Source organism: Poeciliopsis prolifica, unplaced genomic scaffold (genome assembly GCF_027474105.1).
Source record: "Poeciliopsis prolifica strain line A6 unplaced genomic scaffold, Auburn_PproV2 SCAFFOLD042, whole genome shotgun sequence".
Classification (NCBI taxonomy): Eukaryota; Metazoa; Chordata; class Actinopteri; order Cyprinodontiformes; family Poeciliidae; genus Poeciliopsis; species Poeciliopsis prolifica.
Window position 1 is genome coordinate 1,963,003 of NW_026562417.1, and position 280,443 is coordinate 2,243,445.

Consider the following 280,443-nt stretch of genomic DNA (forward strand, 5'->3'; position numbering starts at 1 on the left):
ATGTGCTTTAAGCGTAATAAGAAGAATACAATAGAAATGGCTTGTATTGTCCAAGTAGGCCTATTAAAAAATAAGTTCAAAATGTATTAATTTTGCTAAATCACTCTTCAAACTGACCTGGTCATTTAAACTGAGCACATGGAGATGCAGCAGGTTTTTTGTAATTGTGTGTATTTGTTTGTTTGTTTCAAAATTTGACTCATTAATAAAGTCTGAAGTCCGTCACTGATTCAGCACATCATCAGTGTGAACTGATCCGTCATCACCCTAACTAAAAACTTGGTGTGCAAGTCTTCAGAACGAGAAAGGAGCAGCGTCCCGCTCTCTAGTGTCACAGACCAGCTGCTGTTGCTTCCGCCGTCGCTTCTTCATTAGGATTCCAAGAGGAACAAATAGTCCTCAACGCCACACGCGGTTTGATTCTAATTGGGCGCCCAAAGCCACTGATATAATCTGCTGAGACCTCACCCTCGGCGACCGGCGGCAGCGGCCCAGATTAAAGGAGACTGGAAGAGAGAGCAGGCGCGTGCGAGGGAGGAAGGTTACGGAAAAGACAAACTGGCCCGAGAACAGGCAGGACGAGAGACAAACAAAAACAACAACAAAAAAAGAACACAAAGTGGCACCGAGTGCGTTAATTAGAATTTCAAATTGGACAAACTCAAGATGACAGCGCTGCACTTGTCAAATCAGATCATGCCCCGGCTGGGTGAGAGAGAAAGAGCAAAGGGAGAGAAGAAGAAGAAGACACGCCGCTCTGAGCCAAACACCGCTCTTAGTAGCTGGATGGGTGCCATATCTCTCTCTTTCTCCTTCCTTCGTTCTCTCTTTCTTTTCGTTTCCCCTCTTTATGCCCAACTATCCCCCTCGCTGCCTCCCCCAACCCCTGACTGCGTTTGTTGCTGCCTAAATGTCAACGCTTCCTTAACAAGTGACAATTAAAACATCCTCACCATCTTCAGGCCTACTGGGAGAGGAGCCTGCCAAGGTCCCTGGTCTCTGTGACAAAGGTTGGGAGTTTGTGATATCAGACAGGTAGGAAGTGGGGCAGTACAGAGAGAGAGAGAGAGAGAGAGAGAGAGAGAGGAGAGATGAAAATCAAAGGATGGAGGGCATATATGATCTAAGAGACACTTTGGCATAATCTGTACTCTTAAAAGCCTTAAAACTGTTTTGTTCCCCCTTCTTAGTTCTTGGGATTTTCTGAAAGCTGGATATCAGTGAGTCTTTGAACTCGGCCTTAACTCATTTACAATCAAATTTACCAGAGGAACAAATAAGACTATCACAGCAAATCCTTAAATTTGATGTTGATGAGATGGCTCCAGATTAAACGCCTCTAGGTGAAAGAGGTAGTCTTTGGGTGCATCCACACCAGTCTTTTTTAGTCTCCTTCAATCAAACTCTGGGTTGTTTGCCTAGAAAGTCCAACTTGTTTGACAAAAGTGCCAAACTCTGGTCTGCTTAAAAAACTAGGTCTCAGTTGGATTAAAGCAAACTGTTTGATTAAAGCAAACTCAGAGGATTCTGGGAAAATACTACCAGGACAGGAGCTTGAGTCTTCAGGGCTAGTGGAAGAAATGGGTCGTCGACTTTTCACAAAAACAAAATCCTACAACCTCTGAAATTTGATGCCACTCTTTTTTTTTGTTTTTTAAAGCTTGTGAAGACAGAAGTTGCGCTGATGTCTTCATCTGTGGTTTTTGCTTTGCTTCCTTCAGTAGTTCTTGTGCAGCGCCACCACGGGCGAAAAAGAACACTTTTTTCGAAGTGTTTGATTTCCTCGACGCACTGCAGTGTGAAAGTGAACGGCACCAATTCAAACTGTAACAAATGTTGCAATTTTAGTCCTCAATCCAAACAAGCCTACCAGACTATCACGTGTTAAAACATTTTTAGGATCCACTTGAAAGAACTGGGTCTTGAGATTCGTGGAAATAACTAAGAATTGGAGACAAGTGGTTTCAAGCATCAGTATTTTAAAAAGGCAATTGAAGGAGGCACTCTGGCAACTCCGCTGGTGGCCTCGATTCAACAGACTCGATGGTGTTTGGCGTTTTAAAGTCGCGGCGTCAGCTGTGTGTTTGCATCTGCCTGCGCTGGTCTCCTCACCAGCTGCGCCACTGCACACAAGGAAGGAGCCGCTGCCAAAAAGACGGGGTACATCCCGAACATGACGAGGCTTCTGCTTTCACACACACACATCATACACACACAGACAGACGACGTTAATCGGGCTTTCATTCGCTTGTGAACACGTTCACCTCCAGAGTACTCATTTCTTAAAGTACAACTGCGATTCCTAATTTGTGCTGTTTGCACATGGTTGTGCTGGTGAACAAACAGCCCAAGTGCACTCCAGTTTGATGGATTCCTGTTATGACTCCATTATTCTGATGGCTTTGGTTCGGTTCCAGTTTTTCTTTTCGCGCACGCATATGTGTGTGTGTGTGAGTGGGATGACAGGAAAACGGTCGTTCTACACTGAAGCATTAAGGATTGCGGAAGTGTCTCTGCGGCGCCACAGAACCGTGGACCTCACGTTCACAAGTCCACTTAAGTCCCTTACGACCTTATGAGCTGCGATGGGAAATATCTAACATTCCAGCAACGTAGACTGATATGTCAGGGTTGTCAACATCATTTTCATTTTGGGCCAAATCGAAAATCTGTATGTTCTTAAAAGGCCGGTTGTGCTAGGATGTATTGACAAAATCAATTAGTCTGTTAAGATATCAATAAATAGCTGGATTTTGTGATTGTTTTCGTGGTTTTGTTGCGATCAAAATGACAGATTTTGTGGCCCCAATTTAGAAATGTTTCTAAGACATTTTTACAACATTTGTGCTGTTGTAAGATGTTAAATGTGACCTTTTACTACTCGCCGCAGCAATTACACTCTATAACTTATCAAGTAAGGCTGAGGCAGAAGTTACTTAAACTGAAAGTTTTTTACCAATTTTGAGAAAATAGGTCAAAATTGGTCCAAAATCTGATTTGCAGAAAAATCAGAAGAAAATTTTTTTTGAAATTTGTTGATTTTGGTTGAGTTTTGCAGATTTGTGAAAATCTGGAAGGTAATCTGGAGCCTAGAGGGCCACATAAAAAGCTACAGCGGGTCGATTGATGGCACCATCCATCTGAAATCTGAATTTCAGTCAGATGCATACCAGCTGTGTTTTAGTATTCATAAAGGCGGCATTCCATGAATCTGAAACCGATTCGCAGCTGTGCGCCACCGACAAGCTCAGTCCGTCGGCTGTTTTTCTGTGTGGTGTACACCGCCCACCTTGCAATCTATTTTTATTGCAGGTTTGTGTCAGCAGATGATAGTAAGCACGTCATTTGAACATTGTATGAAAAAATCTGAAAAACGTGAAGAGCCAACGTATTGCTGAACCACCTCTTGATGTAATTTTCTTGGTGATTGTCCTCACAACTTTGCATATTTGGAGACTAAACTCTTTGAAAATTTGTCTCAAAATAACTAAAACTTTGACCCAGATTTGACAGAAACATTTGTGTTCATCGGTTTTCAAGCCAGAGGTTTCCAGCTCGACGCAGGTCTGGATTTTGGTTGAGTTCAGGACTACGATTTCATCTGATCCATTCCATTGAAGTGCATGTTGTTGCCACATCAGCTTCTAGCAGGTTTTGTTCTAGAATTGTCCTGCATCAAGCTCCATCGACTCCTTTCATTGCTGTGAATAAATGAGAAGTGTTGTGTGGTTTCTCTCTCTGCATAGAGCTTTCCTTAAGGACAATAAGGCAGCTAATTTGGGGTTAGTACTCTTGGAGTCTATCTGGCCTTGGGCAAGAATTTGAAACGATCTGGTTTTGGACCCGCTTTCTTTAAAAGTAATTTGTAACATCGCATCGTACGGTGTCCAGTTCTCGGCAATGGCTCTCATTTTATTTGGGATGAAAGTTCAGTTTCGGTCTGGTTGGACCGGAGCGGCTTCTTGCTTGCTGCGTTCAAACACACCGGGTTCGGCCTCTCGGTGTTCCAGGTCCAAAATCCTGTTTGTTTAAATTAAAATCCAACAGCACAACATCGATTAGAACAGTTTTATAGCATTTGTTGTTGTTGTTGTTTTTAAGTACAGAAGTTCATTCTATGCGCTTTGTAATTCTGACATGTTAGTTTGGAAGTAAAAACAAGAGTCTGCGGTTGCTGGTTTCTGCAAGCTGTTGTGCAGCGTTACATTAGACTTTGGCGAATGACTTTGGACAGTCGTGCGATTCTTTTCAACTTGGGTTAAATAACAAGTAAAAAGATGACACGACCACAGTTACCTTGAGTGAGACTATCTCTTTGTTTGTTCCCTTATGACCACTGCAGATCAGCCTCCAGTCACTCGGAGAGCCACCGAGCTGCAAAACAGAAAAGAGGTTAAATGACAAACTTTTATCCTCTGGGGGCCCCAGGCAAAAAGAAAAGAAAAGAAAAGAAAAGAAGTAGCCTATAGCATCTCGCTAAGCCGTTGAGCACTAAACTCCTCTGCTTAATTGCGAGGGAAACACAAATAATCACATGAAGAAGAAGGAAAAACGAGAAAGAAGTAAATAAAAACTCAAATATCCGTGAGCAAATCTGCAAACTCTTGTCGGCGGCAGAACGCGACGCCGCACAACAGAGAAAACGAGAACTATAATGATAATATTAATAAATAAATAAAAAATCAAAACAAAATGCTCCCCAATCCGTGACAGGCGCGGAGACAAATCCAATTATTCGTGTCTCGTGTTGCAAATTTGTTCTAATGGTCGGAGTGAGAAAGTAAATAAACGCCTGTGAAGGGGAAACAAAAGGATGTGATTTCTAATTAACTTGAAAGAGGAACAGCAGGGCGACTTAGTAAACCCATCTTTCATCTGCAGCCTCGGACCACTCATTTGTTTGTTGCACAATGTTGTCTTCAGGACGGGTTGTGTGTGTGTGCGTGTGTGCGTGTGTGTGTGTGTGTGTGTGTGTGTGTGTGTGTGTGTGTGTGTGTGTGTGTGTGTGTGTGTGTGTGTGTGTGTGTGCGCGCGCACTGTGCGGCTTGCCTCCAAATGAAATGTCAACAGATTTAACAGCACCGAGGAAGGAGCTGCAGCATTTTCCGGCGTTTTGTCGATTTTATTGTTCATTAAGCCCCCTCCTCTTCCTCTTCTTCCTCCTCCTCCTCTTCCTCCTCTCCCACTTGTTCCAGGCTTCATTTGCACCATCTTTGGCTTTGAAGATCACACGAGGCTGAGGCAATAATTGAGTTTGTGCAATTACAGCGGGCATAATGAGAGAATCCAGGAGTCAGCCTCGGCCCCTGCACCTCCGCCGCTCCGCCGGCAAAACTGGTCCGACAAGAACCCGGAGGACGGGGGAGAGCGGAGGGCAGAGGGCGGAGGCGGGGCGGGGATCGGATCGCGTCCGCGGCGGCATTCTTAGCGCACACTTGCACGATGAGGCGGGCTGATATGTGCTGATATGCTAATTACTGACTTTTAGGAAGAAAACGAGCGAGGGAAAACAAGATGATCTGAGAGTTTGAAGGACGATCCTGAGATCAGATTGGACATGAAGCCACGTGTGACCCCTGGTCATCATGGAGATTGAGGTTGCAAAGCATCTTAATGTTACTCGTTTTTAATGTTAGCGGCTGAGCTGGCCACTTTGTTCATTTCCCAATCCCCCTTTCCCTTCCCCCCCACCCCCCGCCTTGTTCATTCAACAAGTTCATTATTTGTTGTTTTGTAAAAGTGAATAATAATACGCAGATGGCGTTTTGCAATAAAACCTTGTTTTTGTCTGAATTGCATGCAATAGAAAAACACAAAGCAGAAGGAGATGAAGAATATTTCAGGGTTTCCCCCCCAGTGTTTTACATGTAAGCCTGGCGGACCACCAGGCTTTACTTGTGACCCCCAACAGACTCAGCATTCAGGGTTTTTGGGGGGCCATTTTTCAAGACTTTGTAGATGGTGGTCAGATATGAATCTCAATGAGGAATAATTATCAAGTTCCTGTTCACTCTAAACATTTTTTTTTTTTACTCAAAACCACAGCGGGCCCTGGATGAACGTCCTCTGAGCGCCCCGCCCACCGGACTTAGCAGGTTTTCTGGAGGAAACCTTGTATTTGGTCAAGTTGGATCGTGTCCACTGTCCTTAACGTCCACAACCTGATGAAGGAAAGAGTTGGAGACATTGCAAAAAGTTGAACAAACTCACAGAAATATGCATCCACTGATTTCGGCGTAGTTTTCCATAATCGCGTTACAATTCCCTAACCAACCCTAACCCTGATATCATGCAAGCCTGAGCCTCATCTTCAGCCTATTCCTTTTTTTTTTTTTTTTTTTTTTGGTAAAATACGGTAAAATAATTACCACTTTAATAAAATAAAGTGGTATTTTGCTTTTGTTTTCTTAGTGTGATGTTGCTAATTTACCAAAATAAAGCAAAAGTGAAGGGAAAGCATATTCATATATCAGAGCATGCCAGATCTAAATTCAAGTTAGAATCCGTGGGAAGACTGAAAACTCTGTTTTTCCACACACATTCTCTCCGGAAGTTGCTCACACAACTCGTTTCAGATTTTTTACTGGTAATAAAGAAGAAGAAGAAAAAAAGACAGGTTTTCATTCAACTCCTGTTACGCTCTACTTTATGTTGGGTTAGCACAAAGTCCAAGTAAAATACACGGACGTTTGTAGTCATGACGTGGCTGATGGCGAGATGTAACAGCTTACCATGTGTGAAATCGCTTTCAATAATCAAAGTTCACTGGATGTCTGGGTCTATATGATAACATCACCCGAAGCTTTGTTCGGAGTCGGTGCTTAACCAGGCTTGGTAATATCACTAAACTGGGATATTCTTGGGGGATCTTCCTGGCTGCATACCAGCTATAACCAGGCACAATGTTGAAATTACATTTAGGGTCCATTGAGTGTAGGATTCGAAACCTCGGGGGCATTTCTTCAGTATAAGTGATAAAATAATGATCGCATTAAAGTTTATATGCCAACTAATAGGCTCTTTACACAATACAATAACAGAGAATCAAGCAATGTTTAGCGCACTCATTAACCCTACAGGGCCAATAGCTATTAGAAATCTGTTTAAATCTGAAACGCTAAGTAGACACTGCTGGAGTGAGTTTTTGTTTTGTTTTGTTTGCTGGCTGAGAAGACTGTAATAAGTCATTATTTAATTCCTCACTTATTATACACTTAGAGAAAGTTCACGCATACAGTAAGTTTGATGAATAAGGACCAAAGAAGGTTTATTTAAAACAACTTTGTGATTTTTATCTCATTAAGTTACGTAATAACTACTCGGATAACTGGGTGACAATTTAATTACGGAGGTAGGAGTCAATTGAATTTTTCTTTTTGGTAGAGAGGGTATTTGTTAGGGGTTGCCTTTGATTTGCAATATTTTTTTTATTAAATTTTATGTTTTTTATTTAATTTGGGGATATTTGTTTTCCGACCTCACGCTGCTCAGCTAAATTTTGCCGTCACTGAACACTGTAAGCTAAACCATATAGCATAAATACACGTCTGTGTTTACCCACTAACCTGTACATCTGTCAGTTCTGTTGCAAGCCTGGAAGATAGTGAGTGCTTGTCTCGATCGGGGAGCTGCACATTCTGGAAAAACACAAGTTTGAATTACATTGAATCATATTTTATTGACAAAAAATTAGGAGTGCTCAACTTATCCAATGTTCTTAAGCAGATACGTCATGTCAAAGCGTGTTTTTTTCACACAGTTAGAACCTTTGGAGGCATTTCTTTTCTTTTTTTCTCGACAGAGCTTTGAAGTGATTGTGTGTCGTGCAGAACAGCAGAGAACGTTATGTTTTTTTCCCGCCCTTAATTTATAAATGGAAGATTTTTCTGCGGAAAAACTGTTTGGGAATGTGCCAAGTGGAAATGCGGGATCTTATTGGGAACAAAGTTAAAAAAAAGAAAATAAAAAAAATGTTGAAGTAAAGTGAGAAACACTAGGACATATTTCTCCCATTATGACTTATTGATGCTGTTTATATAGGTTAGCTGGTTGTTCATTGTCCACTCATAATAATAATAATAATAATAAATAAAATGACTGTATGTAAAACAAAACTTGACTTGTTACATCTATTGACTTTCACAGATTCATTGTCATTTTTTTTCTTTAAAAAAAAGTATTTCTTAACTTTGCGAACAGAAATGAATGCAAAACAAAGTTGCAAAGTTTCCTCCATTTTTGCTTTTTCGTCACATATTATTGTTTGAGACCATTAATGCAAATTTAATTGCAGTACAAACTCTTAGGCAACGTACCATTAAAAGAGAACTTGAGGTCTGCACATTTCTCTGATACAAAGACCCGGCCGAAATGTCTGACCAAGAACAAAGATATAAAAATGTTGAGATACACTGAAGCAAAATAACAATAAATTGTGAGCAGCTAAACACCCCTGAACCAGTGTTTGCCAAGCATCCACTGAAACCAATCGCTTCACTGTGAAAGATGGGCTGAAGAAAAACTTTCTGAGAAGCTGAAATTTTTGTTTTGAATTGCCATTCTCCACTAAAGGTATTTCTTACCCACTTGGATGCTCTGCCTAGTGACTTCTGGAAGAATGATGCCATCTAGTGGTGGTGCTGCAAGTTCCTCGTCTAATCAAAAAGAAGATGTTATTTCAGAGCAGAAAGTTAAAACATTTTATTTTAATTTTTTTTTAGAAGAAGAAAAGCAAAACAGAAACAAGAATCAAAAACATATTTTTATTCTCTATCAGCCATCCTTTTTCTTTGACATGCTGCAAAATAAAGTCACTAAAGTCATGTCAACATTTAAAAGCAAATATAGGAAAGAAGGTATTCCTGTTGTAGGTTTTCTTGGGTAGAAGAAAACTACCAATAGCCATTGCCCTGAACACACCAGCCCATGGACACGTGTGGAGTGTGGGGACTGATGCAAATTTCTGTCACAAAAATGTAACAACGAGAGTTGCCAGACTCCAGATGAAATCAATTTTCTCACTGAGAGTGTTGCATTTGTTTCCATTTTCGGGTCTTTTGGAATTGAGGAGCAAAACTTAAAATGTGTCCTTTCTCGTCCAAACAAAAGATCAGAGAGATTGTTGCGGTCTCCTGCTGTTTTCCAAGAGTCCAATGATCCCTCTTTGAAAGAGACACCTCCAGTTGGCCAGGCATCAGCTTTCTGCTGGGATTAGACCGGCCCTTCATCTTCTCCCTCCTAGTGCAGGAGGTTGCTTACATCCTAATCCCAGATTACAGTAGAGTACAGCACTTGTAAGGAATCAGTGAGCGTACTGCTGCTGTCTTTCCAAATAGTCTCTTCTTTCCAATTATTTGCCTCACAGTTATCGTGTTTCGTCAGATGTACTGAAATAAATTGATTGTTGCTCTTCACAGCAATCAGTCCAATAAGGCAAGGCCACAGCAGGCCATTAACAGAGCTTTATGTTTCCACATGAGCGCTAATCTATCGCCACTATCATTGCTCAGTCCAGTCAGAGTTTGGCCGGGATTATGTAGCTATAATTATTACCTTTGATGAGTATCTTGAGTGTGTAAGAAGGACTGAAGTGACATTTCAAAGGTTTGTGTTTACAAAGTACAAAGTACAAACTCTTACGCAACGTACCATTAAAAGAGAACTTGAGGTCTAACATCTTGGTCTTTAAGATCTACATCAGGTGTTGGTTGCTAAATGTCCATTCAACAGGTCTGATCAGCAAGCAGGGTTTGAAATATTATAGCTAAATATTGGATTCAATTACTCCCTTTTGTTTGCAATATTACACACACTGAAACTGCATTCACGATTTTGATTCAGTATGTCGTGTAGTTCTAAAGGCCAGGATGCAAACACGCAAAAGCGAAGCCAATGCTTCTCCTTGGGAGAGCATGTCTCCGTGAGTGTGTCTGCACATGTCTAATCTCCACCTGAGCCTGCTGTCTCCCACTCAGACGTTCAGGGTCAGAAAACATGCAAAGCTCCAGCGACTTAGCGTGAGCTGGGAAAGTGGATTCTGCTGAGCAGGTTGCAGAGGAGCAACGGGAGGACATGGGCAACAATGGAAACACGCTCCTCACCTGTGAAAGAATGGGCATTGACTGTGAGGAACATGAAGCCGAAAGCTGAAGCGCATGCTGAAAAAAGAGGCTCAAGTCTCTGTTTGTGGTCTGTTTAGAGGCCCGCCATTTCTTCGGATCAGCTTTTCATCTATTTGTTGTCGCAACAGGAAGACGGAGGCTGTTGAATCATTTTCAGGGCTGCTCTGGGCAATATGAGGGCAAGTGGTGTTGCTGTAACAACTTCCGTGTTGATCAACAAGGGAGATTTTTGAGTTTGTGGGAGTCAGGGAACCATGAAGATGCAATACCTGAAGCTACTACTGAGGGTAAGTGAGCTAAGTCTATACTTATAATATCTGTTGGGGAGAGTACTTTCCTAAAAAAAAACTTTCTCTGAACCATCAAAGCAGACTTCTTTCTCTTAAAGCTCCTAATACTGCTGCCAGCCATGGTGTAGTTTATTGTCTGAAAGAAACATGAACAGTTTTAGCAAAAGTGAAATGCCAAAAATATTGCCACTCTGTTTTCCAAATCTCTGCGTCTCCTTGGGTGTAATGTCACAGTCCGACCGCAAGGGGGAGCTGCTGGCTCATGTTCTGAAGCAGGTTTTAGTTCTGACAGAGAGACCGTCTCGAGCTGCTCGTGCGCGTGCTCGTCTTGTCAGCGTGGACGGTCCAAACCAAACGTTTCATTATTCCTCCGTGGATGTTTGAAGACACAACGGAGGTAAAATGACTCGCATGCTTGCATTTTCACGCAAATCGGGAAAGTTAGGCTGGCAAGTCTTTCTTTTTGCGACAGATGCTGTTTAAGCGTCTGGTCACATTTCGGCGAAAATGAGAAAAATAAGTTTAGACAGGCGTTTTGCTTATTAGTGAGACGCTTGTAATGCCGTTTTGATGCTATTGAATTATAGCTTCTTTTAAAAAAACAAAAAAAAAACAAAAAAAACAAATATAGGCCTACATTTGTATTGTAAGAAGAAGGAGGAGGAAAAGCAGGAAAATAGCAAATTCAGGTCAATTAATTAGCAGGTTTGCGCACCTGCTTCACGAATTTGAGCACGAGGACAAAACGAAACATCCCCAGGAGCTTTTCATTTAACCAATCCTACCAATTCCCTCCTCTGTTCTGTGTGCTTCTGACGCCTGTCATTTTAAATCCACAGCGTGTCCCGTGTAACTACATCCTTGAACGCCTCTTGTCAAATGAACAATCCAGAAAGGAGCCCTCTGAGCTCAGAGGTTCAGGCAGTTTGAGGATTGTTTATTGAACAAACTTGTATTTCTTAACTGGATTATTATAGCCAGGAAGAGCAGCTAACAAAAGTGAAACAGTTCATTCTAATATGCTTAAAGAAAGTGCTCAGGTAGACGATATTGGACAATGATTCAACTAGTGAAATTGCACTGAAGTGGGGAAGAAGCTAATGCTAACAAAGCTGTAGCACATGAGTTAGTATGGCGACTTGTGGCTAACCTAACAGGGAATTAACCATGATTAAAACTAACTAAGGGCATAATCATTTGTTCATTGTAGTCAACTTTTATCAGATACTGCAAAATGTTATTTTTAATCTTGACCTGTCGACGCCATCTTTGGTCTCAAATGTGGAAGAAAAAAAAAGAGTAATATAAAGTAATCTCTGTCAGGTTCACATGTAAGCATCTGGTAATGTTTCCTCACACTAGCATTTGGTGTAAAATCGGGTAATGTAAAAGTTCAAACTGCATGAATACTTTTGCATAAATTTTTTACTTTTATATGTTTATTTTCTGTTCTCCAGATCTCACCCTCTCCTCTAGCAAGGATTTCAGCGCTTCCCCCAAACCATGAGCAACGTGGGCTTTTGCACACCTCAGCCTTCACGTCGGCACAACCCCGTGGACAGCATTTGCCGCAAGCTTCAGACCATCCAGTGGCGTGGTGACAGGGAACCCAATTCAGCCTTCCAGATCCCTAAACTCTCTTCCAACAGTTACGACAGCCCTCAGTGCAGCCTCAGGCACAACCTGGAAGCCATCCTGAAGAAAGGAGCCAACCTCAGAGACGAGGAGGAAAGGGCTCAAGGGATGGGGATGCCAAGCTCCCACAGCGGTGGCCTTGGTTCCTACGTACCCCTCTCAACTCCCAAATGCAGTCCATCCACAACAGCTAATGTCACATACACAATCACAAACACCCTGGGAGAGAGGAGAGGTCCTGATGGGAGTGATTTAAAACATGTGAGGACATGGCAGAGGTATTGTTCAACACCCGCAGGCCAGTCCAAAGACTCCCCTTATTTTACGTTCACCCGAGGGCCAAACCCGGCGCACTCTGAGAACGGCAGCTGGAGCTCGAGTCCTCCTCTGTCCCGCACTTTCACGTCGAGGAACAGCACCCTCTCCTACAACGTGAACTTCTGCTCTGCAGACGCCGCAAATTCAGCAGAGCGTGAGCGGCCCTACCCCTCACTGGTTGTGAAAAGACTTTCCATGGGAGATGGAGGTAGGGGGCAGAGTCTAAGTGCCAAAGTTGATTCGTCTGGCTTTCAGAAACTGAGGATTATTTGTTACCTTGGTTTTTTTTTTATCATCCTTATAACAATTAGATATTATGAGTATTAATTTGGCCAAAGTGATATATTATTTTTCAAGATGTATCTTTCACAGGGGGAAAAAAAAAACGGTCACATTTTTGGATCTAAAATCCACACAAAAGTATTAAGTTTCATTTAACAGACCATAAAACTAAAATGAATTTGGCAAAGCTGACTAACCAATGCCAAAGACAGCAGTAAAAGTGAACCACAAATGTAATTTCTCTTAGGAAAGGTGTGTGCATTTATACATACATTAGTTAGGGTTGGTTTGTAGTTCTAACCAATATTTTAATTAATTCTAAACCACAAATGCTTTTTAATTATTTTGAGATGTAGCATAAAGTTTTAGCATCTCCTTGTTAAAAGCATTTTAGTTATATGAATCTCCACAGTAATCTAAATTTCAGCTCACCACTCATAATGTGCACAAAGGACAGTGCAATAAAGTTAACCTCCTTTGACTTCAAAAAATAAATGAATGCAATATGGAGGGTAAAATAATTCTACCTTACTGTTCCTTTCATCTTTAACATGCAAAGTGAAGCTTGATTATTTTTTATACAGTGATAACTGCTATGAATGTAAATAAATATGAAAACAAAGTTTGGATTAGGAGCCTGAGACAGCTACGACCTTTTCCCTGCTGATGTGAATGTCTAAACTTCACAGGATTTTGTTCTCATTCAGGTTTTTATTGTTTTTTTTTTTTTGTTTTTTTTTGCCATGAAAATTCTTTGACAAGATGATATTAGGTAGAAATAAAGAGGGCTCCAAGTAATTCTGATTAGTCCAGGAAATTGATCCATTTGCAGTTTATCATCTAGAAATGTAATTTGAATATTTTCTTTTAAGTAAATAAGTATTTACCAATCCTCCACCTTTATACTGTTTTGGTGAAATTGAACAGAAACTGTTTTTGGTCATTGTACTGTTATGTGCTACTGTGCCTAAAGGAAAATCATGTGCCTGCCGCGCTGCATAATTCAGGACACTCTGTCTGCTGTGTGTTGTATTTGAGCTCTTTCAGGGACGTCGGTTAACTCTGAAAACGGAAGAAATATGGCAGAAATCAGCCTCATCTGTGAAGAGAATCTGCTCGATACCATATTTCATGCTTGCGACACCCAGCGCAGAGGTACGTCCGCTCACACACATACGCTCACATGGGACGCATTTTGCCGGGTCGTCTGTCACTTGTCAAGCTAAAGGACTTTCTATCATCTCAGAAATGATGATATCTGTGGAGAGAGGTTAAGACTGAGATGATGGCAAGAAGTAAAATGTTCAAATTTCAGAGAAAACACACAAAATGTTGAACAGAAGAAAAGTTGGACTACTGTAAGGACAATGTGACATTTGTTCATGAAGGGTGTTAAGTCCTAGATACAAATCTTTTGTTAATAAACTCATGTAAAACTATATTAAATTATGTTTTTAATTTCTATTAGAAATCAATCTTCTTGGATGAGTAAAAATACTTTTTAAATGTAGGACTTTTAACTTCAGTGCTTTCAAATGATTTGTTGGAGTTGTCAAAGATGGCTCTCTCCTTAAACTTGGTCACACTTTCACACTCTAGGTAAAGTGTATGTGTCTCATATTGTCAACTACCTGCGTCACACAACCAGTCGAAGCTCCGAAGACAGTGGACTAGAGGAACTTTGCAACATGCTGGACCCAGAACGTAAAGACGTGTCCATTGATCTGGACACCTACCATGCTGTCATGAAGGAGTGGATAGATGACTGCCGCAATAGCGGGTACTGGGAAAATGTAGTTTTACTTTAAATAGCATGTTTCTGCATGCCTATTGTCAGTTCTGTTTCATTTATGTCAGTTTCTTTATGTTTAGAGGTTTTCGCGATTTCAAATTGACGTCAGTAGATCACTCACCTAAAGCATATCGTGTTTCTTAAACTCCTTGTTGCTTTTTCTGCTTATTTTGGGACGCTTGAAACTATTTTATAATAAATGACCGTTAAAAATTAGTTTTTTTCACTTTAATTTTTGTTTTTTTTATCACAGAGAAGTCTCAGCAGAGAGCTACACGCAGGAAGGCTCAATTAAACTCAAAGATGGTGGCTCTGGTGAATATTCATTTAACCACCCATCTCAACTGTAGATGTAACTTGTAGTCAAGATGTAAAGACGCCATTGGTTTTTATTTCCGTGTTTTGCAGCCCGAAGGTCGATGTTGCTAAATATGACATCGGGAAGCTTGGAGGCCTTTGGTGGAGAGGCATCTAGAGTGGAATTGTAAGTCAAAGTACTATTAAATTACAAGTCTGCCAACTTTTTTGTTTTATCTGTGACACCCAGTATTTTGCATATAGGGTATTATTCATGGATGAGTGTTCATGTTTTTCATTTGCCTTTCCCAGTGAAACATCAGAGCTGGTATATTGTGTCGCTGATCTTCAGATGAGCAACCAAAAGCTTCAGGAAGAAGCTTGGAAGCTGAAGCAGATGGTGGAGAGCATGGAGGAGAGCAACCAGAAACTGGCAGAGGAAAACGAGGACCTACGCAATCAAGCGAGGGTGTAAGGTTCTCCTAAGTCTCACAAACATAAAGTGCTGGCCTACTTAAGCAGCCAGTTTTTGTTCTTCTTAGAAACCAACAGCTTGCACAGAAAGAGAAGATGCTGAAAGATGAGGTGGAAGAGATGAAGGCAACATTGAGCTGTACAGAAGAAGGGAGAGCTCGCGCCTCGGCACACAGCAAGCATATGGTTAGTCATGCATCTTGAGGCTGAAGAGGAGATCTTTAGTGTTACTTGATGGTGCAATCTGTTCTGAAACGTATTAGTGCATCACTAGTTACTTTTTCCATTACAGATTATAAATATGTCATCAGACTTGATTTACATAAATATTTAGTCCGAGGTTTCAAAATGAAAAAAAAAAAAACTGCATGGCATGTTGTTTGCTTGTGACCTGTGTATGGATTTCTTTTTTTTTTTTCCAGGAGAGAGAAAATCAGAGCCTGATTACCCAGATTGCATCTCTTCAGGAGGAGGTACTGACTAGACATTCATTTAACATTGAGTAAATAACCTCACTTAACAGACATAATTACTGCAAATACTAATAACATGGTCCAATCCGAACGGCGCTGACTATTTGTTCAAACGTCCGACTGATTGATTTTCTAGAACTTTAAGATCACCATGGAGACAGACGAGCTCCAGAACAAAATAAGGGAGCTGTGCGACATTAACGCTGACCTTCAGGTATTTCTACCATTTGTCTATTGTTCCTGCTACCCCCATTATGCACCACTGCTTGGTTTCATTTAACAGAAACTATGAACTTTTAAAGTGCCTTTGCATAATAATAGTGTCCCACATTTATGTTCTTGTGCTTTCCCTTTACCCAGCTGCAAAATCACTCCTTTGATGCCGTCATTGGTGAAAAAGAATCTATTATTGTGGAGGTGAGTTCACTTATCAAGTGTACTGTTCTAAGGCTACTATTAATCAATACATTCATTTTTTTTAACCAATAAAGTTAAAATCAGGTGCATTGCAAAACGTTTAAAACTCATTAAATTTCAGCCTCGAATGATGCATTTTATTTAGATTTAATAAATGAAAACATGAAACAATACAGCATTGTAATGTGCAAACATAATTTTAGATTATTAACAAATCTATATTTGTTTGTTGTGCATATATGTTCCGTTTTCTTTGATGTAAAGACAACTGGTGTAAATATTTTAGGAAAGACGCACCTGAAAACATTTGTAGCTTTTATTATGGTGAAAGACTGATCTATAAACTATTCACTCCACAAATTTTGGAATTTTCTTTCCAAAAGAAGAATTGGAAGCCATGTCACCTTTTTCCTTTTCACAATCATGCACTGCTTTACGATGGTTTTTCTCATGAAATCCCAATAAAATGACCAACAGCAGTTTTCACATTTCCACAAACCTCAAACCTGTACCGCTTACTTCCTGCAGAAGAACAGACAGATAAATGAGCTGAAGGCAACAGTCGAGGAATATTCTGCCATCACAGAGGTCAGTCTGGTAACATGCATCACCCCCAATGTGACCTGGAATTGAGTTAAAGTCAACTGATGACTCATCCAGGGCCTAATTTGTTAGAAAGTGAGACTGAAGACAAGAAATTGACCAAAAAATTAGAACATTTGTTGAATTAAATTAAAAATTTGTTGTTTAAAATGTTTATGCCAGTAATAAAATCGTCATTTATTAAATTACTCTCTTTTGAAAATACATTGTTGGCTCTCATTTTCTCTAATCCAGCTGCTGAGGAAGGATAAAAACAAACTTGAGACCCAAATGCAGATGATTCTTCCAGATCTCGCTGGGTAAGTATTTCAAGTGGTCTATTTAAAAAAAAAAAGGCTTCTTTGTTTTCAGAGGAAAAAAGTAAATGTTTTATTTGATTTTTTTTTTCCTGAAACCCATTACCCTGCCTGTCTCACAGGGCTAGTCTGGCTTTGTCAGTGGCTTATAGATTAAACCAGAGCAGCCTGGGATCCCTGCAGACAGAACTGGCTCTGGCACAGTCACCACTGGAGGTCAGCACCCTTCCATTCTCTCTCTATTGTTCTCAGCCTTCATTGTATGATTTAAGTATCCACTGAAAACATTTTGTACAAGACAGGACTTGATACTCTTTACCACTCAGTCTTACACAAAGTGACACAAAGGGGTAGAAAGTGATGCATCTCATAGCTAACTGCTGGAGAAATGTAATTGTTCTAGTTTAAAACACTGATCTGATACTTGAACGCATACCTGTTGCCTGTTTTTATTCTTACCAGCATGTTTCCAAGAGGAAACCACTGAATATAAAACACTTAAGATCTAGGGTTAGTCATATGAGGGCACACCTTGTTGACCTCATATGATTGTGGATTCGGTCGAATTCAGTCCAGTTCATTTCATTCCAATAATTCACAAAATGGTTCAGATTCCAGTCAACCTATATGCAGTCAAACTCAATACAGCTAAAATGCCACAAGAAGGAGTAAATAAATGAAAAAAAATCCCAAATTTTTGTTGCAAATTAAATCTTTATCTAGTGTAATCCCTTGTGTAGAAATTATAACATAGCCATGCTTTTGTGGTGAAGATTTTGCTAATTGATTTAAAAAAAAAAAAAATCACTTATGCTTCCAGACTTCTACTGGAGTGAACTATTTGTCCACTACGATGACCATGGTCTCTTCACTGGACGAGACGCTGGACAGAGAGTTGTTCCTGATGCTGCAGGGGCCCAACACTGAACATGTTTCTCTGGAGTACAAGAGTCTCCTAAACAAACTGGTAACTGAGGATGATTTAGTCTGAAACCCATCCAGTTTGAGTACAGCATACTGTTATATTTGCTATATTTTCACTGGCATTTACTAGTAATTGTATTTAAACACAACAGTGGACAGTTTTTTATTTTAAAAGTGTGTTTAAGGTGTTTGTATAGGTGTAGAAAGACAAGAATGAGGCGGAAAGCATTAGTGCACCTGAGCTGCTTACAACCTGCAGTGCATTGCCAAAGAGCAAATGACTAGAAATGGTATAATGATTGGTTAGGTTTAGAGCAGTATTTCAGATGAAGGTCAGAACTTGTATCTTGAGAGATTTTGCCTTTATTTGGCTTCCTTGGCTTTGATAGTGTGCTCTCTTTGTTTTTCAGAAAAGAGATTTCAAAGAAGAAGCCAGCTGTGTCTTATCTGCAATTCAAAACATGATGGATAATCACACAAAGTCGAACAGTAACACCGACCCTGATGTTCAGGTCAGATGCACTCCAATTAATTTAAAAATCTTAAAATCACCATAGATTGAGTAGTTTACTCATATTGTGCGGCATTGTTGTTTACTGTTCAGTTTCCTTTCAGCCATTTAATGTTGCTGGCCTCTTTTATATGTCAATTTGCGAGATAGTAGTAGTGTTATTCTGCAGGAGGAAATGACTAACTAACTCAGCTTGGAGTTTTGACATGTATCCATCAAGTTTAGTTTACTTTCATACATCAAAGTAGAAGAAAATACAAAAATGGAAGCTGCTTCATGTGATTAGTTTTAATTCAGTCTAGGTTCTCTCAACCTCGAACATCCTAAAATGGTTGTTTTTGTCAATTTTATGCTTGAATAAATCAGTGATTTATTTATTTTTTTTCTTCTCCCCAGCAGAAATATCTTAAATAAATAATCGATGCCACAGGAGTTCACAAATATTGATATGTCTGAATATCCATTTCATTCTGAATTGACCACTTTCAAAATCTTGCTACCCAATCAAAGACAAATCAGAAAACTTTGTGTGTAGCTAAAGCTTTTGGTGAAATACTTTATAAAAATCTCTGCAACAAGCTATTTTCATACCTAATGAGTCACAAAGTTCTGTGTTCTCCATCTTCCTCATCCTCACGTCGCTGTATCTGCTCTCTCTCTGTCTTTCTCCCTCTCTCTCTGCTTCCCACACAATATTTCTCCTCTCTGGAGATCTCACTTATATAACTATGTAATAGGCTCCATCCAAGCAGTGCTGTTTAGTCAGTGTTGTACCATGATCACAACCCACTCCCCTCCTCCCTTCCTCACTGTTTTTTTTTCTCCTTTCTCATCACCTTCTGTGTTGCTGCCACTCTGCATTTATTAGCCTTCTTCTGTCAAACAGAAAAAAGCATACCCAATGAGGCGGAAAGCATTAGTGCACCTGAGCTGAAAGCGCTACAAGTTATTTTTATGTTATGGTGTTTCAGTACAACAGGGAAAATGAGTATTTTTAAAAGGAGAAGCTACAGGTTGCTCAGACTGTAGCATTTCATCTGTTGGAGAGACTGTGACCCCTCTGCGTTGTCCACCTGCAGGCTGAGCTCGATGCTCGGAGGGCAGAGTGGGCTGTCGGCTTGGACCAGCTGGCTCAGTACACTGACTCGTTAGAAAAGGAGCTGATCAAAATGGCCAGCAACCTGAGGAGATCCCGCACTGAGATCCTCCACCTTTCGGTCAGGTGAGTTCATTCTGGTTGTCTGAACTGACTGGATGGGAGGAATTTGTGGATATTTGGTGTGACAACAGGGGGCATTGGGTTTAGAGTGATCTTATTGGATGAATCGGTTTCTTGTAGGCGGAGCTAGAATTACACCTTTTTCAGTACTGACTGACAGAAACCCTGAAAAATTTTTTTGTTGACCAATAGCAACTATTCAAAATGTAGAGTCATTTTAAAAAATGGATCATTTTAAATCGGATCATCTTTGGAGTTTAAGCAACCCTTAAACTGTTAACCAACATCCTATTGTCTGGTTGTCCATTTGTTCATTCGTCTGGTTGTCCATCTGTCAGTCCCTTGATTAATCTCTCTCTATTGATACAGCTGATACAGCTTAGCAGCCATTTATCTGTTTGTCCCTCTGTCCATCTGATTATCTTTTTGTCCTTCTGTCTGATATCCCTTCCATCTGTCAGTCCATCACTCATCCATGTGTCCCTCTGTCTATTGTTTTTGTTTGTGTGTTTCATATTTAAAGTCTGTAGATATCTTGTCCATAAATTCATGGTAAAGTTTCTCAGAACCCAGAACTGAAAAAGTAAAAAACTTTAACATAAAAAGGGTAGAAACTGTATTCTCTGTTCATTCTTCTCTTGAAAAAGTTAATTAAAGCGAACAGCAGACAAGTTTTTAAGATCAAAGTGTCTCTTTTTCTTGTTTCTTGTTCTTTGTCTCGGTTGGCTAGTCAGTTGTACTGAACAGAGGAAAGACCGGTTAATTATCCTGACCACAGCGACCCCAAAAAGGCTTACCTCACTAAGTTTGGGCCATTCCTGGATTTTACTCTGACTGTGTGCAGAGAGAGCTAAAGAGAGAGAATTTGCCATGTGCTGCAAGCTTGTGTGTGCTTGGATGTGTGTTTATGGAGACAGCCATCCCCTTCAGATGTATAAAAGGCGTAGGTCAGAGTGATATTAGACCAGAGAGGGAGAGTGGATTGGCTGTCCAGGTACAGCCTGTAAAACAGAGGCATGGCTCTAGCATAAGTCACATCTTGGTCTGTGTGCTGCAATATTAAAGGCGACATCTACAGAAATAAAGTGAGCAAATCAATACAGTGCCAGTGGGAGAACTGCTGCTGGTCACCCTGGGCAACAGAATGGGACACTGCATGGGCCTGCGGATTGGGTACCGTATGTCTATTTTCATCCAGGAGCTGTGCCCATACGTTTTCATTCTGATACTTCCAGACGCTTTGGGAGTTCTGCGCACCTGTGGTGCCATTTGTTTGGAAAAATGTAACTGGGAGGGTTTTATCTTCCAGGGTGCAGGAACAGGAGAACCAGAAGCGGCAGCTGTGCGAGGAACTGGAGCAGCTAAAGATATCTCAAGGCAGAAGAAAGTCCTCCTGCCAAACACCTGCTCCAGAGGAGGACGAGGAGGTCTGAGAGGAGGGGAGAGGGATGTTAATGAACAACTTATTATGTTAATTATGTTAAGGCAAGCAACACGGTATGAAGTCTAGGTGTCTAGGATTTGAGTATTACTGGTTTACGCTTCAGTTTTTAATGCGTCATCCATGACGTTAACACAGTTATCGCTTTGATCCATCAGATGCAGGGATGTAGCTTGTTTTGTTTGTAGACAGCTGGAGCATCTGGTACAGCCGAGTGTGAGCCGGCGAGTTAAGTGGACATGTGCGCCCACACAAAAAAAAATTAATAAGGCCACACACCTACACTCTTTTTAAACCTCAGATTGTCGTGCTTGCGAATGTTGGAGCATTACAGTGGCGCTGCTGCATACAGTGACTAAATCATTCTGCTGTAATGCAGCTCCTATTTTCAAATTATTCAAACAGCCCATTGCTGATGTTCGAAGCTTATTTAAAAATCATGGCTTTTTCTTGGGGGTTGAATGTAGCCTGGCCCCTCTTGTAATTTGCATTTGGTTAAAACTTTATTTTTTGAATGGATTAAATGAACACATACTTGTTATGGTGCTTTCAAATCTTTCTCAAAAGATTAGTAGTACCTGTAGATTCAAATGGTGCGATTGGTCTCATAGGTTTCAGACTGAGTGGTGGAATGGAACAACTACTTTATCTGTGCCACCTCCAGCACTTTCATCAATGGGATTTGTCTGGTTTCCTTACACTTTTCTTGTCTCTACATTTTTTCTTTTAGCCTGACTTGGACTGGGACGAAGAGTTTGCTCTACAGGACTTCTTGAAAAATGAGCTAGCAGAGAGGAACTGCTGGGTGCAGGATGGGAAAAGAGACTGCAGCCCTGAGGAAAAAACAGACTATTCACCAGAAAGAGTTGAAGAAGAGGATGGGGAGAAGAGGTGGATGGTAGTGGATACAGCTGGGGAAGGAGAAGTGAGAGATGCATCAACTCCTCTTTCCTCCATCTGTACGGACGTTCAACCTGATCAAAGCCCATCTGAAGGAAGAGGAGGTAAGCAGTGGCAACAGTAACCTGTTTGCATGATAAATGTATTGGCATGCTTAATTTAAAGTGTTTAAAAGATCTTATGCTAAGATGTTTATCTTTCGTGTCTTTAAATTAAATGTTGTAACTCATGTCGTCCCATTATCTTGAAATTGTTGTGAATGGTGAGACTATGGGCAGGAAGGATATCAGGCAGCAGTCCGTCTTGCTCACTGCATGAAGCCTCCTTTTTAACAGCATCAACTACATTCTGGGTTTTTTTTCTCATTCTTTTTTATTCGACAAATGTACATGATCCTCAATATGGTGGACTTTGTGGGACTTTAGTACCTCAAAATCTTGATTCTTATTTGTCCTTCGTATTTGTATCTGTGACAGCCGGTTACGCTGCCATGATCCGTGGGGTCCAGGGTTGCGCGTACATTCAGAGCACCACTTTCTACCATTATATGGACGCACACATTCTGTGGCCCCTGGAAATAGACCCCTGCCTTCTATGGTGGTTGTAGCTCTGATCTTCTTAACGTTTTGTGAGAGAGGCAAAGTGTGATGCGAGTGTGTCAACACATCTCCAGAATTCTTGGCTTTCTCAAGTTCCTTCTATGGCCAGGTGTGCGAGTGGTCTGATTCCCCGAACTGAGCACGGTAATCCCCGTTTCTCTTCCTGCATGAGTGGCTGGCAGGCAGACAAACGGAACAGGGTGAATATAAGCATAACGCCTCTCCATACATGTCATTTAACCAATCTGCCCCACCATTCTGCTTTTATAGTGAAGCTGCAGTTTTATGACACTTGAGACAAAACTTTTGGTTTTTGATGTTTTCTTTCTCCCCAGCCTTTAAGGGATCTTTAACTTCCCTTCATTACAAATAATTTTCTTGTTTTTTTTTGTTACAGATTTTGCAGCCTACACAGAGTCAGAACTTGAGGTTATTTGTCAACCTTTGCAGGTAAAATAACCTCAAATTAATTGATACTGTAATGAAGTGTGCTTACAAAAGGTGGATTAAGACACTCCAGATTTTTTTTCACTCTTGTATGTGTTTTTCTTTTACATCTCATAATTGTTTTGCAACGAAAACATAATAAAGACAATGTGCCTTTTTCAGATGATTGATTTTTATCCATTTAGGGACCACGTGTTAAACCCCTCGAGTCCCAAAATCTTCAAAATGCTATTAGAACCCTTTCCAGACTGATAAACATGAATGAAATTGCATTTTCTTTGGATCACTGTAAGCAAGAACCACCATGATATCCAAATAAAAGCCATTTTGCTTTTATTTATTTCATAAATTATATTACCATCAATATTACAATTCAGAAAAATGTCTCAAAAATGCTATTGGAGTGCAAATTTATTCTCTTACAACCTGTTAATCATCTCAAATTGAGTTTAGTAGTAGACTGAGAAATAGTTTAAAATGCAGAGCGACTATTTAAGCTGCTTATGTTTCTTGATCCAGATGAGTTACATTTCAAAGCTCTATTGTCTTGGAGGATAATGTTACTGTCAAAGTTCAGCTGTCAATGATAGAAGATTTAAGTTATATCCAACCTTTCATGTTTGAAGCTGCTCTCTGTTGTCATAATGAAAGCTGTTATGAAATAAGTTTATAATATAGTTTGACTTCTTATAAAAATCAGCTTATAACTGGCAGGTTATGAGTAATTTCTCGTCTGTTTTCACACTTCTCACAGGTTTTGCAGTCACACTAGCACGGTTTTGCAGTCAGATGCAGAGGCATTTCCTGCTGCTGCGTTAAAGGATCCATTTGCGCTTCATATCTCAGAACCAACTGAAATGCTATCGAGATTGTGATTTTTCAAAATAGGCTTAGTTTTGTGTCTGGCTGGTTTACATAATCTAAAAAGGCATATATGCTTGTTTTCATGCTTTTTGCTTTTTTTGTTTTTCGCAACACAAAAGGCTCATAATGTGCTTCTCTTTTTCCACATTTTGCTGTTATAGCCTTATTCAAATGGCTTTCCTCAAAATTCTACGCACAAATAACCCATTGTAACAATGAGGAAAAAGTTTCTGACATCTTTGTAAATTTGTTAAAAATAGAAATCCAAGAACTGTGAATCATAAACACTCGCATCTCAAAATTGAGGTGTTTCTGCTGATCAATTTTTTTTCCACATTTTGAGGAAAGAGGTTAATATAGTTTGGAATGAGGTTGTAACAAATATGTAAAAAATGGGAATACGTAAGAACATACCCATCATTTTCTGACACAATGTGCATCTTGAATGATTCTCTGGGGTCTCCCCACCCCTCCAAGTTCTGATCCTATTTATTCATCTTTTTGTTCTCCTACCATTTGCCTACCAAATAGTTCTTCACATATCATGACTCACTGCCTCTGCTCTGAGGCAGCAGGCTCCATATTTGTACCAACGCTGCCTGCTTCCTAATATAGAACAGCTATGATGAAACCTTAAGATCACACCGAGTTGAAAGGAATGATTTGAAGCTAGACGGTATCTAAACTCGGATGTTTTGCATTCTCCCCACTTGCTCAAACAATTTAATACCCAAGAGATTTATAAAACTTAAATACGTTATTCATGCTGTCAACTGTGTGTATTGAAGGTGATGCAAAACTTAATTAAGTCTCTTAAAAGCATCACTGATGTGCCGAGTCTTCATGCCATCAGCTGGAGTTTGACTTATGCAAGACTTTCTCATCTGGCAAGGTTTTGTTTCTGCCAGGTGTTTGGTGTGCGTTTAACATGAGCTGCTCGTTTGATCTTCCTTCCCCTCATTCCGCTTATGAATGTTTATCATTTTGTTTGTGTGCGTTTCAGAAGGCGGAAGCAGTACCACTGAGCGCCCACTCACAGGCTGTCGGCATAACACACCCAGAGGCAGTTGCTCTCCCTGATCTGTCCCACTCAGAAAACAGTGAGACACTTTTTTTTTTCTTTCTCCCTCTTCTCCTTTTCTGTTTCACCGTCTTCTGCTTCTAATGTCACCGAGACTACAGCCGTATTTGATGGCATTTAAAACTCAACCAAGGCATGACTCATTTCTTGACTCATTCAATATGCTATTTGTTCAGAGCAGAGAACAATTTTTCAAAATTTGGTTAAATTGTCAGCCTTTCTCATGGAGCTTGTCATCTTTCAAACTTAGACCACTTAACTGTCAGGATGCAGTTTAAGTAGAATATTGTTACTGCTATCTAAAAGTTTACCATGGGGGTTTTTATTTTTAAATTCTGTTCTTTTTTTGTCTCAGCAGGTGAAGAGACAAGTGAGCTTCCAGAGTTCAACTCCAACCTTCCAGCTCAAGCTCAAAACTCATTGGCTGAACAGGATCACAAGCTTCTTGATTCAGCTGCTGCAGAAGCAGATATGGCTTCTGCAAGAGACGCGTCACCTGGAGCAGATGAGAAGATTCCCCAGAGCGACAGGTGAGTCGATGTTTTCGAAAGAAAATTTCCTTGCGTTTATTACCACTAGAGGTCTCTAAAGTAAAGTATTTTCTTCATTAGTGCCTTGTTGATGATACTTCAGAGTGCTTTTTATATATGACTGACTGTAAAGATTTAAAGGGACAGTGAGTAAAATGTCATTCTCAAAGATATTACATTGTTTCTGGTTAAAACTATAAGGTAACAAATATTTCTATCACTATAAAAATGACGGACTATTCAGTTGTATTTCACAAAATTAGAAACTTCAGTTTTTATGAATGCTATACACAGATTAATTACACACTGAGATATATATGAAAAGTTTGTTTTTGTCAAAAAAGTGTCTTCCTGGAGGCCAACATAAAAACCATCAGAAATGTTATGATATGGTCTAAATCAGGGGAGCTCAATACGTCGATCGTGGGAAAGTTTTGAGTCGATCTCCAGGACGCTGAGACCAGAACTTCCTGTTGTGACAGGCTTGTCAAAATTTTCACTAAGATCCAAAACGTTTGTAGCTTCATTAAAGAATAAAAAAATTTAACAAAATGTGTTCAAATTAATATTCTCACTAATTAAGTTGCGTTCCAGATCCATTAACAAATAAAAAGGAACTCAAAGACCGACTGACTAGCACATGGAAGACTATTGACTTGATAGTTGAGTTATTAACACATCAACAAGAAGAATAATCCAAAATAAATAAGCTATACCCAACCATAATAGAAGATTTAGTGACGGAAAAGTTAAGGGAGCAGAGGTCGACAACTTTTAGAGATATTTGTATCGCTGAGAGAATTACTAAACAAAACCAACTTGGGAGTTGAAGGTGCAAATTGACACATTCCTTATGTCACAACATTTCTGAACATCTGGTGGTGGTGATGGTGTTTTTTTATTAAGTCCAATGTCAGCACATTGATTTTGCTGCATAAAATAAAGTTAAATGTAGAATAAACACTGGCTTAATGTAGGAGAAGTCTCTTATTTGCTTGAACCATTTTTTTAGTTCTTCTTGGATATTAACGTACAACAAGCTGATATTTGCTTGCTGTTAGCCAGGCTATCTGCTGAGGAAACCTCCCTGCAGTTGGCTTCTTGACTGCCGACATGCCGCTTAAAGCTAAGCAGCTGTAGTCTTAAAAGAACGTTGCTTTATTAAGATTGGTTGTTTTTTCTTTACCAATGGAAGTATTTCCATAGAGAGGAATTTTTCTTCTCGTTATTGGGAAAAGACTAGGAGCTATCTTTCATCCAGCTAACAGCTGGCTAGCATCTTATTAAAATGATTTTAAGTGATTAAAAAGAGTAGCAGAAGGTTTTAATGGTTTTAAAACTTTGATATTCCGTTTATTCCCTACCTAACTTCCAGGAAACATGACGGGTTTCAAGAATCGGTTACAAAATGAGCTGCTGTTTATTGTTCTGGTCGTCTATCTGTGCTATATGTTTGCATGGCGACACATCATGGACAAAATGGTATTACCCAAGGTAAAAGCAGAACTAGAATATCCTAAAGAATGTTATTACTGATAGTTAATGTTGCTGCTCGATGACAGACACAGCAGCCAGTAGATCTAAAAAAAAAAAACTTTGGTTGATGTTGCTTGGAAAAGTGGATTCCAAGTCTCTATTTTCCTCAGGAATGGGTTATACACAGCTGTTCAGATGGTGGCATATGAGAATCACACCTTTATGTTACAGCTCTGAAGAAAGTGACCTTGTCATGCATCCTGCTGGAGCATCTTCCTGGTGCTTATTTCAATAACATTTGAGTCTTTTTACCAGCCTCACCAGTTGCAAGTGCAGTTGGCATTTTAGTTTGATCATTTCCCTATGACTTTGGCCATATTTGCCAGTCAAATGGGTGTTTTTCAGTGTAGGAGGAGCTCCCAGTTGAATTAGTATCTCTGTGGCCGTGCTTTGCATAGACAAAGTCCACCTCCAAACAGACTAAAGCCTTCTATGTCTGTCAGATCAGATGTAGTTTGTTGTGGTCTAGTTTTGCACAGTGAGAATCTAAAAGAATGCATAGTGTCTGACACTTCACCTCCGACCTTTGGTTTTTGGTCAGCATCCTGTCGACCGGTGAGGATCCCAAGCAAGAAGAGGAGAAAGACGCAAGCGCAGCTGACATGAACCGGCATAAGGTTAGTAACGGAGAGGAAGTGTTTCAATACATGGGGGAGTAGAGTTTCCTCTCTTCTCTTCAGCACCAGCATGCTGCTGCTTCCTCTTCCTCTTTTTGACACAGTCTGTTTGGTCAACCCCTGTTTTTTTTTTTTTTTATTATGGTGAAAAGATTCAGTTGAGAACACAAACTAAAAGTAGTTCTGAGCTTTGCAAAGATGTTTAAATCAAGATGGTTTCCAGCTTTACTGAACCCTCTTCCTGAGTATGTGAAGTAATGATCACATAAATAACTAATAGTGTTGAGAATTGATTTATTTTTTGGTCTCTAGTTTGGTCTTAAGTTTACTTTTGTTTCACGTTTTTAAACTGTGTCAAATGTGTTTATGAAAGACAGTAAGTAATTTTATTTATGACTTTTTGGCTCTTTGGATGCTCTCTTGTAGCTGGTAGTTATTGATGCTTATTGGCTGCTGATTTGTGGCTGCAAGCCTTATATGGTGCTGCCACATTAGTCGCCTTGCTAAGGTGTAAGGTGAAACTCCTATGCAAATAGAATGGCTTGTTGCCTGACGAGGGAGTTCTGTCATTTATTTCAGGTGTGATTGAGCAGGGATGTGTCTAATTGTTGTGGGATGGTAGCTGTCGAGTTTTGGACCCGGATCCCCTGATCTGAGAAAGATTAAAGCCAACGAGGTGCCTTCACTACATCAAACTGAAGCAAAAATTGTCAGTTTTTTCTATAGTGGTTTATGATGCTGGAATATTTTATGCCAACATAATATTAAATGGTAGAGTATTACATAAAATCAAACTTTTTTTTAGCTTTGTTATTCCTTCATCAAAAACGTATAGGAGCGTTGCTTTAATTCCTTCAAGCATGTTTGAGAAATCCTTTAATCTCCTGTGGAAACCTTGTTTGTCCTGACTGTTTCCTCGAAGCTCCTCCTCTGAGCTGCAGTCTCCAGCTGAGCTTCCACCTCACAGAAAACCCCTCCCCACTCAGCTCCTCTAGACTAGCAGCAGCATTTAGCAAACACCTGGTGGAACTGCATGTCTGCTGAGCTCATCATAGTAACCACTTTTCTATCCAACGCTCCTGGTTAACGACATAATGGAAAGGCGTTGCTGTGATGACCTGCTGAAGGCAAAGTGTCTGGAAGAGTACGGGATTCTTAAAGAGATAGAGGCCCAATTTCAAGGCGTCAACTTTCCTTTTAAGTCATGATTGATATACAGCATTTTCATAACAACTCAAGCTAACATATTTACTTGATTGTGGTATAAAGTACATAATACCGCCTCGAAGATCACAGCACACCCCCTGGTGGTCCAACCCAAAAGGAATATCAAAATATTCTCATTTACCTTTTAACGTTTGACCTATACTCAAACTTTATTTAATATATTTATAACAATATTGATAGAGGTGAGAATTATTGCACCAGAAACAAGCATGAACAAACATTTTGCATTTTTGTTAGATTTAAGGAATGCATAAGGGAACTTTGGCTCCAACTGACTGAACAAAGCATCAGGTTTGTTTTTCTAAACGACCCTGATCATCTGCTCTTGGCGGTGCTCTACACCTGCTTAATAACTGTGTGCAGACTAGATCCTAATCCAGTTGTCGACTGATAAAATGCAGGATAGTCAGTTAAGTGTGAATGCAAAAATGAATGTTTTTCTCAGTCCAAAGCAGCTGAGTCATTTTCTTCCAGAACTTACTTCTACGTTGAAGAGTGCTGCGGTCAGAGCTTATGTTTGGTCTGTTGATTTAATTAAAGTAAGACTTGATTTCTGGGTTTCAACCGGCCGACAAGGTAGAAATCATTCAATTCTTGACACCAGCCAAAAAAGTTTAAAAGTTTAGATTTTGGCTTTTTATTCCGAAATCTAAACTTTTAACATTTAAAAATTAGACTATAGAAGAACAAATCAGCTATCGTACAGTGGTAATTTACTGTCACATAAGTAAGTGCTAATAAAGTCTTTCAACTGTTATCATTGTTGAAATGTTTTGGGTCTCTTGGCAGCTGACAGATTTGTTGCTTTAAAAACGATACAAAAGTTCTCTTTTTGTTGTTTTTCAGTGAAATGTTGAACCAAACCTGTTCACTCCAAGCTGCGTCATAACAGATGTTATGTACACTCATTACACAAGATGCCGCTGCACTGATCTGAGCTCTCACCTCGCTCTCATTGTGTGAGAGCGTTCACACCGTTTTCAGGCAGTCCGCCTCCACCACTTAGTGTTATGCCTGTGTCAACTTGGTACCATTTCCAGCCAGATATACACACACTTATAAAGCTGCAGATCTCTCTCTCTGGGTGTGCATGACTTTCACATTATATAAGAAATCAGCCTCATCTCTCTTCCACATTCTGTAAAGCTTAGATGGCAATACCCTGCAGTGGGACAGGAACGCTCTGTGGTTCTTCTTTTTAATATCAAATCATGTGGGACACATGAGAGAGGGAAAACCTTTTTTTTAAACTTCAGGGGTTTTCTTGTTTTTCTTTCAGAGCCTTAGTCGTGACCCGTCAGGAGATAAATCTGCAGCTGAGGACAGGTGAGGTTTTTTTGGGGGTGGGGGGGTTTTGTCGCCCCTTAGTTATGCTTCAGATTTGCAGTGTTATGGCATTTTACCGATAAAGTGTGTTCTTTTGCAGCACAAGCCTCTTGCCTGTGCTGGTGGAGGAAGAAGAGACGGTCCAGGATGATACAGCTGACGGTCCAGCTCTTCCAACCAGAGTTGCAGGTAAAAGGAGCAAAAAAACATCTAATCTGTATGAAAGCAGAATAGACAATTGATGTTTTGCGCACACACTCTTACATATATGAGTACCTTTGTCTCTTTGACTTGCTTAATGTTCTTCCAAGCGATGAACCAGCTCACAAGCAATGGGGCAAACACCTCTGACAGCGGCTCTCCTCAGTCAGAATCACAGATCGTACCAAACAGCCAATCAGGAGAGAACAGCACATCCTCTAACCTCCCCTTTAAACAGGTAAGCCATGGCATAAAATAGACAGTAAATATTGATTTATTTATCATCTTAAATAAATCAATTTAAAATAATCAATTTTCTAGGGGAAAACTTTCTAAGTTGGTGTTTAGCAATACCTAAACACCAACTATAAAGTCTTGAAACCTATAATGAATAAATAATAAATAAGTAAACCTGGCCTTGTGGGAGGCAAATAAAGGAAACCCTGTTATGAGGATTTTTATTTTGTTTTAGTTTTAGGCCTGCAAAACAGGAAATAAAAGAGCAGTTCCCAGCCTTTTATAGCAAGCATTACATTTGTAAAATATAGCAAAGTAACATAATTTTAACTCTTAATTTATTTAATAGAAAATTACAAGTAGGGTTTTCACCCATTTGCACTACATCTAAATACAGTGATGTCAAATTATTTGGCTCCTTCCACGTCTATTTTTTGCTCCTTTGTCATTCTGTCGTGTTTCAGATCATTTTTCACATCTCGCAATTTGTCCCTGTGAGCTACTAACTGCTTTTGCAACTGGTGGTTGCAACAACTTTAATCAAATGGCAATATGTCTTTTAGATTAGTGTGGAGGAATCTAGCAAATGCCTCACCCCTCTTCTTTTGTAGAAATATTTAAATTTAACCGTTGGAGGGGATTCAACCAGGAACAGGCTGAACGAAGCATCAAAACCTAAATAAAATCCAAAAGAAGTTCTAGATTAGTCGAGATTTTGAATAGCTCAAAAAATAAGAATCTAGTTTTCTGGTTAACTCACATAGAGGAAGGCTTGCTTCTTGGTTTGTTTGAAGCTGGAGTGCTGGAAAAGCTCATTGTTGTTGCTGAATATGCTCCTCATCAACGAGCTAGCTTTGTGTTTAGCTTGTAAGACTGATATCAAGAAGCTGCTCTTACTGCCATTAAGAGCAAACAAAGTACCATTGTTAGAACATGCTCCAAAATATTGCAACCTTTTTCAGCAGTCTCCTTAAACAACTCGAAATGTTGAGTGAAGATCGCAGCAGGAAGATAAAATTCCTCCACCTACAACAAGACTCTACTTTGGTGTATTGCAGCCTGAACATGTAAACTGGAAAAAGTTGTTGTCTTTCCAGTTTTGCATGTGTACGACCGTGCGAGCCTATCAAAGAGAGGGAGGGAAGAACAGAGAACAGTTTGATTTTTATCTCCAATAAGGAGAGAGGATCATTCTCAATAATGAGTCATGCTGGTTGCTCTAAAGGAAGGAGGAAGCAGTAAAAAGACCAATTAAAGAGACGGGAATGAACAGTGAAGTGTTGTCTGAAACGGAGCGGCATGAGCAGGAAATGCAAAAAACGGAGACAGAATGTCTTGTACAAACTTTGCAGAATCTGGCTCACATCATGGATGCTGTTGAGAAGAATCAGATCCAGGATGAACCAAGTGAGATCAGCCTGGGCTCTAGGAGACAATGTGAGTCAGACGCATTCATGGAAAGCCTGTGAATATAAAGCCAATTCACACTTTAAAGTGAATTCATAGTTTTGCTTGGTCTAAAACTTTTACTGGCTCGTTTTCTAGCGGATTCATCCGTGATCTCTGACTCGAATGAGGTTTTCAAAGACGACAGGAACAGGTAAGATAACAGACACTTATGACCCTTTTTAAAATTAACCCTGAATTATTTAAGGAATGATTCTCTCCTACTCTTTCTTTAGCTCATCACCTACTGATAAGGAGATTGAGGTAAGCAGAGCAACTAACTTGGGAATATGTGAAGAATTTCTTTGGTATGTGTGGCTAATTTAGGAATAATTTATGGTTGTAAAGTTAATACTTTGGAATCCAGATTGATATAATTTTCTTTAAGTCTGAGTTGTTGTGTTTTTTCTTCCATTTAAATAGCTTTTAAGAAAATGTCTGCGGTGCAATGTGTTTTACTTTTCCAGGCAGAGTTCCAGCGCCTCGCACTGGGATTCAAATGTGATATGTTCACCCTGGAGAAAAGGCTTCGATTGGAGGAGAGGTCGCGTGACCTTGCAGAAGAAAATGTTCGCAGAGAAGTGTCCAGCTGCCAAGGCTTGTTGCAGGTCCAAATTTGAACCTTTAACTTTTCACTTCTTGGAGAATAGTTACCCTGCATGTTTTATCTTCCCCCGTTTCAGTACAACTAAGCCAAATGTTGGTTTATTTCCAGAAGCTTAAATGAATGTTGAATTAATTTAATCTTCTAAATCAGCTGACTCAGGGTATTTCTGAATATGATGGCTCGTTTTAAATATGATTTCAAGAATCATATTTAAAAATATGATTTTTAAAATCATATTTTAAAAAGAGATGAAATACTGCTGATGGCTTGACGATATCTTGGGGTTGTTTGGTGCTTCGTTGTGAATTGATGAATCTTCTGCTAAATGCATCAGGTGCAGCCACTAATGTCCTTTTTCATTCAGCCTTACTTTTCCCTCCTAGGCTCTCACTCCTTTCTGTGAAGATGATAGCCAGTCGATGGAGATCATCCAGAGGCTCCAGAAAAACTTGGATATTCTGATCCAGTCCATGACTAGAGTGTCCAGTCGCTCTGAAATGCTTGGAGCTATTCACCAGGTCCGATGAAAACGCCTGCAGGAAAACTAGAGTTTTTTTGTTTGTTTGTTTCATTTTGCCTCTCATTTCTGACATTGACAAAAACCGATGCTTTGTCTGGACGACAGGAGAATCGTATTGGTAAAGCAGTGGAGGTAATGATCCAGCACGTTGAGAACCTGAGGAGAACGTACACTAAAGAACACGCTGAGCTCCTCGAGCTGAGAGAGGCGCTCATGCAAAGTGAGAGATCGTTCGGCTCACAAACGCAAAAAGGTTTAGAGCCTCGCAAATAAAACTTTCCAAATTAATGTTCTTACCTTTTAACTAACTTTTAAATGTCTTTTTTTTGATGACAGATGATTTCCGGGGCAAGAAGCCGCCATCGAAATACCCGGTTTGTCACTTCTGGGCCTGAATGACTTGAATTAAGTGTGATTTCTTTTTTTTCTGGTTTTGATTAGTTTTTTTTTTTTTTCTTCTTCTTCTTTTCAAAGCCGGAGAGATCCAGAAGACACAGCTCGATTCCCATGGGAAACATTCACTTTGACATGGTAAGAATTACTACATGTCAGTAAGATGCACATGGATGAGATTCAAACAAAATAAATGAAACAAAAAGTTCAGTAAAAACTCAAATTATGCTGAGGAACAATGACTAACACATTTTCAATATGTCTACTATCAAAAGCTTTTCCACATTTTGTCATAGTACGACTACACACTTAAATATAGTTTGTACTCATCTTACATAATAGACCAAGATGCAGTAAAGGATAATTGTGAAGCAAAAGAAAAACAATTTTTTTTGTAAAAAAATGAAATAAGATAAATAAAAAAAACAAATCAGAAACAAACACTGGCTTTTGCTAACCTCTTGACCATACAGGGGACGATATGTGGTATACACACATTTCAGATTTTTATTTGTTGACTTGTTTTGTGATAAAATGCAAAAATAAGGAGGATGTGTGAGTATCTTTGTAACATTTCCACTCATGACTGTCTTCAGAATAAGACCAGCATCATAATTTAGGAGGTGGTTTGAATCTGAGAAACTTTTAACACACAAAAACCCAATTATAGAGATTGTATGGTTCATTTATGATTAAAACACAATCACAAGCGGTTTGGAAAATTGGACCTATTTTAACAGTGATGATCATTGTTCTAATTTGATTAATACGAAAGTTTTTTTTTGTTTTGTTTTTTTTCTGTTACAGCCCAGAACGGGTCGAGATGGCCCAGAGAGTGAAGTAGAGAGGTTGACCAGGAGATCCCCATGGTAAGTAGAAAAAAAAAGAAGAAAAACCTCTCCATGCATGACAGACAGTAAATATTGGGGAAAATATCATTGCACTGATTCAAAGTGGACTTCTTCAGTTGTCCATTCCTTTCGTTGTTGGCGGTTTTACTTTTCTCCACGTCTCCACAGTGTTCTGTTACTTGGAGGCTTGTTTTTATTATGCCCCTATGATAACAATGGTTTCCAGGAATGTGACAGGGAAGAGCATGACACGGCCGCCGCTAAAACGGTTTGTTAGCTCTGCGGCGTGGGTTGACACTGAAGACCCCCGCGACATGACCAAGGGGTAAGGAGACGGACGTCGCTCTGGCTGCGTCACCCCGGTCTTTTCAAAGCACATCCTCATGCATAAAGATGGCGTTCAGCTTTCATCTATGAAACAGGAGGAGATCGGCTTTTATTCTTTGAGCAAGAATTGTTTTTGGGGGGGTTTCTGAAAGGACGAGGAAACGTGTTTTCATTTTGAGTGTGCACGCCAAATAATTGAAAAGCAAAAAAAAAAAAAAAAACTGAAGTTGATCAGAAACACAGAAATAACCCAGCAATGACACTCAACCACATGACAGCCATCTTTATGCATGAAGTCCTTTGCATGAGGAAGTGTCTGTGGAAATCAGCTGTTTTAATGGTCTGTTCTGCTGCTGCAAACCCACTAAAACCTGAGCTGCTGTTTGTGCACAGAGACGGGTCTTAATTGGTTGATGACACCATCCAATATGCTGTCCTGTATTTGCTTACCAAAAATTACTACTTGATGTATGTAAAGGTGTGAAATTGCTTTAAGACTTAATGTTCTGGTTTTGAAAAATCAACATCGCCATCTACATATGTTCATACCCCTTGAATTTGTTTTTTTTTTTCATATTTTCTCACTGGAGGTAGTATAATCACTTGATTGTGCTAATAAAAGATTCTGCAAAAATGATGAAAATCTTTGAGCCATAAAGTAAAAGGCTCAATTGATTTTTGCAAAGAATTGGCTGAATACTAATAATAATTTAGTAAAATTCCAGGGGTATAAATATTTTTCAAAACGCTGTAATTTGCTTGAGGTGGAATGCATTCATTTTTAGCTCAAATGTAAATCGTCAATATTCTTATTTTGTTTTCAAATGTCTATCTTACCAGCTTGACCAGCTTCATACATTTTTGTGCTCTATATGCCTGACGTGTCTGCTCAGCAAACGTGGTTTTGTAGTCTCACTGCTCTGTACACTGTTTGTGAATGCATGACCGTGCATGCCCACAGGCCGTCCTGCAGCAGCGCAGACTGCCAGTCGGACGACAAGCCGAAGGAGGCGGTGCTGGAGGAAAGGAAGTCCAGCATCACTGACCTGAGCCTGAAAATCACCTCTCTCCTTCTGCCCCAGAAGACGTTAGTGAAAGCAAAAGAACATCACCAGCTTCCTGCAGCGCTACTGTCTGCGAGCAAAATGCCGACGCACAGTGAAAGTTGATCACTTGGCTTCAGCGAGGTTCCTGTACTGCTCACCTGTGGTGGTCTTTGTTTGAATTCAACCCAACTGTAGAGTAACCACTGAGGTCAAAATTTAATGAGTTATTTTATACATAACTATTATGTTGATTGCAGATGCTTACTGCTTCTCCAGCAGTTTGCCTGAATCATTACCTGAAATTGTAATAATTTGGAGGAAACATCTGTGACGTCCGTAGATTAGTCTGAAAGTTAAAAGGAACTTGAGGAACCTCCCAAGTGATGAAACTGTTTCTTTTAAGGGCATAAAGCTGGGCCAACTTCTTTACTTTCTGCAGCTTCCTGTTAACATGACACTCTTTATTTTGCCATACGTTTTTGATTTGCGACGAATGTGACTAAAGAGTTGATTTGTGACTTCTGCATGGGGCTGGAGCTCGGACTGTTTTTGTAAAGCATCTATTCCATGTTCATCCTCGCCGACCTTGTTGTTCTGTCCCTGATATTAATTCATTCATGTGTTTTAACAATTTCTGTGCAAGTTGTTTATTTTTGGTTGAACCTAATCTACGGTGGGGCAAGAGTCTATCCTATGCACGCAAGCAAATAATGAGCTGTTGTTTTTCCATTTTTCTGTCTTTTCCTTCCTTACTTACAAATAACTCAGGAGTCAGGATGAACTATTTGTCCTGCTGTAAGTTCAGAGAGTCTGCCAAGTTCATTCTCCGACCCATTCACCAATCAGACTGCTTTAGAGCTTTGCACAGCTTTTGCATTCTCTTCATTATAATATAAATGCTTCTCTGTCTTTAAAACAGCAAAACTGGTGACTCCCAACATCAGATCTACCTTCAGATTTCATTAAATTTACTGCTTGTTGCTCATTTTACCATAAATGAAACTGATGTTTCCTGAATCATCTTGTGGTGGCTTTACCTCCATCACGATTCATTTCTGTCATGTTGACTCACTTGCTCTGGTTAACCATCCTTCATAGAATAGCTTCAGGTGACCATTGACTAACATTTCCTTCTTGTTCCTTCAGTCCAAGTTCTTCGTCCAGCCCCACAACTACAGATCCAGGAATTCCTCAGTCTGTTTCCCAAAACCTGACCAGTTCCAAGGCGTCGGCTGCAGCAGTGGCCAGAGGAAGCAGAGGGCTGTGGCTGTGGCTGGCTATTGTGGTTGTGCTAGCAGGTAAACATATCTGCTTCTGCTAAAAATTATGTATTATTAGAAGGTTAAAATGAACAGAAGGAGAAACAAAGTTGGCCACACTGTGCAGTTTCTGTTTTCATTTGTTTCGTCACAAGCAATCAGATTTGAGCATAAAGTACATCCTTTTTTATTAAAGGGTTTTATATATTTGGATATAATAAAAGCTGTTTGATGTGCAAAGGCTTCATCCTTTTAGACTTTTTTAAATTTTGTGATGCTGCTTTTTACATGACCAACTTGAATTAAACTCAGCTCTCCCTGACACCTTTAAAGCTGGGGTATCTAACTTTTTATGAAAAATGTTCTCTATCATATTTGTTAAAACTGTTAGTATGTCATGACGGTACGATATGAGACGATCTGTGGAAAAAAAAAAAATAAAAGCTTCCCCTTCTCTCTGAGCTATTGTTGCCGTCTGAAGAAATTCACAGCTCCCGGTCAGAAACGACCAATCAGAACCAGTCATGCTCATGTACCAGCTGCTCAGTGCCCTAATGGTGGAGAAACAACTTGCTGTCCTAGGAAAACTGTTTCTTCTTAGTCGTAAAAGGAAGAGCTTGTTTTTGCTAAAATTCCTATCCTGAAATATAAAATGCGTCTTCCCCTCCAAAGCCTTACCTCCCACTTCGTATCGCACGCAGGCCTTCTTGCACTCCTGTTCAGTTTGGTGACGCAGCCAGCAGTGGACGCAGCGCCAGTGGGGACAGGAGACTCTTGGATGACCATCCAGCAGCTGCTGTGGCCTTACACTGGGCTCCGGCATAACGGACAACCACCTGTATAGACGGTGCACTATGAGGCCGTTGGTTCTTGAGCCCCTCGACCCCTCTGCAGTACGTCTCCTCGCACCGGCGCGGCGATGACGGACAGTTTGCCACTTCTGAGTGGAGACTGATGGGACATTTACTGGTGCCTGAATATTCCTGAATCAAGAGTTGCATTGACAGTCGAGGCCAGGCTTCGGGGCTGGGAGGACGGTCAACCCTACAGATGATTTTTATGTATCGGATCATGTTTGCTAATTTAGTCTGGGTTTCTGCTCGTCGCTGTGTTTACAGGAGAGGTTGTGCTGACCAGGGTGTTTACCACTGGGCAGCCTGAAAACCTGAAGGTTTTGATCAGTACCGTTGAAACAGCTGATCGTGACGTAACGCATTCAGTTAAATCATGATGTGTCAAAAAGAGCTAGCATAGCACTGACCAATTATGTCACAAGTGTGTTGAAACACATTTCCTTTGCTTAAAGTTAAGACTAGTGTTTTAATAGGTTTTTTTTAATATTTAACTTTCTGATAACATAACGGTTGACTTAGCTGTATTGTTCAGATAAGCTAAAGTCTACAAACACTGGCTATGAGTTTATTTTATTTTTGTTTGAAATGTATACAATTATTAGCTTTGAGTGGAGAGAAATGGATCTTTTTACTTCAAAGCTAAACATGACCAGGTATGTACTGGTATTATAATTGTTGTGAATGTAAGAAACTTTTTTTTCTTCTTTGTTTTCTCTTTTTAAGTTTGAACACCAGCTTAATTTCTTTTTACTCAATTTCTTCCTGTGGCTCCCACAGTTTTCAACTGAATACACTTTTGTATGTCCCAAAGAGGATGCATGGATCTTTGCACAAATAAAGTAGCCCATTCTGCAATTAACTGCTTTCTGTGGAGAAAGGTGATGTTTTTACAAACAAAAATCTCAAAATGGTGGTTTTTATTTAAATCCCATCTCCCAGATGTACATTTTGTAGATTTTATAGTTTTGTTTTGTTTTTGTTTTTTTTGTTTTTTTTAAGGATAATCTTAATCATCTGCTCCACCTCTGCACTGCGCACCACTGACGCAACTGAAGCAATGCTGTGGACTATAGGAACAAAAAGTCAATTTTGGTCTCATCAAACCAGAACACCAGGCTTTCTTTGTCCTCTCTTGAGCTTGTGGCAAACTTCTTGGCAGTCTTCTTACGGTTCTCTCAAAACTCCATAAAGGCCACATTTACCCAGATCCTGGCTGACGACAGATTCTCTTTTTGAGCTGTGTGTCCATACAGCTCCTCCAGTTATGGGCCTCCAAACTGCTCTTCTCTGAAAAATGATCTCTTTGCCCTTGTATGGCCTTTTTTGGGTATTGTTGCCATATTCAGTTGATAGGATTAAGCTGTGCTTTGCAAGATGTTCATATCTTACGATGCATTTTTATAACTCAGTCCAGCTTCAATCATCTCAACCTGACCTGTTGCGTTTCTGGCACAATTTTTTTCTTTGTTTCACAATTATGCACCAATTTGCTCTGGTCTACTTCAAGTGGAAAAGCTCAAGGACCATGAATGCTTTTACAGGGCAGCGTATTAATCAACAAGCCAATAATCTTCAACACGGAGCCAGCTTTTTAATGCACTTCCCCATTTGAAAAAGGATTTCCCTTTTCCCTCTCGTGCCGATGTGAATGTCGAATTGTAAACAGCAGATAATTGTAGCACCAAAGCAGAAGTTGCTAAACTGAACTAGACATGTAATAATTTGCATGCACACAGCTTAGTGATGCGGCGTTGGTGTGCCGAAGAGCTCTGAATGTCCCGTTCGACATCCACATGGTCCACGAGAAAGGAGCAAGCAAATGTAGACAGGAACATCTGGCAAAAAGAAAGCTTAGTTTCAAATGTTGAACATTTGAATTTATTCCACAGTTCCTTCTTTGCACTCTGAGGACAAACAAGCTGTAAACACTGACTTAACTTGTGATTCTTTTTTTTTTTAAGAATAAAAGGGGGGGATTTGACACATCTGTTGAAGATCAGCAGTTTATTCCATTCAGGAAACATATGAGATATGCATGATTTATTGGTATTTATTATAAATAAAATTCAAAACAAATTCAGCCAGTGTTTGAAAATTGGCTGCAAAAAGCCAAAATGATGCAAAAAGCTGTTGTCTGATTCATGACACTCATGTTTGTTGAAAATGAACCCTTTTGGGTCTGTTCTCATCTCTGGATGTAACAAAAAAACAAAAACTTCTATTTATCATATATCTATGTATTTTATTCCTTTATCACATGAATGCAATTTGAGTCATCAGATGTTTTTTTTTTTGTTTGTTTTTTTAGCTTGTCTTAGAGATTTATTGCTTTTAATTTCTGTATTTGTGAACTTTTTAGGATGGCTTAGCCTGGGATTTAGCTTAAATTGTACTTTGAACTATTTCTGATTTCTCCCAAACACACAATCAGAACCGATTATGACAATTGGTCAGCAACCAAAATTAAGCTCAATAAAAATAAAAATAAAGTCAAGGTTTTAGGGAAAATTTATGGTTGAGAATAAATCTAAGTTGAGGGAAGAAGTTACTGGGTGGATATTTGGATTGAGATGTGCAACAAATTATTTTTTTACTTTGAGGTTAAAACTTTGTTCCAAAATATTTTGTCTAGAAGTAGCAATGAATCAGAGTGCTACCTAAATGAAACAAGCAGGTTTTTATAGTTATGGTGGTTGTTGCAGCTCATTCTAATTCATGGCATGTAAAGAAGTTCTATCCATTTAAAAAAAAAAAAAAAAAACCGAAAAAAAATGTGGTTGTTGCAGAGTCGTTTTCCTCCAGCAGATGGCGCCATTCGCCTCGTAATCTATGCTCTCTCAGCCATACCTCCGTTCAGGAATGAAAGGACTATTCAAGTGGAGAACAAAAAATATATTGGCTCTTAGAGACCAGTATCCAGGTACCGAGGCTATTTAAATTGAGATTTCTCTCTACAAATATGTCAGTTCTTTAAGGTAAACCTGTGAAATGTTTCGTTGTAGGAAGGATTAGTGTATTTCTCAAAATAGATGGCATTATGAGGGAACAAATATCATCTGCATTGAGATATTAATTTGATCTGAGGACAAAGGTCAATGCAGATGTTCTTCCCAACTTGGGGTTGTTACAAAACACACCTGTACACTCCTGCCGTTAGAGACCTGGTTGTTCTTTTGCGTTCATCAACGAACCAGGTAAAACCTATAAAGGGAGCGAGGAACTTCTAGGTTTCTCAATTCCTTTATGGAATACTCAATCATTGTACAATCATCAAATCGCATAACATTTAGAGTGGAAATGTCTGGAATCACAAGAACAAATCCGGCAGACGGTTTCTTCGGGGTAAAGAAAGACAAAATGGCTGAGGATACATTGCAATAGGTGACATGATCATTCTAGACAGATCATCAAGACCTAGAAACAAGCAAGGAAGTTTATGTGTAACCTGCCCAGTTCTTTGGTAGGTCTTTCAAAACTATTCATTTAGACAATCTCCTAATGTTACCAGAACTTCTTTGTATACAGAACCCAGTCTGAAGGCCACTAGAAAGAAACAAGCTGTCCAACAGAATATTTTTGTACGTTATCAAAGCATTCCTGACAGGTACACTGAGTAAGCGTGCTGAAGAATAGCTATAGTTTCTCTCAATCATGCAGTACTTTGGGAATAACTCTCTAAGCTGTAACACTTTGGCCAGTCTGTGAAACAGTGTTTGAATTGTGTACATTTTGTACAAATGCCAGGTATAAGCCCTCTCGATTGTACAACAGAACCCCGGAGACCCAGGCTCTCAGCAAATATAATTACAGTTGCTACCGATCCTGTATATTCTCTCATTCTTTACTGGCAATCCTTTTGATGAGACTAGACAACAATAATTAAATTGTTGACCAAACATTGGTTTCGTTTCATCAAGAAAGTCCACGTTTTGCAAGGTCCAGCTCAACATCGCTAAAAGCGGGATTAGCATTGCCAAATGTCATCACTCTGTCCTTCTTCAGGTCCAGATGTCCACTTCGACGCTTGATCTAAACAGAACAGAAGTTCAGTATCTCATGAGAGATGGAGGTCCAATTTGAGTCATGGGTATAATTTTTCTCAGAGCAGCAGTACTCACTCTGCCTGTAAACATTTTGATGAAATGGTAAATGATTGTGTCTTCCTTGTTTAAGGTAAGCCTTGGCTCCACTTTGAGGTTGCAGCCTCCTTGAAGGCGCAAAAACAGACAAAAATGAGCATCACAAAGTCTCGATAAAAGATAAAAGTTGACTTAAGAGAAAGATCAGTTTGCCTGTCAAGATGCTGACAACCAGTCCTACGCTGATTGCTGTGATGGTTCCCAATGGACTGAAGTACAGATAGGACAGAGAGTACAGGTTCCTCAGGTCGGACCTGGTGAGAGGACATTTCACGTAAATGTTATGAAAGTAAGTTGAGCCAAACTGGAGAGTCGGAGACCGACATTTTCAAACACCTACTTGTCATGGTGGTGCACTGGAGCCACCGAAGTGAAGTTCTGGATTGGTAAAGCGCTGGAGGTCCAATTTGAGTCATGGGCCAGAGTGAAATTGCATCCATCAGTGGAAAGAGGTAGAGGTTGACTCAAGGCTTTGGACGGAGGGTATATCTGAGCTCCAATGCCCACCCAAAGAGATAACGCCATGCCTGAAAAAAGGCCTGATAAAGCTCCCTGGAAGACAGAACAGTAAGGTAGCCTTTTTTTCATAGGAGAGGGCACAAATGACATACAGAAACCACAAGATATCTAAGATAATGTCATTTTAAAAACTGACTTCAGACCAATGGTTTACTAGAACTGTAATACCAAAAGGCTATATCTACATGAAAGCAGACTTACTTTAGAATTGGCCAGTGGACATAGAATCCCCAGCGTGAACAAGCCAAGCAAAGGGCCACCGATGATCCCAAAAATACTGAAGGCTGCCTGTTTAAAGGACATCATACTAACTGTTCTTATTATAAACCACAAACCATCTGACACATGTCTTGGCATAATTAAACCAATGAAATAACTGCCTGGGCAGATTGCTACCTGCAAGATTCCTCCCATAAAAGAGGCCACTCCAGCCATTCCAATGCATAAAATCCCATAGAAAAAACCTGCAGACAACAATGGGAAAGCCTTTCATGTTGCCGATCAAAGTTTTGAACTCCCAACTTGTTTTATTAGTACCATGGGCAAGCAATCATCCACTCACTCATTCCCTTTGAAATCCATGTCAGGCGCTTTTCTGAAAAGTTGGTGTACGGTCTTATGATGTCCTCAACTGTCACTGTGGCAAGTGCATTGATACTGGAAGACACAGTGCTGAGGATACAAACACATAACACATAAGACATGTCAGACAAACTCAAAGAAAGAGGCTGTAGTCAACACAAGAAAATAAATCTGTGTATATCTGAGCTTTCAAAGATAGCGATGAACCTCAGAGATCCGCTGTAAGCTGCCGCAACGAACAGTCCAGGAAGGCCAGGATAGCCGCCCAAGATGTCCATCACAAGATATGGCAATAGCTGGGGTGTCATCAAAAGATTCATCGTCATTGGAGATGTGACACACATACACAAAGAAATCGGTTCATGCGTTGATGGACCCGTACCTGATCAGGAGCAGAAATAAGTCTGCTGGTCCAGGGGTCACAACTTTTATAGACGGAGAACAGACACATTCCTGTGAACACTGAGCTCAGTAAAATGGACCAAAGCCCCAACAAGTTGATGAACAAAGAACTGGAACAAAGAAAAATGTCAGATGAAAAGCTCTAGTGACCCGCTCCAATGAACCTGTGCCTTTGGAGAGCAGAACTTACAGTCTGGCATGAGTCATACTCTTGCAGGAGATGTATCTTTGAACCTGTGCCTGGTTGATGCCATAAATACTGAGCCAAATGAATACCCCTCCGACAGACAGAGTCCAAAATGTGTGTCTCCTCAGCGGGTTTGGATCAAAGCTGATGGGAAAAGTAGAGAACATACTTTGGATGTTCCTGAAATTTATAGTTTGTTGATTGCCATGAATGTTTCCTTAACTGTGATTTCTAATCTCTCTGAATCAGGTAAAATAATTTGTGAAGATATCAGTTGATATTTTTCTTCAGCTTTCATCAGTACAAAAGTTTATCAAAAATCATTGATACTCTTGTGCTTGAAGATGTATTTTGGGTCTTCAATGGCCGTTGCGAGTAAAATCAGGTTACATGTTTATGCAGATGATACTCTGTTGTTAGTTGAAATACAATTGTATGTTAGTGAGGATTTTTCAATCTTCTAATTCAAGAATAAAAAAAAAATAAAAAAAGGTAAAGTTGTACTTTCTTTGTACATGTTAGGATCTAATTACATCTCATTTTAGAGCAGGTCAACACGTAGAGGCAAGACAATTCAAATCGCCCTCATGATTATCCAATAAAGCTTTAAAGTGCCATAAACAAGTAAAATGTCAGATGAAAAGCTCTAGTGACCTGCTCCAATGAACCTGTGCCTTTGGAGAGCAAAGGCACAGGTTTCTCCAGGGTTTGGACCCTGGAGATCCAAACACGGGAAACGTTGAAATGTTGTCAACCTGCCTGGCTCAAGGGTCATGGCTGAATACGTCACCGTGTAAGTGGGTCCTGAGGTTTTCTGGCGTAGGATCTCGGGAATCCTGCCGCTGATAAGCGGCTAAGTGAATGAAAAGGCCTCTAGAGATGATTCGGTAAACACTCTTTCTGCGGGCAGGTCGGGGAATGATCCTCATGTAAAACCAGCAAACCTCAACTACACACCCAATCAGTCAGTTTTTAAACTCTGTGTCAGCAAAGTATAAAGGAAACTGCGAGTAAAGATTTCTTCTTCGCTGAAGTAATCCAGCAAAGACGTCGAACTCTTCAAGTTTATACGCAGACCCAGTTGAGGTGTATTAATTGGTGGCCAGTGCAGGAAGTTGCTGCACTGGCCACTAATTTAGTCTGAATCCTGTAGCTTCCCATACTCACTCCAGAAGATTTAGTCTTCCTCCCTGCTGTGAGTCAGAGATGATGTTGATGACTCCGCCTTGTACGACTACAGACCGGATCATGACGGCGAGGAAGCCCGCAAGCATGACACCAAGCTGTAGGAAGAAAATGAGCTATTTGTACATGGCTCCACAAATACATTTATGCCCTTTTTGTTGCATTACTTTGGTGTATTTTATTCAGATCATACTTGATCACAAAGTAGCACATAATTCTGCAGTTTATTAATACAACCTTATGGAAAAGTAGCAAGACAAAAGCAATTGCAAGTTTCAGTCTTTAGTCCAGCCGCCCAAGACTTGTAGTACAACCAAAACCAGCAACAAATATGACAGCACATTCTTTATATAGTCAGGTCACCTTTTTCAGTGTCTGATATTATTTTGGTGGTTTTTGTTTTACTTTAAATATTCCCACCTGTATTACATCAGTCCACACCACCGCCTTCAGGCCACCCTGCACCAATATAAAGCACAAGCAAATTTGTAAATTAGCTGTGGACGAAGATGCATTGGGTCCAATGTGAACAGAAAAAAAAGGAGGAGTGAATTTCCACCAAAAAACAAAACAATACAAAAAAAATCTAAAACAAGAAAGTTTAAAAAATGTCAAAGTCTCACATTATATATATTTTTATTATTATTATTTTTTTTTTTTTCAGAAACGTACTCTCTTTTATTCTGTCTACAACGGCCATAATTAGACTTTTTTGATCTTTGGCATTTATTTATTTATTTATTATTTTTTACATTAACTTGCATGTTTCAATACGCACCATTGTGCAGTAAAAAGTACAGACCACTCCTGTTGAAATCATGGCGCCCCACAGATCCAGACCAGTCACTGCAGCGAGAGAGAGAAAGAGAGAGACAGAGAGAGAGAGGCTGTGGTCAATCATCATGACGAAGCCAAGAACAACTCATGAGTCTGACCGCATACCTTGGTTCAAAGCGAGAGCTGGAGCGTAGATGACGATTCCGGTATAAAGAATCTGCAATAACAACAACAGGAGACAGGTTTGTGCCTTTACCCAGACTGAGCAGTAATTACGTGCTCACTGGCCCCACACTCACTGTCTGAACAATGAAGAGCATGGTTCCCATCAGACGGGTCGCTCTGTTGAAACGCAGCTCCAGGTACTGGACGGAAACGCATCCAAAAGAAAGAGAATGTGACTTTAACATCCCAACATTCACTAATGTTTTAGTTCACCCATTGTCCCCCACTGGTCTGTTCAGGATCCTCATTCCTCCCCCCAGTGTCATGACCTTAAGAAATAATGAGATTTAGGTGTGTATAAAACAATGCCTAAAATGATCAAATGTCACAATGGATCAGACAGAGTGACCCTCCTCCCCTTCACCCCCCCACCCCCCTTTTCTTTCTTTTGTTGTTATTCTGACAGAAAACTTGAAAAATCAGACATCAAAATTGTGATTCAAGTCCCGCTCGGCCTTTAAACGTTTGCCTGCGCGAGCCACGCGGGTTACAAACAACCACACAACACCACAAGTTCAACCGCTCTGACCTCGTACGTGCTCGTGATGTTCAGCTTGTAGAAGACCGGCAGGAAGACCTCGGAGGTTATCACCATGGTGACGACGTAGGAGACGGCGTAAAACGCGATGCTGGCTCCGTAGAGGTACACCTGCACACGAGTTGGAACCGTGTTAGGGAACGACGGAGCTGTTTTCTGAGCACGCCGGCCCGTCCCACCCGTCTCACCTCGGCCGGGTTCCCCAGCACCGTGACGGCCGACATGAAGCTGGCGGACAGGGACAGAGAGACGGGCAGCGCCGTCAGCCTGCGGCCCCCGGTCAGGAAGTCCCCGGCGCTGCGCTGCCTCCTGTCGGCCCAGGCGAAGTAGACCCCGATGGCGGCGGACACCAGCAGCATGACGGCGAAAACCACGTAGTCTGCGACAGCGAAGGAGCGGACCGCAGAGCTCCCTGACATCCTGTTTGTCTCTTTATTATTATTATTACTAGTTTGTTGGGTTTTTTAAAATCTGCTTAGAAAGCAACTCTTTTGAATTATTGTTACTGCTCAGAAACAGGCAGACCTCTGTGGATAAATGGAAGTCCTGGCACTTCACTGAGCTGAGGGCCACAGACCGAAACCTTTTATGTGAGCGAGTGTGTGTGCGTGAGTACAGGTGTGTGTGTGTGTGTGTGTGTGTGTGTGAGAGAGAGAGAGAGAGAGAGAGAGAGAGAGAGAGAGAGAGAGAGAGAGAGAGAGAGAGAGAGAGAGAGAGAGAGAGAGAGAAAGAGGGAGGGAGTGGAAAAAAGTACAGGTCAAGAAATATTTGCGATATCTAAAAACCTGCGTTTTTTTTTTTTTTTTTTTATGTATTTTTTCTCCCACAATGACAAAAAGACACGTTTTGTAGTTACTGGCGCTGTTTCCCGTCCGTCCCCTCCTGCTTCATTGTAACGTCTTATCCCGGGTGGCAGACCGCGACGTTCCCATAGCAGCTGATAAGCACCAGGAGCCAGAGGACTCAGCCAGGCGGTAGAGCAAACTTAAGATGTGCTCAGATACGTTTATGAATGATATTTTGGAACGTGCAAAAAGACAAAAAAAAAAAAAAAAAAAAAAAAAAAACTGTATTAAGCATGTGTGTCCGGAATCAAGTAGAGGAAAACACGCTATTCCCAGAAACTGGATTTTTTTTTAAGCGCAAATATGATTTTTGCATGTGTGAGTTTTCAATCTGAAAATAATTTAAAAATTAAAATAAACAATTTGAATAGAGTCAAAACTAACTAATCATTCATGGAAATATTTCTTCACATTTTGATCAAAATGCAGCAAAGAATATAATATATATATATATATATATATATATATATATATATATATATATATATACAGTAAATTTTGCAGTGTTAAATATGCTGTGTTAAAATTGATTGACTCTTTCAGAGCTAATACAACAGACTGAGTATAATGCCACCTAGTGTTGGTGTAAATTTCCAGAGTGTATTTACGTCCTGTCAATTTGACTCTGACAAGCTCCGCCCCCTCCTCCTCTCAAACCAACAAGTCTAACCGTTGTGTGGACGCCATTTTTCTCCTGCTTGAACGACTGCGGTAAGTTTCTTTTTATAAGATAATAATACAATTTGAATTGTTTTATAAGAATATTTTATTTGTTTCCCGGTATATGAGTGGGCTAGATATCTAAATACTGAGTTTTATACAGCTAACCTGACCGAGGAATGCCTAGCTTAAAATGTCCGCCTAAAAATCCGTGTCCAAGCCATATAGCATAGATATTTGTTTTATTTAGTATTTATTTAGTTATTTTTGCAATGCAACATAAATTAACCGTAAGCGATGCTAATAGTCCAGTTTCATAGTTGACACTGAATTTGGCGCGAGTGATTTTTTTTCCCGGTGCCCAGCATCATAGCTCTACTGTAAACCTTGCGTGACTCCGCCATTAACCGTTGCTAGTGCTAACAGAAGAAGCGAGGCAGTTGAATTGACTGTTCTAGTTACTGAAGGAAAGGGCATTTATTAATTGTCTAACTTGGATAAGAGTGCAAAGAAGTCAAATTAATTTGCGCCCAAGCCATTATTGTGTAAACTTTAATCATTGTTTTCTATGAAAACGATGTAATGTGAGCTGTATTGGTTTGTGAAGCAGTTGGCACGTTTCATAAACTGAAAGCATTCCAGTACTGAAGATGAATGACTGAGGAATTATGTGCTGCAGGAACCATGTTGATTAAAACAAGACTTGGCGAGCTGCAAAAATTTGTCCGACTAATGGAGCCGAATCTGAAGGAGTTTTTGACAGCAGGTAAGACACTGGGAGCTTTACACAGGAAGCTCTGAGGCGCTTGTAATGTTACTTGACATTTTATTCAAACGTAATGTTCCAGAATTTATCTGCACATGTGAGTATTAGAGCAACATAACCTCATAATTGTGGTTTAGACAAGCATTTGTCTTTTTCTCTGGCATTTGCAAAATTTGGCCTGCCAACTGTAACAGAGGGCGTGAAGGTTGTTGACAGTTCAGGGACTGAGTTGGATGAAGATGTTGTTAAGGATCCTCTGCTAACCATCAAATATGAAACTGGTTTGTTATATTTGTAATTCATTTTAGTATTTAATAGGCTTGCTATTTCATTGTGATTACTGTTTTTGTCTTTCATCTGCTTCTCTTATGGTTAGAATTTGTCTCCATGATGGAATCGCCTGAGGAATCTCAGCCAAGCTCATTCTTGTTTTTGTAAGTTGAAAGATTTTCTTATATTTACTAGCATCATCCGAAGAAGGATCTTGTCAACAAGGGCTTGGAGGACCAGCTGCTAGACGAGACCAAGTTTGTTCCAGAGACTGTCCTGAGTGAAGAAGAGTGCAAGGAAGCCATCGCACTGATTAAGCATTCAGCTGATGAGGACACAATCAAGAAGAAGATGAAGCTCACATTTGACTTCCGGCGCAACATGGTCCTTGACCCCCAACGGTCAAGCAACATACTCTCTGTCTTTCCACGTTTCAAAGATGTCAAAGGCTTGGTAATTATTTATTTTGATAATTTTACAGTCATGTAAAAATAGTGTATTTTTATGACAAGTCAAAAATGAATACAGTTAAAGTGGCTGGGAAATGTTTTAAGCTTTTTACTATCTACATCCTAGGTGGAGCAGGATTTTGTCCTGATGTTTGGAGAAGATGTGTCTGGCAAGTTTCTGGAAAAATGGACGACCACGTTCAAGAGAAAGATCATCCAACAATGCAGGGAGCTTCCAACCACCAGTGACCTTGAAGAACTTCTCCTGGCAGCTGATACTCCTGAGGATAGCACTGAAGTGGATGATGACATGAGTAAGGATGACTTTCAACAATATGTAGAATTTAATTATTGTGTGAGCTTCACTTAGTGATGTACACATAATTTAAATTGTGTAGTCACTAGGTTTTGATGGTCAATTCAACATCAAATATTTTTATCACAGGTTGGGACAGTGACCTCTCATCGATTTTGCTGCTGCTACACCTGATTCCCCCCTCTGCCTTGGGTCGTAAGAGACCAGGGAAGGTATCTGCCTCCCAAGCAGAGAAGCATCTTGTGGTCTTCAAGAAGGTTTGTATTTGTTGCAAATTTTATTTTATGTTATACTCGAGGTTGTTTCACTGGGAGAATTTCAGTTTTACGGTGATATCATAGTTAAATGCTGTTTTTTCATATATCTGTTTTTTGTGGAACATTGCAGCTTTGTAATTATATTGTTCTTTTCTTTTTCCCCACAGATAGGAACCAACATTCAAGAACATCTTGATGCCATCACGACGAGCACACAACCCTATCTCCTTGCTGTGGGACGGAGGAAGAAAGTAGCCCACCAGTTCTTCATCATCCTTGACAAGAATGCCATTGCTTGCAGGTCAACATCCTCTCTTGGTGCTTTTGATGAACTGTTTAAGGCACATTACGTGTTTGCCACAACATACATGTTCATGGTTACTTGGATGGAAAAACTCTTTGCCTTAAATGTACTCTGTCAACTTCGAGCCGTCAATGGGATGTACGCCATGTGATGTTACTGTGACAAAAGTTAACAGTGGATATTAAAATCTGCTTTTATTCAATAAATAAGTTAAATGCATTTCTGTGGTAATGTGATTTTTATTCAGTTGTACATTTGACTCTACAAAAGTGTAAAAATAGCACTTCATATTTATCTGTGCAGAGTTGTTTTTTCACAGCTAAAGAGTAAGTTATCTACACAGTGGAGAGTCAGTTTAACACTCATAGGAGTTATATGAGCCTCCAGTGTAAACTTTCAATAACTTGATGCAGTGTTAAATAACATGAGAACCAGAGTAGTTTTTTCACCATTATGGAGTAACTTATTAACTCTGATTAGAATCATATTTACTCTTATCAGAGTTAATTGACTAGGAGTGTTAAGTTTTATTAACACTGCAGTGTTAGCCAGTGTAAAATTTTTACTCGATTTAGAGTTAAATTTAACTCTGAAAATGTAACACTGTTGAAAGAGTAACATTAACACCAATTCCGATAGGGAACATATAGACTCGGAAACGGTGTTAAATTCAACTCTATAGGTGTTGCTTTAACACTGCCAAATTTACTGTGATATATATATATATATATAATAAAAATAAATAATATATATATTATTTTATTTTAAACGTCTGTGGTTAATGTGTCTTTTCAGAAAACACACACACACATTAATCACAGAAGAAGTTCAGGTGTAAACGCCTTGGCGAGGCACTGAGGGTTTCCAAGTTTGGTTCAAATCCAAGCAAGTTCTAATCTTAAAATCAAGGTCTTATTGCTGTAATAAATCAGTTGGATGCTTTCAAAGGAGACTACAATAATGATAATAATAATAATAAATATCCAGTAGTCATAAGACAGGATCCAACCTTTGTACAGATTAATACTTTGCATACTTCAGCTACACTCCCTCAAATTCAATTTACCCATATTCCCTTGATGAAACTGCTTTTTCTTTTCTTTCTCTTTTTCTCAAACCTGGAGGATGTAATATACAGTTAGGGCCAGAAATATTTGGACAGTAACACAATATTTGTGAGTTGGGCTCTGCATGCCACCGCATTGGATTTGAAATGAAACCTCTATAACAGAATTCAAGTGCAGATTGTAACGTTTAATTTAAAGGGTTGAACAAAAATATCTGATAGAAAATGTAGGAATTGTACACATTTGTTTACAAACTCCACATTTTAGGAGCTCAAAAGTAATTGGACATATAAACATAACCCAAACAAAAAAGTTTTTTCAATATTTTGTTGCGAATCCTTTGGAGGCAATCACTGCCTTAAGTCTGGAACCCATGGACATCACCAAACGCTGGGTTTCCTCCTTTAATGCTTTGCCAGGCCTTTACAGCCGCAGCCTTCAGGTCTTGCTTGTTAGTGGGTCTTTCCGTCTGAAGTCTGGATTTGAGCAAGTGAAATGCATGCTCAATTGGGTTAAGATCTGGTGATTGACTTGGCCATTGCAGAATATTCCACCTTTTTGCTCTCATGAACTCCTGGGTAGCTTTGGCTGTATGCTTGGGGTCATTATCCATCTGTACTGTGAAGCGCCGTCCGATCAACTTTGCAGCATTTGGCTGAATCTGGGCTGACAGTATATCCCGGTACACTTCAGAATTCATCCGGCTACTCTTGTCTGCTGTTATGTCATCAATAAACACAAGTGACCCAGTGCCATTGAAAGCCATGCATGCCCATGCCATCACGTTGCCTCCACCATGTTTTACAGAGGATGTGCCTTGGATCATGTGCCGTTCCCTTTCTTCTCCAAACTTTTTTCTTCCCATCATTCTGGTACAGGTTGATCTTTGTCTCATCTGTCCATAGAATACTTTTCAAGAACTGGGCTGGCTTCTTGAGGTGTTTTTGGGCAAATTTAACTCTGGCCTGTCTATTTTTGGAATTGATGAATGGTTTGCATCTACATGTGAACCCTTTGTACTTGCTTCATGGAGTCTTCTCTTTACTGTTGACTTAGAGACAGATACACCTACTTCCCCGAGAGTGTTCTGGACCTCAGTTGATGTTGTGAATGTTGACCCTGTATAAGGGAATGGTGAACACAGACACGGGAAACAGACACGGACACGACGTTACTTCTTTCACTTCCAGTGTTGTAATGCATCTTCAAGAACAGTTTCAAATATTACATAACCACATACTGAGTGCTGAACATTGTACAGAAACATTATGGTTATGGCCATACAGTAATAAGAAATGTAGCACCGGCCGTTGCTAGGCAGAAAGCTAATGTGGGTGTAACGCTTAATAAAATTCAAACTACTGCAAAGAACTCAAAGACTCCCTGCTTATTCGGCAAACAGAATAAACTTAAATACAGATCTGAACCTTATAAGTTGTAATTTTACCTGTATAAGGGAATGGTGAACACAGACACGGGAAACAGACACGGACACGACGTTACTTCTTTCACTTCCAGTGTTGTAATGGAGGAACAGAAGTAACGCGTTCCACTACCCGAGTCAGACGAGACCAATCCAGACACGATCAGACACGATCAGTAAACAGACAAAACTAATTGAGGCACGATCTGTAAATAAACTCTCAAAATTTTGGATTTCATATTAATAACATTACATGCGTATTATTCATATTAATAACATTAAATGCGCATTACACCCTACAACATTCTCCCCCACAAAATAGATGTTGTCCCCAACATCTTGACTCGTTCAATGTTGGGAAAGTATTAAACATATGAAGCAAACACATCAGTCTTAACAACATATTCCTCAAACCATTAAATCTACTGACAGACTGGAACTCTTTTCATACATTTTCATTTTGAGGGTAAACACCCAGTGTCAATAGTTTAAACCTTAAAGGCACTACTTGTCCATCATATTAGTGATCATCCTGTGACCCCATAACAACAGTTCATTGAAAAGTGGATTGTAGCTTGGATGCCAACATGTCGGTTCACATAGAGAATAGTCCCTTATTGTGAATGTTATAGTAAACAGTCCCTTAGATTATGAACCCAATGTGTGTCCATTCTTCCGGCTCAGTGGTACACCATGTGCTGTGCTCTCATCTCTGGTAGTCATATGAGATGTAGTATGGGTGAACAATGTTCATCCATGGCATTGTGAAGCATGTGGGCTCTGGGGGAGTCCTTAGGTTGTAGCAGACTGGAGATCCCAGTCTCTCATATGTAAAAAAATTGGGTTTCCTGTGAAGCCGTTGAGCTTCCTGAGGACCCTGAACTCTCTCTGTAATGATCCCTGGTGAAGCAGGTTGTTCAGTGGCATTCTCCATCATTTGTTCCTCATTACAAGTGCCAGACTCCTCATAGTCCATCAAAGTTGTTTCTCCTCGCTTGTGATCTATGTCAGGAACTGTGCTCTCCTCAAACCAAATATCTCCTAGTTCTTGGGTTGTACTTGCAGGCATAGGATGCTCTTTCTCAGACTGAGCTGAATGGTGAAATAGCACAGGATAGTAATCGTCAGCATCATCATCCTCTTCCTCTTCCACCTTCTCCACTCCTTTGTTACTTAACACTTTTCTCTTCTTCTTTCTAGCCTGGACTGAGATCTCAAGGGGCAAAGAGTCACATGGGAGGAGCAGATTGCGATGGAGGACCCTTGACCTTCTTTGACCTTTTTCAGGTTTCAGTTCATAAACTGGGACATTCACTTGGCGTACAACAACATGGACAATGTCCTCCCAGTGATTTCTTAGTTTCCCTGGGCCCCCACGAGGTGTCAAGTTGCGTACTAAAACACGATCACCTGGCTGTAACACTGAACTTTTTACTTTGCTGCTGTACAATTTCTTACTCCTCAGGCCAGCTTTCTGGGCATTTTCTCTGACGATTCCATACGCTTCCTCCATGCCTTGCTTCCACTTTTCCATGTAGCTATGATGATTATGGCCTGCTTGTTCTGAAGTCAAGTTAAATAGCATGTCGACTGGCAATCTGGGAGAACGCCCATACAACAACTGAAAGGGGGAGAAACCAGTCACCTCACTCCGAGTACAGTTGTATGCATAAATCAGTTTGTTTAATGAATCCTTCCAGTTGTGTTCTGTTTGTCTGTGAGTGTCCTGAGCATCTGGAGTAATGTCCGGTTGAATCTTTCGACTTGCCCATTCCCTTGCGGGTGGTAAGGAGTGGTTCTGGACCCAGCAACTCCACAGTATTTTTTCAGGTGTGTGAATAGTTGATTCTCAAATTCACCACCTTGGTCATGGTGAATACGGGTAGGAAACCCGAATCTCATGGCATAATCATTAAAGATCTTGTCTGCTGCAGTTTTAGCTGATTTGGAAGTGGTGGCATAGGCCTGGGCAAAGCGGGTAAAATGATCAATAATCACTAGGATGTACTCATAACCCTGAGGCACTTCTCAAGATGCAGGAAGTCAACAGAGACAAGTTCAAATGGTTGAGTTGTTACAATGTTTGTGAGTGGAGCCCTTGTTTCTCGACTTGGTTTCTTATGTTTGAGGCATTCACATTTTTTCATGACATAGCTCTCTATCTCGCGCTGCATATACGGCCAATAAAACCTGTCCCGTATCAGAGATGATGTTCTGTCGACACCTTGGTGGCCCATCTCGTCTTGAAGTTCCCTCAACACTGTATTTTTATATTTTTCTGGGAGTACAAGTTGTTTTTTCTTTCTGTCTTTCTGTGCAACACCCCACTCATCAATGTCCAACTTGTCCCACTCTCTTAGCAAGCACCCCACGTGTGGACTAAGTTGTTTGAGCTGTGCACGTAACGGTTTGCTTGCTGTTAGTTTGAACTGGATTACTGGTCCCAGAACTGGATCATTTCTTTGGTCATCCTGGATCTGTTCTGGTGTCAGTGGGATGATGGGTGTGTCAGGTGTTAAACCTGCATATGGTACTGAGACAGCCATGGACCACGACACACTGGACTCATTTTGATTTTCCACAGCCTCTGTAGTTGCCCCAAATGACATCAGATGGCATTCCTTCTGAACACTCCTTCATAAAAGACTCCACATCAAGAGGCATTCGAGATAGACTATCTGCATCCACATTTCCTTCCCTGGCCTGTATTTCACAGAGAAATTAAAATCTGCCAGCTCTGCAACCCATCGACAGCCTGTTGCATTTAGTTTGGCAGTGGACAACATATGTGAGTGGATTATTATCACTATAGACAGTAAAAAATGGAGCATAATATAAAATAGTCTCTGAATTTCTCTGTTACAGCCCATTTAAGGGCGAGAAACTCCAACTTCCCCGAGTGCAGATGATAATTTTTCTCTGCGGCCGTTAAAGTGCGTGAGCCATAGGCAATTACGCGAAGCTTCCCATTCTGCTTTTGGTATAGCACGGCACCTAGACCCAGGTTGGACGCATCCGTGTGAAGAACAAATGGCTGTGAGAAGTCTGGGAAGCCAAGAATAGGGGGGTTGACAAGAGAGTCAATGAGTTTTTCCAGGATCAACTGGTGTTTTTCAGTCCACTGAATGATTGTGCTGGATGGGACAGCTCTGTTGCCACTTTCTGTTGTCCACTTTTTCTTTTTGTTCATTAATGGCTCATGCCTTGTAGGTGCTTTCAACAGGTCATATAAAGGACTAGCAATACGTGAAAAGTCTTGTATATATTGCCTGTAATAGCTTAAGAGTCCAAGGATTGCTCTCAACTCACCAACATTCGCAGGGTGTTTATGTTTTAGGGCTCTTACAGGATCAGTATCAGCTGGGTCCATTCTGTTGCCCTCAGCAGATACGATCCTGCCCAGGTAACGCACCTCAGCTTTAAACAGGTTGCACTTTTTAGGTTTTAGCTTGATTCCATGCTGCCTCAGACGCTGCAACACAGCTCGGACATGGCTGACGTGATCTTCAAATGTCCTGCTAAACACAAAACATCATCAAGATATGGCACACACATTTCATCTCTCAAATCTGCTAAACATTGCTCCATGCAGCGCTGAAAAGCAGCGGGTGCATTCATCAGGCCGAACGGGATTCGTATCCATTCATATAGACCCCATGGGATCACAAAGGCAGTTAAATGCCTGCTGTCTCTGTCCATGAATCCCTGATGGTATGCTTTCCCTTGGTCCAGTAATGAAAAGTAGGTGTTTCCCCCCAGGTTATCCATTATATCTTGGACCCTGGGAATTGGGTGGCGGTCAGGATGTTTTTTTATTGAGCTCTCTGTAATCTATACATAAACGCAGGGTGCCATCTCTTTTTCTTACACAGACAATTGGCGAAGAGTAAGAAGATGTGGATTTTTCAACCCACCCCTGTGCTATGAGATCCTGCAGGTAGTCTTTCATTTCCCTGTACAAAGGTTTTGGTACAGACCGGTATGTTTTTGACACAGGTTCATCATCCTTCAATGAGATGCTCATTTGCAAGTTGTGTATGCAACCAATATCTTCATCAGTTTTGGAGAAAGACTCGGATTCTTCTCTTAGCATCTGACCGACTATTTGTCTCTGGTTCTCATCCAGGTGAGTTAAATCAACAGGAGGGTCCCACTGTTCATCTGCAGGGGCACCTTCACGGGTGCTCTGGACCTGGATGTGATTGACTGATTTACCTGCCGGTTGTTGGGTTGTGCTGAATAAATCAGCTGGATACACAGACTTTACAGACTGCACAGTTCCCACAACTGTCCGGCCGGAAAGTGTAATATCGTGGTTTGTGGGATTTTGAACACTTAACACAACCTTTGGGGCGGTTTCTGCCTCAACTGATACAAGGGTATCACAGAATTCCAATCCTTCAGGCCACTGTGGGTTCACAAGAGGCTCAAAAAGCAGAACTTTAGCCTTCTTGGACTTTAAGCCCTGGATACGACACTCAATCTGGATGGTGGTGTGTTTCGGCACATTTACTCTTTCATTTACTGTCCTCACATTGTGTTCGCATGTTTGACCGAGGCTGACAGCAGAAATAAAGGCTTTTACCTTATCATTTTTGAGATGAGGGAATGCAATTTTTACTGCCTTTGCAAGTTTGTCCATATCGCCATATATTGATTGGCCTTCCTGGTTATTCTGCACGAGATGTTCAATTACATTGAACCCAATGATTGGACATTGCTGTTGGTTGCCTTTCAACACAAGCACAGGTATCAGCAGTTCATCATCCATGGTCAGCTTGAAAGGGACTTCCAGCCAGCCAGAGTATGGCATCGGTGCCATTAGCAGCTTCAATGTGTAATGGGTCTAGGGGGTCGTGTAGCTCAGTAACATCCCTTAGCGGCAAGTCAGGTAGGTAATTCTCTTTCCAGACCTCATCTATAGCACATATTTGTGAACCTGTCCCAGAGTGCTTGAGTATTCAGTCCGTTCATGAAGCACTTGATAATACATTTTTTTCCTACTAACTCTCTTATAGTCTGGCCTTTAACAGGAGCTTTGATAGTTTTGGGTTCAGGTTTTTCATGTAGCTGCCTGACTTGTTTAACACCGAAACATGAGTGTGATTTGCAGTCAATTTTGTGAACAGGCCAATGCATTTTCTGACATGTTTTTGAGCAATAAAGTGCAGTTTTACAACTCGAGCAACGTTTTAATTCCTTTTTCACTGTCTGTTTTTCACAGTTTACACAAAAATGGGACTTACAGTTAGCTTTGGCTGCCCCGCGCCCCACGGAGGCAACCCAACTTAGTTTAACGGTTTCCTATATGTTGAACTAACTGCTCTGTCTGCCTTACAACCTGCTCTGAAGTGCTCAGTACTCCCACATCTGAAGCAATGCTGACAATATTCCTCATTGGCTTGGGCACAAGCAAAGCATCTGGGTTGCTGGCGTGGTCTTTGGTAATCGTTGTGGAGCAAACCTTTGTTGAAATTGTGCAGTCCCTCTCATCCACCCTGGATCATATGGCGGCCTGTACTCCTGTAACAACTCTGGATACTGTTGAGGGTAAACCGGCACCATTGGAGACATGGACCTGAAGGACTGTTCTGGGGGTGAGAACAATGGATTTCCGATAGGCACTTGCTCTGTACTCGGTGGGGGTTGCTTTGGCTGTGCACTAGTGTTTTTTTGGATTGTTTCCCTGATTTGGGACACTTCAGCCCTGAGGTCCTTTAACAACACCATGTCAGAGCGCATTTCTTTGATCTCAGATAGCACATCAGGGGACATTTGAGGTCTGTTTTGCGTTGAAGTTTTTGTTTCTCTAGGGGCTCACCAGTCTGGACAGTACTTACACTGGTTGCCCTTGTGGGGCCGCGTGCCTCTTTTTGTCCTGCATCTCCTTTTCGTTTGTACAAGCAATATTCACTTTCTCCAACAACAGTTCATCAGGTGTGTCGGGCTTTGTGAGATAAGGCTGAAGATCACTCTTGATGTCATTCTGTAAACCAGTCAAGATTGTATGCATAAACAGATTTTGGACAAGAGCAGGGTCATATTTTAAAGCTGACTCTGCTTCCTGAGAGGCAAACAGAATTTTCTGCCTCAGGTCCATCGCCCTGATTAAGAAATTCTGAGGGGACTCTTTACTGCCCTGTACCTCAGAAGTTAGCTGCTTGTATAAATCCGTAGCGCCCTCTCCTGGTAATGGGACCTTAAGATTCTGCGCAGAGCAGGCAAGGTAAGGGTCTCTTTCCCTTCCAAATAGCTCCGTAATTGTAGGCCGGGTGTTATAGCACGGATCACAGCATCAATAATATCTGTCTCTGAATAGCCTTTGGTCAGCCCACTTTCAAACTGTCTTGCCAGGCTAGAGAAAGTCAGTCGATCCTTCTGGCCTGCCTCTCCTATCTGTCCAAGAATCTTGAAATCTTTGCGCCACATTGGGTTTTCTGAAAATGTTGGAGTACATTCATCTGTGAAACCTGTGGGCAAGGAAGTGTTTTTCTGTCCATTACACCCTGGGCCTCTTTTTCTTTTTGACGTAGTGACAATCTGAGTGCCTCTATTTCTTGTTGAAGCCTCTCCTGGTCATCAGACTGAGTTTCTACTCTAAGTAAAGTCTGTTCAACAGACTTTACTTTATTTATTGTGTCCCACATGCTGAGATATTCAGACATTCCTTCATCTTCAAGGCTAGCCAGTTCCTCCCGCTCAAGATATTTAATGACATATGATATTAGATGACTGCGTGTTATACTAGTCAAAGGTTCTCTTCCAGGTGCTGAGAGCTGCAGTGTGATGCATACTTCAATCAGCTGTTCAACTGTCAAGTTATACAACACTCCTTTTACCTCCAGCTGGTTTTTCTGTTTTCTCTCTGCTGAATTCAGAAAATGCCGTATATCTGACTTTCTTTTTAAGAGTAATACAGCACCCAACAACAGTTATTTAACCAAGTAAAATGTATTTAACAAAGTAAAAAATGTATATAATTATGTAGTGAAGTTGAAATAGATGCCGGAGATGTTGCTTCTGATTCTGTGTCTGTGTTCAGCCAGGCCTACAACTGGAGGTCTGAGCTGCGATACGCAGGGGCCTGCAAGAGAAGGAATGTAGTAGGTGCATACTTTGCGAACTTTGCAGGATGCAGACAGAATGATAAATTAGCCACCTCGGGGATGGGAATTCAGAGCGATAGAGAATGACAAATTAGCCACCTCGGGGGAATTCAGAGCAAGGCCCTCATGAACCCTGGTGGTTCATGAGGTTTATCGCTCAAGATATTTAATGACATATGATATTAGATGACTGCGTGTTTTAGAGTTTATCGCTCTTTGTCTAAAGAGTAATTACCTTCAGTTATCTGTGAGCGACACACGCTTTAAACACATTTGAAACTCATAGATTTTTCTGTAACACTCACTAGTGATACATTTCAGTAAAGTTTCTCATTTGTACATGTACTTCTTAAGAATATGTGACTGTTTGTAAGCAGGCCAACGGAGGTTATTCAAATTAGACTTTTAACTTTTCTTGGTTAAAGAATTTGTCCAGAATTTTCCAAAATTTATCCTCGCATCATTGTAAATGCTACTTTCGTTCAATTTTTTTTTTCTGCTGCTGAATCAACACTGATCTTCCCAGAGCTTCATGCTTTCTCCAAAATAGTAAACGCCGGTATAAAACATTTGAAAACTCATACATTTTTCTCTGTAACACTCGCTAGTGTGAAACATGTCAGTAAAAGTTTCTCATTTGTAAATTTATTTTAAGAATATGTGACACTTATTAAACAGACCTTTCTGAGACTACTCATATTTAAGTTTTAACTTTCCCTAGAGTTGAAAGTTTTTTTTTCTCTCTTTCTTTCTTTATTTTTTTTAACACTGCACAACTACGCTCCGACATGGTAAATTATTTTGTTACCTTTATCATTATCCACTACTTTTGTCTCTAACTTATATGCTGTATGTTTCTCGGCCCAAATGATGCTTTTTTCCTCCATCCATCATTTTATACACTTGATTGTGTTCAGTAACAAAATATAGTTGTTGAATTTTCCGTTACTGAAGCTATAAATGATCAATGTAAACTTTCAGTCTGTATTCAGATAGTGAATACAATTCATATTATTTAGATTGGATGTTTTAATGCATGCACTTGGATTTCTATCGATTTATTGAATAATAGTCTGCGTAAATATTTATCAAACTGAATGGTCATTCAGGTTTCATAAAATTTTTTAAGTTTGGTTTTTGTTGCACAACTTCAAATATATGCTGGCTATCAACCAACCATTCAATCAGTGATTTTTTTCTTTTTTTTTTTAAATAACCCCTCTCACATCTTCTGACAACTAGCCCCAAGTTATAATAACATTAACTAAGTTTGCTAATGGTGCACTTTACCTAAAAACAAATATTAAAAAAAAAAACATACTCACTACACAGCCCTTCTCCCAGAGCTGGTCACAACATGGTGATTGTTTTTTTTTTTACCGTTAAAATTATCTACAGCTTTTGTTCCTTGCTTCTCATGATGCTATCTGTTCACTAATGTTCACTAATGTTCACTAATGTTCACTTCTTGTAAATGATAAGCTTATTAACGAACAATATGAACCATCAGCATGCGTTAAAGAAGATCATATCAGTCAGATGAAGTAAAAATATCATGATACTCAAAGCAATCAAAAATATATTGATCTGAAAGGTAATTTCTCCTTTTCAGGGAGCTTAGACTGAATGAAAGGAATTATTGAAATATACGACAAAATATTTAATTTGCAGAATTCCGATAATAGAACTTCAACTATGAATTGAAAGATTACATTGTATTTATTAACTGAAGATCACTTAATAAATCAACTGTTAATTAGTCATCATACTATGTAAATGACTAACAAAATTTGAACAAACAAGAAACTTGACTACCTCAAGGGATTTCTCACATTGGAGAATCAACTGTCTGATTTTTTTTAGCCCACTAAATTTAACCTTACCAAAGCTCTGCAGTAAAGCAAACGGGTACTTAGTTTGAAGCCTGAATCAGATGCCTTCAGCCTTCTGCTGAACCTGGACTTTGGCCGCTCTCGGTGTAAAATAAAACATCAGACTTTTTTAAAAAAAAAAAAAGCCCAAGTGAACATCACTTAATTATCGTCAACTAGTTGTTAAAGTGGTCAAAGGTGTCAAAAATGCTGGAACGGGTCTTTAAAGAGATCAATACCTCCATCAAAGTCTACAGCCTGCCCTGTGTTGGGTTAAAGCTTCAAATGCATGCCATGTAATACATTTTTCATAGTTTTTTTTCCTTGTTATTTTTTTTTAGCTTAAAATCCTTCTGTTTTAGACTTTTTAGACTTTGTATACTGTAAATAATGTTGTACAAGATAGTGTGACTCATATCTTTTGCTTCGTAAATAAAAATTAAGATTGTAATTTTTGACAACAGCTTCTTAATATTGCAAGGGATGACCTTTGCCAGCTCAGACACCAGGCAATGGTATATGGGAAAATGCACAGTAAATTTTGTAAAGTGTAAATTTTGATGTTACAGAGAAAAACACCAATCTCTGCTTTCATCAACACATAAAACATTGCTCATCATTTCTCTTCAGTTGTACAAATTGTAACCTTTCTTAATTTAATTCAGTTGATTTTAAAATGCAAATTTTACGATAGGTAATCTAAAGACAGTTTACAAAAAAAACCCAAAAGTAATTTTCCATTCTACTTATCAAACAGCGCAGCAATTTAAATGTATTTAAGTCAGTAAAAAACAAACAAACAAGCATAAAAGTTAAGTAATCGGAGTTTTAAAAAAAAATTTGCAGATTGCATCATGTCATTGACTTGTCATTGACTTGACTTGTTTATATGCTTCTTCCTCTTCAAATTACTGTTATCCTATCATGACCGATTTTATCCATATTTTCAGGGAAAGCCTGTGGAACCAACATGTACTATTGCTACCTTTCTTCTTTGTTTCTTTCATAGAGTAGGAACACCACAAAATGAATAACCTCACCGACTGAACTTTGAAATGAATAAAAAGTCATTCGGTTAATCATTCAGATACTCAGAATTATTTGAATTTCTTTCTTAGACAGGAACCCAGTTCCTCCATTATTATTATCATCATCATCGTCACAGTTCTGATTACAGACACTCTCAGTGAGTGCCGGTTGGAGACTGACTCTTTCCATCTTTAAGATGACTAGAACAAGCTCCTCACTGTTGATTCCATGGTGTCGGCATCACTTTATTACAAATTATAGTAAATAATTGGACATGTAGAACTATAATTTTACCAAGATAGAGCTTGAGCCGCTGTTACTGGACACAACAGGAGTTCCATAAAGTCAGGCAGTAAAAGTCACATTAAGACACAATCAGAACTTATCATGCTAAACAGATCCTTCGCACAAAAACCATCCTCCGTCCGACGTTTGTTTATCATGTCAGAGTTTTAACAAGAAAGAAAGAAAAAAAACACAGAGTCCAACCGGTAAAATTGTTGCTTTATAAATAACAACGGTTGAAAGTGTACATTTTATCTTTAGGCTTTTATGCAACAACGTATTAATAAGCTACATTATTTGTTGTTAGTTAATAGTATCATTCTGAACACAACATCTAAACGTCGATCAGTACTGGATCTGCTCTTCTCTTCTGCAGCCCCTGGAATAATAGCAACAACTGATCTCTGCTGTTCCTTAGGACCAAAATCTCCCTGTAAGGAGAAAAAAAATCAAAGTTTTGTTTCTTTTACATTGTTGTTTTTAGCGCACACATATGATAGAGTACTTAATAAATTTTAATAAAAGTCTTCATTTAGATATATTATATTTGTTTAGACCATAAAGGAAAGTTATTACGTAGTTATACTCTACAATTCAAAAGGGAAAAGTTTTTTAAAGTTTTGACAAACCTTAAAGTCTTTTCAGCTCGTGGAAGATCCGTTTCAGTGAAGTTATCAGTGCAGTGAAGTTATCAGTGAAGTTATCAGTGAAGTTATCAGTGAAGTTAGCGTTCACGGAGGGAAACTTGTTGCTGTTCTGCTCAGTCAGAATGTTGCTGATGTCAGAAAAATCTGCTGTCATGTCATGTCATGAGCTGGAAACAAAATAAATAAATAAAATCAACAAACGTGTTTGCAAAAACAAGCTGCATCGTATTTTCACTTAAGACTTACAAAATAATTTCATGATTTTGGCAAAAGTGCCAATCAGGTGTAAAATCTGCTGTAGAATTTAAACTGAGGTAACGCTGAACAGAAAATCGTTTGAAAAAAAAGAAAGAGGAGACATTCTACCCTAAATGCTGCAAATGCAAGCGTTGCTGAAAATAATTCAAACTCATGTAACATCGCGTAATGTTTCAGCTCTCTGCATCACTTTGAGTCACCAAGCTTTATTCTTTTTATACCCTTGCTATTTCATCAGTTCGATTTCAGAAAGGAATCGATGAAATTTTTTTATAACAGAAACATAAAATGTACTCATTTTTACATCTTTAAGATGACTATAACAAGACTCACTGTGTACACTGAGGGCGATGAGTTCGGTCAAAAGGAAAACGTTCAGGATTCCCAAAGATACGGCCACACCGAGGCAGAGCCTCTCTTTGGAGCTGCTGCTGCTACCTGAACAGAAACCTGAACAGAAACCTGAGCCTTAGCAAAATGTAATTAAATTAAATACATACTATATTTCTCTGTGACTTTGTTCTTACCTGTGGGATGAGATGCACTTTGTCCAACAGGTTCCATATTGACGTAAATTTCCTCCATCGCTTCAAAACTCTGTACTGGGTTTTTTATTTTTTTTTAAAACATTGACTATAAGTAGTGGAACAAAGTGTAAAAAACTGTGGGAAAGAGGTGAGATGTTTGGGGTTCAACATAAAAACGTATTTTAGAGATAACAACCAGATAAAGAAATTCATGAGTATGGAATCAGGATTATTTTTCTTAAATATCTTACGCCACATAAAATTCTTGAAGGTTTCAATAATTTCCTAGGTTCATATTTGCTGAGTCAATTCTGTATCGCTGAATATTTATTTCTCCTTTTTTTCTTTGTTTTCCCTTCAGCTCGGTTAATCCTACTCATAATAAACACATTACAATTTTCTTTGGGTGACAAAAATAATTGACTTTTACATTCACGCACAACTTTGCGGTCGACCACATGGTACTGCATGGCACCGCATGGTATCAAAAATTTTAAAAATGTTTTAAATCACTGATATAAGAGTAAAAACAATAATAATAATCTGATGTTGAGATATTTCTGCTCTTTGTATCCAAAATGATTTCCTTGAAGGCTAATACATTGTTGGAGCAGATAACCGGTTCCCTCCTCTGTCATATTAAGATCATAATTGTGTCATATGGATCCAACAGTTTTTTTACAGGTCTCAGTCTGTCCTGATAACTAGACATAGTCTTGCTCTCAGTAAATACAACTGTCATCTTTTAACCTTGTTTCTTGTCCAGTAGCAGAAACACTTACATTAAGAAGCCACAGTCCTTGAGTTGCATTCCAAATGACCAAACTTGTATCACCCATGAATCAAATAATTAAGGAATTGAACGTATTTGTTCATATTTTAAAGGAATGTAGTTTTTAGGATCGCTATCTAGTAAAAAAAAAAAAAAAAAAAAAAAGCTGCATAATCTGGCTAGTTGGCTGTAAACCTCAGTCACCATGTTTCCTCATCTTCTGAAACAACCACCAGGCAGAGAGCAAACAGATTGACAATCAATTTGCTTTGTGAAGCACCGCCTCACTGGGAGGGAATCAAAAGGCTAAAGTGCCAATCAGGTGCAAGTTGGGCGGTTTAAAGTAAGAGAAACCCGATACTGCCTTCAGAGCATGCTGAAGACCAACAGGCAAGCAAGCAAAACATTCACAGAGTGGATGTAGAATATCAGAGTTCTGGAATAGAATCGGAGTACAGGATAGAAGAGTTGACTGAATAAAGACGTTGCACAGAAATTCAGACTGGGAAGCTAACTGGCAAATTGCAAGCTAAGTATGTAGAGCAGGAAAATAGGTTGGATTTACTTAAATTTATGCAAACCAATTGCCTCAAAAGATTCAGTTACTGCAACATATAAAATACAAGTGTAGTTACACTGTGTAATTTTGGCAAAGAATATTCTTAAACTCATCCAGAATATTATTCTCTGCAAAAAACTTCTTTTATTTTCTACCTACAGCAGCAGCAGCACCAGCAGCAATATATTTGCTACATACAATAAAGATACACGGTCTCATTTTTTTTTTTTGGGACATAGTTGTCCTGTTCAAAACCTTGTGGTTTGCTTGAGCAGAAATGGTTTGGTGTCTGCTGGGCATGTTAAAATGTGAAACATTTAGCACACAACATCCTCACTACTTTCAGATAGTTCACTTTTTATTTTATTTTTGTTGTTGCGTGGACTCAATTTAAATAGATTAACTGATAAAGCTTTTTTTTTATTATTGTTTGTGTGTTTTATCCAAAGATTCCTGCCAATGGTTTAAGATGAGTATAAACAACTAGTTGATGATAATTAAGTGATGTTCACTTGGGCTTTTTTTTTTTAAAAAAAGTCTGATGTTTTATTTTACACCGAGAGCGGCCAAAGTTCAGCAGAAGGCTGAAGGCATCTGATTCAGGCTTCAAACTAAGTACCCGTTTGCTTTACTGCAGAGCTTTGGTAAGGTTAAATTTAGTGGGCTAAAGAAAATCAGACAGTTGATTCTCCAATGTGAGAAATCCCTTGAGGTAGTCAAGTTTCTTGTTTGTTCAAATTTTGTTAGTCATTTACATAGTATGATGACTAATTAACAGTTGATTTATTAAGTGATCTTCAGTTAATAAATACAATGTAATCTTTCAATTCATAGTTGAAGTTCTATTATCGGAATTCTGCAAATTAAATATTTTGTCGTATATTTCAATAATTCCTTTCATTCAGTCTAAGCTCCCTGAAAAGGAGAAATTACCTTTCAGATCAATATATTTTTGATTGCTTTGAGTATCATGATATTTTTACTTCATCTGACTGATATGATCTTCTTTAACGCATGCTGATGGTTCATATTGTTTGTTAATAAGCTTATCATTTACAAGAAGTGAACATTAGTGAACATTAGTGAACATTAGTGAACAGATAGCATCATGAGAAGCAAGGAACAAAAGCTGTAGATAATTTTAACGGTAAAAAAAAAAACAATCACCATGTTGTGACCAGCTCTGGGAGAAGGGGCTGTGTAGTGAGTATGTTTTATTTTTTTAATATTTGTTTTTAGGTAAAGTGCACCATTAGCAAAACTTAGTTAATGTTATTATAACTTGGGGCTAGTTGTCAGAAGATGTGAGAGGGGTTATTTAAAAAAAAAAAGAAAAAAAATCACTGATTGAATGGTTGGTTGATAGCCAGCATATATTTGAAGTTGTGCAACAAAAACCAAACTAAAAAAATTATATGAAACCTGAATGGCCATTCAGTTTGATAAATATTTACGCAGACTATTATTCAATAAATCGATAGAAATCCAAGTGCATGCATTAAAACATCCAATCTAAATAATATGAATTGTATTCACTATCTGAATACAGACTGAAAGTTTACATTGATCATTTATAAGCTTCAGTAACGGAAAATTCAACAACTATATTTTGTTACTGAACACACTCAAGTGTATAAAATGATGGATGGAGGAAAAAAGCATCATTTGGAGCAAGGCCCTCATGAACCACCAGGGTTCATGAGGGCCTTGCTCTGAATTCCCCCGAGGTGGCTAATTCCCCCGAGGTGGCTAATTTGTCATTCTCTATCGCTCTGAATTCCCATCCCCGAGGTGGCTAATTTATCATTCTGTCTGCATCCTGCAAAGTTTGCAAAGTATGCACCTACTACATTCCTTCTCTTGCAGGCCCCTGCGTATCGCAGCTCAGACCTCCAGTTGTAGGCCTGGCTGAACACAGACACAGAATCAGAAGCAACATCTCCGGCATCTATTTCAACTTCACTACATAATTATATACATTTTTTACTTTGTTAAATACATTTTACTTGGTTAAATAACTGTTGTTGGGTGCTGTATTACTCTTAAAAAGAAAGTCAGATATACGGCATTTTCTGAATTCAGCAGAGAGAAAACAGAAAAACCTAACACACAGACCATATGGATTTCACAGGCCGTACCTATATTTGATCAAGCCCCCAGCTCAGACCCCAGTCGTAGGCCAGGCACAGAATCAGAAGTAACATCTCCATTCCAAATCTATTTAAAACTTCAGTAGGCATAGTATATAATTATATACATTTTTCTTGATTAAATAACTGTTGTTGTATTGGTATTACTCTTTAAAAAAGAAAAAAATCAATAGGAGGAGGAGGAGGAGGAGGAGGAGGGGGGGGGGAAATGGGGGGGAGGGGAGATGTTTTGTCTTCAAAACAACACCGCACTGAACCACATTCACCTCCAGACTACACAAGAATAACAAATAAAAGTCATTAAATCCTCATAAACCGACAAACAACTTTTAAAGTCGTGTCTTCGTGTAAAAAGACGAAAAAAAAGACAAAGGCGAAACAAGAAACGAACCCGGAAATTACACAAGTCTCACGCTCTCTGTTTTATCATCTTCGTTTCCGCCACGTGGAGCTTTTTTTTCTTTTTCTTCTTCCTTTTACCCACAATGCTTTTGTCCAACATGGCTGCTCCCGTGTGCAGGCGTGTGTGTAAACAGTTGTAGCGTTATCCTCGACTAAAGAGAGAAACCGCGGCCTGTGTCACACGGTGGAATATTTACCTGCTTCCGGAAGACATTTCTCCTATCTTAGCGAGCAAAATGAAGATTAAATCCAAGTCTTCGTATCACAAATCGGAGAACACCTACAGGGTGAGAGACTGGGAGCTGGACGTAGCATGATGCTAACACAGCTTTTAATGTTTTTAATGTTGACCTGAAACACACACACACACACACACATATATATATATATATATATATATATATATATATATATATGCATATATATTTGTGGCATATTAAGATGAATGAGTAGGTATTTATTTATCTCTGTTTTCAATCCTGTCTCATTCCTTTTTTCAGTTTCTCACGTTTGCTGAACGACTCGCCAATGTGAACATTAATGTGATCCACCGAATCGACAGAACCGGAGCTTACGCTGAGGTTTGGATCCCGACGGTTCCTCTCCGTCTGACCGAGCTCCACTGCTTTTTTTTTTCATCTGACTGCAGGTTTTTTGTTTTTCTTTCTCTCTTCACAGGAGGTAGAGACTTACTTTTCAGAGGGCTTAACAAAATGGAGAGACCTCAACTTAACAGAGCATTTCAGTGAGTAATGAAGAACGTATCAGCACCCGCTTTAATGTGTTTTATGTCGAAAACCGAGCAAACTGACCAGCCTATGTCGCAGCAGAGGGTGGGAAAATGTTCACTATAAGGTTTCACTTCTAATGATGAGGAGCAGTGAAAGGTTTGGGTTTTTTTATGTGGCATTGGCTGCGTCTGAACGAACCCAAATGAATTGACATCACGAAAATAAATTTGCTTAATGGAAACACAGATTTCTAATTAAAAAAATTTTTTTTTTAAAATGTCAACAGTTTTGCGCTTGGATTAGGTGTTTTTTTTTTCAGCCAATGTCTCTGACTTTTTTCTTTTTTCTCCTTTTCCTCAGCTACATTTTTAAAAGAGGTGTCGAACAAGAGCCAGTCCTTCAACATGCTGGTTTTCCACCAGAAGTCCATAGTGGAAAGCCTGAAAACCCACCTGGCAGTCAAGAACAGTTTGGCCTACCAGCCCCTATTGGAGTAAGCTTTCTGCCCTCCCAGTCCAGCATTTTATCAGGTGTCTTTGAGTTCCACACACACCAACATTTGAATCTTTTTTCGAATCCTTTGTTATTCCTTCTCTGCAGTCTGGTGGTGCAGCTGGCCAGAGACCTGCAGGCTGACTTTTATCCGCACTTCCCCGACTTCTTCCTCCTCCTCACCTCGCTGCTAGAGACCAAGGACACGGAGGTGCTGGAGTGGGCTTTCACCTGCCTCTCCTACCTCTACAAGTACCTGTGGAGGCTCATGGTGAAGGACATGACCAACATTTACAGGTGACGATTAATCCTCTCACAACGAGCAATAAGTCACTTAATTGTGTGACAAATCAAAATGAATCCTTTTTATTTAATGTTGTTCAGAAGTTGGCATTTTGAGAGATGAAAGTTGGCACAACCTACCACTTCAGCCTGTTTTCCCGTCTACGCTGAATTGTTATTACTTTTTTGAAGTGCAATTTAGGTTATAATATATTTTAAATTATTGATGGTTCATTTTGCTTATTTATATTCTTTGTAGTTCCAGTGTTAAATTAAAATTTTGCTTTACATGTGACTTATATTCTATATTATTTCAGTTCAAAATGGCCTAAAAATGACAATATCCTCATTTATTTCTTTCCCATGACTTTCCTATTTAACCCTTATTCTAAAAGCAATGTGCGTGTTTCTGCAGCAGCCTGTAGGGATTATTGTTTGCAAATTTTCATCAGTCAACTTCCCTGTTTTAAAGCGACGCCTTCCTTCCACAGTCTTTACAGCACACTGCTGGCACACAAGAAAGAGCACATCCGTAACTTTGCAGCCGAGAGCTTCTCTTTCTTGATGAGAAAGGTGGGTCACTTTACACGTCACAAATACCATGTAGCTTTCTTCATTTTAAATAGACACTTATTGTTATGTTGTTTTTTTTTTTTTTTGACAGGTTCCAGATCTCGACGCTTTGCTGAATCACATGTTCTCAGACCTGGACCAGCACCCCGACAAGGTGAAGGGCGCCGGTCAGCTGCTCTTCGAGATGTGCAAAGGCGTCCGGAAGATGTTCCACTCCTGTGCCGCCACGGTAAGTCACGCTTTCAGCTTCCTTTTTCGCATTTGAGACGAGAAGGGATTGAAATCTCAGGAGGAAATACGCTTTAAGACAAGCTAACGGAACATTTTTGATGTCTTGCTCATTCTTTTTCTTCAGCCGTCTTACACTGACTTCCTTTATAGCTGATTCAGTTTGTTAATTAAATAAAAGCACAATAAAATGGTTTCACCAATACTTGTTAAATAAGGCCAAAGAAACATGGAGGAACCTGCTCCCACAATCGGGTCAGATAGTTTTGAGTCTGGACTTTGACTATGCCATTCCGACAGCTTGAATCTTTTCTTTTCCAAGCCGCTCTTGCACGTTTTTTTTTCTTCTTTTTTTTCTTCTTCTGTGAAATATGTGCAAAATAAGCGCAGATGATCTTACTCCACTTTTAAAACATTTTCACTAACTGTCAGGTTGCTCACAAACATCATTGAATTTCATTTAAATCTTATATTTATTTTTTTGTGCAATAAAACAACACAAAGTGTCATGTATTTGTGAAAAAGATTTTTTTATTAACATTTCTGAGCTATAAAATTTAAAAAGTGCAGCATGCTGTTTGTCTTCAGCCCATGTGAGTTTGCACTAAATCCTAAAAACATTTTCGTCACATTCTGCATCATGTTCTGAGAAGGCCTTAATGTGACATAATGTGGAGTAAATAGAATATAACAACATGTGATGAATGCATTGATCTGTGATTTGACAAATATAACAGCAGTAAGACTCACATTTTTAACCGTCTTCAGGCTCTTCCTGTTGCGTGGCGGAAGCTCGGCCCTTCAACCAGCCGGAGCGTCTCTTTGCCTTGGAATGCCGTCAGGGACGCTCTGGATCACATGGTCCAGGCGGCTGCCGGCTATGTAGACAAGGAGCACTTCCTGGTCCTGTGGGAGTCGATGCAGGTCAGACCTTTGTTGCAAAGAGAAACCCACTCGATGGTTTAGAACAGGAAGTTGTGATTCACGTGTCCTCCGGTCTCAGGTCAGTGTGGAGGAGCTGTCGGAGGCTGCGGGGAAAACGGATGAGGCAGCAGAGCAGCTGGAGAGGCTGCTGTTTGTTCTCCATACCCTGGTGTCCTACAGGGGCGGAGCTAAAGTCACCAACCCGGAGACAGTCTGTGAGGTTAGGGAGCGTTCGGATTGGTCGGCTTATAAGCAGAGCTGGGCGATTATGGCTCCAAAATATAACCTTCGAATTTTTAGTTTTGTTTTTTTTTGCTTTTGTTTTTTTGTCATATTATGACTTTATTTTCTGAATTAAAAAAAAAAAATATCAGAGTCTAATTGTAATATTTTGTCAGAAAGTTGATCTGAATCCAAAGTCCAATTAAACAGAATTTGTAAAACATGCTGGTCAAACAAAAAAAAACATCCAGAATTTTCAATAATTAAATCTTCAAAACCCAGAAATTTGACTAACGTATCAATTTGATTAATCAATAAAATCGATTAATCGGCCAGCCCTACTTGGAAGGTCTTAAATTGTCTCCTTTCCAAACCATAAAGGTAAAACTTTGTCTGTTTCTTGGCCTGTGTGACGCTCAGATGTGCCAGCGGCTGATCGACAGCTCCTCCCTATCGGCCTCCTGCTCCCGCCTCCTCCTCCAGATCGTTTCCTCTCTGCTGCTCGGGGAGAACCTCCGCCTGCCCAGCACGCTCGTCCAACAAACGGTCCAGAAGGTGCAGCAGCAAACATAAAGCCTCAGCGTTCCCATCCCCCATTCTGTCTTAAAATGTTCTTCATCCCCTCCATATGTTCACCAGATATTCAGCAGCAGTCTGCAGCAGGATCTGATCCTGGAGTTCACCAAGGAGTTGTTCGCCATGAACCAGTTCGAACAGGTGGGTCTCCACCAGTTTCCTGATTGTTTGCTCATGTTTCCCGTCCTCTCTCTTATGTTACTGCATTCGCTCCCAGCTCTTCCTCCCCAGCCTGCTGCGCTTCGCCACCGGGCTTCTGGGACGTGGAGACGCTTCATCGCGGCACAGCGCTCTCCACGCGCTGGTCGATCTGATCCTCGCCAAAGCCCCGCCCCCCACCGACGGCGCTATGGCCTTTGAAACCTACCCGCTTCTGTTCACCGGTCAGATTCCCAGGTGAGATATTACTTCCAGAAGCTTGAAAATGATTCCCACAACACAAAGAGTTAAACATGACTCAGCTAAGTTAGTAATTGATTAATCAGATTAACAGTGATTATTCATGAGCTGATTTGGTAATCAATTAATTGGATTAATCTTGATTAATCGTCAACTAATTTCATAATCGATTGTTTAACTAGATCATATAGACACAGAAAGGCAAGTTGCTGAAAGAACGATGCACTCAGAGCAGTAATTAGGCCTGAACTGTACAAAATTATGTACATTTTGTATTTAAGATGCAGAAATACCTTCATCTTTAAACACGTTCCACCTGAAACTCGTAAAATGGTAGTTTTATATTCACCTGGTTCAAATTTTGGAGAGAAAAAAAATCACCTATTAATCAATTTTTGCTATGAGGAAAAGTTAAATATATTGATTTGCATCTTTTTATTTATTTCTAATATTGTGCAAAATAGGCTTAAATGAAATCTCTGCAGAATGTGGCATTTTTTAAAATGGATTAATTGTTATAAATTGATAGATGAATCAATAACTAAAATGAAGCTCAGTTGCATGATGCTGGGAATTACAATGGTGCGTTTATGGTTATGTGAAATGTTAGCATGGGCTGGAACAAAGTGTGAAATTACTCTCTAACAAACCTCTGTAGCCTGAGGGAATTGCTTACAGTGGATGTTATTTAGGAGTATCAGAGTAAAGGGGGTTGCGTTCAGTTCATATCCATGACACTTTTTAGTTGGAAAAAAATAATCTTTGGAAATCCTTGAATCATTTTCCTTCATTTGACCATCGTCACATGGAATCCTAGTCAAATATACTAAAGTCAATGTTTTTTGTTTTTTGCTGTTCGCAGCAAGGAGGCAGAGCAGCAGACGGTTCCAGAGCTGGTTCTGTCCCTGATCAGACTCCAAGAGGAGTGTCCCGTCTCCGACCTGTCGCTGCCCTGGGCCGCCCTGGTTCTGCTGGCGCACCTCAGGTACAACAACGAAACCTGTCGCGATAAGCAGCCAGTCAAATTAAAACAAGCTCAATGATTTCCATTCCGACAATTGATATGTTTTGAAGGACAGTTTTGTCCACAGACGCTTTTTGTTGTGTGTGGTATTTATTTCAATTTTATTTGTAGTTGTTGTGTTTTTTTTGTTGTTTTTTTATACATTTAAAATATCTTCCAGGTTCAGTGCTAAATATTTCATTGGTCTTAGGGAGGGCGAACTTGCATTATTATACCATCATATTACTTGAAAATGGCCTCAAAACAAGAAATCATTTATCACAATAATTACTTAGAGAATGTATCACCCAGTAAAATGTGCTATTGTGACAGGCCTGACATATGTTTCTCTTTTTGTTTTGTTTTTTTAGACCTCTGTCTCCGGATGCGGTCCTCCCTTCTGTAGCAACTTTTCTAAATCGCCTTCTCCAGGACATCGAGGCGGAGAAAATGGGAAAAGGTATGCGAGCATGCCGGCGTTTTCACTTTCAAGCCGTGCTGTGCACTCCATTAGAAAGATGTTTTCATGCCATCGTGAAAAGTACTGCAAAAGTTTTAAATGAGAGCCCAGTGGAAATGAATGTTTAGCTAATTATTTTGCCTTTAAAGATGTAGCAAATTTTGTTGTTAGATGTAAACAAAGCCCGAATGCGTTTTCTTCTTCCAGCTGCTCTGTTTGTAGCCAGACAGGCTCTGAGCTGCCTCCTCTCATTGGACAGCTCTGCCCAGCTGCTCTCCTTGCTGCCTGTGGACAAGGTCCACTCTGTCCTGCGGTAGGCACAGCCTCTATTTGGTAATAATTTGATGCTCAATGTTTATCTGTAACGTCGTCGCTTTTGCTCCTGCAGGCGGTTTCCCACAGACATGTCGGCTCTGCTTTTGGGAGACCTGTACTACACCCGCCTGTCGCTCAGTGGCGCATCAGAGCATCTGTCCCACGCTGCCCTGCTGGAGATCTACGACAAACTGCACTCCAACCTCTCCTCAAACATTTCCAAGGTTTGTTTCCAACGAAGCAAAACAATATTCTGACAAATTTTTCCAACGGTGCAAAAAAAAAAAAAAAATCTATCCAGTTACAATCAATTGTTGATGAATGGTTTATTAGATTAAAATTAGTCCCAATAATAACTAATAACGTCTGCTTAAACCGCCTTTTAATGTTGTAATTTGGCCGCCACCCAGCAGAGGGCGCCACTGGTCGCCCTTAAACGAGCCAGATACAGAATTAAAAATGGCGGAGTTGTCATAACATGAAAGACAAACAGTCGGAACGGAGACCGTTCTAAAAGCGAAAATGCACTTTATATGTTTTCTCTTTTGAAATATAAACACTCAACAAGTTCCTTCAGTTCAAACGTTAATAGCGCTTCAACTTCTCGACCAAAAATCATTTCTTTGCTATAAAGGCGATAAAGCCAGTGCTCCTCTTCACAGGTGGTACTTGAATATCTCTCTGTTCATGGGAGATTTCGTGTTTCATATATATTTTATATATATTTTATTTATTTATTTTATTTATTTCGTTTGTTTTTATTTTTCTATTCAGCAAAATAAAAAGTTTCTGTTTTGTTGCAAACACGGATACATTTAATCGCGTGAGATAACCACAATTAAATGTTTATTCAGTCAGTATTTAACACAGCTGACACCAAAATGTGTATATAATGTGCTTTTTAAAAAAAATTAGCATTATGAAAAATGTAACCCTTCAGGTTATGGAAGGACAGTCGACCCTCTTAATACAAGCAAAAACTGGCTGTTTATCAATCAGTCAGTCAGGATCAGTCAACTTTTGATAAACTCATTAATCAATAACTTGCATCCCTATTTGCAGCAATGCATGACTGAATGAATTTCCACCCGCAGATTCGCCTGCTGACGCTGAGGATCTTCTCCCAGTTTGAGGCTGAGCTCCCTCCCCACAGCGAGGTATTGCTGCTGATCGACTCGCATCGCCTCATTAAGCAGAGGCTAAGGCGTCTGTAACCTTTTTCATTTTTCCCTCTTCAGGACGACGAGAGTGTGGAGGCGCAGTCGGTGTTCACTGTCTGCCTGCTGGCTGAGCTGGTCCCGGCTTCAGTGCAGGACTACAGGGAAAAGCTGCTCCACCTGCGGAAGCTGAGGCACGACCTGGTGCAGCGCAGCCTGCCGCGGGGGCCGCCCGCCACCTTCCAGCAGGTACCCGCTGCCGTCACCACCTGCAGGAGCAGCATTTAATTTCCCTTTGGGGTCAATAAAGTATTTTTGAGTTTAATTAGAACAAAACAAGTAATGTCTGTGCTTTTCCCTGTGTTTTTTGACATTTTTAGGGAGTGGGAATTTATTGTATCGGTTATTGTTGATTGTGATAAGAGTTTGGACTTATCACAAACTCTTATGATAAGTCTTAAGATCTCAAAAACTGTCCTTATTGTCAAGATTGATAGGTCTTATTCCCATTTGTTCAATAAAAGCATTGAGAAATAAATATCAATAAATTTCAAAAATAAAGTCACTATCTGTAGTTTAGTGATGCCACTTCTTTATCTGACTGGTGTCCTAAAGAGGCATGTTTACAAGCAGGAATGTTTATCAAGAGCAGTATTTGTGTTTGTGGGGCTATAATTACTGCGACACATCTGTTTTTATAGTAATCTAAAAATAGATGTAATAAGTAGTTCTTATGATCACAATGGTACCGTAGAATATCATTATAAAACTCTATATATATTCAGTAAAGCATTGGGATCTGTAACCTGTCAAAACAAAACAAAAAAAAACCTAATGAAGAATGTTTTAAAAAGTGCACTTAAAGAGAAAAATGTTTTTTGAATTGACCTTCTAATAAGTCTGACATGGCAATGTACTGTTTTCCTCCCCTCAGGTCCCTCTGAGGTACCTCATTGCCATGCTGTTTGTCAACTTCAGGCCGCTGTGGGATGCAGTCATTGAACTTGTGGTGTGAGTACGACCGGATTTATACTTCTGTTCATCGCCGCGGAACCATTGTGAAGCTGCTGTGCTGATCTGAGCTCAGGAGATGGCTGTCGTTTTTTTTGAAATCACTCGTTTCTTTGTCCTTCTTTCAGGAGCCATGCCAGAGGAATGGAGAACAAAGACTTCTGGGGGGTTTATTATGAACATCTGGAGTTGGTGGCAGAGCTGGCAGGTGAGGAGGGTGGGATTCACAACCCCCTGGAGAAAGTATTCACACTGCTAAAGAAGCATTCTGTATTGTTCTTAGTTTGTTTTGTTTTTTCTTCTGATGAAAATAGCACAAAATTTATGTGGAAGGAAGGAAATATTTAAGAAAATTCATAAAGAAAAATAATTCAAATGGATACACCATCCACATGCATGGACATAGTGGTGGGAGTAGAAAGCTGGGTTCACCTTCCAGCAGGACAGTGGCTATAAACACATTGGGTTAGAGCAAAGCAAATGTTAAGTGGTGAAATGGTCTAGTTAAAGTCAATTGGTGTCCCAAGGATTTCGAACAATAAACCAGCACTCACTCATGATTGTCCAAAATACAATCACTTCACAATTCTTCACTCATGTTTAGATGATCTTTCCTAAAATCTCTATAAAATCACTACAGAGAAGGAGCTGGGTGTGACTGACGAAGACGACGGTGAAGAAGACGACCAGGCGGCCCCCCGAGCCGAGCCCGGCTGCGACGTCATCGAAAGCGGCGACGTGGGCGTGCTGTTCCTGGATCGGCTCCGGCTGACTACCGACCCCGACGAGAGGACCGACTTCCCCAACTTCCGCGACCTGCTGTGGCGAGCCATGGCGCAGTTCCCGGACAGGGTGGAGCCCCGGAGCCGAGAGCTGAGCCCCCTGCTGCTCCGCTTCCTCAGGTCGGTGGAACGCCGCAATAGGGCGAGCGTTTCTCACACTCCGGGACGAATTCCGGATAGCAACGGTCATTTCTTCCACAGGAATGAGTTTTATCCCGCCGACATGCTGGCCGCACCCACTCAGGACCTGAGGAAAAGAAGCGAAGCGTTTCAAGAGGGGTTTCAGGAGGGGGAAGACGAAGAAGAACAAGAGGAGGAAGAGGAGGAGGAGGAGGATTCCAAGCATCAGAGGAAGACTCTTCCAAGAAAAGCTGCTGCAAAGTAAGAATTCAGAATTTCATGTGAGCTTAGGATACAGAAGTGAATCTTTTTAACGGAGTGAGCGTTTTCTCTCTCTCTCTTACAGGCAGCTGATAACACATCTGAAGGTGTTCGCCAAGTTCACCAACCCTCGGGCTCTATATCTGGAGAGCAGCCTCAGTGAGCTCTATAACCAGGTACCCATCACATCACAGTAGGACTGAAACGATTAATCGGATTCATCACGATTAATCGTCACAGGGCTGCAACTAGCGATTCGTTTAGTAATCGTCTATTCTGACGATTAATCGGATAAAAATAATTAACCCATTCTGCAGGTTTTTAAAATAGCTATATGTAAGCCTTTCTTATATAATGTAAGAAATACATTAAAAGATGCAAATAAACAAATAATACAGTTCTTTTTTTGACAACAATAATTAACATGCTTCTCCCTAAAGGTGAAGCATGCTACATTTTTGTTTGTACAAATGGGTTTTGGGGAACATATTTTTACTAACAGAGCTGTTTTTTTTTAATTACATGCAAAATTTATAGAATTTTTCGTTCAGTTTTGACTTAATTTATTGCCCTGAATATGTTGGATTTTTTTCAGCAAATTAGATCTTTTTAAAATTGTTCTTATTTCTATACTCCAGTTAGTAGATTGCTAAATTATTTGAATAATCGATTAATCTTGTTTAACACAATTAATCATTTCAACCCTATTAATTTAGTAATCGATTAATCGTTAACACTCGACATAGTTTTAGCTTCACCTGGTTCAATTTCTGTAAAAAAAACAACCTCTATTTAAGCACCTTTTCCTATACAGTTATCTTTCAGTTAGTCTAAGAAAGAATCAACAGATTATCCCCGGACTGTATTGATGTTAAGTCAAGCAAAAACAGTTCAGTTTTCCACAGGTAGAAGCAATTTTTAGCTGCAGATGCATCAGGCATTCCCTGAAGTTGTTGCATTTTAGGCAAAAAAAATGTTTTTGGGTGAATTTGTCAAGTTTTTTACAGGCTCAACCCACAAATGAGTTTTATTTAAAGAAAAACAAGCCTTTTTTCTATTAAATAGTGCTTTAGCATTATCTTTAATGCCAAACATCAATGAAACAATTGGCTAAACACTTTATATTTTGAGTCATTTTGTTTGCTCACAGACTTTCTCTTGTCTTATCACTGAGATGATTTCCTTCCTGTCTTTTTGTCCTCAGCTGCTTTGCCATCAGGACCAGCAGATCCAGTGTGTAGCGCTGGAGTGCGTCCTGACCTACAAAGACCCCAACATCGTCCCCTATAAGTAAGAAACTTCTCTTTGGCTGTTTTCCTGGTTTCCATCTTCGATAGCTTACCACTCTCATCATCGCCGTCTACGGTTACGGACGCAGGAATGTCCACTCTGACCGCGTTGCTGCTGCTAACTGACTTTTTGGCCACTGCTTGTAGCTATCAAGCTATCCTTTTACCTCACACTGAACCAGGCTGCAGACAGGAGAGCAGTTTAGGGCTAATTTAGCTTTCGCTACGCTCGCCTGTTGCCAGGATGAGGAAAAAGAAAAGCAGCAAATAAGAGGCTCTTTTACATGCCGATACCAGCTGTTTAGCTTGTTCCAGCTTCATCCTGGGTAATTGCTTTCTGCATCTTTACTGAGCTTTAGCGTATGTGTGTGTGTGCGTGTGTCTGTGTGTGTGTGTCTGCACGTGCACAGGGAGAATCTTGAGCGGCTGCTGGATGACAGACACTTCAAAGAGGAGATCGTGCATTTCAACATTTCCGAGGAAACGGGAGTAGTCGACACTTCCCACAGAGGCAGACTGATTCCAGTACTCATGAGGTATGACATGCAGTGTGTCTACTTAACACAAATACATTTGAGATGCACTGCAGGGTCTATGTATGAAAAGTACTTGAAAAAAACGTCCTAAAAAAATAACAACCGACTTTGACATTACAGAGATAGTTGAGCTTCATCCCAATCGGCATAAAGATGCCCAGAATCAGCAGTATTATCTGATAAATAAAAAAACTGACAACTATATTAAAAATGAGTGTGATTGGTTCACAGATGCGACTGGCTGTAACAATAACATCTCTATGTGTTTGTGAATCAGGATCCTGTTTGGCCGTCTGCGCAGTAAAGCCGGCAGTAAGTTCCAGGGAAAGGCGAGCGCCGCCACGCGGTCCGCCATCATTCTGCGATTCCTGGCGGGCAGCCAATCAGAGGAGCTGGGGATGTTCATCGACCTGCTTCTAGAGCCTCTGAGCCATTACAGCCAAGGTGAGCTTCTGACCTCCAAGACTCTGTATCGATATTTGGTATCGGTCCGCCCATCTCTACTGTTTGGTCCTCAGGGTCCTGCCTGGAAGCGGTGGAAAAGGCCATCGCTGACACAGACATGGCCGCCGTCCTTCCTCTGGGCCGTCAGCACAGCCTGCTGAACATCATCAACGTTGTGCTGCACAAGCTGGGCCACCTCATCAACATGTACCTGCCCAAAGTCCTGCAGATGCTGCTGTGCGTCACCGCCTCCTTGTCCATCATCTTGGACAAAAGACAGCAGGTAAGAAAGCTCCTTTTGTCTTAGTTTTCTCTTTTTGCTCACGGTACGCGCTTGAAAACCTTCATCTTTCCCCTCCCAGCTTCGAGCAGGATGTTTTAGCCCCCTGAAGAACCTGAGGAGGCTGGGTATTCTCAGGATTCAGGACTTCTTCGACGCGTTCGACTCGTACGCCTTCACCCCAGATGAGATCGACGGCGTTTTTCTGGCTGTCGTCTGGCCTCAGGTGCACTTAGATTTATTTTATGTTTTTTAACCTCCGTCACATTTATCCTGCTCCAAACTCCTGCGTTTTGCTAACGGGTTCAGTCGTCGTTCGTTTTCAGGTGTGCCGCCTCCCCACAGAGAGCACCTACTCCCCCACGCCACTGCTCAAGCTCATTCACGTGTGGTGCAAGAACTCCAGGTCAGGCTCCCTCAGGAGTATTAATCTAGAATATCTTTTTAATTAATATTATTATCAATCAGGAATGTTGAACATTTAAGAGCCTCACTGTGTGTGTGCTCTAGGTATTTCCCCCTCCTAGCCAAGCAGAGGCCAGACCACCCAGAGTGCTACGTCCTCCTGAACGTCTTTGCCCTCCTGTCTGCCAAAAACGCATCCCCGGCCACCGTCGCCATGGTGACGGACATGATCGAGTCTCTGGCAACAGCCAGAGATTTTGTCGCCTCCGAAGCGGAGTCTGAGGTCGTCGTGAATGGCTGCGTGTTCCCGCAACCTCCAGAGGGCGCCGTCATCACTGAAGGTTCAGAACCAGTCCCTTAGAAGCTCCTTTATTTTGCGTCGCCCAAGTGAAATATTCACTGTGTTGTGTTTCTGTTTTCCGTTTCTCCAGAATCGTTACCTCAGGGCTCCAGGCTGCTGCTGCCTCACATCACCACCTTGCTGCAATATTTCAGCGGAGTGGTTTGCAACAAGGACAGAATCAAGAAGAAGAAATTCCGAGCTCAGGTAGCCAAAGAGCTCAACATTCTCTCCAAGTGAGTTTGATTCATCAGTTTCCTCTCGAGGCTTTTTTTTTTTTTTCGGTGTTCAAAATGGATTGCATGAAAAAAAAAATCTGTTTTTTCTCTCAGAGTGAGTCGATTTGTGAGCGACAAGGAGCAGAGTTCGATGCTCATCAACCTTTTGCTTCCTTACCTCCTGAGAGGCAGCAACTCTCAGGTGAAACTTCCAACACCTGCTTGTCTCAATATGTGTATATATGCCATTTTATCATTTTACTTCCATAAAAATGTTTGTTTTTGTTGCTAAATATGGTGGCTGCAACATCATGGTGTGGATGTTGCAGCCACCATACAGTTCTGTATGTTGGTCTGCCGCTTAAAAACTTCTTTTACTTGCAAATAGTGCTGCAACAATTATATTAGTAATGAATTATTCTAAAAAAAATAATAAATAAATTGAGATAAGACTAAGAAGGTTTTTCATCTTAAATGTAAATAATTTTTTTGCATTGCGTGTGATGTTGCTTCAACTTTTGTGAGTCTGTATACTCCACTCGGTGGTTAATTGATTACTAAATAAGTTGGCGACTGTCTCGGTGATCAATTGATCACAATTAATCACTTTAGCTCTAGTTGTATAGAGTTTTTTTTTTTTCTTAAAGGATGTAATGTGTTTGTCCCAGGAGACAGAGCTGGACCTTCTGGCCACCATCCAGAACCTGCTGCGGCAGAGCGACCAGCCCTCCGCCTTCCTGCAGCCGCTTGGAAAACTCTTCGCCATCATTCACAAGAAGTTGCCCAGACAGGCTCTCACCACCGTTTATCAGGTATCCTTTTACAAATTCAGTTACGTTTGGCTAGGAATACATTAACAACTTATTTATTTTTCTATTTCTTGCCTTGTTTAGTCTTCATGTTGACGTCTGATATTGGTATATTGGTAACATGTTCTCGTCTCTGCTGCCAGACTCTCTCAGATCTGGACCCTTCGCTAACGTACATCACTGATTTAGCAACAAAGGTGAGCTTTTCTACCCGTTACTGTGAGCTGAGGAGTATTGAAGCTGGTCTAAATGCGTAAACCTTTCCAGCTTAACGCGTTCGACAGCCGCCACCTGGATGAGATTCACTTTGACGTGCGGCTGACGGCTTTCCAAGAGGCGACAAAGCGGGTCAAAGACATGCAAACTCTGGACCTGGACTACATCAGCATCCTCATATACAACTGCTTCCACACATATGAGGTTTGTGCGGCACATATCTCAGTCTAAATCTAAAATCACGCTTTCTGTCGCGATCGAGCTGGACACCGTTAAGCTGGACGTGATTCTTTTATTCCTTCAATGCAGATCGGCGACATGTCGCTGGGAGACAACGCCACCCTGTGCATGTCGGCAGTGATCAGCCAGGTGGCGGCCGTCGGTGCCGGGGCGCAGATCTACAGAGATCTGATACAACACACCATCCTGGACGCCGTCCACAAGGGGCTCCACAGCAAGACCGAGGTACAAGAACTCGCATCCAGTTCGTTTCTTTTAAGGCTTTCTTTTGTGCTAAAAAAAGTCAAATATGCATTTGGATTTAGTCCTCCTAAGACGGACATTTTAACCTGGATTGGGCAGATTTCACCTACTCGGCTCACTTTTCAAGTCCTGACACAGATTCTTAATTTTATTTTGGTCTGGACTTTGACAAGACCATTCAAACTATTCAAAAATAAGACAGATTTGTTGTGGGCACAACAAATAGTCGTACTTAAGGCTGTGAATACATTTGCGAAGCATTTCTCAACAGATATTTGCTTGTGTCTTTAATTCTCAACCTTCATTTTGCTACATTTTTGTAATTGAGATGATCTTATATTATGTCATGACTGCTGCCTCTTCTGCAGCTTTGGCCCTGAATCCAACCTCTCTTTCTCTCTCTCTGTATTTCTGTTTCGTTTTCCAGAGCGTCCAGCATGAATACACCTCCGTCCTGGCCTGTCTGGTGAAGAACTTCCCCACTAAGAAAGAGTTCAGAGACCTGGTGCAGCTGACGGACTACAACGACCCGGAGTCTGACTTCTTTGAGCACATGAAGCACATCCAGGTATTAGACGGACTTGTCCTCCTCCTGCATGTCCCACCTTTGGGCCATTTAACCGACCGGTGGGTGTGCGTTTCGCTCAGATCCATCGTCGAGCCCGCGCTCTGAGAAGGTTTGCCAAACAGCTGACCGAGGGCGCCGTGACGATGACACCGCGCTCGCTTCAGAACTACATCATGCCGTACGCCATGACCACCCTGCTGGACGAGAAGATGCTGAAGGTGACGGCAGAGAATAAACAAGGTTTTCTTACAGGTTTTTTTTTTTTCTTTAACATTCTCGTCCATATTTCGCGCTGCAGCATGAGAACATGATGTCCGCCTCGGTGGAGGTGGTGGGGGCGGTGTGCCGCAAGCTGACCTGGTCCAAATACCTGTACTACCTGAAGCACTTCGTCCACATCCTGCAGACGGGGCAGGCCGAGCAGAAACTGGCCGTCAGGTAGAGCTGGACAATCAGGAGCTGTTTTATTTATTTTTTTTATCTCGTTTCAGGGGATTTATTTGTTTGCTCCTTGTTGCAGTTTGCTGGTCACTGTGCTGGAGGCCTTCCATTTTGACCACCAGACCCTCAGCAGAGAAATGGAGGCTGCCAGAACCAGAGAAGGTTAGCGGAGGAGCGGCAAAGATCCGTTCTGCAAACAGTACAGGAAGAGTCTGTACTTCAAGATGCACTTTGTTCATGTTACTCAGCATCCATCCGTCTGTCCATCCTTTTGTTCATCCTATCATCCATACATCCTTTCTTGTATATTGTCCATCCTTTTTTTCCCATCCATCCATGTTATTTTACCATGTCCATCCATCCATTCCTCCCTCTATCCATTAAACTAGCCATCAGTTTGTCCAGCATCCATCGATGTATTTCATCATTATTATTTCATCCAAAAACCACCTGGCATAATTTCTATTAAACTTTTATCTACCTGTTGTAATTCCATACTGAAGGTTGCTTTATTTTTAATAAACATCTCAACTATTTATGCCCAGCTGAGAGCGTTGCGATGGATGTCGAAGACGAGGCAGAGGCCAAAGAACTGGACACCAGCGACGACGAAGAAGCCATGGAGACCGACGACAAGGCGGCTTCCGCCAGCGTCCCCGTGGAAACCGAATCAGCGGCGTCAAGAATCCCGGCTAAGGCAGCTTCTACAGCGGCGCCTGTGTCCTGCGGCTTGCCCCAGAGCAGAGAGGAGCTGGAGACCCTGATGGCTGCCATCCACCAGACGGTGAACAACAGCGTGTTGCCCCGCCTCAACAAGTGCCTCACTGCAAAGGTAGAGAGCGGGATCTGGATAAAGAAACGCTCCCCAGCAGCAGCAGCAGCAACGAAAGCTTAGGTTATTGTTTCTCCCTTCAGGTGAAGCGTGACGAGGAGCACAAAGCGGTGAAGTCCAAAGATGTGAAGGATGAGGAGGTGGTGCGCATTCCCATCGCGTTTGCCATGGTCAAGCTCATGCAGACTCTTCCTCCTCACATCATGGAGGCCAACCTCCCAGGGTAGGTCAGGTTTAAAATCAGGGAGGATTTCTGACACGTGAGCGATTGACAGCGCCCGCTTTCTTCTTTTCCAGCATCTTGATCAAGGTTTGCGTCCTGCTGAGGAACCGCTTCCAGGAGATCCGCGACGTAGCGAGAGGAACGCTGGTGAAGATCATGCAGACTCTGGGCTGCAGGTTTCTGCAGTACCTGCTCAAAGAGATGCAGAGCATTCTGGTCAAAGGCTACCAGGTAGGACAACACACAACGCATGCAGACATTAGCAAGTAATGGTTCTGTCTGTCTGTTACATTAAAATCATTGATTTTGTGGCAAAAATTGCATATGAAATAAAGTCGGGGGGGAAAAAAAGACTTTTTGGTGTTTGTCTGATCCGTTTCCCACCTTAAATCCATTCAGGTGCACGTGCTGACGTTCACAGTGTACCAGCTGCTGTCTGCCATCAGCCCGACGCTGAAGAGCGGAGACCTGGACCCCTGCATGAGCATGCTGATCGGAGTAAGAGCTTCCCACCTCCAGATTCTTTTCTTCTTCTCTTCCTCTCACCTAAATGGCCACTTTTGCCCTTTGCCGGTCAGATCTTCAACAACGAGCTGTTCGGCTCCGTCGCCGAGGAGAAGGAAGTCAAGGGCATCGTTTCCAAGGTGATGGAGGCGCGACACAGCAAGAGCATGGACTCGTACGAGCTGCTGGCGCGCTTCTGCAGCAAGGAGAGCGTTACCAAGCTGGTCCTGCCGCTGAAGGAGGTGAGGGCGGGTCAGAGGAAGAAGAGGCGGGATTTAGTGGTGGTCAGGGTTCGTTCAGCTGCTGGAAATCCTTGAAAAGGCTTGAATATTATACAGGTGTTTTCAAAGGTTTGGAAAGTGCTTGATAATCAAACTGCTCGGTTTTGTAAAAAAAAAGAAAAAGTGCAAAATAACATTTGATCAAAAGCTTCAATTTGGAATCTGTTTAACAGAATAATAAAACTCAAGAGACATTATTTTTTTAAACTGCCTGAAATTAAATCAAATTTTTTGTTTGAGGTCAATTAGAATTTTATTTGTTAAATGCCAGAAAAGCAAGAACATTATTTTAGAGATTTTTTATGACTTTCCTTGTATATTGAGTTTCAGCAATTAATTTGAGCGGGAAGGTCAATTAACTTATTTATTATTCCTAAAGGGTCATGGACTTAATCTGTGTCACCGAACGAAAAGTTTGCTTATATTTTTTACATTGAATAAATCGAATAGTTGGTTTTTTTTTTGCAACATTTTTTTTCTTCTCTCATATGTAAAAGTTATGTGAAAGAGACATTGAAAAACATATTTTTATGTCAAATTTTAGTTTACTTTGTCCCTGCTGTAGAATCTACTGTGAAAAATGAACAGCTGGGAAAACAGCTTGGTTTGTTTGTTTTAGTTCACTTTTATGAACTAAAACTTGGCTGAAAAATGCTTGAAAAGCTCTTGAATTTTACAGTGAGAAAAAGTCTTCAAACCCCCGGGTACGGCTGGAAAGATCCTTTTCTTTTTCTCCCTCCAGATCCTGGAGACGTCCTCTCGTCTGAAGGTGTGTAACCGCGTGGCGGCCGTGCTGCGGCGGCTGATCCTGGGCCTGCTGGAAAACAGCGGGATGAGCTCGCGGGACGTGCTGCTGCTGAGCCACGGCCTGGTCAGCGAGAGTCTGCCGCTGCTCACCAATAGGGACCGGTAGGCTGGTCGCTACCGCTAATGCACTCAAACCGACCCTGAAACGGCAGCGGCTGACTCGTTCTGCTGCTTTGTGTGTGTTTTTTTCCAGAGAGAAAGCGTCGGCAGAGCCGCCCCCTGACCCCAGGCTGCCTCCTCCCAGTTGCCTGCTGCTACCGCCGACCCCGAAGAGAGGGGGGCAGAAAGCCCCCGTCAGCAGCCGCACAAACATGTACATCCTGGTGGACGCTGGACTCAAGGTGAGCAAACCCACACAGCAGTCTGCACTGTCTGATCTAGCCTCTTGAGCTACAAGTCATTAAATATTCCACATTTGAATCCTCCAGTTGCTCCACTTAAGCCTGAAGAAATCTAAAGTGAATTCATCCGAGGCGTCGGCGCTGGAGATGCTGGATCCCTTCATCCAGCTGCTGCTCCAGTGCCTCAACTCCATGCACGTGAAGGTACCAGCCTTCAACGCCATCACCGTTGTTACCTTTTTTGCCGGTGCTGTTCAAATCCCCGTCTGACGTGACGCGTCCTCCCCAGGTGATCACCGAGGCTCTGGTGGCGTTCACCTGGCTGCTGAGGTTCCCTCTGCCGGCCGTGGAGCAGAACGCCCAGCAGCTGACCAGGCAGCTCTTTGTCCTGCTGAAGGATTACTCCAAGGCTGGAGCGGCGCGGGGAGAGAACTACCAGCTGGTCCAAAACTGCTTCAAGGTAGAGAGAGATACAAGCTGTAGGAGAAATGCGCATGAAATAATTTAGTTCACATCTGTGCCATACACCGTTTTATTTACTGCTTTTGGTTGTATTTTATTTAGAATGTTTTGGATGTCTCAAACTGATCTCTTTCTGCTGTGCAGGCCATGACCATTCTCGTAAAGAACATCAAAAGTAACGAGATCTCTGAGACGCAGCTGCAGGTGCTGCTGGGCTACGCCGAGGAGGACATCTATGACCAGTCGCGCCAGGCCACCGCCTTCGGCCTGCTCAAGGTAAGCGCCGCAGCTCAGGGTGCAACACGGTGTCAGGAAGCGGTCGGCCCCGTCTCAGCCGTGTGTTTTCATGTGTCGGACCACTCCAGGCCATCCTGTCCAGGAAGCTTATTGTCCCAGAGATGGAGCAGGTGTTGAAGAAGGTGGCCAAGTTGTCCATCACCGGGAGCAACAACATGATCAGAACTCACTGCCGACATGTAAGAACAAGCCGATGTGTTTCTGAAGCAGAGGTTCGTGCTGGTGTCTGACTGTGTTTCTGTGCGGTGCAGATCTACCTGAAGTACCTGCTGGACTACCCTCTGGGGAAGAAGCTGAGGCACCACCTGGACTTCGTGGTGGCCCAGCTGCAGTACGAGCAGGACACCGGCCGGGAGTCTGTGATGGAACTGCTGGCCTCCATCTTCCAGATGTTCCCTCAGGTTCAGATTGGATCCTTGTTTTCTCTCTAACGCGATATTCTAGACGATGTTTGAATAACATTCTGGTTTTATCCTTCAGAAACTGCTGGAGGTGTACAGCAGCCTGTTCTTTCCCCCGCTGGCTCTGATCGTCGTCAACGACAACTCGGTGCGCTGTAAGAAAATGGCCGCCATGGCCATTAAGACGCTGCTCGGCCAGCTGGACGCAGACCACCAGAACGTGCTGTACTCCTATGTCAACACCTGGCTCACTGCAGAAAAGGTGCTGAAGTATTCACACCTCTGAGCTTTTCCACATTTAGTCACAAATGTTTTATTTTCTTTTTTGTTTTGTTTTTTTGTGGTATGTGGTCGATTTCCTTCATTTTGAGAGATTGGAGATCAACCAATACTTACAGTAGAAACCAAATATAAAAAGACACACATCGTCTGGAGTTAAGTGTAATCAAGCCTCTCTTGTTTTAGATCAAAATTACCCAAATCATTTCTATTTTCTAAATGCCAGAAAACTTTGTAGCTTCTCTTGAATGTATAAGTTTACCTACATTTTGGTAAGAATCAGGGATAAATGTGCTTTAAACAAAATTGATCAAAATTGGAATCAGCAGGTCAGGCTCTCTAAAAATCTGTGATTGGCCACAAAACCTCAATCTGTGCATTCCTAGAATTTACATAATTGAGCAACTCATTGTTGCGCTCAGTTTTCTTCTTTTTAGGTGACTATAAATGCGCATAATTCTCATAAGCCAAAGATTTTGCACCCCACATCACAATTATTCCCTTCTTTGTATTGATTCATTACCTAAAAACCCCAATAAAGTACAATAGTTTGTAGCTTTAGTGCAACAAAAGTGGAAAAGTTATGGAACTATTTGTAACTATGAGATTTGAAGACCTCGCGGTTATTTGTCACATCCTTTTTAAAAGCTGCGTCGATGTTTTCTTCTTCAGGCTACACTGCGGCGTGTCGGAGTCCTGGTTTGCGGCTTGTTTGTGGAGATGGAGGAGGAGAAATTCTGCAGTCGGTTGGACGACCTACTACCTCTGCTGGAGAAAGAGATCCACCCTGACGCCTATGAAGATGTGAGTAAACACACAACAGGAAGTCAGTGCCTCCTTGAAAAGTCTTTCATTCGTGTGTCTAAAGTTAAGGACTTAAAATGTCCTAAATTCATTTTTAAAAAGTAGTTTGATCACAGGTCTTAAACTTTGTTTTGACAGGACTATTTAAACCTGCGTATTCTGTGTATTTTTTTTTCTTGTGAGACATTTTTTGTCGGGCAAAAGTTTTAAGTCGCACTCAGACGTTTTCAGTTCATTCTGTGACTTGAGACGGCTAACATACACTTGCCAAGTAGCTACAGAAATTTGTACGTTTTCGTGGAGATATAGGTCTTAAATTCCATTCATGATGGTCCTAATTTTGAGTTGGTGGAAGCAAAAGGATGGAAGAATTGTAAAGGATCTTCACGTCTTCCCTTCAGATTGATGAGGTTGAGGAGGAGAAAGGAGCCGACCGGCTGCTGTTCAGTTATCTCACCCTCATCTCCAAATTAAACAAACACTGCGGCCTGCTGGAGCTCAGGGAGCCTCGCGACACACTTCTTCACATCTGGGGTAAGCACGTTACAGACGCGTCGCCCTCTTTCCAAACGAGCTCGCCCTTGAACCCCCCTCAAACCCTTCTCAGGTCACGTGGAAGCCCACCTGCGGCACCCTCACTGCTGGGTGTGGCTCACCGCCTCGCAGCTCTTCGGTCAGCTCTTCGCGGCTCAGCCGGCCGAGCAGTTGGTCGCCGTTTGGAGGGGAAGGAAAGGAGACGCCTCGTCTCAGCCGGCGGCTGTAGACTTCATCACCAACAACCTTGACAAGAAGGTGAGCCCAACATCACTTTGTGTGCTTCGCATCCATCTTAAATTTCTGCATCTCACTTCCGCTGTCCTTCCATTTCCAGATGAGAGAGTTGGCGTTGAGCTTCAGCAGCCAGCTGCAGTCCAAGTTCCTGGACACGGCGTCGGGAGAGCAGGTACACAGTTACGCCTGAAACGTCGAGTTTAACTTCTGCAGCTTGTCCTGGCTTATAAGTGTCTGACTTCCTGTTCACAGGTGATCAAAAACCTTGTCTTTGTTGGAAAGGTGATTTACCTCATCTCCCCAGAGTCTCACATCACCTCTCTGGAAGAGGGGAAAAATGAGACGGAAAACGGAGAGGACGGCAATCAAGATGACGGCGATCACGAAGAAGAACAGGAAGTGGAGGAGGAAGAAGAGGTTGATGATGAAAAAGATAACAGGCCTCCTTCTTTGCTGTGGCTCATGAAGAAGCTGTCTCTGATGGCGAAGAGAGAAGCGGCATACGCTCCTAAGGTTCCTCTCAAGGTGAGCAGATAGTCAGGTTCATCTTCAGCGTCAATCTTCACTTTTGGCCACAGATTATTACGAGATTATCAATAAATGTCAGTTTTTATATATATTTAAAATATCTTCTAGTTTCATTCTTCACAAAAGTAAACTTTTAGTGACTGAATCACTTTTATTATGACATTTTCAAAATATTAGTTGGATGTTATCTTTAATGCAATAATTACTGGGATAATTTATTGTTCTGCAAAACATAGTCATAAAAATTTTTTGTTTTATTCAGCATCTTTTTCATAATTAAAACACTATCCCAATAAAAAAAAAAAAACATTAAATTATACAAAGATGAACAATAAAATCAAAACTTGTCAACTAAAAAAAACATACAAAATCCAAGCAACCATATGGCAACATGTAAAGGCCCCCGCTGATGAAAAGCAGCCCCACATCATGATGCTGCCACCACTGTAGGGAGGGTGTTTATGATTGGACAAAATGTGAAAATAGTTGAAGGGCTTTGACTAGTGTGACATTTCATCGCCTCATACCTCTCGTCTGTTGCTTTTTCCCAACAGAGAACGTGTGTGTTTAAGTTCCTGGGAGCCACAGCAGTGGACCTGGGGAAGGAACGCCTCGGCCCCTACCTCACCACCATCATCACTCCTCTGTACAGAGAGCTGGACAGCACATATGCCGAGCAAGGTCTCCGTCTGACTGGCAAAGAGTAAACGGAAAATACAAGAAAGGTAGTCTTGGTAGAGTTAAGTCCATATTTCTCCATTCTCTCCAGATCCAACCTTGAAGAACTTGGCGCAGGAGCTGATTGAGCTGCTGAAGAAGCAGGTGGGGCTGGAGAGATTCTCCCTGGCCTTCTCCGCCGTCCAGAAGGAGTTCTCACAGAGGCGAGCGGCTCGCAAGAGACACAGAGCCATGCAGGTATGGTGAGCGCCGGACCCAAGATGTACAAGGTTTCACTGGTACGTCGCGTTTTAATATCTGCTCTCCATCACGCAGGCGGTGGCCAACCCAGACATTGCCGCCAAGAAGAAACTTAAGAAGAACAAGAAAAAAATTGAAGCCAAGAAGAGAAAAATTGAGATCCTCCGGCCTGGATATAAAGCCAAGAAGCATCGCAGTCATGCGCTCAAAGACCTGGCGATGGTGCAGTGAGCGTTACACATGGGACTGAAATCTGACTCCAAGCAGGTCTAGCTGGGATCTGGTATGGCCTGCTGCGTTTTTAGATCTTCTGTTGTTACAGTGTGACCGATGCCCTGCGGCCTTAGCACATGGAATCATGTAAATAATAGATCAAAGACAATTTTATTTTCCGCTGTGGATCAATAACGGGATTGTCATAATCTACGGTTTTGTAAAAGAGAAATAAACCAACATGTTTACAGAGCACAGTGGAATTCATTCTCATAGCTGAGATTAGTTAGATAAGCTTAATTATAATGTCAACCAAGAACTGGTCGTAAACGTTCGAGCTGCTTTACTTCCGAAATGCATTCTGGATAATTTTCCGATACATTCAGGAAGTGAGCTGGGATCGGGGAACCACTGCGCCTCTAGTGGTCATTCAATCAACTGCAATTTTCAGCTTTGGTCTTTACAGGATGTCTGCACGTCATTCATTTAAATTCATTAAATTACAAGCCGTTCTTAAATATATCAATTCCAGGTATTTTTTTTGTCGCGGCACGAGTAGTTAATCTTGTACATGTAGTTTTTTTATCCTTGCGGAACTTTTGTGTGGTTGGGAGTCGCGCGCGATTGAGGCCACCGCTAACTAGTCATGCTAGCTAGCTAGCTTTCCTGCGTCATCCTGGGTAAGTACAAATTTGTCACGTTTGTCGAACGTCGACTTTTGTTTTTGCCACCGACTTACTTCTGCCACCAACCCATACGAGATTATGTAGGTTCTATGCCTTAGAAAATAAAATAATCTCCGAGAGGTTACGGCATGAGAAACAAAATCTCCTTTTGGGACGCAGCAGTATCTCCCAGCACTTCGCTGTATTTACAAATTTTCCGGTTTTAAATTTGAGTTGCTTAAACCTGCTATGCTATTAATTATTAGGAATAAATATAATAAAGTTTCAATACAATAAGGTACTTCACGCTCTACTTAGAATCAATTTTACTGTACAAGCAGGTATAAATGTGCAACCATAAAACTTTGAGCATACAGTTAGTGTTCAATGACTAATGAACTAAACATCCCGAAGCTGCACTCAAATGATTCCAACCACTAGAATAATTGAAACAAGTCAGTAGGAAGAAAAAAAAAACAGAAATCCATAACAAAGCAGACAGCCCGGGCTGCAGTAACATTGGCTAAAAGACCGACTCCAGAAACATAAGCCATGTTTATTGTGTGCCGCTTTATCTCCCCCTGGTGGATCTTCTTGTCACTGACATTGGAGCTCATTAAGTCCAAATAACAGGAGTTGATTCTTGAGGTTGTCATGTAACACAGGGATTTACTTTCAAATTATCTGTGCTGACTCCAGATGTTACTGCAGCCTTCTCTTCTCAGTCCCAGGCTTAAAAGGCGTTAGGCGTTGGGAGGACTTGGTCAAGGCTTTATGTGGGTGTATGCCTGGAGGAGGAGTGCAATCACTGGTCCAAAGAAAAGTAGGGGAATGAGCAGGGGTCATTCACAAGGCTTCAAAGCGAGGGGGTCAAAGTTTAGGAGTATATACAGGATGGGACTCCTCCTCTTACTGCCGACTTTTCAGGGCATCCACCAACCTACAGGGACAAAGCAAATATAATTCAACCTGAGTAAACAACAGTCGAGTCAATACAAGTTGGTCCTGCTTAGCTAGAAATACATGTACAAACAGAAGCTAGCTCTGGAAATGTAGCTTACCACTCCATGGCCTCATCCAGGCCTGTTCCTTTGGTGGCTGAGGTCTTGAAGATCTGCCACTTCCTGTCTTTGAGGGCTGGAAGGCCCAGAGCGTTGGCCACTTCAGTCGGTGTCATTGCCTGGTCCATGTCCTGTTTGTTGGCGAACACCACCAGGATGGCTTTCTTTAGCTCTTCTTCCTGCAAACGTGAGGAATTGAATGTGAGAAATTGAAAGCGGTGTGGATACTTTTAAATAATTCTCATGGCAAAAATTTTGCGTAGCGGATGTATTTACCTCCAACATGGCCACCAGCTCTGACTTGGAGATGCCCATCCTGTCACGGTCGCTGCTGTCGACCACATAGATCACAGCGTCTGTGTTTGAGTAATAGCACCGCCAGTAGGGTCTGGAGAGGAGAGAGATGTTAGAGGGGTGACAGAACTTGTCATTGACGTGAAAAATAAATGTGAATCAAATCCAAAACCTCATAATCTCTACTCTTCAACAACATGAGCATTTCCAGTAGCCTCCCGCATACCTGATGCTGGTCTGTCCTCCCAGATCCCACACCTGGAACTTCAGGTTCTTGTATGTGACTGTCTCAACATTGAAACCAATAGCTGCAGAGGGACGAAGAGAGAATATAAGTTATCTGAGAGTGCTGCACACACTCTGTTTCTAAACTCAGTTGCCTGGGAAAACTTCATCAGAAATAATAAAAATATATGTAGGGCACCTACATATAAGCGAAAATCATGACTGCGATAATATAACTATAAACCAGTAAAACAAGATTCTCCGGCTATAGAAAATGCTTGCCACAGGCTCATTTTTGTGTGTGCGTTCATTACAGGAATCAAAATTTGAAAGCTAAATTTAGGCACAAGGACATAGGAAGGAGCAGTACATACTAGGAATCGTGGTCACCACTTCTCCAACCTGCAGTCTGTACAGAATGGTGGTTTTCCCTGCGCCGTCCAAGCCCAGGATTAAAATCCTCATCTCCCTGGTGCCAAACAGACCAGAAAAGAGACTGGAGAAGAAACCCCCTGGAGAGGAAACACAGCATACACGGTACTTTGATGAAATCAGCTGAGTTAGCTGATTGATTTTATTCATTTAGTTTTTTAACAGTTTAATACCATTTAAAAATAATACACAAGACGTATCTATAGAAGCAATAGGGTGCACTAATACAAGCATTTTTGACAAGACTCCATCACTCACGCAAGCTCAGGTTAGCTCCCAGTCCCTAGCTGACAGCATTATGGTTTTAAGACATAATTTCGTTCTTTATAACTCACTGACAGCTTCTGAGTAGAAAGGCCAGAATATAAGCTAAATACCGCAAAGAAAAACCGTTAACATCTGAACAACAGAATAAAATGAACACTATAAACAACTAGCCATTAGCATTAGCTAAGCAGGCTGACATTAGCTGCAGCTCGCGCTAAAGCGCGGAAGCAGAACGAGAACGCAAATATAGCTCCGTTGAATATGTTGTACGTATAACTTTCAATGTATGCTGTTGAAAAATATCCAGTTTAATAAAGGAACAACTGAATTGCTCACCCATTTCGCCAAAATCTCGTTCCTCGAATTGTCAATGTGCAGTTGCCAGGTTGGTTCCGTCTGGCTGACGTGTCGCTGGAAGACGTCACGAACTCTCGCGTGGATTTGCTCGCAACATTCGTCACATAACCACAGCGACATTTTTATGGTATGTGAAGTAAGCAAAACACTTGTCGAGACAATTAAAATAAAATACAATTTCGTAATAAAATAACTTGCATGCATTACCTTTTAAAACTTTTTAAATTAAATTTGTGGGTGCGCGGCTTAGTGGGGAGCGAATATTTCCGTCGAAAGTGTGGCTAGAGAACAGAACGATGTACCGACCGACCGTTGTTTAAGGGGGTGCGTTCAAGAAGTTAAACAGGAGCCGCGTTTCGAAATGTTCAATTCAGTGGGAGCGAGACATTCGTATGGGTTTTGAATGCAGCTCGCATCAGTCGAAGGAGTTGCCCTGTCTAAACAGCATCAAATTTATGATCACTGAAGATTAGAAAGGTTTCCAAGGTAAGCGTGAAAAGTGGTGCGCGTTGTGTGAATTTAAAGCAAAATGCAACCTTGGTGAGCAGTTTGCAGTAACTTTAATCTGCGGGGAACGCGCTCTGACTTGTGATTATCCACGGATGGACCTGGCGGCTGTCGCCTGAGATCATCGTTTGTGATCGGCGGAGAGACCGACGCCGACAAGCAGGATGGTAGAGCGGTCGGACCGAGCGCCTCTGTTGGACTGGGAGGAAATCCCGTCCGTGGAGAAACCCGGCGGCGATCCCCCGGCGACGACTCCCTCCGAGGAGCGACTGTCGAGCCCGTCCGACAGCCGCGGCACGGCGGGATGCTCGGGGTTTGGGTGGAGCAGTGGACCTGGGGGTCCCACTCCGCCCAGCAGGTCCGAAGCAGACGGCTGCAGTGCCCCGCCTGCGACCTCCACCGCCCCGCCGGCGGCCCCGGAACGAGCGCTGCCGCCCGACGAGGAGGAGCATCTCTCGGATTCAGGGACGAGGGAAGCGTCGCTGGAGGACAGGATGGTGAAGTGGGAGGAAAAGGACCAGATCGTGTCTGTCTTTGTAGTTGCATTTAATACCAGAACAGGTGAGATAGCTAATACGTACACATTGTTTTCAGAAAAGCATGAAATATTCTGAGTGAATTAATTAATTGAGGATTATGTGTCATTTAGAACCATCCTTTCCAGGCATGATATCTAGAATAAAATAAGCGCCTGTCAGAGCAAAGTCTGCAGATCATTCTCCCACAGGTGTGGCTTTTCCTGATCTCTCTCTCCAAGTTTAAAGACAAAGTCGAAAGTCACGACTCATTTTCCCTTGCCAGATCAGCGGGAGGTTGACCAAATGTCAGGATAAGTGACATAAATCAATCAGGCGTCGCCTTCAGCAGGAGGTAACCCATACATTTTTAATAAGGGCTGTCTTGAAGATTGGCAGAGCCCTGGTGAATCACTTGCCAGATGGATAGCTTAGTCTGAGGCCAAATCAAACAGAATCAATGGATGATGGAGAAAAGCTGCTCTGAATGGAGGACAGGAAATTTCCTGCAGGGTGGAGCTGGGCTCTTTTATGGTTTTGCGGCATGTGAGGCTGACATGACAAGCAGGTTGCTACTGTCATGCTTGTTCAGTAAGAAGGAATCATTACTGTGTAATTACCACTGTATGTCACAATCTTAGGTGAGAAAAACGCAAGTAAGAAGAGTGAAGACTCAATATTACAATGAGCCTCCAGCCCACTAATGCCATGAATCTACAGCGTTTAACAATAACAATCAACGTACATCTAGTAAATCATTGCATTATTGAAAAAGCATCATTTTTAACAAAAGAAAACAAAAATTTGATCACGGAGCTCAGATTTCTTCACAAGACTTCCAAAAGCACCTTTATAGTATCAGATGAACAATTTGAAATCACACCTTGTATAAAGTTGCATCTTACAAAAAAAACAAAAAAAGAAAGAATTAACATTTAAGTAATGTTTCTGGGGCAAGGAAAATTGTTTATTTTTTTTAAAATGTCAGAGCTGGCTTTGTCTCAGTGTAACAGATGGTCCAGAATGACACTCTTTAGAACAAGAATGTCTGATTTTTATTATTTATTTCTTAATGTTAACAAAAGGCACCTGTTGTTGAGCTAAAAAAAACAAACAAAAAAAACATTTTGATCGGATTTCAGTAAAGAAAAGCAAATCAGAACAAAACTAAAGTGTATTGCAACAGTATTTCTGCTTTTTCACAGTCGGTTGCCTAACAACAATAAAGTTCCACACAGTTTATTAGGATTTTGTACAGTAGACCAACACAAAAAAGTGTGAATTGGAAGGAAAAGGATACATCTTTGCACATCTATTGATTCATATTTTTGTCTCGTCTTTTAGATTGTGTCAATGCTTTTCTAAGTCTGTCACTGAGACTTTTATTTGGCTTTTATTGGATTTATTGCTCCATCCATCTTTCCCTCAACTATAATTATCTGCCATAAAATGAAAACAAAAGCTTCCAGTTAGATGCTGATCTAAAGGTGCAAATTGTTTCAATATTATTTTATTATAAGGAAACAATCTATTTTTAAGGGTTAAAAACCAGTCGTTCTATTTGAAACAGTGGATTTGAATTTAAGTATCAAAGTAAATGGAGCTGGGAAAAAAATGTACACCACACTTTTCAGACAGTCTTTGCTTTTATCTTCTTAAAAAAAATTGCGTCGTTCCACTTTACAAATAAGTCTTGCTTTTTGTTGTCTATCGCATAAAATTTCATTAAAACATTTTGTAGTTTGTGGAGGTGAAAAATAAAATATAAATAAAAGTTTATTGATAAACCAGCTCATATTCCTGCAGAAGGTTGTTTGACTGACGCACGTAAGCGAACGCAGTCAACTCGCTGAGTCACTTTCTCTGTCCGTCTGCACCTGCCAGGCCCGGTCTGCTCAGCCAAAGCTCACGACGATTTCCGCGTGCCGTTTAGCTCCTGAATACGAATGTGCCTGTCTGTCTGCGTGTGACACAGGTAACATGTTGGAGTGGTGTCTACCCAAAGACATGGACCTGGAGGGAGTGGAGTTCAAAGCCATCGCCAGCGGCTCTCACCGAGTCAGCACGGACTTCATGTGAGTGGCTCTATTTGCAGGCAAACAAACAGAGTAAGCCAGCTTCAAATATTAGAATGCGGCCCCAGAACCCTCCACCCGCCCCACATCCCGTCCTGGCAAAGTGCTGTCTGGCGCAGCCATCTGGCAATGCCTTCGCTCCTCCCTGACTCACTGCCTCATCTTCCAACCCCACATCTTTCCTCCTTCTGCAGCTACTTCCGGAAAGGCCGCTACTTCGGCCTCGCCTGCTTCGCCAACATGGCGGTGGAGAGCACCGAGGAGAGGGGGGCCCGGATGAAGTCGGTGGGGATCCTGTCTCCATCCTACACTCTGCTCTACCGCTACATGAGCTTCCTGGAGCACCAGGTCAGGTGAGGAGGACTGTCTTTAACGGCAAACTCTCCGAAAGCAGCAGCTTCTAGATTCAACCAAAGTCTTACGTTACCTTCCTCTTTTGGTGGAGATCAACATTGTGACATGGCTGTTACACTGTCAAGATTACATTAAAACTGCTGACTCACTTTCTAATTATGACTGACTTGTAATCACAAACTCGTCTTTCACTTGCCCATGCTCGTAGGAGACACCTTAAGTACACATTCACACCCGGAAACCTGAGCTGGTCTGCTCACTGAAGAGTTGTGCCGAGATCAGCTGGGGTTAAAAGTCTTAATGTAGGGCATTAGGGTGGCTTTAGTGTCTAGTTAAAACATTCACACTATTAACTTCAGCGTGTTTTACTGGAATTTTATTTGTCGGACCATCGACAGACAGGTTATATTTATGATGTGGGAGGAGAATGGTGCGTCAAAGTTATTCACTAAAATCTGAGGTGTTCAACTAAAACCCCTTTACTCTAATCCCTTCAATTAAAACCGAGTGCCTCTAGAAGTCATATATTTTGCGAAGACAGAGGAACACATCAAATAGGTCAGGAATAAAATGTTGTTCTAGGACAATTATTAATCATGTTCTGGTCAGACAAAAAAAAGAGACTGTTCTAAAGGTTCAACATGGTGGTGGGAGCATCATCCTGTGGGAAAGTTTTTATTTCAGTTGGAAGTTGCAAAAGATTTGAGATTGGGGCAGAGGTTGGTAAACAGTCTACTCAAGTTATGAATAATTGATCAAATTATCAATCATTTGATATTTAAAAATTAGATATTAATTTTTTTCTTTTTTTGGGGGGGAGGGGAGGTTAAGGACAAACATAACAATATTTCATGTAAGTAGCAAAAAAAATAATGCATCATGTTATCTCATAAAATTCCAACGAGGTACGTTCAAGTTTGTGGCTGTAACGTGACAAAGAAAATTACAAGATGTATAAATACCTTGGTATTTGTACAAAGATTATAGATAACATTTCTATCTTTCCTTGAGTGATCTGATGCTGGAAGCGTCAGTATTTCAGTCTTTTTACATTTTGATCTGGACAAAAGGTAATAGAAACCCCTTCAGACGACTTTCTACTTCTGCTTTCTTTAGACTCTCAATGCCCGACTCACACTTCCTTTTCTCAGTTGAACACACCGCTCTCTCCACATTCAACTTCTCTTTTCTCCCTCTTTTTCTTCTTGCACGGTTCCCACACTGTGGCCTCCAGTCATGCAGCGCTCATGCTCATCATTCCCCCACATATCTCTCTCCAGATTCCCCCATCTGACGGCTGCTCTGGTAGTCGTTGCTCCTCGTACAAAGGGCGTGCTGTTGGTCACGGTGTGACTCAAACGTTAAGGAATTTCTCTGGTTTCTTCTCTCTTCCTGACAGTTGAGAGCTGAAATCCTTTTTTTGCTCTTAGAGTAGTTATGGGGGAAAATGGCGACAGTCAGACAAAGAACAAGTAGAGGAACTTAGGTAACTGTTTGGAAATGTTTGGTGTGAGAGAAAACTACGCAAGACTGGTGCAAGGGCAGGGCATGTAGGAAACAGTGAGGCAGTGGTGAGGTGTGCGGTGAGGGCGACTGGCTGGTGCAAGGCAGGCTTTGGATGCATTAAGGATTTTTTCCCCCATATATTTTAAAAAACTGTCTAAGAAATGGCCACAAAGTTTCTTTGTAAATGTAAATATCTGAGATCTGTTTTTTTTTTTTTACCATTTAAAGTAACTGATAAAATAATCTTTGACATTAACTATGAAGCTGCAATAACAGTAATGTTTTCAGTCCTGCTTTAAAGTCGCCAACAATTTCTCTCCACATCTAACAAAGGCATTTTTGGAGCCCAGCAAATTAAATGCATTCTTTGAACTTTAATGCTGGTCATTGGAGTATGGAACAGCCACCATTATAAAAGGTTTAAACTATTGGAAATAAAAGTGTGCACAATTTTTTTCCTGTCCTTTTTTGACAGGCAGCCTCTTCAGACCCCTATCCTTCTGTTTTCTTGAACCAAAAACAATAAATCTCTCTAGGGTTTCATCTGGCTCAGTGACTGTTGTCATGTGGTAAATGCTATGCGTTACTCATGGTAAGAGATGCCGTAACACATGATATAGGAGGAGCAAACAGATTTGAAATAAAATGGACAGAGTATGAATCCTTGAGGAACACCACATGTGAGGTTCAGTAAAATAAAAACAGAAGTTTTTTGGCAGTATTATACATGTATAAACAATTTTTTTTTTTTTTTTTGCTTCTAAAAGGATTTTACATCTCTTATATGTTTTTGCTGTTCTCATAGAGGTTTTTGTCATTTCTCTTTGCTGTGGCCGGATATTTTTTCCAGCCTGACTTTCACCCCGTCAGTCTGTTGTTACCAGGTCACAGTCAAATTCATTTTTGTAATTAAGTCCTGCGGCTGACCTGCTCACTTGTCTCACAATGCTCCTGCAATGAGGAGCGAATCTTAACCCGGCGTTTTCCGGTTTTAATTTTCCTGAGACAATGTTTTTGTTATTGTCTTCAGTTTGTTGTCGTTCGGCGACGTGCAGGCGGAACGTCGTGATTTTTGTCAGCCGCAGTCAAAACAGCTTTGCTCCAGGACCTGAAGCCATCTGTCCACACACTGATTAGTGCTCTCGTTTTTAGCGCTGAGTCGGAATAACACGGCCAGTATACACGATTTGATATGTGATTCAGCTCATACTGAAGTGTACCACCCACAAATATTTGCCCGTGGCCGTAAAAGCTTCAGAGTTTATATTTATTATATTTTTTCCGGTCTAGATGTCTCTTGAGGCCATTTCTTCTCTTTTCCACAGGCTCCAGCTTCAGTCCCCGGGACACTACTCACCCCTGGAGGCCTTTTATGAGGACAAGAGGGCGCTACTGCCCCCCAGTGGAGAGAATGTTGTAACCGCATTCCCAGCCAACGCATGGGGAGCTGCGATTAACCACAGCATGCACCCTGAGATGAAGGTAGGAGAGATCTTCACATTTCTATGACAATAATATGGTTTACTTTTTTTTTCTTTTCAGATGATGCATCTTTCCGTATGTTTCAGTAGTATCTGCCTGTGTTTATGTTTCCGATAGATCACTCATCCAGCAGGCTGCATGTCCCAGTTTATCCGCTTCTTCGGGGAACAGATCATGGTCCTTTGGAAACTGGCTCTCCTCCGAAGGCGGATCCTCATCTTCTCTCCTCCGCCAGTGGGTGTGGTCTGCTACAGAGGTGGGAAACGTGCTGATAAAAACGTCCCACACTATCGAAAGCTGCGTCAATTCTTCTGTTTCCCGTCCTCTGTCAGTGTACTGCTGCTGTTGCCTGGCCAACATCTCCATCCCCGGTGTCGGCGTGGCAGTACCCGAGTTCCGGCCTTTCTTCTACGTTAACGTCGCCGACATCAGCGCCCTGGAAAACGAGCTTTCCTATGTAGCATGTGAGTGGATTCCCGAAACGTTTCGCACCAAACGAGGAAGTTGATGGTAACCGGGCACGGGACATGTTTGCATGTTCAGGTACGACTGAGAAGATCTTCGAGGAGAAGAAAGATCTGTATGACGTGTATGTTGATAATCAGAATGTGAAGACCTACAGAGACGGGCTGAAGCCTCTGCTGCGCCTCAGCGCCGCCGACAGAGAGAAGTATCGCAAGCTCACTGAGCAGAGGTAGGAGACCGAGACCGAAATTGTTGTGTCTTGGAAAACTATTAATACGCCTTTGACGGGTGATGGGCACTGTTAGCCATACATATAAAAACTGGCTGCTAACAGATTATACAACCGCACATGTTTGAAAAGCAAAAGTGGAGGCTCCTGCACAACCAAGTAGAATTCAGAAAGTGGCTTCTGAATGGTAAGTCCTCAACGAAACAGATGTAAAACCAGCTGACCAAAAAATGCTGGAGCTCGATTTTGACAGCGCGGTTCACATCGAATGTGACTCTACATTCCAGACTTATTTGAAACGGCTCGTTTTCCAGACACCAATTGCTTTGAGACCCGAGTGAAAATATAAAAACGTGCAGAAAGTGCATTTTGCATAAAAGCAGTATGACTACTTTATATTCTTAGGAGCGTGCTTTAAGGAAATGTCTGTTGTAGTGGGACCATAAATAAGTGTCTGTGTCTGTAGGCAGATGTTGCTGTATTCCCAGGAGGAAAATGGAGACTGTGTCTCCAGCGAAGAGGATCTTTTTATTTTGTAAGTACATCATAAATGTTTATTAGCCCCTTTTTAAATTACAATCCTGGATGCAGCTTAACGTTAAATCCACCCTTGAGTTCTTGTTTTTATTACAACTAACGCAAATCAGTGTTTCTGACCAACAGAGCAAAACTAACCAAGGGGGGAAAACAGAGAACAGTGTTTAAAAAAAGTGGAAGGTTCATGGAAATTCTCGTTTTGTTTTACTTCTGAAGGTTTTTCCTGGAGCAGAACAACAGGATTTTCCAGACTCTGAGCGAGGTGGCAGGGAGCCCGGATCCCACCGTCACCCAGGACAGCGTGAGGGCCATGGGTCTGGATCCCCATGGAGACAGACTCTTCCTGCTCCACCTGCTGGAAATCTACGGCTATGACAGTCTGCTGGTTTCAGAGCAGCTGTGCTGCAGCTGATTGTTTTTATTGTTTTGGTTTTTTTTTTTCTTCTCTGTCATCACTGCTGGTTTAACACAGGGGCCCTATCTGCCTCTGACTGCTGCTCCACTGGCTTTGGGACTCTGTTGAAGGCACCTTGCTGTAATGTTTGGTCTACTGAGACTCTCCTCCATGACAGCCAGATCGTCTGAACTCAGTGGTACCGACAAAAACGTGGTAAATCCTACTTAGCAGAGCCTTGTGGAGATTTCCATTCAGCTGTTGTGTTTGATATCAATACTGAGCCATGTCCCCCCCCCACACCCCCAGACTGTTTAAATGTTTGACTAGATAAACAAAAACCGAACCGCACTTCAAACGTATTAAGCCAGCAAGTTTTACAGTACGAAAGGTAACTAGAGGTGGGGGTCCTGTAAATAAGGCTGACTTGTCTATGATCTGCGTGTCAGTGTATGTTTGTGATATCAGGTCTGAATCTCTGCCAGTGTTGCACTTCTTGTACCGTGTGCTGGATTGTAAAGAGACACTTTTTTGCCCAGGTGATCCAAATTAGGGCTCAAGGTCTTTGGCCGACTCGTCAAACTGCCGTCGCCTTCACCAAGTACGTCTGTAACATCACCAACCAAGTGACACTTAGTGACACAACGTATGTCTGAGAGGAGAGCGTTTTAAAGACACAAAGGCAGGTCGGTTCTAGAGATGTGTTGATGTTTATTTTTTGCACTTTTAGACATTAGGAGTCAAGCTTTGAGATGAATCCTATCAACATACAAGGCCAATTTAGCTCCATGAGGAAGAATCATTTTGTCATTGACCAAAAAAATAAATAAATAAAATTTTCAGAGCAAAAACAAAAAGCACTGAAAGCATCCATTTCTATTACAATGTAATGGAAAAAGTAGACTATTTGAATGGAGATTTATGTAGCTCAACAGCTCCCTCTGGCTTGTGTTAGATGTATTGCACGATTAAGATCCGAGATGTTCAACCTCTTCGCTTCTCCGCTAAGGTTATTTTCCATTGACGTTTTCAGTTACTTGAAGGTAACTGTTAATTCTGCATAAAGAATAGAAAATGACAGCTAATAAATGTGATTTTATATCAACCCCAGTGAGAATCTGGGAGTGGATAGTTACTGCAGCTTCTTTTGCGCTACAAGTAATCTGTAATAATATACAGTGCCTTGCAAAATTAGGTGTACTCCTTAAGCGTTTCCACATTTTTGTCACATTGCAAACAGAAACCTCAGTGTAGTTTATAAGTATTTTTATGTTTTAGCTTCGTTGCAGGGTTAACACAAAATCAGTCAGGATGAATGCGAGTCTTACCACAGATTTCCATATAGATTCACATCTGGAGTTTGACTAGCCCTCCCCAATGAATGAATACAATTGATCTGCATTTAGCTCAATTGATTAAAAAAAAAGGTAGACATTTTGGAGCAAACCATTACCTGTCTGGTGTATTCCTTAGCGCTTGAAACAAATAGAGGTATTCGGGATGCTCTGGATTTTACTTAGATTTAGTTACATAGCGCACTTAATGAAATACTTGCCACACGTTTCAGCTTTTGCTATTGTGTGCAGCACACATAAAATTAGACAACACACAGAATTATGTGAATTATGTGGCTAAAATGTGAAAATGTTTGAGGTGTATAAAACCAGTACGCCACTGTATAGCCGCACAGCTTTTAACTTTCGGTCACTTTTAAAGGTTCGTCTGCATAGTTTTAGAAATCACACTCCAGCCGCCTCAAAATGTGTTTCAGAATAATCGTCTGTAGATGAAAACACACCCATTTATTTTAGATACATAAAGACATGCTGCGCTGTAAGATAACCCGGAGCGTTTCGTCAGTGTCCTGCATTAACCATGAGATCCAGAGGTCTAACTCAGTGATTCTTTTTCTATTTTAGTTTTATCTGTAAAATATTAAATGTGAATCTAAATGTGTTTTTATGTAAAGAAATGGGATCAGCTGAATGCGTTTTATACAGCAACAATGATCTCCCTGAGCCTCCATGTACATCAGACCCACATACCTGTACACTGTCAGAAAACATTCCCACGTCTCGCCAACTAAAGCTGCCTGTACAAAGCAGAAGCAAACATCTTTGTAGTGAAGGATAGTCTGAGTCATGTTAAAAACACCTTTGCTTTATTTATTTTCACCGTCAATCGTGTCAGAAATAAAGTGCACAACCACTTTTAATAAAAATTCTTGTCTTGCTCTTATTTCAAATATTCCTTTATCTGTTAATGTCCGTGCTTTTAAGATTGTTTCCCCACAGTGAGGATTTCCTGTTTCCATGGATCACAAATGTCTCATCACGGCCAGTTTAAGTACGGTCAACCAGTTCTGTTTCACATCCGGATCGTCGCAGGAGAACACGTGGCTGGTGTTGGACTGTTTGAGACTGAACTGATTCTGATCCTGCAGCTCCTCGATCACACAGCTGAGTAACGGTACGGTGAGCAGCGGCTTCTCATCCTGGACACAAGGGAGGGAAAGAAAGGACCAACCATGGCTGTCACTGTAGAAGAAATATCAAACAGAATAACCACTTCCATTTGGCAAAATTCCTCATACTGGAGTGTCTAAGCTGCACAAACCTTCAGCAAAAAAGTTGAAGTAGTAGAAACTGAATGAAATAAAATGCTGAATATTACAGGATTTGAAAATTACATTCACTTCGAACAAGTTTTGAACATTTTACTGTGAATGTCTGAGGATTTTCGAGAATATTTTCTGAATTGAATGAGGCTCCTGGGGAAATAAAGCTTTTCTCCTTCTACCTTCAGATAAATTGAAATAATCCACAGCAGTGATGTGTTTTTTACTAATTATTGAGAAAGATCTAATAGTCATAAATAAATCTACATATCTCTGGGAAAACGGTTTCTTAAAAGCTCAGAGTTTTGTTTAGTGCTGTGACATTTTGGTCACAACAGTGACTGATTTGTCAAATAAAGGGTCAAAGATCATGTTTTTCCTCGCTGATGGTGCCTTCCTTATCACAATAATATAATCAAACTCTAAAAATGTCAACACCAGCTGTTCATTACTACTGTAGAAAAACATTTTTTCTACCAGCCTCTGCACACAACTATTTCAGCACTTTGAAATAGTTGTGTGCAGCGGCTCGTGTTCTTAATTTACTGTGCAATATTTCAAACAAACATAATATTACCAATGTGTAAAAATCCTTAAAATGAATTCGTCTTTTCATACAGTAGAAAAAGAAAAAAAGAATCTCTGTTGCATTTGTAAATATTCTTCAAGACATCTCATTAAAGACAATTACCTTTATCAAATGTGCCTTTTTTAAAAGTGTTTTGTATTTATTCATCTATAGTGACAATAAATAAAAGATTGTATACAGATAAACTGATGGATACCTGTGGATTATTGTACACTTGGAAAGATGGATGATGAGTCCCACTGAGAACACACCATACTTCCTGCCAAATCGGGGAGTTGTCTCCATACTCTAGGAACCCACTCAGAACACAGTCCATTGATCCTGGATATGCTTCACCCTGGGATAAAACCAAAAACAAAACTTAGATCAGAATGTTGCAGGATTTTCTTTCAATAATCTGGTAACATAAATGTTGCTGTAAGCTGCAGCTGGACAGGGGAAACTTGAAGCAGAAGAAAACGCAATCCGACATTACAGAACATCCTACCTCCAACATTCTTCTCTTTTTTCGCTCCATCCTCTCGGCTCTCTGGCTAGCCAGGATGGAGTAACAAGCTTTGCACACTTTGTTCAGCCTGTTGCCGTCGTACTCTAAAGGCACTTTGTTGTCTGAACACTTCCAACACACCACCTGGGGGGAGAGCAGACACCATCACCTGTGAACTAACCTTGTGTTGCGTTCTGTTTCTTAGAATACAAAGCGTTGGGGTCCTCACGTAGCCACAGGCACGGCAGTGATGTCTTCTCCTGGTGAGCGCGTTGAAAGGCTCCTGGCATGTCATACACAAGGTCACCTCATTGTCTCTGATCCAGCGAGGGGCTCGTCGGCCAAGTTCCTGTGCAACAGGTGTGTATCTTTTCTTTTTTAAATTTCACACAAGGACCAGCTTGCGACTGAAATTTTCAAGAAAATATGTGATCCAACCTACAATTTGTTCTGTAGGTTCTTTAGAGGCCAATTTGAAGGTTTCGTTTTTCTTCTGAAACACATCAATGGCTTCCTGAATCGCCTGGAGATGGAGTACAAATTAGAAGTCTTTCTGTGACTTCAGTAGCAGCTAATGTACTGCAGCAAAACAAATATACCTTTATCCAGTCGTCTCGCTCCTGCTCAGAGCTTGTAAAAAAGTAAAACAAACAAAAAAACTGATTACATTTAAATTGAATGCAACATGTGAAGTGCTTATTGAAAATCCACTGCTTGGATTTAATTGCTAAGGCTGCAGGGCATTCATTTTACTTTGTGCAAGTTTGCATAATGCCGATTTGGACAAAAGTCGGCATTATACAGGATTATTTCTGTATTCCTATAGGAATACAGGATTGTCCTTATTCATACAGGATAATCCATTCAGATATATCCTGTTTGAATCAGAAACTAACACTTTAGAACGTACAAAGAGCTGTGGACTTCAGCTGTTACAGAAACGCTGTGAACCTACCTGGCCTGTAGCTCCAGAGTCTTTTCCTTGCCAGAGACCTGGAAAGTGTATGAATGGTCTTCATTGGTAGTCTGTTGTGTTTGCATGCCATCCACGCCAATCCTGCAGCGGACAGTAAACCGCTGACCAACCAGGCTGAACTTTGCGCAGCAGCACAGCAAGAAGTTGTTAAACTGTGTGCGCAAAATACTAACGTTAGCATCAGTGCGGCGAACACTGGAGGAGATTTTTCTGCACACAACTGACCAAGAACAGATGTCTCTCCATAGCTGATGTGTTCCTGGCAGCGAGTTTCAACAGGCGGCCTTCTTTGAGAAATTCGTTAGCTGGGTTGACCACTTCTTCTTCTCCAACCATCTCATAAATCTCCAGAAGCCGTTTCAGGTTCTCCTGCGATGAAACAAACACGGACTGAATTGGTCTGCTTAAAAACCCTCAATACCGTGCCTATGTTGTTACTATAGTCTATAAAGTAAAATGAAAATATTGAAGTTGTGAAAACCGTCGACATTAGCTCGAATCAGAACGGTATCAAAAGTTACGTGTCTACGCACGGCTTTGTGGACGGCGCTGTTTGAGTGAATTGCTGCCATAGAAATAGCCTCCAAGGATTCTATGGGAAAAAAAGTAAAACAAGAATCTCAATCACTTTCAAAACTGTGTTAAGAAAACCAGAATAGTTACAGTATAAACAGCATCTTCCATACTCTTTGGAATCCCTGGCAACAATGTGTAATTTAATCTTTTACTTCAATAGCAAAACCTCATGTAAAAAAATAGGAAAATGCTGCAAAGTATCTTCCAGCCTTTGGTCTGTAATGGCAGCTCCCAGATCACTTCAAGGCATTTTTTTTTGTACATTTTCATCAGTTTATGTCTTGCAGTTTGGTGCAAAATCACTTACTATTAGCAAGCTCATAATCTGGGTCATCTTCAGGAAGCTTCTTCAAGTAATCCTTCAGTAGCATCTCATAGCGTGGAACCCTCTGGACTGGTTCCAACATATGGTGCTGCAGGGTGAGGTTGCCGCACAATTCCTGACTCTAACAGCACAAACAAAACACCACTGATCAGATCTAGGTGAGACGCATGGGGACGGACAAATACAACCCTGTTCTGGCGAGCGTTTCTCGCCTGGATGTCATGGATGATGTTTCTGAAGGGAGACGAGCGTTCTGTCCAGGTTCTGATCAGTTCTATGGCTCGGTCAAAGTTCCTGATGTAATCAGCATACATCCTCAGGAAGGGTGCGTGCTGCAGGAGAGCTTTACCCAAACCAGGGCTTTCATGCCTTCATTGAAATGTAGCAGAAAATATTTTAAGGCCTCACACAATTCCTGTTCCAAGGACATTTTATGTTCATTAAGAAAAAAAAACGTTGCTGTTTTGGCCGGTGCAACGTCATTTATTCTCTAGTCAGGTATAAAATGGTTCCCCCTTTAATGAAAGACTAAGTAGCGGTACCACTAAGGTACTAAGTAATTAGAACCAAGACTCACCAGTGCATGATGCAGTTTTCCAGATCAGGCAGTAGAAACTGGCTGTGGAATGAGTAGATGGAAGATATGTTGGAGAAGATATTTTTTATGACGTCAGGAGGAAATGAGCCGCGATCAGCTTCTTGTGTAAGCCGTAAGCAGAAGACCTGCGCAGAGTTAAGAAGCCAAGGTCACACAGCAATGTTCATGTCCAGCTTTACATTTTCTCTTTTTAATTGTGCTCAGATTTGTAGTGGATGGTTGCATTTATTCATTTCCATAGAGGAAATGAATAAATGAAGCCATCTGTCCAACCTTAACTTCAATCTAGCTCATTCGTGTGTGCTGCAAAGATTATTTTTGTCCATCATCTGTCACCAAAAAGTGACCACATATTAATTTACCACATTCCTGTAGCACTTAACCAAACTTTTAAAATACATTAGTTTTATTTCTGTTGGTTTTTGTAAGATAAAAAAAAACAAAACAAAGTTATAGTCACCTGGTCGACAAGGTGGAGGCGGGCCACATAAGTCCTCTCTGTGTGCAGGAGCTCATTAGCTATCCTGTATAGTTTCTGTTCTTTGTCATCTTCACTTTTTGACTCACTTCCTCCACTTTCGTTCTTCTTCTCCTCATCTTCCTTTGTATTGTCAGCTTGTGGAACCAGGCGACAGCTCGCTTCTCTTGCGATCGCTTTATTCCACTCACAGGAATACCTGCCAGCACATCCTCCGAGTGTCTTGCCTTCATCCGTCAGGCTTTCTTTTAACTCTGCTCTCCCCTGTATTTTGCCATTTTGTTGTCCTGGGTAAAGTTCAGTGCTTTTACTGCAAAGACTGTCTCCATCTGTGGTACTTAGCTTACAGGTAGCTGGGGTCTTGGTGTTGACACCGTGCCCATTGCAGGTAGCTGATTTTAGAGGAGAGCAGACAGCTTTTTCAGGAGGAATCCTGCATGGAAGACATTTTTTTTTTACATGAGCCACAATCATAAAAGCAAAAAAATTATGTATATATAATATATATATATATATATATATATAGATATGCACATACATACACACACACACACAGCCAACTTCCTACCTGGTTTCATTCATGTAGGTAGTTAGATCAGGCACGCTTAAAGATTTTTCTGCTTTCTTTTCTCGTTTCTCAAGTTTCTCACTTGCGATTCTGTGCAGGCCCAGCCACGACTTGGAGCTCCTGGCAGGGCTAAAGCTGCCCATCTTCTTCTGAACGGGGCTCGGGGTGCGCAGCTTTGCCATGAGAGGGCTACGGTTTCTTGGGGACAGCTTAGCAGGGCCGTGGCCCGACTCCCTCAGTGGACTACGACCCTGAGTGCTTATCTTAGCCGGACTTGGAGATCTTGAAACCGAACCGCTTGAAAGGTTTGGAACCCCCTGAGCCAGCCTGGGATGTTCCACAGACACTGGATTCAAAAAGTTGCCTCCTCCACCTCTGACTGGACTGGGCGACCCTTGACAAGTCTGTGGGCTACCGCAGGAAATGCAGATTCTACAGTCTCTGTCGGTTAGGTCATTTCCTTGTTGTGGTTTCACTGCATCTAAAGTGGGATGGCAGGCTTGATCTTGCCCAGTCTTCTGGACCCTCTGAAGGGGAGCTGGTTTAGGAGTTGCTATAAAGACAGAAGGTTCGGTGGGAAAATGTTTTATCATTGCATTGTAAAATAAATAAATAAATAAATAAATCAGTAAAAAAAAAAAAAAAAAAAAAAAAACCTCTGGTTTTTCATGCAAGATGTACATTTCTGTTGATCCACAAATTTAATTTTCCACATGTTGTCAAGTATTAGGTGAGAATTCAGAAAACACACAAGCATCACACGAAAGTTCATATTTTTTAGCTTACCTAGAGTCTTGGATGGAGATCTCTTTGATTTCCTGTTTTCATAATCCTCATTCGTATTAAGGTTTGGTTTTGTTCCAGAGAAAGTGTTGCACGCTCTGCTGTCCACATCTAAAAGAAAAAACAGTTATCTCCAAATAAAAATACAGTTTTATTCAGCCCTTATTTGGTGTGTGATAACATTTGAAAACTCCTTTAACAGTTAAATGATGTGGAAAAATGTTGTTACTTCATAGAAGCGTTTCTAAAAATCACAAATCTACTAATTAATGAGGTATGAAAAGCTTTTTTTTTTTTTTTACATATATTACAACATATATTCAACCAAAGATTTTTTTTTACCAGTCTCTATTCAATATATGAAACTGATGTTGTATTGTACAGCAAAAAATAAGCACCAAATACTTTTGTAAAATTACCTCCTCCTACTGGTCGACAATTAACCCAAGAAAGATTCTTAAGAAGCATTACAAACACGTCCACTGTAATTTAAAAAAACAATTTGCAGCATAAGCAAACTTGTTACATTTAGACTTTATATCCAATTGTTCTCCTACCTGCATTTACATCCAAGTTGGAGCTAGATTAGCCCTTGTTTGTAGGAAAGTTGATCTATCTGTGCTTATGTGAGGCTGATTTGTTGGTCATGTGAAGAGGGCTAAAGTCTGCTGCTTTCGCAAAGGGAAACTTCTGTTTTTTCACTTCTGCTTAACTGTTTGAGGCAAACCTTAGACAGACTTATGTACTCTGCTGCTGTCTGTATAAGAAGTTCTCAAAATCACAAAGGATAAATGAACTTTTAAAATAATTAAGATGAATTGGATGCATTTCTGGCTCTATATGAAATGAATCTCAGTGTAACTACAAACGATGAATAACCCAAGAACTGCTATTTGTACAGCATACAGTTCCAGACAGAAGCTCCCCATTGGCATAAATATCAACTTTTGGACTTGCAAAGGTGAATTTCACTGTCCCTTTAAGATTGAGCCGCGTGGTCAGAACCAGTCAACCCTCTAACAACTGTCAGGAAACGGCAGCGACGGCGTCTTTCTGCATGCAGTGTTGTGGTCGCCCATGGTGGCGACGTTGGCCCTGCAATCTGCGGGTTGATGGTTCAATTCTGAATTGAATTGTATGGATTCTGTTGCTTCAGTCTAAAACTCTTCCACCTCTATTTACTGTGTAGCCGTTTGGATGGCACGCTTTCTCTTGAAAAACATTTATCAGAGTGCGGGTTGTACTGTCGGATCCTCCGTCCAACAGTACCAATGAAGCAGGCAGCCTTTAAAAACCAGTTCTTCCTCACTGAGAGAACAGTCATTTCTTTGTATGAGAATGTGGGTCTGTGTGGAGTAAAGAGATAGTTTATCTAGAGACACACAGGCAACATCTGGGCTTATTCAGTCGATGTGGAATAATACCCTCATCCAACAAAGTCACCAAGTGTGCCTGGTGCACACAGACACAAATTGATGTCCTTGTAGTAGTTATATGCTCCCTCCACAAACAGCACACTACTTTTAACCTTTGAAAGTGCATCTGAATGCACACTCCATATTTTATTTTTTTAAATAAAATATGGAGTTTTTTGTTGTTAGCTTTGATTGTGTTGATGCAAATAGCAACCCACATTGCCATTTTTGTGGCTAACTGTGATGCGTTCTATGATCTGTCACGCATCTTTTAGCATCTGTCACGCATCTTTTAGCATCTCCTCAAGTCAACATTTTTTCTAGACCAAATTGCTTTGCTTAAAAATAAACAATAGGATTAATGTTCCTGCACGTTTTTGACTCAAGATCAATGCTCTTGCATAACAAAGTAGAAGAGGGGGGAAGCAACTGAGCCTAAAGTAGCTAAAGAATTTAGGAAAGCCTGTTTAAAAAAGACAAAAGTTGAAGGCAGCCACCTCACCTGGGTCAAGGTCGTTCCCTGTGGCGCCTTCGTCTTTCCGTCGGACTGCCACTCGTCTGAACGGCGCTGCCTCGCGGATCCCTGTCAAACTGTTTCTTTTCTTCAAGTCGAACATCGTCTCCGCCGCGTTTCTTTGTGGGAAAAACGGCGAAACTCCAACGAAACTTGACAACATGAACCAGACCATGGAGATGCTGCCCGGTGCGCGTGTTTCTCCTTTCACGCGCACAATCATCAGGTCCTGCACCAGCTGTTGAGAAACCCCGCCCACTTATTTAAATGAGCACGAGCCTTCCTCTGCATTTAAGCCTAGCTAGAGAAAATGCAGGCATTTGGAAGATTGTGGTACGCCTATGAATAAGATATTTCTGAAAAATTTTCTAATAGAATATATATATATATATATATATATATATATATATATATATATATATATATATATATATATATATATATATATATATATTATTATTATTATTATTATGTATTTATTTATTTTTTTAACAACCAAAGTTATGAGCTGTTACATCACACTTCCACCCAGTGGCCAACCACTAAACCCAAACCACAACTGACAACTATTTAGTATGTCCTTACTACGGCTCACTACCGCCACCAGCTGGTGAGGAGTGTGGTTCGGGATTCTCGAGAAAAAAAAAAACAAACTAAAAATTAATGAGTGAAGAAATTTCCTAAACTAAACCTCTACATAGCATTGGGGATGCACTTTTGACAAATCCTGAAAACATTTTCAATTTTAATCATTATTCATTCGTTATTATTTTTTAAATATAACTTTGTCACAAAAAAACAACATATTTTTTCAAAAATATAATTAATCTACAACTGAATTATATAATCTTGTAAAATATTAAATATAGAAAGACGGTTGTTGATTTATAAGTTTATCCAACACGAAGGTGGAAAAACCACTCCAAACGTTGGAACTTTAGAAATTAGTTTGGAATTTAGTTTAAATATTTTTCAGGATATTGGTGATCACATGACTTACATTTTCTGCTTTCATAACTTTTCCTGCTTCTTTGGAACAAGTCAAATCCACCTCCTATTACCTCCGAAGAGATCCATAAAAACAGCCAATCAGAGCCAGGGGGCGGGGCTTAGCGCTGGCAATCACTCATCAATGCACTTCTTAATTTACTAATAGAGAAACAAGTTACAGGGAAACCTTTTATCCACCGCCATTCGTGGCTATGCTAACTAGCCTAGCTGTCATGTCAGGCTATGCGAGCTAGCTGCAGCGTAGCAAAGAGCAAAGGGGAAGATAATCTCAAATATTGAAATGGAAATATTTCAGTTTTCTCTGCAAAATTTCTGAAATTAGAATTTGAAAAGTACAAACAATTTATAATTTGTGAGTTTTTTAAAGATATATTTATTATTTCTCTTCGTGTCTGGTTGTATTTAGTTAAACATTAAACCCTAAAGTGACTGAGGGAATATTTGAATCTCCCACCGTGAGTCAGAACCGGAGGTGTGACGTAGTTAATGGTCAGTCAGAGGAATGAAGGACATACTTACCTGGCAGGGGTGACTTCATGATCCTGTAGGTGGATCGCCCAGGGTGAGGATCAGCCATTGCACTGCGGCGATCTGACCTCTGTGAATTTTCCACATGGAGAATCTCAACTGCACAATTTATGGTAGTGGGGGATAGCGTCCGCGCTCTCCCCTGGGATAAATGTTACATGATAATCCTTATTCATAAACCATCATAATCACCTGAACAAATGAAATAATGTTCTTCGTATCAGGTGGTTTGCTTCCATAAAGTGTTAAAATCCTGATGTAATAAATGATCTAATTAACTTTCTAAACAGACATTAATTTATAAATCATTTAAATGAACAGTTTATATGAGATAGGGTCTTATATAGGGACAGGAAGTGAATTCCACAAAAAAAAACTCATTTTTAGATTAATCTGAGAAATTTTCTAGAAAATAAAAGTAGAAAAATTGTGAGAAACTTACAAAAATATTAGAATCTGAAAAGTTAAAAATGAGATTTTTCCCCAGTAAATGAACTTTTTAAGCCTAAAACTGTTGAAAATTTTTCTAGAAAACTTCTGCAGATATTTGCTCATTATATCCCAATCAGCTGTAACTATTTTAGTTTTTCTTCTTCCTTTTATCAAATAAACAACATAAAGCATTTCATACATTTCTCTTAAAATGAATCTTCTTTAAAAACCAGAAGGCTCAGAACTGAAAGTATTTTCAGTTTATTCTGCGGTTCGACCGTTTCCAGGCTGTCGATGTTTCAGGATCTTAACGACGCCTAATTCATTTTTACTGTCAAAAACAGAATGCATGGACATAATCTGGGCTGAAGGAGGAGCTCTTGTACAGAAATTAACCCAATCACAGCCACATATTATTTTCATTTTTTAACCTCAAGAATGCTATTTATTAGAATAAAACAATGTTTTGTATTATTATGTTTTAAAAAGCCAAAATGTGTGTTTGTGTGTTTATTTTCTTTCCTTTTAGCAAAAAAAAAAAAAAAAAAAAAAAAAAAAGCGAAGGAAAAATAGATTCCAAGTGTAATTAATGTTCTTTTATTTATTTATTTATTTATCTCCGGGGCATATGCGACAATGTTACATATGTCCCACACAGGTCTTGTACTCAGTATACAGTCCACCCTCCAAACAAAATGAGGAGGGAAGCCCCGTGACTCTATGACGTCAACTGCGCTGCTTTCGTCACCCAGCTCGCTGTCTGACAGAGAGCTGAAAAAAAGAACGTGAGTGCTCACTCTGTCATTAAATTACAGTTCTCGTTTCTGCACGTAACTGCATATATTTATTTGTATCAACCTGTGGTAAGTGGTAGTAAATGTCAAAATGCAAGTCATTGTTCGTAAAACTTTTGATGGAGAAAAATCTTATAATAAAAAAGAACATGTACTGGATTTATTTATGCAATAGAGTTGCTAAAGTTAAAGTTGTTATATACTATTACCATATAATAATTATTATTATGATAACGACAATACGAATATACTAATTATAAATAATTAAATAATAGGTAAAATACAAAGTTAAGTAATTTCTGATATCTGCTCAATCAATGATGTTCTGATTTATTGAATGGGTCTGTACATATCAAGTGATTATTATATTATATCATCAGACTGCTATTAACAGAAACATAATAATAATAATAATAAACTTTTGTTTTTAACGTCAGGACTGAAAACAGCGCATGTGTCCTCCACCCCGCGCCCATTCAACTTGCAGACCGGAAGGGGTTAAGAAATCTGTTGACGTAGTGACTCCTCTGTCAAGAGCTCCCTATCTCTGGCTAATCATGAGTAGTAGCAGTCAGTTGCCTTCAGTCGGGAAAGATCGTCTCTCTAGTTAATGTACAACCGCAGAGGTCACTTCATAAACTGCTCTCCTTGGGTCGGCAGCATCACCACAGGAGGAAGACGGAGGTAAGAATCCAGCCGACTGTAGCATGATGTGTTAGCGGAAGTGTGGAGGTTAAAAGTGAACTCTTCTCCTCTCGCTGAAGGTTAGGAGCTAGTACAGCCGAAGTCATGTCCACCACCTGTAAGCGCGAGCATGAACGTGGCGAAATTGTTTCGAGTTACTCGCGTGTGAGTTTCCCTCGGTGACGTGATGAGCTTTAAAAAAAAATAATTGAGAGAAAATGGGAAATAAGTTCCAGGCTCTTAGTTGTTGGCGCGAGCCACGAAACAACAAGTCGGCTCTGTCGTCATATGCAGTAAAAACTGTAAACTGTAGTGACAATAAAAATCTTCTTATGGACGTTTAAAATGTCTGGAAACCATGAAACCTGGTGGAATTGCAACATATTACTGTCTTTTGTTCCCTTCCTTCTTTTTTTTTAACATCATAGCCTCGCCCTTTAAAGCATACATCTATAAATATTACACTAAAGTCGCTTTGCACTGGATATAAATTTGAATGATCTGCACTGCCTATCCTCTTCCCTTTCCTTTCATTGGCCACTCCTTCTCGTTTTCATCTTGTCATGCTGACTTTCAGAACTGAAGATCCCAGCTAAAGCAATGAAGATCATCCAGTTCAGGACGATGACAGATAGGAGCAAACTGGATAGTTAAAAAAAAAAAAAAAAAAAAAAAACAGTGACTTTCTCTGTGCTGTATAAGCCAGGCCTTCCCTTTTCCATGGAGCCTGAAGAGGCCTCGGCTCATGAGGATGCAGGCTCCAGGGTGATGCTCCGGGTAGAGCGTCCCGTGTATGATGAGGAGTTCCTCAGGACTCAGGTCCTCCATCGCAAACAGAACAACACCTCCTTCCGTCAAAAACTCGCCGACAAGTTCAGGTGAGTCCAGCCTCTCAAACTTTCATTTTCAACCAGCAGGCTTAATACCAATGATTGCAGCGGTGTTGTAAATCTTTTGTGTTTAATTTCTCTTGATAATTGAGCATTTTTAAGATATATCTTTATGGAAAGGTTCGTATATTTAATCAAAAGCAGTAATTACAGTTTAAAAGCAGTTGTTTACTTGCAGATTCTTTTCTGTTTTTGCTTTTAACTCTTAAACATTTCCAACTTTAGCATTAAATATCCAGAGACAATACAAATTGTGTCTAAAATATAGATAAAAAAAAAAAAAAAAGATTTGTTAAATGAAAATATAATTCAGAACCAACTTGGCCTTGTGTGACGATTTAATTCCCTCTCAGAGGACATTGCTGTCACTTTGTCACATTAAATTCAAACACATTTTGCGTTTTCCAGCAGGAGAACGATGAAATTTGCACACCAGCAACCAAGCCCACTTCTGATTGGCTCCGAAAGATCAAATAAAGATTTGAAGGGTCCCATTCCAAGTATTGAATTCAATCTGATTCTATTTCAAGTCTGCAAACATATTCTAAAAAAACAAAACATTAATATATATTTTTTACTTATGCGTATAATGCTCATTGTCTCAAAGTCAGAATGAATAGCTTTTTATTTTTTAGATTTAAGTTCGCTTCTTTAGGTAAACGGCAATGTGTGATAGTTGTAGAGGATGTCTGTACAGTGCTATGCAAACGTGTTTTCTCTCTTACAGTCTGTAAATGATTATTATTATTTACTGGGAACTAGCTATGCAAACAGACATGGAACTGTGGGAAGAAAGAAAGTAATTACGGTACTAAACTTAATAACTGCTTGTTCCACTCCTGACAACAACAACCGCTGTCTAGTGTTTGAGATAACTTCCAGTGAGTCCCAGTGGAGGAGGTTTGGACGACTCTATTTGGCAGATTTGATTAAACTGAGCCACAAAAAGTTTCTCTTTTGTCTAGTCAGTCGACAGAATATCTGACCCGATGTCTTGAGGATCGCTGGGATGTATTTTTTTTGGCAAAAGTGAAACAGGTCTTTGCATTGATTTTGCACTTGGAACTTTCATATGGAGCCATTTTTGCCAAGTCTCTTGTCCTTATTGTTGTCTAATAAACTCTGAGGTCTAATTCCGGGTTCTTTTGTACCTTCTTAGAAAAGTCGCTGACGTCTTCTTGAAATGATTCTGGTCAACCAGTCAATTTTGAGGAGATGTTCATGGCATTGGTTTTCATTTCTTCAGATTGTCACTCGATGGGAAGCTTTTTGAGGTCTTTTTGTCATGACATCAATTATAAATTAAAACTAGTTCCATTTGGACGACTGTTTGTTTCTCTTGTGTCTTTGTCTCCACCAAAGAGTTGATGACAAAAAGCTTCAGTCTAGTCTCAACCGGATCCTTGTTTTGAAGCATGAAGGTCCGTCCTGTTTTGCAGGTGTTCGTCTGAGCGGGCCAAAGCAGTGGCTCTGAGTTTCCTGCCCATCCTGACATGGCTGCCGTCCTACCCAGTGAAGCAGTACCTTTTGTCCGACGTGATCTCTGGTCTCAGTACAGGAGTTGTGCAGCTCCCGCAAGGTCAGTAGCCTGTGGTTTGCTGAGCGCCACACTTTATCTATCATCTGGAGCTGTTTGGGTGTAAAAACCCCAGCTGCAGGACACTCGAGGGTTTTTGCTTTTGACTCCATGCTGCCTTTGTTTTTTCACTCTCTGCGGGTTTAACGCTGTGAAGCAATCCCTTGGCTGCCTGGTCTTTGTGTTGAAACTTCAGACTTTTGTCTCTGCTCTGCAGGTCTGGCCTACGCTCTCCTCGCCGCTGTGCCTCCAGTTTTTGGCCTTTACTCCTCGTTCTACCCAGTTCTGCTGTACACCTTCTTCGGCACATCTAGGCATGTGTCCATGGGTAAGTTGTCTTACGTGGAGCCTTTCCTGCTGAGTCATAAATCCGAGCTGCGTTGCAAAAATACAAAGCTCAACACAGTCGTGCATTTCTTCACTGGTGCTTAGAACCTTCTTGTATCTGTGACAAATTGAATGAAATGACATTAACACCGTTTTTAGTTTGGATTGCGACAGTTTGCAAAACCTGACCTCCGTGAAAATGCTCAAAATGCACCAATTAATTTCTAAAAGCGGAACTTTACCCCATCTTTTATAATTTGACATTCATTTTAATTTTTTTTTTCAGCTTACCTCCAACAAATTTTTATTTTTGAGCACATGATCTAATTTCTGCTGTATTTAAAAAAATAGTTGTTGTTTTTACTTGTACTTATAAATGCTTTAACAGAATCTGCAACTTAAATTCACTTCTGTGTAGTCGGTTTTGGAGACGGATGAAATAAAACCGGACAGGTTACCATGAGGCAATTTATGTGTAGTGTTTTGGTTTATGCAAAACTTAAAAATGAATTTTCATACTTCGCTTAAAACACTCCCAAGTACAATTATTAGCATGCTCCCATTAGGAAAGTAGAATCTTGATTATGCCCATTTATCAGCTTGTATTAAATCTATATAATGACAATGTCTCAGCATCCATTTCCCCTTCTTACATTGACCATTTCAACAACAATAAAGTTTCCTCAGTTGTAGCAGTTGACTCAATATGGGCAAAATGCATAATAATAAACTGAACTTCATCTTTGGTGACGTTATTCTAGGAAAAGAGAGTCTTGTGGTTTATTAATCTCATGTTGTCTGGCAGGCTTCCTAACCTCATTTAATGCAAGGTGCTGGTAGATGAAAGCTGTGCTCTGGTAGGGAGCTTGATGTTCTTCAGACTGGATGTTGTTCATAGATTTATAAGAATAAATAATCTACAAATAGAAATGTTTCTGTTCCACCACAACTGTTGTACCCGCAGATTATGTAACCGGAGCTATTATATCTCTTTGACCACAACATGCCACTTGTCTCTTCTTCCTGTCTGTGCAAAGTGGCACAGTCGTCTCACCATGTCTGTTGACGAATGAGGGCAGTAACCTTGTTTTGAGTGAAACAAGTTGCCTGTACCGCTGCTGTGAATTCACAACAGGAAGCGAGCGACCTCACTGTGAGATGGCGCTTTCCCAGAGTTTCCGCTGATGAGCAGCGTAAGGATACCTCTCAATCTGGAAGACGTTGAGAGGGGAATGACTGCGCAGCTGTCCAGGAGCTGGGCTGGGTGGCGTCCACTCTGAAAGGTTGTGTTAGTTTAACCCGGTTAGCTGGCGTTGGAATGAAAAGAAGCGGAGCTGAGGTGAAGCACGTTCGCGACTGTTTGGGTCTGTGTGAACGTCGGCTCTGATAACAGACGGGGCTGGCGATAAAGAAAGGACACTTTTTCATGATCTTTCTGTGCAAAACCTTTCTGACACTTTCATAGTTGTGAAGGTCTTAATCAGTGCTGCACACTATAATTCATATTCAGCTTTATTGCACACAATAAAGCTTAATAGTGTGTGAGCTTTATTGTTGCACACTATTATTCTATTTCATATTTTTCCTCATTCTGCCATAATTTACTCTCGACTCATTTATAGATTAATATATTTCGATGCACATGCTTGTTTTTATTTCTTTAGATCATATTTAAATTACTTACATTATAACTCTTATGTATATATATTTTTAATATAAATTTGATATTGCTTATTGTATATGTTTGTGCTGACTAATATGCAACACTTTGGATGTCGTAGTGTGTCAATAAATAAGCAATTTCCCCATAAGGATCAAACTATATTCTGCTCTTCTATATTCCCAAATTTCAGTTTATTTACACATTGTTATTGGTTATCGGTAAAGTATGGTACTTATAGATCTGACAATTTCTAGCTCAAAAACTCCAAATTTAAGTTATTACACCTCCAGTTTTTTTGTGCCAGATGCAACTCCAGCTGTTTTAAATAACCTTTTCACCTGTGACCAAATAGACTTCAACATAAACCACGCAGCAAGTTGCAGGTTATCAAATGTTGGCGTTCATTCAAAGCACATGTTCCCAAACGTTAGCTTATGAGGACGAACATGTTGTTTTCAGTGAAAGTTCAAAGGTCATATTTGTACATTGTTGATTCATGACTTTACCTCACTGCACAGTGAAATGTGTGATACGAATGAACTTGACTGAGTGTGCTAAGGCTTTTGTAGCATTGGGTAACGTATTCTGAACGTCTTTGTTCCATTGGAGGCTAATTTATCCTTTCAGTGTTTGAAGACCTCACCTTGTTGTTCCCTTTGGTAAATGTTTCTTCTTGTTTAAATTAAAACTGGTCCACAACACAGCTTGTGCCCTTTCCACACAGCTTGGTTCCTCTGCAGGACGCTCAGCTCAAACTACCACAGTCTGATCCAAATAACAAGACATTAAGATGTCTGTAGGATGAATTAAAGAAGGTACCTTTTATTAAAGTCTTGCATTTCTGACCTGCAGGCACCTTTGCAGTCGTAAGCCTGATGATTGGTGGCGCCGTAGTGAGGGAAGTTCCTGACAACATGTTTATTGGCCCCGCTAATGTCTCTAATTTGTCTTCGGTCGACAAGGATCCCAATCTCAGTCTCATCGATGCCAGGAGAGTCCAGGTGGCCGTTGCGCTCACCACCATGGTGGGAATCATCCAGGTCAGTCTGGCGAGAACTCGTCAGGAGGAGGGGGAGGGGCTTCTGTTGTTTAGGGAGAGAAATGTTTCTTCCCCACGCTCGAAAAACACGTGCTTCCCCAAAGCAACAGGCTTAATCGTTCTGGACGCACCACCCAGACGTGAATGTTTTCATTTCAAACACAACCTTTCCTTTCTATCTCTTGACTTGTTTTCCTTTTTCCTCCAGTTTGTATTGGGTCTTCTCAGGTTTGGCTTTGTGGCCATCTACCTCACAGAGCCTCTGGTGCGAGGCTTTACCACAGCAGCTGCCGTGCACGTAGTCATCTCCCAGCTGAAGTACTTACTTGGAGTGAAAACGGAGCGTTTCTCCGGGCCCCTCTCTGCCATTTATGTGAGTCTGACAGGAGAAACGTGTCTTCTTCCGTTCGATTAAATACGTGTGCATGTCTTTCTGCATTGTCGCTCTTTTCTGTTCCCGCAGAGCGTTGGTGCGGTATTGAGTAAAATCACAAAGACAAACATTCCCAGTCTCCTCCTGGGGCTTACATCCACCGTGTTTCTGTACGGGATCAAGGTCCTCAACGAGCACTTCAAGGCGAAGCTGCCCGTTCCCATTCCTGGAGAGATCATTGTGGTTATTGTGTCCACCGGGGTCTCTTACGGAATACCCCTTAACAACTACAATGTCTCTGTTGTCGGGCAAATACCAACAGGGTAAGCTAGATTTCAACTGGAACTGTCATCACATCTCAGCTGACAAATATTTACACTCCGGGTAGGATGTACTGTGAGAGTTTGCTTTTGTTCTCAGGCTCCGTGCTCCTGCTGTCCCAGATTTCTCCCTGGTGCCAAATTTGATCCCGGATGCGATTGCTGTAGCAATTGTAGGATTCTCCATGTGCATCTCTCTTTCTAAGACCTTTGCCTTGAAGCACGGTTACAGCGTGGACGGCAACCAGGTGAGGAGAGGGTGGCGAGCAAAACACCAACCATATCGGCTCATAATACTTCTTGCTTTTCAACTTTGTATGAGTGCATTGCACACAGAGTGATATATTTCAAGCGGTTAATTCAGTTAATCTTGATTATTACTTCTAGGTGATAAGTAAGTTTGCCTGAAAATAAATGACATGACAGAGTGCCTGCACAGCCATAAAAAGTCTTAAATTCGTATATCAAAAGTTAAGGCCTTAAAATGTCCAAAATTCATTATTAAAAAGTAACCAGGTACAAACCACTCTCCTTTTACATGACCACTCTGAAGTGTTATTATAATCTGTGCTTAACAATCTCCAGTCCTGACATCGAACAAATAACCGTTTAAAATCTGACTGCAGATTCGCCTCCTATTTTCCCGTCTTCTATCAGGAGCTGATCGCACTCGGCCTCTGCAACTTCTTGAGCTCCTTCTTCCACACCTTTGCCATCACCTGTTCGATGTCCAGGAGTTTGGTGCAGGAGAGCACAGGAGGAAAGACACAGGTGAGATGAAACGCTCCCGCGCTCAGGAGCCTTAAGGCTATCTGAGCTATATTGGTCCCATAAATCCATTAGAAGTGCAACAGATAACGCTCACAAAGCTGCTCCTGTGTTTTCGCTCAGATCGCAGGACTGCTGTCTTCTCTCGTGGTGCTGATGGTCGTGTTGGCCATCGGTTTTGTCTTCGAGCCGCTCCCTCAGGTACGTAAAGTCATTACAGGCGGTTACCTTGACGGGTGTCTGAGCCGAATGACTTTGATCTGATTTGTTTGTTCTTTTTTTTTTTTTTTCCAGACTGCACTGGCAGCCATCATCATAGTCAACCTGGTGGGGATGTTCAAGCAGTTCCGAGATATTCCCCCTCTTTGGAGGACCAGCAAGATTGAACTGGTGAGCTTTTAAGTAGCTTTCAAATAAAACCAAAAAAAAAAAATTAGATTTTAAATCAGCACAGCTGGTAGCAGGTTGGCGTGAGTCTGAGGCAGTTCTTCAGCGTTAATATCCTCTGGTTTTAGTTTTCGTATCCGTGTAGGGCGAGGCCTACCTGCAGCACTGTAAAGAATCGGCTCACTTTAGAGAGTGGAAAAGATGACGCCCATCTGTTGGGCTGGACATACAGCCGCTGCTGCTTTCTGTTTGCAAATGGCCCACAAATTGCTGGGAGCACTTCCTCTTTGTGTTTGTTTCCATGACAACATATCTCCACTCTAACCATTCCTAATGATGCCTGTTCGGATGGATGTTTCGTTCCCTTTCTCAGCACCAGTGGAAGGACACTGATCATGATAAAGTTAATTATGGAGCTCGTCACGGCTCAGTCTTCCAATACCAGCTTTGGCAGATTGCTTGTAGATCTTTCACAGACACCAATAAACTTAATATAATCATCTTGTTCAAAACCAATTATCGGTCACACCGTTATAAATAAAAGTGCTGCGACGCAGTCTGTGCTGTCAGAAAGTCTGGAATAAGCCTGACTTGTGTATTTATTAAGAAAACTGTTTTACAACGTAAGGATGGATATGACGAGAATAAGTCATCTTCTATTGGAGAGGAGGAGGGAAGTGGTGGAAATTACAGTTGGCAGTTGTCCTGCAATTTGAAATTTGGGTTTTGATTAGCTGTAAACAATAATCATGAAAGTTAAAAGCAAACACTTGATGCATCTTTAACGAGGGACACTTTTAGAAATGAATTACAGACATAAATTACTTTTCTAATGGCGTTCTAATTGATCAAAATGAACCCGGAATGAGAAACACAAGGCGCTCGATTACAGCTTCTAGTTTCTTTTTGACAAGAAGCAGAAGCAGTGCCTCTTTAGATCTTTTCTCAGCTTTAGTTATGTATTATACTTCCCCCCCCTCAGGCCATTTGGCTGGTGTCCTTCGTAGCATCTGTGCTGTTGGGTCTGGATTACGGCCTCCTGGCAGCCGTCGCCTTCGCCATCATAACTGTCATCTACAGGTCACAGAGGTACAGCTCACTGGCTTTTGATACATTTCAATTTTGTTGTGCGGATTAAATTACAAGTGCAAGTTACGTCATCATCATTTTGAACAGAGGGTTTGTACTAATTTTGTTAGAAAAGTTTGGTTTTGGCCTGAAACTCATTCTTCATTTTACAACTTTTTAATTATGTTTAGGTTTCAAATTATGTCTCAGATTAAATTAGAATATCTTAAATTCTTTAAATAAAATGTAAGTTAGCCTTAACTTGCATTTAAAGCGAACTTAAATGTCTTAAGTTGTCCCTAAAGTATTCAATTTAAGGCTAGTTTAAGTTATGTTAATGCCAGGTCTTGCATTTTCTTGCGGCAGGACGACTTAATCTCATATTCTATGTAGGTTTTTTTTTGTCAGGCAAAAGTTTGAGTCACGTGTCACTCACCGTATTCGGCTTCTACTGGTAACAAGATGCTGATACTTGCTCACTAGCTTGCAAGGAACCAAATAAGCCATTAGCAGGTAGAATATGGCTAGCCAGCTCCATAGCTAGAGAGTTGGGTCCGAAATTCTTTTGTACATCTCTGTCATGAGTTAGGTCTTAAATTTTAGCCATGGTCCTCTTAAGAAGATCTTAAAAAGTCTTAAATCTGATTTGTAGTTCTTCTTGTTTGACTTGAAGATGTGTGTAAAAGCCAATGCTTGCTCTTCACAAGTGTTTTTCTTGTCTTTTAGCCCCAAAAGTTCCATCCTGGGTCAAGTAACAAACACAGGACTGTATTACGATGTGAATACATATGAAGAGGTGAGTTTTAGTGGAGGAGAGGTTATGCTAACGCAAGCTCTCATCCCTCCCACATATATGTTAGTTTCATTTTGGAATTTGTTTATTCTTGCCAGGCAACTGAATATGAGGGAATTAAGATTTTCCACACCAACTCCTCAATCTACTTTGCGAACAGCGACCGTTATGTGAACAAACTCAAGGAAAAGGTAATTCAGTCCCATGACATGCACATATGAGCTTCGGGGCGAGTTGACAGTTCTCTTCTGTATATTGCCTCTGCAGACGGGCGTAAACCCCGAGGAGCTGCGGAAAGCGAAAAGGAAACAGAAGAAAAAGGACAAGGAACAAAACTCTTCGATTAAGATTTGTGCAAAGGTGTGTCAGCCCTTTATCTGGTTTCGTTCCTCTTTGTGTGGTTTTGTTGGCTGTGTAAACGACCTGTACAGCATATTCTGCATGTGTCATCTTGACTCAGGTTTATGGAGAATTCCTGTTGAAGGAAACACTTGTTTAAGCTCGTCAAGAATTTGACCTTCAACAGCGTTCGCATGACTCACGTGCAGGGCTGCAACTAATGATTATTTCAGCTATTCATTAGTCTGACGATTAATTATATAAAAGAAAAAATTGGCACGATCTGCAGATTTTTCCTTTCAGTCAAAATGGCTAAAACTATGTCACTAGGAATTTTTGGGTAGAACATATTTACAAAGAGCTGTTTTTTTTGTTGTTTCTTTCTTCGGTCGTGCCTCAGAATCAGGAGCTGGAGGATGTGAGGAACGGCGAGTTGGAGGACAAACACGGTGAGTTGGAGGACAAACACGGCGAGCCAACTTCTGAAGAGGCCGTCTTCCTTGAGCCTCTCAGCTCGGTTCATTCCATCGTCCTGGACTGGACGGCCGTCAACTTTATTGATTCAGTAGGAGCCAAAGCCATCAAGCAGGTTTTAACTTTTGTGTTGGATCATTGCTACTTTTTCTTCTCAACGCCTCGTTGTGACAAAGCATCACTTCATGGACGAGGCTGGTTTGGGGTTGTGTGTATTGAGATAACACCAAACTGTGTCTGTTTCATTCAGGTCATTCAGGAATATGCTTCAGTTGATGTCCAGGTGGTCATTGCTGGCTGCAACAGTAAGTGACAATGAGGGATTCTCTTTTTAAAGCACCTTAGAAAAGGTGTTGTCAGTCCATGTTTGAATGCAGGATTATACAAGTTATATGGCTGCATAATGCAGTCCAACACTTTCTCAAGACAAATGGACGCATCCGATTGTGATGCTGTTAGATATAGAGTTCTGCAGGGGCCGTTATTGGGACCAGGGATTAGGAATGCACAGTATATCCGGATCAACATCGGTATCGGTCCTATAAGTAAAACAGATTGTAATCTCCATCTTGTTGGTGTTTGTTTCAGTTGGTGGAGAGGATTATAAACACTAGATAAACAATGTAGCTGCTGTGGTTGCTTTTACATGATGTTAAAAATGTAGAATGCTTCTGAATGTTAGTTACCTTAATATTTTAGTGTGGCTAAAATAATGGATCCCTCTTAATTCTTCTTGAAGGAACCGTAGTGGACCAGCTCAACACTCTACAGTTTTTCTCGAAGGAACTGTCCTCAAACATGGTGTTCCCCTCGGTTCACGATGCAGTCCTGCACTGTCAGTGCTGCAGCTCCAGGCCACCGGGCGCCTCAAGCAAAGCCTGATCCCAAGTTCACGTCCTGAACCCAAAAGGGTCCAACAGGCTGCGGCCGTCGGCGAAGTGGACTCATCAGCTTAGCAATGGTTCACATTGAACAGGAGTTTTTTAATCTTAGCACAGGTAGATGCGCTTTATGTTCTCAGCAGCTTTGACCATCTCAAAAGTGTACGATACTGAGCTTCATCTCTCTGCGTCCTCTTAGTGGTCCGCAGATACAAAGCACTCAAAAGTTGCACTTTTAATACCTTTTGTAGTTCAGGGCTACTTCAGATATGCTGCTGTTTAAACGAGAATCGAAAAATCATTTCTGGGGGACTTTATGAACGTCACTATCTCATTGTTTCGCCGATAACACCTGAGGTTACTGATGTTGCTGTGATCGGTGCGTTTTTAAGTTGGAGACGATCAAAACTTGTCACTTTGTGTGATGTCTGTTACTGCATTGCAACATTTTTGTGCTGGAATATTTTAATGTAATGACTTTTCAAAAAGAAAAAAAGAGACTTAAATCTGGAATAAACTTTATTTTTACTTAAACAAAAAGACCACAAGTTTGACTTTTTTTTTTAACGGTGAAACAAACAGTTTTCTCAGTTGTAGGTCATGTATCTGGGGGTGGCGCTGAACTTGGCGTAGGATTTGATGACTTTGTTCACAGCCTCCAGGAAATCTTTCTCTGTGGCAATCTTCCTGCGAGCCCTGATGGCGAACATCCCTGCCTCTGTGCACACACTGCGGATCTCAGCACCTGACGAAGAAGTTAAGAGTTATTGGGCTTACAACAAACCGGCTGCTAGTAGGTAGGATGTGAAATGCTATCAGAGACTGCCTTCTGTTCTGCACCTCAAATTAAAAAAAACAAACTGGTTTAGAAATATTATTTAGTTGATAATTACAGCTCTTTTTAATCTTTTCCACACCCAATTTGTTATGGTTGCACCTATGACTCCATTCTCTTTTCATTGCATGTTCAACTCCTTTCTTATCTGCATTTCCCTTTGAAGTAACAACTTTGTTTAAATAAAAGTTGGTAGTTTGCACCAAATGTTACAAACGTCAGTGCTAGCAGTAGCAGCGGCGTTTTGTAATAAGCAAATAATCAATACGCTCAGGGCTCTGCAGCTGCAGCCAGTTATTGATTAATGTATCAAGTTCCTCGGTTTGCTTCAGACCTTGAAAACATGTCGCCTGTGTTCCAACTAACCGTACTTTGCATGGTCAAACACCAGACCGGACTGGACTAGTCATGGAAAAAGCCAAAGAAAAGGGACCGTTGTTGTTCATTCATCTGAGAAGGTCGATTTGAAATCCAACATTGCAAATACACCATGTTCCAAATTATTATACAAGTGACATTTTCTCAAACTTTCTTCAATGGTCAATGCTAATGATGGTCCGTCTAAATTTTAAGTGATGAACCATTACAGTATAAATCAAATTTTACTGAACAAAGCTGCATCCCACCCACAGATCTTCTGCTTGAGGAAACTCCAAAGGTTCTCAATAGGGTCAGAGGTCAGAGGAGGATGGTGACCACACCAGGAGTTTCTGCCCTTTTATGCCCATAGCAGCCAATGACAGTGGTATTCCTTACAGCATGAGGATGATTTTGCTGCAGAAGGTGCAGCTCTTCTTTTTGTACCATGAAAGAAAGTGATCAGTCAGAAAGTCCATGTACTTTGCTGAGGTCATTTTCACACCATCAAGGGCTCTGAAGAGGTCGACCAACGATTCTCTCTCCATGATTTCAGCCCAAAAAATGACTCCACCACCTCCTTGCTGATGTCACAGCCGTATTGGGACATGTTGTTAAATATCTAATGTTTTCATAGGGCACTACACTATCTGATGATTTGTCAGCACAGATTCTTTCTCTTTCCCATATTGAGTGAAACCGTGGCCTGCTTAATAATGTGTTCTTAAGTAGATTTCCTTTAATTGAGCTCACCAGACAAACTGATCAACAAACTCTTTGAAATCAATCATAGTGATTCAAAGAGCCCAGACGCACAATACCATCTATAAATTTAATGGTACAACAAAAATGTATCTTTATGACACTTAAATTCAATCTGCATAATAATTTGGAACACGGTGCAAAACTATTTGTAAAATAACTGCCTCTCCAAGAAAATGACAGTATGACCGGTTTGCAATGTTGCAGCTGCATGAGCTACAACATTCCTGCATTTGATTAGTTTATTATTGAACAAGGATAAAGTACAAAGTCCAAAGTAATATTACAACAGAAAGAACAAATAGGAAGTTTTCTAAAAACGGTTAAATTCAGTTAAGTTTTTATGAGGTGGTTCTTGGTCAACAGAAACCTGTCATTAGATTGCCTCCTACTGGCCACTGACTGACACTACATTTAACTGAACAATCATCATGACACAATGATTCTGTGTTAGTATTAAATTTAGTTGGTATTAAAAGGACAGCGTTATTTATTCCCAGGCACATAGTGCCATTTTATAGCACAATCAAGTAACTATGTTACCGTCAGTTGTTTTAAAAGATGCTTTATATACAAAATGTGACTTAAAAGAATTTTGACTTTGCAATTTAGCACCTTGTAGTTGGATCTCTATAGCTTTAAAAAGCCACTATTCCAACACACAAAGAAAGTATGTAAAATTATAACATGACAGCTCAATAAATTGATAATACTCCCCTTTAAGTTAATAAAAGAGGAGATGTAAAAGGGAAAATATGGTAACAAGTTCAAAATGTGTGCCATGAGCCTTACCGGTGCTGTTAGGACAGAGGCGAGCCAAGAGCTCAAAGCGAATGTCTCTCTCCACGCTCATAGAGCGGGCGTGGATCTTGAATATGTGGGTGCGACCCTGAAACACAGAAAGAAGATCGGCTTCTATGAGAGAAAGAGTCACTAAAATCAGCCCGACAGCTTCAGAAAATAAACTCTCAGGCCGTCACCTCCAGGTCAGGCAGGCTGAACTCTATCTTCCTGTCCAGACGTCCAGGCCTCATCAGGGCCGGATCCAGAGTGTCCGGTCTGTTTGTGGCCATCAGAACTTTGATGTTTCCTCGGGGGTCGAAGCCGTCCAACTGGTTGATGAGCTCCAGCATGGTCCGCTGGACCTCATTGTCGCCACCGGCGCCATCGTCAAAACGAGCACCTGGTTGTTTATACCAAAAAAAACAGCAACAGAAAAAAAACAGGGTAATTCACCAGAACCTCCTGGACTACAACTCATTTTAACCTGGATCACTGTTGCTAAGGATCAACTGGCGCAACAAAGCGACTCCACCTCACCTCCAATGGCATCGATTTCATCAAAGAAGATCAGACAGGCCTTCTTGGTCCTGGCCATCTCAAACAGCTCGCGCACCATCCTGGCTCCCTGTCGGCAAACACGCACGATAAAACTTCACCAAGAACGACCCCGACACGGGCGGCTTCAGCTTCGGACCGGTGAGCTCACCTCTCCGACGTACTTCTGGACCAGCTCGGAGCCGATGACTCTGATGAAACAGGCGTCGGTGCGGTTGGCGACAGCACGAGCGCACAGGGTCTTCCCGGTGCCGGGGGGTCCGAACAGCAGCACGCCTTTAGGGGGCTCGATTCCCAGGTTGACAAACCTTTCAGGCTGATGAGAAAGAGGACAAGAAAAGTTATCCAACGCCTGCTGAAGGAAACCGAAGCCCAAGAAATCTTGATTGTTCCCCGTTTTAACAAAATGTCTAACTTGAACATTTGTCAACAGACAATAACTCACTCATTCCAGAATATTGGATGTGTTTGGTTTTTAAGTCTGATCGGGTCTCTGGCAACATAACTGAAAAGGAAGTGGTTAATAAACGTAGTTATTGATGCTTACATGGAGCAGCGGCGTTTCAACCACTTCTCTCAGCTTCTCGATCTGCTCTTTACATCCACCCACGTCGCTGTAAGTGACATCAGGCTTCTCCTCCACCTGCAGCAGCAGACAGAGTCATCAGCATCACATCACAACTAATAAATATTTTTATTTGATGGTTTTCCTCATAAAATAATTCGTGAGAGTTCTCCACCTGCATCATGGTGACAGTGGGGTCGATTTTTGGAGGCAGAGGAATGTGGATCTGATATTTGTTCCTGTCGACTCTAAAGGAAGAGGAGGGATGGGAAATTTTAGCGGACGCGTTTCCGCAGAAATCCTCCCCCCTCTTTTTGGTGACCTGTGACACTTGGAGGCGTCCAGGCGGATCCTCACCCGACTCTCATGCCCTCCTCGATGTCGGTTGGAGCCACCTGGTCACTCAGGTCCACCACGAACTTGGCAAACTGTTTCACGTTGATGATGTATTTGGGATCCTCGGAGTCTGCGTTGATGATCTTCGTGCATCTATTTGAAGAAAAGTGAAAACAGCGAAATCAGCGGGACACTTTGATTTATTTCTATTTATTTCTTGCACACTTGCAACAACATCCTTTAGTGTGGAAGTTGCAACAAATCGGGAAAGACAGTTATCTGTGATTATTATCCCTAGTCTTGTAAAAATCAGACACTGATGTTTACAGATAGTTACTAATCCAAGATCAAAAAGTACATTTAAAACATATTTGTTTTAAAACAGCAGGAAAACCTTATTTTACAGTGACTGCTCTCATTCACACACACTATAAATTATTAAAGACCAGTCAGAGCATGAAAGCAAGAAATATTTTAGACAGGATAAAGCTTTATAGAAACAGTAAAAAAAAGAGAATAAAAAGCCATAAAGTTCTGAGTGATGCAGTAGAAATAACCGTTTGTGTCATTTTTGTAGCCTATGTATGTTTCATAACAAACGAAAAACATTCAAACTGAAATTGATGCCTTTAACAAAACAAAAAACACACAAAAAAAAGCCTTTGGTAACATGAATGGAAATTCATAAATGGTAATATGACGAAATATGAAGAAAAAAAGACTTTAAATTACAATATATAAAAGAAACTACAGCACTGCTAGCTTACCTTGCAACCTGCAGTGGCTGTTCACTCTGAAGAGTCTGTTTGTCAGCAGCCAGATCCCAGAGCGCTGGAGGAGCCAGGCCTGTGTCTGACTCCTTAATGCCTGTCAAATAAGAATTACAAAAATTATGATACCTCTCATACCCAACACCTGTGAATTTATACAAGTTCTCTAAATGCACTGTATTAGAGTTCTAGGAGGAATTTCGAAAAGTGTAATAATTCTGCAATTCAAGTGGCGATACACGATATTGTCGCCAATATCAGTAGTAGACGATACTAGTCATTTTTTTACATATCGGAAGAACCGATATCGGGTTTTGTCTTGTTGCCATGTGTTTCTAGTCTTTTTTGTTCGTTTGTTTGTTTACCTCAACAGTGTCGAAACGGCAGATAAATGTATACAATGTCTGTAAATGTCGGTGGTTGTCAAGAAAAGACAGTGTGCATTTATCATGCTTCATATGCCAGGTCAGTCCCATCACGTACCTGTCAGCTCGTTTATTTTTTTCAGAAGCTGCTGAATGTCATCTTCCACCTGTTTGATCTGTCTGGAGTATGTGCTCTGGCCCTACACACACAAACACAGTCAAGACCGGATGGAAAGCATCCCACACTGCCTCCAAATGTTAAGAAAACCGACTTAACAACCAACATGTCGGCTTGGTGATACTTACATATGTTTTGAGCAAAGCAATGTCGCCTTCATCCAGAGCTGTGGTGGAAAAAACATGAATGAGTTTGCATTCTGAGCTCGGCAGCAGCTAGCCGAGTTGCTTTGATGACAACAGAATACGTTTCAAATACTATACTTTTCTTTAATCGGAAAAATGTGCTAAAGGGACACTATGAGAAAAACGATACTCTTAGCGGAGGCCTGGAATATGTTGTTTGTTAACAAGCTAAGCTAATGTTGGCTAACCCAGCTATGCCCGACGCTCCCTTGGTTATTATAAAAACATGCACAAATGTGTAAATTCAAAACCTCTGATGGGGGCGTCTTCCTTCTCCTCTTCCTTAATCTTCCTTTGATCGTCTCCCAGATAGTCCGGCATATTTAATATAGAAATAAAGGGTTTTGGTAAAGAGAGAAATGCGACGACTTCTGCAGCTAAACTCTACAATTACACAGCAGCTTTTAAGTTCCGCTGCCCACCGGAAATACAGGTCGGACTTATGTTGGAAACACTCAGAATATTTCATAACCGATTTAGTAACACTATCGCCATGAAAGATTATCACAAAATAAATATGAATTTATGTGTGTGCCTAATAAATGTGATTAATTTCGCATAACAGTGTTAATGTGGAAAATAACTAACTAAAAATAACCAACAGCGGAACTGACAGCGTACGACCATTTTTGCAAGCACGGAGTGATTTCGTGGCGACGCGTCGCGGCTTGTTCTGGGACTGGCAGCACCTGCACCAGGAGGCCCATGTGGAGCGGCAGCGAGCGGGCCACAGACCTCGGCACCTTCGCGGCCTCCCCTTCCAGCGTTTCGCCCCGTGAATGCGCGCTGCCGTCGCCATTGTTCCAGCATGTTGCCAGAGGCGAGGAACGACGAGGAGACGACAGTGTTCACAGCGGCTGCCGGTAAGCGGCGCCGCACAGGCCACATTAAAACAGCTAGCCGAGTCCGAGCTAGTCCTGTTACTCTGTACAATCTGGCTTGTTTCTAAACATACCGCGGGAATTACACTTGAGGAAATGGGCCGCGTTTAAAGGTTGTAGTTTTGAGACTTTCCAGTTAGCTTGTGGATAACTCTTTCCCCCCCAACCCCAGAGTTGCATAATATTTCCCACGGGCTGTCCTCTGACTGTCACGTTTTTCTCTGCTAATTAATTGGAGCGGTTTTCTTAATTCACTCAGGCTAGCAGATTGCTCTGCAAGCTAGAAAAAAGAAGGGAGAAAAAACAAATCCTTGCATATTTTCCATGTCGCCGTCTGCACCGGTCTGAGTTGTTGTCTGAAAGTGAAACTCAATAAAGGCAATTTAAAAAAATCAGGGAATGTTCAAACCAAACCAGCAGACATCATGTTACACCCACTACTATAGTCCTGCTGAAACGCCTTGATTTAAAAAGAAATGCTTTCCCTCGGGATTGAAGAAAGGGAACATCCAAATAATTTCCCATCAATTTTTGTTAATTATTTTGAATTGGAAAATAAATTTTAGAAAGTCTTTCAACTTGGTTTCAGGCCTGTCACAGTAACACATTTTTCTGGATGAGAAATTGTCCCTAAAATTATTGCGATAAACGATCATATTTGAGACCAACTGGTATGATAATAAGTGTTGTTGCTGCAAGTATGCCCAATAAAGAATAAGAATTTTTTTTTTTAAGAACGTTCAACACTGAAACTGGAAAACATTTCAAATATTCAAAATAAACAACCAAAGCAGCAAAAATTGAGTGATAACGAAGACCTGGGAACCGAAGCTGCATTTTAAAAAGAACAATTATTATTATTCAGCTTAGACCAAGAAAACATGCGAAAGTGGCAGGTAGTGCAAACTGACTAGTTCGTACAAGGCGTCAAATGTTTGCAGCGTTTCTCAAAATGGTGGGTTTTTAACAATATTCCATAATAACTGTGGTATAAATGGAAATTATGGTGCTCATTTTAATTTATCATTACCTGTGGCAGCCATGAGCTGATTGACCTGCTTACTGTGACAGGTGTTCTTGGTATTTACACTGATGCGAAACTGCAGCAGAAAAAAAAAAATGCTGTAATCTTTATATTGTAAGTGATAATATCCATACAAATCAGTTCATTATCAGCCAGTGAGAACTTTATTCTTTTTTTTTCTGTGCATTTAAAGCCAACCAGTTTTCCTCACTACTTCTGGGAAAACCCACAGCTTCTGTGCAGGTTCTGGTGGAGCCGGTGGGTCGGTGGTTTGAGGCCTACATCAGGAGGAGAAGCAGAAATGTGTCGGCCTCCTTCCAAGAGCTGGAGGAAGAAGAGGAGTCCTCAGAAGAGTCGGAGGATGAGGAGCTCCAGCTGGAGGAGCACCCGATGCTCCGAACTCTGGATCCTAAAGACTGGAAGGTACCAGACAAGAAGTGGAGGACCACCGCCGCCGCGGCAGTGCTAGGGTTGAGGAAACCAGTTGGACATTTATTTCCTGTCCAGCTTTTTAATATAAAGCTCATTTTCCCACTTATATATATATATATATATATATATATATATATATATGTTTTTTACAATCTGTAATGGATTTAAAAACAAAAACATTTTACAAAAGTCTAAAACCATGCAGCCAGTGTATGAAAGGCGTCCATACTTCTTCTATTGAGAGGTTTAATGCGTGATAAGTTGTCCCTGAAATTATTGTGATAAACTATAATAATGTTATCGCAATAATATTGTTAAATGGAGTTTTTTTCACAAGACTCAATTTGTCAGTATATTAGGAAGTGGCTGAAAAGGGCATAGAAATTTAGGCTAGATATTTTTTATTTCTTTGAATCATGTTTGTTATTGATGGTGGCATGTCATGTATTGGTTCAGAATTTCCTGAACTTAATTGACGGATGTGTCATTTTTTTTTTTATTGTTAACGTTAACAAGATGCATAATTATTTCATTGACACTAATAAAATGGGTCCAGGATATAATCTTCTTTTCCAAAATAATATTGATGACTTTTTATTGCCAATATCAAAGATAAGGATGCACCGATTGGTTTTCCATTAGCGAACACAGAACACTGACCAATATGAACCCTGTTTATCTGATTTGGCAGAATCAAGATCACTACGCTGTCCTCGGTCTGCCACACTTGCGGTATAAAGCCACGCAGAAACAGATTAAAGCGGCCCGTAAGTACTCCTCCCCTAACGTCGCAGCTCAGTGTGAAGACGATGTCTGATAACCGCCGCCGTTTCTCTGCAGACAAATCAATTGTGTTGAAGCACCATCCTGACAAACGGAAAGCGGCAGGAGAACAGATCGTTGAAGGAGACAACGACTACTTCACCTGTATAACGAAAGGTGCCCGACTCTTGCACAAATCAAAGCCATCAGAATCCCCACGGCGTATCCTGATCCCAGCCCTTTTCCGTTTTGCACCTTAGCTATCGAAATCCTGTCGGACCCGGTGAAGAGAAGAGCCTTCGACAGCGTGGATCCAACCTTCGACAATGGCGTGCCGTCCAAAAGCGAGGGCAAAGAGAACTTTTTTGAGGTGTTTGCTCCCGTTTTCGAGCGAAATGCCAGATGGTCTTCCAAAAAGCACGGGCCCTCTCTAGGAACCATGGAGTCGTCTTTTGAAGAAGTAGACAATTTTTACTCCTTTTGGTAGGCAGAGAAGTTTTGTTTTCTTGTCTTCTGATCCCATGAAGTCTGGTGTGTGGATGGCCCTCTAAATTATTTCTACTTTGTCCAGGTATAACTTTGACTCATGGAGGGAATTCTCTTACTTAGACGAAGAGGAAAAGGAGAAAGCTGAATGGTAAGCTGATTACAAAAATCCCCACGTCTGGTTCGGTTCTAGTTGAAATTCATAAGCTGTACTTCAAAGCCTGTGAAGTCCCGCGTTTTAACATGAGAATTGTTCCGGTCCTCAGTCGAGACGAGAGGAGATGGATCGAGAAGCAGAACCGAGCTTCCAGAGCTCAGAGGAAAAAGGAGGAGATGAACAGAATACGCACGCTAGTCGGTACAGCCTCTCCGCCGCCACACACACACCGCAAACCTTGGTTTCCAAGCGTGGGTAGGATCCGAATAAATGACGTCGTTTCGCTGCAGATACGGCCTACAGCTGTGACCCTCGAATAAAGAAATTCAAAGAAGAAGAAAAAGCCAGGAAAGAGGCAGAGAAGAAAGCAAAGGCTGAAGCCAAGAAGAAAGAGCAGGAGGAGAAGGAGAGAGTAAGTGAAAGCTGCTCAGTTTTTGTATTTAGGACAGAATGTATCAAATCAAAGATTCCTGCTTTTACCTCAATTGTTTTGGCAGCAGTCATGTTTATGCGGTTGCTTTTACAAACCTTACAACAATCAAAAACAAACAGAAATTCTGCAGCTTGTAACTTCTGATGAAGAGCAAAACACTTAAAAACATATCGGCGCAGCATTTGCTTTAGAACAGTGGTTCAGGTGATGCATCAGTTTTGGTTGCAGTTTGAGGTTCTCAAACGTACTCTAGAATATTAAATGTAAATTTACATCAATAAAATAGCAAATTTGAGCCTCAAAAGGGATAAAACTTAAGAAAATATGTAAAAACCAACAGTCTGCAGGCTAACGCTTGTGGAGATATTGCTGAATTGTGGGCTGATTTTCACCCTTTGACCTGTTGGGTCAGATTATGCTTAACTGGAATTTCCAATGAACCATCATCTCGATTGTCATACTCAACTTTAACTGTCTTTAAATTTAAAAGCTGTTTTCAGATTGTGATGCTGATATTTCATTCCCCGCTAGCATGCTAGTTCATAAGTGATTACTTGATTCTTGGCACTACACACAGTAAAGCTAAATCGATAGTATCGCGGTTATACTTTTAAACCGGCGACCTACATAAGCTCAATCTGTTCCAAATATCGTGTTTTGGTAACTGATTGAGAAAAAACACCAAGGCGGCGTCACGGCATCAGCGCTCCGTTCCGTTTCCCAAAAGGGAGAGATGCTATATTAGCACGCGCAGAGCTTTGATCACAATTAAAGACTGTATTCGTCATCAAGCAGTTGGAGACACGCAGGCGACTGATTTGTAGGAAAGCGTTTGGCACGTTGCTTAGCGACGGTGGTCACTTTCAAGGGGAGCTTCAACAGCGTCTGCTGCCTTAAATGCATCAGGTAACATTAAACTCCTTCACATGCCGGTTACTGTTTATATTAGCGCCGCACTTATTAACATATGCTGTCATATTCAATCGATTATTACATGGGTTCAGATGTGGCTCATTTCTCACAATAAAAGCATTTTTTGAAAATATAATTTCAACATTTTCATCAGACCCACATTTCTGCATTAAGAATGTGTTTTTTTTTTTATTGCTCTGTTGAATTATTCTAATCTTAAATGCCATGTTTTCATTAGTTGTCAGCAACAAATGATTAACACGACAGCTTTAAAACATCAGTTTGTAGAGAATGAACATACTGAATGTTTGACCTGTGAGCTCACTTGTTTTCTCGCTCTCTTTTAGCCTCTTTCCCCGAGGCTGTCGGGGGTAAAATGACAGAGGAGAAAAATAAATGAGTTAATTAAATGAAATCAATAAATCACCGGAGCCGGTTCTCCCCACAGCCGGACACACCACAGTCAAACTCCACATTTGTCTGCAATAAACCTGCTTATGTGCACACGGTTGCATTTCACGTCCAAATGTTGACTTGGCAGAAATTTGTATTCATCGAGCAACACGGTGCGCCAATTACAAAATTGGTATCGCAAAATTCTTATCAATTCCTTGTTTTTAGGTCTCAAACTTGTTACACGTTCAGTTTAAAAAAAACAACAAAAAAAAAGAGTTAATTTTATTTGTTCAGGTTCGGCAGGCAGAGCTAGAGGCGGCTCGTCTGGCGAAGGAGAAGGAGGAAGAGGAGGCCCGACAAGCCGCCCTGCAGGCCAAGAAGGAGAAGGAGATCCAGAAGAAAGCCATCAAGAAGGAGAGGCAGAAACTCAGGACCACGTGCAAGGTGAACCAAGGAGCATGCTGGGAGTTTCCTGTCGACTGGTTGAAACCGTGGAATTTTAACAGTTTGCGTTTTCTCCACCCGCAGAACTGGAATTACTTTGCTGACAGCGAAGCCGACAGCGTGAAAATGATGGAGGAGGTGGAGAAACTCTGTGACCGTCTGGAGCTGACGAGGTTCACGTCACCATTCACTTCTGCTCAATTGATCTTCAGCTAGAATCTGGACAAAGAGAAGTTTTTTCTTCTCTTCCTAAATGTACAAATAGGTAAATGTGTCCCAAACCGGAGCTTCACGGTGTTTTTGTTTCAGTCTGCAGAGTCTGAATGAGATCCTGGCCTCGGCTTCTAAGGAGGACAGCAAGGCAGCAGTGGAGAAGCAGGTAAAAACTGCTCTTCAGCTGCTGCGCTGAAGAGCTCAATAGATTCCACCTCATTTAACTGTCTGACACATTTCTTTTTTGTGGCCCATAAGGTAGAGGAAGTGAACTCCCAGCTGCAGAAGGAGAAGGATGCCGAGGTTCAGGCCCGGCAGGCGGCCCGGAGCGCCGAGCAGGCCAGCGGCGGCGCCGGCGGAGGGAAGGGCTGGAACGAGGACGACCTCCAGCTGCTCATCAAAGCAGTTAATCTGTTCCCTGCTGGAACCAACGCCAGGTAGGCTGGATAGAAAAAGCTCAGACGACGCCCCGCAACCGCAGGCGACGTGTGTCACCGGGTCGTCGTAAACGACGCCGCTCCCATAGAAAGTTTCTGTTTTGATCTGAAAAAAATTGAAACTGCCGTTTCCGCTTTGGAGCAATGCGGCGAGAATATCGCCATCACTTTTCTTGTGTTTTTACTATTTCACGTTTCGTCTCCCAGGTGGGAAGTTATCGCTAACTACATGAACCTGCACTCCACCAGTGGGATGAAGAGGACAGCCAAAGACGTCATTAACAAAGCCAAGAATCTTCAGAAGCTCGGTAAGACAAATAATTAATCATAAGAAAATATATTTTTTGAAGTTTCTGAGCTATTTTTTTTATGCAGATGCTGTCATTTGTTTATTTGGAAACTTTTGAAACATTATGGATTTTAATACGAGACTCCTAAGCAGGCATGAATATTATGGGAAAACGTTTGGATTTTAGTTTCTCAATTCCAGGTGTGGAAAAATGATCACTGCCAAAAACGGATTCTTCTTGAAAAAGACATTTCTGAAAAGCTTTTTAAATACATTTTCTGTTTAGATGATAGCACTTTTGTGCAACTCATTTAGAGTTTTGATTTTCTAATGAATTAAAAACTTTGAAAAAGTTACAATTTTACATCTTTTTTTTTATTTCTGAAGCTGGACATAGATTTAGATGATAAACAATCATTGATGGCAAACTGTGATTAAAATATACAGATAATTAAGTCTGTGTTTATTATTGTAGAAGTCTGGATGCCGCAAAATAGCCCTTTACCGCATTGCCCAATCAAAAAACAGCTTCATTGTTTAAGATTTGTTGGGGGAAGGATAAAAAACCTTTGCCCAATGTGGTATCAATATTGGGTAATGTCATTAAAAACAGATAAAACGATTGATCAGAGTATAAAAAGGTGATGCTGTGGTCCTCCTCAGATCCAGTACAGAAAGATGAGATCAACAGAAAGGCCTATGAGAAGTTCAAGAAGGAGCACACATCGGTGGCGCCCTCCATAGACAACGCCTTGCCCTCAGAGAGGTTCGATGGTGAGTGGATTTCACTGAAAAGAGCCATCATTGTGGCTCTTTTTATTGGCCAAGTTTATTTTATTTTATTTTTTTTAAGAAAATGGGGGGATGGATTGTTTGTGCTGTTAAATATTCACTACTCAAGTTTTGCTAATGCTTTTCCTCAGTGTCTGAGCCAAATGAAGCTGCAGGACAGAGCAGTGACTCTAACCGGTGTCCTGTGCTTTAAATGGCTTCATTTTGTACTTGACTTTATGAAATTTGTTCACCTTCAGATGTTTCATGTTGCCCATAATTTGGTCCCTGATTATTCAACTGTCCATGATTCCACAGTGAGGAATCTGGGCTTTGAATAGGACTGCAGGGTGCAGACCTGGTGGGATGTTAGTGTTTGCTAACAATTTAGCTTAATCAAAAACAGTTCTTTGACTGCCGAAGGAGGAACAGCTTATCCTGCTCTCTCTCGTCCTTACAGATAACTCTGCCTGTGAATTACTTTTTAATTTTAAGGCCACAGTTTTTATAGTTATATTTACATTATTGACATCTTAACTGGATTTTTCCAAACCTAAGGACTGGGGGATTTTCTTACTTTTATTTTCACCTTACTTTTCTTTACCTCCAAGTTAAACCAGGGCAAAATGCCTCCGGCTGACCCCAAGGACATGAGCAGTATTTTACAACGACTTCAGTTTATAGAAATGAAGATTAAACTACTGGAGGTGAACTTTGAGATCAACGCTACTTGTGGAAATGAAACAACTCTTCCTCAAATCAACGGAGAGGTTGTGCGCCCTGCACCGAGCAGCTCACCCTGGAACGCTCTGGGTGCCAAGCCGAAACGGGAGTCTCGCACTGCGGATCCGATGAGACGATTATCAGGGAGAACCCCGCACCTGGACGAATCAGCGTGGCCGGCTCTGAGCCGAAACCCACCTTCAACTTCAACACCTGCCTCGCCAAAGAAAGACAAACAAGCAGCTGCAACCAAAACACCTCCACCGACCCCACGGACAAAGCAACCAGCAAGAGCCTCAAAACATTCTGACTCTGTGGGAATCCCACTGAAAACAGATTTTCTGCACTCCAGCCTGAGCCTCTGAGTGAAACTTCGCCTTCAAACATCAACAGTGAGGCAAGACCAACACATCGATCCCCCAAAGCTCCAAAGGACAAAGCGACCACCAGAAAAACTAAGGTAACCCAAAAGTGCTTGTTGTTGGAGATGAGGCCGTAAAGGGAATCAGTGACGTTTGCAATCCAAGGAAAACAAGAGTGATGTATTTTCCTGGTGACACTGTATCTGATTTAACCAACAAACTGCTCTCTCTAACCACTGATCAGCCAGATATTCAGACTTTAGTTGTGCATGTTGGAGCCAACGATCTGGCAAAGCAAAAGTCTGAGATTCTAAAAAAGGACTTTAACATTCTTCTGGACACTATGGGAAAACTGAGAATGAAGTTATTTCTCAGTGGTCCAATTCCATCACCTCAATGGGGAGACAAAAAACACTCCAGGCTGCTCACGATCAACAAATGGCTGATTAAAACCTGCTCTACCAGCTCAGTGACCTTCATCGATAACCTCTGGATCTATTGGCAGCGCTTTCACCTTTTTGGAAGAGGAGGACGCAATGTTAATAAACATGGGATAAAGCTACTCACTGCAAACCTTTTTTATTTTATCAACAAGGACAGCAACAGGATCATCGCGTCAGAAGAACAGGCTCAATGATGTCTGACTAGGATGGAACGCTCCCCGGATCAGGAGCACAATATTCCAAAACAAGCTGATAAATCGACTGGAGACGGAGCGACTGCTTCCCTCGCTCCTCCTCCCCCCCCCCCTCTCTGCTCCTCCAAGCATTCACAGGATTCAATGGATACCAATGAAGAAATGTCTTCCGGACCAGAGTTTCTTAAATTTACAGATGGAATGAATCAACAGGTTCGCCTCGGCACGTCTCCTTAGCACTCACGTAGCAGACCTCACTACATTTAAGCAACCTGCCCCTGACCTCCCAGAGGATCCATCACTCTGCGTTTCTGAGGTCTGAGGCCGGGGACCAGATATTATCTTTACACCCGTCTCCATCCAGAATGTGTCTGGCCCCCGGGTTCTGCAGAACAGGACATTACCTGTCCGGATCACTACAAGAAAATTTACAAAAACCAGAAATATGAAATACAGCGGTCCTAATTCAAACCTCAGAGTGATCCCCTGCCTAAAGGAACCTCAGACTGAAAATCTTTTGGCCTCCAAGCCACTTAAAGTAGCTCTTTTAAATATCAGATCACTCTGTGCTAAAGCTCTATTAATTAATGATTTCATCACTGAGTATAATGTTGATGTTATGTTTCTGACAGAAACATGGTTGAATGACGATAATGACCAAATTGTACTCATTGAATCAGCGCCTCCTGACTACAATTTTTTAAGTGAGAATAGAAAACATAAAAAGGAGGAGGCGTGGCTTCTATATTTAAAAATACCATAAACTGTAGTAAAATCTCTTTCGGTCATTTCACATCTTTTGAGTATCTTGGAATTCAGGTTAAAGGCTTCAAACGAACTTTGACACTAACTTTATACAAAACTCCAGCATATGTGGAAAATTTCTTTACTGACTTGAATGATCTTCTTTCTCTCATATGCATTGATTATGATTGTTTAATAATTGTTGGTGATTTTAACATTCATGTGGACAACCCGAAAACAGGAGCAAAAAAGCTCTCTGATATTTTAGAAAATTTTGGTTTAACACAACATGTCAAACAAGCAACACAGACTCAAGGACACATACTGGACCTGGTTATCAGTAAGGGTGTGGATATTTCTAATGTCTCTGTAATTGATGTCGCCCTGTCGGATCACTTTGCTGTTATCTTTGAAGGTTCTTTATTCTTTGACCCACTTGGACAAACAGCTACTGTCACAAAACGTTCTTTCACAGAAAACACAGCAGAAACATTTAATCAAATCTACTCTCCTTCCTCACCCTTAAGCCGTATTGATGTAGATAAGTTGTTAGATGATTTTCAGTCTAAAGTTTCATATATCATTGACTCCATTGCCCCAATTAAAGTAAAGGTTTTGACTGGTAGAAAGAAATCTCCATGGAGAAATGCACAAATAGTTCGTTCTGCAAGACAAGTCTGCCGCAGGGCAGAACGATAATGGCGTAAAACTCAACTTCACGTTCATCACGACATCTACAAAGAAAAACTACGTAACTATCACTTAACACTAAAACATGGAAGGGAGGCTCTCTTTGCAGATGTCATAAACAAAAACATCAATAATGCTCGAACTTTATTTGCAACAGTTGACAGGCTCACAAACCTCCTGTGACGTTTCCACCTGAATTCCAATCTAATGTTGCCTGTAATACGTTTTCTGATTTCTTTTCAGAGAAAATCCAAAAAATCAGAGGATTAATCTGCACATCAACTTCAAAGCCAGAACCATTGCTGTACCAAAACAAAACAAATACAGAAAAAATGACCCATTTTCAACTACTTAATTATAAAACTCTAAAAGAAATTATAAGTCAATTAAGTTCAAGCTCCTGCTGTCTGGATGTCCTTCCCACACATTTCTTTAAGAAAGTCCTGCCTGTTATTGCTACTGATCTGATCCAAATCGTAAACTCATCGCTTACATCAGGTGTTTTCCCCCAGGCCTTGAAAACAGCAGTCATCAAACCACTGTTAAAAAAGAACAACCTGGACAAATCACTATTGCAGAATTACAGGCCAATCTCAAACCTCCCATTCATCAGCAAAGTTATTGAAAAAACTGTGTAAACAATTAAATAGTTTCCTCATGATGACCAACTGCTTTGACACTTTCCAGTCTGGTTTTCGTGCTCACCACAGCACAGAGACTGCCCTCGTAAAAGTATTCAATGATATCCATATAAATACGGACTGTGGGAGAACCACAGTGCTGGTTCTGTTGGACCTCAGTGCAGCTTTTGACACTGTCGACCATGACATATTACTGAATCGACTTGAAAGTTGGGTCGGACTCTCCGGTTCGGTGCTCGACTGGTTTGAATCCTACCTAAAGAACAGGGATTTCTTTGTTTCAATTGGAAACTTCTCATCAAAGAGGTCAAAGGTCACATGTGGGGTACCCCAAGGTTCAATCTTAGGACCCCTCTTATTCAATATTTATATTCTCCCACTAGCTCAGGTCATAACAGGAAATAATATTAGCTACCACAACTATGCGGATGACACACAGCTCTACATTACGATGTCACCAGGTGACTCTGAACCCATCCAATCACTGAATAAATGCTTAGAGCAGATAAATGTGTGGATGTGCCAAAACTTTCTCCAACTGAACAAAAATAAAACTGAAGTCATTATTTTTGGACCTAAAGAGGAACGATCTAGAGTCAATGCACAGCTTCAGCTATTACAACTAAAACCTAGCGATCAGGTCCGAAACCTGGGAGTAGTGATGGACTCGGACTTGAAGCTCCAGAGCCACATAAAAACAGTAACAAAATCGGCCTTCTATCACCTGAAGAACATCTCCAGGATTAGAGGACTAATGTCTCAGCCAGTTCTAGAGAAACTCATTCATGCGTTTATCTTTAGTCGCATTGATTATTGCAACAGCGTCTTCACAGGCCTGTCCAACAAATCAATCAAACAGCTGCAACTGATCCAGAATGCTGCTGCTCGCGTTCTCACTAGAACCAGGAAGATAGAGACATAACACCAGTTTTAAAGTCCCTCCACTGGCTCCCTGTAGCTCAAAGAATAGATTTTAAAATACTGTTGTTAGTTTACAAATCACTGAACGGTTTAGCACCACAATACATCAAAGATCTGCTGTTGTTGTAGCAACCTTCCAGACCTCTCAGGTCTTCTGGTTCTGGTCTGCTCTGCATCCCCAGAACCAGAACCAAAAGAGGAGAAACAGCTTTCAGCATCTATGGACCAAAAATTTGGAACAAACTTCCAGAAAACTGTAAAACAGCGGAAACCCTGACTTCCTTCAAATCTCAAGTAAAAACGCACCTGTTTAGAGTTGCATTTGAAATGTAATATGTATGTAATTATTATTATTATTTATTTTTTCCTGTTGTGGGCAACGGGGCCCGGCGAATACCCGTGGTTAAACGGACGGCGGAGTCCGGCGGTAACAGGCGCTTAAATTCCGTGTCAAAGGGAAGGGGGAAGAAAGGGAAAAAAGAGGGGAAAAAAAAGAGGGAAGGAAGGAAAAAAAAAAGAAAAGAAAGAAAAAAAAATAACTTGGTATTTTATTCTGTTGCATGCCTTTGTGTTTTGTGTTTATGATGTAAAGCACTTTGAAATGCCTTGTAGCTGAAATGTGCTATACAAATAAAATTTGATTGATTGATTGATAAGAAATTGTGTAGGTAGGCTTAACTATAGGTGAAAACAGTCTTTGATCACTACATTTTTTCCTTCCATTTTCTTGGTTTATGTTAAACTACTTCTATTTTTTAGCAAAAGAAAAAAACTAATTTAGGTCAAATACCACAACAGTCGTCACAAACTGGTTGGTTTGTGATGTTTCAGCCTCGGGAAATGAAGGGAACGCCGCCCCCTGGACCACAGAGGAGCAGAAACTTCTGGAACAGGCTCTGAAGACCTACCCTGTGAGCACACCTGAGCGCTGGGAGAAGATTGCTGGTGCTGTGCCTGGACGAAGCAAGAAGGACTGTATAAAGAGGTACAAGGTACGGTCATCCAAACCGGAGGTACTCACTGTCCTTATCGTTGAATTTTAAATGTATCACTAACAGAATATTTCTGTTTGTCTGACAGGAACTGGTGGAGATGGTCAAAGCCAAGAAAGCTGTTCAGGAACAAGTTGCAGCCAAGAATAAAAAATGACACCAACCACAAAGGACAATAGAATCTGTGTTATTTTAATGTTATTGTGTTATTCTTTATTTTATAATAAAACAAAAAAAAAAAACTTAAATATGTTTGTGTGCAGTTGATGGTTCCTCAGCAGTGCTGCTCAGCCTCTCATCCAGAACATCCCGCTGCGAATCTGGTTGTAGTCCGGTAGCTGTTCTATTGGACCTACAGCAAGAAAAAAAAAACATATTATTAGATGTTTGTAGTTTAGGCAGAAAGACTTCACTAATTAAACTAAAGTATATCACTTTTTTTTTTGTCAACGAAAGTTGCCATTTTTAGTTTTTCCACTTGGAATGAAAATGTAAAAAGTGCAACGTACCAACAGCTGCGATGGCAGGAGCCCTGTTGTAGATATATTTGGTGCAGACCTCCTTAATGGTGTTGGCATCAATGGCCTGTGACAAAAAGATGAAACATGATATCAGATGTCTAATCATTTCAATTTCCCCAAACTGGCTACTGCCATCCCCCAAAATATTTCAGTCAATGAGGACACTGCTGTTATAAATGACAGTGAAAATTGATTGTAGCTAAGGAGACGCTTTATTTTTGTAAACAATAAGCATGGCAGCAACGCGGTAAATAGATTGATATTTTCCACATGGAACCATGTTTGGCTAACAATGGTCAGAAAAGTCAGGAAGTCTTGTGGACAGCCTTGGTATTGTCAGAAGATCTGGACCAATTGGTTCAAAACAATACAGACTTAAATAACCACTTGTGACAAAGGTTTGTGGAGTACAAAGCCACATCTGGTACCACTTCTACAAGGCTGAGGCAAGCAAAGTAAGTCACAATCACTAAAACTGGACAGACTGGGAAGCTTTTACTGATGGATCTATACTGCCTCTTATCTCCTGTTCAGGTTGGTGTTGTGGGGGAAATACTTCCTTTCAAATTGGGCCCAAAAGAGCAACATGCAACTACCACTCTTGAATATTATCTGAATATGTCATCAATTTAGCTTTTTTCTGGTGGATACTTCTAACAAAAATTTACCAAGTATCTTAAACGTGGAATGAACCGTGCTCTCCAGTGTCAATCCACCGGAGATGTAGAGCAAGAAATTCACATCACGGATATTCAACTGACAAATCTGTAGTGACTAACGCCATCAGACCACTGTGGACAAAACACTGAATGTTTCAGATATTGTCAAGTCTACGCAACAAATGACTAAGGCGACTCTACTGGTACAATCCAACAATAGAGAGATGTCCATAATAAAGCGGACAATGAATCTTGGTGAATGTTTATCTCGACAGGCAGCTACATCGCCTCGCTGCCTGAAGGTTCACCTCCAGGGTGTAACTCACGTCAATCCGGGCCTCCAGTTCATGCAGAGGTATCCGGCGGCTGTAGCACAGCATCTGCCTGCCAATGTCCTCGCAGATTGGGGTGGAACCTGTAGGGAACCGATCAGAGTTAACTCGAGCGACATCTCGGTGCCGTCCTCCATCAGGCTGACCTACCGTCGAGATGCAGGAGCATGTTGGTCTTGAGCAGATTCTTGGCCCGAGCCACCTCGCTTTCTGTCACGCTCGTACAAAGAGACATCCTGTTGATCGGCGATGATCTGCGTTACGTTTCTGACTTCAACCCGTCCCTTTCGTTCTAGTCTGTTTGCGTGCGAGTGTGCTCACCACTCCATCTGAGTGAAGTGCATCATGTCGCTGATGGTGCCCGGCTCACACACCGTGTACAGTCCCCACAGGCCCGTGTCCGTGTAGCAGGTGTTGAAGGACTGGAAGCTGTGGCACAGGTTTCCCTGACAGGCCATCTGGGCCAGCTTACTGGACAGATTCTGAGGACACAACCCGACTTCAACCGTCAACCTCACCTGGTCCCTCAGACATTTCTACCGTTTGGAAACAGAACATTTGAAACCTTCCTGGATACTCACCACACCGCCACCAAACGAGCGGTCCCAGTTTCCAATCAGGGTGTTGGCCACCATGAGAGGGATGGTGTCCGGGTGAGACCACCCGACCGCTTCCACAGCGATGGCGATGTGAGCCAGGGGCATTTTATCGTCACGCACTCGGATCTGGAACACAAGCAGACCGACCGGAGGTTTCTCTACCGGGTTCCAACACGAACATCGAAAAGCAAACGGGAAAATCGGAGATTAAGCTCTCAGACTTTAGGTCTTCTTCCTGAATCTTAAAGCTTAAACTGTAAGGTTTTGGAGAAGAAAAAAAATTAAAAAGGCTTTTTACACTGATAACATCCAGATCACCTTAATTTTTGCCACATCAAAACCTGGGTTTATGTTCAACTTTTTGATTTTTAGTTTTAAACTTTACCTCACTTCCTGTGAAGTGGCACAGAGGAAGAGCCGGGGCTCCGCCTTGAACCCGGCTGGGAAGTCTTCCAAAGTGGAACTTGGCCAAACTGTGGAGTTCCTGGTGGCAAACACCTGATCAGGAGGAAAGGCAGAAATCTGGGTCAGAAAGGTCTCTGCAAAGAACCAACAAACATTCTCATCTTCTGGAACCTGCTCCTATGTCAGGAGTAAAAGAAATGATTTGAAGTTTGTCGATGGATAAAATAACATGTTAAATTAGCGTATGGTAGAGCATGAAACCTTTCTGCATGTCTTTGAGTCCGTATCACAAGAAATTAAGACAATTAGTTCTTGATGATCAAACTCATTGAAGTTAGAAAATAAATGTATCCCTTGGAAGTAATCAGACCTCCAGCAGCTGCCAAAACAATCCTGGGTCCTTTGTAGTGTGTAGTGATGTACTCCACCAGGTCTCCTCTGTTGATTGTCCTGGATACCCCCCACACACACACACACACACACACACACACACACACACACACACACCACACACACACACACACACACACACAACACACACACACACACACAAACAAACAAAACGATCACCAGAAGGACTAAATCAGAGTTAGTCAGCTTCCTGGCCTGATGGAAATCTTACTTGATGTTCTCAGTGGGGCCCAGGATGGTCCTGCCCAGTGCCGTGGACTGGTACGCTGTGGCGTGCAGGTAGTCAAAAACCACTTCCTGCAGGTTGGTCTCCACTTCCTGCATCTCCCTCAGGATCACGCCTCGCTCCCTCTCGATCTCCGCCTCTCCCAGCGTGCTGTTCTGGATGATGTCGGCCAGGATCTCCACAGCTGGAGCAAAAGGAAAACGAACGCCGGCTCAAGAACGGTCGGTTCGGTTCGGCAAACCTTTCGATCAACTGGCTTTCCTGCTCCGCACCTCGCGGCAGATCCTTGGAGAAAGCTTTGGCGTAGTAGACCGTCTGCTCCCGGGACGTGTAAGCGTTCAGGTGAGCGCCCATGTTCTCAATCTCCAGCTCCAGGTCCAGCTGAGAGCGCTTCCTGGTGCCCTGCGGGATAGTTGGACTCGCCGATCAGCTTGTCCATTTACCCATGGAGGACGAATCGGAGAAACGTCACGCTCTCTCACCTTAAATGCCATGTGCTCCAGAAAGTGCGCTGTGCCGTTATTCCTCTCATTCTCATAGCGACTGCCGGCGTCTATCCATAAGCCCACCTGGAAGGAGACATTTATGAATGTTGCTGTCTACTTAGAAATGTTTGGGACTTTGGGCGGAGAACCTTCCACTCACAGTGCAGGTTGTGAGTCCAGAGTCCTCTGAAGCCACCCGGAGACCGTTCTCTAAACTGGTCACTTTGGTTTCAGGGACATTTAGCGCCACCTGCTGAGCGGCAGGAGTGGCCAGCAGTCGCCTGGGTCTAACAGAAAACTGAACAGGACAAAAGTGAAAGGTGGCAAATCCCTGCAGATATTTGTCAATATTTATATAAACTCCAAGCATGAGTATTTGGGGCATTTACTTTATTTTCTACTATGCTGAATAAAATAGAGCATCCCCACAGCATAATGTTGCCACTACCATGCATATGGTGTACAGTGTTAGTTTTCGCTCGCACACACGACTTTGCATGCAAGTCAAAAAGTTTGATTTTGGTCTCATCTGATCATAGCAGATTAAATAGATTAATTTATGACTGCAAAAAAAAAAAGTAAGATGGATTCGGTTGACATGGGCCCCAAACTTACTAAGCCCCGCCTCTGTAAACAGCAAGTCATGGTGCTCATGCTTGATTTAAGCAACTTATGTAAGTTTGTAATAACTCAGAACTATAACTAACACTCACTGGTCACAGCTTTGGTTTATTAATTATGCTAAGCCGTGGAAGCAGACAGAGACACGTTCCAAATGAACGACAAAAAGATCCTGTAAAACCTGACCGGAAGGTTTTACTCCGATATTATTCCATAATACTCCGCATAGCTGACTCCAAGAAAACAACAACGTAGAAAGAGACTCGCAGCTCAGTCTACTTACCCCGTCAGGACAGCGCGTCTTCACTAAATGTCTTTGAAGAAGATATTTCCCAGCTGACGTGAGGCGCTGTAAGGACGCCGCCATATTGTTTATTTGTAACACTGCGCATGCGCGGGGCCGACGCAACTTCCGTCAAGTTTTACATAATAAAACTGTACCAATGACAACAGTATGCACAATTAAAAAAAGAAAATACAAACTGTGATGTTGCCTTCATTCCTAACAATGTTAAAATTGTATTTAAACAGCGAATTGTATGATATGTAGTTTTGACAGCCACAAAGATGTAAACAATGTCCACATCATTAGCTGTGCATCTGTGGGTCTGTGCAAACATTTTCGGATCACGCGGAACCACATGGTTCACAGAATCATGAACATTTTGATTTGTGTTTTTCAGATGGACGCGTTGATCTGATTTACTACTCTCAGCAAACAAACACGTCGAGTAGCAATAGTTGACATTTATTTTGAAAGGGCCAGAACTGGGAAGCGGAAGTACGAGGTTAGCCTAGCGCGAATTTCTTGCTTTGTAAGGCGGCGCTGAGCTCCAAGTCTGTGTAGTTGCTGGAGAAACTAAAGTCTTCTCTTATGCAGCGTCCACCTCGCTACTGCCAGATATTTCAAGGTATCCGTGTGACACTTTAGTCTTTTTTGGTGAGTTTAACTTTAATTTCTGCTGTGTTATTAGCAGCTAACTGTGTGGGGATTAGCTTGAACAGCTATCTGAACTTTGGTGCGATGCTGAAGACTCTTATCGTTGCACTGGCTTTCAGGAAAACATGGCGGCGCTGATGGACGGTGACCTGGAGGACGGAGAAATTTCCGGCCCTGGCTCGGACTCTGAGATGGGTGGCGCTGCGGCCGAACAGGCGCGAGCTCGTGGGCTTTCGGCGTTCAGCGGGGACTCCTTCCAGCACAGACCCGCTGCTGTCCACCAGCCTCCCGCCGCCGCCTACCGGAGCTCCGCCAAGGCGGCGGAGTCCAGCGACAGCGACGCGGACTCGTCGGACGAGGAGGCCGCTGTGTGGCGTCGAAAGCGGCAGAAGGTGTCAAACGCCCCGCCGCCGGCCGCCTGTCCCGCGCGGTTCGGTCCGCCCCCCGTGTCCGCCTGCGGGGCGCCCGGAAGCCGCAAGGTGAACAACATCTGGGGCTCCGTGGTGCAGGAGCAGAGCCAGGATGCCATAACCGCGGAGCTGGGCGTGTTTGGCATGGAGGGCGTCAGCATGGCCAGCAGAAGCGTGGAGACTTATAACTTCGTCTTGGCTCGGAAGATGATGGAGAAGGAGAGGGAGATGGAGAGGCAGTCCAGGCAGGAAGGAGAGGTGAGCATGCTGGATGCTGATCTGGAGGACTACATGAAAGGCCGAGGGTCAGAGGATAGAGGGGGGGGCGACGCCAAGAGAAAACGGCCTGCCAAAGACAGAATAGGACCTAAAGCTGAGATGGACATCAAGGGCCGGTATGAGATCACAGAGGATGACCCAGACGATAAGGTGGTGGAGGAGATCGCATACAGACTGCAGGAGCCGAAGAAAGAACTGATCGAGCGAGTGGTGCAGGTCATCGGGAAGAAAAAAGCCATAGAACTGCTGGGAGAGACTGCCACGCTGGAGGAAAACGGCGGCATGTACACTATGGACGGGAGCAGGCGGCGAACGCCTGGCGGAGTGTTCCTCAACCTGCTGAAGAACGCGCCCAGCGTCAGCAAGACCCAGATCAAGAAGATCTTCCTGGAGGAGCAGCAGAGGGACTGCAAGAGCAAGAAGGCGGCGCAGAAGAGAAGGCGGCACCTGCTGGCCAAGAAGATGAAACAGGCCATCGGCACGCTGAACCTGCAGGAGCATGACGACGTCTCCAGGGAGACGTTCGCCAGCGACACCAACGAGGCCTTGGAGTCACTGGAGGAGCCTGCGGAGGGAGAGGAGGAGGGGGAGGAAGAGGCGAAGGAGGAAGCTGCTGCTGGGACTGAGGAGACGCCTGTGGTCTACAACTCTGCCGACCTGGAGGTCTTCTGAGGAGGACAAAAGTAACTCTTGACCACAGAAAGCACTGCATTTTGGGAAAACGTCAAAACTCTCTGACTCTGGTGTCTGTTTTTTGTTTGTAATAAAATAATCTGTGCTGAAATACTTGCTGTTATTGTTGTTCTGGCTTGATAAGAACCTTTTGATGTTTTCTCCAACTGCTATTGTAGCTGGGGTTGAATTCTGATCTATTAAACTCATTACAAAACATCAATGAATCAGTAATATTTAACACAGCCAATGATGGCCTTTCTCAATGCCAGTTAGAAAAAGAACAGCTGTAACTTAATTCAGCATGTCTGGATTTCTATTCAGGCATGTCGCAAGTATGAACTATAGTTATTGCAGTCCTGACAAATGTCCACTAGATGGCAGACATGTTACTTATTAAAGTACAGAACTTCCTCCCCTTTTTGTACTGGAGTTGTGTGCACTAATTTCCTCTAATAGATAAACAATTGTGAAGTTGCTTAGTTCCTCTAACCTGCCCATGACATACACTATACTTATTTTGTCAAGGAAACTGTAAAAAGTCTTGTATTTACTATTCATTTTGACATTTACTAGAAATTATGTAGTTGGCTCCAAAATCCTTGTATTATTTGGCAGTTACTTCATTGCCTTTACATTTAAAATTGATCAATTCATAACACCCTTGGTTGTGATTACATCAGCAGATGCCACAGATGCAATTCATAGATCTGAATTCCAACTTCCATAATAAATGGAAAGCAGAATTGGCTTCAAATAAGGAATCACTGACGGATATTTTCTGCAAAGGCAAATGCACGCATTAGTGCGCCTGTAATGCCCTGTTTAAGAGAAGCTGTAGCATTTCATAAAGCAACTTCTGCTTCATATCTCGCCTCTCAAATGGCTTCAGGCAACAGCTGCAGCTAAATCAAAGGAAAGTTTCCCATGGTCTGACAAACCCAGAAATTGGGGGGAGCATTGAAAGGCGGCGGTGGATTTGTCGCCTGAAACGCGTTGAAGAGGATCATTTCGTCCGCTCGTGGCTGCCACGTGAAAGCCCAGAGGCTCGCTTCATAATCCCATCACTTAGTGACTGTCTGATTGTGCTTGAGGATGTGCTTTCTCTGATAATCTGTTGCCACGTCGTTGCCTTGACAAAAGTATTCCTATTCCATACAACCAACTCCTCCGAGTCAATACTTTGCCAAATCACTTTTCACTGCAAATACAGCTTCTCTTAACTTGTCTTACATGTCTGACAACTACCTGGTTGATAGATTCTCCTGTATCTATGTCGCTCCTAGAGTTAGCATGAGTCTCTAGGCTGTTTCTCTGTCAGTTTGCATCCAGGGAAATATAGGTTGTAATGGATTTTATGTAGGGAGTATAGAACAAGAAGCACATCAACGTTGTGAGATTGTAGGGTGGGAATACTTTTCCAAGGTACAATGAGTGGTAAAAGAACAAACAAAAAAAGCAAGCTAATTAAGTCTACAGAAGGTAAGGAGACCGGGGTGTATTACTGTCACGTCCTCTGATGTTTTGCTGTGGTTTATCCCATTTGTCGCCCTGTGAGTAGAAATGAGGTATTTACTTTAATCACAAAAGTGATCAAAGCCTGGATTATCAAAGAACTTGGTGCGCTGCAGGAGGTGAGTGATGTTCTGCCTCATCTCATTCATGTGGATTTGTTGCCCGCTGTCTCTGGTCTCAGGGCCTCTTTATCTGTCACCTGGCAACGAACTTGTTGCCTGGATACAGCACGCCATTTCCGACTTCCCTTGGATCAAACAAGACCAGAGCTGAATTTCTGGTATCTTTGGGTGATCCAGTTCATCCGTGACACAGACGGATTACTCACTACTTAGCGTGTCACGCACCGTGAGCTCTTTAGTGTCTTGCAATGACCAGAAAAGCAAAGGTGACGTTTTGTACCTGTTGGAGACATCAGGAGGGGTTTCCGTCACTGTCCACCACAGATTTGCACTCCGACCGAACAAAGAGTAGGATCCGTTTTTGATCCGTCTTTCTCTCCCCCGTAGCATGTCCTCTCAGCGACAGAATTTGGCCCAGAGTACAGCACCGAAGGTGAGTTAGATAACATCATCAGATGACTATCGAGAAGAGGCAGTGACTCATCTCTTTCTGTGAAACAAAGGTGACCCAGTTGGGAGTGGTGAAGAGACGACGGATCACATTCATGAAGTATGTCAGCTCTGGGGAGACTGTAAGATTAATTCCTGCTATGGTTGCTAGAAAACAACCCGGGATATTTTGTTTGCAAGGACCTTGATATGAGATTTTTTTATGTGCAGTTATTATTCTGTCTATTTTGGGACTAAACGCTACCCAAACCATGAATGAACTGGGAGTAAGGCAAACGTTTGGTTTCATTTTAATTGCCACAACCAGACCTGATTGCCGCCTTGCCTGTGGAGTCAGCATTAATGTTTTCGTTGGTAGTTCATCCGCCAGTGATTCCTTTCACCTGCCTTGTTACTGAAATGTGATATACAAATACATTTGACTTGACCAGTAATCTAGATGTTGCTCTGAAGTTAAATTGACAAAATTTTGAGGTAGTCCAATGTCAAATAAATTTTGAAACCAAGAACTGGGTGCAGAAGATTTAATTACACCATTATTTTTCCCTCAGTGTTGCACAGTTATTCTGGACAGTTCATGGTGCAAAGTCCACATACACCAATCATACGTGTCTTGTTAATTTTTTATTGACTCGTTCTTTTCCAAAATGGAATAATTACTGATGACTGACCATGTTCAACCACGCTACTAGACACCAAACTGTGTCTAACTTTGAATTCTTAGCCACCGATTTGACGCAAATTCGATGGATTTGGAGGTAGACCTCTTGTTCATTAGTCCTCTAACCTTTCCAAAACCAGTTGTCATGGTGTGCCGGAAACCATCGTTCTGCTGAAACAAAAAGAAACTCGCCGATTGCTGCTTAAAACATGAGGACAGAAGGGACTTAAAAGAGTGGATTTGTCTCTTTGTCAGGCAACTACTAGCAGGACGGAGATAATTTGAACTCTTAATTGTGATGTCTTTTTGTAACCTAAGAATATGTCTGAGTGGGTACGAAGCCTCTGTGTCTAAATGCAGCTCCAAACCCACCGGTTTCCTTTTTAATTTCCTCCCTTTTGACAAACTAGAAAGTGGCTTCTTCCCAAGCATTTCCTTTCAGTAGCGCTCCTCAAGCCTCGACGTGGGTGACCTTTTTAGTTCTGGTTCACCTGCCAACTATGCCAGCAGTGTTTATGCCTCCATTCTTGCGATGCACCGTCTTTCCACGACACAATCACTGCTGATTATACAGCGAAGCAGGTCATTTCTGCTGTGCCGTTCAGGAAACCTTAATTAGAATTTCAGTGGAAGGAAACCTCATGCGCTGTCACGTAATTATGAAACGTCATCTGATAATGACTGGGTTTAAATGTGGAAGCGCTCTGCAAGCAACACATGAACACCTTCCTCACCTCTTCGATTTTCTCCCTGCTTGGAATCAAAGGAAAATGTACTATTTCAGAGGCGCCGGTGGACTTAACAGAGCAGATTACTGACGCAAAGCAAGACGAGAATCTCCAGTTGGACTTTTCTTTAGATCTAAAAAAATTACAAATTCTCACCATTGTCATGAAAATGATTCAGGTTTGGCCCCTCTTTGGGTTGCATTGTGGACCAGTTCTCATGTGCACATGCGAAACTGTACAAAGGGATGATGGACGCCCATTTTAACTGTTTTGATGTACAAAATAATTTAATTAGCTTGAACTCACTCCAGCATGTCCTTGATTTTCATGTGTTTGATATCAAAAAACAGTTCAGATGGTGGAAGACCAATACTGTAAAAACTCTGGCATTAAGAGTTTCTAAGGAAGCACTGAAAGGCTAAGGGAGAGCTTTTTTTTTTTTTTTTTTTTTTTGACCGAATTGATTTTTTTTGTCTGAAAATAACAATAATAACAGAAAACTAGATTTAAATATTGTCAAGTTTTGTTTTTTCTCCAGAAACCTTTTGCCTAAAGAGGAGCATAAAACATTGTGGTGTGTAAAGTTTGATAAATTATGTTTTTCTATAAAGTCTTTCTGACTATAAGATCAATCTTGCTCATTTCTACAACAGAAAGGAAAAGAAAAATGCATCTTGAGTGTTATTTTCCCCCCCTTGTTTTAGCCCTGCACTGAGAAATAGATTTTGACATTTTGGAAAGTCTTTTTCTTCTTCTTCTCAAACATCACACACAGGGAAAGAAAAAGAAAATGTATTTTCCTTGTTGGATGATAATAGGGGTAAAAAAAACTTGGAATTGCCTTTCAGTGCTGAAGTGGAAAAACAAGACTTTAAAAAAATCTGACTCTTTTTTTTCTTTTCTTTTCCCCTATGTGTGTTTTCAGGAGAAGAAAAAGAAAAAACCTAAGCATGAAAAACGAGAGTTGAGAAAACATTTTTTCTGCTCTTGATAGAGAACAACTCTTTTGTGGTCTGAAATGATTAACAGGGAAAAACATATAAAACTTTTTGCATCATAGTTTTTTGAATTCTCTTCTATCGGGGAAAAAAAAAACCTTCCACATGGAGGAAAAAAAACATTTTTGTAAATATTTTAATTAGATTTATTTTTCTTACTTGCACGTGACTTTTAAAGTAAGGAGAAATACCATGCAGACAGATCTAAAGAACTGGAAATGTTTTTCATCTTTTTTTTTTTTTGCCTTTCAGGGCTTCCGTACACTTCAGTTTTAATACTAAATGAAAAATATTCAACACTAAACTTTTCATTCCAATTGCATGCATAGAAGTGTCAGCCGAGATGGTGGAAAAGCAGAGATGCAAACTTTTCACTGTCTCGCTAGGAACATAAATGTTTGTCCTTGTTACAGCCGAGGCACTCGAACTTAAAAGTGCAGGACAAGTCAGTTAATAAGATTCTCCTGTCGAGCATCGAGTCCGACTGACGGATTGCTCTGGGAGCGCTGTTAATGGCCCAGTTTGAAGTCGTTTGCATGGAAACATTAGGCCTGCCTGCATCCAAGATGGATGAGCCCAGTACTGTACTCTCCATCACTTCTTTGGTTTTCATTTGGAAAGGCACAAAAACTCTTAGAGCCATGTGATGCAATCATCACAAAGATCTCTGAAGGCTTGCTACAGATGAGAAAGTATTTCTCATGTGTGAGAAGATTTCTTCTTTCTGTTTGCCGTTTTCACAGTTAAATGTCTCAGGATGTAACGATGATCTGCGGCTTTGTTAGAAGATTTTTACTTCCAGATATGTGGGAATCTGTGAAACAAACATAGTCCACCGTCAACTATCTTCAAACTGCAGACACTTCTTTCTAGAGCGCCTTGTCCAGTTTGATAACTCTCTTAACAGCTCACTCTCCACTAAACTTTTTGGCTGGGGCCGCCCGGTGCCGTCCTCGAACCCGGATGACAGTCTCATTAATCTGACGGATGACTTCTCCGCCCCTGTCGTGCCAGGCTGCTATTATGCCGGCCGGCGCGCAATCGCCCAGACTGGCACACCATTAAGATGAATTCGGTGCGTTCCCTAAAGCGCTCTTGGCAATCCGCACAGCTCACATTTGTGGCCCGCATCGGGGAGGATGTGGGTCAGAGGGAACGCGTGCTGTGAGATGACATCAAAAAAAGTTCGGTCCTTGGTTTCCGGTGAGGCAGAAGCTGTCAGTAATTTCAAGCCTTGTCCTCACAAAAGGTAGGACTTTTTAGAACAGTTGTGTAAATTAGCTGAAACTCAATGAATAATTGTCAATTATTCATTGTGCAGTAATAGTTGTGTCTTGATTGAAATGCAACTCATAATTATATGCATATTTGACTAATTTATTTATTTTACACAGGATTTATTTTTTATGTTTGTATTGTGTACTTTAACTGTATAGTATATGTTATGCATACATGGCTGCTCTGTGTGTAGTTATTGAATTATTCTTGTTTCTCCCACATTTTTCAAATAAAATATGCTAAGAAATTTTGAGTGTGTTTCTATGATGGTGCCTGGTAATCTAAATGATGTCGTATTGGGGCATGTTGGCCCCGGGCACCAAACAGGTTAGGACCGTCCCTGTTCCCAAGTACTGATGTGATCTAAATAGAACCATTGATTTTGTTAAAATTATAGAAAAAGGAGATGAGACATGAGAAAAAGGTGATCACCGAAGGGGACTCTGGAAGTGATTTATAACAAAATACTGTGTCTGCTTTAATAACCCTGATCAATTCTGAAAAAAAAAACCACCTGAAGCAAAATGAGCTGAGTTTAGAAATGTGCGCATAACTTTGTCAAAATTGGGAAATTGTGTTTTTTTGACACAAAAACCGGATGCAATAGGAAACCCCTCCGCCCCCCAAAAACAACCCGGATTTCACAACTGAGTTGTTTCCTTTTAATAAGGAGCACAATTAAAATCTGACCTGAATAAGTTTGTTCACAAAACATGAAATAAAGTGGAACACTTCAAAGGGTGTGAATAATTTCATGGGGCTGGTCAAATATTAGTCGGAAACAATTTTTCGAATGAATTGCTCTAAATCTGTTTAATGGGCTCCTTAAATCACCGCCAGCAAACCAACGGCGTCAGATTAATCCAACTCATATCCGTCTCTGTGCAAAAGTAAAAGTCTTTCTCCATCCATGCTCTATAACCCGGAGTACCCAACGCAGCGCTGCGGCGTAGATGAGGGATGCAAGCGCGCCCGCCTCTTAATTAAACAGGCTTTTGAACACACTCATCCTCAATTAATCTCAGCAACTCTCTGAGGTCAGAGAAATATTGTTCTTTTCCTCAAATGAATCACGGCGGCTAAAAATAGCCTCCGGAGCAGAAACATCAGGAAAGCCAGATTAGCTGCTATATTAGTCACCAGCTCAGTCACACAACTGCTGCCAAGCGCTTTTGTTTTCCTCCCACGCAAAATTACTAAAAGCTCATAATGGTGGGTGGGAAAACTATATTATTACAGGGCCGCGTAACACGAGCTAGAGGTTGAGAGTAAATAAGCATTTGAACAGATGTTAGTGTCTCCTGTGGCTCTGGATCGCCGCCATCGACGAGAGCGTCTCCTCCTCAGGGGGTTTTCCTTGACGCCGAGCAGCACCTCCGAGACCCAGGACACCGAACCATCTCCAGAAACTAGCAGCACATCTGTGCACAGTGTGATGTGGGAAACATCTGGATCAACTAGAGAAGGAACAGATCTGGATGTTCAATTCTGCTTTCTTTTTTTTAAATTTTTATTTAAATAAAGTGTTTTTGCATTTATTTTTTGCGTTTTAATCCACACTACCGTATTTTCCCCAACTATAAGGCGTACTTAAAAGCCTTCAGTTTGATCAAAAACATCACGCCTTAATATCCAGAGCACCTTATCCATTTTTCTGGAGTAGCTAATACGGATGAACTGCGGTCGTTTTCACGTTCGGATGTAAGGTGTTTTTTTTTCAGCTGTGTGGAAATTGGTGTATTTCGCAAAACTCCAAGGGAAACATTTTTTCCCGCATTACACAGGTCACATGATCAACAACCGGATGTTGCTACTGGTGGAAACAGAAGACGACAACAGGAAAAGGCGAGAGGCTGATGGCGCGGCGTGTTCCTTAATGACGTGTCGCGTGAACAAACTTGCTCACACGTGATTTCAATGTCATTTCTTTTTTAATGAAGACACCGCAATTGCGAAATTATGTTTTCTCAACTTTAGGGGAATATATATATATAATTGTTTAAAAAGGAAATAAAGAACTGATTTGGTAAGAAAAAAATTCACTTATTGATAAATTGTTCAACTTTTCCTACTATTCATGCAGATTTTTTTTTATCAGTAATAATCAAATACTTGAGCTGCAAAACTGGATTTAAAAATGCATCGAGAGCTATAGAAAGGAGTCATGTTAATGTCTTTCTTCTGGGAAACTTTCTGCATTTATCAGTTACCACATCCGGAGCTTCTGAGTGGATATTTCTATCTTCTTTAACTTGGGGCTGCAGACAGAGAGACGGGGGGGATTTGGGAATTCTTTATGAATTCTAAAGCAGTGGCTCGGAGGTTTGTGTGGGCTTTGATTATACCGTGTGAAGATTGTGGCATTTCTGTGCGGATGCTCGCCTTAAATGCTCGCAATCATCTGTTGATGGACGTTTGCTGAAATTGCATAAACTCTACGGATTCACAGACCACAGTCCGCGGCGGTGCATAAATTCATCCCAGCAGGATAGCGTTTCAGGAAATTTTCATTAATAGTTAATTGTGTTAGTTTTAGGGTAATTCATAGCTGTGCTTTAAATATTTTACGGACGCACTTATGCTTACTGAAAAAGGGATTTACTGTTGCGGTTTTGAAATCTATTCCAGAATACAAACTAGGAGGAAATTCATCAAAAATGCTGATTTGATGGTGTGATCCAAAACTGGATGTTTTCCACCAAAGTAGGAGTTTGCATGAAGAGTAAGGGTCAATTTTTAACTTTATAAGATGCAGAGAGAAAAAGTTGGACAAAAATATAAAAGCAACGTCTAGGTATGCTTGTTGAAATCGGCGTCTATTTGGTTCAAAGATGAACGCTTTTCTACTCCTCCCCTGTGAGTCGATGAGGGGAAGCAGATGAAATCCGTGAAATTGAATATGAAAAATGACTTTGTCCTGCCGACTTGCAGTGGATTCCTTTTTAGGTAGTCAGTTCGAATAAAACAGTTCATTTCTTTGCTTCGCAAACTTCTCGACCTCAGCCGACTTCAGAGTGCAACAAACTTGTTTTCCCGCTGAGAAGCTGGCGCCTGAAATGTAACAAATCTGGTCGTCTGGAATAAAACGGGTCAGACTCTCTTCACAATAGACGGGAGAGCTGACAAAAACGAGGAACAGTGACGTCGTCATGGTTACAAAACCATCAGTATCGCCATTAAATCACTGCAGCGTGACCTGCTGCGTCTGGTAAACCTGCAAGCCACCAAGAGGAGGCAGCAATGACATCATCATCATCATCATCAAACCCATCTGCTGGGAAGATCCTCCAGGCATGTCGGTTGGAGGCATGGCTCATTTGGCACCCGACGGACGCGCTTTTCCCGCTCGACTCCACTTGTCATCATTTACATTTCCATAACATCCCTGGCAGTGATGGATACAGATTTCTGCCAAGGGCAAAGCGTCGACGCCTCACGGAGGCGGGGAGGAGGACAGCGAGGAGGGCTCCATCATGAGGAACGCATAGGAAGGGATGAAAGAGGTTTTTGATGGAGAAATATTGAGCGTTTGGCGTCTTTTTTGTTGCAAATGATTATTTAACTAAAGCAGACTTGTGATTAATCAATTCAACCATCGTTGATGCCTGCCTGTCCAGACAGGTTGGTAGGCAGGGGTGCAAAAAGGCGGATATGTATGCAACACATATGGGTGCCGCATTACAGGGGGCGCCAAAACAATGGCGGAAAAATGATTCTTCGTCAAGAACAGGCATTTTGTTTGGTGTGGCAGAAAAGTTTTGCGACGAGTCTTGAGGTTGAAACGATCTGGCCTTGAACCTGACTTTTTTTTTTTATCATTATTATTTTTAATACTGCACAAAGTATTGGCCAAGGTAAGTTTCAAATTGTAAGCATCAATTTCAGGTTATTTTTTTCTTAAATAAAAAACCTCCGAAACAAAAAATGTTTCACTCCCCAATTACTCACTTCTACAACTAAGGATAAGGGGAATATCAGGAAAAATCAATATTACGAGAATATAATTATACAAAAATGAACATAGAGAACAAGCTTATTGAGGTGCGATTTTAATTTCATTTCTTATCTTACTGAAACACAGCGACTGGGAAATTGTGGTTTTTCCAATGTTAGCGAAGTATAGACAAAGATTTGTGCACATTTATGATGTAAACGCAGCTAGTTTCTACTCATTACAAATTATATCTGAACAATTAAATTATTATCCACTCTAGAGCGTCCTTGCTATCTACAGGTTAAGAAATGACCAATGAAACAGCATTTTTCTGCTGTAAAACTGGACTTTGGTTACCAAAGTACCATCCCTCCTCTCTAGTTTATTAATTATAATAGAAAAGATTTCAGTGGGGTGAAGGTAACTCGTCCTAACACACAGAACAAGCTGCTCTGTCTCCCAGGTGCCACTCGTTTGTTTATTCCATTTAATTCTCATCGCCATCAGCTCTGCCGCTTAATCAATTATTATTCCCTGTTGCGCCTGATTGGAGACCTGCAATTAGGCTTGTCAGGGCTGAATTTTAACACCCCAATCACTTTCATCTAAATTTCTCTTACATAATCCTGTTTGGTATCCATCCGCTCCTGCTTTGTCCTTAGAGTGAGCCCAGTTGCCATGGTGATCTATTAGAGAAGCGATGCTGTTTGAAGGGCAAATAGGGGCAAAAGGCCCGGCAAGCGGCCTGAATTAGGAACACGGCTGACGGCGTCCCTGAAGAGACTGACCCAGCTGCTCTCCTGTCCTCTCGTTTTCCATTGTTCTGGATGATACAAATACATGTTTATGGTTTTTAAATGTGGACGTCTTGCCTTCTTGGCTGACGCAGAGTAAAAAAAAAAAGAGAAAAAAAAAAGTTTTACCAAAGACAAAATGACTTTGCTATGATTTTAAATTGCTGACAAGGTCGCATTAAGCGGCCAAAACCCATTTTAACTGAGACCAGAAATATTCAGTTACTTCCAAAAGAACAAGTTGGTTTGGTAACATGTTGCTGATAAGAGACACATTAATATCTGTAATGGTCCTGAAGTTCCAGACTGGGTATCGGTGACAATGTGCCTGACTCATAAAGGCCAATCTATTCAGTCTAATTCTATGCTCTGGGATGTATCCACAACCCCAGTGCTAACCTGTTTGTCATTGGAGAGTTTTTATTATAATTTTTTTTATTATTATTATTATTATCATTACAACAAGGGTAAAAACAAAAGTAGATTTTAAACAACAAAAATAAATCTAAGAAATGTAAAGCAATAATTAAACCAGCAAAGGTTTCATAACCCCACTGGTTATGAAACTGTTTCTCTTTTGGATTATTTTACTCAATTATGCAAATTGGCAACTGCTTGTGACTTTCTCTCTTGCCAAAACAGCTAATTTACCGGCAGAAAGTTTAGGAAACACAGTGAAACAAACCTAATTACAAGGTCCGTGCTCCGTCTTTCAGTAGAGATTCTTAACCTTTTATCATCCACAATATATTTATGTCATTTAAAAAACAGTGCAAATATGACTTCCATCTGAATGAGGCAGGCTCACTCTTCTTCTTGCTCTAATTACATGCAGGATTTGTTTTCTTGCAACAGGCTGTGATTTGAATTCTAAAATTCTGCTGTTACTTTTTTTTTTTAACAATGTTTTGTCCAAAAGGGGGAGGAAAAAAAGGAATATTTTAGATTTTGCAGATTTATAACAAAACGAAAAGTTCTGAATTAATTATTCATGATTTGGAGGATGGCTTTCAACTGTATCCTGACCTTGAAATATGATGTTCAATGTAATGAAACAATTGAAATCAAAGTTATATACTGAATTCCTAACACAGGAATGATAGTCAGAGTGGTTGGTATGGAATTTTGTTTCAATATTAAAGAGAATGAGGCGTTTTGGTTTTGTTCAATTTTGTTGTAGTGTGAAAAACTTCAATTAAAAAAAAAGTCTCCAAAACACAACATCATCTATACTCTTACAGGTATAGAAAACAACATAGCAGGTGAAGCTGAGCAGCCAGAGAAGAGATTCGACCACCCAGAATTTCCTGCGGTATAAAAATGCTGTCCTGTGTACGGCAGACTCGACGGCTTGCCAACCAACGTCGGACCAGATGGTTTCCTCCTGAAGCGTAGCTTCCCCATATGTCAATCCTCCGTAATGATTCCCATCAGATTGGCAGCGGGGAGAAAAGGTTATGTGCTCTGCCACTCTCTTCCAAAGATCTCACCACAACAAAACTGGGATCCAAGAGTCATTAAATCTGACTGTTGTGACGAATTTAGTTACATTTGGCCCACGATGTGTTGGTTTTACTTATAAGTCTGAGTACATGTGTAAAACAGGTATGTCTCTCAGGTAAAACGATGAATTAATGTTTTTTTTTCTTCTGTCTCTGGGTTTCAAATTATAAGGGAAGGCTGTCCTTTATCTGACTGTCGGGTGAAACGAGCGTTTCATCCATCATTTCTCGCGGCGGTGGAAGGCGCTCGTTTGTCGTCCGTCTCATCTGGATCTCTGCGGTCCATCTGCGATCTGCCGGCAGTGGACTTCACAATGTCGGATTTACACGGTGGCGGCGTGTCCGTGTGAGAGGATGACGCAAAAGGTTTCTGCTCAGCAGCGCCGCAGAGGCGAGATAAAACAAAACAAAACAAAAAAAATGACAGCGATTTCTAAGCCTGAGGTTCATCTGAAAGCTCCAAGGACACGTCTTTGTGTTGCGGGAGAAAGTCGTGAGGCTTTTAACTAAAGGTTAACAATTCGAACTCAATATTTCATGGTCTCCATGGGGACAAGATAAAAGTTTTTTTTTTTTTTTAAAGGAATACACTTTGACTACAGCATGAATTTCTAGGTGGTTTTAATAGTGAGATTGTCAGCCAGTTTGAAGAACACTTCAGAAAGACTTTAGTTAATATTTTCCAATTAATTCTGTTTCATTTCTTTGTGATTTTGCCAGCATTTCTTCATTCTAAATTAAATATAACTAAATTTTTTTCTTTTTAATACCTTTTAGGCTTGTAGCTCATGATACCTGCACTCATTCCCATGCCCAAAATGTAGAAATGTGGAAAATAGAATGTCTAGATTGTTAAACTTAAAGCACTATTGTCACCTGAGGCAATAATGATAGCAAAGTCTCCAATCTGAGTTAAAGTTTAGAAAGTGAAGGTTTACATAGTGATTTATCTAGTAAGAAGGAAAAAGTAATCTGAATTTAGACTTAGCAAACCAGCACCCCCATGGAGAAATTTAAAAGAACTCAGTTTCTGCCAGGAAACGATTGTCTATGACAGAAACACTAAAATGTGGATTCTAGCTAAACGTCCATTGACTTTACAATTAAAATAAATTTGCTTAATGGAAACATGGCAACTTCAAACAAACTCATGTTTTTCAATAAAAGTTTTTGTGCGAGGAATAGTAATTTGCAAAACTGCAATGAAAACACTTTTTTCACATCTCACAAGTCGATGTGATCAACAACCGTATGCTACTACTGGCAGAAACCACAAAGAAGACAGGAAGTGGTAAATGGATGATGGCGTGATTTTAGCAGCTTTTTTTGATTTAAGGTAAACATTTTTCGACAGAATATCATCAAGGTTTTGCCCACATTTGTAATGGAAACACGGCTATTTTCAAGCTTTTTCCTATCCGGCTAGAACTGTCATTGTTACTGCGATGGCCATAGGCAGCCATGTCAGTGAAATGCTGTCCAATGTGTGAAACATGTCAGTTGTTTACGTCATTCCAGATGTCTTCATCACTTTATTTGCCTCAATGAAGGTTTATTCTGTTGGGCTTTTTATGTACTGCTTAATGTGTAAATTATGTAATCTGAACCACTTCATGGAAGCCATGAAATGGTTGTGTAGGTCTCACTTTTCTCCTCATAATCAGACAATGTGTTACTTATGAAAGCCTAATTACACTACAGTGATGAAGGGTGTGGTACAGTCATTACCACAGATGATTCGTTGTTGTCTGTTGGTCTGGCTTTTGACTCTTTTCAAACTATGAATCACATTTGGGTTGTTCTTTTACTGATTTCCAAGAATCCAAATGTTTCACCATCCAGTGAAAAGTTTGATTGACAGACCGGCCCATCAAGTTATGTTTGCACATTTACAATTGAACAATAGTTATCACACTGTTGTCAACTCAACAGCTTTCTTGCTATATTGCGCAACATTTCAGACCAAAACAATTGGTATTGGCTAAAATCGGAATTGGCAGGTTGAGCTTTTTAAAAGATCAGTAATTGGCGATTTTCCAGAAAACTGCAATCGGTGCACCCCCAGTTAGAATGGCTCCACACAACTAGTTGAGATATTCCAATTAGAAGAGTCAAAACAGCCCCCCAAAAAAAATCTGTCATGTCATTGTCATGCCAGAAGTCCAGATGGTATTGTTACAGACACTGCGTTATCTTCATATGGTCGTGGATTCCTGTTTTCAATCAAGAGATTCTGTTTCAGACCTGTGCGTTTTAAAATGACCCTTTGAAAACCAATGGCTGGTTATGATTTATTATGATTTACAGTTCTGGCTTTAACCTTTCCATGAAGGTTTTCTTCATAAGGACTGTTTGGACAGATGCTCCTCCATTTCCCTTTTACAGTTCAAAACGTTTGGCTAACGAGTTATCTGTCCTCAGTCGCTGAGATGAAGAGGGAGAAAGTAATTAGTGAGTCATCCACATTTGTGCTAATTAGTCTTTCATGACCTCTTTCCCTGATCCATTACCCCAATGTACCCTGCAAATTAGCAAATACACGCAACCACAAAAATTATTCTTTTTTTTGTTTGTTTTTTTAGAAGTGTCACCTACCTCTGCTATTGTCATTGTAACTCTGTGTGACCGTCTGGTGGGTTTAAACCGTATTTTTACTTTTAGCATGTCACGACTACAGCTTAAAGAGTCAGTTTGACTTCAAGTGTCATACATCGTCGGGTCTGAGCAGAAAATTCGGTAAATGTTTCAGTTTTTATTAGCAACTAAATTAGCACACATTAGAAAACGCTATAGTTAAAATTTAAAGTAGTTTAAATGTATTTTTCAGGCCATCTTTAACCAATGTGGATGTTTTTAGGCTGACAATTGCGATTTATTTAGTTTGGCGTTAAAATAAGCCTCTGGGAAGCCCCCTATTTATCAATAAAGAGTTTTATTTAACCAACGATATCACCAAAAGTGTATTACTACAGGAATAAATAGTGAATGGCACACTTTCCCTTCTCTTTTTAAATAAATATGTCATGTTTCAAAAACTTTGACTAGGTGAATGCATATTTAAAAGGACTGCTGCTCTCCTCATAAATACGTAAAAAGCCACATCCTAAGCGGTCACAGAGAATTCTTCCATCCAAGCCAAAATGCAGGTTTCCAGGATCGGGGAGGAAAAGCGTCGTTCATTTTTACTTTTGTTTTTTTTTTTTTTTATGGCTCCTGGAGCCGGAGCAATCAGAGCCACACAACCGAATCAGCCGCTGCTTTGTCTGTCTTCTAATTCTCCAGGGAGTCATTATGACGTATAAGAAGGCTGCTTTTTAAAAAAAAAATATATATTTATATTATTTATTTTTAAATTACCTCCATTTTCACACTGCGATTCACCTCTGTATCTGTTGCCAAGCAACTCCTGACACTTTTACAGACAGTGTGCTTCCATGTTGTTGCGCGACTGAGAATTTACATTTTAATGCCGCACTAGAAACAGGTGCAGCTTTCTGAAAGTCTGACGTCGTCATATTTATTTATTTTCTATTCCGGTGGTTACATGCTACTTATAGGGAACAGAGAGCAAAGTTGATTTTCTTTTTGGGAGCAAAGTTAATGGAATATTAATCCAAGCACATTTGTTTTGATTTGCACCATATGGCTCATGCCCAGGGCGGCATGGCTCAGAGAGAAAACAATTATATGTTAGTTGCTGAATAAGTTTTCTATTGCTTCCCAATGTCTAGTCGATTGGAGTGGGAAGAATGTGCACATTGTAAACATTTGAAGAAAAATATTGCTGTATAGTGACTGATGACACCAGATCTAAAGACTATTTTGGTGGGTTTTTATAGGAATGCGTACAATCATCTCTGGTCAAAAAAGTTTAAAAAATACTGATCAGACCTCAGGGGAATACTTCTAGCATCGATTCGTTGGAACACAGTTTGGAAAGTATGAAATATTTATTCCACTTTTACGCACAAAAATAACATTTTTAGGCTTATTTTTGAGCAACAGACTGACTGGCTGAGCAGGGGGTTTACTTTAATTGTAAAACTGGCTGTGATAAGGAGTTCTGTAATTTGACAGGTTTAATCTATACAGTCATCCAGATCTAATCAGAGGAATACGTTATTTGAATAATGTTCCCAGAAAGTTACACAATAAAAAGAGTTTTTTTTCTCAGCCATGTCTTTGGTTGCGAATATGCTGATACGTTTTTATATTCTAGGTCAGCAGAACAAAAAGCCCCAACTAAAAGATGCCCATGCTCTGCCGTGTGTCCGTGTGTGCGAACTCACGCATAACTTACGAATGACACAAATGCACGCATGAAAAAGAAGTGACTATTTTTAGATAGACACTTAGTTCGAATCCTAAACATCTGTAATCATTTATTCTGTTTTTATGTTAAGTTTGGTATCCATACCTCCTCACATCGTCTGAGCTAACCTGTACTGGAAGTTTATCTCCCAGTACAGGTTAGCTCAGACGATGTGACCCCCACTTATTGGCCCTGCAGAGTCTCACTGGTTAAAGCGCTGCAGCCTACATGCGGCGTGTGGAGCTGCTTTATTTACTCTCTCTGACAGCCTGATGGATGTACCGTGGGCTCGCTGCTGTTTTAAATACTTCAGCTGTGTCTGTTTGAGTATTCTGCTGGAAAAGATAGACATGCTGCCTTGGTCTGTTTACCCGACTCGGTGCTAGTGGCCAGGAAGGGCTGACTTGAATTTATTCCTGAATTCATTTGTTTCCCACTTGGCCTTTACTCGCTTATGTTTCAATCACTGTGATATGAACGAGGTGAAAAGGGGAAACCTTTACTGTTCAAAAAGAAGCAAAAGAAAAAAAAAATCACTGAATAAAAGGTAGGGCATGCTGATATTAGCAGGTGATTCGTCCTTCTTGTTGGCATGGGGAAGTATTATCATCATCTGCTTTCAGCCAGTTGACAACAGTGTCGTGTCACTATGCTCTGCATCATCAAAGAAAATCACGGGTCAGACCTGAACTCTGATTGTGTTTACACAACTGATAGTCCCAATAAATCTGGTTCAATTCGGGACAAAAATTGCAACATGTTCAGCTGCCATGGTTCGCCTTCACGTTACAGAGTATCAAACGATCCAAACCGACTGAAACACCTGTTCACCTCCACACCTGTGGTGGCGCTGCGCCAAGAACCACTGAAGGAAATTACTCAAAAACCTCAGACAAATGGAGCACTTTCCTTCTTCATAAAATTTTTTAAATAATTTTAAAAAGAACAATGGAGTGGCATCAGATTTTAGCAGTTACACAATTTCACTTTTGTCTCTGGTAAAGATCACTGAATAAAAGGACAATAAAAGCCAATTCTCCTTTTTGTCCAGACCTGCGCTTTTCTTTAGTGTCTGTGGACCCAGAATGCCCTGCGCTGCAGTTCACTTCCTGATTTTGAAGCGCTCGCCGGTCGGACTGGGATCCACATGTGCATTTGAAGTCTGTCCGATCCGAGACAGAGGTTTTTAGGCGGACCACAGTTCGATTACACCTTCAACATTCAACATCCAACCCAATGATAAGGAATATCAACCAAGCAAATCCTTTGGCTAATTCTTCAAATAAAAAAGAAAAGAAAAAAGGACTAGCTATTCCCTCTCTACGCAATTCTCCTTAGTTATTGTGAACAAGTTTACCTAGATCACCTGCACTTATTCTAGAATTATAGTCTGCCTATTATTACAGTTTGGCAATGGCAGCAAAGGAAGTGAAGGAACCTGTTCACGTTGGAACGTTTCCAAATGTTGAGGATTTAAAATCGGAGCAAAACGAATGTCCAAGACATTTTATTGCTGGAGTAGATGTCTTGGTTCTAGTCCCCACAGGACAACAAACCCGATTTTGGGAAAGCTTCATCGAGCTGGCATGTTTTATACACTGTATTCAAACGTTACCGACCGTCTTTACGAAGCACAGCGTAGAACAAGGGGAAGGTTTCTACCAGGCTAAAAGAAGACTTTCAAAACTAGAACGTCTCTTACCAGAACTCTTTCTGTTGTATATTGGATCAGGTGATGCAGTCACATCCTTCTAAATTCACTGAACGTATTCCCTTTCCAGCTGTGTCAAAGTCTGCCTCTCAGTATGCAGCCAAGAACTGCGCCTACCTTTCTCTCTTTTGACTTCCTCCTGTTTCACCTTCCTCAGCACTGTTGAGGATTGCAGTGCAAAGTGTTAAATGAGGAAGTCATCATGCATTTTAATTAGGCGCAGAGCTTTTGGGGAGGGGTCTGAGACAGCTCAAGTTCTCCAGAGAAACCCATGTGACAAATCCTGTTAGAACTTTGCGCGGCGTAAAAGCCGAAGCATTAACTGGATTATCGCCAGCTGCCAACTGGAAGCGTGTCATGTGACACTACAGGTGGAAGATCTGTCTAACATACAGAGGTACCCCTCATCTGGCTGGACGCAGCTGTTACCACAGAAATGGTCAACTGATGTAAACATTTACAGATTTAAAACTGCAAAAAAAAAAAAAGCAGACCTCATAGAAACCACTCAAGGGACCGGTGGTGCTTTCTTATTAAACATGACCACGAAGGTCGACAACACTTAATCACAGTTAGGCCTGATGAATCCTGGCTGTCAAGGCAGGTGAAAAGGTGGAAATGCATGTAATTACTTTTCTTGATCAGCCGGTTTGACACAAAGTCGGTCCTAATTAAAGGCGATGAAACAGAGAGTCAAACCCTACATAAACTGTTGCGCTGATCACATTAGCTACAGATTTACAATGCATTGAGGGACAACTTGACTTTTAAAACTGTCAGAATTGATTGTGGTGAAATGCTTCATGGAGGAAACTCAAAACTTTACAAGAACTTAACTTGTATTTCCCCCTCTGTATATTTCTCAATGAGTCCGCTTCTGGGCTAAATTTCTTCTTCTCAGTGCTCCCTGCAGAAGAAATAATTCCTGTTACGTCCGAGCCTCTGGTTCAGTCTCAGGGATAATGTAGGAAAAAAATCACAATATGTGGTCGGGTTAAATAGTCTTCTCCTTAAATCACCGACTTTAACAATATCTAGCAGCTCGGCTCATCAACAGAGGACAAAATGAGCTTCAGACGACCATTAACGACGCACGCTGCCTCACTTGCGCTTATGAAACAAATCCTGATGGAGAGTTCTTGTTGTAGCAGATGAATGCTGTGGATGACAGGCCGAATGTTTCCGTTGGCAGGCATGGAGGCTGGTAAATGAAGAGATTGATTAGTGTTTGGTGACAGCGCGTCCGGGTGAGCGGCTCACGTCGACACAGCAGAGCGGAGAGCGGGGAATTAAATGCAGACTGATGTGCCGCACAGTGAGATGTTAAGCCACAGCCACTTAGCGGTATATGTAAGACATGAAAAGGGTCGGTATTATAGAGCCGTCGGGAGCCATTACTGTAATCGCGCTTCGTTTGACACATTTAAATGGGAATTAAGAATGACCTGCCGGCGAATCTGCCTCTGGGGAGGCGATCGATGTCAGGAGATTTACGACTGGGGGTTGGAAAATATTTTAGGTCAGTCTCAACATTTCTGAGTTATTTTCTGGCAAATTTTCATCTTTTCAAGACAAAAAAATTCCATGTTTTTTTTTTTTACAGAAAATTTCTGAAATCAAAGTTTTCAGTGGACATGTTCTCCTTCTTGCTGCTTGACATTAGATTTAAAACTCTTTTGTCATTATTCAAGCACAACAAAATTTAAAAATAGCTATTCTCAAGAGCAGTGCAAAAATAAGATAAATAAGTATTTCTAAATAAATAATTGATGTGATCTTGGCTGGGATTTGCCAATCAGCCAATCCAGGAGGGTCCTTTTTTTTTTTTCCTTGTCTCTGATTGGCTGGACCCCCAAGAGTGAAGATCAAATATAGAGTTCATAACTCTATATTTGGTGTCTGAAGCATTTTAAAGATGGATTTCAATCCGTGTCATGGCTGATTTTTATTAATATTACTGTTTTTACGTTGTAATTACGCCCCTCACTGAAAGCATCCATCTCACATTCATCTGAACATTTTCAGTTTTCATTTTCAGACTGTTTACATATTCATTACTCTCCAGTGCATTGCATTGCTCTGTTTTCTTGGTTCCCCCAACTTCATGCGCCGACACACACACACACACACACATCCAGCCTCAGCTGGTGCCAACTGGAAAAAGCCCAACTCATCTGCAGGCCTCTTTGTTCAGTAAAGTTGCCACTCTCAAAGCGATTATGTTTCATTACAGTGGAAAGGGGAGAACAGGGTTTCCTGGCGCCTTAGGATCAATAACCCCACATCCTGCTCTGCAGACGTATCCCAAAACACACGCACGCACGCACGCACGCACGCACATACACACACACACACACGCATCCGCTCTCCTGTTGTCTCTTTTTAGTGTGCTGATGCTGACTCTCCTCTGAGCTGAAGAATGATTCTTATTGTTTCTAATTTTCTGATGTCTGTTGTATAATCACATGTTTTGATTTCCATCAGCTGGGCTGTCAGTCTGTGATGGAGGCAGCAGAGTGGTGCTGAGGGTTAAAGGGCAAAACTTTGTCATTTAAAAAAAAATCTGTTCTATCAACCTGCTAAGAAAATCAACCTCTGTGTCTCAGTCCGCACATTTACATAATGTCTGCATGTTGATTCATTTTAACCTTCATAAAATAAATACAATTCATAAAGAAAGACAGAAGCAAAGTATGATCCAAATCAAACAAGGTTTTGAATTGGGTTGCATCTCAAACTATTCAGTCAATAAAGTTCATTCTGCCCCAAGAGGAACATCGTACTTCAACCACGCATACGTAGCCGCTGCTGTGAACAGGACTCAAGAACATCTCTGCAGCTGAATGAACCGTTAACCCCAATGTTAACCCCAATGTTAACCCCAGTCTTAACCCCAATGTTAATCCCAATGTTAACCCCAGTCTTAACCCCAATGTTAATCCCAATGTTAACCCCAGTCTTAACCTCAATGTTAATCCCAATGTTAACCCCAGTCTTAACCCCAATGTTAACCCCAGTCTGAACCTCAATATTAACCCGTCTTAACCCCAATGTTAATCCCAATGTTAACCCCAGTCTTAACCTCAATGTTAATCCCAATGTTAACCCCAGTCTTAACCCCAATGTTAACCCCAGTCTTAAGACAACCAGTTGTAAAAATCTGATATTATCAGATGCTTTTAGAGAGTTTGAGTAATTCTTCAAAAACTATTCACTGCGGGTGAAGCAAACGAACACGGTGGGTTTCTATGTCGAAAACATACAACTCTGGCACACACACGTTCCTGAGTTTCAATTAAAGAGTTTAAATGAGCTGGTGTCAGATTCCGCTGACCATATAATCGTGTCATTTGACATTTGAAAAAGAAATTTGCTGAATGGAAACGCTGCAACTTTGAAGAAACTCTCAATTTTTGATTAAAAGTTTTTCTTTGCATTAATTTGAGCCGTGTTTTCTGACCTTATTGAAATTGGTGCATTTTGCAAAATTGTAGCGGAAGCACTTTTTTTTCCAGACCACGAATCGCAGGATCAACAACAAACCACGATGCCGAGGCATGTTATTTTAATGACTTACAGAGTGAACAAAGCTTTGACGTGCGATTTTAATTTAACTTGCTATTCAATGGAAACACAGCAGTTCCAAAACTGTCAGCATGTCGACAGTTTTCTCACATTGCTACTGTCTTCCCAGCCGACTACCATACACTCTTTTACGTTGGTCGATCACAAAGCAATCCTATTAGGAAAAAAAAAAAAGAAAAGAATTTTGTGGTTGTAAACGTGACAAAATGTACAATTTGACTGTAGAAAGGAAGGGGATTCAAATTGAAGAGAGGTGTTACTGAAAAAAGGAAACAAAAGAAATTTTTTTTTTTTTAAAGGATGCCTGCCTCCTCAACCCAAAGTGGGAGTTATTCCCACAGGAGACTTTAAGCTTTCTCTGCTTCCCATTGTACTTTCAGAAACTCCGTAAATCACAGCTAAGCCTTGGATCTCAGAGCAAAATGCTCTGTTGGGATCACACCGTATTTCGACGCGAGAAGGATTTCGACGTTTCCAGGGAAGTTTGGAAAAGAAGAATTTTGTTTGTTTTTTTAATGTTTGCTGTAGCATCGTGGGGCGCATTTATCCGTGGCCTTGGTGGTGGGATGACAGCGCTCTCACTTAAAGCTTCACTCACGTCTCACGGTCGATGCTCGGCGTCGGGAAGGAGAGGCGACGACGTTGGAGTCCATCCCAGCAGGTCAGAGGTCAGCTTACAGCCCAGACTGGATGAAATATAATAACGATAATGATGACCAAAAAAATCTGGATCAAGGAAGTGAAGATTAGCAGAATGACAGGAAGTCAGGGCAGCAGAGGATCTATGGAAAATAACCTGATGATCCAGCATGAAGAGCGGGAGCTAAGAGGCTAATGCTGTGACAACAGACCGGCTCTGATTGGTTGACAGGTTTCAGGTGTGTGACAGAGAGAGAAAACGAGCCAAAGGGGTGAGTGACAGAAAACAAACAGGAAGTAGGAAAAACACTCTTACCGTGGCTGAGTGTCCGTTACAAATGTAGATGAAACGTCATCAACGTTCTGCTAATGTCGAGAAAAACAAAAAACACGCCGTTTCGCCGTTGGGGTGTTTCTAGTAAACAGAAAACGCTATTTAAATCGCACCCAAATAAGTTCGCTGACAACGGCAAGCCATGCTCCAACTACTTCCGGTCGTATTCTTCTTCGTGGCTTTGCTCTGCTGCGACATCCGGTTGTTGATCATGTGACTCGTGGCTTGAAAATAGTTCCTTTTTGGGGTCAGTACGGCAAAATGAATAAATAAATGAAAATCATCCTAGTTTCAAAGCTTTTTATTGAAAGGTGAGTTCTCCCCCATCCCCCCCTAAAATTGGCGAGTTTTTATGAAGCAAATTTATGTTCGTAATTTCAGTTTGCTGACTCCTCGCCGTTCCGTGAACGCAACGCGGCTGCTAATGGAAAGAGAGAACCGACGAGCCGCGCGCGCTCTGAGCGGCTCCTCGCGCGGCTGCAGATGCACATCAAGGTCCGGTGATGGTCGGGAGTTTCCTGATTCGGTTCAGCGTTATTATGCTGCTGACCGGACAACATAATCAAATCAGTCACAATCAAGCCGAGCTGTGGCTCGTGGTAACCAGCCGGAATGAAATAAAAGTGGTCATTTGCATCGGTAATTCAATTCATTCCTGTTAATCCTTGGAGATTCCAGCTATCAGCTTCCGTTCAGCTGGTTCCGAAATTCCAAAATGTCGATCTGATAATAAAAATGGTGACATGTTGTGGAACTGTTAAAGGCCGTACAAGAGCCCGAGGGAGAATCACAGGGCAGGAGAAGAAAACTTCACTGTTTGAGTTTCAGAGTTTTTATTTTGTGGGGGGGGAGGGGCAAAATTAAAGTTTGTTTTATATGGAAATCAAAGACCCAGAATATGAAGGAAGAGTGGAGAGAGGCATATAGTTCAAGCTGCTTGAGCTCCAGAGTTTCCACAGTTAGTGACGATTCGGTCAACCAAATTGCTAAAATAATAATAATAATAATAACAAAAAATAAAAATGAAGGTTCTGGAGTGGCCTAGTAAAAGTCCAGATGTAAATCTGAGACAAATACTGTGCCAAACAGGCTCTTTATGCATGGAGACCATCTGAAATGTGTGAATTTAAATAATTCTGAGGCCGGTAGGCTTGAACAATTTTGTAAAATAATTTATAATCAATCATAAATCTGGATTTTGCATTTTTGTATTTGATGAAACATCAACGTAAGATAAAAGCAAATACAGAAGAAATGTTCAGTGTCGATCATCAGAGCTGCACGTCTAAACTTCCCCGTTCTTTTTTTTCTCATATCTGCCGTCAGGCTGGCAGCGATTAAATAAATACACGAAAGCACAACCGACGCTATTCAGCTGAATTTCATTCTGCTGCTGCACGAACCCCAAATAAGTCTGAGCTGGATGTCTTCCCAGCTCACAGGAAGAGTTGTGTGACTCTTTGCATGTTTCTGCTCTTCTTCCTGTAGCTAAATAAAGAGCGGGTTTCCAAAATCTATGGAGGAGTGTGTGTGTATGTGTGTGTGTGTGTGTGATGATCTCACGTACTTACAGAACAGAAGAGAGGAGAGAAGGACCACTGGAGTGCCAGTTTCCTGTGCAGCTGACTTCGGGATCATCACCTCCTGCAGCTGGAGTCAAATCCTCTTTTTCTTTCTTTATAGCATTTTTGCATTAAAAAAACCAACATATGTCTTTTTCTGGTCGTAGTGAGGTCCCAGGGCTGGAGCTCTATTAATCACCAAGGAAAAAAATTGTTTGCTAAGGGAAGTTACATGATAGATGCTCTGACTCATCAGCAAATATAAACTGACGCATGGTAGATTATAATGTAACTCATATGATTTGGGTCTATAAGTTCAATATGAAGTGGAATGTTGGCAAAACGCCATAAAAAAAAAAAAAAAAAAGAAATATTTGGGGCGCCCCAAATATTGGGACCCTGAGCTGCTGCCCCTTTAAGTTTGTTCTAAAATCTACTTGACAAAATGCATTTTAATACAAAAAATACATATTCCCTCACATATTTCATAAAGACACCTTATCCTACATTTAATAGCCAGTGCTGATTGAGATGAATTTGCCTCTGCTTTTGAACCCTGATGCAATATTAATGTCACAAATTTGCTATTTTGGATTTCCAGCAGCTGGCAAACCCCGCCCCTCCCCCATCTGTTTCCAGGCAGCGAATTACAATGGAAGAAGGTCGAGAGAGGTGAAGGGGAGTCTCAAAATAAATAAATAAAGTAAAACACTCTCTCCAGCTTTGGCTGTTTACATCGCTTTGGCACGTTTGCGACTGTATCCATGACAACTGGAGTAAAGATAGCCGGGATGTCTCGCGGAGGATGCAGTGTGGCTGATCGCTGGATGTGAACCAGAGGAAGGTCAGCGAGGTCAGGATCATCTCCAACCGAACCTGGAGGAGAAATCAACGGTGGACAAATCCAGCTTCTGGTTTTAGAGGTTTGCTCGTCTTTGCCCTCCTCCTAGGAAACTGAACTTGCAACCTTTACCCTTTTAAAACTGTTGCGCAACAATAGATTTGGATCAATATTGCCAATCATCAGCTGATTTACCCATTAGAATCCGCCATAATTAAAGTTTCTCAATTTCACCATGACGATGTCGAACTTACCTTTCTCCTTCAACACAGACTTGCCTTGTTTGCTAGCTTTCTGACAGACTTGATATAAGACGCTTATTTCGGCCGCGTTAGCATTTAGGTATTGGTAATTGTACCACTAGAACTACTAGCACTACCTTTTGTTTTGGTTTCAAAAGAAACTACATAGACAAAAACAGTGACACAAATAAAACAAAGAGATCAACAAGTAAAAGAAATCGTTTAGGTGAGTCTTTCACACAGTAATACCTTAGTTCCACACAGAATGATATACAGGAGGTCATACTCCAACTTTTTTTTTTGTACAGATTGACATAGTGACTTTATTTTATTGTACTTTTTTTTTTTTTCCAGCATGCATTTCAGAATGACAACAGAAGGCGCCACAAATACACACTTGAAACTAGAACTTTCCTCACAGTAAAACGTACGAAACGTGAACTCGGGTCAAAAGCGTCGACGGTCTGAACGCACGACGGAGAAGCACACCGTCAGACTACCAGGACTTCTACCGTCCAGAGCAACGGGGTCATCAACAGCATGACACACACACACACACAAAAGTACATATTCTGGTTTCAAAAATAAATAAATAAACACTCTTTTTTTGTTTGTTTGTTTGTTTCTTTTCAAGTCACAACATCATCCTAGGATTACACAAGAACGGTTCTCCTTTGACAGCTCAAAAGAGTAAAGCAGCGTGTGGTCACTACACAAGGAGGATTGTGTATACGGGGCGATAACTTCAAACTGCAAAGGTCGCTACCAAACAAGCAGCCGGTTTTTGGGTGGGCTTCGTCTCATTCCTGTTCCTGGCTTTTCCGTTTCCTTTCCTACTGTAACTGGCTGCTGAGATCACAGTGTGGGTCGGTGCATTTTTTTTGTTTGTTTTGTTTTGTTTTTCCCTTCCCTCCTCCCCCGTTTCGCTTATTGCAAAGCCGATCTGATCGTGTGGGTACACAGGGTTGCTACAGTGCAGACGCGTACCGCTCTAGACGTCCCGCTTCGGAACGCGGTGAAATTTCTGCTACACTTTTTGCTCCGTCCCCCATAACAGAGTGTGTGGGGTTTAAGATGTTGGGGGAAGGGGAGGAAACAAAGCTTGGAAGAATCAGGTCATGCAGTTGTTGTTTCTCTTCTTCTTTTTTTTTTTCTGTAGCGACCAGAAGTAATGAGGAGTAATGTTAAAGAGTCATTTTGGTTTGCAAAGAGAGAGAAAGAAAAAAAATAAAGTCTGCAGCACTAAATGCACCAGGTAGGTATTGGTGGCTGAGGTTAGCAGGGGTGAAGGGGGGAAGCTTCTTCAATGGCAGCTGCGTCGCAGGGAGAGCGCTTGTGCTAACACTAACTGGAAGATTGAGCATCAGGTCCACTCACTGGTCTCCCCTGACCCAGTGTTTCAAACCCCAGCTCTCCACCTAGTAGAGTTTTTGGGACACATATAGACATACACACTCACGTTTGTGATTTAGTCTACCGAGGCCCCGGCTACGTTACACCAGATATATATATATTTTTATATGATGTCTCCCCCCCTCTTTAAATCTGTAAAATGCTAATAAGAAAAGCTGCTATACCAATTTGGCTCCAGTAGGTGGCAATAGTGTCAACATTCACTGGACTTAAATTTCAAAGAAGATTATGAGCCCGGCCAAAGCAGCGATGAGGAAAACGTTTTCCATGATTCCTTGAAGCTTAATGAACATTCATTTGTGTTTATACATTTATCAACATTTTGGACTGTTGCGTCTCTTCTTCAGGTGCTAATCACGTCACTGATACTGCCGTCAAAGTTTGGATCATATTTAACCAGATTTTATTCATTTTTTTGATATGAAATGGTGCCATCCAATTTCATTGATCGTGTGTCGATTCACCTGTCCAGGCCAGGGAAGACAATTACAATTTTCTTATTTGACTCATTATGTAAGAGAAAGTGAGTCTAAATCACTCCAATGAAAGATATCTATCAACAAACTGTGCTGTATAACCTTTTGTGTCTGATGTAGCATCATGAACTCACATTTTTTACATAGCAACTGATTTCAGGGAACAGGAAGTCTGGTTTACCCCGTTCATTTTTATGTCCATTTACATATAATTGTTTCAGGATATAAACTATATAAAATGGAGTTTGTTTAAATATCTGAAATGGATATAGGAAGGAACCAAAAAGCAATTCAAGGCAACATTACCTGAATCCAGAGTGCATGTAAACACCCCAACACAGACTTGACTTTAAGATCTCAAATTATTTCCAATTGGAAATTGGTTCGTTTGCTGAAGGGAAGTGCAAAGACAGAATAGAGATCCCCGGTGTTAGCGTGGGCGGGGCCCGATGTATGTCACCCAATAAGAAGTAAGCATAGATGACTGTGATGTTGTATTTATTCAGCTTAGCACATTATCTCTCTCTACGCTGTGTATACCTTAAGTAGAGTATCTGATACGATTAACACTCCATTTTCAAAAACACAAAGTGCCTCAACGGATACGTCTTAATACACTTATTGCGATGGAAAGGAGATACCACAGCGAGAAGAGGGATCGATGCCGAGTGTCACGACGTTACGTAGCTACCATAGCATCCACCTCGACACCCGACAGATGTGTGGACAGAGCCACTTGTCCCAGATGTGCTGCAGTGATTGTATTTACAGGAGCAACGTCCATGTCATAAACTTTCTTTAGGACCTGTTTTTTTTAAAATTTTTTTTTTTACTTTTGCCCCCTCAGATAAACAGGAAAATAAAATAACAGCGTGAGAGGGCTTAACATATCAAAGTCCTCCCAGAATTTTTCTTGTTGTTTTACCAATAAGTTTCTTCCTTGTTGGCAGAACAGTAAGCTGGGTTGCTGTCAGTCATTAGCTTCCGTGCAGGGTCCTTCCTCCGTGTCGTCCGGTGGCAGTGGCCTGGTGGCTCCCCGCTGGTGGGTTCAGAGGGCGGTCTCCCACTGCAATAGGTCGCCATTACTGATGACAGTCTTATCCCACTGGGATTCAAAGAGGAATGAACGGTTTCAGTGAAACATCTTTCAAAAACGTCACACATCTCACAAAAAGGACCGGATCGGTCACGCGCTCGAAATGCAACGTGAGATTCTGCGAACTGCGTGATGCATTCCGGTGACGTAAGTGGAGGGAAGTGGAGATGAATGAACAGTTTGCAGTGAAGTAAAGAGAAAAAAAAAGTAAAAATGAAAATTCTTTTTAACCAAGTTTCTTTTTCTTTTTTTTTTCCTTCTTGCCAAGCCGTGTGTAAGATACATCTTGCTGTGAGCCAGTTGCCAGGCAACGACGTGCTTGTGGTAAAGACGCACTGTGAGGATGGGCTCCACATAGTGCAGCTCTTATCTGTCTGGTTTAAGAGTTGCTTCAAAGAAAACAAACAAACAAAAAAACTAACTTTTCAGTGAGTATTTCCTAAAGTGAACTGGTAACATCTAGGCATGGGCTGGGAACAGTTGGCGCTGTCAAGAAATAGCAAGGTTCCTAACAGGCCATTTTGAATCAAAATGCTAAAAGTGCTCATATAATTTCCAGCTATTCTTTCAAATGTGCCTCTGATTATTACTGGAGCCAAAGTGCCAGTTGCTGAATTTTCTCTGCAGACCAAGAATCATGCTGAAAAGGCTTGACTGCCATCTAGCGGCCAGAACGGGAACAACGTCTTGAGATTTTTGAAATACAACAATGTTTCTGCGACAGCAGTTATTATTGATGCTGTGATGCTATGCTAAGCTAACTCACCGCAGAAGGAGTCTGGTTTTCTTTTGTTGTTCTTATCAAGCTGATGATGTTTTGGGTCCTTCTCACAGACTTTGTTTTCCAACTTTCTCAATCACACCAAACACAAACTGTCCCCTTTAAACACATGGCTGACATCGTCTCAAGGTCTTTTTTTTTTGTTTTCTGGAATCATTTAACTCCTTGACTTGGAAAGTAAAGCTGCCCCTCCCTGACGTGTTGCTGAACACTGTTAGTCAGCTAGTTTACACTTTACAATAGAGGACAAATGTTTCAGTTATTAAAAATGGAACAGTAATAAAACAAATGTTTCTGAACTTTATGTTGCCTATAGAAATCTAAAGTAAGTGGGTATTGTTGGTGTGTTTTTAACAATCCCGAACTTAAAATCCAATATGGTTTGTTCAGCATTAGCAATAGCTCCAGCAATAAATTGCTTATTATTCACTTCAGCTTTGAGTTTGTGTTAGTAATTGTTGCATCTGTGATTGTGGCTCTTATTTTGAAGTAGGAAAGGAAGTAGTTGATGAGTTGACAGAGCTAACTGGCTCGAAGAAGCTTTCAATCTTTTACCCTCCTAAGCCTAGAAACATTTCAACCTGAGTTTGCTTGTTTTGTTAATATATGCTTGCGATCTTAACAGTTTAATAACAATGCACTGACGAAAAATGCTACATGTGACTTTCTGAAGCCTTGTGCTTGTCTCTATAATAAAACACCGGCATATTCCAATCACTGCAATGAATCCCGCTTTAGTAAAGAGATACAAGACGACAAACAGAACACGTGTTCTGCACTGAACGCTGATGCCAGGGGTCCAGTCAGATTGTTACCTTTCTGCCATGGTGGTTCCGTCTCCCAAAGCCATTAAGATAGAACGCTGCTCTCTGCTTGTGTGAAACCAGTAAAGACCACCTCTTTGCAGTTATCTGCCAGTAAAACAACCAGAAACACAGCAAGTTTGGTGGCACTCAGTGGAACCAAAAATAAGAAAAATGAAAAAAAGAAAGAGGAAAAGACGCATTTTTATGTATGTCGGCATATAAATCCTCAAGCTTTTCTCCTCCTTCGAACTGTTTGCCAAACCAGGTCCTTGCACAGACACAAGCGCTGGTGTGAGATGAAACTTACACTCTCTCACCGTTTCGTTCCGCTTCAAACCCAAAAATAACACCAAACCATAAAGCAAAGTTACAGTCATGTGGTTGAAATGCTGTGACATCTCTTTATCCTTTTGTCGCTGGAAGCACATCTTGGTTGATGATGTCTAAATATGACAACATTTAATATCCCTGATTAGTACATATGGATCACATGGTGGATGGCGGCTACTTCAGTCAGAGTTCCTTTATTGCAAGTCTCAAATGACAGCGTCGAACTTAAGGGAACTCCAAGTGACAAAGTAGAATAATCGTGTTACTTAAGGATGTTAGCTCATGCTCCTTCCTTGCTTGCTGAGATTTGCCAGCCTGGCAGTTAAGTCTCAGCTGCGATGTAGGCAATATGTGAGTTCAGACACGATGCCGAGGCAGGGAGGGAGGGCGTTCTTTTTAGGTTGGATGCCTCACAGGATGGATGGGATAGGGGAGCGGGAGCGGCGCAGCGGGCAGGGGGAGGTCACGGGAGACAACCGCAGGGTGTTGCAGGCCATGCCAGAAATGTTGTTTAAGCTCCGGGATTTCTCATAGCCTTCAGATGAGAGCGGGGCGGCAAAACGGTGGTGGTGGTGGTGGAAGCGGCGGCGGCGGTGGTGGTGGTGCGGGACATGAACACACACAGGCAGGCAGGCACGAAGGCAGGCAACGATCCGAATCCGAGCCGGCCGATTGAACCGAGACAAGACAGGAGACAGGAGTGAGACAGAGCAACAGCAGCAGTCTGCATGTTGACAACATGCACAGAGCATCTCCTGACAGAGCCTGTGTTCACAACAGCTGCTGTGGAGCAACAGGTAACAAAAGCAACAGAAGAAAATCCATCTTTCTAGCTACATAGACCGCTATCTATCTATCTGTCTGTCTGTCTGTCTGTCTGTCTGTCTGTCTATCTATCTATCTATCTATCTATCTATCTATCTATCTAGATAGTTAGTTAGTTTCACTAGACTAAATAGTTAGTCCACCTAACTATCGAGTTGGCTTTCTATATAGTTAGCTATAAAGCTAACTACCTATCTTTGAACTGACAGCTTTATCTATCAGCTTTGTAGCCAGATAAATATCTAGGCAGATAGTTAGTTATCTAGCAGGGTAGTCATCTATCTATAACTTGAGGGATGGTTATCTAGCTTGATAACTACGTTTGACCTATTGTTCTGCCCTAGTAATTTTTGCTGAATGAGCTTAAATTGTTGGCCAACTACTTCTACGAAGGTTTTCCATGGTTACAGATTAATTTTACATTTGCAGATCTATAGATTGCCATCTCTTCTTTAGCTTCTTTAGAATGTAGGATGTTGAGTTGCTTGTTGAGATATTGCAGCTTACTTCATGTTGCTAAATGTTTATTTTATTTACATAAGAGTTACAGACCGGCTTGAGGTCTGACTTCATCTGCATCACCTCTGAATTTGCCTTAACTTCCTATTATGTTAGGATCAATGAGCCAAATGGATAAGGTCAGTGAAATAAACCACCATATTTATTTAGTTTTTTGGGCAAATCTGTGTCCTGCAAGTCCATTAAAAAAATTCTCATTTTTTCAGTCCATGTAAACTCCACAGCAGCTGCGTTTGAGAACTTGTGGGGCAATAACAATAAATAAAAAATCAGTTTACAGAGTCAATGAAAAAGGAAATAAATCACAGATGCAGTTCTTCTCAAACTGAAGCAGCAGCAGTTATTATTATGAGGTTTTCTTTCGGCATAACAAACAGATCGAACATTATAAGTTTTCATACCCTTTAAAGTTTTTTCACAACTTGTCGTTTTACCAGCACATTCTTTGAATGTATTGTAGTGCAATTTTGTGTGATAAGCAACTGAATATGAAGTGGAAAGAAAATTGTATAAGGTTTTCTTTTTTGTATAATTAGAAAAAATATATATATCCAGCCGTCTCACCCAGCTGAAATGTTACTATGGGGCATTAAAGAATCTCTCAAATATACATGAAAGAATATTTGGCAACACTCCAGGTATGTTTTTGATGAGGGAACAACATTACAACATAATGGAAAGTTGACTTCACATAACATAAGCCCTTTTATTTAAAAAAATCCCTGTGAAATACGTCGAGGTGAAAAAGTTGAAGGAGTATGAATACTTTTGAAAGGCACTGCAAATTGTATTCGTTGCATGTTTATTAAATGCTCACAAGAGCATTTTCACATCCAGACACTTTAAATCAGGCAGAAACCATAATACTACCACTACTATCACTACTACTAATAATAATAATAATAATGGGAGTTTTTATTAAATATCAAAGTCTGTGCATGAATGGAGGTGGCTCATACTGATGATAATGATTTCCCATCTGTATGGATTCACACTTTCAAAACAGGTTAAACTTGAAATCTGCATTCAGTGCAAAGTAAACAAGCAGATGAAAGCAGGCGGGTCGTTAATGCAGCGGACCAATCGGCTGGCACCGGTTCTCAGGAGGAGCAACCAAGGGAAACATCGCGTCGCAAATGTGCACAAAACTTTGTCAATGTTTGGCTAGTGTCAAAAGTCACAATGTCGCAATTGCAGTGTTTGAATTAAATGACAAATCCAATTAAAATCAACGGTGAGCACAGAATGACGGAGATCAGGTTGACTTCTCAGCTATAAACCAAAAATATGTACCAGATGTTTAGAGCTATATTTTTCATTCACTATTTGACAGTGAAGCTAATTAATTGTTTATTTTTAGTTACTACATTCAAAATGGGAGAAATTTCAGGCGTCCTTCCTCAGACTTTCCACAACAGTTTGCTACAATTTGGGTTTATAATAAAATGACAATAAAACTGGTGGAAGGGAATCCTCTCCTGCACACCTTTTCAACTTCGCCTACAAATTCTCATCGGGACCAAGATGAAAACAGGAGAAAAGCTGCTTCTGTTGTGTTGGTGCTTACAACCAAATAGTTCAATTTCTGCTTCATGAGACAATCAGACCGGTGTTAAAACTTGAGCGGTTTTCTCTCTGATTGTAATTTGACGTTTTATGCCCAGTTAGTTCTAGTAACTACTAGAAACACTACATTCAGGTTAAACTTTGTGCATTAGCTGTAATGTCCCTAATTGGAGTCAAAATTTGAATATTGTTCAGAAAAAAATATAAATGTGTCTTTAAACATGTATTTCTATTTCTTAGACCATCAGATTTGCTTGTAAGTATCTTTAAAAAAACATTTTTAAAAATAGCCAATAGGTCAGATGTTTATTATCTGATACGATACAACTGAAGCAAACAAGTCTACTGGCGCGCTGACTGCAGGTGCATCATCGCCTTAGAGACGCATGATACTTGGCAATTTATCTTGCTGCTGTAAATAGGCGATGAATGTGGCAACGGCACAAAATGAAAATTTTGTCAAAATTTATTCAAATGTGTCCAAGCGTCGAGGAAACACGAATAAATTTTGCGAGTGCAGAAAGCAGCAGCTCAGCTCTGACTCAGCCGCGCAGCAGAAGCGTCGGATCCTCGGAACGGCCAAAAATACCGGGATGTTTTTTGGCGCCGCTCACAGCGGAGAAACGAGTTGCGTTACCTGAGGTGACTAGTGTTGAACATAGAGCCTCTCCCCGTCCAGGGATGTCGGCGTACCTGTTGCTAAGGACACGGATCAGCTGATGAGAACTTGGACTGAGCTCTGTCTTTTTAAGGCTCTTTTCTGTATTTCTTCCCTCTCTATATTTAATGCCGCTGTTTAAATACACTTCACACACACAAAAAAGAAAAAAAACTCAGCCAAGTGCAAAGACAAGCAACAAGAAGGAATGCTCTGATTTGGAATTATTTTGGTACAAACACAGACGGTGAATGGTTCAGATGGTAAATGACATTTATTGTCATTTAATGGATATCAAGCAGTTTATTAATGAAGCCTGAAAATTTTTTGCCAAGTGCATGAATAATACTTGACAGCTGTACTGTAATATGGGTCTCATTGTCAGTGCACATGAGGCTAATTGCATCATACAAATAGTTAGCCAGCTAGCTAAATGTGATACCTAAAACATTTTTTGCAAACGCTAGGAGAGGTCAGCAAAACGAAAATGTTAAGACTGTGAAGGATTGGATCACAATTGTGAGTTACTTGTTGTGTTTCCACTTACTAGATTTTTTTGCTACATCAAAATAGATGTATTTCTCAAAACTGCCGCGGTATAACTTTTTTTTTTCGTCATCACAGGGGAGTCACGTGATCAACAGCTGGGCGTTGCTATTGGCAAAAACGACAAAGAAGACAACAGGAAGTAGGAGAATGATGATGGCTCGTATTCAATTTTTTCAGGGAGCAGCTGACGCCATAAGAATGTGCTGAAACCACAGCGCTTCTGTCAAATGCAGCAATTTCCCCAAAACACCGCTTGGTTTGTCTCTCCAACGCATGGATACGATGTCGACTCGACATCTCTGATGGCTGATGGATGACGAGCGTTTGCGCAGTGGCCGAATTATGAATATATCCGATGTTGTTTATATCCGTCGCTGCCATGAGTTTTAATACCTTATCACGTGAACAAATGTAATCACTCTTTCTTTTTTTAATAGAAACACAGCTAAAATGACTCAACACACAGGAGATGATCGTAGCTGGCATGTTCAGTCCGTCTCTGTTCTGAATTTGTACCAAATTACAACCAAGTCAGACTATTTCTCACACCGTGGGTTCTCAACTTACAGAAGGTAATAAAAACATGTACTTCAAGTATGTTTGTTTTGATTCAAATGAATAAGAAAGCACTTACACGTGCAGTTACCTGGTTTTCTCATCCCTCCGTCAGCGGGGCACGTGTAGTCACTGGCAGCGAGGAGGAAGCACGTGCCGCCACTTCGCCGGTCGTGCTCCCGGATGCTGGACCGTCGCATGGGGACCATCTCCTCTGGAGACATGCTCAGGTCGCTGCCAGCGCTGCAGTCTGCCGACAGAACTGTGGGAGGAGAAACTGACATACAGTATGCAGTTCTCCAGTCGCTCTTCTTATTCGTTACAGCAAATGTAAAAAGTTGCAGATGTGTTTTTTTTTTAGTCGTCATTTTTTTTGTTTTTTGTTTTTTTAAGGGGGGGACTTTCCAAAAAGCACCATTATTGCCCAGTGGGTCTCTTATTGCTGAGTCAGGAGCATTGATTTAACTCAAGAGGGGCATGAAGGGCTTTAGATTTCATCTCTGGCTCTATGGTTTCCCAAAGCCTTTGAAATGGCTTCAGAGCTCTTTCCAGTCCAACAAATTTCACTGGCTGCGTTTCCATCGACTATATAATTGCTCCATCTGACGTCTCAAAAATAAATGTGCTTAATGGAAACACTGCAATAAAATACAAAACAAAACAAAAAAAAACCCCTCTTGTTTGTAGATAAAAGAAAGTGAGTGAGTTTTTTTTTTGGCCGTATCAAAATTGGCTTACGAAAGAAACGTCACAATCCCTCCCATCTCCACACTGACGGAGGGCAGCAGACGTCATACATCACAATGCAGCAAGATCTTGTTCAGCAGGGTTCAAAGTGGGGACAGGGGGCCATTTGTGGCCCTGGAAATAATTTCTTTTCCAGCCCCTGACTACACGTCAAGAATGGTGAAACAATTGATGGCCCAAAAATTGTGGAAATTGTCTGTTTTTCTTTTAATAACTCAACAGTTCAAAGCCCTTTTTATGTGTTGGATCTTTAATGATGTACAGTTTCCATTAACAAATTGTTTATTGTTTGGCAGCTATTGTTGGGATATTGAGCAAAATGGCTACCTTCAAAAGTAAAGCTAAAACCAGATGTATACACAGAAAGAGTCATTGTTCTCCTATTTACAAAAAAGTAACTCATTTAAACACACCTGTGTGTTTCGCTATCATTATATTCATGTGATAGAGGTCAAGTTTATATTATTTCCTATAAAATTTGCAATTTATTGAACAAAACCAGTTTATTCTGGCTGTTGGTACGTTTTCCTTAATGTAAAAAAAGATTTTAAACTTTATCTGTTTTGGTCACTTTTAATAGTCAAAATAGCTTAAAAAAATAATAATCCCAAAGTGACAAAGCCAGTCTAAATGTTTTTGATGGAAACATGCATTATGCATCAATTTAAACAATCCGAGTTCAGAAAACAACTTGGTAACCTCAATATCCTACAAGGAGCAGAAATCACTCTGTTCCATTCAAATGTAAGGTTCTGAGATCCAATGGACTGCGAAAAGCCCAGAGGACACACTTACCCTTGGGGATTTCCTCAGTGGAATTTAAATAAATCTAGTACACAAAGGTCAGCGCTAATTTCCATCACTATCAGATGTGTCAGAGTAAATTACCGACATAAACCTGGAGGCAAAAAAAAATAAAAGCAGCAAAAAGCAAAGGATCAGTCCCTAGATGAGGAAAAGCGTTTCTCCTGAATTCTGATCAGCCTGAGCTTTTTTTTTTTTTACTTTTATTTTTACCATCTTTTGCATTGCCTTTTTTGTCACCATAGCAACTGCTGTTGAAAAAAAAAATGTAGTGAAAATAATTTGATGGCTCGTTTGGATCAAAAGGCAAAGAAGTTTATGCAGTTTGTTCCTAAAGTATTTAAACACCCTTTACTTTTCCACATTTCATCCCTTTACAGCCACAGACTTTCACGCGTTTTATTGGTGCTCAATTATTTAGTAGAGAAAAAGTGTACATATTCAAATCCTTTCACGAATAAAAATATTTTAAAAAAATGTGCTGTGGATTTGTAACTAGGCCATTTCATTTTGAAATTCCAAAATAAAAACCTCCATATGCTAAACATCTGAGTTCACCTGCATTTAACTTAATGTCCATGAACGCCTCACAGGTTCATCAGAGAACATTGGTGGACAAACGGCATCTTGAAGGGTAAGGAAAACAGCAGATAGGACGCGGTGTTTAAAATTAGACTATAAATCAGGGTAAGGTTATAAAAACACACCCAAAGTTAAACAACCCAAAGAAGTGTATAATTCATCATCCCGAAATGGAAAGAGCAAGTAACAAGTGCAAACCTACCAAGACAGGACAGCAATTATCACACACTCCCATGGTAACCGTAAAAGCTGTGGCCATTGTTAAAAGAAAGCCATGATCTTTACCTCAAGTCGTACAGAAACAAACATGTCCTTGTAAACAATTTAAAACCATTCGTCCAATTCGCTTCCCAATGCAAGGGCTACTTTGCAGCCTGATTCCAATAAAATATGTCGACGTCTGAGTTGAATGGGGAGAAGATGTGGAAAAGGTCAATGCGGTGTAAGAAAAGAAAGAACCTGCTAAATGTTTACAGCTTTCTAACTGAGGAAGGCATTCGGTTGAATTCAGGAATGATTTTGCATCTGAGGAAAAGTTGTTGGTTCTCAATTTTGAGTTTGTTAGCTCAATACTAGCCTCCTCTGACATGTGCCCTTGGGCAAGACATCGAACTAAAGCGAGTCACTGATCTGCATGTTTGAGTTTGCAGAGATGGTGTTGTAGTGTGAACCAGACTGAGATGTGAAGATAACTGGAATGGCTATAGTTCGTCATTTTGAACAATGTTTCATTGAGGTCTTACCTGAACGGTTGCGTTCTAGTAATCTACCCCCTTTGACGTGGCACAAGTCACCTTGAGTGCTGTTGCAGGTCAAATTGAGGTCCCCTTTACAGTACGTCGGAGAACTTCCCTGCACTGCCTGAGGGATGTGTTTCTTCCTTTTCTTGGGCAGCTTCTGTTTAGCCATGGCCAAAGAGTAGTACATTCCAAAGTTATTGACGATAACGGGCACAGGCATGGCTATCGTCAGCACACCGGCTAAAGCGCACAACGCTCCCACCACCATGCCTGACCAGGTCTCTGGATACATATCTCCATAGCCCAAAGTAGTCATGGTCACCACAGCCCACCAGAAGCCGATGGGAATGTTCTTGAACTTGGTGTGGTCAGTGGCTGTGGGGTCATTGGGCTTGGCACCGATCCTTTCGGCGTAATATATCATGGTGGCAAAAATCAAAACACCCAACGCCAGGAAGATGATTAGCAGCAGAAATTCATTGGTGCTGGCCCGCAATGTATGGCCCAGCACCCTGAGCCCTACAAAATGACGCGTTAGCTTGAAGATGCGCAGAATCCGGACGAAGCGCACCACCCTGAGAAAACCCAAGACGTCCTTGGCGGCCTTCGAAGAGAGGCCGCTCAGCCCTACCTCCAGGTAGAAGGGCAGAATGGCCACAAAGTCGATGATGTTGAGAACGCTCTTAACAAACTCCAACTTGACTGGGCAGAAGGTGACGCGCACGAGAAATTCGATGGTGAACCAGAACACGCAAACTCCCTCCACGTATGTGAGAGCGGGATCGGTCTCAATCTCATACTGCGGCGCCGGGTCCGGCTCGCTGCTGTTCCGCGCGTCGGTCTTGTTGATGATTTTGTTGAAAGCCTCATGGGTCTCCAAGCAGAAGGTGGTGATGGAGACCAGGATGAAGAACAAAGACGCAAAGGCAATGAACTAAAAGAGAAAAAAAAGCAAAAGAGAAGAAACATAATCAAGTTTAAGGTTACCTCAACGTGACATGAAGTGATAAATAAACAAGCTGTTTACTAAGAGATTGATACATGATTTTGTGTTATTAGTACTACTCAGATTTAACTGAGGACTTGAGTGAACTTAAACACTGCTTTGTAATGTTTGTGCAAAACTAAAATTTGAATGTATTTATCGAAACATGTCCATTGCTGTTGGTACGTGAGACAATCGGGAAGCGTAGAAAAGCAACACAAAAGACAGAACTGGTGGAAACAGAAGCAAAAAACAACCAAAGAGTACATTTAAAAAGTTGTTTCTGTGGCTATAAATGCAAACAAGCTGGTAGAAGGCACTAATAACAAGCTGGCTTCAAACAGCAATCCAACTGTTTAAAGGTTTTATAGTTTACATAAATACATAAAAAATGGATGTATTACTTTAAACAGCAATGTTTAAAGTAATAAAGGTAATAAAATATTGTTGTTTAAAACCTCCACACTATCTGTACCACATGAAGAAGAGAACCCGACTCATCTGAAAAAGTTTTAAAAAGCGAAATCAAACTTCAACATCAAGCCGATTCTTGCTTCCCAGTAACCTGTCTGTCTGTCGCAGAATCACAGCTGTACTCTGAGAATCTCAGGCAGACATTGCAAAACGTTTACAGGCGTTCTCCAAGAGCCAGAATAGCAGACTTCCACGCACAGCCTAGTGCTCCTTCTACACTTTCCTCCCACAACCCATCCGCAGTTGTGCTCTGCTGCCTACTGCGGGCCCAAGAAGAAGTCGTTTCACACTCTTACTCTCCTGCTTGGTTTTCTGGATCGTATGACTCACGCACTCTCAAAATATCATTGCCACTATTTGGGTCACCGTTATCTTGAACTGTGCGCCTGCATTCCTGAACATGTTGCTCGTACCTTTACAATTATCCACTTTAAGTTTCACCACACATTTCAACTGATTCTACAAATAAGGCGTTTTTTGACATTCTGTTCAAGGTAGACTAACGGTCGTAAAAATGATTGCTACAAATGATAATGTTGATTTTACACAATTTTCAACTGATGTATTGATAATACATCAGTCGCTTTCTTTGCTGTAATTTGTAGCAACTACGGCTCTACAAATGCCTGAAGAAGGGGGACTACAAATCTATTCCATACTTTTTCACTTCACTGGTCATGGGCAAAAAGAAGAAAAAAAATCTAATATTTTTAGCCGTAACATGAAAAAATGTGGCGTATCTTAAGGAATGCTCTAACATGTCAAAAAAAAAGTAGACTTCTTCCAACCTTTTGTCATGAAAAGTCAACATTTTTGTCCATCTGCGAAACGGAGCAGATCTGGTCCATGTTCAAGAGATAGGGCAGTAATTTTTGTTTTTACATGGACCAAAGCTGAAATGGACCCCTTTGCTGCGCGAATGCTGCTGACTAAGGTACTGAGCTGCGATTTTGTAGCATTTGCTTTGGCAACCCAAAGGACGGGTGAGTCCAGTCTCACCAGCAGATGGACAGTTTTTGTTTTGTTTGAAAAAAATGTTTTATGAAAGACATTAAAAGCTTCTCGACATTCTGATTTCCAGCATACACACACACACACACATCGCATGCTAAATAAGTCCTCCACTTCTACAAATTGCCCTTTGAAGGCAGAGCTGGGCAGCTGTTGCACAGACGGTCCATCTCCGACTGCAGATCTAATTTAGCCCTGAGGACGAGCCCCATTTCCAGGCCATCTTTTTTCATCACATTTCGGGCTCCGGGAGGTTTGCCACTCAGCGCGGCCGCTAACAGCTCAGACGGCTGTTTCACGGGCACAACTGGTGACCTTCACGCCAGTGCCCCGAGAAATCACAAAGGTTTGTCATCATAAAAACTCCCTATTGATTGAACGGAAAGCCACAAAGACAGATTGATATATTGACTGATGACTTTAATAAGCCGCAGAGGGAAGTTCTGTGACTAAAGCTACCTGAGGATGAGACGGTATTGTGCTGCAGGAATGAAAAATGAGAAAAACGACTCTGGGCCAGGCTGAAGCGAGAGGATAAACTCATTCTTGTCATGTCAGTTGATAAAAATTGTCGTATTAAAGGGTTTTTTGTTTTTTTTATCAGAAGAAGAACACAGCAGAGAGAGAGAAAGTTGTGGAAAAGTTTAAAGCAGGGTTTCCTTGAATTAGCTTAAAATTAGCTAACCTAACCAGCTAAATTATGATAAGCTACTTAACTAGTTAAGGAAAGCAAAACTAAACTCAATTAGGTGTGGCTAAGTACCAAAGCGACTTAAACTAAGCTAGCTCTTAGTTTACGCTAACTAAAAACTAGCTTAAACTAAGGATTTAAGCTAGTTATAGCTAGCTAGTTTAGAATGGAATCTGGAATGTGCATGAAATGTCATATATGTCTGTATAAAATTGAAGACATTCAACATATATTCAATTTTTTAAAAACTAAATTCCATGTATGTCTACTAAATTTGTCCGCTATGGAAATCGGAAAACGTACAATACAACTGCAAACGCATGGAGACATGGCTGCCAAGACGATGAGACTTAGCCAGAAAAACAACCAATGTGTCCACAGTGACTGTGGAGGAGCAGTAGAAGCCCATAGGTTGGACAACCTGTCCACGGGATGTCTTGAAAAGACTGCTGAATTTAAATAAAAAGAAAGACTGTGTGAAGAGGTTAAGGTTTGCCTTTTAGCAGGACATCATCGTTCAAAATAAGCTAGAGATCCACACCGTTACTATTTTTCACAAGTGGAAAATGGATAAACTGCTGAGTTTGTATTGCTTGAAAGGGAGGAGAAGAAAAAAATAATAATCAGAGGTCATAGTTCCTAAAAAGCCACTAAAAGGCCTTTAAGCCAGCCTCGCTGGCTTAAAGGCCAGTCTCGCGTCTTCTCTGTGTCTTTTAGTGCCACTATCTCTGTACCAGAATACAGAACAGCAGCTCTTGCAACCGTCTCGTAAACCTTCCTTTTTCATTCTCCTTCTGGAAATAACTCTAAAGCATTTCCTCTTAGGAATCCTGGGGTTTACAATGATATTTTAAACATAAGCAACAGCATAAACCAAACAGGGATGACATCTTTTGGTCTCCAAGGGCAACAAGTAAGGCTTTAGACGTCATTGCTTTCAGTGTGAATGAAAGTGTTTGTTTCTGCTCCCTTACATGGAGTCGTTTTTTTATTTATGTCAACAACTAAAGATGATCTGTCAGACTCAACACTTTTAACCACATTCATGAAACTGGAGGAAAAAGCTAAATATAGCACAACCCTTAGCTTTCAAAAATGCTAAATGTAAAGCAACCCAGAAAAAAAAAACAAAGCATGTACTTTATCAGCCTCATTTTATGATTCGTGCCTTTTCCCTTCTGTTCTGACTTGACAACTTAGTCAGGAATTGAATCACCGCCTCAAACGCTGATGGGATGCGATCGCTGTCACAGAATTTAAGCACGGACGCCGTCGTCGTAATCGCTTCATTTTCCGCTGGACGTCTCTGTCAGACGCAGGGACTCTCTCAGACCTCGGCGGGAGGGAAATGCCACAACAAGCTGCTTCAGCGGCAGCAGAGGAGGGTGTCGACACCGCCAGACGGGGCAAGTAAAGAGCTTTTTGCCAGAAACAAGCCGATCTCGTCGCGTCAAATGTGGTCAGAAATTACTGTAAAATTCCGGATTGTGGAAAACGAATGCTTCCGCTTAAGATTGGATGGGAGGAAACTCTCACTTGGATTTTTGTCAAACTTTGATGAGGCCATTCTGAAAGATAAATAAATATGCATACATTTAAACCATTTTCTGGTAGCTCTGTCTGTTTTAGGGCCATTTTGCCGTGAATCTCCACCCGAATTTGTTGCACAAAAGCTTCCTCTCACCATGTTTCACCATGCATCTCGTTGGTCTAGTCCAACTCGAGCAACTTTCTCCCATGTGTCTTCAGATTCCTCTGCAGGTCTAAATGCATCTTTCCTTCTTCAAAAATGGATTTCTTCTTGCAGTTAATCCATCAAAGATCACACAGCTTGTCAAATGTACAAGCAGACGTTTTTTCATCTTAATTGTACAGCAGAGTGAAACTTCTTGTGTTCTTCAGCAACCAAAAGCAATAAGTTGGTTACAGACAATTGATGGATATTCTTCTCCACATCTTTTCATAACATATTTAACAAATTTCAGCCGATAAAGAGCTCCCAGTTAACTAATTTTAGGGGAAAAAAAAAAAAGTAAATTGTTTTTGTTTTCTACGGAAGAGGATTCAGAATTTCTGAGAAAAAGTCTCAATTATTTTTTCCTATTCCATACTTTTCACAGTTTCTGACCCGACAGAAAAAGAAAACCTCTCTTTTAAATTCCAGTAGGTATTTCATGCATCCCAGCATTCAACCTTTGTTTTTTGTTTTTTTCCAGCCCCCAGACTCTAAAACAGGATCCACTGTCACGGTTCACATTTTACGCCGTATGATGGAAACACATTAGATGTGCCCACTTTGGGCTGGCATTCACTGCACAAGTAAACACACAGATAATGTGCAACCTCCAGGCCTCTTCTCTGCACACACGTCGACCAATCCGAACGTCCGCTGGCCTCGGCTCCTTGGGACCGCCACCATCTGTTTGACCCAGAGGATGGAAGGTTGTGGTCAGTTTGCGGCCAGAGAAAACAAGCTGCCGTCGTGCTAGCTTGGCCCTCTGCTGTGACGACAGCAAGCAAAGCAGAACCAATCACGGCCTTCCTCTCTCCCAGTTTCTGGATTTTTACCCCGGAGCTGAACTCCAGCTTGAGGTTCAGACCCCCCAAGCAGAAACATCCCTCCATCGTCTGATCTCTGCCTGTCACTCAGTGGTGTTGATTCTCTTCAAAGTGCTTCCCTCCCCTTCCAGGCGTGACTACAAGCCGGGATACCGACAGCACGCCGGGATATGACTCTAATCACTAAGAAGACAACAAGAGGATCTTCCCGTCTCTTTCCATCCCCTGCGACGCCCCGACTTCACGCTTCCACAGAAACAAAAATTAATTCCGGTCCATAAAGTCGAGACAAGCTGATCCGGCAGCATACAGCTTAAGAGTTACGGCAACCTGAGGTCAAAAATTAGTTGAGATTCTAACAAAATACACAAAAACGGGAAAGTAAAGTCCAGGCCATTAGCCACACACGGTGTGTGTGCAGTCTGGACATCAGTCTGCAGCAGGAGAACAGTGAACAGGAAATCTGTATTGTAATCTCCCTTCACACGGAAATCCCCATTCTGAAATTAAACGGTGCTTAAATCAACATCATTCAGGCCAGATACCACAATGTTTCACTTCTAAAAACCACTGTAGCACATGCATAATTAAACCGCCATGTAATTGATTTTAGTCTCTGCCTTGTTCTTTACAGATGAGGCTGAGTGAGATTTTTTTTTTTCATTAAATGAATTGAGAAAAATAAATAAATCGGCTTTCTGGGAGGACGGTGATTGATTCCGCAGACTTGGAATGGCTGGGTTCCCCTGACAAAAGGCAGATTTTTGTCAAACACTTTTTTTTTTTCTCCCTTCATCATCTGCCGCCATGGTAACGGCACCTTTGAAATGGTGAATCTCAAGTGTGAAAACAGAGAGAAATGAGAGGGAAAAAATAGAAAGTAGTGAGAGAGAAATGAACAATCCATCTTTTTCAGGCTGGTATGAAGGGTTTCCCTTCCCACTCCGTCTTTCTTCTGAAACACACTGGCCGCTTTTTGTCACCGCCGTCGTAGGACGACGAGCAACGACAGATGACAAAACAAGACAGGAGATTTGCTTTCATGCATCCATTTAGAAATATGTAAGATTCATTAAATTGCTAATCGAGGGGACGAAAATAAAAATAAACACAAAAATCGAGGATGGGAGTGAGCGGGAAAGCCGATTCCCCTCAATCTCTGAGCGGAGTTTCCAACTTTCCACGCACACATTTCTTCCTCCCCCAGTCCTCATCACACGACTCACTGTGACACGACAGCAAAACACACCCGGGAAAACCCTTCTGAGCCTACAGCTTTTGTCGAGCACAAACACGCCAGCGCTAAAAATAGCCTATCGAAATTTTTCAGGCCTGCTAATTTGAATAATTCATTGTCCCTTTAAGTCGGTGGAGTCAGCGGTTGGGGAAGAGGGCGCCTCCGGTGGATAAGACCCCCCCGATCCCTGACAGCCATACCGTGGACTCATTGACACACAGAACAGGGAGAACCAAGGAAAGCTACATCGCTCTATTTGGCATGCTCTGATGTTAGTCTCCTTGTGAGAAAAACCCCAACGTTGCCTTGGGCGCCAGTTACCCAGGCCGGATAAAGCGTGTCAAATATTTTGCTTTGAGCCTTGGCTTGGATCGTCTTCTTTTTCTGAGGAATGTCCTGCTAGGGGATTTTGTGATGGTAAATTGTGATTGACCTCCCATCTTTTCCATCCTTGAGGTTAGGGTAAGGAAGACCAGAAAAGCAAGCCAGGGCCACCAGCGAGGGCTTCAAGCTAGTTAGTGATCGGAGGTCGCGCTAGGCTTCTTCGTTCTCCCGTCATTTTGACTGACAGGAATTTTTAAAAAATTGGTCATGTACTATTTTTACCCGTCAAAATATAACCATGTTAACATAGGCTAGCTGCATTTTTATGTGTTCTAGTTAACATTCACATAGTTGAACCTGGATCCCATCACACCTCAAGCAGATAAATGCAGCTGGATTTTTCTCCATACTGACACAAACCACTGACTGCGGCCCCAATAATTTTTTCGGATGGTTTCGTTTTCCAAAACGGACAGACGTTACGTCTGCCGTGCTCCTCCTGAGTGCTGAGTCGGCAAAAATATCAAAAGGTAGTTCAATCTAGTTAAAGGTATTGGCACCTGCAGTCAAGGTACACCCGCCCACCTGGCAGGTCCCCCAATCCTGATACTGTACTGCTCTTGTGAAGAAAGCAGCTTGCTCTCGTCCGTTTTGAGGACGCTCCTCTTAAAGCTACTTGGCTCTGCCTTCCGCTGAAGTGTTGCCATCACAGACACTTGACAGCGATTCTACCAGATGATATTCAAAGCACCATTGCGATTAACCTCGTTGTCCCTTCTTATCTCGACTCATCAGCTGAGTTGCTCTTAAAGGCGTAAGTCTTTCTTTCCAGTTCATTCATGACCAGCATATTTTTGAGGCAAAGAAACTGCAGCTGCAGGTATATATATATATATATATATATATATATATATATATATATATATATATATATATATATATATATAAAGCATTATAATAGGATATGCAAAGGAATTTTAGAATATCGAGGATTCTGGGGTTTTTATAGGATTGGCGACCATGCTGTTGCTTTTGCTATGTTAATTTGAAAGTCTCTCTAATCTGTCTCGCTTTCTTTGTTGGAAAGCAATTTCATAACTTAGGTCATCGCCAGTGTCTCCTTGACTCCATAGGGGTGTTTCTCTCAAATCCAATATAATGTGCTGACTGAATGGTTGTTGCCACAACAAGATGGTTGAAGTTTGACTCAACTGGGCAACGAATTACAGTGAAAGCTTTTTCACTATTATGCTCATTTCACTGTCATCTGTATTCGAAACTCTACAGTCAAAAACAACTGACTTTTTATTGTGTTTTTTTTAATATTGTGGGAAAGTACGTATTTTTAGGTTGTTGTCATTCTGGCCAACACAGATGAAAAATAAGAAACAGTGTCCCAGCAGCATAAGGAACCGCTTTATAGGGAACTGTAGTTTCTACAGAAGCTTGTTTTGCTCCAGACTTTATATGTCCAGACAACATTTAATAACGTTGGCTTAGGAATAAATCTCTCCCCATTTCACAGAGACGATGAAATCCTTTTTTTATTCTACAGCTGTGTTTTCTCTTTCCTCTCTCTTACCGACTCAGGTACCACCTGCACTTCCAACATGCACAATTACTGACAGATAAATAAAAAGGCTTGTTAAATTACACTGAGCAGTCACACAGTGTGACTGATTTAATAGTGCAACATATCCAACGGTGACTCTGAGCTCTTTTATTACTAACATGGTGATATGTGCAGCTGTTCCTTCCACGTTCCCATCAAATGTGAACAGTTTTCTTAATAATAATAATAATAATAATAGTATCTTTTTGGCACTCATGATCATTTTACACCATTTAACATAAAAACAGACAACATTAAAAGGAAATGAAAATAATTACAAAGATAAAATTGATTAAATTAAAGTATCCCCACAGCATAATTCTAGCAGCGCTGTATATGGTTTGGTATTTTCAGGGTAGTTTGCAATGATTCACTGATTGTTTGAGTTGAGGGTGAGGTGCAACATTCTGAAATGATCGTCTAGAAACCAACAAAAATAGCCCGTATCCCCGACTCTTTCATCACACAACACATTCAAAAATAATTCCTGGTTGTCGGTGGCTGTCAAAACGCTGCCCTAAATAACGCCTGGTGTAAAGCGCAGAAATTAAGAAGAAGATTAAAGCGGGGAGCAGGCAATGCAAGTGCTTCTTATTGCAACATCAAAAAGAAAGAAAGAGAGAAAGAAAAAAAAAACTACAACAAAAGCAGTGATCAACTTCTCCAGTCAGACAAAAATACTCTCTGCTGAAGATCCCACAGAGGCTGGTGCTAAATATAACCGGTGCTTTGCTCCTCTCCCTTTCATCTGCTCATGTGTCCATCAATATTTCAGCTCATTGCCAGCAGCCCAGACAAACTGTTGACTCACGGAGGCCAATGTTTAGGTGGGAATGTCCACATAAAGGCTCATGAATCTTGGTTGGGAGATCACTCATGAAGTGGAAGTGAGATCCTCCTCACTGCCCTCTCCCCCCCCCCGCCCAACAGCAGGTCTGCTGTTGTTGTCTGAACCGAGGAAATTTAAAGCTCGTTGTGGGGGAGAAAAATGATCTATAGTCTGAAGAATCTGCTTTGGTTTTGCTCTCTTGTCAGATTTCAGTATTTAAGATCACGCAACTGAATCTTAATCATATACAAGTCCACGCTTTGACTAGGCCGCTTTAAAACCTGAAAATAATTTCGAACTGGACGATATTTGTAGACATTCAAAATAAAACGCAACAACCAAAAACAATGTAGATTACAGTATTGGACTAATTGTATCCATTAATACAAAGGATTATGAGGTCGGTGAGAGAAGCGGGACAGTAGCACGAAAGATGACATCAGCTAACTTCAATACAAAGGTAATGCAAAGGCCACAAGTGAATGGATATTTTCATGACACAACAGTTCGTTAAAGTGAGATGAGACATTTGACAGTTGATGAGCAAAAAAAAACAACAAAAAAAAACATGTTAATATTTAAGCCTCTTAATGTTGTGATTAAAAGCCCAGTTGGCAGGGACTTCTAAGATTTGCAGATCTTCTAAGATTTGCTGAACTCATGAATAAATTTTCATTTTAAACAAACAGACAATTATGTGGAGAGTAAAGCATAAAGGGGGGAATAAAAATAAAGGCTTGTCAAAACTTTCACGTCGTGTGAGTGCGTGTGCGTGTGTGTGGGTGTGTGAGACAGGGTCCGCACAGACACCCACACACCCACAATTACCATCTGTGCTCCTTCGTGCGGCCCTCCCCTTCGGTCGAAAGCTGCTAGAAACAACACACACCTTCAGCAATAAAGCTGTCACACGTCGCTTTGATATTTCCTCTTCTGTCAAGCTTCTGCTCCAGATTTTGTGGGCTCAATTTAGCCGAAATGGGTCGAACACACTTCAAGGTGGGCTGGACGAAACGGCAGTCTGACCAGACTAACGGCAGTCCGCCACAACTCACGTCCTTGAGATTGTGGAAGTGACACCAGGTGATTTCCCCCCCCCCCCTCCTTACCTCACAAAACTAAATCGGCAGATTTCACAACAAAAGATGCAGATGATGAAGTGCCGCCAACATTCTGCCAGACGGTTTCATCACGCAGCGTTTGTCACCCCATCCACCGATTCACACGGCGGGTCAGGATTAGTCGCCGTCTTCAGGGCCGCGGCAAGGATGAGAAAGCCTCTGTTGCCGTGACAACGAGGGTCAGGTGTGGAGTGGGGAGGAGGCGTGTGTGTCATGGCGGCTGCGACAAAAGGCAAGGCCAGATCAGACAAAAGCCCCCGGTTGGATCGTCTTCCGCGCTGGATGCTGATGCGTTGTGACAAAACGCCGATCTCCAGCCACCGCTCTGCTGCTGAGAACTTTAAAAAAAACAGCAAGCGTTCAGAAATTAAGGCGCCGAAACCAGGCAGACGTGACAGGCTTTGGGCAATTAGAAGCAACGGCAGCTGAAGTCCGCTGCCACTCTGTGGATTTTTGCCTCCCCATTTTGAAGTTGGGCACCAATCCGAAGTAGTTCAGTCCTGTACCAATCAAGAACAAGATTCCAATCAACTGGAAAGAGAAGAGCGATGACATGACTCTCGTACCGAGAGTCATGAAAAACTAAGTCCAGAATAAACTATGAGGACGAACGAATATAGCAAAAACTAGTTGACACAAATTTCTACTCCAGAGATTTAATGCCATTCATTCTTCTCATTCGTTTTTATTGTTTTGACCACCACGTCGTTTGACGTCTTCACTATAAATCGAATAGTTACAGCGAATGAGTCTCGCCGCTGTGGCATCATTTGCAAATCGCCGTTTGTTAGCGGTGCAAACTGCAGTGGACTGAGCACAAGGCCTTGAGGTGCGCCAGTGTGACTGACTGAGTTGGAGGTAATTTATAGTCTCTCAATTTGAGAGTTCAGACCATATGAGCACATTTTAAAACAACTGAACCAAATCCCTATTTATCAATCTACTCATTATTACACCTAACACTTTATGACCCTCAAACTTTTTAAGTCAGAAAACCCAGTATTTTAATTCATCTACAATTCTTAAAAAAAAAAACAACACGCACACTCACTGACAAAAGTATGTTATGATGATGCGGTCGCTAAGCTGACAGCACCCTTTTACATGTTAAAAATAAAACCCACCTATTCTAAGGAGGTGACCTCCACTCGACAGCAAGCGCCGCAGAATGAAACAACTTGCTGCCATTTATTCTTCAGAAACGGATCAAAGCCCCACAGCTGTCACTATTATACCTGATCTATTTGCGGCTTGCCTCTTGAATTATTCACGCGGGATTCAGAAGCGTATTCTCGGCCTGACAAAGAACTCACTAAACGCCTCAATTTTGCAACGCTCTCACTTTTCTTTTCTTTTTTTTTTGTCGCTGCGAAGCCGTGTGACAATACTTTGAGATTTTTAGAGAATCAGAATTGGTGTCTTTTGGTCTCACTGGCGCAACTTTGAAATTTCACAGCGAAATCTGTGATTGTGCCTCGCAATAAGAATTCATAAAACCAAACTGTTCTAGGTTCTGAAACGACCGCAAACTTCCACGTATTTTGTTAGAGTTAGAACGGCGTTTGTTATCTGATGTTCTCGCTGTTTATTCTGAGATTAAACTACATGCGAGCCAAATCCAGTCATTTTGTTTAGTTCTGCCGGCAATTGTGTCAGCTGGATTTCATTTCAGAGTATTAGAGTAGGAAGGGACTGAAAACAGGTTTTTATTTTATACATAACTGGGAAAAAAAACAACTAAATCAGAAAGAAAACATTTGGGAACTTATAAAGAAAACATTACAGATATTTAATATGGGAACATTTTCTGCCAACTATGTAATTGTGCAATGATGATCAGAAATTGAGTAATGATACAGTTACGGTTCCCCAAATCTCTTTGGGACAAAATAAACCAGAGTTTAAAAAGAAGACATTTTTGATTGAATGAAATCCACTATTTATGCATTGATAAATAGACAGGGAGTCATGAAAGAACAACAGACGGAGGGATAGTGATGACGGATGTAAAAAGCCGCCTGCTTTCCCCGCGCTGTGATCCTGGCTCTCAATCGTCGAAGCTCTACTTGTTAAACAATAAAGATAGGCTGGAAAAGCTCTCATCATCCACATCCATTTAGCCAAATCGCACTCCAGCGTGGAAGAGAAATTGTGCTTAATGATTCACGAAGCGGCATCCATCACCCATCACACACACTCCCAGAGAAAAGGAGAGCAAGAGAGGAGAAGAGACGCGAATCTGCACGCCGCCAGGAAATGAGAGCAGAGAGGTGGCCCCTGAAAGGCCTGGGGCCCCGTGGAGGTCACTGCAGTTTCTTTATATTCGTCTCTGAGTGAACAACTCTGCAATTTTGTTTGAAAATTTCTTCAGATGAAATGTCGATTTTTACGGAAAATAGAAAGGAAAAAAAGTTAAATATGTTTCCAGATTACCCAAAAAAACTGATTTCACAAGAAATTAGTATATCACCGAGACCTTCACAGAACAGATATATTCGCAATTATATTAAACCTCATACAAGTGGACTCTATTGAATAAATTAGGTGACATGGCGGCTAATGTACAGCGGCATATTTGAGCCATTGTGAATAAAAAAGAGAAAAGGGAGGAGTACATTTCTTCCACAAAAACATTTCAGAAATTTTGAGCTCAATCTCAAAAATATCCAATTTTTTTTAAAGAAAATTTCTATGTCTTATTCTTGCAAATTTTCAACTCTGAGCTCAGAAATGTCCTAGTTTTTTGTTTGGAAATTCTTCAGCTCCAAGAGTTTAAAATGTTCTAGAAACGACTCAGAAATGTTGAGAAATTTTCTAAAAAGCACAAAAAAAAGGAATTTTATGAGTTGCAAAAGTCAAACCCCTGCAAGTTTGTAAGATGAATCTCAAAATCTGATTTATGGTCTTGAACATTTTTGCGCAGACGTTTCCTTGTTTTTTTTCTAGAAATTTCTGAGATTATTGACAGAAATGTAAAGTGATGCAAAGGTCAAAGTGTGACGCTGCATTTCCAGCATAACATCGCTTCAGTTTCTGGCAAGACAGCAGTTGTTTGCAGCCTGTGAGAGGAGCTGGATTTAGCTTTATGTGTTTTCATGTCATAATCTGTATGTCTGTGCAGTGAAATTTGTTTGTTATAGCTATTGCGTTTCATTATTTTCTGTTTACTCCATTGTTGAGCAGCTGTCTTTTTCAAACCAGAGAATGTACAGTAGGAATTGCTTTATGTCCCGGATCCAACATTTCACCTGACAGGTGGATGTAGCCTCCGGGTCTGAAACTCGACACCGATGAGCAATGAGGAAACAGCTATCGCAAAAAATACATTTTCCAGGCATTAGCGGTTCACTTAATGGGATTAATTATTTCCGAATATTAGCCTTACATAAGCTGGTTTTAAATTCCTATCAGCTGGTGACAAAGAAAGCCAATCTGCATCAGTTACAACAATGGGGCTTCTCATCAAATTAGTGCGCTCACTCAACCTCAACATCCCTGCCAGGCAAACCCACACGGCAGAAAGCGACATTTGTGAGCAGACGCACATTAGATCAGGATTCAGATGCAAACAAACGAGAGTTCTGCATCCCGCCTCCGCGACAGCACGCACCCTCGATCCCAGAGCACACGCTCAGGAAGTGCGCCGCACTGAAAAGCATTCCCTGGGGAATGCGTATCGGTACTGAGGACCAGGGTGAAGCTATCTGCTGTTTCAGATCGAATTAGTGCCAATTAGCCTGTGGGAAGTCAGAGGAACGCATCAGAGGCTGCAGAGAACAAAGCCGCCCCAGAGCTGAAATTATAACAAGGATTGCGTCACCTCAACACTGGGAAAACCGAATTCTCTTCTTCTAACCAGTGAAGAAAATGAAAACGATAAGGTAGAAATTTAAGGAGCAACTTATTATTTTGATTTTATGCCGATCCTACTATGAAACTAAGCGAAGCTTGACCGACATCCATCAGAGTATTGTCTTGCAACTGAGTAAAGCTGCTACGTCAAGTCAGATAAAATAAAAATGCTAGGAAAGCTAAAGGTAACATATTAACTGGTCAGTATTTTCAAATACTGAACTTCCTGAAAGGAAACCATCCAGTGAAGGTGTTGTGAACTCAGGATGCAGAAATGATCAAACAACAACGATACAAAATAAATCCTGGTGGTGCCGTGGTCCCCGAGCACCCCTCCGTATGACCTCTGACGTGTAAGCAGTCCATGTGGACTCTCTACTGACGGTTTAAATCTCATCCCAAGCCTTTCCCAGGTGAGCAGGTTCCTCTAGCAGATTCAGGGCCTTTCTACCTAAAACCGCTTCCTCTGCTTTCCTGCACAGGGTTATTGGAATGTGTGATGCTACTTTAAGACAAAATCCATTAGCATGATATGACAACGTCTCCATTTTGCTCATGCATCATCCTCTCACAAGCAAACCAGCTGGACTGTTTTTCGTGTGTAGGTATTCACTAACACAACGAGGTGGAGGCGAGCTAAACAGCGAGGCAGGAGAGCTCTACCCTGCTTTACCCTGAAGGTAACGGAGATAAGCAGCGCGGCCGCAGAAGGATGAGCTTCTGCGGCCGGGGGGCGAGGGGGCAGCCCTGCAGATTGATGTCGTGTTACCATGAAATGAACTGCCGGAGGCTGGAAAGCCGCATTGTGCTCGGACGATATCATGAGATCAAGCAACGATAAGAGGGCGCATGCGTGTGATATCAGAATGCATTCATGTGGCTTCATGCATCGTTTGTGAATGAGACAGAGAGAGAGTCAGTGCACTGAAGCTGAATGAGTTTGTTAAAAAGAAGGAAAGCAATGACAGAAAGTAGAAAAAGGGAAAGACAGTCGAGACTAACAGTGGAAGCAATGGCGTTCTCACATTACCCAGACTCCATCTTGGAGCCCCTTTATTTTGGTTTTGACTCGCTCTGTCTGCGTCCTCCCTCCCCTCGGTCAGTCTGGGTATCATCTTCTGCAATGAAAGCTCACTCTTTGACTGCTCAGGCTGGGAAACATCGAATTGATGCCTTTGGTTCTGCCAAGGAAAGCAGAACCATCCCTCCCTCGACTCGCAAACGGGGTTGTGATCTACAAATTCTCAACTTCTTCAAGGTCGTTGCGGCCGAAGCCAGTACAGGGAAGGAAAATTTGCTTGCATGTGTGTGTGTGTCTTTATGTCACGAGGCAATCCAAGGCAGAGGAATAAAGACAGGAGTTAAGTGGGTTATCTTCATTCTTTCTCCAACAGAACAATCCAGAAGTGGACAAGAAGCATTTCAAAAAGTCAGCACACACCTGATACCAGAAGATACGATGTCTCAGAAGTCATAAATCTCACTGCATGCATCCAACAGATGAATGACAGAAAAACAATTAGAGTTTTGAAATGACTGTCAAAGTGTGTAAATATTGCTGATTAATGATGTGCCGTATCCTGAAATTGAATCAAAGAGGTTCACTGTGTACACCCATGAGTCAAGGTCATTCCAACCTCTCGCATTTTTTATGGCTTTATGTAATTTCTCTAATACATTTGTCTGTTTTTCAGATGAGCTATGTGACATGGATATCAGACTACAAGTGAAAAAAAGGCTTGGAGTTATTGATTATGTTTCCATGTTCTTCATTTTTTTCATAAAATCTGACATTTTCCCCAAGGCAATTAGCCTTCCTACACAATTCCACTCAGTTCTCATCTCTCTTTGGTGCTCCATTTGGGCTTTCTCCCATTGACTTGGATCCCTTTGGTACACTTTAAACCAATCAGCAAAGAGAAAAAGTTGTCAATGTCGATGTTGACATTCTGCTGTGTTTTAGAGTTGTAGTCTGCCTGTAGGTTTAGCAATGGCAGCGGAGGAATTGAGCGAAGCCGTTAGTTCGTGTTAGCCACAATTCTAACATTAAGTCGCCTCATTCAGATTGGCTCTCCTGTCTTCACAAGACAGTCGTTTACAGCTCAGGCAATTTCTGGTAAGCTTCATAGCATCGAACTGGCTGATTGCATACGTCACAAGGAAATGTCAGTGATTGGGTAAAGTTTAAGACTTCTACAAAGTCCATGCCTCCAGGAAGTAATCGCATTTCAACAGCCAAAGGTTTAACGCAAAGGGATTGGTTTTTATCAGGCTACAAGGGAATTAATACTGTTGGAATCAGTTGTACGGACTAAAAGAGCAGATGTACCACAGATGGCAGTATGAAGGTACCTTCGTGACCTCTGAACCCAGAGATGCCCTGCTTTATTCCACTCACCTTTGTGATGGTTTGTTATGGTAGTTAGTTCTGAAAATGGATGAGGCGACTACTTATTATGGGAGGTGTTTTTGCACAAAACTCTAGATCATTTTGTAAAATGATGAATGGGCTGTGACCAATGGGCTTCCTCGTGTGTAAATGATGACCAATGAGGGCGGCTGGTAGATTGCAAGAACTCTTTGCTCTACTGCACCTGGAGCTGAAAATAGTCACAAATCATCCTCCATTCACCTCCACCTCTCTCTGCTGTTCTTCCAGTCAGACAGAGGGTTTATACCGCTTTGGGTCGACAAAGACAGATTCCTAAAAGGTGAAATTCAGAACACTGATCTGGAACCACGCAGTTAGAAACCAGGACTCTATGTAAGAGCTGTGTCTACCAGCCGGATGAAGACGCAGCTCTTCCAATCCAAACAGAAACGTTTTGAGTACATTGTTTCTGTCTAAACAGAATCATGTTCCAAATAGTCACTTTTCCATAACCTTTCCACATTTTGTCCCTCTACAACTACTAACCTCAATGCATCTTGTTGAGATTTGACATGTTTGACCAACACAAGGTAATGTTCGATTGTGGAAACAAAAATAAATGGTGATTCTTCACAGCTAAACAAAATTGTTTAGAGCATTTTTTTTGTGTGTGTGTGTGTTTTTTAGGGCTTTTGTTTGTCAAAAAACATACTTTTTGCCTACAGTTATGCAATTATGCACCGCTTTTGTAACTAAGACTTAAAGGGACAATGTTATGTATTTTCCAGCCATATAACATCATTATATAACACTATCAAGAAAATCCTTCATTCAGATATGAAAATTCAACATAGATGAGATATGACTTAAAAAGAAATTTGACTTTGCAATTTAAAACTGCTATTTACAACATCCTGCCTTCAGGAAGTCATCATAACGTGGCTCCTCTATTAACCCTTTCACAAAATTTGTACTAGCATTGCATTGAGAAGTAGCTTGTATAATGAGCTCAGCAAACTCAGAGTTCCAGCAAGTGTTTGCTAATAGCTGCTGGCTAGTCTGAAGGAGCTAAGAGGGGGAATTGCTAGGAAAGGCTGCTCTGTGAGGAGGAAGCTCAGAAGCATAGGAACTACAGATAGGAGGCGACACTTGGTCTCCCAGGTGTCTTGCACAGCTGAACGGTTGCTACGGGAGATTCAAAGGTTTGTCTAACTTGCATAAAAAAAGAAAGAAAATCAAAGCAACTCTCAAGCTATAACATCACAGCATGATGCAAGGCTCAAAAGAGTTAATTTTACATAATGCTGTCCCTTCAAAAAAAGGTGGTGAACATTTGAAAAAAGTTTAAAGGACATAAATACTTTTGCAAAGCCGGTCCTAGTATAACTGATCAAATATTGCGTATCTTGTGTCCTGCTTTCTTGGTCAAGAATAGACACAGTGGAAAGCAAGCCTATTGGCACGAATCGGGGTCAGTGAGTAGAAATCAATAGAAGACCTGCAGTGAGCGAGGCCAACATCCTGCCTCGTCCCTCAGAGGACGGCATGAGACGTTAACGGCCTCAGCAGAGAGCCAGTGAAGCTCATCACGGCTCACTTTGTCCACTGAATGTTCCACATTATCACGAAGATGGAACAATAACGTAACTGCTTCATTCTTTTGTCTCCCAAAAACACAAATGCTGTTTTTCCTCAGATTTTATGATTCATAAAAAAAATATGAGCGCAAACTGAACCTAACCCTAGCCCCAACCCTAACTGAACAGTTTCAGACTGAAAGAACATGTTGAGCCTGAGACTGCTTATATGTCCATCATTGATGCATTGCTCACAACTGGTTGACAGTTAGGAAACAGTCTCTTTTCTGATGTCTGTGTATTTAGAACGGGAGGTAGAAGTGGCAGGAACAGCTGAAGGAAACTGAAAATCGGCAGCAAATGAAGATGGAAAAAAGAGGGAGAGTCCAGGTGTGAAATCCTGAATCCTTCAGTTCTGCCTGACTGGCCCAAGGCGATTTGGCTCTCCAAACAAAGCTATTTGCTTCTACCGAGCTCGCTTACTTCATCCTGATGAAAAATGACCAGCCTCTGACCTCCTGTGGCAGCCATTTCACACCTTTACTCAATTCATTACTGCTCTAAAGATAGCCGCACTCGTACAGCGGCACACCTTCAGGAGGGCGATGGTGAGAAAATAGGTAAGTTTTGAGAGATTACCAGTTTTCACTTAATAAGATGGACTGCATAGAAATAAGATTTGAGTTTTTTCCAAGAACATCTCAGATTAGCGGCAGGTAAACTTGAAGCTATGCAGCCACACATCTCACTTTAAGCCCATTTGGTAATTCTTCAAGCGATTAAGTTCATTCATCGTCCGTCGTTTAGTCAAGAACAGATTGTCTGGAAGTCCCACTCGTCAGAATTACTTTTCTAAACGGTAAACTCACCTTGAAGAAACATGTCGGGTTTTTATTTGCCTGAGGAACGCTGCATGCCTGGGTCAAACTGACGAAATAGGTTAGTTTCTACCTTGTCTCTCATCCATCATACTTAACTGTATAACCAGAAATAAAACTTTCAGAATAAACTGCCATTCAGTTCTTCGCTCTGCTGCTCTTCAGGCACTCCTGGTTTCAAGTGACGGCAAATTTCTAACCGATTAACAAATGTTGCTTTCATTCGATGCCATTGTTTCCTACGAACTGCAAAACAAAGAGTAAATGCTGCCAGAGAAGGGTTTAACACCAAATGATCCGGATTTAAATAGAAAGGTCAGAGGGCAAATTTAGAAGCTGCTGACAGACGATGAAGATTCCGGGCGATGAGATTGGTGTGAGGACACAAGTGTTATTTTCTTGTAGCACTTTGTACTTGGCACAAGCTCGCGGTGGCTCAGGAGGGTTTCGTATCGGAGCACTTTGGCCGTATCAGGAACCTGGAAGCGATCCTGTCTCAGACCAAAAGCTCTAAACTTAGCTCTCCTGCACTCCTTGATATAGAAAATCGAAGTGAGCCGACCTCTAGGATTGTTCTCAGTGTTTGATTTTAGGTGAAATATCTCCCGCTTGAGAAAGTCGAACCTTTTTCCATGCAAAACAGACGGGATTTGGCAGAAATGAAAGGACAAAAGGTCACCAAAACCTATGTAAAAAAAAAAAAGCAAGTGTTTACACCCTTGTCCTTTTATTTGAATTTTCTTTCAAAATGACTAAGAAAAGACTATAAAGTTGGAATATTAAGACCTCACTGGACCAGAGTATGTTCTTCCACATTTTCACTGTTTCCCCTGCTTGCCGTGTGGAAAACCTTCAACGGGACTGAAAATCATAAACAAAAGAATTGATTTCCTATTTTCACGTGAAAACATAAGCAGGCGTTTAAATTTCTTCCTGGCTCTGACAATAATCTCTGCTTGCTGCCCAACATGCCAGACAGAGACCCGCCGCAGTGCAAATAAATCAGGAACACACCGAGTATCGCTTTCTGCTTGCAGCCGTATCAGATGACAGCAGGTTGGAGCAGGTGTGACACTCCATCAACGGGCCGTGTCAAATGTCGACTGCGCATTTAAACATTGCCGCCTATTGTTGTGTTTGTGATGGTCACATGGCAGAAGAGGTTATTATTTTTATTCGCCTGTGAGGTGGGAAGGCAACAAAAGGACGTCGGGTCACAATCACATTTGCTGGGAGGGGTTAAACGAAGGGGGCCGTAAAGCGTGACCTTTTTCCCGGGAGTCATCACTGACTCCTTAGGCGGGCGACGCTTTTATTTGTCCCATCTGACTTTGTTACCTGGGGTCAAAGGCTTTGAAACACACTCCAAGTAAAGGCAAGCATCACACAAAGAAGAAAAAAGAAGAGAACAGCTTCTTACCACAGTAGCTACGTTTTCATCAACCATATAATTACCCCAAATAAATCCGCTTACGCCAATTTAAAAGAAAAACCCAGGTTTTTCAATAAAAAAGATGTTTTCACCAGCATGAGGTGGGTTTTTTGGCCATATCAAAATTTGTGTATTTACAATTTATTTAAAAAGAAAAGAAAAAATCACAAGTCATGTGATCAACAACCAGATGTTTCTACTGAGGAAAATGACAAATAAGACAACAGGAAGTGGTAGGAGGATGATAATGCAGCAGGTTTATTATTGACTTATCACATAAATTTATTCACGTGGGATTTTTATTTGTGCTTCTTGACAACACAGCAATTATGAAATGTAGTATGTTTTTTTTACATTATGGGAACATAAAGTTTAGTTGAAATTTGTAATGGAAAAGCAGCTGCTGTCAAAGTTTTGCCATCAGAGATAAAGAACAAAAAAATCGTGTGATTCAGTCAGTTTTGATTTTCTTGCCTAAGCAACAAAACCGCTGGAGAAGGCATTACATTTAGCATCTGAATGTGGAAAACTAGTGGCGACAAACTTCAAAACACCTGCAACTAAATGCAGCAGAAGGTAATTGCTTCACAATTACAAACTACTTTTTGCTGGTCGAATGACAAAACACTGAAGATTGCTTTTCAACACGACAAAAATGCGAAAACAAAAGACAAGACAACAAAATATTTTTTGCAAAGCACTGCAATTGGGAGTTGAGGCAGAAAAAAAAAATTGCCTGTTGATAGATTTTATAGTTAGCTTATCCCTCTTCATGACAAAAATAAACTGGGATGAGTCAAAAAGAAAAGAAAAACTTCCATATAGTGGACTGGAAAACATGCCGCGAAGGAAGATTTAAACTGTCCCCTTGCTCTACTTTACAATAACATTTTAAATCCCAGAATAACCTCTTTATAAATACCCCACCCCCCTCCACACACGCATGGACACATTTCTGTGACCAACCACAAATAATTTCATCACCCTGCCTGAAGGACATCTTGCCCCGAGGACAAAAAGTTTTCCTCAGTCTCTGGTGACTTTAGTACAGCTGTTTTGCTCTTTGTTAGCCGACGCAGCACAACGTAGCCCTGACTCCGGCTGATAGCTTCACTAACGGCTGTGCAGCAAGACACCCCCCCCCCCACACACACACACACAAAAGTAATGGGTCCAACTGATCCACGATGGTAAAAGATTGTCCAGCAGCTCTGTAGCAATCGAGGTGCGGGAAGCTAAGCTAACGGCAAGAAGGTTTGGCAAAATCTGTATGATGAAGATATTTGCTAAAGAGGTTACAATTTCACAAAATTGCCAAAGAACTATTGGCCTTTTTTTTTTTTTGGAAAACTTGAACTTTCTCTTCCAAAACATAAAAGGTTTAAAAAATGTTTATAATATGAATTATTTATCAGAAACAAAGTCTTTATGCCACTGTTTAAATTAACTTTGTCAGAGTGTGTTTTTATTTAATTAAGTTATTGATCTTGTACTGTGTGTTTTCTGTCATTTACTCTTCATGTTTCGGTGGTGGGAGATTGTCTCTGCACATTAACATGACAGGGGAAACTGCTGCACTGATAGAAACACAAATTCTTACCAAGTATTTTTTGGTCTAGTTTCTAAAGCAAATATTTTATTACACTTGAAATAAGACAAAACTAACAGGCAGCTTTTAAAGTTGTTGCTTGTTTGTTTTTTTTTTTTTTTTGCCAGATACATGCGTTCGTTTCAATAATTTGTTAATTTTGATGAAAAAGTATTTGTTACATTTGTAGATCATTTTATTCATGGAAAAAATGACTTGTTATAAGTGAAATGATCTGCCAGTGGAACTAGTGGTTTTTCCATGAATATGAAGGAATTACTAACTTAAAAGAAGCTCCAATATCTTGCTAAAAAGTAAGTAGTAAGTTATTACACTTGCAATAAGACACAACTTAGATATTTGCGTCGGAAACTAGACCAAAAGTACTTGGCAAGTTTCAGAGTTTTTGAGCTTTACTCACTTTTTAAGGTACATTGCAATTACGTTGAAATCAACCGTCAAGTTCACAGACGTTATAAGACGGCGCACGCGACGAATGTGTGAAACAAAACAGTGGATGAAACGTGAAACAATGAAGGATTACAGCGACTTTCTGGCTGGCAGACCTTGAGTGGGCTTTAAGGTTTTAAAGCCGCTGTTCAGCTTCCGCACATCCTGTACTTTCTGGTCGTGTTCCTGCTCGCTGTGTGGGCTGCTGGCTCTTCAGATTGCTCCAAACGTCTCATCCCAGCCACTTTCTCCTGAGCAACTTTATCTTGCTCAGGAGAAAGCAATATAAAATTCCATTGAAGCACTTTTCTGTTTCGGCAGCGGCGAAGAAAACGTATTTGAGCTCTCTGCAGGAGATTTCACGCATTTGTCCGCTAGCGGAGCTTGGTGACGGGTGTAAAGTTTTGGGTTTTTTTGTTTTCTTTTTTTAATACTGAGGCGTTTAAATATGCAGAGGATTTCCGTTTATCTGCTTGATCAAACTGGGAGCAGAAAAGGTCGAGTTTCACGAGTTCAGGGAGCGCGGTGTTTACATGCGACCGTCTGCTCTTTGTCACAGTTTGGGAGCGAAAGCCTAACAAAAAGAACGGAGGCCAAAACAGCAGGCTGGACGGATGCGAACGCTCAGAGCAAGGAGGACGACAAAGTCGCAATTTGTCACAACTTAAAGGCCTGTCAAATGTGGCAGTTACAGTAAACTGGCTGCGTGTCACAACTTTAACAGGGCAGAATGATGCAAAACAATGGAAACGTTTCACCTGGGCCAAATTTTGAGTCATTTCAACGACGGCCATATTTGGAAGCGGGGCAGCAGCTATGAGATATGCATCTCACACAAGCTGCTGGGTTTGGGTTGATTTTATTTTATCGCAGAGTTTTATGGACCAGATAAAAAATTTTAAAAAGCCAAAAAACTCTTATCATAGGCCTGCATCAGAGATTATAATTCTGATGTGCAGAACTAGTTGCTACATTGTGCAAAAAGCAAATTCTTAGTCTACAGTCTAATGAAAATATGTTAGTACTCTTGAGTTGAGACAAAACAAACTTAACAGGTTCTTTTCAGCAAAAAAATGGGAGCTTGTTTCCATTCAGTGTTCATTAGCAGTGATGTCAGAAACGCGTTGCTGACGTCAGGCCACTTCTTTCAGTAACGAGTAATCTAACGTGTTGCAATTTCAAATCCAGTAGTCAGACGCTACAGTTCCTTATCGAAATCACTTTGCGTTACTTTTGATTTTATTTCCTCTACGCATCTGGAGGAGTGACCATCGTTTCTATGCAACAGCGTCAGCAGCAACAGACACGAAAACAATGGGAGGGAGACGGAGACGCGCAGTTTCCTCGCCAATTGAAAGGCATCCAATTATTCTGAAGAAAAGTGCAAACATATTTTATCTGTTCTCAGCAATGAAAACAGTCTTCATTCAAAAACACCTGCTGCATTTAGACAAGCTTTAATACAGATTTGGGCGCAACAAGTCAATGTTACCATGATGACAGAAGGAAACCTGAAGCGCTGAAAAAGATGGTCACTTTGTGCTACACATAAGAAGATTTTAAAGTAAGACTCGTAGTTTTGTCCTAAATTCATTCTTGAATTGCTGCATAAAGTCAGTCCAGGGGCCGCACCAGCTACCTTTGGTCCTCCAAAGGCATTACGTTCTGCCATTGCTGTGCTCAGTAACCCTGCAGGCTGGAATGAATAAGAGCCGAACTCTGTTTGTTAATCCAATGTTTATGTTCTGCACATGTGAGGCTGCGCGCCTGCTGCTGCTGCAGGCGATTCGCGATGACGGCAGCGGCGCTGTGTGACGGAGGCCGTGGAGAGGCGCAGCGGCGCAGATGGTGTCGAGGCAGGAGTTCCCCCTAGTGTCACACCTCCCCCACCCCAACACTGCCGCACACAGATCAGGGGCCAGAGATCAAAAGAAGGAGCCGAGACACGTAAACGCGTTCATCTCGAAATCTGACCTGTAGAAAACAGGTAGAAAACTCAGAAAATGTCCTTGTTTTTTCTAGAAGCTACCTTTTCCTAAAGACATGAACATTTCCAAGTTTCAAAAGTAATGGAGGATGAAATCTTACATATTTTGAAAGTCAGAAAGTTTGAGATCAGTCTCAGAAATATTCTAGAAAAAAAAGTGAAGTCTAAAACCCCTGAAATTTTTAGATTAATCTAAAAATGTTCAAGAAAAAAACAAGAACATTTACGAGTTTCAAAAGTAATGAACATTAAAAATGATCAACTTTTAAAACTCAAACATTTTCTAGAAAAAAACAAAGAAATTTCTCAGTTTCAAAAGTCAAAAATTTGCAAGAATAAACCTGACATTTTGAGCATAATCTCAGATATTTTCTTAAAACAGAAAAATTTCTGACTTTCAAAAGTTGTGACTTATGAGTAAAAAAAAATTTTACTTTTGAGACTCCTTGTTCTTTCTAGAAAATATCAAATTTATCTGAACATTTTGTTTTTTGTAGCAAATTTTTGACTTTTCAAGCTTAGACATTTCTGATGTGTGTGTGTTTTTTTTAAGAAGATATCTGAGATTAACCTAAAAATTTCTATGTTTTTCTGTGGAAATTTGCTAAATTTTTCTTTTCATCTCCAATGGCCATTTCGCTGCTATACATGCAAAATCTGACAAAATCTGAAAAAATGTCAGGACTCCATTGGGTTTCCAAAATAGTAACATTCCTCGGGAAGTTTTAAAGCGTGCGTTTGTCCGCTTGAACGTGAGAAAGACCTTCTCTGCGAACCCACGAGCCTCCTCCAGCTCGCAGCTTACGTGACTTCTACTGGTGAGCGAGTCTCGGTTCGAGGCAGCGCCTGGCTCCCACTGAATAGCTTAATTGCCTGTGTTCGACAAGGGTGGGAAATACAAGAGTGCTACAGGGGAAGAGAGGGTTATATTTACACGCTGGGGCTGTGAGCGCGAGCAGATACAGGCCGGCATTTAAATGCGACGCCGCATCTGGCAGGAACGCGGACGTCACGCTGCGCCGCGTTGCGTTTTTACTCCCGGCGACGCTTCGGAGACGGAAGGTGAAACAGAACACCCAGGACAAAAGATGGAAAATAATCAGTAGAAATAATTGAAGTGAGCTGTGCTTTGCGGTATCACAGCGACCTGTCAGAGCGTGGACCGAGAACGCGTCCTGATTTATCCGAACCTTGTCCTTCAGAAACTCCTGTGACTATAAAACCCCCTCATTTAATTCAGAGTTTAGTTTCCAACCTTTTAAAATACAGTAAATATTCTTGTGCTGCCAGATAAACTTCACTGACTTGCAGGTTGCATGGTGTGCGTTGCATCAAATAACATCTTGCTGTTAGACTTATTGGGGTAATACGACCCTTTGACGTTATTGACTGAAAGAAGGTCAAGGCGAGTTTATTTGCATTGCACGTTCAGCAACAAGCCAGTTCAAAGTGCTTCACTGTATAAAATATAATACAGCAACCGATTTCAAAACAAGCAATAAGCATTACGTTTTGTCGAAAACCGTCACCAAAATTGTCAAATATATTGATCAGTGTTCCAGTTTCTAGCCGTGGTTTAAAGGAACTCGGTGTTTCCGTCGTTTTGCAGTTTTGTGGGAGTCTGATCCAGATTAGAGGACAAACTGGTCAGGTTGTCTTCCCACCTCCGAGTCGAGGCAAAGCCACTTAAATCCCCATTTTCTGTGGCTCCTGTCAACATTTAGATCACTGGCGAAATATGTTCACTTCAATAAAACCAGGAATTCCAGCGCTTTGCCCGACCAACACCATGCAGAGTGCTCTTGAAAAACATCCCGATTTTAAAATAGGTTTCTTTGTGACGCAACTTACTTAAAGCAGTGTGCTTTCTGTCACTGAACCACACAGATGTAATCAGAATTTCATGTGTACTGATATTTATTAATGTATTTGTGAAAAAAAAACTGCAGAGAAAGTAGTGAAAACATTTCAGTCTAGTTTTTTTTAAACAACTGAACTTTATCATGATGATAAATCAAAATGCTTGTGACAAGAATTTTTTCCTTTTTAACCCACACAATAAACGCCACGGCGAGTTGTAAATACATTTTTATTCGCCAAAAATGACACAAACAATGAGGTCTTGTGTAACATCGAATGCAGTGCATCTCAGCACTGGAGAAGCTCAAAGTCAGTCCCAGTTCTCTGTGAGTCTGAAAGCCGATACGTGAAATCATTGAACTAAAGCAAAGGGGAAATGCTCCTCCTGACTCTCACTTACTTTTTCCTGGCGCTCCATAAATAACCAGGACACTATTTCAGGGAGCTTCCCCAGAACCAACCCCACTCTGAAGTGTCTTGGTTCATGAAACATATTCCTGGTAAGGATGGAAGCTGTGGTTGACAGATCACCAAGGCAACAGGAGACGGCGGCTATTGCATTCAAGTCCAAATTCCTCATTCCTTCAGAAGCATTTCAGATTTGTGAAGAAAAAGAACGTGATTTAATAATAATAAGACTAATAGTTCTGTTTTCGCTTGGTGTTGCAGCTGAAGGTGATTTATGGCCACTTAGAAGACCTTAGGAAATCAGGTTATATATACTCTGCAAAGTGTCTGTGGATAAAGACTGGAGGTGCATTAAATATACATTAAGCTCTAATCCCTCAAACCACGAGTAGCCTGTGAGGACGTCAACACACGGGGAAGGGCAGAAAGATGAGCGTCAACCCAATGTGGATTTAAACATAACTGGAATGTTTTCCTCTGGAAAAAACGAGGCAGATTCCCACAAGACAGCGAAGCGGCAACAATCAGAAAATGTATCCTCAATTCTCTCATGACAAAACGGCTCTGATAGGCTCAAAGTCGATCGCTATCCCGTCTCTTTCGAAAGCGTCTGTGGTTGCAGAGTTTCACGGCTGCTGCACATTAGCGTGAATCTTCACAGACATTACGCTCTAAGTAAGCTTGAAAGGGATCCAGTGGTCCGTCAGTGGCAACACGCACACTGTCAAGAGATTGCATTGCTCCACATCAAGCAGCACTCCTCTCAGGTGGTTGAAATTCCTCTTTGGCCTGAAGGAGCAGCGGAGCAGGAGAGTCGTTGTGTTTCACAGCACAGTTAGGCCACGGAACGACAAAGAACTGCTAGGAGGGCTTGGACTGGAAGTGGGCTATGGCTCGTTATTCATTAATGTACAAAATTAATCTGTATAATAAATATGATTATTAATACCAAGAATAAAAATAAAAAAATAAATATCCATAACAATCAGGCAATTAAAAATTCTCACAGAAAAGAAATCAATAGAGAGAAGACTGCATAGCTGGTTGAGAAGCACATACCAGTTTGTTTGTGGCATAAATGGGACCAAAAGTTTCTAATGGCACTTCAACTGCACCTTAAATTCCTAGTAAGAATAGTAAGTATGCCAGTACCTGCTGCAGGAATGTCTTTTTCTTCATTTAAGCCAACACAATTCAATTTTGTTGACTTGAAAATGCATTTTTCTAAACAGCTAACCAAATAGGTTAGTTTACTGCTATTATGGTTTGCATTTCAAGAAGTTCAAAATAAAGCAACTGCTTAAAGGTTATTCCGGCAGTCAGAACAAGGCGGTGTCTTCTAAGCTGAAGGACACGAGGGAGAGAATCAATGTAAAAATTCTTAATCAAGTTTTTCATCCAATATTAGACATAAAAGAACAGAGCAGGTGTGCAAGTGTTTGTTTTTAACAGCTTTAGAAATTGCTACAAGTACACAATAGCAGAGCGAGATCTCGACAAGCAGCGGGCCTTTAACCTCGTCTGTCAGAGACGAGACTCCGCGTTTGTACCGCCGAGCCCCTTTGGGGTTTCTGCTGAAGAGCGAACGCGGCCACGCGTGAAATCTTCAGCCTGTGAGCCCCCAGACAAAGAATGCTCGGAAAGGGCGGCGCGGGGCGTCTCCGGGTCCCCGGAGAGCTGGATCCAGAGGAGAATTACTAATAGGATCGGTTCTGCCAGGTCGGTATCGGTGAATCACAGAAGGCGGCTTAGACAAAAGATCCGGTGCTGCAGCGGAGGGGATGAGGTCAGCTCGCTTTTACTTCGCTCGCTGCACAAAGCTGATTCAACGCAACAAGGAATTAATTGCTTCTTCGTCATTCTGAGTCATCTGATGCGAGTCTGGCACTGAGGCTAGTTTCTCCCTCTGCACTCATATTGAAGCCATCCTTAAACAATTACAGGGTCTCGCTGAAGGTGACGTCTCAATCGACTGAATAGTGAAAAGCTTTTTTTACTTTGGATGAATCCAAAAATATTGGAACGTTACAAAAGCCTCGTGTTATTTATTTATTTTGTTGATTTTTTTCGCACAGCTTACACAAATCAGGTAAAAGGATCTCACCTCGCCTGTTATGATGCAAAAGCATCATAATGATCCACGTATTGAGGCCTTAGTCCTCGTGACGGTGGTTGCAGGTTCAATTCCTGGCCTGGCGACATTTGCTGCGTGTCTTTCCTGTCTCTCATCACCCTGTTTCCTGTCGAACTACTTTCAAATAAAGGCCACTAGAGCCAATAGAACCTTAAAAAATAAAAGAAAGTAAAAAAAAAAAAAACATTAAGAAGTGCTGGTAATGTCTTGGAATGGATGTTGATGAAGATACTTTGGGAGTTTCCGATCCCAACAATCCTGTTCAATTGTTATCTAGCTTGTTTAGATGCCATGTCCCATTTTATGCCTTGTTGTTCCTTTGAGAACTTTCTAAACAGTCTTTATGTGTTTCTGGGTCGAGTTCTGATGCCACATGGGGATTTCTAGGAAACAGTTCATCAGGGTGTTGACAGAAACCATAAAACTGTTATTTTTACCAGCATGAAGGTCTTCAATGCAAGAAATAAGACTTGGTGTTTACGCGAAAGAGTCTGGATAGATATGGCGTAAGATTAAAAAAAAAAAAAGGTAGGTATTTTTCAAGTCCACAGCTCTACTCTTTTCCTCTCTACCATGTGTAATTCTAAATCTCAAGATACTGTAATGTGCTTTACGTTAGATTTGTCTCAAGCTAAGGAGTTTTGGAATATTGGTATTTGTTGTGGTCAAGAGTAGAGGTAGGATGGTTCAGAAGATGGATGGGGATCTGTCATAGCGGAAAAGGAGCTGAAACCAAAAGCGAAACTTTTGATTTTCAGAAACATCTACATTCCCACCTTCATCTATGGCAATAAGAGATGTGGCTAATGACAAAAAGCACAAAATCTTGGATACAACTCACTGAAATGAGCTTCCTCTGCAGGGTGGATGTGATCAGTCTTAGAAGCAGGGCAAGTGTCTTTGTCTTTTTATGGCAAGCTGTTGAAACATAAAATTACTTTCACCGCACTTACAATCCAAATATCTGATCTTACAATATTTTTTTATTAGATTTTGACCTGACAACATACCTATTTGAGATATCTCTAAATATATTCTGACTGGTATAAATTATGTTAGATTTACTTGTGAGCTGAATGGAGGCTTCAACTCAAGATGGCTACAATGGATCACTATCTACAACATGTTTCGGATCTTTACAATTAAAGTACGACTAGTCATAAAATAAATTGGAGCTAACTTGTGATAACTAAAATTAAAGATATCTCAAATGTGCTTGCAGATGGTATTTAAATAGATTTTGTACAAATTAAACTGCAGATATCCTGAAATAAAATAATGACCGGAATTATAATTCCGACTCGTCAAAATCCCTCTTGAAATTAGTTAGAAATGTCTTTAGACAATTTTCTATGTGAGATATATTGAATTAACATTCTGACTAGTCAGAATCCCATGATGTCGTGAAATGGTATTCTGTCTGGTCAGAACGTCACAGATTTATGCAGCATTCTGAAATTTCAACAAAAAAAAAAAAAAGTAGGAAAAATACAAAAACAAGAAGCCAAACGGATTTCAATCAGCTGAAATTAAAGGTCCACAATTTTTTGGGAAATTCAATAAACAGAAATAATGAGGCTCCTTACACACAGACAAGCACAAGATAAAGTTGTACTGCAGTTCCCAGGATGACTGGCTTTGCCAAAACCCTCCATCCCCCGCCTCTCAGATAGTCAAATGTAATACATTGTTTTTCTTTCAAATTTTCTGTACTCCAACAAAGTTTTAATGTTTTGTCTTAATTTTCCATGAACAAATTTGGCTAACCAAGGCGGGACTTAAAACTCAACCTAGTCCTTTTTATTTTTTGTTTGTTTGTTTTTTCCCTTTTGTTTTTAACTGGTTTTGAGATGTAGGAATGGAAAAAAAATAAAAAATCAATTTCGATCAATGCTGTGTCCTTGAAAAGTGTTGAACACTTAAGAGCAAATGGATCTTCATTAATTATTTAACACCAAGTCTAAACATTTGGCTGCAGTTGACAGCCAACAGAGAGACCACACCTATAATATGCTGACCGAAGGTGTAACAAAGACGTGATATTTACCTTTACTAAAGAGACTGACAAGCTAACAGTAGAACCATGTCTACTTTGCAGGAGGACTTAGCATGTTTTGACTGTTTTTGAAATACTTGGATGTTTCAGATCGAGAAAATTTCAAAATCAGGCAAAGTCGATTGCCAGCACGATCACTGGGGAGAAATTTTGTCCCACACATGTTCTTTCTAAATTGTATTCCTTTTTGCAGGCTGTTTCAAGGATGAGCAACTCAAAGCATCTCGATTGGCTTTGAGTTCACTTCGACTAGACCAAACGCTGCATTCATTTTGTTCATGATTTTTTTTTTTTTAAATGTTCCTCTATGATTTTCCTGACTGAGACCTGAAGTCAGTTTGTCTATGAATTGCAAGAAGTCATCCAGAATATAATCAGACCATCAAATCAACACCAGCATGTGGTGACTGTTGGTTTGAGGTTATTTTTCTGAATGTTTTCCCAAGATGATGCTCGACACATGTGAAACTGGCCTTTGTGTTATTGAGCTTTGTGGTTTTAATTGGTGTTTTGGGTTCGTCCATTGTGACTTCCTGGATGAGTCATACATGCGCTTTGGTATTAATTTTGATTGGTTGGCTAAAGCTGAGAAGTGGGATGTGGAGAAAATATATTTTTCTTCTTTCTACATATGATGTCGGATTGATGGCCTTTTTCCCCCTAATAAAATAAATTATCATTTCAAAACTATATTTCTATTGACTCAAATCACATTGGTTTGATACTAAAAATGCTTAAGCAACAGAAAACTTTTTAAGGTCTTTTTTGCTTTTGTAACTTTTGGACACATATCCACTCTTTAAGTACGATATTTAGGCTTTTTTGTATGCACTTCTGCTTTTTAATCTCGACCGCACACCTCTTGAAAGCAACAGGAAGAAGAGAGTTCCAGGTGGGCGGCAGCGGCGGCCTTAAAATATCCAGCCCTCGTACGAGACGCTGTGGCGAATTAACCCTCTGTGGGATCTCTTAAAAGAACAAAGAGGAGCGCAGCTCAGCGTCGCAGCCGAGGTCAAACATGCACTTTTCCACTTCATGCTGCAAAATGCTTCATTCATAGTCAAATGCACAGCATGCTGCCCAAAGCTGGTATGTTTCTTAAAAAGAAAAAAAAAAAAAGGAGAAACACAAAACCACGGTTCTCCTTTGTGGCAATGATAAAAGAAGTACTTTCCGGTGTGGCCATTACATTTGTCGAGAAACAAAAGAATATCTACAAGCATCGCTCGCTTAAAATGACCCGTACTGAATCGAATGTGATAAAAGAGCTGTTAAGACAGCACTATCTGTTTCCTTTTTTTTTTTCAAATGGATTCCTAATTGCCCTATGAATATTGTAGGACTGTTGTGAAAACCTGACAAAGGGAAGGAATCCGTCACAGGGCCCCAGCGTCGTTGCTTATGCTGAATCTGGCACTTTAATCTGCTGCCTAATAATTCAAAAGTTCTTTCGCGAGGGGAGGAAGAGAGCGAGAGTGTTCGTCATTCTGGTTGGAAGCATGCGGCTGTGTGTGAAAGGAGGCAACAGACAAACAGACGGAGCGAGCAAGGCCTGATGGGATGCTGTTTATAGCAGGCGATGGAAGTGCGAGGCAGGTTTGGGTCCAATCGTGCATGCTGAAAGAGTCTCCCTCATTAACTATCCAACAGGCCTCTTGCTATCTGTTCTTTTGTAGGCACATCAACACACTTCGACTATCCTGTGTTAGTTAGCTGGAGGACTTGGAATGGACCAGTTGATCAATACAAGCAATCAAACGGGAGTAGTAATAGTTGCAGTTGAGGGAGAATTCTGCGTTTTTAGGCTAGATTACAGCACAAATCGTACTCCAATCCTCCAATCGGACTTTATGAATGGACCCATTTGCAACAACTTCTATCGCACTGCATTGGCAAAACGAACCTAAATCATTGTCTCTCCTTTCCACTGGCATGTGTGGCAACTGTCCTAAGATGCAGTGGCAAAAGTCACTTCGATCTCCCTTGTCGATAAGGATATTTTTCCAGAAGCGTCGCTGTTGACTTAGAGGAAACTATTCTAAATAACTCGAGCAGCCATATTGTCTTCAGAGAGAAGACAGTTTCTGCTTCAACTCTTTCATAAGACTGATCTTATTCAGTCTTATTTCGCTTGTCCTGTCATGACTTGTAGCATTAACATGCGAACTGAGGCATGGAGAGTCTACTTTGTGGTACCCTGCAACCTTCCCTGCAGTCTTCAACAGCCTTTCAGCACACGGGACATTTGTAGTCGTCGTTAGTGTGAAGCAACATTGATGTTTGCTGGTCGTCAACTAATTTTCAGGGGAGCGGGGGGAACGTGTTGGTGAGTATTTTAGCCTTTTAGCCAAACACATTGACACCTTGGTTCCTTTTCAATTCAGAAAACAGATTATCCTCTTCAGGCTGAGAAAGGATTTTGTGTCCACAACTTTTTCTTTTTCTTTTTTTGCCACACAAATGAGATCCCCACTTACTGAAAGAACATTGTGCCCAACTCCACCTGTGATTAATGCACCCGGTGCCACACTGCTTTAGCTGAAGATTAGAGAAAGTTTGGCCATGTAATCTTAATGTGTAGGATAAGGGACACATCTTACAGTTGCAGGACTCTGGCCCTCAAGGACTGCAATTTGACACGTTCTTACCAAACCATAGTGCCGCTTATCGATCATCTTCTCCCTCCAGAAACAAGAGACTTTTCAGGAGAAAAAAATAAAACTTAGTGGGCAACGTTGTGTCGAGCGGCACGTGCCAAAGCCACCACCAAACTCCCAAAGCGTCTCACATCACATTTAAATTTAGAAATTTGGTTGAAGCCCCACCGACCTGACGTGCTGAGCGTTCCTGATAACCACTGCAAGAACAGTTTCTACAGGAAGAGTAAACACGTTCAGGCCTGTGATTGGCGGGTTGGACAGACATGACTGGCAGTGGTCGCAAACATGCCCGGCGGTGTGCCGTCCACGCCGCTCTCCTACTCAGAGTCGGCTCCGCTGCCGTTTACCCGTCAGATCCGATTTACTCAGCCAGGCCTTGACTGTTTGCAGGAGATCATCTGCATGCCCCCTCCCCCACCAGCACCCCCGCCACCCTGGGTGGCCTCGGATGATTTGAGTAAGCGGTCAGCTGGGCGCACCTGTCGGCTGACGCACACCTGTGGATCTGACCGACAATGATCAAATTGTGAGGTCGCTCTGCATCGCCCCCATCAGCGAGAGGAAAGCAGTTAAAAAGGTACGCACAAGAGGAGGATTAGTCATCCGAGCGACACTACAGCGCCTTTGTTTTTGTTGCATCACTGATCCAAAACTAACAACCCGGCGCAGAAGGCATCACTGAGCAATAAGGGCTCACGCTCGGGCAGGTCCCTGAAATTAGCTTCGCGGACAGGCCGGATATCAATGAAAACAGGCTGTGGTGATGAGTGATGATGTTGCTATGACAACAGGCAGGCTGAGCGTGCAGCCTGGCTTTAGTATCTTCAGGCATGCGGCAGGCAACATCCAGACGGTTTGAGTTTTTAACCTCTTAAGTGGCAGGAAGCAAGCTGCAGTCTGATGGGATCATGGGATGAGGGTTAGGGGTGTGTGTGTGTGTGTGTGTGTGTGTGTGTGTGTGCGTGTGTGTGTGTGTGCGTGTGTGCGTGTGTGTGTGTAGGTGGGTGAGGGTGAAGGATGTTTGTCTTTGTTTAAGGGGAGGATTTGAAGTCAGGCATCAGTTAAACCTCTGCTTCAGAGGGCAGATATGAAAATGGGAAATGTGATACTTCTTGCTCTTTTTTTTTTTTTTGTTACCATCCAGATCCAGAAAGGGCCAACTACAGAGACACGAGAGGGACAAACAAACAGATTAACACATGGCAGCACACGCATACACACAGGCAAAAACAGAAAGAAACACAGTTAAGCTACAACTGTCCCTATGACTCACACGACCCAACATAAACAATTAGTGATTAAAGAGGCAGAGTTTAGGCTCTGAGAAGAACCATTGATTCCACTGTAAGGCCTGTTGGAATCTGTACTTGCGAACAAGAGTATGCTCAGGTTCTTCACGGATGTTTATGTGCAGCCCTGAGCTTTAGAACCCTGTGAACAGTGAAACCCCCAATCAAAGGAGGGCACTAAACACTTGCTGGGCAAAAATGCAAGAGTTAGATGACGAGCAGAAAGAAGAAGAACAGCAACAACAATAGGTTGCTTTTGGGGAAAGACAGCGAGTCAGAAGATTCTTCTGTTTTTCCCCATTGATCCCTCCAGAAGAATACAGAACTGCATCGCTTCCCTGGGGAGAAGTCACCTTCCCTTCAAAGGAGACTGAAGAAATCAGTTTGTACTGAAAACTGCATGTACCTGAATCATTCTTGAGTTGACAGCATCTGTTCTCGGAGGAAAGACAGCAAGTGGCCAGAAGTTAGCATCTGATTTGTAGCTTCCTTTTTGGCCGAAACTAAAGGCACCTAGTCATCTTTAGTTTAAAATGGAAAAGAATTTTCTACACGGTTTTCAGATCATTTAATATGCGAGTCATTGAACACATCATTTGTGAAAAACTAGAGGAGAAACAGTGAACAGTCCAAAAATTCTTCAAGATTTCTCTTTGACGCTTCCAGAACCTTAAAATGGTTTCAAATGGTGGAAACGAAAACGGCTGCTGGATAATGACACCAAAACCTTGGGTGGAAGTTTCTTCCTTATTTGCGTAGGCACAGGAAGCCAACATTCCTCGATTGCCAGCACTGTGTTTTCAGGAAGTCACAGCTGTACTTAACTCCATCACAGCACCTTGTCAGCAAGCTGGTTCAGGGCCCCTGAGGGCGATCTTTAACATGAACGTTCATTAAGTCCTGTTTGCCTCAGTCAAACATGAAGGGCTTTGTGCGTATACATATTATAGAACATGATTATGTCCTGCACCGACAGCTGTATGTGTGTTTTAAACAAACGTTGCGCTCCATCAACTCTTTGCTGAAACCAAACATGATATTTATCAGCGTTAAGTCCCTGATAGTTGTTAATCAGTACAATAAATGCCCAGAAAAAAAAAAACATTTCAACATGAAAATAAAAAAAAAGAAAGAAAGGGGAATTTTTGGTTTTCCTCCAAATATTGCTAACATCTCAGCTCCTTTTTCTGCTTCATCTCATCCTGTTAGCTTCAGGCATCACTCCGACTTAGCAGTTATAGAAGCTCAACTTAGATTTTTGTGCTTTTATAAATTATATATATCTGGGTCAGGGCTAGATTATGGACCAGGGCGAATGGAGAAAACAAAATATTGATCCTTCATGCGATTCTCAGCCCGTCCGCATGACCTCGGAACTTGAGACCGCAGATTACTCTGATCGATCAAACTGTAAGGGAAATAAACATTCAACAGAGCTATCGACTTCTGTGTGCCGTATTTCAGCTTCTCGACCGCAATGACTGGGAAGAAGAAAAGAAACGCGGCTCCTCCAAAAACGTTCTAACTGTAGAGTCAGTGTGTTTGGTTAACTCTTGTTCTTATGTAAACCAACAATACTGCTTCCTTTGTTCAAACATCAACCTCATATAGTCTTTTTTTGTGGCACCACCTGTAGACAGTGAAGAGGAGGAGTGATGTAATCGCAGTGTATGAAACCATCTCTATTTGCTGCTCTGTTTTTAACCAACTGTTTGTCAGAATCAAGAGATTCACAAACACCGGCATGATGCGCAAAAAGCCAGACTAACTGATGGATAAACTGAGGAAAAATGGCTCCCAAATAATATTGTCACCATCCTAAAATACTTTCCACTTTTTAGCTGAAGTGACTTTTTGTGGCCCAATAAATTTTCTTTGGTAAGAAATGTCTTGGGCTGAGAAGGTGACAATATGTGAATAATTTCTAAAGAATGAAAAAGTGTCTCACCATGTAAGTTGAAAACAAGCTGTGGTTTATGGATGCATCTTAATAAACCGTTTAAAAGGTAATTTTAGTATTTCAGCTCAAGAGAGCGTCTAGTGTTTGGTTGCGGCTCCTTTTGTATCAGTCAGTCCATCGGTGTGGCGCAGCATGGAGGTGTGTCGTTCTGTTCTGCTGCATTTTTATCAGTCTGGTGTCCGAATTTTGACCATAGTCATTTAAGTAGGTGCTGGTGGCGGTTTCATATTCAATTTTTATTTTATGCATTTTCTTAACATAACAAACAACAGTATTTCTTTGTTATTTTTAAGCTAAGAAAAACATGAGCTTTCATATTCTATGCATATTATGAAGGGATAAGTTTAGGTTTTCAATTTTCCGGAAGCTGATCTTAGACTTTAATACCATAAAGACTTTTAGAAAGTTATTCTGTAATATTAAAAATTTTGAAGCATAGAGTCATCTCAGTTTGGTTTGACTATTTTCCTCAATAAATTAAATAACTATAAAAATTCTTGTTGGATTCACTCAGGTTATTCCGGCCTCGTATCAAATCACCAGAACAATTGTGTGACTGAAAACGGGATAAATCTGTAAGGAGGCAAATACTTTTTCAAAGAATTGGATTTTACATTTTAAAGTGAATTACTGAAAAATAAAAAATAACTTTTTGGTATTAAATGTTATGGAGATGCAGCTGGACAATAAGCGTAACTGAGACCGCCTCTGGGTTTAATCGTTCTTAAAGTGATAGTTAGCAGAAGAAAAACAATATATTAATTATATATGTAAAGCAAAATTTCTAAGAGTGGGGTCTGAAGAAACAAAGTTCTGACATGATCAACATCAACAAGTGTGGGCTGTGGCGCGTTTGGCACTGAGGAACAGGGGAAATGGGAGCCACACGTTAATACTGTCAGAACTCTGAGCTGATTTGTTTCAACCTACAACGCTGTGCGTTTCTGTGAATGAAAACAACAATAGGAAAAAAAAGGGAGGACAAAAAGAAAAGAAAAGAGAAAGGCAGTGAGCCGCCATATGCGCGCGGCGGTGCGCCCTTACCCGCGCCGCCCTGGAGGAGTACGGGTCCTCGAACAGGTTCCAGATCACCGGCTGCCACTTCCTCCACAGGCCGACGTTCGCGTCCGCCGCCACGTCCTCGATCCCCAGCCTCTTGCCGACCTCGTCGTCCTCCTCGCAGGTGGTGTCCACGTTGAGCTCGAACACGTCCAGCGCCTCCTCCGCGTCGCGGTGCTGCCGGTAGGTCATCCAGCAGCACGGCTCCACGTCCGTCTCATCGATGCCCCAGAAGGAGAGCTCTTCCTCGAACAGCGGTCCGCACACGTCCGCCGGGCAGTGCAGCTTCCCGGTGCGGTAGTAGTTGAGCACGTAGGCGAAGACGCCCGGGTGGCGGTCGAAGAAGTACTCGTTGGTCCGCGCGTTGTACTCGATGAAGCCGGGGACTTGTTGCAGCTGGTCCAGCACGGAGTCGATGTCCGAGTCGCAGGCGAGCAGGGCCAGGCGCGTCCCCGGCAGGGTCTTCAGGGTGCTCTTGTAGGTTTCGTGCCTCGTGCCCCCGACGTTGAGGATTATCCTCTCGTTGTCGTCGAACTTGCCCATCGCTCCGTTTCAGACATGACTCGATGGGATCTCAGGGAGAGACGCCGAGACGAAGGTGGTCGGTGCGCATCGCGCGGTCCGCTCCGACGGCGCCTCAACGCCCGGGAGGCTGCCGGATGATCCGAACCCCGAGCCGACCGCTCTGATGTTGGTGCTGCTGCGCGTCGCCGGCGTCCCCACCCTGCCCCTCTCCAAGACGCACAGAGACGCCTTCCTCGTCAGCGTCCGGCACGCCGCCTAAAACAGCGGAACGCGAAACAGCAACAGCTGTCTGGGAATCGATGACGGCATCGTCGTTAGAGGCAGTCTTTGGAAACAGACTAATCCGCTCCGTCTTCTGTCACGTCGTTCTCATCGTCGTCGTCGTTGTTGCTGCCGGTGAAAACCGATCCGCGTCTTCGGAGCCCCGGGGGGTCCAGCGGAGGAGGAAGATATGTCAGTCGGAGATTCGCGTTCCTCAAACCCAAACGCGCAAAAAAAGAAAAAGCAAAAAAAAAAAAAAAAAAAAAAAAAAACGATGGAGCGTAAAACAGAATCAACAGGTCTCCTGCTGCACTTTGCGTTCAAGGATGAAAGTAACTGCAGGCGAGACCAACGCCCACCGCCACCCGGATGAAGGGTTCCCAAGCGCGCAGCCACAAATTTGGGGAAAGAGGTTTAATGGCGGCAGGCTGGAATTTATTAAGTTTGATCAGGTTTCAGAAGAGTCTGGAGAAGTATTGAACACTGATATCTGAATACCTTACAGGCGAGAGTAAGGTCAGAAAAACAAGACATTAGGAAAATTTTTATTTTCCAGACTACAGTCCCTATGCGAGTTAAAAAGTAGTTGCAACATTTCTCTCATCTTTCTTTCTTTTAGATTCACTTTTCTTCCTCTCTCTCTCTCTCTCTCTCTCTCTCTCTCTCTCTCTCTCTCTTTCTCTCTGTGTGTGTGTGTGTTTTCAGCTGTATAAAAATCGGTTTGTTTCATTATTTCGCTAAACTGCCGTGGCAGCGCTTTTTCCGCATCACTCCAGTCACATGATCAATAACCGGATGTTGCCACTGGCGCAAACCACGAAGAAGACAGAACAGAAGAATGGGCTGGGAAGGGGGTGTTGGCACAGTACAATTCATCCCAAATTAATTTGATTGCGTTTTCATTTGAACAATAAGCAAAATACTAAAAATATATATGAAGTTTTGAAAACAGCAGTAACTGAGGAAGAATTTTTGTTGCTATAAATTATATGTGTGTGTGTGTGTGTGTGTGTGTGTGTGTGTGTGTGTGTGTGTGTGTGTGTGTGTGTGTGTGTGTGTGTGTGTGTTACTTTCTGAGCTCCTGCTGCAGAGGCTCGACAGGAAACGGGCACAGCTCCTCCACACAGACCAGCGCCACCTTCTGGCCGGCTGCTGAGAATGAACCAGATATTTTTCAGAGAGCAGAGAAATGAAAGAGGACAGAACTAATGGAGCTCTTGGAAAAACGACCAAAATTACGAATAAATAACTTTACAGCTGGTCCAAGTTCCTGGATCCACCATTGCATAACATGGTGGAGCCAGAAGCTATGTACTTTGAGCTTGGTCTTGGGGTGCACCCTGTTCCTGGGGTGCCAGGGAGCTGGCACCAGGCAGGGCAGTTCCAGGTACTCCCAGGGACCCGGCTGGGTCCTTGGAACTGTAACCTGGAGCCCCACATCCGAGCTCGCTCTCATTCATCAAGCAATGTGTCAAACCCTTCACGCAAGGGCTGGCATGAATGTAGACAGCCACTCTCTCCAGAGGAGCTGAATGCTGCCAGTAATCTCATTCTCAAGTCTGTTCAGGAGGATGCTTTTTCTGAAGAGTACACTTCTCTCCACGTTACGATGGAGCTTCACAGCTCAAGCTCCATCGTAACTCTTGACCCCTGTATGGATGAAGGCCTCATAAAAGTTGGAGGTCGCCTCAAACATGTTTCATTTGATGTAGTATCCAAGAATCCAGTCATTCTCCCAAGCAAAGATCATGTGTCAAAGTTACTTGTCTTCCACTATCATGCCATACTTGTGCATCAAGGAAGGCAGTTCACAGAAAGTGCAGTTAGGCAAGCATTAATATGATACAACAAACAGACCAGGGGAAGAAACTCTGGATTTACCAAAGGGTACAATTACTTTTCCCATTGGGTTGGATTGGTTTTCTTGAGCGTTTCTTTAACAATTTTGATCCTTTTCATCAAACTCCATGTGACTCATCAATCCTCAGTTGCTATAGATAGTAGCAGGTGGTTCCCATCAGCGAGACAGCCACGGACTCCCAGTCATCAGCTGGCAGATTTTGCCGTAAGGAGCCACGAAGCAGCCGTCAGCCAGAAGGCCCGTCGTCTGACAGCCACCACAACGTGAGAGGAGGGAAGAGGAACATCTTCAGGGAATCTGAGCACAGCTCAATCAACGAGAAGACACACCGCCGCGGGTGATTTTTCCCATAATTACATGCGTCATTATCCCCTGATGTAAGACCTGTTTGTAGAACTGCAACCTCTGAGTGACCCAATTACCCCAAGATTGCATGGAGGCAGTCTTTCTGCACTTCAAGGTCTTTTTTTCTAAATGTGAAAGGTATAACCACGCCATCGTCTCTGTTCAGCAGCGTGAAACAGGGAGTCTTGACTCCAACTTTTTAGACCCCATCAACTAGGTTGAAACTGGACGAAGCAAACAAACGCAGCATCCACCCAATTATTTTAAAGTTTCATCTGGTGGATTTAAAAGACTGTTCCAGTAATAGTGACATTTTTCTGCAATGACTTTAACTGGCAGCAAAAAAGAATCTATCATTCATCTTCCATTAGTGACAGTCACTTTAAAACAACATTTAACAAATAAATGATAATAATGAAATCCCTGTAGCAGCAAATTTACTGACTTTACCTAGACTTTGGGTGCATCCACATCAGCCCTGGATTTGGATTATAGCGCAGGGCATTCTGGGTAAATGCATACATGTTCGTGCTCTCATATTATTATTTTCCCATAAATATCCCATATGATGGGTTAGTTCTTCTCCCCTGTACGCCTCCCGTCCACCTCCGTTTCCTCTCCCGCCATGTGTTCAGTATTCAACCAGTTCTTATGTTAAAATATAAATCCTGCACCGCTAAAATCTGATGGGAGTGCCAACAATCTTCAGACCAATGTTCATAGTTAATGAACATTGGGCATTTTGAGTCTCTGTTCAAAACTTCCCCAAGGATGCAGAAAAGATTATTACTGTCAAGGTCTAGGAAGAAAAGTTCTAAATCAACTAATTTAGAATCGGCATTGTGAACCCTTTGGATGCTCTATGTTCAACCATTTCTATATATATACATATTAAAAAAGCTCACTCTTGGCACAGACGTCCAAAGAAAAAATGGATTCAGATTAGAAAATCTCACCTTTCCAGATAACTTCCTCAACCCACATTGGTACTGAACTCCCCTGGAGACTTGCAGGAATTCCCTTAAGGGATACCCTGAAAAGTGAGAAGTTCAGATAGCCTGAAGTTATTTGTGCCTCTGACCCAAAAGAACCCCTCATCAGAACCTTCCCACTTCCCTAGAGGGTAGCAGGGAAGAAGTCCAACACTAAGGCTCTCAACCGATACCCAAATCGCCAACAGAGGAGATGTCAGCTCACAACAAACACCGGGATGACGACTTTCTACAATACGCTGATTTCAATTCTGCTTCAAAGTGAGGTTGAGCCGGTGAAAAACTCCGTTTGTGATGAAGAGCCCCTTTTAATGTTTCGCTAATAAGGTCATTTATCTTAGAGCACAGGGGAGGACAGCGGTCCAGGACAGTCGTTGCCTATAAACAGCCCATCGGTGTTCTGAATGATGCAGGCAGCAAACAGCATCCCGGGTTCCTTCTCCCTCCCCGTAATATCACGACTAAAAGTAGAGCAGCCAGATTGCTGATCTTTATCAGAAACTGGAGGGCACAAAAAAAAAAAAAAAAAAAAAAAAAAAAAGAAGGAAAGAAAACGTCTGATGGAAAGTCCTTGCCCGGTCCATTTCGCCTGACAGGATCAATCCCAGGGGGAGATGGAGGCCAGAAGCACAGCCTTGGTTTGTTTCCATTGGGACATTTTTCAGAAATGGGGGATTTACTTTAACTGGTCATGTGCAGCAGATTCTGGGAGAGAAAAATCTAGTTTCATTACAGGATTTTTAAAATATATGTATATACTAAAAAGAATAAATGATGCTCACAGCTTATTGAGGCCAGAACAGAGCATATTGTTCACGTGTTTTGAATGATGAGCATGAACATGGTTTTACTGTTTTCTCCAAACAAAAATACACAAAACATGATGTTCCTATGCTTTCAGACTCTTAGTTAGATACCTCAAAACAAAACACACTAAAGCCATCTGAAGTCACCTAATCGGTAAGCTGATTAAATACACCCGCTGTTGTGTTACAGGGTGGTGGGAACGTCATGGTGAGATGATTTTCTTTAGCATGAACAAGAAAGTTTGCCTTAGAAAAGAAAATCTGCGTGGAGTTGAGGTGGACAATCAGAACTACAATGTAAAAGGTCAGATGGAAATTGATGTGTTAGTACAGACTCTCCATTTGATTTGGCTAGACCATTCTAAGTCTTGAAGACTGGCATTCACAGATCCTCTCTGTCCTCTCAGAGTTTGGTCTTTCACACAAAGAAGGCAGGGCAAAAAAAATAATGGCAGTTTCAAGATGAAAGATTTTGCAAGTCAATGTCAAGAAACACGGAGCAACGAAACAAGAGCACTGGTCCAGAAACGGCAAGAACATGACTGCATCACATTGTATTACATTTAAAAAAAACAAAAAAAAAAACAAAGATATTGGCTGAGTTTTCATTTTCTGCTTGCTTTCCACAAACTCGCTGACGCTGAAGACAACCAGGACACAAAAAGACACTTCTTTGTTTAAAACCCAAAATAAAACCTCGGCGATTTCAGTTGTCTCTTCAAATAAAGACAAGAAATCAGCTTACTTTTTCACTTTGAGGAAGAGATGCTATTTTTGCCTGCCTTTGAGAGGGAATGAAAGGAGCCCAGCAGTCTCTGAACAAACAAATCAAGACGAGACACATCCAGGTATGACAACTGTCTCTTCATATAACTACACGTTTGTTTGGATGAGTTCTAAACTGTCCCATAATGCCAAGTCTCAGAAGATGATGGTCTTTCTCATGTTCCCGACAAATAAAATGTCAACTCTGCTGTCTTCGTGCAGTTCTTGCCAAAAATCACATCGAGTTGTCCAACGTCTCATGTTGAAAGAACTGAAGAAATTAAAGAAAAGCTTAGAATCAAAGCACCCCTGTCCTCTTCTTGACTTGTCCCACAGGCCAAATTATCAAATGATCAAGTCAATTAGTTTGTTGGAAGTCTGAAGATTCTTTGTATCCTGATTCTTTGGCACCACTGGGTTGATTGTAAAAATCTGTTCCTTACTTTAAAATCCCAAAACTTAAGAGACGCTTTAAGCCTTTTGCACAGGATTGGAGTATGGGAAAAGCCAGGCACAGAAGGAGCTACAGTCGTGTAAGATCAGCGGCCCATAGGAATGTAAACGGTGCCAGTAAAAACCACTTTTTCCTCTATAAATGCCACAACGCTCCCAGGATCACTTTGGTGTGTTTAGAAGTCCTGCATGACCCTGAATGGAGCATGCTGTGGGAATGAGTTCATCTGCAGTCTGTGGACGTCTTGTTTTAAATACCTTCAGTCCCATTCGTAATAGCTGCGTGGCTCGTGAAATATTCCGTCTTGCACTCATCGCGAGTCGTTGGGACGGAATTGGGCAGGAATCCCAACGGATCGCGACTAAGCTGATTAAATGTTCCTTTTATAATTGAGAGAGCCAAGATAATTTGCGCTAAATCCCCTATCTTTTTTCTGATGCTACATGAAAGGAAGACAATAACAAACTCAGCATGGTCTAATTATGAGCTATGATGGGAAGAGGTGGCTTAATTTGCAAAGACACTTTAGAGAAGTTCCTCCAAATACCTTGTTCCAGAGAATATAGAGGGAAGCTTTACTTCCTGGTTGCTCCATCTTTCTTGCTTAATACTTCTGCCTTTGACCCATTTCCCTCACAATGTAAATAAAAAAAATATATTTATTAATATGACGTTGTTCACAGAAGTAGGCCAAAGCTTCCCAGTAGAAAATGTTTCTAATTTAACCTTGTGGCTCCAGCTTTGGGCATTTTGCTCTGGTGCCATCTGCAGGTTGCCATCCAGAATGCATCTCAATTCATCTCATTTTAGTGGAGTAATCGACACAAAGTAGTGGGTAGCTATGAAGTGAAACATGTGTTTTTTGTTTTTAAATAATTTTTGGGAATCTGAAAAGTGTGACGTGGTTCAACTTACCCCATACACTCAGTGCTTACAGATTTTGTCTGTAGTTTACAAATCTTAAATATCAAACCAACACTCTGCACTTATATGATGATAAAGTCAACATATATAAATATGTAAGGAGACACCACTCATGTTGTTCGTTTTTTACTGAACAACTGTTTAGCAGTATTTTTTTTAAGTAATTGTACTAATTGTTATCAACAATAAAAAAAATAGGCTGTTGTGACAGGAGTGTCAGAACTAGGAGACGGTGTAAGACTGCCACCTGGTGGACAACCTGGTCATCGGCGCTTTCTTCATGCCGATTTTCAGGCGTGTGTTCCAGGTTTTAGAGACCAGTCATACATGAAGCTGTCCAACTGAAGAGCTCCTTCAGTTGTTGCATTGGATTGTTGCATCATAGATCGTCTACGACTATAACTACCGCCGCTCCCAGCAAACTCGACAAGCTGTTTATTTTCATTTTTTTACACAGCATCCTCGACATATTTCAGCAGTTCTCAGCTTCTTAATATGATGGACATCCGGTTTTGTTTAGCAATTTTATTTTCTACCAGGGCAAGCCGAGTTTGTCCGCTCGGCCCCAACACAGAACAATCGTCACAGGCTTTAACAATGCACACATGGGAAATGAGGGACGAAAACGGTGACAAAATAAGGCAAACTTCTTCTTTGTGAGCTGTGAAAGATCAGCCGGGTGAATACGCCACCCGGCCCAGGGGTGGGCAGCTCAGGAATAAAACGCTTTGGTTTTACTATTCAATTATAATGAACAACAACAAAAAAGTTCAACTCGTTAATCCGTGTCCAATTCAACACAATCCACCAGATTTTGACATCAGATTCAGCAACAAGGCTAATCCAGGCAGCTGAAATCAATAAGTGTAGTCACTCATGTTCACTTTAAAAACAATAAATAAATAAATAAACAAATGAATGTTATTTAGTGTAGCATATTAGTACAATAGCATATTAAGGCCACTGCAGATAGAAATAAAACGTAATGTCTGCCAAAAATATTTGGACATTTTGAGATTAATCTTAGAAATTTTCTAAGGAAAAAACAAACAAACAAAACTAGAAAATTATCAGAGTTTCAAATTTTCTATATAAAAAAAAGGAAAACTGAGTTTGAAAGGATATAAATATGCTTGAAAACAACCCATGTTGAATTTGATCTCATTTTCTAGAAAAGAGGAACTCTGAGCTCGTAAAGTGAAATGTTTGCTGAAAATGATAAAACTAAAACTGTGACATTAACCTCAAATTGGAGAATGAGTTTCAACAGACAAAAATTGGACTTTTGAAAATGTTCTGCTTCAAACTTTCTACCAAGAAGAATATTTGAGTTTGAAATATTTGAGTTGCTAGCTTTGGGATTAATCTAAAAAAAAATCCAAATTTTTTTCCAAAGAAAAGTTCTAACTTTGGACTTTTTAAACTCATAAATTACCTTGTTTTTTTCTAGAATATCTGAAATTTATTGGCAAGAATGTAGTCATTCCCCCAATGCAGTGGCCCTAACATGGCGCTGTATTTTAGTGTAACTTTTCTCATAAGGATAACAAAGGGATGCTAAGGCAGAGTGGTAACTGCTGTAAATAGGGGTTAAAGAAGGCGCGACACTGTGTGTCTGTAGCAGGTTAAATGATTGTCGGTTCATGCAGTTTCACTGAACATATAAACTAAAGGAAACACAATGCAGTTACGCTGGACGTCCATAGCACTACAAGCTAAAGTCCACTTCTTTATAGGATTGCAATCATTTGCACTCTAAACAGTGTTCAGCAGCGTCAGTCTCTTCAGGGGAACAGGGAAAAAAAAGTACTTAAATGATGTACTTCATTGAAAGGTTTCGGATCCTTCTTTCAGCGAGCAGACAGCAACAAGTTGGGGGAGGGCTGCATTACTCGTACTTTTGTACCCCTTGGGTGTCTGTCTGCAGTTCAAAGAGGCAAGGAAACACTAAGCTTCTGCGTAACAGTTTGGCTCCAACATTCAGACAGCTCTGAAGAGAAAACGGGTGAGGAGAGGCGGGGGAAACAAAAAGTGAAGATCAGGCGGCTCCGTTTGCATGCCTTCACGCGGACGATCAAATGCTGCTCTATAAACCTTTAAAAGCCCTCTCTGCCCTTTTCTGTTTCATGGAGAAAATGGTTCTCAAGGACACACGGGTGTTATATCTTTCGATGAACTGGGTTGTCTGTGGAATGTAGTCTGCATTGCTGGTCTCATTACAGTACAGGTACATATCAGGTCGGACTATCTTTAAAAAGTTCATGATTTATTTTATTTACTTCCAGCTGCTTGAAGTAAATAAAATCAATGCAATATTTGAAAAAGATCGTGCTGCTGTGCTGTCAAGGAAACATCTAAGCTGGACCACCACATTGATCCCAAAAGGAAATTAACTGTTTCAAGGTTCTTTGAGGGTTTATCCCGCTTTACCTAAAAGAAACTCTGCTTAATTCTGCATTGAACAACAAATGCCGGCAAATATCTTACAGGCTGTACAAAGTGCATTATTAGAAGGTTGAGTGGAATGAAAAACTGTAGAAAAAAAAAATACAAAGAGGCACGTGACCTTTTAACCCTCCAGGAGTCTTAAGATAACATTAGGAACCCACGAGCTCTTCACCCTGTGCGCGGTCAGGCGGGGGTCGCACTGACCCCGTGTGCGCTTTTACCAGGTTTTTCTTATTTGTGTGTTTTCAGGAACTGACAGTCTGGCTGGTCGTAAGAAAAAATGTTAATCTGATAATTAGCTGCATTTCAGGTTTTTATAAGCTGAAAGCCATAATCCCAAAAATAAACAAAAATAGACTCTTTAAATGTACCATTGCGTGTAAATGAATCGTTTTTTGGTTAATTTTACCAAATTATATTTTTCATTACATTCTAGATCTAGAAACGCATTTTGTGTCTAGCCTAGCCTAGCTTAGCTCATAGTCCTCCAGCAGCAGTTCTTTGCTGTGCTTTGTGACCAGAACATGCAAACGGATCCGTTTCAGGTGGACGTTTTACGTTATGACTGCGTGAGCCGTGGAAGCCTTTCAGATAATAAATATTCCTAGTAAACTGTCACATCGCCGCCTCCTGGTGGAGAGTTCATTCAGGCCTGTTGCGCCTCCTGAGGCCGGTTCCAGGCTGCTCTGAACACACCTGCTCAATGTTTGTCTCACATGATGATGAACACTCAGAGTCTTCCACTTCGTCTTCCCCTTTATCACCCGCCTCTGCTGCTTCTTCTTCTTCTTCCTCCTCCTTCTCTTCTTCTTGAGCAGGCTCTTCCAGCTGGAGCTCCATCGTCTCCTCCCCCTGCGCCGCCACCTCGTCCGTGCCGTCAGCAGCTTCCTCTGGAGCCTCCAGGGAGTCGGGGGAGGGCTGAGTGTCCGCCGTCGTGGGGGTCTGGCTGGCTCCGATCGACTCGATCAGCTCGTCCAGGTTCCGGCCGCGGGAAACGTCTGAAACACAGAGCGGGATTTTAGCGCCCGGCAAACACAAGGCTTCCATGTAAAGCAGGTGCGACACAGAAGTCTGGGCTCCATCGATTCTTGCAAATCTCCCCGACCATCACAGGCAGAAATGCTGCCTCTCATGCAAAACAGACTCCAAGGGAGATTCAAAGCAAACGGCTGCTGGGGCTGGGAATTCAAAAATGATGGTCAAGAAATGGAACGTTCCGGCCGAGTCGGTGAGGAAAGTGTCACCTAAACCAGACTTGTTTTAGGTGACACTTTTGTTACAGTTTTGCTTTCTAGAAGGATTTTTTCCACATTTAATTACAGCACAACTGCTAATTTGCAAGGATTTTACAGGAGCAGTCTTCAACACCCACTGACTTTGAGCTTTTACATGCGTCTCTGCTTCAATAAATATGATCTAATTCCTTCTTTCGTTCACTATTGAGTTACATAGTGGCCTTGTGGGGAGCCAGTCATTTGATTTGGGTATCTTACAGCAGAATAATTTTTTTTTTTTTTTGCTATCCATCGCTCAGACTTTAAAAACGCATAGATTTGTGAGTGATTCTTTGTGTGGAGACCCTACAGGACCCCTGAGCCCGTTCTGCTAGCCCACCGTTGGCGCTCAGTGGCGGACAGTCCATTCCCCTCTTCTTCATCAGGTAGCGGATGGTCTGCAGCTGAGACATGATCTCGTTCTTCTGCTCCTGGGCCACAGATTTCACGCTACGGAGGGAAAGGGGATAGGAACGTGGCATTACGGTGAAATCTGAGATTATACAATCGACTCAAGTGTGTAAAGGTGAATGTGCAATAGAAAACTATTGTTAATGTACACTGATTAATTGGTTTGAGGTCAGGATTAGTGAGAACCTTCTTTATAAATGCTGGCTGCATTCGAGGAAATTAATTAATATCTGCACTTCTGGAAAAAAAAGAAAAAATTGCTGGATATTTTTGTCCCCATTTACAAACTTGCAGAAAGAAAAAACATGGCTACTAGAGCAACAATATGCCATCTTGTACCAAACATTTTCCATTGAATTTCTACTATTTCAAATAATAGAAATTGAAGTGACAAATTTGCTTATTATGTCACTTATTTGGATTCATTTTGTGTGACTTTGGTCACACGACCCAAGCGCAGTAGTTTGGACACCTCTGACCTAATTATACCACAGAACAGAGGAGATGAATTAACACAACTGCTTTAGTTTTATTTCAACAGCGGACACTTCTGTGTGAGGAAACCTGACCAGTTAGTGAGCGGGTCCAGCTGGGTGAGGATGGAGTTGAGCATCCTCTCCGTCTGCGCCAGCCTTTGTTCCAGCTCATTTAACTGGTTCTCTGTGTCAAACAAAACAAGACAGGAATGCAAATCAACCGTAACCACATGGGTGCGGCCGCAACCCAAACAAAGGCAAAGTGGCAAACACACCTGCCTCTGCTGATTTTTTGGCCCCCTTAGCGAACTTATCCTTCTGGGTTTTGTTATCTGAAGACTTGATCTGCGACAGAGAAGCAAATAAGACATTTTGATTTCGGTAATTGCGTCTGAGTGTGGCAGAGCGTGACGCAAAGTGGCTACCTTCAGAAACTTGTATGCCGCAAACACGCCCACTCCGATGGCGTAGAGCGGCATCAGGGTGAACACGTAGCCTTTGTTGTTGTTGGACTTGTACTTGTCGCTCTTCATCTCCTGCTCCAGGCGCTTCTTCATCTGCTGGATGTTGTCGGCGCTCTGATGGGAGCCGGGGGGACCCATGTTGACGGGCTGGCCCCTGGATGCTCCGAGGCCTGGACCTGCAGCGTCACGGAAACGGGGAAACGAGGGGTCTTGAATCGACTGTGCCAAAAACCCAGATAAAAAGAATTGGGGTTGTACTGGTGAATCTGCCCTCAGACCCATTAGCTGCAACAAAATGAAGAGTCTGGAACATTTTTGGTTTCTAAAAGTACCAGCGAACATGATTTGCTTTGATGAATACCTTTAGCTCCTAAGTTTTATGTTCGAGAGAGAAAAAAAAAACATTTCAAATAAATCCCAAAAATCTACTTAAACTCTTGTGTCGGTGTTTGGCTTTAAAAGCTATACATATAAAACTGAGAAACATTCTGATTTTATTCCTCAGCTGAGAACAAAGATGGCGAGCATTCGGGATATTACACGGAAAAGGAAATGAAAGACTTTGTGAGATTCCACTAAACCACTCAGTTTAATGGGTTGGTGTCATGAATCTACTGTTACCTTACACTGAACTGGCTGGAAGTAGCCATTACAGCACTGCAAGCTGCAGATAGCAAGCCAAACATGATTCATAAAACCTCTATAAGCTGTAAACAAACCACAATGGATCTGTGTGAAGAGGGGGAAAGTGCGCATTGAAAACATTCTCATGACAATGACGCCGAGTGCAACAGATTCCTACATTTATTGAATTATTCATGGTGTTCTTCGTCTGGGCAGCTTTACACTCAACATGGATAATATTAGATGCCATTTTGTCATTCTTGTACAATTTAATAGGATTTTGTGATGGACCAACAAAGTTGCGTACGTTTATTTATGAAAAGAAGGAAAATTTTCAAGCATTTGTATTGAGCCTCTTTTAGACTGACATCCATAAGTAAAGTCCTAATTGAATAAGAAAGTTTAAAATTTCACATTAATATAACCCCCCACCATAACTCCAGCCTGTATCTGTATCTGTGACTCAAGATACAATTTCCCACAAATTTTCCAACATCACTGACCTTTGACATTGTGGCTTCACGTCATAAACTTATGGTGCTTTGGAAACTAGCGCAATACATTGTAGAAACCTCAAATTCTAAAATGATATCAATCCAACCTTAGTTTCACTACCTAAATAGCATAATTGCTTCACTTTTTGTGTGCGTTGTAAATTGGTTTGATGCCAATATTCCTATAAAATGATCAAATCTCCACTCACATCTAAACACTCATCTATTTTTAAATGCAAAGTTAAATGAAAAAATATATATATCAGAAAGAAAAAAACACTGATGGCAAACTGAGCACATTTTTCTACAACTTTAACCATTTTACGGCGGCCTGTTTGGACATTTAACCGTTTGAAACCAATAAGGTGATCAGAACCATGGACAGCAGCAACCCCGATGTAAAGTTCAGCAAGTCTGCAACGTCCTCATAAATGCACTTTAAGTTCAACTACATTTAAAATCCAATTTTCTAAGAAAATATTAGAATGCTGCACTATAAAATGACCGTATTTTGGCAACAATATTTTATAAAAATGCGACAACCACACACACACCCCCACACACACACACACACACACACACACACACACACACACACACAGAGAGGACACCAGCGGCCTGGTGGCAAACACACACAAACCAGAACGGGAACTCGCCACCTTTTCTGTTGTACCGATGGTCAGACTTGGTTTCCTTCGCCGCCGTCCCCCCACCGACACCGAACAGCCGCGGTAGGACTACAAACGTGAAGAGCACGGCCGTGAACGCCAGGGCGACTTGTTGAGACGTTGACAACACCATCCCTGCCGCTGGGGGGTTGGGGGGGATAGCCGAGGAACAGCGCCGAACACTGGGCACAAACAGCAGGAAACGGCGCTCGCCGTCAGTGAAGAGCTGCGACGCTGCGAGAATGCGCCTGGAATCAGATACAGGCTGGAGTTACGAGACAAGTGTGCTACGGAAGCTGTCTCTTGCCACTCTAACGCCAAAACAGCTGCGCTCTGTTGCGCACACTGATTGCTTCCGGAATGGAAACCTTCACAATAAAAGCTTCTGATTCAAAACAAATCTTTCAATATGGACAGAATTTTGAAGATGGCATACTTACAATGGTTTACTTATAAATAATGTTTTCAAATGTGAAGATGATTATTTTTATGTATTGTTTGTGATATATTGCTTTAAAAAACAACTAAAACCAATGAAATAAACTAAATAATAATATTTTTTGAAAGAAGGAACAGATGCAAGTCAACATAATATTTTAATTTGAAGGTGTGACACTTAGACATCCGGAGTCGCTGGATCAACATGTTCTTTTTCTTTTTGTTACCACAGCGCTATATCACACTACAGGAGAGACTGCCCTCTGCTGACCAGAAAAAAAAAACCTTGCATGCACAATAGAGGGATGGGTAAATAAAAATGTGTGTGTGTGTGCGTGTGTGTGCGTGTGTGCGCGTGTGTGCGCGCGTGCGTGTATGTGTGTCCGCGCGTCTTAGAAGCAAAATTAAAAAGCTGTCTGATTTTGGTCTGGACTATTTAGTGTTTGGAACTGATCCATATTGGTTTTATATCAAGTTTCATATTGATTATATTATTAGTTTCTGCCTATCTTTCCCTTTGCCCAAACGTAGATCACCATGAACCATTTTTGACACTATCAACTTGTATGTCAAGTACAACATTTCTCTATAGAAGCAGCTCCTGCAGTCATTTCCTTTTTCTATGAATAGCTATTGTTTTTGGTTTCTGTGTTTTTTCTACACAGCAGACATTGTGTGAAAGACTCAGTTGCTCCAACAGAGTGTCTTGCTGCCTATATTTACTAATTCCGTCTGAACAAAACAAAATTACATTTATTACATCTGGTTCTTCTAATTGGGCTCTGCTGATTAAATTGGTTTGATGGAATCTCAGACGTTGTCTTGTATTGAATTACAAGATAATGCAGCAACTGATGATAACGCAGCCACAAGTTGACAACGACGGAAATGTTCATCTTTGGTTCATCGTTGTTTTGTTTTTTTCCGGTGGACTGGTTCAGCTCAACCGCTTCATGTTCTGACAAGGGTAATAAAGGAACTGTGAATAATAATTAATCCTGCAGCAACAGGACAATATGGTAGGAAGACAAGATAAGGCAGAAACAGGGGCAGGGTTATCAGAGTATCAACTTTGACAGTTGGGATGGCTCAGCAAACAAGATGGCCAAGCCCTCTTCCTGAACTCATGTAACTTTGTTGGACCCAACAACCTTTTAAACACCCCTGCCCCACTTTATACGCATTCTCTGAATGAGCCGAGGCCACCACTGTGCTTCAGATATGTTCATCACAATTACAACATTGCGAGGTTCCTGCAGGTTTCACAGTAACGAGCAGTAAAATTGTGACAGGAAAAAAAAATTTGCAAAATGTAAAACAATTTTTTTTAAAAACTGCTGAAGTTACCGTGAATGAAATAAAATCAGTGAAAACAATCATTTGTCTGTTTTATGTTTGCACACTTGGCTCATAAGTTGTTTTCATGTTAATTTTGAAATATTTTTAGATCTTAAAACATCAATAGCAAAAGCCATCCAACAGTGGAAGAAAAAAAAACAACTTTACCCATAATTCTACTCTGTTTTACCGTAGAATTTACGTTTTCTTTTTTCCCCTTGTTTTTTTTAAGTGAAAGCTATTTTTAGGATAATTTCTATACTTTCATGCTGAATTTATTTCATTAGAGATTTGAGGAAGTACAGGATGGAAAAAGTACCACCCGGTGAAGAAGAAGAAGTATTCATAACCTGTCAACTATTTTATGGATTTTTCAATATTCCTTTACGACCCTTCACTGTGTTGCACTTTGTCGAAAACTGGCCAATGCAAATCATTCCGGTTTAGGTCTCCATCAGCTTTACACATCTATACTCACGTTTCTGCCTCTTCCTCACACAACAGGTCTGTTAGTAGGTTGATTTTACATTTAGCTCAATCTGTCTGATGCATTTCTCGAAGCATCCCCGCAGCATGACGTTGCCACCACCGTGCTTCATTCGGGACGTCATTGAACAGCTTGTGCTCTTGGTACACAACTGGGAGAACCTTTTTTTTCTTTTTTTACCGTATTGACCTTAATCGTCCACGTTTCATGACGGAAAGCAAACCCGGATCACCGACCGTTTGCCATAGTGCCTTATGGCTCATATATTAATATACATATAGACCTTCCTGATAAGCTTTATTTGCAGAGGGCTGTGTGTACAAAGTTTAAGACAATCTGTAATCATAATTTTGTAAAGACTTACCCTTCTGACTTTACGGGAAAGCAGATGTTTCTCTGTCAGTGATGTGTTTCAACTATTAAAAAAAAAATCCCTATTACACTTTGCAATTACTTTCTTCTTTGTGTTTGTCTCATCCCGGTAAAATACACCCGGCCAAATGGGGGAAACCTGGTTACGCATCAGGTTCTTTTGACAGCAAGGTGTTGGTGTGCAACTCTCAATTTGCTTCTGCCTCCCGTAAATATCAAACATAGCCAAGTGAAACCTCCAACATGGGAAAACATGGGATGTCCTTGCAGATGGCTTGTGTTGGGGCAAAGTGTAATTATTGGAAACGCTGAAAAAAGGATTCTCACCTTTATCGGACGGAGAAATAGTCCTAACAGAAGTTTTCTACGCGTTTGTGACAACAAATTCAGCTTCCAGGGCGATTTCTAAGTGGAGAAGAGCTAACTAACTGGGCGCCTGGTCTCGATATGGAGGAGCAGTTTGACGTCTCATCGCCTCATTCACATCCGGCCACCATTTCCTGCAGAGCAGCTTGGAATGTGGGAACAACCTACCGGGATGAATCCATCCTCCTGCCTCTTTTCCCTCCGCAAAGAAACTTTCCAAAGAATCTGATCTGTTTGTGACTCATTTCGCTGCTTTGTGGGACGCAACCTAGAGAACACGTTTAAAGGATTTTCAAAATAAAAGATTCCTTGGGCTCAAATGAGACATAAAACGGAAATGTTTGCTTATTTCTGGCGCGGCCGCCATCAACTGGTCCGCGGACCGCTGCCGGTCCGCGGCCCGGGGGTTGGGGATCACTGCTCCTGCTCCACGCCGAGCAGCTCTCTGATAGCAGACAACAAGTTTTATATTATTGTATTATAACCAAAAACAGAGATGTAACTTCTGTCTTGAATGATAGATTAGCAAAAAAAATAAATAAATAGAAAATGATAATTTTTTTTCCAAATTACAGTGAAATACCACTACCTCCAGTGAGAAGTAGTGGCATTTCACTCCCCCCCAACACACCCGCGCACACGAACTGACGCAGAACCAGAAAAGACGAGTTTCCAAATCAGTTGAACAAACTTAAACATGGTGGAGGAAACCCGGATAGAGCGCTGCATGTGATTTAGTGTGCAGTCATGAGAAAAGACATTTATCTGCCTTTAACTAATAGGCCCATACAGGAGGAGCCTATACACGATTTACCCTTTTTTTTTTCTTTTTTCTTGAAAAGCAAAAAAAAAAAAAAAAAAAAAAGCAGAAAAAAAGCAGGAGAAAAGAAAGCGCTCGTGTTTATATTAATAAAGGTCGTTTCCAGGAAGCGATGCGAGCTAAATTTGCAGCTTTGCAGGGCGTCACTTGTCGGTGATGGAAGCTGCTCTGCGGTTGTATAAACTCATAAACGCTCCTCCTCCTGGATGTAGAAACAGGTTGGAGAGGAACACAAGAGGAGAGGAGAACCTGAAGACCTGACCGAGGAGAAACAGCATACTGCTCAAGGTATGGACCAAGCATTCATTTATATATAGGCCTACATATATACCTACAGTATATACAGTATATATACATATATATATGCGTATTATCCTGCATTTAGTAATCAGACTTTAAAGCCATTTTAAGGAATTCTAATGACGTAATTCCACTAGTTTATTTTAATAAAAGTTAGTGGTGGTGGGATGGGGGGGTAATTGCTCGTAACCTTGGAAATTAACTCACAAAATCACCGGGGTCGACGTTTTTTGTGTTTTCTTTTTGTGTGTGTGTTTTAGGAGGGGTTTTGTTTTGTTTGTTTTTTTAGCCTCGAACGCATCAAATGTAATGAAAATAAATTTAAAAATAAATGAATTCATTAACATAAAAAGCTCAAGAAAGACAATGAGCGCGCTGACTTTTTTTCTTTTTCTCTTTTTCTTTTTCTACAAGAAGAGAAACTCTTCGTTCCGCTGGGATCTCTCTCATTCTCCTATATTTTTATTTATTGTTTTTATTTCTTTAATTTTTTTTAAATGATCACCTGAAGTCAGATCGGTTCAGGTTTCTCAAACAGTGGGGTCTTGTGCGAAGGTCGGTTCCGCTCCGCGTCGTGAGCGCGCGCTGCTGTTGTTGATGAGAGGATTAAACACGATTAAAGATTTGCAGGTAAATTAATTCGTTTCCATTTTATGGAGGATGAACATTTTGCTTCAGGCCGCTGAGTCATCATTTCTCTCCTCCTTTATTTCCCCAGCCACTGTTTCCAAATTCTCAAAAATTGTTAAACGCACACTACGTGTTGGAAAACTGTGTTTTTAGTGACTGACTTTTATTTCTGCCAGGCTTAAGTGAGAAACGTTGGGAAAAGAGCGATTCTCTTCGCGTCAGGAATCCTCGTCTATTTATTTACTTTGCAATTTTTTTTTTTAAACAACAAACTGAATGTTACAACCTTGACATGATTATACGAGTCATTTTTACCGAGAAATCGATCAGAAGCGACGTGAAAATGATCAGATGTTTTTATTGATCCTTCTCCAGTCAATGAATGTTTGAATTTGTGACCTGCAGAGGCCCTGCACACATGTTGGGAGGGCCCTATCCTTCTTGTTGTCTTTTCATCTTAAAAAATAAAATGGGCATCATTATTATTATTATTTATTTATTTGTGTGCAATTCTCTGGTTGCAAACGGAAGATTCGGCAAAAGTCTTTTTGTAACAGGAGTTCAAATAAGTGCAGCCTCAGTTTGGCATCTCTATGTGCAGTGTTGGTTTCTGAAATTGTCCTTAATTCTAAAAGCAGCTTCTTCTTTTTTTTCTTAATTTACTTTGATTGGTCCAACTTTGTCATTTCAGACAGTCAAAGTTAAAGCGGTGGCAGATTGTTTTTTTTTTTAAGGATGAAACCATTTTAAATGTTTTTTTTCCCCAAAAAATTGTTTATAGACACTTATTGGTAAGAGGAAACATCTCTATATGTCTTCCACGTCAGAAGTTGTTATTTAACTAAAAACTGTCAAAAGAAGGATAAAGTGCAGTGAGGCTGTAAAATGTTATCTTTATTGGGCGCTTTGAGGTCAAGCACCAGGTGATTAGGGTCCAATCGGCTTCTGTGACGTCCTCCAATTCCTGGATTTATCCATTTGGGCTCAGGAGGAGCGGCCATGTCAAGTCAGGCTTAAGTAATTTGAATAAATGCACATTCACAGATTTCTTCAAGAGACCAATGGGTTCCGTCACAGATCCACCGATGATGAATCACAACAAATTGAGAACATTGAGATGTTGACTACAATGTACCACTGACTGACTCACAGTAACTTAGCAGGTCCCTGCTTCTCTTGTTCTGAATTTTAACTTAATGTTTGAGGTGTGATGTTTCTGTTTCCTGTTTATCTGTTGATGAAAACGCAATCAGAAGATATGACGAGTTGTAAATGAGCTTATAAAAAGCATCTTGTTATCGACCCTCTTGATAGAGACAAAACATAAGTTGATGTTACAATAAGTGCATATCGCGTAACATAAAATTGTCTATTAAATAAAGATTCATATTTTGCCCCTCTCACCCCCCCAAAAAAACAAAACAAGAAAGCCAACGTGTGAGGAAAAAAGAAACGAAACACTGAAGCTGCATTGTCATGCTGTGGAAATATTTTCTTGTAGAGGAATACATGTGCTGTCAGAAAAATGTGTGAGAACACACGACTATTTGTCTGAGTTGGTCAAATACGTCAGTCCTGACATTAAATAATAACCAAATCCAAAAAAGGGGAACGCAACTGAGCATGTCTGCCGACTGCCACCTCCTGTGTTGTGCCAGCCTGCTCAGAAAACACATATTGCCCAGAAAAAAAGGAGAAAAAATGATTCCATTGGGAGCTTCGGCAGAATTGTTTCCATCAAAGCGTATTGGAACATCCTAATCAAAGTCCAGTGCAGGGGTATCCAAAGTCTGGCCTTTGTAATTCAACCACAAATGAAATAGACTTTTAAAAAATTGAACAATTGTACCACATTTGGACACCACTGGTCTAAAGCCACCTGAGAATCAGTGGTTTGAAAACTGATGTTATTGATGTAGAAAACGATGACATATTAAACCAGAAATAGTAAATTAACAATAAATGTAACTGACCTCAGAGTGTTCATAGGGTAAATAGTAGATAAACAAAGTTGTGTTCAGAAATGAGAACCCAAATGACGGCATAAGCTAATCGCTGAGAACACTGAGTGCATATTTCTCCTCGACTATCAAATTCATCTTATTGTTTTTAAGGAAAATGGAGGCCCAAGTGTCCAAGGTGGTGCTGTCTTTGGACGCGAAAGAGGTGGACTCGTTCAAAGACGGAGTGAGCTTCAAGAAAAACCCAGAAGACGGGAGGTGTTACATCATCTACAAGAGCAGCGGCGGCTTCAAAGCCTGCAAGAATCAGTGCAAACACCAAGGAGGGCTGTTCATCAAGGACATCGAAGACCTGGACGGCAGGTGCGGCCATTTCCCCAGAACCAAGCAGCAGAGTTGAGATGAGACTAAGTCCAGCTGCTGTTCTCACAGGACGGTGAAATGCACCAAGCACAACTGGAAGCTAAATGTGTCATCGATGAAATATGTGAACCCGCCCGACAGCTTCCTGCAGGACGAGCTGGGTAAGATGAGCGCGCCGCAGTCTACCAAGTCGCAGGTGGCTTGTGTGTGAATTGAGAGTTGCGTTGAAAAATGCAAACACCAGCTGAATCATGATATTTGGAAAAAAAATGTGTGTATGTGCTTTCAAAAATGCAGTTTAGAAGTTTTTCTGGGTTGATCTGTGAAGACTTGACATATGCAGCGGATTCTCTTCTCTTTTTGATTTTTCAAAGCAGATGTGCATTTAAAAAAATGATAATCAGCCAGTTTGAGATTATTTTTTTATTAAAAGTTTGGCAAAAAACTTACAATAAAGGGGCTGTCGTTTTTTGATTTTTGCGTTCACAGAAGTTGAAATGTTGGATGATGGAGGCATGCAGCTGGTCGAGCTGAGCCCCATCGACCCCTGGCTGGCTGACCCCAGAGAACCTCTGGAGCTCCAGGAGGGAGAAGTTAAAGTAGGAGCTCTGACCTTCTACACTTTGACAAAAAGAAAGCAACAAAAAAAAAAAAACATCCTAGTCCTAAAGGAATGAACGCTTTAACCTTTCCCTCCAGATAACATACCTCACCCACGCCTGCATGGAGCTGCAGCTGGGACCGAAGCGCTTCCTGTTTGACCCCTGGCTGCAGGGCCCCGCCTTCGCTCGAGGCTGGTGGCTTCTCCACGAGCCGCCGGCAGACTGCCTGGACCGACTCTGTGCTGCAGATCTCATCTACATCAGCCACCTGCACTCCGACCACCTCAGGTGCACTTTGGACATTTTGGAAGCGTTCCCTGTTGCCGTGTCCAGATACTGCAGAGCAGGGGTGTCCAAACTTTCTCCCCACCAGAATTATGTCAAAACAACCGAAATCAAGCAAGCAAAACTAGTCCAATTTCTTTTGTTTGGGTTTGTTAGGCATCGTTTTCTGTGATAAAAAGTATCCAGTTTTCAAATTCTTTTGGGCTCGACGGAACAAACAGGATTTGGGTCACTTTCTGTCGCAAGTTTAATGAAATAAATAAAAGCTGATTGGCTGCAGCACAGTCCGGTTTATAAGTAAAAGTCTCTGGATCGATGAAGTTCTACTTGTGATGAAAGCTTGGTTCCACTATGTTGCCATTCGCTTAAAGTTGTTAACTATTAGGGGGTTTTTTTGTTCGTTTTTTTCAGATTGAGACCGTATAGTTTGCCACTTCCTGGAGTTATTATTTTGTAGAACTGCCTTTTATTTTAAAAACATCTCCGCATATCTAGACACTGAAATTGCCACCAATTCTAATAATAAAAGCTTAAGCTCCAGAAGGTTGGATAAGAAGAATCTCTGGACAAATTTCCAGTCGTTTAGGGGTCTGGAATTTGACTAGACCACTGTAACACATGAACACGCCTTTGTTTAAATCGCTGCCATTATGGTCGTCACCCAAAGCCTAACCACATCAATCCTCCCACCTGCTCTGAATGACGTCCTTTGACTGCTGAACACTAATGTTTCAAATGATGGTTTTTGTTGTGGGAAACAAAAACCATTTTGTTTGACATTTTCATCACGTCGGTAAGTTCAACTGAGTGGAGGTTGACAAAGGGGAAAAATGTACAAGTTTTTCCTCAATGTTTACAACACTTTGTCACCCATGAATAAATTTTTTTCATTTCAGCTGATGTTCTGTGCTGCTGTGTGAGAGTTGTACAGTTGACTGATGAAATGCAAAGATTAGATGAAACCAGTTCATCTTCAATACAAGAGTTTCAATAGCATTTGGGCGGCCACTCCACTAGAGCCATTAGTATGCCATGTATAGTGGTTGTTGTATACTTATACTTTTAGTAACAATGGCAAATTATACTGATGGTAGTCAGTTATTTTGACCATTAATATCAAGTGATCATCTACAATAAGTATGTAAAATTGGGGTTTGAGCAAATCTATTCTGCTTCTCTTCCAGTTATCCCACTCTGAAGGTTTTGTCAGAACGGAGGCCAGATGTTCCCATATACGTTGGTGACACATCCAGACCAGTCTTCTGGTTAGTAAAACGATAATTATATAGTTTCATTTATTGTCCTATGATGTCGACACAAAGGGATATACTCAAGTTGACCTATTGTCCTTCCTTAACCAGGTTGGGGTCGGTCTATGTGCGGCACGAAACATGTCAATAACAATTCTTTGCTAAACAAATCATCAAAATACATTCAAGTTGAGTGACATTTTGAGAATAAAATGTAGTAAATGTTAACTGCTGGTGGGACTTGATTAAAAATCAAAATAATTAGAGCTTTTGTAATTAAATATTTCATTAGAATTATTCTCATATTACATTTCTTTGCGATTACAAAAAAAATGTAGATTGAAAATTATTACAAAAACTTCTTCATTCAGCAAAAATCCTCTCCTCCCACCCCTTTTATCTACTTTGATGCAACAGGAATTTGGAGCAAAGCAAAGTCAAGCTGACCAATATCAGAGTCACTCCTTTTGGTGTCTGGCAAAATGTAAGCTGTTTTTTTTACACCGTTTATTAGTTTTGACCAGAAAAGGTAGTCGGCCGTTTTGATTAGTCGATGCTGATCTGATTTTGCCTTTTACAGGTTGATGATAACCTAAGGTTTATGATTCTGATGGACGGTGTTCACCCTGAAATGGACACCTGCATCATTGTTGACTATAAGGGTACAGAAGATTTTCCCTCTGTAAAACTCTGTCTGACTTTTTTTTTTTTTTAAAGTTTACTACATGTAAAAAGGTTTTTTTTTTTTGCAGGTCACATGATCCTGAACACGGTGGACTGCACCAGGCCAAATGGGGGCAGACTACCAGAAAAAGTGGACCTGATGATGAGTGATTTTGCTGGTGGTGCATCTGGATTCCCCATGACATTTCACGGAGGGAAATACAGCGGTGAGCTGAACACTGTGCAATGCGGCCCAGAAAATATAGTTGGCTACAAATTATAGAAAATAAAATGAAAGAAAGCCAAATACCATCAACAGACTGCGTTTATTCCAAAAGGTGATTCTTTGTTGCAGTGTCTGAGATCGGTCTGGTTCAATGACTGTCTTTCTAAATTCTCCCCATTTGTCTTTGCCCACATTAAATTTTGAGTGAACAATGGCCACTCAAAAACATTTTGTTCCTGGCAGCAAAATATTTTTAGACAGAAGTTTTATTGATGAAGACTCAAGTAGGAGAACAGAAAGCCCAGTGAGACTAACAGTGAGCCTTGGGGAACACCTTTCGCAGAACAAAGACGTGTTACAGCAATGGCACAGATCACCAAAATGTGAAACCATAGAGAAATAAAATGATGTTAACAGTTGCCAAATATTATGTTGGCAACTATATGTTGGCATGCCATCAAACGAAATGTAATGGGTCATTCTGATCTAAAAGGAAGGAAGGAATGCAGATTTGGAGAGCAGTGGAATAACAATCACTAAGCTGTCGTAAACACCCATCTAGCCAAATGTTCCAAGGTCCCAGCTGTGGACAATTTCAGGAAACGCAATTCCAGAGATCTGTGTCAACCAAAGCAGGAACTGGACTGGCTAAGAATGTCACACACACAGACAGATTTGAGTATAAATACGCGCAGCTCTCTGCGAGAGTCCAGTGAGAATATCTGGTTTGTGTAGCGCACCAGAATCCTCCAACACTGGTCTGAAATAAAGCAGACCTAAACGGAGTCTGGTGCAATGATTGCTTTGTCATTAGCCAACCTTAACTCCCCAACAAAACAAATCATAAAGCCAAAAATATTTTTGTTGCACACAACACTGTTGACATTGCACCAATGGTGATGTGTCCTCATTCTCAGACTCGTGGAAGGCACAGTTCATCAAGAACGAAAGGACGAAGCTACTGAACTACAAAGCCACGCTGGTCAAATCCCTGCAGCCGAGGATCTACTGTCCCTTCGCTGGATATTTTGTGGAAGCTCATCCATCAGACAAGTTGAGTTCACACAGCAGTGTTGGACAGTACCAATGATTGATCCACCACGGTCGAATGAGAAGCCCTAATAGCATCTAAGCACTTTATCTCAAAGATAACGAACAGTATAGATAAACCAAACAATGGCACCTAAACAGTAATGTATGAACAGTTGGCTGTAAACTTTAACCCTGCAATATGTTTTTTTTTTTGTCTTCTAAATGGGTGAAGGTACATTAAGGATACAAACATCAAAAACAGAGCAGAAGACCTCAACGCACTCATCAATCAGCTTTCACCGGACACCAAGACGTGGACTCCCAAACCCGGCGCTGTGCTGGACCTTGGCCTCGCACTGAAAGACCCCACAAGCAGGTTGACCATGACTCCAACTTGATTTGTGGGATGCAGTTGTGTTTTCATGTTGTGCAGGAACATTGGCTCCAGTTGAGGACAAACGTAAATGATTAACTTTCAGGTGATGGTTACAGTAAAGGAACCATCACTTTCTAAATATTATATCAAGAGTGGAAATGGTCTCTCAGTGATTGGCTGAGAGCGCTTAAGATAAGCTTCAAATGTCAACTTAAGATGGTAGATAAAGTATAACATAAAGGTTAGGCTGCGATGTGCAAATAGGCCAGAACAAAGGACTATTTGAGTGTTCAACTTTAAGGTTAAAAACGTCAGGTGCCATGTAGAGTCCAACATTAGTCATGTGTAGTTAAGTTGAAATCTTAGAAGTACGATTCATGCATTTGCATTCGACCTTATGTATGTTTTCAGCCAGTCGCCTTTACGTGTCACATTTCAGGGTTTTCCCAGTGCATTATAAGCCTGGCGGGCCACCAGGCTTTCCTTGTGCCCCCTCCAGGCTTAGCATTGCTTATTTTTTAAAGTCTTATTAAAATGTTTGCATTTTTTAAGACTTTATAGTTGGTGTTCGGGTATTAATTGTCCAATCTTTTGACAAGATAATAGTCAAGTGATATTTTCAAATTTTCTGTCAACGTTAAACATTCAACTCAAAACTATGACGGGACGCTGGATGAATAACTGCTCCAGTGTCCAATCACCAGGCGTAGCAAGGTTGTTTTTTTTTAGGGGAAACCTTGCGTTTATTTAAGATAGTCCTTGTGTATGTCTGAGAAGTTTCACATACTAAAACTATTTTTCACCTGTTTGTGAAAAGGAGAAAGTACCCAGAAAGAAATGTTGACTCTAAGATGTGAAAACAAAGAGCGGTCAAAATGCTACATCAAGCTTTCGTATTTTTTTTTTCTTCACTGCTTCCTTTGCTGTGATCAATTCCAGTGAGGCCATTACTGATCCTCCAGCCAACGCCAAAATCTACAAGGACAGCTGGGAGTTTGACTTGTATGTGGATGAGCTCAACAGCGCCATCAGCAGTGAGATATTCAAGCATGAGAGCTGGATCCAGTTTTATTATTGCTGGGCAGGCTTTCAAAACTACAACCTGGTGGTGCGGGTAAATATTATTTGACCAGAAGGATTCACCTCCAATCTTCTTCAAAAACCTGCTACAGAAACTTGGGTTTTTCCTCAACCTTTTTTTTTTCTGGCTGCTGGATTGCTTGATTTTCTTCTGTATGTTTTGTTACGAGAGATGATGCCTTCACTCCTGATCCCTTTCATGTCCAAAAGTTAAATATTTGAAACTGACATTTGATTCATCTTCACTGTAACTAATCATCACTTAGATGATCGAAACAGATGACAGCTTTGAACCAGTGAGCAATGGCTATGACTACCTGGTGGACTTTTTGGATTTGTCATTTCCTTCCACAAGACCAGAGAGAGAGCACTCCTACATTGAGGTAAGCTCCTCTTGTGTAGCGCGAAGTAAAAAAAAAGGAGCTGAACGTACTTTTAGAACTCAAAATATGCATGGGCAAGAGAATCGCAACTGCCCACGGACAACTAAAATCATGCCTACGGTAATAGTAGTGAAAACCGCTTTCACACGACTCCAGAGCATCTACTTACTGTACTTCCTTGTCTCTGCAGCCAATCAGCGGCAAGAAAAATAAACCGCACTCCTGGTTCACTGGCTGCTTTGTGACTGGAAATGTTTTCATTTCTGGAAGAAATTAAAGATCGCTTACATCTGCGTCTGTATCGCATCGGCTGCAGTTTTGTAGCATGAAGACGTAAATAAAAACTTTTCAGAACTGATTTAACCTGATCTAACCTGCCATCTTCTACATTTGCCTAGAAGAGTGTCTGACCCATTCACGCAATATTTTGGACAGACGGACTCAACGACCTCATAAGGTCACATACAGTAGACAGTAGATAAAGGGATAAATGATGTTGCTGCGTTCTGTAATAAATTAGCAAAATAATACTGATGTTGACTGAAAGTGGCCTGGGAACAGAACCTGGAGCAACCCCTCATATGATCATTGATACCAAATCACACAAAGCTGTCCTTTAAGTAAGATCTGATATATCAGGCTTACATTGAAGGCAACTGGACTTGCACAGACTTAGTCAGAAGCAAGTTGATGACCAGCTCATTCCTCACCTAACTTGTTGGGTCTTTGTGTTCTGGTCACTTGCACACAATGTCATGTTAATCAGTCAGTTATCAGTACTGCAGGTATTCCTCACAAATTCTTCAAGGTATGATTGGTCTGAACTATGTCTACTGGAGCTAAGAACATTAACTCTGCGGCTGTTGCTAAAAAAGGCTTTTTCTCATATAGATATCCACTCATAGACATATTGAAGGTACGAAACTTCAATGCCACAAGGTTTTGAAGAAGATGTATATTTAGTCAGCCGTGTTTTGTGTGACTTGCAGGAACAGCCTAAAGTTTCTCTGTGTTTAACTTTAAGGTTAAAAACAGAATCGGCGTGATGAGGTACGTGGTTCTGCACGGCGGCCTCTGGGACGACCTGTACATCGGCTTTCAGAACCGCATCAGCCGAGATCCCGACATCTACCACCACAAGTATAGACACGCAGGAAAAAATGATTTTTTTTTTGACATATTTGCATTTTATAGCTTTTATTTCTTCTAACCCATTTAGCTAATTTTTCTCTTTTTGTCGTTTCACTTTGGCCTTCAGGTTCTGGAACCACTTCCAGACCCAGTTACCTCTTCACAGACCAGACTGGGACCAGTTTCTGCAGCAGGTCCCTCCCATCCAGGGGATGAATTGGAACTGTTCCATTTTATAGATTTGGAAGGAGGAGATGTGAAGGAAATGAAGTCTCATGGAAGTCGTCTTCCCAATGGAAATTCACTGTGTGGAATTGTTTTTATCATTATTTTCTTACTTATTCAGTTAGAAATGACTTAGATATATTTATGCTTGAAATCAAAATGCAATGCATCAACTGCGTTCCATGCAGAAAGACACCAGGCCAGGAATCGAACCCAAGGCAACAGTGCTACCAACTGTGCCACTGTGAAACCCTCGCTGAGTTGAAGGTGATGTTTGTATGGTGTAACAGTAGATCAGGCAAAACCTGTCCTGGTTCAGGCGAGTCGGGAATATCGACGTTATTTCTCAATGCCACAGTAATCAGAGGGAAGTTTTAGAGATATGTGACTTTATTTAACTCAAACGTTTGCATATCTTTTGTCAAATTGCCGTTTACAACGATTTGAAATTCCTCGCCATGTTTTCAACACACTACACACCCATTTTGGTAAAACCAAACTGGACTGTGCGACAGTTGGACTCTCACGTTGTTTATGCTTACCTATAATGGTTCAAACAGATGAACGTGGCGCCTTAAGGCCCTGGACTTCTGGGCCCGACCGGCGTTTGAGGTCTTAAATGCTCCCGCAGCTGTGCCTTAAAAAGCCATGGCAAGATCAGACTTGTCTGAAATTTTTAATCAACATAGTAATCCTATGGCATACAAATCTTCTCTCATTATTTTGATAATTAGTAAAAAGATTGTCCTAATTTGAACTGGCCGAAAAAAAACAGGAACATTTCATCCTATTTAAGCTAATATAGTCAAGAAAAATAGGTTGTCTTTTTCTTTTTTAGACTGTGCTTGACTTGTTGAATGTACTCTAATAATAATAATTGTATAAGCCCTTTATATCTCAAAGGGCTCATTCATACCCTGGTGAGGTGAGCTGCTGGTTTGTAGCGACAGCTGCTCTAGGACGTTCTGACAGAAGGGGAATTTTGCGCCATCTGCAAAAAAAAAGGTGATGAAGCGTTTTGCCTGAGGACGAGCAAACTGGGAATCAAACCAGCAATCTACTGATTACACAGACCAAACTCCTGTTACCGTCACCACCATTGGTTCCTCGTTTGTATTTCTTTATGCTTTCAGGAAATAAATCAACTTGAATCCAGATTTGGTTATAAGTTGACTGATTCTTTTGGCAGTGGACTCCCAAACTTGGTGCTGCGCTGGAAAGACCCCACAAGCAGGACGACCATGAGTCAAAGTTGCCCGTGTGTTTTTATGTTGGGCATTAGCTCAGGCTCTGGAAGCAGCGAGCTGTTTAGAGTGAGGTCAGAGCTATACCTACTTCCTCCACCGTACATTTTTGTTTCAGCGTTTCCAAAACAAAGGCATGCAAACAGAAAATGACTCAGATGACAAGATACAGAAGTCTGTGGCGAGTTCCAGGAAGACTTCAAAGACTCATAGATAGAAACAAATTTGAAAAACAGGTTTTATTTTTGAAAAGTTGCAGAGCAGATAGTCACTCATGCCATATGCAAAGAGAGAAAAGATAGAACAAGGAAATGCTAAAGAAACCTGCTGTTCATTAGGAAAGCTGCACTGCATTATTGCACCATGGCAAGGTACTTCATGCAAAAGGAGCACCAACCAATTATTGAGCCTTTTCAGTAACTCTACCTTTTTGCTTTACATATGCTCCATATTTGAAGATATGAGATGAGAATGGGCTTAATAAAGACGTTTCCTGCACTTTTCATATCTATTAGTAAAGATTTCTAATGAATCCATATAGCATATCCTTTTCACAATCACAATATTCTGCTGAACTTTGTGTAGCGCTTTCATATGAAAAGCCCAGGGAAAAAGAAAAAAGAAAAAACCTTCACATTTGGCCAGGAGCGAATGAATACTTTGGCAAGGCACGACACCAAACCACCGGCGTTGCACCCACTAGTCTTGTGTGTTTTAATGCCCACACTTTTCCTGGCGTCCAGGGCCCGTTCCATCTGCTGGGCGCTGGTGCAGTTGTGGCGCAGACAGAGTAATCCCAGACAGCTTCTGGAGAGCGTGCTCAGCGGAAACAGTGGCGCCCATTCATCTTGAGAGTTTTACTGTGAAGCTTCAGTTGTTTTGGGGCACGAGCCAGCATGAGTAAGCTATTAGATTATTTTCTCAAGACATTTCATTGGCTGTTGAGTACTTCCAGTCTGACGGCTTAATGATCATGTGACAGAAAGTTTGGACAACCCTGACTTACAACCAAGTCGATTAGATGTTTTCTATAATTATGTAATAAAAGTATTTTAGTTTATGCCTCCTGCTTAGGATAGGAACTTAATGGAGGCTTGAGTTTCAGAAAGAGCTCAGGCAAGCAGTGGAATAAATGGAGGCAAGAAATGACATTTTCTTTGGAGTCGAGAGCAGGCAGAGCAGAGATGAAGTGGCAGACAGGAAGAACAACTTGAGGAAAAGAGTCAGCCCAGTCCAAAATAATCCAAAATATACTGTGAGCTTTAAGTCTTGGTGGCAGCAGAAACTCCTGTAAACGCGCCACAGACGAGCCAATCCATCCTAGTCCAGCTGAGCAACAGCAGCATCCAGTTTGTTTTCACCAAGGATCTGAAAAGTAACTCTGTGCTGTTTAACACCAATACATCTAGTCAGAGGTTCACTTTCTCTTTTGTTTTTCAACTCAGGAGCAATTAAAATGGTTCAATCGGTTAATCATTGCAACTCCATCGCTCTTGGAGTTAAGTTGCGCGGTACGCAACAACCCTAACGTTTGAGAGCTGGATCCTGTTGGGCAGGCTTCTGAAATTACAACCTGGTGGTGCGGGTGAATATACTTCACCAGACGGATTCACCTTCAAGAAACGTTTGGCTCTTGATTCATTTTTTTTCCTCACATCTGCTATTTTGCTTAATTTCAACAAGTTGATGTTTGTTTGTCTTTTGCAAGCAGGAGTTAGAACCATGATCAATTGTGGCTTTAATAGAAATGAACAAATCCACAAAGTGCAAGGCAACAACTGGAGCGACTGGAAGCGCGTCGCAACAAACTTGGCAGGGAGGATAATGAGTGGATCTGGAACAGATCTGACTGAACTGTTATTCAGTCAGGGAAAGTGGTTGAATGTTAACAGGTGGCAGCAGAGGGAAAATACACAAACCGTGGAGATTGGAAGGGCAGTGATAATCAATACACTGTAAAAATTTGACCTGCTTCCTCTAACAAGGCCTGTGACACACGCTGTGATTGTCAGGTTAAAGGAACCTGAGCACCTGCTAGAAAAGAAGAGAGACATAAGTCATATTTATTCCCCACTCTAGAGGAGGGGGGGGGGAAAAAAGACATCTCAGTCTCCTAAACATATAATTCATATCACAATGTATATTGTGATGGGTGGTGGTAACAATATTCATTACAATATGATTTGTGTAAAACTTAAAATAAAAAAAACAACAACAAAAAACACATTCTAATTGAATGGAATGTATTTGTATTTGAAAAAAACTTGAGTTATTTTCTTCTGACTTAAAGAGGAGGAATCTAGAGTTATAGATCTAGAGTCAATGCACAGTTTCGGTTTGAAATCAGGCGCGAAACCTGGGAGTAGTGATGAACTCTGACCTGAACCTTCAGAGCCACATGAAGACAGTTTCAAAGTCAGCCTTCTATCACCTGGAGAACATTTAGAGGACTCATGTCTCAGCGAGATCTAGAGAAACTCATCCATTCGTTTATCTTCAGTCGCATTGATTACTGCAACAGCGTCTTCACAGGTCTGACTAATAAATCAAACAGCAGCAGATGATACAGAACGCTACTGCTCAGGTTCTGACTAAAACCAGGAATGAAAGAAGTCGGGCAACAGAAGCAGAAGGTATAGTCTGTCTAGTAGTACTCTCTGCTCTTGTGTCTATTTTTAGACGGGTCATTCTCTGCAGCCTAGAACTCCACCTACTGGCAAAATAGGAACACTGCATGTGGCTCAAAAGTTAATGGTGTATTTACAGATGCAACAACTCTTGTGTCTGTGGTTTCAGCCAGATTATTATCTGATTTATGGTACATTTAAAAATAATAATAAAAGAGTAGATATTCAAAGAACAATTTTTTTTTCTGAGAACATTTAAGAAGCTCTGGAGCTCATTCAGACAGAGTCAGCAGGAAGAGAAAGGACAGTACCAAAATACCAGTAGTATGTTATATTATCTATGTGCAAATTGTGGGACCACACAAACTCGTCCACGTTTAATCACGTCCCTATCAAGTTAAGCACGCACAACAGGGTGTACCATTGAGACAACAAAATGCACGGTTGGACCTATAAATCCATCAAAACGTCTCAAATCTGCACTTGTTCTTGCATCTATATTTAAAAAAGGTTTGGTCTTTGTCACTTTTTTCCAACGTAATCAAGAGCCTCTGAGGAAGGTCTGGAAAGTCACTTGTGGCTCAAAAGTGACTGAACTGGATTTCCTTTTATTTTCATTGTGCACAAAAAAGCACCACAAAATTTACATATAGGAACTCTCAAAGACAATTCAAACAACTGAATAAAATAATAAATAAGTATATCTCAATAAATATAAATGTAACAAATATAGTACATTCACAAAACTTGGATGATCAAATGAATATATAAAGATTAAGTTTTAGATGGATTAGCTGTACTCGGGGCAACAGCAGCATTTGGGTAGAAACTTTTTTAGTCTGTTTGTCTTTGACTTTATTCCCCTCAGGGGCAGGAGTTTGAAGAGGTGGTCGCCAGGATGTGAGGTGTCCTTGGTGATACTGCAGGTTCTCCAGGTGGGTCCTGTGGATCTCCTCCAAGAGATGTAAGAAGGCAGCCAATTAACCTCTGGGTGGCATTTCTGATCCTTTGGAGTTGCTTTCTCACGGTTGATCTTCCTGAGAGGCCTCGGGAAGTACCGATTCTGTTGTGCTATCTTCAGGACTGAGTTAGAGTTCCAGGTCAGGTCTTCACTGGTGCCCAGGAATTTGAAATCTCCACCCTTTCCCCATTTATAGCGATATTCTCAATAGCATGTTCAAAAGCTCTTATAAACGATCTATATGAAAGGGGGTCACCTGTAAATACTGGAATTTCTCTGTGAGGAAGTCGAGACATACTATGTTGTTTTATGAGCATCTCAGTGTGGTGATTTTGTTGCTGCAGAACCTGGTACAGATCATCTGAAAAAGAGTCACAACATTGAGCATGTGTTGAAATGCCTTTTAAGCGAGATTTCCTTTTGCCTGTTGTTCATCATCTAAGAACATTTCTTGCCTTTCTGATTTGCTCGCAGAATGAACAGATTCAACTCTGAGCCTTGACATGGCTTGTAAGGAATTAATCTCAGACTTCTGAGCATCTTCATTCTCTTCATACACCTTTAATTTTGCGTCTGAAATGGCAAGCTTCATTTCAATTTCTAGTTGGCGCTTTTCTAAAATTCAGACGAGCTTCTTTGACTTCAATTGCTTCTTTCTTTTTCATTGCTGCTGCTTTTGCTAAAAGCGCTTCACTTTCTGCTTTAATTTTCAGTCATATTGTACTTGTACTTGATCCTGGCGATGTACTCCTTGCAACCGAGTTAGCCTTTGAAACACTGTCGTGTGGATGTACATCTTCCTCAGGAGAGCATTTTGCATCTTTTATCCATTCTTTAACGCGTTGTGAGAAAAGTTTGAACCCAGAATGTCTACCCTCGAACACATCTTGGTCTTCACGTTTATCATCTTCACTTATCAGTTCGTAATTAATGCGTTCATACTCCCTCAGGCATTTGACAAACACTGGAAAAGATTCTTCATTTATGAAATCAGCATTGCATTCATTCTCTTTCAATCTTTCATTTTGTGGGCTTTGGCTCCCTCTTCTGCCCGACATGCGCAACTTCGCTTTCGTCTGCCATATAATCCCGCTTTATTATACTTTTAAATCTTTACACATGCACCGTGAGCCTCCAAATAGCTTCTTAATCTTCTAAAAAGTCCACAAATGTGTGTGACAAGAGTTCCTTCATGTGCAGGGTTTCTTATCCATAGTTCACGGGATTTATCGAGTTCACAGATCACGTGCTCGGCTTCGTGAAAAAGTTAGCTTAGCAACCGAGCTGATGCGGAGGAAGCTCTTGACAACAACGTTGTACTTACAGATTTTATTACTTCAACTCCCCCGTTTCCTTCAGCTGAATTGAATCTCCGTTTGTCTGTAAGTCCTCTTTTCGTTCTTATTTAGTCTCGAAAGAGTCCTCCCATGAGAAAGTCTTTTGACTTGGCGTAAGAGCGGCAAGCTCTCACTCGCCTTAAAGCTCCTTGGTACGCGACACATTTCTTTTTAAAAAATAAAGCGGTCCTGAATCCAGCGGCCATCTTTAAGTCTTTACTGATCCAAAAGAAAATAAAAATAAACTGATTCAAAACAAATAGAAAGTGACGGTCAAAACACCGGGCTACTCCAAGTGCCAGGCTTCTACAATGGGCAAGCAATTCTGGTCTTTATAAACTAAGGAGACAACAACCAATCAAAAGGCGCCACGTAACAAGCTTAAGCACAAAACAATTATCTTTTTCAAATAAAAGACTAAAAAATTAAACACATAAACACAAAATAACATTTTGTATTCAGTTCTACACTTTACTTTGCCAAGACACATGAAAACAAAACTATATCTTGGCTTTTTTTCTATTCTTCCTCCTTCTTTTCTCCCCCCTGAAGGTTAAGTGCTCTTTTGAGACATTGTTTTGCTTACTTAACTTCTGACCAGAGCTTTGGATGTGTGGATGGATGCGCTCTGCACTTTGCACGGCAGCTCGTGACACCGGCTAAGCGTGCGGTACCTACCGCGGCCTCCAGGGGGCTCCCAAGAGCAATTTGTTATTTTTCAATTTATCCATTTAATAATGATTTCTACAAATATCATTGTAAAAACCAATCACTTAATTGTGAAATTGTGTGTTTTTTATATCATGATGAGATAGAAATTACTACTTAAAAAAAAAAATCAGCTCCACTGAGAGGGTCCCTTAGTGGCCCTAAGTGGCTGCTTAGTTTGCTTATGCCCTGGGCCGGCCCAGACACAAATACAGCCACATGCCCAACACGCAAAAACCACACAAACCTAACCCACACTGATATACCACATGTGCATGACACAGAAACCTCAGATCTGATCCACAGAATGCCCAACTTGTGGGCACAATGCGACACACAAAAACTTAGATTTCTTCATGCTTATGTAACAGGTGTTATGTTACGCTTATGGTCCTGCACATCACACTGTGTTACACTTACTTACTCATCATGTAAGAATGTGAGGCAGATTGCAACTTCAATGTAATGTTGTATATTTGAAAACAGTGCTGCACTTTTCACACTTTGTTTCACTTCACTGTTTCAGATATATCCGACACTAACAGGATGTAGCAAAAGAGAAAGCTCAATTTCTGTTTTCATTTTTGCAAACTCCCATCTTTTGGCGATCTCTTTAACATTTTATCACATAGCTACTTTTTAAAAAGCTGTTAGATGAGTTTGACGCACAAGATACATGTAGAAATTACCCAGTAAGATTTCAAATAAACCACCCTACATCCTCTTTCTGAAGAGTGAATCATTTCCTGTGCGAACTGTAGGGTGTTTTACGAACAGACTGTGCTTTGCAGAGAACTGGAGATGTTGCTGTGGGTCGTTCTTGTTCTGGATTTGGGGGTCTCTGCCTTGACGCTGCCAAAAATCACAGATGAGAATTTCATCGGCGAGTGTGTGGAGGAGCATAACAAAGCCCGCGCAGATGTCAGCCCACCTGCAAACAACATGCTGTACATGGTGGGTCCTGCACATCACACTGTGTTTCACTGCCAAGAAAGGAGAACAAACTGGTGGCTTTACAGGATTTCATTCATTAAACTGAAATTTGGTTGTAATCAAATGGGAAAAAAGTGAGAAAGTATTGTAATTTATGAAAATTCAACAAGTGACTGAAAAGTATTCTTATCAACACAGAGGCAGCTGTAAGTGAATTCACATCGATTAAATCAATGAAACCACCAGTTTAGTTCCTAAGCATCACCTAGAATTAGTTTTAATAACTTCCTGTGTGACACTTGAAAGAAACTGAAATAAAAATAAAGTGTTGTTTCATTTTGTTTGAACGTGTGGATGATGTCGAAGTCGTGGGATGAGGCGTTGGCTATTACCGCCAGAGCGTGGGCAAAACGTTGTCAGTTTAAACACAACATCCACCTCAGGGAGGCTGGCCGCATGCACCCCACATTTACCTCCGTGGGAGAGAACATCTGGATGGGTTCCCCGCCGAATACGTTCAGCGTAAAGAAGGCCATTCAAAAGTGGGTGGGTGAAGTCAACGATTACAACTACACGACAAACAAATGCAAAGCTGTCTGTGGCCACTACACACAGGTATGTGCAGAGATCACTCTTCTGCATGATGAAACTGTGCTCTGCATGAAAATCACATACCTTTATTCATTTAGCGTCTGAACGATAAGGTTATGTGTTTTATACTATATTTGTAAATATGTAGTGTCCTTCTTCCTTTCTCAGGTTGTGTGGGCACAAAGCTACAAGGTTGGCTGTGCTGTTGTGAACTGTCCACGCGGTATCAAAGACTTTCCTCCATTTGCTGCTGCTATTTTTGTATGCAACTACGCACCAGGGTAACTTGATCTCTTTCCCTATAGATTTTACATTTGATACAACACCTGACAACATGTGGTATAAACAAGAAGTGGTTTGCTGAAGCAGGAAATGGTTTACCGTCAGATGAATCTGCAGCAACCACATTTACTCCATCAGTACAAAATTCTAATCAATGTCTTAAAACCTGTAAATACACCAAAGACAGATGGTAAAAAGAGAGTTTTTGAACCAGACGTTTCCTTTTGCAGTGGAAATTTTATCGGATGGCAGCCTTATGCAACTTCTGGAGATCCATGCTCTGGATGCAAAGGCAAATGTGACAACAAAATGTGTCGTAAGTACAACATTTCTATATTTAAAAGTCATGGATATAGCAATGCAAATATTGGATTACATTTACCAGAACCACATTTCCGAACCAGGAAAACCTTCCTAAAGCATTTTGTGTTTCACTGCAGGTAGTCCAGAACGAGATTCCAGAACAAGTATGTGACTGGGCAGAAAATCAAGAATCCTATTGAAGTAACAGTGGCCAGTTGTACTCTGCTGTAAATCTAAAAATGGATGCTTTGGTCTCCTAGGTTACAACTGGGCTCCGGACTGGGACAGTGCGTCACTTACATCACTTACAAGCACTTCTGCACCTACAAACAACATTTTCCTGGATATCCTGATCGTTCGGCCCATCGCCCTCGTCTTGACGTGCATTGCTGCATACGCAGTCCATTATTTTTACCCCAATCTCTTCTGCTATGAATAGAGTTTTTGGTCTGAAGGGAGATCCGGATGGATGGCGTCCCACAATGACCTCCAAATGTACATCTCTATTATCTTAACCACAAAATGCTACCATAATCTTATATCTTATATATTTTTCTGTGGATGAGCCATGTATGGACAAAAATCTACCATAAAATAGCACTTCCAAGTCTTTATTGAACTAAATGTGAGCTGTTAGCCTTTGTCTTTAGTTTTTTTTCTTTTCACCAGTGCTGCTTCTTTCAGATGCTACAATCAGTTTGGGTCTGAACATTAAAAGCTGCTTCTGGTGGAACAATGGAGTGAGGAATTTTCTTGGAATACCAATATATGTATGGCAATAAGAATCACAATCTCTAAGGAATATTTCAAACACCTTATTCAACCCATGTAAAAAAAATTCCAAAGGTTGCAGGATATCAACTCTTGATGACTATCGTAGACCTTGGTAACTGTCACCTTCTGGTAAAAATAATTGTGTAATGTGTAGTGTAACATGGATGACAAATGAACAATTTAACAGACATATCATTGTAGTTATTCCTACTCAATGTGCTTTCAGAGGTGTGCGTTGAGTGCGTTAGATTTAATCTGGGAGACGGGGAGTCGCTTCATTGGTTCTAACAATTGGTTATAATTGCAGCTTACCAATTTGTATTTGTGAACAAACAGAGCTCAAACTCAAAGATTAAACTCACAAATGCAAAAGCACGGTGGACAGCCTCGGTGCCCCGACCACCGAGCTTAGCAAGTTTTGTGGGGGAAAACTGCTGTTTCATTCACAGGTCTGGAATTGTAGCTTGACTTCTGTCAAAATTACTAGAAACAAGCAGATATTTTTATACTGCACTCAGAATTGTAAAAGTTGCACTAAGTATGTGCAAACTGTGGCACCACAGGTACACAAACTCCTCCACATTCAAGTGACTTGGGTAAACGTGCATCCATGGATTTCCTCATGAGACCATGACATCAACCACAAATTCACTGAAGCAGCAACAGAAAAAAAATTGTGTGCATCAGGCCTCGCACCAAGAGAGCATCATCTTTTGATGGAGGATTATGAAAAACACTGATCCCAAAGAGAAAACTCCTACAAAGGCAAAAAGAGTGAATGCGTAATTAGCCTAAAATATAAAATTGACTAAACTTTTAACTAAAGCACATCCTAATCATACCGTTCAAGTATTTTCCTGTCATTTGCTCAAATGAACAACTTTAAACTTAAAAATTAAACAGTGGAATCCATTTTTGTAGCCTGTGCGACTCTGACAAAGAATTCATTCCTGTTTTTTTTTTGTTTTGTTTTTTAATATTTATACATTTTCACATGACGTCAACAATGTAAAAAAAAAAAAACAAGCAACCGATCTCGCCTTTAGATCACAAACCGTTTAACTTCCTGTTTGAGTAGGGACGCTTTTGTTTTGAAACGACAACTTCCTGTATAACGGTTCGCCGTTGAGCTGAATTTACGCCAACAAAATACAGAAGTTGCAACGGAGCTTATTAAAAAGATGTTTTATTAATTTCCCCCTTTATAGTGGCACAAGGTACGTTTTTTGACGTAAATAAGTGCATGTTTGAAATATTGTGTGATTTTAACCCTGCTTTTGTTACATTCAAAAGCCGAGAGTTGCGACATATTAGCCGGTAAAGTTTTTTTTTTTTTTTAAGCTAAGCGGGTTTATTACCGTTAAACCTAGTTAATTCATCAGGTTTAACTCTCATGGAAATGAGACGGTCGGTCTCATTGACTCTGAGATTTAAGTACTTTATACAACTTTTAACCTCGACGTATTTTGACCGGGGCGGTTGAAAACGATGCTGTAAAAATGGAAAAGTATAAACCAAGCAAAAAGTGAAAGGCCCACCACTAACATACGGGGGAATATCTCAAAATATACAAAGAGGACATACATGGTAAGACCCAAACAACAGTAATGAACAACTAACCCCCATGGGTCGTGACATTAAGGCACAGCAATATTAGCATCATTTCATTAAAGTAATGAAATGTATTTTCCTTGTTAAATTCAATTTAGATAGAAAAAAAATGATCTTAACCAAACTTCAATGACAGGTGCTTAACCCGTGGCACTGCACACATGCACAAAACCACTCAGGTAAACAAGAGTAAAACAATAACGCACTGGATTTTATTCATAATGTCCTTTTGTTTGTTGAGACCTCGAAGGGCTGCAAAGATTGAGAAATAAAACAAGCAATTAGACAAAAATCCATAAATGAAAAAAAGAGGTTAAAAATGGGCATTGAAGAAGGTAAACCAAAAATCTTGATAAAAAGAAATGTCTTAAGTGTCTTCTTAAAGTCTTAAGACTTAAGCATAAAACATGAACACAGAACGCCATTTTGGGTATGTGAAGAAAGTTGAGTGAATTGTGTTTTGTAGATTAAGCAGTTGAAAAAGGTCAGGGCATTTGCATAAATGCACTGGTGTGCAAGGATTCAAATCTGGTAAAATAGTGATGGAAACAGGAGGAGAAGCCAGTGGAGAGAGAGAGGAGGATGGAAGTAATATAGTCATGAAAGCACACTCTTACCAGGATCCCAACTGCAGAGTTTTGGATGTACTGGGACCTTTACAGGCTCAAGCTAGGAATCCCAACAAAGGCATAGATAGACCAGTTTTTGTTGTCTGAGAGGGAGAGAATGGAACGGATTTTGGAAATGTTTCATAGGTGATAGGAGGAGGTCTTGCAGAGGTGGTTGATATAAGAGCCAAAAAAGATGGGGGTCCTTCTTTACGCCAAGATTTGTGACTGCTGATTAAATAGGAATACCAGACCCAGAGAAGGAGGTGCTGGCTATGGATGATGATTGGAGTCCCCACAGGGATTGCTTCAGTTTCGGAGATGTTGAGTTAGCAAAAGTTGTGCTCCATCTATATCTCTATCACCTCTAGACAAGTGGTGAGATTTGAGAATGTTGGTGGTGAAGAGGGCAGGGTTGGAACTTACATGAAGCTGTGTGTCATCGGCGTAAACAGTGAAAGGAAATACTATGACAGCTGACGACCTGGCCAATGGGAAGAAAGTAAAGGATAAATAGGATATGATTCCTGAGGAGCAACACATGTGACTGTTGATTTGATGTTGAGTGACCCATGGAGATAAATTCTGTCCGGTTGTGACAGATTGGAACCAACAGAGGGCAGTCTCAGTGCATCCAGTACTGAAGTGAAGTCTGTTGAGTAAGATGCCATGGTTGACTGTGTCAAACGCAGCAGGTAAGTCCAGGAGGACGAGGGGGCAGGGAGAAACCACACTGAAACTTTTCATGCAGGTCATTGAGTTTTTAGATGATCTTGTTAGTGGATTTCAACTGCTTTATCTAGAAATTTAGACATAAATGGTAAATTGAAGATGCCCTGTCGTTGAAAATGACTTCTGGGCCAAGAGTGGGTTTTTGAGGAGTGCTCGGATAATGGCTTTCTTTAAGATGGAGGGGACATGACCAAATTGGAAAGACTGGTTTCTGACAGAGATGATTGAGGAGTTAAGGCAGTGAAAAAAATTTTATCAGGTAGGTTGGGAATAGGTTTATGTAAGGCATTCAAATGTTCAGATAATGGCAGCAAAGATTGTACTATAGATTTGTAGGGATAGATGAATGACTGACAACCCCCACTTTTCACACTTTGTTTCACTTCACTGTTTCAGATATTTCCACTATTAAGAGGATATAGAAAAAGACAAAGCTTTATTCCTGTTTTCATTTTTGCAAACTCCCAACAGGAAAATTTTCTCTTTTGGCGGTTCCTTTAACATTTTATCACATAGCTTCTTTTAAAAAGCTTTTAGATGAGTTTGACGCACAAGATACATGTAGAAATTGCCCAGAAAGATTTCAAATAAACAACATCATGTTCTTGAAGAGCGAATAGTTTCCTGTGTTCGTGAAACTCCTTGCAGTTTACAGGTCGCCTTTGGCAGAGAACTGCAGATGTTGCTGTGGGTCCTTCTTGTTCTGGATTTGGGGGTCTCTGCCGTGACGCTGCCAGAAATCACGGATGAGAATTTCATTGCCGAGTGTGTGGAGGAGCACAACAAAGCCCGCGCAGATGTCAGCCCACCTGCAAACAACATGCTGTACATGGTGGGTTCTGCACATCACACTGTGTTTCACTGCCAAGAAAGGAGAACAAACTGGTGGCTTTACAGGATTTCATTCATTAAACTGAAATTTGGTTGTAATCAAATGGGAAAAAAGTGAGAAAGTATTGTAGTTTGTGAAGATCCAACAAGTGACTGAAAAGTATTCTTATCAACACAGAGGCAGCTGTAAGTGAATTCACATCGACTAAATCAATGAAACCACTAGTTTGGTTCCTAAGCATCACCTAGAATTAGTTATGTTCACCATCATTTTTATAACTTCCTTTGTGACACTTAAAAATAACTGAAGTAAAAATAATGTAATAATGTAATGTAAAAATAATCGCCCTGATCTTGTTTCATTTTCTTTGATGTTATGAAGTCGTGGGATGAGGCGTTGGCTATTACCGCCAGAGCGTGGGCAAAACATTGTAATGATCGACACAACGTCCACCGCAAGGAAGTCGGCAACATGCACCCCACGTTTACCACCGTGGGAGAGAACATCTGGACGGGCCCGCTGGATAAGTTCAGCGTAAAGAATGCCATTCAAAAGTGGGTGGATGAAGCCAAGGATTACAGCTACAAGGAAGACAGATGTACACGTGTTTGTGACCACTACAGACAGGTATGTGGAGAGATCACTCATCTACAGATGAAACTGTGGTCTGTCTGAAAATCACATACCTTTATTTATTCAGTGTCTGACATTAACACTGAACTTTTCCTGTTTAAGGTCAGTTGGGATTATTATAGACATAATTTCCATTAGCTAAACATCAGAACAGTGACAATTACACATACATAACGTTTACATATGTCATGATTAATATACCTTCAAACCATTTATGATGTCATGACTTGTAAGTCTCCTGATCTTTGCTAAATCTGAAAGGCAAAGATTAAAAGTTGCAATCTGCAAACGCCACATCAAGTGTACTTGAGGGTTCAAAGGCATTTGAATGTTGCTGCCAGACAGAGATGCCACTATGTATCTGAGGTGTATATGCACACATTCCAGGTGCAAACCACACACTTGAGACAAGTGTGTGTAAGCCAGTCACATAACCTGAGTCATGCCAGTTCCATTAGGAGGAATGGGCTAAAATTCCTGCAAACTATTGGGAGAAGGACAGGTGGTAAAAATTTAACTTTGAAAAAAGGCACAAAAAAAATGGAAAAATGCATCCTTCTAGAGCTTAGGAAAGCTTGGATTATTGCATTCCGAGCTAACCGAAGACAGGAAAAATTTTGTCGGTTTTAATGTCAGACAGAAGTCGATAAGGTGATCTGTTTTATACTATACTATACTATACTATACTATACTATACTATACTATACTGTACTATACTATACTATACTATACTATACTATACTATACTATACTATACTATACTATACTATACTATACTATACTGTACTACATAAATATGTAGTATCCTTCTTCCTTTCTCAGGTTGTGTGGGCACAAAGCTACAAGGTTGGCTGTGCTGTTGTGAACTGTCCACATGGTATCAAAAACTTTGAACGTCGTCAGGGTGCCATTTTTGTATGCAACTACGCACCAGGGTAACTTGATCTCTGTCCCTATAGATTTTACATTTGATACAACATGTTACAACTTGTGATATAAGCTAGAAGTTTTTTGAAGAATCTGCAGCAACCACATTTAATTTATCAGTACAAACAAATATACCAAAGACAGATGGTAAATGGAGGGAAGGTTTGACTTCAAAGGTTTTTGAACCAGACGTTTCCTTTTGTAGTGGAGATATCGATGGAATTCAGCCTTATGCAACTTCTGGAAATCCATGCTCTGGATGCAAAGGCAAATGTGAAAACAAAATGTGTCGTAAGTACGACATTTCTATATTTAAAAGTCATGGATATAGCAATGCAAATATTGGATTACATTTACCAGAACCACATTTCCGAACCAGGAAAACTTTGCTAAAGCATTTTGTGTTTCACTGCAGATAGTCTGCAACGAGATTCCAGAACAAGTATGTGACTGGGCAGAAAATCAAGAATCCTATTGAAGTAAAAGTGGCCAGTTGTACTCTGCTATAAATCTAAAAATGGATGCTTTGGTCTCCTAGATTACAACTGGTCTCCACGCTGGGACACCGCTTCATCTAGAAGCAGCGCTGCACCTCGCAACTCTTTTCTTGATATCCTGATCGTTCGGCCCATCGCCCTCGTCTTGACGCCCATTGCTGCATACGCAGTCCATTACTTTTACCCCAATCTCTTCTGCTATGAATAGAGTTTTTGGTCTGAAGGGAGATCCGGATGGATGGCGTCCCACAATAACCTCCAAATGTACATCTCTATTATCTCAACCACAAAATGCTACCATAATCTTATATCTTATATATTTTTCTGTGGATGAGCCATATATGGACAAAAATCTACCGTATAATAGCACTCCCAAGTCTTTATTGAACTAAATGTGAGCTGTTAGCCTTTGTCTTTAGTTTTTTTCTTTTCACCAGTGCTGCTTCTTTCAGATGCTACAATCAGTTTGGGTCTGAACATTAAAAGCTGCTTCTGGTGGAACAATGGAGTGAGGAATTTTCTTGGAATACCAATATATGTATGGCAATAAGAATCACAATCTCTAAGGAATATTTCAAACACCTTATTCAACCCATGTAAAAAAATATTTATATACATGTAATTTTGAATGCCAGTGATCCTAGGAGTTATTCTGTTGGGGTTTCATGCCTCTGGTTGGGCCACCCGATGCAGATGGGTGAGGAACCAGACCAAGTGCAGCCCAAAGATCCCATATGATCAATACGACCACTGGAAACAGGTTGTACTCAACCGTACAGGAGGTCCTACCCTTTCGGTGGCCCTGAGGTGCAAACCACTTCAGCATATTGAAAGCACAATTCCAAATTACGAAAGCGCTAAAACATGAACGTAAGTGTAACAGAGAGCAAAGTGTGTGTATATGTCTGTGTGAATTTTGCCCAAAATAATAAAAGTTGTCTGTTTCTGGTGGAATTTTTGAGTGATGCCACGGTTTAGAGCCACCTAGTGGTGTGATGACGGACTGCATGTGACGGGTCTTTCAGGCGCTCTAGCGGTTTCCCCACCAGAATTCTGCAGAGTTCTGGTGGAGGTCGGTGCGAGAGAGGTAGCTCTTCATTACTTTTTTTACTTGGAGTCATATTTTTCTAGTCCAATACTTAACAAAATACTATAACATCTACAAATATGATTTCTAAAGTTTTATTATGGTTGGGCTGAAAAAATATGACCCTATGAGTGGGAGCTGCGCCAGTTGGTGTTCCTGGCTGACCATTCAGTCATGACACCAGCTGTGTCAAAGGTCATCAGGTTGGGACTCAAACCTGTAACGTCTGCTTCCAGGACTAAGTTCTCTATTCGTGGGTTGCACTTTGCCAACAAAAAAAGCACAACCTGCAGCTTTTAGATGTGTGCCTTGTCCTACACACCTGAAATAAATGGTGAAACTGCTTCTCTATCATACAGTCCAGTGTTACGTTAGCTAATGTTGGAGCCAGGTGTGCTGAAGTAGAGAGACATCCAAAGGTTGCAGGATATCGACTCTTGACGACAATCATAAACTTTGGTAATTGTCACCTTCTGGTGAAAATAATAGTGCAACATGGATAACAGAACAATTTAACAGCATTCACATCATAAAAAAACAAACTTTAATTAGACATTTTTGAGTGACTCGGCATCCTAAGTGACACGTAGCCTAAGCAAAAACAAGAAACTCCCTGTCCAAAACTGTCAAAATAGACAAGAAAGGAAGAAACATTTATATACATCATCTCTGACACTTAGCATCCTGAAATCTCAGAAGAATTTAAACCCTTCCGGTCCTCTTTCGGTACGCCGCGACTGTCCAGCAATTACCAGTCAAATAGTACATGTTTACATGATGAGACTTGGTGAGCTGTTAGCCTTTGCCTTTAGTTTTTTTCTTCTTTTTGTCTGTTGTGCTGCTGGTGGTTGGAGGAGGGATCACAGGTGGAGCTCCGAGTTTTTTCGTTTTGGCCTTCTTCACTTTCTCCTTGATGGTTGCGATGTCCAGTTTTCCTTCTGCAGGAGCTGTGACACAAACATTCAGGTGGTTAATCAGGACGTTGCAGTCACCTTACAGAGATGAGTCCTCTGATCTCAGCTACCTTTAGCCGTCTTCTTCATTAATGGTTTCTCTTTGGGAGGAATGAAAGCCTTGTTCCGCTCTTCTTGCTTCTTGGTCAGCGCTTCTGCTTGTTTGACCTGAAAGAAGAACGAACACCATTGTTACATTTCTTCAGAGTGATGCAACTTCATGTGTTTCATTTTTTTTAAGCAAAGATTCCAGGAAGTGTCCTTCACATGAAAGAAGTGGCTACATTTAAGCAACAGAAAAAACCCCAAATGCTTACCTTAATTTCCCCCATCTTCTTCCTCCTTTTCACACTTTCACGCAAAAAGAATTCACCCGATGCAAGCTCCTGATCAACCTGTGAAGGGATCCAAACAGTTAAAGTTACAAATTCATTTCACATTTATGTGAGATACAGTAGGTCAGTTAGATAATAAGACAAATTCCTTTTTACACACGCTAACGCCACCTGACCTTGCTCTCTGGTTGTGGAGGAGGGAACGGGGTGTACTCCTTCTTCACGCTCTTCTTCTTGGGTTCCTTACGCTTGGAGAGGTTCTTGTGGCGGAACTTGGGCAGGAAGCGTTCCCAGTTCTGCGTCCGCAGTTCTGGGTCTTTAGAAAGCTCCTGTTTGATCATCAACGTCTGACGGATCATGGCAGTAAGAAAAAAGAAAAAAAAATTAGCGCATTGACTGATGGAACAGCAGCACAGTAAAAGCTACAGTATGGAGAACTAATGGTGTACACATTTTTTTATGCCCTCAGCTCCAGGTTGAGCCAGCCATGGCATTCAAACCCAGAGGGAGTTTGTTTCCATCAGAAAATCAAGAACAAGGATGGAGAAAATCTTCATTGGACACGAATGTGTTCGACCTATGGGCCATAAATTGGAAGCTGTGTGACAGCAGCTAACGTACCTTGATGTTGTAGATGGGGTGGATGTTCTTCATGGTGTCCATTACCACTTTGCGTACCTATATAATAACATAATTATTCTGCGGTACTTTCTTTACACTTAGAACCATAAAATATAAACTTTGCAGTGAATCAGTTTCTGTTTGGTTGAGTGTGCCTTTTAGCAATAAAGCTAATACTGCTAGAAATCCTGTTTATTTAACTATATAGGTGCAGTATTATGTAAAATAGACTTTTGAGCTTGTGATGACTTCCTGAGTTTCAGAGAGAGCAGGAGTTTTAAAGAGACAGTGACCCAATTTCTTTTAAGTCAAATGCGACATTTTTTACTTTTTTTTTTTTTTAAACATCTGGAGGTCAGAGTTACTTCATTGTTCTTTATACTAAGTGATACTATCTGGATGAAAAATACATAATGCTGCTCCTTTAAGTTGTCAATCTCAGCCTCAGTTGACAGCAGATATGTATCAGAATAAAACTCTTATTTTTGCTGTATTTAAACATTTTTGAGTTGTCCAAACATGAAGCAGATCACGACACCCTCAGTTAAGCCCTCTCAGGCTGCTGTGGCAAACTTACTTCTTTTAGGCCGTTATAGGGTCCTAGTGCTGACACAGTGTTACCCTGCACCATCACATAGCAGCTGGTTAACAACTCTAACGCCTGGAAAGCAAAAGAAAAAAATGCATCATGAAAACGATTTAATAATTTGATACTTCAAGCTAGGTTATAGAATAACTTTTATATAGTAATACATTTATAACTGGTAAGCTGAATTGCAGAGGGGAAGAGAAATTGTGGCTAAAACACTCTGCTGCCACCTGGTGGCACTTTACTAATAAATCACTTCCACTGATGACTGTTAAGATGTAGAATGCGTATATAGAGACAATATTTACACAAGTTGAACTTCTTAAGCTGAATTAGCTCTGATGCAACAGGCTAAATTACTTTTAGGTTTTACCTTTAAGGTGGAGCCCTTTGGGCCAATCAGCCGCTGCCTCCGCTTTACAAACCGCTCTCTGTTCCTCACCATAGTGCCGATTTTTATGATGTCACAAGCCACATCATCTTGTAATATGCGGACAGCCTGGAAACCAGCAGGGCGACAGTGGAAGGTTATAATCAGAGTTTTCTGAAGGTAGTACAGGTTAGGGACTGTGTGAACCAGGTAGGATGTGATAAACAGAGCAGAGGCCTTCACCTGCTCAAATGGAACGCTTCTCGCCAGCAGCTTGATGAGGTCTCTGGCTTTCACGATGGCGTACGGATCAAAGGTCTTCTTGGTGGTGCTGACTGTGATACTTCCCTCAATCAGATCCAGAGAGACTTTGATGTGCTGAAAGAAACAAGATTTAGCAACATTCGGGCCGCTGCTGGGAGTGGGCTGAAAACCTGGACCGTGAAGTAATACCAATATGACTAATAAACAGGCATCTGAGGAAAACTAGAAGTCTTGAGCTTGTTTTTATTATTGATTAAAAATAAGATTGTCCCAGTACCTGATCTCAGCTGTTCGCTCTAAAGCCAGCACAACATTGAGTTTCAATCTGGAGTCAATATATTTGTTTTCAATAAACATCTGTCTCTTCATAGCAAAAGACAGAAGCACTATTACACATCTTATTTGGTGCAAGATCTTTCCATCAGTTATCGTGGAAGTTACATTTTTCACTGAAAATCCAATAAGAGCTCCGAACAATGTAAACAGCGTATAGTCAGTGGGATGACTGTGTGTACACACCAAGTCTCCCAGAGCCTTTTCCACCAGCGGCCAGCATTCTTTCAGGTAAGCTTCCCTGTATTTGGGGAACAGCGTGGCGAAGCTGCTCTCCTCCAGCAGCCCCCGGGGGTTGTCCTCTCTGGTGAAGGCCGGCTCCTTCCACCCCTCAGGAACAGTCAGGAGTTCAGATTCATCCACTGCGAGGAACACAAGAAATCACATTCGGTGAAACGAGTCACCACTAAAAAGGACTGTACCGATTTTTTTAACGCTTGTTGATACAAATGGCGCATCAGCCAATCACAACAACTCAATGCATTTGGGCATCAGGGTCTGTAACAGACTTCTAGATTTTATTGTCGCGTTAACTTTATGATACAAGATGTAAACAGTTGACAGCACAGTGCAGTCATTTTGTAAGCTGACTGAGTGGAAAACAGCGTGCATCATGAAGGGGAATGAATACGTCATAAACGTGTCTTCCATAAACCATGTTTTTCGCTCCCTGCACCAGCAGCTAACAGCCCGGAGCTCTGTAGGATCCAGAACTTACCTTGAACTTTGGTCTTTTTAGGGCTTTTCGCTGTTTGGACTCCACTCACGCCGTCTTTAGCGGTGGAGGCCGCCATTGTTGAGAATCTGCGGAAGTGACGCAAATCCTTGCTTCTTCCTGTAAACGTGACTGTTTACAGGAAGAAGCGTTTATTTTCATATTTCTAAATATAAAACGGAGTTTTAGGTAACTTGACTGCCTTTAAAAACAAAACAAACCTATGTTATTTATTCTATCATTTTAAACAACGCAATTTTTATGTACTATATAAAAAAATATTTTTAAACTGCGTTTTTATTTTTATTGAAAATTACTTTTTTTCCCCAATCAGCATTGCCGCTCCGTTCACCATAGTAGCAATTTTTAAACAACTCTGCGTACTCACAATATTAACATGAAAACATACAACAAGCATCTCACAAGATTTTTACTGCAGTTTCAGAGTGAAGGCCCCACAACAGAAATTCGGACATTTAAAGAAATTCAACTTCAAACAAATATTTTTGCAGGCTTTTGTCTCATGTTTTGATCTGACTTTTTTTTTTTAATCTTTTGTGAATTCTTACTTTTTACTCGACTTTGTAAACTTTGGAGGTTCTTCCTACAAAGTTTACAGATATTTGAAAAATAAAAGACCTTTCAAATCCCTTCCATCTATTTTTCTCCCCATTTTGAACTTCAACTATGTTTTGTGTCTGTAACCCATCTATCCTCTCAAACAGCTTTGAGGTAACAGTTAATGGCTTTGATCTGCGGGGAAGCAGTTTCCATGGTCACACCAACACAAAAAGGTCTCAGTGGTGATTTCAAACTGTTTATTGAAGCCGTAGCTTCTCATAGTACATCATTACTGCCTTAATAGCACTCAGTGAGAGCACGGAGATTCCTAAAAAGCTTATCGATGCAGCAATGATAACAACCATGCTCATGTGCTCTGCCCCTGAAAGAGAGAGAAACGTTTAGCCGAAACACAGAACATTAGGAACATTTATTGCAAGTATGACTTGCTAATTAAAATGTGTCCATTTGAATGCAACAAAGAAAAGAAAAAAACCCTACAAATTACATCAGGTGATCTTGTTGAAGTTAGTGTCATAATTCATTAAGCTAATCTGAGGCTGTAGACTCACAGTTGGACGGATTGCTGGATTTCATCCTCATGTTGACCGTCAGCGGTCCAGCAGACACAACAGCAGCTTGTTTCTCCTGTCTGTCCGTTTGGTCCGCCAACCGTTTTGGGCGCTGCTGGATGCTGCAGTTCTGCATTTAAATAAGAGTCAGCTGGTTTCTTTTGAAGCCACAAGAAGGCCACAACACTTAAAAAGTTAAAGTTCGTAAATCTTCTGTTTCACAGAAATAAAGGGGAAAAAAATAAGTCCTTGGACAATCGGAAGACAAAAGAAATTAAACGTTTGTTATATAGCATTAAAATAATTTCTTCATAAACTGATTTTAAAACCAACTAAAATAAAAACTAGTTTGGTTTTAATATGATTATCCTTAAGAAAAAAAGTCAGTTTGACATATTCAGGATCATATATTTAAATATTTGGCTTGGATAAATATCCAGGAAGTTGTGGCTTGCATATAGATGAGGGCCAATTCCCAGTATGAAAGTATGGCAAGATTTTAAATAACTGTGCTTTCAAAGCTGAGAACATGTTTTGACAGTTTATCCTCCTCATGATGCTAAAGATTATGTTCCAACTGACCAGATAATAGTTAGAGGTCAACTGTTTGATTTTATCACCCCCAAGGTTTTAATACAAGGCTAAGTAAAACCCAGGATGTGGACAGATCAACATGGAGTTGAAGATGCCTTATAGTTGATCATAGTTCATAACCAGGGCAAAGCGCCATGCTCAGTGGATCTGATGCCATTATCTGCATAGTCTTACCCGAGTGCAGTCTTCCTTATGCCCACATACATTGGTCAGGCAGTGGAAGTAGAGCGGTAAGCCTTTGGGCATGTGGAACATCTGGATGGAAAACCTGCTCCTCTGTGCCAGGCCGTTTGCAGAGAGCCACTGGAAGGTGTTGTCAGTGGGACAGCTGAAGGGAAGCAGTGGAACAAACAGTCTCCTGAAAATCTACAGCGAGTAAATATTTTAAAAGCTACCAATTTGTGTTTGCAATGTAAAACTGTTAAAATTTAAAAGTATTTTGCTGGATTTCTTTTTCCATAACTTATGTAATGGGACCAAGAAAAATTAGTGCACAACTGAGGTACATGCAGATGTTGCGTTTTTAAATTTTTAAGAAGCGGGGCATGCTTTTGTCTCCTAAATAAATTCTGGTGTAACCAACTGTGTGGAATGCAATCTCACTGTATAATCAAGCTGTTTTGTGAAGGAGTCAAAATGCTAGTTAAATAAACAGCAAGCAGGCCAGAGAGAAAGTTGTGGAGAAATTTAAGAGTATGATTAGCTAATAAAAGGTTATCCAGACCATATC

General features: G+C 41.1%; 19 protein-coding genes, 2 long non-coding RNA genes and 1 other non-coding gene across 37 annotated transcripts in view; 11 read left to right on the plus strand and 11 right to left on the minus strand.

The window, feature by feature from the left end:
• Positions 1-10,033: 10,033 nt before the first annotated feature.
• On the plus strand, positions 10,034-38,820 carry lrmp (lymphoid-restricted membrane protein). Of its 6 annotated transcripts, none has more exons than XM_055055715.1 (39): positions 10,034-10,408; positions 11,869-12,572; positions 13,685-13,801; positions 14,246-14,426; positions 14,692-14,753; positions 14,847-14,922; positions 15,048-15,206; positions 15,278-15,395; positions 15,632-15,682; positions 15,819-15,896; positions 16,043-16,099; positions 16,628-16,687; positions 16,937-17,001; positions 17,121-17,214; positions 17,819-17,965; positions 18,333-18,434; positions 19,513-19,655; positions 20,962-21,079; positions 21,824-22,097; positions 22,990-23,042; positions 24,907-25,003; positions 25,340-25,514; positions 27,592-27,667; positions 30,174-30,220; positions 30,321-30,409; positions 30,532-30,659; positions 32,011-32,095; positions 32,204-32,258; positions 32,341-32,368; positions 32,572-32,712; positions 33,095-33,229; positions 33,337-33,484; positions 33,568-33,605; positions 33,706-33,762; positions 34,432-34,493; positions 34,702-34,800; positions 36,617-36,643; positions 36,995-37,146; positions 37,809-38,820. In XM_055055715.1, the coding sequence occupies exons 2-39, from the start codon at positions 11,915-11,917 to the stop codon at positions 37,949-37,951; spliced, it is 4,395 nt and encodes a 1,464-aa protein (XP_054911690.1). In that variant the 5' UTR covers positions 10,034-10,408; positions 11,869-11,914; the 3' UTR covers positions 37,952-38,820. The 6 variants fall into 6 exon arrangements, with proteins under 6 accessions (XP_054911690.1, XP_054911689.1, XP_054911686.1 ...); XM_055055714.1 differs by lacking the exon at positions 36,617-36,643 and adding an exon at positions 35,764-35,889 and having other exon boundaries at positions 33,337-33,451; XM_055055711.1 differs by lacking the exon at positions 36,617-36,643 and adding an exon at positions 35,764-35,889 and having other exon boundaries at positions 10,035-10,408.
• Positions 38,821-39,946: 1,126 nt separating this feature from the next.
• Positions 39,947-47,056, minus strand: slc5a8 (solute carrier family 5 member 8). The gene is made up of 17 exons (XM_055055720.1): positions 46,704-47,056; positions 46,507-46,626; positions 46,052-46,117; positions 45,918-45,969; positions 45,754-45,821; positions 45,396-45,434; positions 44,958-45,073; positions 43,794-43,934; positions 43,584-43,713; positions 43,409-43,497; positions 43,182-43,291; positions 43,016-43,083; positions 42,821-42,907; positions 42,441-42,652; positions 42,254-42,354; positions 42,080-42,168; positions 39,947-41,990 (listed from the first exon to the last, which is right to left on the minus strand). Exons 1-17 carry the CDS (start codon positions 46,932-46,934, stop codon positions 41,874-41,876), a joined length of 1,836 nt encoding a protein of 611 aa, XP_054911695.1. The 5' UTR covers positions 46,935-47,056; the 3' UTR covers positions 39,947-41,873.
• A 971-nt stretch (positions 47,057-48,027) lies between these two features.
• LOC129376192 (uncharacterized) lies at positions 48,028-50,564 on the plus strand. The gene is made up of 6 exons (XM_055055722.1): positions 48,028-48,071; positions 48,700-48,786; positions 49,252-49,509; positions 49,633-49,819; positions 49,951-50,078; positions 50,246-50,564. The coding sequence occupies exons 3-6, from the start codon at positions 49,408-49,410 to the stop codon at positions 50,531-50,533; spliced, it is 705 nt and encodes a 234-aa protein (XP_054911697.1). The 5' UTR covers positions 48,028-48,071; positions 48,700-48,786; positions 49,252-49,407; the 3' UTR covers positions 50,534-50,564.
• A 12,806-nt stretch (positions 50,565-63,370) lies between these two features.
• On the minus strand, positions 63,371-63,843 carry LOC129376196 (uncharacterized). The gene is made up of 2 exons (XR_008607719.1): positions 63,793-63,843; positions 63,371-63,594 (listed from the first exon to the last, which is right to left on the minus strand). It is a non-coding gene; the product is annotated as an uncharacterized LOC129376196 (long non-coding RNA).
• A 17-nt stretch (positions 63,844-63,860) lies between these two features.
• On the minus strand, positions 63,861-65,519 carry LOC129376194 (uncharacterized). The gene is made up of 4 exons (XR_008607718.1): positions 65,378-65,519; positions 64,596-64,730; positions 64,402-64,518; positions 63,861-63,977 (listed from the first exon to the last, which is right to left on the minus strand). It is a non-coding gene; the product is annotated as an uncharacterized LOC129376194 (long non-coding RNA).
• Positions 65,520-68,589: 3,070 nt separating this feature from the next.
• utp20 (UTP20 small subunit processome component) lies at positions 68,590-91,957 on the plus strand. The gene is made up of 61 exons (XM_055055710.1): positions 68,590-68,765; positions 68,979-69,059; positions 69,157-69,223; positions 69,570-69,702; positions 69,810-69,998; positions 70,475-70,556; positions 70,648-70,785; positions 71,553-71,708; positions 71,788-71,928; positions 72,351-72,485; positions 72,570-72,647; positions 72,724-72,902; positions 73,768-73,890; positions 74,280-74,368; positions 74,576-74,681; positions 74,757-74,907; positions 75,778-75,840; positions 75,922-76,089; positions 76,775-76,851; positions 76,980-77,059; positions 77,492-77,753; positions 77,835-78,014; positions 78,100-78,190; positions 79,219-79,304; positions 79,714-79,839; positions 80,117-80,283; positions 80,358-80,566; positions 80,646-80,789; positions 80,890-80,969; positions 81,074-81,309; positions 81,400-81,544; positions 81,641-81,728; positions 82,195-82,338; positions 82,479-82,532; positions 82,603-82,755; positions 82,861-83,016; positions 83,462-83,602; positions 83,683-83,820; positions 83,901-84,040; positions 84,123-84,205; positions 84,589-84,875; positions 84,959-85,098; positions 85,173-85,329; positions 85,498-85,596; positions 85,677-85,844; positions 86,626-86,792; positions 86,884-87,031; positions 87,119-87,235; positions 87,321-87,491; positions 87,638-87,769; positions 87,859-87,969; positions 88,042-88,191; positions 88,271-88,453; positions 89,143-89,274; positions 89,676-89,808; positions 89,882-90,066; positions 90,146-90,217; positions 90,298-90,570; positions 91,128-91,254; positions 91,343-91,488; positions 91,567-91,957. The coding sequence occupies exons 1-61, from the start codon at positions 68,715-68,717 to the stop codon at positions 91,720-91,722; spliced, it is 8,364 nt and encodes a 2,787-aa protein (XP_054911685.1). The 5' UTR covers positions 68,590-68,714; the 3' UTR covers positions 91,723-91,957.
• A 721-nt stretch (positions 91,958-92,678) lies between these two features.
• On the minus strand, positions 92,679-95,082 carry arl1 (ADP-ribosylation factor-like 1). Its single transcript, XM_055055723.1, has 6 exons — positions 94,985-95,082; positions 94,324-94,461; positions 93,951-94,032; positions 93,707-93,818; positions 93,431-93,609; positions 92,679-93,309 (listed from the first exon to the last, which is right to left on the minus strand). Exons 1-6 carry the CDS (start codon positions 94,986-94,988, stop codon positions 93,279-93,281), a joined length of 546 nt encoding a protein of 181 aa, XP_054911698.1. The 5' UTR covers positions 94,989-95,082; the 3' UTR covers positions 92,679-93,278.
• Positions 95,083-95,099: 17 nt separating this feature from the next.
• On the plus strand, positions 95,100-105,167 carry LOC129376191 (DENN domain-containing protein 11-like). Its single transcript, XM_055055721.1, has 9 exons — positions 95,100-96,073; positions 98,003-98,102; positions 98,297-98,455; positions 101,288-101,444; positions 101,562-101,700; positions 101,777-101,908; positions 101,988-102,138; positions 102,605-102,673; positions 102,892-105,167. The coding sequence occupies exons 1-9, from the start codon at positions 95,677-95,679 to the stop codon at positions 103,085-103,087; spliced, it is 1,500 nt and encodes a 499-aa protein (XP_054911696.1). The 5' UTR covers positions 95,100-95,676; the 3' UTR covers positions 103,088-105,167.
• Positions 105,168-105,213: 46 nt separating this feature from the next.
• Positions 105,214-113,158, minus strand: LOC129376189 (FYVE, RhoGEF and PH domain-containing protein 4-like). 2 transcript variants are annotated; one of them, XM_055055718.1, is made up of 16 exons: positions 112,984-113,158; positions 111,070-111,177; positions 110,284-110,836; positions 109,698-110,148; positions 109,217-109,362; positions 108,852-109,008; positions 108,622-108,760; positions 108,272-108,330; positions 107,964-108,107; positions 107,718-107,890; positions 107,362-107,392; positions 107,205-107,285; positions 106,992-107,111; positions 106,763-106,906; positions 106,472-106,612; positions 105,214-105,563 (listed from the first exon to the last, which is right to left on the minus strand). In XM_055055718.1, the coding sequence occupies exons 1-16, from the start codon at positions 113,156-113,158 to the stop codon at positions 105,387-105,389; spliced, it is 2,799 nt and encodes a 932-aa protein (XP_054911693.1). In that variant the 3' UTR covers positions 105,214-105,386. The 2 variants fall into 2 exon arrangements, with proteins under 2 accessions (XP_054911693.1, XP_054911694.1); XM_055055719.1 differs by having other exon boundaries at positions 105,457-105,606.
• Positions 113,159-114,517: 1,359 nt separating this feature from the next.
• LOC129376253 (U1 spliceosomal RNA) lies at positions 114,518-114,679 on the plus strand. The gene has a single exon (XR_008607729.1). It is a non-coding gene; the product is annotated as a U1 spliceosomal RNA (small nuclear RNA).
• Positions 114,680-116,323: 1,644 nt separating this feature from the next.
• On the plus strand, positions 116,324-127,884 carry slc26a5 (solute carrier family 26 member 5). Of its 2 annotated transcripts, none has more exons than XM_055055585.1 (18): positions 116,324-116,444; positions 117,147-117,322; positions 118,774-118,913; positions 119,128-119,238; positions 121,753-121,940; positions 122,148-122,312; positions 122,403-122,635; positions 122,733-122,880; positions 123,290-123,403; positions 123,524-123,601; positions 123,695-123,790; positions 124,770-124,876; positions 125,582-125,651; positions 125,747-125,839; positions 125,916-126,008; positions 126,388-126,576; positions 126,712-126,766; positions 127,201-127,884. In XM_055055585.1, exons 2-18 carry the CDS (start codon positions 117,165-117,167, stop codon positions 127,341-127,343), a joined length of 2,181 nt encoding a protein of 726 aa, XP_054911560.1. In that variant the 5' UTR covers positions 116,324-116,444; positions 117,147-117,164; the 3' UTR covers positions 127,344-127,884. The 2 variants fall into 2 exon arrangements, with proteins under 2 accessions (XP_054911560.1, XP_054911559.1); XM_055055584.1 differs by having other exon boundaries at positions 117,151-117,322.
• On the minus strand, positions 127,849-133,459 carry psmc2 (proteasome 26S subunit, ATPase 2). The gene is made up of 12 exons (XM_055055587.1): positions 133,285-133,459; positions 132,977-133,014; positions 132,789-132,870; positions 132,303-132,402; positions 131,557-131,688; positions 131,375-131,447; positions 131,182-131,277; positions 130,786-130,950; positions 130,617-130,704; positions 130,277-130,479; positions 130,089-130,185; positions 127,849-128,087 (listed from the first exon to the last, which is right to left on the minus strand). The coding sequence occupies exons 1-12, from the start codon at positions 133,352-133,354 to the stop codon at positions 127,930-127,932; spliced, it is 1,302 nt and encodes a 433-aa protein (XP_054911562.1). The 5' UTR covers positions 133,355-133,459; the 3' UTR covers positions 127,849-127,929.
• Positions 133,460-133,682: 223 nt separating this feature from the next.
• dnajc2 (DnaJ (Hsp40) homolog, subfamily C, member 2) lies at positions 133,683-146,550 on the plus strand. The gene is made up of 16 exons (XM_055055647.1): positions 133,683-133,896; positions 135,171-135,361; positions 136,062-136,137; positions 136,211-136,309; positions 136,393-136,615; positions 136,704-136,769; positions 136,885-136,976; positions 137,066-137,187; positions 138,811-138,960; positions 139,045-139,133; positions 139,270-139,339; positions 139,432-139,610; positions 139,818-139,918; positions 140,563-140,673; positions 146,220-146,380; positions 146,469-146,550. The coding sequence occupies exons 1-16, from the start codon at positions 133,842-133,844 to the stop codon at positions 146,535-146,537; spliced, it is 1,854 nt and encodes a 617-aa protein (XP_054911622.1). The 5' UTR covers positions 133,683-133,841; the 3' UTR covers positions 146,538-146,550.
• Position 146,551: 1 nt separating this feature from the next.
• pmpcb (peptidase, mitochondrial processing subunit beta) lies at positions 146,552-151,027 on the minus strand. The gene is made up of 13 exons (XM_055055651.1): positions 150,923-151,027; positions 150,179-150,316; positions 150,016-150,102; positions 149,806-149,935; positions 149,519-149,717; positions 149,267-149,346; positions 148,877-148,989; positions 148,474-148,617; positions 148,214-148,374; positions 148,043-148,128; positions 147,887-147,975; positions 146,890-146,965; positions 146,552-146,732 (listed from the first exon to the last, which is right to left on the minus strand). Exons 1-13 carry the CDS (start codon positions 151,004-151,006, stop codon positions 146,668-146,670), a joined length of 1,452 nt encoding a protein of 483 aa, XP_054911626.1. The 5' UTR covers positions 151,007-151,027; the 3' UTR covers positions 146,552-146,667.
• Positions 151,028-151,408: 381 nt separating this feature from the next.
• Positions 151,409-153,054, plus strand: phax (phosphorylated adaptor for RNA export). 2 transcript variants are annotated; one of them, XM_055055649.1, is made up of 2 exons: positions 151,409-151,579; positions 151,699-153,054. In XM_055055649.1, the coding sequence occupies exon 2, from the start codon at positions 151,705-151,707 to the stop codon at positions 152,938-152,940; it is 1,236 nt and encodes a 411-aa protein (XP_054911624.1). In that variant the 5' UTR covers positions 151,409-151,579; positions 151,699-151,704; the 3' UTR covers positions 152,941-153,054. The 2 variants fall into 2 exon arrangements, with proteins under 2 accessions (XP_054911624.1, XP_054911625.1); XM_055055650.1 differs by having other exon boundaries at positions 151,409-151,550.
• Positions 153,055-178,357: 25,303 nt separating this feature from the next.
• kcnc2 (potassium voltage-gated channel, Shaw-related subfamily, member 2) lies at positions 178,358-230,015 on the minus strand. 6 transcript variants are annotated; one of them, XM_055055530.1, is made up of 5 exons: positions 228,985-230,015; positions 190,599-191,529; positions 187,814-187,984; positions 182,730-182,825; positions 178,358-181,142 (listed from the first exon to the last, which is right to left on the minus strand). In XM_055055530.1, exons 1-4 carry the CDS (start codon positions 229,540-229,542, stop codon positions 182,764-182,766), a joined length of 1,722 nt encoding a protein of 573 aa, XP_054911505.1. In that variant the 5' UTR covers positions 229,543-230,015; the 3' UTR covers positions 178,358-181,142; positions 182,730-182,763. The 6 variants fall into 6 exon arrangements, with proteins under 6 accessions (XP_054911505.1, XP_054911501.1, XP_054911503.1 ...); XM_055055526.1 differs by having other exon boundaries at positions 182,730-183,585; XM_055055528.1 differs by having other exon boundaries at positions 187,802-187,984.
• A 6,335-nt stretch (positions 230,016-236,350) lies between these two features.
• Positions 236,351-243,124, minus strand: ccdc107 (coiled-coil domain containing 107). The gene is made up of 6 exons (XM_055055532.1): positions 242,783-243,124; positions 240,967-241,181; positions 240,817-240,886; positions 240,635-240,725; positions 239,995-240,104; positions 236,351-239,378 (listed from the first exon to the last, which is right to left on the minus strand). The coding sequence occupies exons 1-6, from the start codon at positions 242,922-242,924 to the stop codon at positions 239,023-239,025; spliced, it is 984 nt and encodes a 327-aa protein (XP_054911507.1). The 5' UTR covers positions 242,925-243,124; the 3' UTR covers positions 236,351-239,022.
• Positions 243,125-246,657: 3,533 nt separating this feature from the next.
• On the plus strand, positions 246,658-258,276 carry cmah (cytidine monophospho-N-acetylneuraminic acid hydroxylase). Its single transcript, XM_055055780.1, has 15 exons — positions 246,658-246,900; positions 249,657-249,866; positions 249,936-250,027; positions 250,356-250,465; positions 250,566-250,756; positions 251,938-252,018; positions 252,421-252,487; positions 252,584-252,665; positions 252,756-252,893; positions 253,810-253,945; positions 254,157-254,300; positions 255,240-255,414; positions 255,647-255,763; positions 256,788-256,903; positions 257,022-258,276. The coding sequence occupies exons 2-15, from the start codon at positions 249,661-249,663 to the stop codon at positions 257,131-257,133; spliced, it is 1,767 nt and encodes a 588-aa protein (XP_054911755.1). The 5' UTR covers positions 246,658-246,900; positions 249,657-249,660; the 3' UTR covers positions 257,134-258,276.
• Positions 258,277-263,236: 4,960 nt separating this feature from the next.
• LOC129376177 (glioma pathogenesis-related protein 1-like) lies at positions 263,237-266,821 on the plus strand. The gene is made up of 7 exons (XM_055055698.1): positions 263,237-263,333; positions 264,788-264,950; positions 265,296-265,544; positions 265,689-265,801; positions 266,033-266,118; positions 266,243-266,269; positions 266,366-266,821. The coding sequence occupies exons 2-7, from the start codon at positions 264,798-264,800 to the stop codon at positions 266,542-266,544; spliced, it is 807 nt and encodes a 268-aa protein (XP_054911673.1). The 5' UTR covers positions 263,237-263,333; positions 264,788-264,797; the 3' UTR covers positions 266,545-266,821.
• A 1,170-nt stretch (positions 266,822-267,991) lies between these two features.
• Positions 267,992-273,659, plus strand: LOC129376013 (GLIPR1-like protein 1). 3 transcript variants are annotated; one of them, XM_055055405.1, is made up of 8 exons: positions 267,992-268,096; positions 269,701-269,793; positions 270,479-270,662; positions 271,044-271,289; positions 272,118-272,230; positions 272,428-272,513; positions 272,638-272,664; positions 272,761-273,659. In XM_055055405.1, the coding sequence occupies exons 2-8, from the start codon at positions 269,768-269,770 to the stop codon at positions 272,925-272,927; spliced, it is 849 nt and encodes a 282-aa protein (XP_054911380.1). In that variant the 5' UTR covers positions 267,992-268,096; positions 269,701-269,767; the 3' UTR covers positions 272,928-273,659. The 3 variants fall into 3 exon arrangements, with proteins under 3 accessions (XP_054911380.1, XP_054911381.1, XP_054911382.1); XM_055055406.1 differs by lacking the exon at positions 269,701-269,793 and having other exon boundaries at positions 267,993-268,096; XM_055055407.1 differs by lacking the exon at positions 269,701-269,793 and having other exon boundaries at positions 267,999-268,096; positions 270,486-270,662.
• Positions 273,660-274,382: 723 nt separating this feature from the next.
• krr1 (KRR1 small subunit processome component homolog) lies at positions 274,383-278,097 on the minus strand. The gene is made up of 10 exons (XM_055055666.1): positions 277,990-278,097; positions 277,458-277,633; positions 276,918-277,052; positions 276,678-276,803; positions 276,293-276,376; positions 275,716-275,772; positions 275,271-275,441; positions 275,077-275,154; positions 274,831-274,927; positions 274,383-274,753 (listed from the first exon to the last, which is right to left on the minus strand). The coding sequence occupies exons 1-10, from the start codon at positions 278,063-278,065 to the stop codon at positions 274,602-274,604; spliced, it is 1,152 nt and encodes a 383-aa protein (XP_054911641.1). The 5' UTR covers positions 278,066-278,097; the 3' UTR covers positions 274,383-274,601.
• Positions 278,098-278,795: 698 nt separating this feature from the next.
• Positions 278,796-280,443, minus strand: part of LOC129376251 (uncharacterized) — a 7,978-nt gene continuing 6,330 nt past the window's right edge. The window contains exons 16-18 of the mRNA XM_055055805.1: positions 279,888-280,041; positions 279,120-279,249; positions 278,796-278,929 (exon numbers count right to left, since the gene is read on the minus strand). Of these exons, the coding sequence (XP_054911780.1) occupies positions 278,805-278,929; positions 279,120-279,249; positions 279,888-280,041 (409 nt within the window). The 3' untranslated portion in view covers positions 278,796-278,804. The remainder of the gene's footprint in view (positions 278,930-279,119; positions 279,250-279,887; positions 280,042-280,443) is intronic.

Bases quoted from the DNA above. Each gene is read 5' to 3' on its own strand.
- slc5a8 (XM_055055720.1), bottom strand. From the start codon at position 46,934: ATGTCAGGGAGCTCTGCGGTCCGCTCCTTCGCTGTCGCAGACTACGTG. The intron at 45,822-45,917 runs GTATGCGGTCAG...CTCTCGCTGCAG, and splicing joins AGCTCTCGCTTTGAACCAAG to TGACTGGTCTGGATCTGTGG. The intron at 42,908-43,015 runs GTAGCAATCTGC...TCCTTTAAACAG, and splicing joins TTATGGGAGGAATCTTGCAG to GCAGCCTTCAGTATTTTTGG.
- phax (XM_055055649.1), top strand. From the start codon at position 151,705: ATGGCGGCGCTGATGGACGGTGACCTGGAGGACGGAGAAATTTCCGGC.
- lrmp (XM_055055711.1), top strand. From the start codon at position 11,915: ATGAGCAACGTGGGCTTTTGCACACCTCAGCCTTCACGTCGGCACAAC. The intron at 14,923-15,047 runs GTAAGTCAAAGT...TGCCTTTCCCAG, and splicing joins GAGGCATCTAGAGTGGAATT to TGAAACATCAGAGCTGGTAT. The intron at 25,515-27,591 runs GTGAGTCGATGT...GTTTTTGGTCAG, and splicing joins AAGATTCCCCAGAGCGACAG to CATCCTGTCGACCGGTGAGG.
- LOC129376177 (XM_055055698.1), top strand. From the start codon at position 264,798: ATGTTGCTGTGGGTCGTTCTTGTTCTGGATTTGGGGGTCTCTGCCTTG. The intron at 265,802-266,032 runs GTAACTTGATCT...TTCCTTTTGCAG, and splicing joins GTATGCAACTACGCACCAGG to TGGAAATTTTATCGGATGGC. The intron at 266,270-266,365 runs GTATGTGACTGG...TTGGTCTCCTAG, and splicing joins AGAACGAGATTCCAGAACAA to GTTACAACTGGGCTCCGGAC.
- LOC129376191 (XM_055055721.1), top strand. From the start codon at position 95,677: ATGGTAGAGCGGTCGGACCGAGCGCCTCTGTTGGACTGGGAGGAAATC. The intron at 101,445-101,561 runs GTAGGAGAGATC...TGTTTCCGATAG, and splicing joins GCATGCACCCTGAGATGAAG to ATCACTCATCCAGCAGGCTG. The intron at 102,674-102,891 runs GTAAGTACATCA...TTACTTCTGAAG, and splicing joins GAAGAGGATCTTTTTATTTT to GTTTTTCCTGGAGCAGAACA.
- krr1 (XM_055055666.1), bottom strand. From the start codon at position 278,065: ATGGCGGCCTCCACCGCTAAAGACGGCGTGAGTGGAGTCCAAACAGCG. The intron at 275,773-276,292 runs GTAAGTTTGCCA...GTTATTATATAG, and splicing joins CCTATAACGGCCTAAAAGAA to GTACGCAAAGTGGTAATGGA. The intron at 274,928-275,076 runs GTAAGCATTTGG...TTCTTCTTTCAG, and splicing joins AGAAGATGGGGGAAATTAAG to GTCAAACAAGCAGAAGCGCT.
- slc26a5 (XM_055055585.1), top strand. From the start codon at position 117,165: ATGGAGCCTGAAGAGGCCTCGGCTCATGAGGATGCAGGCTCCAGGGTG. The intron at 121,941-122,147 runs GTCAGTCTGGCG...TTTTTCCTCCAG, and splicing joins CCATGGTGGGAATCATCCAG to TTTGTATTGGGTCTTCTCAG. The intron at 126,767-127,200 runs GTAAGTGACAAT...TTCTTCTTGAAG, and splicing joins GGTCATTGCTGGCTGCAACA to GAACCGTAGTGGACCAGCTC.
- LOC129376189 (XM_055055718.1), bottom strand. From the start codon at position 113,158: ATGTTGTCAAGTTTCGTTGGAGTTTCGCCGTTTTTCCCACAAAGAAAC. The intron at 111,178-112,983 runs GTGAGGTGGCTG...TTTTTCTTTTAG, and splicing joins AGGGAACGACCTTGACCCAG to ATGTGGACAGCAGAGCGTGC. The intron at 107,112-107,204 runs GTAGGTTGGATC...CCTGTTGCACAG, and splicing joins AAGAACCTACAGAACAAATT to GAACTTGGCCGACGAGCCCC.
- kcnc2 (XM_055055525.1), bottom strand. From the start codon at position 229,542: ATGGGCAAGTTCGACGACAACGAGAGGATAATCCTCAACGTCGGGGGC. The intron at 187,985-190,598 runs GTAAGACCTCAA...CTCCTCCCACAG, and splicing joins ACTAGAACGCAACCGTTCAG to TTCTGTCGGCAGACTGCAGC. The intron at 183,586-187,801 runs GTAAGTGCTTTC...TCTCATCTGAAG, and splicing joins AAAACCAGGTAACTGCACGT to GCTATGAGAAATCCCGGAGC.
- LOC129376013 (XM_055055405.1), top strand. From the start codon at position 269,768: ATGGTTGACTGTGTCAAACGCAGCAG. The intron at 269,794-270,478 runs GTAAGTCCAGGA...AACTCCTTGCAG, and splicing joins GACTGTGTCAAACGCAGCAG to TTTACAGGTCGCCTTTGGCA. The intron at 272,231-272,427 runs GTAACTTGATCT...TTCCTTTTGTAG, and splicing joins GTATGCAACTACGCACCAGG to TGGAGATATCGATGGAATTC.
- utp20 (XM_055055710.1), top strand. From the start codon at position 68,715: ATGAAGATTAAATCCAAGTCTTCGTATCACAAATCGGAGAACACCTAC. The intron at 85,597-85,676 runs GTAAGAGCTTCC...TTTGCCGGTCAG, and splicing joins GCATGAGCATGCTGATCGGA to ATCTTCAACAACGAGCTGTT. The intron at 91,489-91,566 runs GTATGGTGAGCG...TCCATCACGCAG, and splicing joins AGAGACACAGAGCCATGCAG to GCGGTGGCCAACCCAGACAT.
- pmpcb (XM_055055651.1), bottom strand. From the start codon at position 151,006: ATGGCGGCGTCCTTACAGCGCCTCACGTCAGCTGGGAAATATCTTCTT. The intron at 150,317-150,922 runs GTAAGTAGACTG...TGTCCTGTTCAG, and splicing joins AGACGCGCTGTCCTGACGGG to TTTTCTGTTAGACCCAGGCG. The intron at 148,375-148,473 runs GTGAGTATCCAG...TTGTGTCCTCAG, and splicing joins GCTCGTTTGGTGGCGGTGTG to AATCTGTCCAGTAAGCTGGC.
- arl1 (XM_055055723.1), bottom strand. The intron at 94,033-94,323 runs GTATGTACTGCT...GTCCCTCTGCAG, and splicing joins AGTGGTGACCACGATTCCTA to CTATTGGTTTCAATGTTGAG. The intron at 93,610-93,706 runs GTAAATACATCC...TCACGTTTGCAG, and splicing joins AGCTGGTGGCCATGTTGGAG to GAAGAAGAGCTAAAGAAAGC.
- psmc2 (XM_055055587.1), bottom strand. From the start codon at position 133,354: ATGCCGGACTATCTGGGAGACGATCAAAGGAAGATTAAGGAAGAGGAG. The intron at 133,015-133,284 runs GTTTTGAATTTA...TTTCCACCACAG, and splicing joins GGAAGACGCCCCCATCAGAG to CTCTGGATGAAGGCGACATT. The intron at 132,403-132,788 runs GTACGTGATGGG...CTTATTTGACAG, and splicing joins AAAAATAAACGAGCTGACAG to GCATTAAGGAGTCAGACACA.
- dnajc2 (XM_055055647.1), top strand. From the start codon at position 133,842: ATGTTGCCAGAGGCGAGGAACGACGAGGAGACGACAGTGTTCACAGCG. The intron at 135,362-136,061 runs GTACCAGACAAG...CTGATTTGGCAG, and splicing joins TGGATCCTAAAGACTGGAAG to AATCAAGATCACTACGCTGT. The intron at 136,977-137,065 runs GTACAGCCTCTC...GTTTCGCTGCAG, and splicing joins CAGAATACGCACGCTAGTCG to ATACGGCCTACAGCTGTGAC.
- LOC129376192 (XM_055055722.1), top strand. From the start codon at position 49,408: ATGAAGCTCACATTTGACTTCCGGCGCAACATGGTCCTTGACCCCCAA. The intron at 49,820-49,950 runs GTAAGGATGACT...TTTTTATCACAG, and splicing joins TGAAGTGGATGATGACATGA to GTTGGGACAGTGACCTCTCA. The intron at 50,079-50,245 runs GTTTGTATTTGT...TTTTCCCCACAG, and splicing joins ATCTTGTGGTCTTCAAGAAG to ATAGGAACCAACATTCAAGA.
- cmah (XM_055055780.1), top strand. From the start codon at position 249,661: ATGGAGGCCCAAGTGTCCAAGGTGGTGCTGTCTTTGGACGCGAAAGAG. The intron at 250,757-251,937 runs GTGCACTTTGGA...CTTCTCTTCCAG, and splicing joins CTGCACTCCGACCACCTCAG to TTATCCCACTCTGAAGGTTT. The intron at 252,894-253,809 runs GTGAGCTGAACA...CCTCATTCTCAG, and splicing joins TCACGGAGGGAAATACAGCG to ACTCGTGGAAGGCACAGTTC.
- ccdc107 (XM_055055532.1), bottom strand. From the start codon at position 242,924: ATGGTGTTGTCAACGTCTCAACAAGTCGCCCTGGCGTTCACGGCCGTG. The intron at 240,726-240,816 runs GTGTGTTTGCCA...TGTTTGACACAG, and splicing joins CAAAAAATCAGCAGAGGCAG to AGAACCAGTTAAATGAGCTG. The intron at 240,105-240,634 runs GTCAGGTTTCCT...TTCCCTCCGTAG, and splicing joins CTGGACCCGCTCACTAACTG to CGTGAAATCTGTGGCCCAGG.